This window comes from Phyllostomus discolor, chromosome 4 (genome assembly GCF_004126475.2).
Source record: "Phyllostomus discolor isolate MPI-MPIP mPhyDis1 chromosome 4, mPhyDis1.pri.v3, whole genome shotgun sequence".
Lineage (NCBI taxonomy): Eukaryota > Metazoa > Chordata > Mammalia > Chiroptera > Phyllostomidae > Phyllostomus > Phyllostomus discolor.
This window is the reverse complement of record NC_040906.2, coordinates 174,564,676-174,853,033: the sequence shown is the minus strand read 5'-3', so window position 1 is coordinate 174,853,033 and position 288,358 is coordinate 174,564,676. Positions and strand designations below refer to the sequence as shown.

Below are 288,358 nucleotides of genomic sequence, written 5' to 3'. Positions count from 1 at the left end.
TAAAGGCCATTGTCTTAGTTCTCAACACCTACACTTGTCACCTAAATGATTGCAGAGTTAGCACTCAGTAAAAATTTGTTGAATAAATGAATGATGTTCCTTAAGTCTTGTCTCTTCCAATTCATTCTCCTACCTACAACATGGTGATGACACTGAAACTCAAATGGATCATTTCATCTCAAGGGTAACTGCTGCCCCAAAGAATACAAACAAATTGCACTATGCACATTAGTTCATGCATTTGCTTGTTCAGCTCCCTGGCCTACTTCCCTACCCAAAGTACATCCTCCAGCCAGTCATAGTAAACAATGCACAGATTATTTATGATCCTAAATGATACCAAAATAACTTTTCTCCTCTTTCTTCCTTACCAAACCTCATCTGGACCTAATTCTTACCCCACATTCAAGATTCAACTAGAATGTCATCACTTTAGGAAACCTTCCAATTTGCCAATATTGGGTTAGGTGCTCTTTTTATAGGACTCTGTATTACTCTGTTGATTTCTTTAATATTACATACATCACACTAATGAGTTTTCCTGATTACTTGATTGTCATATCCTTAAAAGGAGGATTTATAAGTTATACATCATGTCATATTCAAGAATAGCCCAGGATCTGACACACAATAAGCCACACAGACTAAAAGTTCCAGTCAGTATAATAGAGACATTGTGCTACCAACTTAACAGAATTATCAGAGGTTCAAATGTAGAGTTGCCAAATAAAATACAGGACATCAAGTTAAGTTTAAATTCCAGAAAAACAAGAAATAAATTTTAGTATAAGTATGTCTCATGCAATATTTGGAATAAACACTAAAAAACCTATTGTGTACCTAGACCTCAAATTTAACTGAGTATTCTATTTTCCCCCTAAATCTGACAACCCTAATCAAATAAGATTGTATATCTATGAAAGTGGTTTACAATCTATAAAAATATAAGGAAATATAAGCTCTGTTCCTTCAAAAATCCATTACAGCTTTGAAATGAATAATAAGAGAAGTTTCCAGGTCAAGCATCTGTGATTTTCATTCGTTATTGACAAATCTTGCTGTGTGAAAGTATTAGCTCTTCTTAAATTAATCAATATTCTTCTTGAAAATAAAAGTAACTTCTTCAGGAAATATGTTTAATCTCAGGCAACCAGATACCAAAACGCATGCTGACCCCTAAAATGATCATTAGGCTAGAGAAGACTAGGAGCGAGAGAAGAAGCAGAGAGAGGAAGGGAAAGAAGGACTGAGCAGTGCGCTTGTAATTAAGTAATTTCAAGAGATAAAACCCTGGAGCTACTTCTTCTTTTAACACAATATCTACATTTACTACCATAAGTTTGGAACTCACTGATCCACACTGATTGATCTAAATAAAGTAGTGAAATGTAAGTTTTCTAATTACCCACTTGATTAAAGATGTTAGAAGCATCAATATAAACTAGAAAAGTAGCTGGCCTGGAGAAAGCTAAGATGCCTACTTCCTCAATAACTCTTGTGTGTCTCCAGCCTGGCATCCGTTTTCTCCTCTTTAAGAAACACAGTATTGATACAGGTGATTTCTAAATGTCAACATAGCTCTAACACACTGAAAATTTATGAAATATTCAGGTATACCAGGCTAAAGGCATTAGTAAAGGCAAAAGGTTTAAAAGTCTTATTTGTGTATAAATTTATCAAGTAAATGTATAGCTCCACTTGTTACTCTATTATAATTATGTAAGTCTAGTGCAGCCACAGAGAACAAGGGAGGCTAACAAACTTGAGTGGAGGCAGAATCATAATGTTTGGAATCGCAATAAAATTATAGGAGATCCACAATTGGCTATGTTCACAGAGAAGGAAAGACACAAAGCTCCATCTCTCCTCCCCCCTTCTCTTCGTTCTTTCAGAGGATAAGGGAGAGAAGAGACTAATTCAGAACTGAGCTTAGATGGCACAAGTGCAGGGACATAGGAACAAGGACAATTATCAGAACCGATAGATGGCAAGAGATTTAAGAAATCACTCCAGGCAGACACAAATCACCACTGGTAAACAGATGTCCCTTGCAAGTGGTGGAGTTAAAGGACAGATGTTTTTGTTTTGCACGCACCAATACCATAGAGGAGGCTCCCAAAATATAACTGACCTTAAGTATGTGAGTGAAGTAAACACAGTTTGCTCTGCTCATCCTTCCTACGTGCTTTCCTTCATGTTCACCCATTGAATCTGCCCAAGCCCTCGGATTGCTTGGGCTCTGGGGGAAGAGTGCCCAGGGACTTCTAGGACCTCTAAGATGAGACCTAACACCAGGAAATGAGAGTTAGTCAGTAAAGAGGAGAGGCATTTGAGGGAGACCTTTATTATTCAGGGGAATTGTTCACCATCCTGGCTTCTGATTAGAACTGCACCCTCCCCCTCACTCTGCCAAGGGAATGTCCAAGAGGGAACTTCCATCTTCTTAAGTGGTCCTGCCCTTGAGGCCACAGTGACTGGTCCAAGTGGCCAGAGTTCCAACATGGGCCAGTCATCTTCCTCCATCATGATTGGTTAAATTAGAAGGAAATAGAGTCTGTAGCTCTCTGGTGTTGAAGGGAGGAAAATGTCAGGCAATAAGCTGTTGGCAGCCACATTCAAGGCCACGTGGAAGAAATGTAGTGCAGAAAATGAATGCAGCCAGCAAGCAGACAAAAGAGATCAGAGGCAGCTGGCAGAGCCCTTGCTCTATTCAGGGCCTGGTTCCACTGTGTTCCTGCCCTTCCCTGCTTTGCGCAATTTATGTGAGCCAGTAACTCCTCTCCCTTTCTCTCCCAGGTTTTTTTTAAACTGAGTCTTTGCCAATGTGAAAACACTACAACATAAAAACTGAAGTTTGCAATGGCAAGGAGCAGTGGCATAACTCGGTAAAATGTCTAATTGGGGCCCCTAATCTCAGTCTCTTTCTAAAAGACTATAAAAATGTGCCACATTATAACAATCCAGGCAGACTGTACTTTTTCTCTAATGATTTATGGCATCGTTAATTTGGGAGAGGCCTTTATATGAGCAGAAAAGAAAAGTCTGAATTATAACAAGGGAAACCTTGATAAGTAATGTGTCTGGTATTGATTATACTCTCATGGATATTTGATAGGACATTTATAATTTGGCTATTCAACATCTCTGGAGGGTGGGCTTAATTTTTACCACCCAGTAGACAGAATTATGAACTTGTCCATAGGCCGCCGGGTAAAGCAGCCTTTCACAGCCTGTGTTCTGAGAAGAGATGCATGCTTATGCTGGCTCAGGAAGCACTGCCTAATAGAGGTTTTCTCTTGGAGATTCACGATGCTTATTAACAGATACAAACAGTACCAGTAAATAAATCTGCTTAATTTGTATAACAGTTAAACAAACAAACTTATTTGCGCAAGGAAGGATTTGCTTTGTTCTTCCCACATTTAACAAACCCCAAAGCAGTTTTCCCTTAACACCAGTAAGCATTTAAAACCACTAAGGGGCCCTGGCTGCTGCGGCTCAGTGAATTCAGTACAGGCCTGTGAACTGAAAGGTCACTGGTTTGATTCTCATACATCTTGTACCTCAATGTTTCTCTCCCTCCCTTCCCCTCTCTCTGAAAATAAATAAACAAACAAACAAATAAATAAAACCACCAAGGAAGCATACTGTATAGATATAAACTGAAGATTTTAGGGAGTTTTGCCCACTCTCTTGTGATGGAGACTCACTGGAAGATTAAATCACATGTTCCAGTGCCATAAAGTCACAGACAGCTTTTAAAGAGATTCAGGCAATTTTTTTTTAATCAAGTACATTTTCAGTATGCTAATAGTGTTGTGACTTAAGGTTAGTGATCAGTTGAAAATTTTGTCTCCAATTTTTACCATATCCTTCTAAGCCCAAGTAGGCAGATGGAGTAACACACAGTGGTGTTAGCTTCAATCCTGGAAATGGAGAAAACAATACATCTCTTGCAGGGAAGAGCAACTGGCTCTGTTGGATGAGAGAGCAAGGTCCAAAGCCATCCAAGGCAGGTCAAGGAGGATTAGGGTCCCAAAGTTAGTCCTAAAATAAGGGTGAAGACAAGAGCAGGAGTACAAAAGTCAGATGATTGCTGACTATGTTAGCATAGAAGGGGTTGAGGGAGAATCATGGGTGATGATGGGGCTTCTGCTGTGGCCACAGCCGGGTGGAGGACCAAAGACCAAATGAGCACCTTCTCATTCCTATCAGGCCAGAAATTCAGTCTGAGTGAAGAGTCAGGAAGAGAAGACATTCTCTGCTTCTTGCCAGGCCAGCTCCTTTTTCTGATGTGCTCCCACTGTGTCTGATTCTAGAGCACCAAGGGCATTTAAATCAGCACAAGGTGACAGAAACAAATGCACACAAGAAACCTGCTCATTCACAGATAAGCACATCTACCCAAGTGTGGAGAATCGTTTAGAATCATTTGAAACTAAATGAACTGTCAATACACACTGGCCGATAGCGGGTTGAGATAAAAATTGTGAAGTTAGTCTTGCCTCACCTAGGCAGAATAAATACAAAATTAAATCCACTAGAAGGCACTTAAGATGCTTTAAAAGGACAAGTTAGCTCTGATGATGTGAGAGATGAAAGATTAATTTTCCTTCAAAAAAGGGTTGGTAACGAAATAGCCAGTACTTCTAATCATTAGAAATAATTATAAATGGCACAATAACAGATTCAAAGACCTATATAAATAACAAAAAATTCATGAGTTGCCATCCTTTACTAAACTATATATAATTTGGCAATATTTTAATAACTTGACAGCACTATAATACAATCAGCATTTCTAGAATAAATCATTTCTGCTTTTCACTACTGAAAACATAACCCAAAGCTTTTTACTAATCCCACTCATCTTTATTCAAATACAGGAAAAGCTGTACTCAGCCATATCCAAAATGTAATGGAATAATTCTAGGATAAACAAAAGATGTTATCTTTACTCTTTTCTAAATAAATCTTATGAATATGTGTGATATATAATTCTCTTTTCTCAAAAAATAGTTAAATTGTAATCCTTAGTAATTTTAGGCTAGCCCCAAAATTACTTACATACTATAATGTTTCATCTCCTTCAGCATTACCTCAAATTCCTAGAGAATGAATGACAAGTAAAAAATGCATTGTTTTGTGAATGCTTTCTTATGAAGTAAGAATACATATATATTTTTCTGGAATTTCAGTTGCTTTTGACCTGCCATTATTAACAACATCAGAATAATAAATTCTTTGTATAATAATTTCACTTATTTTCCTAGTAATGCAGATTTAGCGATAATCTATTCTTTACCAGCTCCCAATAAGATAAAACATATGACATTAAAGAGTAATTTGGATATTTTATTGACTTTATATTTTGGCAATGTTTCATGCCTCATTTGCCTGAAAGCTCATTAGATTAGTGCAGCACCATGTTTTAATGCAAATAGGCTCAGACTTATTTTTCCAAGTAAGTTGATCCCTGCTTATTTTCTGTATTTTCATGCTTGAGTTAATAAATTGCAAAGTTTCCCTCTTCTCTTTGCTCTGTTTTCCTTTATATACCATTTGTTGGAGGTTCTCTATTTTAGGAGAGAGGGAGGCGATGACAAGTAAATTATCCCCTTGGGCTTGTGAAATGAAGTTGGCCTATCTACAATGTACAGTCTCAATCAATTCTTATATTTTACTGAGTCTTCAATTTGTGACAGGTGCGTGCACTAAAACTAACATATCAATGGGGAAGAAACCAGAAAACAGCAGTTGGGGATGTGCCTGGCAAGGACAGCAATAAGAATAGCATCCTCTCCGTTAATACAATCACCACAGCCATGTGGGCTTGAAGGCCAGTAAGGCCCCAACCCTAGTAAGACTTCATCACGCCCCCGTGTGACTCCAAAAGACCTCCAAATCTCCCTTCAGAACCCTACCAGAAGGCATGTTTCCAAAAAGTGAGCTGTATCTTAAACTTCTTGGTCATCCTCCTTATGATTAATTAGGTTACGCTTGAATCTAACTAAAATATACACTTTCTTATAGAGTAACATTTGGATCAGGATAAATCAGTTTCATCTCAATGAGTCTTGCTTTTTGGTCATTGGTTTCAATCTTCTGCATTTTGGAGGCATTTGGGAGTCACCTGAAACGTGAAGATCTAAATGAATACAGATTAGTTATCTCTCCTCCCACCTCCCTACTATGCTTTAATCACTACCTAAATGTCAACTGCATACCTTCTTAAGTATCTGAACTACCTTCTCTTTTTCTCGTTGAGTCTACAAATCCTTCACCGCCCCCCTGGCCTTCATCTGCCCCAGCTCTTGCTGGAGGTCTGGCCCTTGCACTCCCAGCTCGGTGCTCTCACCTCATCCTGACCACAGCAGGAGGTATCGCTTGTCCCCTGGGTAGCCAGTAATCATATGTCACTCTCTGTATTATCTGATTTTTCACGTAGTATGTTTTAGCTCCCCAATAAGAAAGCACATGCCTGTGATATCTCTATCATACCTCCATACTCAACAGTACCCTAAAAAGAGTATGTGCTCAAAAAATTCTCATCAGTTTGTTAACATCCCTTATTATACAGACACAATTTAGACAAAACAAGAACATAAAGCTTTGTACCTTTCCTCCTTACTCTATGTAAATTCATATCTATCATCCACATGTATATTCTTTTTCAAATTAGATTTTTTTCATGGATATTTCAAGAACCAACCCCATTTTACCACAGTTCTAAAAACTGAGCTTTGACTAATGTAATTTTACTGGTCTCTAAGGGAAACTTTAGAAAGCCCCTTCCATTCAAATGTCACAGTATTTTCCTTCTTTTTCCATTGGATTGTCTTCATTAAATTTGTGGAAACTGTTCTGGTCAAGATGGAGGACTAGGAAAACACACTTTTCCTCCTTGCACAACCACAGAAAAATTACAACTAGACTTCAAAAGAAATGATTCCCAGAACCATCAGAAAATCAAGCTGTATAGAACTCTGACAAATAAGTATTTAAAGAAGCCATATGCACCCAGATGGGTAGGAGTTGCAGAGATTCAGAGATGAGCAGAGAGGCACAGAGATGTGGTATATTGTGGAGAGGCTGCAGGGGCAGAATGGGCAATCCTACATTCATGTGTGGTGGATGAAAATTGGGAGGGATACCTTGAATAAGAGTGACCCCAGCCCCAGGCCAGACCACACAGCCCAGGATTCCAGGGCCAGGAAGATAATTTCCCATAACTTCTGTCTGTAAAAACCAGTAGGGGTTGGGGCAGTGAAATAAACTGCTGAATTTTCAAGATACTCTGCTTAAAGGATCAGCATGGATTCAAAATGTACTCAAATTCACCTTTTCTGGATTCAGCACCCAGGAAACAGCTGGAAAAGTGCCTGTTGCATAGCACAAGTGCCAGACAGACCTCCAGAAGCCAGGCAGCAGTGCTGTCCCCTCTCTGAGCCCTATACACACACACCAGACAGAGCCACAAAGATGTGAAGCAGGTTACCTGACCCTAGCAATTATCTACATCTCTGCCCCACACGATTTACAGGCGTCTTTTTTATAGTAGGCCACACTACTAAGGGAGTCAAAGCAGCTCTACCTAATACACAAAAACAAACAGAGGGAGACTGCCATATTGAGGAGACAAAGAAATATGGACCAAATGAAAGAACAGAATAAAACCCCAGAAAAAGAACTAAACAAAATGGAGATAACCAACCTATTAGATGCACAGTTCAAAACACTGATAATCAGGATCCTCCAGGAATTCACTGAGTATGGCAACAACATAAAAAAGATCCAAGAATACATGAAGTTTACAGTAAGTGGAATAAAGAAAAATCTACAGAGAACCAACAGTGCAGAAGATGAACTTGGGATTCAGATGAACAATTTGGAACACAAGGAAGAAATAAGCACTTAACCAAAACAGCAAGAAGAAAAGAGAACTCAAAAAAATGAGAATAGTGTAAAGTGCCTCTGGGACATCTCCAAACATGCCAACATCCAAATCATAGGGGTGCCAGAAGGAGAAGTGGAAGAGCAAGAAATTGAAAATGCCTTTGAAAAAATAATGATAGAAAACTTCTTCAAGGTGGTGAAGAAAACAGACATACAAGTCCAGGAAGCACAGAGAATCCCAAACAAGTTAGACCCAAAGAGCACCATACCAAGACACATTGTAATTAAAATGCCAAAGGTTAAAGATAAAGAGAGAATCTTAAAAGCTGCATGAGAAAAGCACTTACATACAAAGGAGTTCCCATAAGACTGTCAACTGATTTCTCAAAAGCAACTTTGCAGGCAAGAAGGGACTGGCAAGAAGTACTCAAAGTGATGAAAAACAAGGACCTACAACCTAGATTACTCTATCCAGCAAAGCTATCATTTAGAATGGAAGGGCAGATAAAGTGCTTCCCGGACAAGGTAAAGCTAAAAGTGTTCATGATCACCAAGCCGTTATTACATGAAATGTTAAAGGGACTTCTTTTAAAGAAAAAGAAGATCAAAACTATGAACATTAAAAAGGCAAAAAGTTCACAACTATCAACAACTGAATCTAAAAAAACAAGCTAAGCAAAAAGCCAGACCAGGAACAGAATTATAGACATGGAGATCATTTGGAAGGATATCACACTGGAGGTGAAAGGGGGAGAAGTGGGGGAAAGGTACAAGGATTACGAAGCATAATTGTTAGCTCTGGCTGGGGTGGCTCAGTGAATTGGGCAATGGCCTGTGAACTAAAAGGTAGCTGGTTCAATTTCTAGTCATTGCACATGCCTGGGTTGAAGGCCAAGTCTCCACTTGGGGGCATATGAGGGGCAACTTTTTGATGTTTCTCTCCCTCCCTTTCTCTCTCTCTAAAAGTAAATAAATAAAATCTTTTTTTAAAAAAGAAGCATAATTGGTAGGTACAAAAAATACAGGGGGATGTTAAGAAAAGTATAGGAAATGGAGAAATAAAAGAACTGATATGCATGATCCATGGACATGAACAAAGGGGGTTATTGCTGGAAGGAATGGGGTACTGGGTAGAAGTGGGCAAAAGAGGAAATTTTAGAACAACTATAATAGCATAATCAATAAAATACATTAAAACACTTGTGGAAATCTCCAGTCATTTTTATATTTTGATCATTCTTGGTTTCCCATTGTCCTCCAGATGGTTATCATACCAGTTGGAAAACTACAAAGTTTCATTCAAAAGCTTATCATCAGTTGAATGCTGTCAACTGATGTGGTTAATTGTTCTGTGTTTAGATGATGGTCAATCAAGTAGAGACACTAGAAGGGACCCAAGAGAGGCACAAAAAAACAAAGTTTATTACACTCACATGTACTAGAGATGGTCACTGCATGCCACACAGAGTTACAGGATGAGTACCAGGTTTTGTTAAGGTGGCAAAAGATGGGAGCAAGGGGACTGCTTAGATCATGACCTTCACTGGTGTTCCTTCAGGAAAGACAAGACAGGACAGAGTAAATAGCTTAGGACTGTCTGCTGCTTTGGATGATTTTGGTGGACTCTAAGCTACAGGGGTGGTTTTTCATTGCCTAGTACCTAGCCCTGAGATGCTTAAGACAGAGGAATACCACCTCCTGGGGTGTACAGGCCAGGTAGAGGAGGGTAAGCTCTAGATCAGTCAACATACATTATCAAAGGCATGCTCCTGCTGAATCTTTACTAAGAATTGGCCAGCCCAAGAAGGGGAGAAGGGGCCATCTCTCTCCAGTCTAAAGGATCGTTTCTTTAAGTTGTCAAAAGTCCATAATACACAGATTATTAAAAATATACACACATTTAGAAGCATACAACATCAGCAAATGAAATAGGCAGGAACCCAACTATCTGGTGCACAACCAACTGGACGTGGGGTTCAGATGGCCTTACTCAAATGGCAACTTCCTCTCTGTGGGATGTTGGACAACTTACCTAATCTCTTTGTAAATCATCTTCCTCCAGAAAATGAAGCAAAACCTGTAGAGTTGTCTGTAGGATTAAATGAGATGATGTGTATAAAGCACTTAGTCCAACGCTTGAGCCAAGTAGACAATATTTTTAAAAAGTAATTAAACTAAGTATGTTAAAGGAGGAATGGGAATGGATCCAGAAGTTTCAAAGGAAAACTGAGCCAGGAACTAGAGGCAGGAAATAGGCCCATTCAAAAAAATTGTATGGGATCCAGCATGGAGCCCTCAGTCAAGGTTCCTCGAATTACTTTTGACTCAAACAATTTTAGCCTCCAAAACAGTACCTTCCATTAGTTAGTTCTTTATAGTTATTATTAATGCTTTCATATGCCTACTTACATATGATAATATGGTAGAGTTAGTTTTCTATTCCTATTTTGTGGATAACAAAATTAAATCTCAGTGAGGTTAGCACAAATTGTCCCTGTCACTAGTAAATGATCCTCACAGCCTGCAGTTGTTTGAACTTTTGTCTCAAGATTTTTTCCACCACACCAGTCTGACTCAGTCACTTTCTTCCCATTGATTCCCATTTAGAGTCAAAGTAGCTGTGCTGGCCAATGTTGTAACCACTAGCTACACGTGGCCATTGGGCACTGGACATGGGGCTAGCACTGCATGTTGAAATGATAATACTTTGGATATAAGTATAATTTATTTTTAAAAAATTAACTCCCTTCTGTCTATTTTTGATGAGGCCACTAGAAATTTTTTAAATGCAGCAAGCATTGTATTTCTATCAGACTAGGCTATTAGAGTCACCATAATTGAATTGCCGCATTCTGAACGTGACCATTGTGCCCAGCATTCTCCATTGCTGCAATAATACTCAGGTTAATATGACTGAGACCTAACTCTCCGAGGCCAATTAATCAGTAGCACCTTTGTAAGAAGCCATTGTCTCTCACCATATATCACTTCAGTAAAGCAGATTGGTATTTCCCTGTATCTATTACAGCTTGGTGGTTATTATAGCCCCAGGGAGTGGCATTTGCTCAATACGTGAGAGGCTAATGCAGGGCTATTACTAAAATAATATCTTTCCAGTTAACATAAGCAATGTAAGACCATGAATGTTAATTTGTTTCAAACTATCATCATGATGAAAAGTATTTGACAAAATTGAGTATTTACAGAAAGGTCAAGTACTGTTAACAAACTTAATTTCACTTGGTGTCGGCATGTTACACTCTCCTTTCTGACTCAGGAACCGATTGCTCTAATCCTTTGAAGTTCTGGAAGTAAACATAATAGAAATAGATTATGACACTTTTACCTGCTAACTTAGCATTGAAATTTCCACAATGTCAAGTGAGAACTTAATAATCACATTACTTTTTACCACTGAACATCTGTCAAAAAGAACAAAATCATGTCAAGCAGAAGCAAAGTACAGAGATGGAGCATTTGTAACACCATCCATCTCTGGTCCCAGGGTGAAAAAGAAAGTCCAAGACAAGTTCAATATGTTTCCCCAAAGTTAATTCACACAAAGTACTAGTGTAATAGGGTAAATTAAATGAATTTATTATTCAGCTTGCTTTTAACTATGTATCAAGAAATTAATTTTGTCACATTAAAATATAGAGAGATTTATCAAGTAAGGGTAAGAGTCACAGCTCGGAAATCAAACTTCAGTAACAGACATTCACCCTTACCTGTATAATATCCTTACTCACACTACTGAAAATAAGTCAACTCAAATTTCCTACTAGTTGCAGGAGGAATTCAGATCATTGATGCTTTGCACCAGAGTGTCTGTTCGCACCAGAGTGTCTCGGCCCCTTGTGGTCTGGCTATAACATGATCAAGCCAGTTGCCAACTTAAAGTGTTTAACTATAAAAGATTATATTCTCAGAGATCTTGTGTAAAATAGACATGTTTATTCATAATGTAAGTATCCCCTATGTGGTTTGATTTGTGAGTGACCAGAAAGATCCCTTCAGTGAAAAATATTTTATGAATGGATTCTGAAAGTTCCTCCTAAGTAAAAGTCACCCATAAAATCCTTGTCCCCATCATCAGTATTTTGGGAATAAATCTAACTCACTTACTTCTCAGGGTGGTTGTATCAGGGAGCCTCTTTCATAGTCTGGAGTGGAAAAGGGACAGAGGTAGATATTAAAATCTATAGGAAGTAGGGAGCCATTTCAGAAGGGCAAGAAACAGGAGAAGGTATTAAAAAAAATTATTCTTTAATATTTTCCTCAGGAAAAGAAGTCATAGTCTTGAAAAGATGGCCAGGGTCTCAGGTTCACCCTGTATGCATCATGTCAAAGACAAATGTATACTTTGCATCGATCCTGACCATCCCCTTGAGTCTCTGATGCTAAATAATTTTTTCAGAATACCAAAGAGCTCAGTGCTGTAAAGGAAAATCACCTGGGTAATGATTTCAAGATGCCAAGAGTCCCAGCACCCTGCTCTTATCAACAGCTGAAAAGCCAATAAGTCTTAATTGTCTCTAAACAATCTCCAGCTGTGTAACCTTCTTTCTGTGCAGAATCTTTATAAAAGAAAGGCCCATAAAATAGTTTTCTAAGTGCCATATTTCTGCTGAGATTTAAATTTCAATTACAAAGAGAAATTATATCTCCCATTTGATGCAAATACATTTGAACATGTTATGACTATAAAAGCAAAACCTGCTTAATCCTCTCATAAACTTAGTAATTTTATAAAACTCATATTGTTTCCTATACATAATGTGTAAATGACAATCAGCATTCTAAACAGTAGCTCAAGTCAGAAACACAACACTTCATAATATTCGCAATGTTTTATCCTTCCATTTACTCTGTATAACAAGCACAGTGAAATATGCCTCCTATATTTTAAAAGTGAAAATAGGAGTTTATTATTCTACAGTTTCTGGATCTCACTGATCTAATGTTCTACACAAAAGGCATTCAGAACTATATTTTATACTTTTTTTAAGTTTGCACACCAATATTTCCTTAATTGTATCCTGGTTTGCAATATAAATCTAAAAATTCTAAAAACTAAAACAGAAGCACTTCTTTCAGTCTTAACAATTCCAATCGTTATGGAAATCTAATAGCCCCTCAATTCTCCCTCTAATCACACATCAAAGTGGAACACTTTGGTTGGAAATAATTCACCACTCTTCCTAAGCCCTACCAGTCAATAAACATTCCCAAAGTGGTGATGTGGAAAGACCACAATTCCAGGGACAATGGAAAGAATTTATGTCATGAGGTGGTTGGAGACCCCGCTCTCCAGAGGGACTGAGACTGCCAGGGAAAAGGATTTGACAGCCCCTTCCCTTGTTAGAAACCTATTTCCTGTCCTCAGCACTCACTTCCCTCCCCTAGTACAGGAAGCTTTGGGAATCTCCAAATGTATGAGTGCCTCAGTCACATCCATTTCTCCCATCTTCCTGTGCCAACAGGGGACAGTTTGGATGTTATAGATTCATAGGAAGTGAGTGAGGAGCCAAGAAGATTGAGAATGAAGGCGAAAGAGCTTTCTGCCAAACCTCTTTTATTTACCACACACTTTTCCAGAAATACTGAGGTTGGTGGTAAAGAATTATAATGTTTATTTGTGTTACTGTTTTAGAAAAGTTGTCTGAATAACCTATGTATATGTAACATACAATAATGCAGGATATTAACACATAATCTAAAAAGAGAATCTGTTTTACTGCCTTGCTCACTATTTCTAAGGAGAACACAAGCTCTCATTCTTAGAACTCATGGAGTTATCTTTGCCCCAAAATTGGAAGGCATGAGGAAAAAGTTGCCATTCACTAATTATGTAACAAAGAAAATTCTGCACATTATGCCAAGACATTATGCAGTAGGTGGTGTTAACATGAGAAGCTTTTATCTTGAGAAAGTAGAAACCCCATTGGCTCCTAAGTTAATAACTGCAACCGGTAATATGAAGTCCTATTTTAGTAGAGCTTTGTATATTTTTAAAGAAAACGTCATTTGTCTCTCATTCTATGAACCAGCCAAACAATCAGCTGCCAATGCCTTTTTTGTTCTTTTCCCTCAAAAAAGAGAAGGCAATAATAATAGTCTTATAAGGTTGACTCCACATGAAAGGACTAAATTCACAAGAATGGAAATTTTTCAAGAGGGAAAGAGCTTCCCAGCATGGTTGGCAGAGATTAATATCTGGGAGTAAGTAGACTACAGACCATTTGATAAATTTTGTTTTAAACATTGTCTCTAAAGAATGATTTCAACAAAACCAGAACAAAATCCGTCTTTTTAATTTGTAGTCACACCATGTAAATCGGGCTTTTACAGAAATGCATCAGTCTCTCGGGAGTGATTAGGGAATTGATGATACAGGCATGTTTCTGACAGCACCGCCGAGTGCCAAGCAGGGATGAAATCTGCACGCTTGCACCAGCCCACCTGCTCAGGCCAGGTGAGCAAGATGAAGCGATGGCTGAGCTGGACTTCCAGCAGGGCAGGGCTCGGAGGCTGCACACTTCAAGCCACATGAGGGTCTCTGTTGTTTTCCCACATTCTTGCTCAGAGAAAACAGTAAAGCCCTCAATAAGCATCTATTGACCAGCTCTGCAAACCCTCTAACACCCTTATTTGAACATTTTGTGTCCTGCAGGACGCGTGAAAGGACATTACCGTGATGTAACGGTATTTCATTGCAGTGTTCTGAAGGGCACAGAGCATTCTTGTGCACCTCCAGAGTATCATCTTTAAAGAAAGGGGTGTGCTGGTCCAGACATCAGCAGGGCCACTAAATCAACTGAGCACACGCTGTTCAAGCGATTCTCTGCAACAGTACAGAATGAGGAGCCTTTGCTTTGAAGCTCTCTGAGAACGAGAACAGAATGGGCAGGCAATGACATAAAATATCCATTTACAATGGCTAAGCCAACTATAAATGCACACAACAATATATAAATGACACCCACAGAAAGTGCACTTTGGGCCTACTGTTTAGCTGCCAATCATTTTTCAATAAGATACAGATAAAATCCTGGCCATGTTTCTGCCCTAGTTGTGAATAAGATCTTTTTTCCCCTAATTAATTTTTTCATTTAAATTAATGTTAGCATAAGTACTCCCCAAAACTATTCTAATTCTAAAGAACATGGTGATATAAAAGTTATTTTAGAATGCTTTAGACTAGAGTAAAGTGGAAAGATATGTCCACCCACTCTGGCTAGCTCATGTTAAAATGGGCTTACAATATTTAAAAAAGGAAGGAAGAAAAGAAGGAAGGAAGGAAGAAAGGAAGGAAGGAAGGAAGGAAGGAAGGAAGGAAGGGAGGGAGGGAGGGAGGGAGGGAGGGAGGGAGGGAGAGGGGGAGGGAAGGAATGCATTGGGCTTCAGGTCTGCATTTCATCCCGTCTGCCTCCCATCGCCCTGCGGCCCCAACTTTCCTGGATCTTGAACCCTTTCTATTCACCCTGTGTCCCTGCTCCTGTTGCTCTACTATCCTGTCCCAATAGGCACCTAGGTTTGATTCACTTTCTGTGGTTTGATGTCAGCATTGTCCATCCAGGACCTGACTTGTCACCCTCTCACGGACCTGTAACTTGTAAGACCATGGGATGGAGGCACCCAGGACCTCATACCACACCGAGTCCCTGTGAGACCACCTAGAAGACAAGACTCTTCTCCCAGTTCCTACCTGAGGAAAGGACTAGGCAAGAGACTACAGAATGAGAAGTTCAGTGACACTGGGTAAGCCAGCAGATGTGGGTCCTGCCTTCTGAGCCTCATCCAGTTGTAGGAATTGGAAGCTTAAACTCCGTGACACCTAGCCTCATATCAGCCTCTGGGTCCAGCCTACAAACCCAGAAGATTATTAGAAGCATCAGCTCTCCAGCCCATGAGATCTAAAATAATCTTGCTGCCTATAACCCAGCCTCCATATTCACCTCAGCCACAGCCTTCCCCCAAAGCCCTCCACAACTGCCTGGTTCTATGCCTAATTTCTGGTTTCTAACAGATTTCCAACTAGGATTAGAGCTCTGCCCTGATGCCAAATGACTGCTTGCAGTGCTAACAGCATAATCACTGGCAGTTCTCTTATCCAACATGGAACCTAGGTGCTGTCACCTTGCTGCCTTGAGGCCCAGCCTCAATCCAGACTGACCCTTGGTACCAAAACATTACTACCTCACAGATTTCAGTATCATGAAAACCAAAGCCTTCAACCCCAATCATGCAGTAAGAATTCTTAGGTATCAATGTCCAGTCTTGCCTCCTTCAACACTGTGAATGACCTACTACTACTTCTCTGCTTATGTAAACCCTCCAGCCCTCCTACAGACTCAGTCCTCACTTCCCTGATCCTGCCATTCACTAGCTCCTTCCCCTTCCCCTCAAGCTATATGTCCTGGTAATGTCCACATGGGTTATAACAACGACATTAGGAGAGCGTTATTGTCCAAGAAGAAAAATAGGTTTCAGATCTCAGAAGTACAGTATTTCTGATAATGATAATAAGGTCTGGAGCTGAATATCTCTTGCATAGAGTCAAGGAACCCGAAAGTAAACCTGTAACAAGGGTCTCTGCACAAATTCTGAGACCCTCGTCATGATAGAAGTGTGATAGAATGGAAGATAATATTACTCAGGTGGTCAGTGGGTAGAGAGATGTGGCCTAGAGGTTGGTGGGTGAGGTAGGAGGAATTCTACGAGAGTCCCATGACCTCTACTTCCTGGTGTCTCTTGATGGTGTTACATTGTATAGCATATGGGTTTTGCAGATATATTTAAGTGTATTCTTGGTTGACCTTAAAACAAGATGATTATCTAGATGAACCTTTTAAAAACAGAAAGACTTCTCCAGCCAGTCATAGAAAAGGAAGTGGGAGAGTAGAAGCACAGGGGGGGACTCGATACATAAAAAGCTCTCTGTTTCTGACTTGAAGGAGGATGGAGCCACATGAAAAAGATCCCAGAGCACCCTCTAGGCGGTGAGATCCACCCCCTCCTATTGGCAGAAAGAGCATAGGGCCTCAGCCCTACAACCACAAAGAACTGAATTCTGCTAACAATGAGAATGAACCTGGAAACTTATCTTTTCCCCAGAGCCTCCAGAAAAGAATCCAGGCCAGACAACACTGATTTTGGCCTGTGAAACCCTGAGCAGAGAACCCCATCAAGTTTACCTAGACTTTGACCTACAGAACAGTGTATTAACAAATGGGTGTTATTTTAAACACTAAGTTGGTGGCTGTTGGTTATGCTCCAATAGCACAGTAACACAATGATAAGGATGAAGCGATAAGGATGAGGAGAAGCTGAAATGAGCAAGTGGTTGGCATCTCAGAGGGCAGAACATCAGGATGTTTAATAGTACCACAAATGATTCTAATATGACATCAATGATGAAAAGCTTTGTCCTAGAGGTTATATGTTTTACATGGAGATTGTGATCATCAATATACATTAAAAACTAAACATTAATACTAGATATTAAGGTGTAGAATGTGTTTTTGCCTTATCACAAATTTTTCATTGTCTCTTATTAATGTTTAAGAAATAAAATTAGTTGTATCAAAAGATTGACTCTTGGTATATTTATACTAGTATTAATTTTATTTTAAATATAAATTATGATAGATTAGTGGATAGACATATAGAGTCATAAAATTAATGAGCTTTCAACATTTTACCAGTACTTCCTTATCATCAAAGAGATTTCTGTTTCATTAGCTAAATATTGGTAAAACAACATTATCATTTAATGATCTTGTTTCTATAGTAAGTCTAAATTAATTTAGAGAATATATCACCTTATAAATGAATGAATTAATTAAATCAGCCATGAATTTTAATGTAAAATTATGATTACAAGTTGTAAGCAAAATCATATTTTGTAATTTTTTAGTGGAAATGGAGAGGTATTCCTTATAATTGTGATAGAAGGAAGCATCTGATGCTATGAACAAAAATTTTACACTGATTCAGTGTTTTAAATGAACCAAATAAAACCATTATCTCAATTACTTATAATTTATAGAACTTTTAAATCTCTACAATTAGGTGATGTCAAGGTGCCCTTAGAAATAGCCTGACACATCTGAATAATAAATAGTAACTTCTGAATTTACTTGCAATTCACTTATTCAGGTAATTTTGCACTAAATTCCCTGTTTTAAAATTCACTACCCAATTAAAATTTTGTTATTTCCTGGCTATGAGGTTTAGCCCTTCTAAAAAATGTGTGCTTTAATTTTCTCCTACAGTCATAGAACAAAAGGTGCCTCATGGAGCTTTGTCAGCTTGAATACTTGAAAATGCTAATTGATTGTAAATGAGAATATGATTAACCTACAGGAGAAATGAGTATACAGATATCTTAAAAATGAAGAGAATTTTAGAGCCAGACAAAAGAATAGGTAAGGTAACATGGACATGGGAACAAGAAAGGCCAAAAAGGGGCTAAGTAAACAAAAAAGAAAAAGACCTAAAGAAAATATAGCAAAATACTACCCTTTGTGCAATAAAACAAATAAAAGAAACAAAAGCATAAGATTCAAAGGGATTTTGTAAAAAATGCATTTTCAGATGAAATTATAGTCTTGTAGAAAATCCTAAGAAATGTACAAAGCAACTAGAATCAGTAAGTGAATTTAGTCAAGTCACAAGATTCAAGGTCAAAAGTAAAATGTCAGTTGTATTTCCATTCATTGGCAGCAAACATCTGGATAGTGAAATTTAAATACTTTCACTTAAAATAGTATCAGAAAGAACATCTACTCTGACACAAGAAAATGTTTTAAAAATTGTTAAAGATCTAAGTAAAAAGAGATATAATGTGATATTAGATTGGAAGAATCAATATTATTAAGGTGTCAATTTGCCTTAAATTACTTTATAGATTCAATGCAATCCTAATCATAATCCCAACAGACTCTTATAGACTCTTGTAAGCCAATTCTAAAATTTACCTGAAAATACAATGTTCCTCAATAACCAAAACAATCATGAAAAAGAAAAAAAACTACAGGAATTAGACTAGGTAACCTCAAGACTTAATCAAAAGCTACAGTAATCAAGACAGAGTGGTACTGGCATAATGACAGACAAGTACATCGATGAAACAGAATGGAGAATTCAGAAATAGACTACAGTGAAAACATTCAATTGGTTTTGAACAAAGACACCAAAGCAAATTTAATGGAAAAAGAAAATCTCAGTAAATGGTTCTGTGGTAACTAGATACCCATGAGAGAGAGAAAAAACAAGAACCCTGACCTCCTTTCTGAAACTGTACACAAAAATTTATTCAAGAAGAATTACAGGCCTAAAAGTTGAAACTAAAATTTTAAATATTCTAAAAGAAAACATTGAAAAATATCTTTATAAATTAAGATAGGCAAAAAATTTAAAAGGGAAGTCAGATTGGGAAAATATTTACAATGTATATCTGACAAGAGACATATATACAGAATATAAGGAAGTTCTATAACTCAGGAATAAAAATACAACCAAACAAACAAAAAAAAAACAGAAAGGAACAAAAAACTTGAATAGAAACTTTAAATGAGAAGATATCTATGTGTCCAATGAGCACATGAAAATGTGTTCAATATCTTTATTCATCAGGAAATGCAAAACAAAACTACTAGAACGACTAAAACAAAAGATTGACAATACCTCATATTGAAGAGGATATGAATCAACTAGAACTCCTGCACATTGCTGGTGGGAGTGTAAAATGCTATAGTCACTTTGAAATGTAATTTGGAATTTTTCACATACACCTACCTTCTGATTCAGCAATCTCACTCCTAAATAATTACCTTCTCAAAAAAAAGAGATGAAAACATATTCTGGAAGAAGATTTGTGCAAGAATTACAGTAGCCTTAACTGGAAACAATCTAAATATCACATATCAACTAGAAGGATGAACAAATGCAATAAAATATTATTCATCAATAAAAAGAAACAAATAACTGCAGTATGCACCAGCACAGAGGACCTTAGAAAACACCATGCTGAGTGAAAGAAGCTAAACATGAAGGAATGTATGCCATGTGTTTTAATTTATATGAAGTGCAAAAACAGGCAGAACTAGTCTGTGGTAAAAGAAAATCAGGAAGAACATCGGAAAGGTTGCCTCTTGAGTGGGGGGATGGATGGAAAAGTGGCTTGAGGGAACTTTCGGACTCATGGGACTGTCATATCTTATTTGGAGTGGTTGTTAAACAGGTACATAATATAGTTGTCAAAATTTCTTACACTGCACACTGAAGATCTATGCACATTACTGCATATAAACTATATGTCAACACTGTCATGCCAAAAAAAAGAGTGTAAAAAATATGACAGAATGTCACCCTTTGTTAGTGCAGATTATTGGGTGTATGGCAAAGAACTGTTCTCTACATTTTCTTGTATTTACAAAAAAATATTTTAAAAATATTTTGAGGTTAAAATGTTTAAAATTGTATCTAAGTCAAATAAATACTTCCTATTCTAAGAGAGCTTGCAAAATAATGCAGAATCAGACAAGTAAATAAATGTTGGCATTTCCCAAGGATTATTATGACAGCAAAGACTTTGTTTCTCATGTTTCTGAGGTACCAGCGTGTCTGGGATACAAGAGATTGGATCTGAAATCGGAGCCATTCCCAGACCCCTAATGAGTTTACTTTGGGATATGACTACAGTATACAAGAGCACCTGGGCCTTTGTCTTGGGCCACCAAAATTTACAGGAAACAAATAATAACTATTTTTAAATTTATTTCTTTTAACATATGTGACATTTGCATGTTTGCAGTACACACTCTCTTTCAGAAACTCAGAAACAAGGACGCTCAGCACCTGGCTACAAAAATAACTAATAAAAATAGGCAGGGACCAGATGGCACCTGCTGAACATAGCACTGTCTAAAAGAGAAAAAGCAATGTCACGAATCACACAGTTGGTGAGATTGCTTTTCATTCTGCTTGCCCTGGGCTCTAAAACTGGTCTGCTCTGAACTCAAAGGTCACACAGTGAATGTTTTTCACTCTAAATGTGCCAAAACTGGGTTCTAACTAATGAGGGAGAAAGATCCTTAAACACCAAAATTATGCTTGGATGTGATTTAGTTGGATGTATGTCCCAGCCTTCATTCACAATATTATTGTGATGGACGTGTTTAGTTGAACTATGTGACAACTTCACTTCTAGTCCTCTGGGTGTTTCAAATACTGTTTCTGGTTGAAACTACACCATCAGAGAAATCAGTACTTGAAAAACATTGCTTTGGTGCTTTTTGAAATTATCTTTCACACACTTCATGTATCAGATTGGTTTTAGGGATGACAGTGAGGACATTACCCACAGCATCATAAGGTTCCATGTATGGAAATTTACAGGAGATCCCAATCTAAGGCTCCAGTGTTGATGACATTGTGCTTCCTCTGGACAGTGTTGTGATGCTGCATGAATCCTTCAATAGATAGCAATCTCCCTTTGCTTTAGCCATTAAAAAACTCAGAATTAGTCCTGGCCAGGTAGCTCAGTTAGTTAGAGCATTGTCCTGGTATGCTAAGGTTGTGTGATTGATCCCCGGTCAGGGCACATACAAGAAACAACCAATGAATACATAAATAAGTAGAACAAAAATTGATCTCTCTCTCTCACAAATCAATATTTTAAAAAATATTTTTACTAGACAACCTATCAGATGCAGAGTTCAAAACACTGGTTACCAAGGTGCTCACAGAAAGAATTGAGTATGAATGCAAAATAAAAGAAGAAGTAAAAGTTATACAAAGTGAATTAAAGAAAAGTATACAGGAACCTGAAAGTGAAGGGAAGGAAATCAGGACTCAAATCAATGATTTGGAACAGAAGGAAGAAATAAACATTCAACCAGAACAGAATGAAGAAACAAGAATTCAAAAAAATGAGAAGAAGCTTAGGAACTTCTCTGTCAACTTTAAATGTTCCAACATCTGAATCATAGGAGTGCCAGAAGAAGAAAAAGTGCAAGTAATTGAAAACTTATTTGAAAAAATAATGAAAGAGAACTTCCCCAATCTGGAGAAAGAAATAGACATACAAGTTCAGGAAGCACAGAGAGTCCCAAACAAGTTGTACCCAAGGAGGAACACACGAAGACACATCATAATTACATTACCCAAGATTAAAGATAAGGAGAGAATCTTAAAAGCAGCAAAGAAAAAAGAGACAGTTACCCAGAAGACTATCCACTGATTTCTCAAAAGAAATCTTGCAGGCAAGAAAGGGCCGGAAAGAAGTATTCAAAGTCATGAAAGTCACGGACCTCCATCCAAGATTACTGTATCCAGCAAAGCTATCACTTAGAATGGAAGAGCAGATAAAGTGCTTCCCAGATAAGGTCAAGTTAAAGAAGTTCATCATCATCAAGCCCTTATTATATAAAATGTTAAAGGGACTTATCTAAGAAAAATAAAAAGAAGATGATCAAAAATATAAACAGCAAAATATCAACAAACTCATGACTATCAACAACTGAATCTAAAAAACAAACTAAGCAAACAACTAGAACAGGAACAGAATCACAGAAATGAAGATCACATGGAGGGTTATCAGCAGGGAGGTTGTGGGAGAATGGAGGTAAAGGTACAGGGAATAAGAAGCATAAATGGTAGGTCCAAAATAGACAGGGGGAGGTTAAGAATAGTATAGGAAATGTAGAAGCCAAAGAACTTATATGTATGATCCTTGGTCATAAAATAAGGGGGGAAAATGCTGGTGGGAGAGGGTTGCAGGGTGGAAGGGAATTAAAAGGAGGAAAAATGGGACAAGTGTAGTAGCATAATCAATACAATATACTGAAAATTTTTTAAACCTCAGGATTAAATTTACAATCCAGTTCTGCAATTTTCTATAAACTTATTGTATGATTTATTGTTATCTATTTAGTTTATCATGATATATTACTATTCATTTCTGTTAGCTTCCTGAAATCCTTTCTTGGAGGAAATAAGATTATAAATAATTAAATTTACAAATTCAACAGTCATATGGCTATTTTTATTTATTTATATCTGTAGCTACTTTCAAAAAGGATTTAAATTGTCTCCATTAGGTATAACTAAAAATACATGGAAACTTAGATTGTATTTACCTCAGTTTCATTTTGCTTCATGGAGATATGACACACATGCAGACCATCTGGATGAGTACTCACTAAGAGACCTAAAGAATGAACTGCAGTAAAAGATAAATTATTTACTGCATAGAGATAATTGAAGACATAAATTGAGTGTTATTTAATGCATAGAGAAGATTTAAGAAATTGAGTTTTTTACTTAGAATAATTCGGGACAGAAATAAAAGACATCTTTTCAGGGATCTCTATGGATGGACAAATAGCATTACTAGACAAGCCACCTTCCAATGTCTTGACAAAGAGAAGACTCCCTCCAGACCTTAGTCATGACCCTGGGGGTATGGGAAAAACTCCCAGGCTGAGAAGATTAAATTTCTACCATCCCAGAAAAATAGGAGGTTGAAATGGAAATTACATTTTTAGAATAATAGAGTTCTATGTCCTGTACACTTTAATATGTATACATACTGAGGCTGATAATATGAAGCTGGATTATGTGTTTTCTCTATATACATGAATATGCCTATCTGTATGAATTATATATGTATAGTACTTCTCTGAGGAAAATTGGTAGTAAATATAGAAACCAGTTTTTGTTTAAAACCTATATTTTACAAAAAAATTCCTATACATTTTCCTGTGGGATTAAAATTGGCATTATTTTTGTTTGTTTTCATCAGAAAAGATAAAGTAGTTTGTTGTATGTAATACAATTATTTTTAAATAAATATTAGGAATACCAATAGGAACACTTAAAGTAACTGAAATGATGTATTTCTCCAAGAAGAAAAATCTTTTACTGTAACTTCAAAGTATTTTGGGGAGTGTTCTCTTTTGTTTCCAGGTGAAAAGTTGTACCCTAAAATTGTTAAATGAATAATGAAGTTGATACAGTGGTTCTATGATAATGAAATGATCAAAATATTCTACATATTGTTTGGCCTTAAACATTAAAATTTATTGAGTAACATATGGTATGGTTTTACCATATTGAGCCATCTTTTCTTTGCCCTTTTTTCACTGTCATCTCCTCTTCTACAAATATGACCCTCTCTTGAGTCTCACATATGGAATAAATTCTTCATTATGGCAATTTCGTGTAAATGCTTTTTTGTCTCCTGAAATCATGAGTCAGATAAATTATTTAAACATAATTAGCAGGAACTGATTGTTGTGTGTATGGTACTCAAGACCCAGAAGCACACATATCACAACTACAACTATAACCTAAGTCCATCATCAAACCCTTCACCTGATCAAGTTCATGGCTTTGTCCATATGCTTCCTGCAGCTTGCTTTGGATGCTTTGCCATAGGACTTTCCCATCTTAATTTATCTTATAATTGTCTGTTTACAAGAGCATCTCCTTGCCTGGACCATAAACTCCTTGAGGACAGTAACAGTGCTGTGTCATCTCTGTATCCCCCTCAATGCCCAACACAGCTTTGTGCAGATCTGTCCTATAACAAGCATGCACTGAATTAAAACAATTTGCAATATGACCTAAAGGGAAAGTCTATTTACCCAAGGTCTCATTTACAGTAATTCATTTAGGTAAACAACCAACAGTTCAGCCAAGAACTGGCATGGTACAGCAGCCATGAAAAGCATCATGCTACTTATTCATGTGTTTCTCTCCGCTGCCTGTCATGCGTCTTAAATGACTGCAGTGCCAAGGCTCTGATGGACTGTCCTTGCCATTAGCCCATGGCCATCTGTCTTGCCAGACTGTGAATGGCAGCAGGTCAAGGAATCCAGGCATGGAGCCAAAACCAGGAAACCAGGATACAGACAAAACATGAGGGTCACAACAGTAATGGGGTTGGTCAAAAGTCATTAAACAAATAAAAGTCAAAAAAGACACTGAGAGCAAAGGCCACAAAATGCCAAAAGGCCCAACAATGGGCAAATGGGAAATCAGCAAAAGTTGAAGCTTAGCCCAGGGTGGAGGGTTATTATGCCCAAAGGAGGTTACACACAGATGGAAAGATAAATTTACAGGATTGAGAAAAGTTACTTGTTATGTAGCTTTAAATAATAGTCCCACAACCGAACCTACTAGTGCACTTTGAGCTAAACAAGTTTTTAATAAACCTTGTAATATCTAATGAAAAGCACAATAATACTACATTGTCTTATTGTCTGATAAAACATTAATGTATTATATTTCAACATTTTGAATAGATCATAATTTCTGCTAATCTTTTTTGGATATTATTCAACACATCAGGAACTTCAAAAATGTAAGTGATACTTGACTTAAGTGGTACTTAAGAGAGTCCATTCTATATATTATTTTTATCATATTAACAAACAAACATCCAAGCAAATAAGAATTCATCCATCTTTCCTCAGCAAGACCACATCTGATCTCCTTACCCTGCTTTGTAAGGCCTTCCACAACCTGGCTCCAACCCACTGCTCCAAATGATTTTCCCAACCTTAACTCATACTATCGATGAAGAATAAAGCTATCCCTCTCGACTTGCCCTCCTCCCTGGCAGAAATAAAGAAGGAGCTAGGAATTCCATGAGCTCTGAGTCAGTCTGAGCCTTCCTCAGCTCCCCTCACCACTGGCAGGAATAAGGAGAGGGCCTCAGTGCCAGCATATTCCCGGCAAGTCCTCCACCTTTTTCCCCCCGGCACAATCACAGTTTTCCCACCAACATATGCCTCGACACCTCTGGGGCCAGTCTCACTGTGCCCTGTGTCTCTGTGCACATATGTCAGAGAAGCCCGTTCAAACCTCTAGGTCCAGACTCATTCCCAGAATCATGATACTCTCTTTCATCATACTACCGCTCCCCTGTCCTAACTTTGCTCTGTAATATTTGACATAAGATACATTTTCCTTATTGGGTGGCTATCCATCTTCCTAAACTAGAAAACAGCCTCTATGAGGACAGGAATGTTTGTCAGTTTGATTTCCTGCAGTATCTTCTCTGCCGAGAACAAAGCCTGGAACAAAATTGGCACCAAAATTTTTTTCTAATGAATGAATGAAAAAAAAATATTTGAACAGTCTGTTCTACATGTTGGATACAAGCAAATATTACACTGTCCCAACCACTCCATTCGAATAGTTCCTGGTACGGCAGCTGGGAGTCCTCCTTTGCTCCTGCAAATCTGTCAAGACCCAGCTACCACACCTCCCCTTCCAGAAAGCTCTCTCAACTGCTCTGCTGCAGGTATCTTGTCCTCCTCTGAACTGCCATGGCACTTGCTGTCACTTAACCATTAATCATTGCCCTGCCTGTGCCAGCTCTGCACAGCTAAGTAGAACCATTTCTATATCTACTGTGCTTACTTAACTTATCACTTTTAATGTGTCTTCTTAACTAGATTGTGACATGATAAGAGCAGGAATCTTAATTTTATCTTACTTATTTGCCCTATAAAGCCTTCCACAGAATAGGAGTCCAGCAGATTATTGCTGAATAAATGACTGAGATAATTTCATTTTAAAGGCAAAACAGTATAATTTTCAGTTACCTATTGTAAGGATGGGATGGGAGCTTCTTTCTGTTGTTGTTTATCTTTGAGTAAAAATAGAATAATAGATGTGAAGGTATTTCAGAAAATGTGTCATAAGTTAGAAACAGTAGAACCAGTGCGAAACTGCCCTGGGAGAGACTTAACACCACAGTGGGCCCTGTCTACCCAACATCCGTTTACTCTACCCTGGCAGAGTGGTTTGGGTGTCCACTCTCCTCTGCACAGTCATGTGCTTTAGGGGAAATAGTCCAAGCCTCAATCCAAAGGAGTGAGTTCTGAACGCTCTAAGCTAACTAAGGGGGTCCCACTGTTCTTGCCATCAGTTGCATTAGTCATCTGATGCAATTTTGGGCATTTGGGTCCATTCAAATTACTGAAAAGTGAGATACAATCTATTGGGAAACTTCTGGGCAAGACTCAACCTTCAGAAAAAAAAACATGATGGAAAAGATAGCTCCAACTTCTGTCCCTGGACATTGTTCTATTTGGGTGTGGTGCAGCTATCTCGTGTGCAAGCATGAGGCTAGATTGAGGACAAAAACAACAAAATGGAAGTATGAAAAGAGGGAAGGAGTCTAGGTCTTTGTTGATGTTTAACAGTTGAATTAACCACCCTATAAGCCATTCGTCTTTTGACTTTTTTTAATGAGATAAAACATTTCTATATTTTAAGTTGATTTGAGGCAGCTGCTTTCTATTACTTACAGACACAAGTACTCTGTATGATGCAATGTCTTAAATGTTTGCTCAAAATAGAATAGGAACAAAGTAGCATACATAAATGTTCATAGAAGCCTTAATAATAGTAGCCAAAACCTGGAAACTACCCAAATGTCCATCAACTGATATTTGGATAAGAAAATTATAGTATATGTATGCAATGGAAGATTACTCAGTAATAAAAACAGAACTCCTGATACATCAAACAATGTGGATAAATCTCAAAAGCATTATGCTAAATGAAATAAGAAGCCACAGAAGGCTGCATAGTACAAAATTCCATTTATCTAATGTTCTAGAAAAGGGAAAACTTTAGTGTGATGGTTAATCTTATGTGACAGCTTGGCCAGGCCATGGTACTCAGTTTGTGCTCAAACACCTGTCTGAATGTTACTGTAAGGGTATTTTTAAAGTTGTAATAAAACGTACATAACAAAATTTATTATCCTAACCACTTTTCAGTGTATATGTGTTCAGTAGTGATAAGTACATTCACATTGTTGTGCAGCCAATCTCCAGAACCCTTTCATCTTAAAAAATTGCAACTTCATACCCACCCATTGAACAATAACTTTCCATTTTGCTTACCCCCTGCTCCTGATAACTACACTTTCACTTACTGTCTCTATGGATTTGGCTACTCTAGGTATCTCATATGAGTGTAATCACACAGAATCTGTCTTCTTGTGACTGGCTTATTTTAGTTATCCTAATATTCCCAAGCTTTATCCATGTTGTAGCACATGACACCGTTTCTTTTTTAAAACTGAATACTATGCCATCATGTGCATATGCCACATTTCATTGATGCATTCATCTATGAATGGACACAGCAACTTGGGTTGCTTCCCCCTTTTGGCTGTTGTGAATAATGGTGCTGTTAACATGGCTACACAAATATTTCTTTGAGATCCTGCTTTCAGTTATTTTGGGTATATACTCAGAAGTGGAATTGCTGAATCGTATTGTGTGAAGATATTTTTTAGGTGTCATTAACATTTAAATCAGTAAACTTTGACTAAAGCAAATTATTCTCCATAATGTGGGTAAGCTTCATCCAATCAGTTAAAGGCCTTAAGAGAGAAAACTCAAGTCCCCCCAAGAGAAAAGGGATTCTGCCTTTAGACTACTTCAGACTCAAGCTGCAATCTCAGTTCTCCTTTTGGTCTCCAGCCTGTAGGCTTGCCCTGGAGATTTCAGACTTGCACTCTTAGAGTCATGGGAGGCAGTTCCTTAAAATAAATCCCTTTAGATAGATTAGAGAGAGACAGAGATGATAGAGATCGGAATAGAAAGACTGAGAGGGAGATAAAGAGGTAGGTAGGGAAATAGAGAGATAGAGAAAGATAAAGAGACGTAGAGATAGAGATGGAGGTATATCCCTTTAGTTCTGTTTCTCTGGAAAACCCTGACAAAAAACAGATCAGTAGTTGCCAGGGCCCAGGTTTGGGGGAAAACAGATTTACTGCAAAGAAATAGAAGAGAATTTTTTGCAATGAGGTGAACATTCTATATCTGCATTATCAATTACAGTAGCTGCTAAACACATGTGGCTATTAAGCACTTGAAATGTGACTAGTCTGTATTGAGATGTACTGTATATAAGATATATCAGATTTCAAAGACTTTGTGTGGAAAAAACAATGTAAAATATCTCATAACTTTTATATTGATTACATATTGATTATATTCCTGGTCTGTCTGGAAAAGGCCCAATCATTATTAATATAATGAGAACACTTTGTGCAACATTGATGTCACCTGGCAGCCAAGGATAGTGGACTGGAATGCACATGTGTGAACAATAACAACTTCATTGTACTAGTCAGTGAGGGTGATAAATGCCATTGAGTGAGCATGTATACTGTGTGGTCATCACATTCAAAATGATTGATTGAGTAGAGCAATGAATCTGTATCAGATTTTGCATTAATTTTGAACATTCCTCCAGGGAAACTATTTTGATGATTCAGAAGGCTGTAGCTATGGGCAACTGGTGACTGGCAGCTTTATCATGACAACCCACCCACTCATGCATCATGTCTCATTCAGTTTTTTGGTGAAACATCAAATCACCCAGATGACTCAGCTGCTATGCAGCCCAGATTTGGTGCCCTGCAACTTCTGGCTTTTCCCTAAACTAAAATCACATTTGAAAGGGAAGGGATTTCAGATCATTGATGAGATTCAGGAAAATACAACAGGACAGCTGAGGGTGATTGGAAGAACTATGTGAAGTCCCAAGGTGCCTACTTTGAAAGGGACCGAGGCATCATCATCCTGCGTACATTGTTTCTTGTATGTTCTTCAATAAATGTCTCTACTTTTCATAATACACGACTGGATAGTTTCTGGGCAAACCTCATGTTTTCATGTTTAGTTAAATAAAATATAGTTAAAATAAATTTCACCTTTTTTTCTTATTTTTTTTAATGTGGATACTAGAAACTTAAAGTTATATATGTGGTTCATATTATATTTCTATTGGAACATACTGTTCTGTATCTTGATTGTGATAGTGGGTACATGACTGTATACACTGACAAAACTCTTGAACTGTGCACTCGAAGGAAGAATTTTATTGAATGTAAACTGTACTTCAATAGACTTAACTTTAAAATATGGGCTGGGAAAAGTAGAAACAATTTTATCATACAAAAAAGTATTACATTATAATATTTGCATTATGCTGGTCCCTAATGTTGTATCTTTGCTTGTGCTGTTCCCAGTGTCTAGAAATAACCTTGTTCATCTTTAAAGAACTGGCTGAGTCAGTGTCATGCATCACCCCCATTCCTGCTCTTCCCTGCCACTCTGATCTGTCTTCTCAAATCCTTATTGCAATGTGAGTCTGTTGAACTCTTCCTTCATGACATGAAATTTGAGCTTGTTGGGTCAGATACCAGCCATGAGAGTAGGAAGAACTTAGGAGCAGTGATTGTGTTCAAAGGGTAATGAGCTCAAAACCTAAGATCCTGCTAGACTTGTTTTAAAGACCAGAACTGACAGCCCAATGCTACAGCTCAGCTCAGAATGTTTTCTAGGTGTTCTGGGGTATGTTAGGTATGGCTTCCTAGCTGAAGCATGTTAACTAAAGCCAGGAACCATGTCTTATCCTCCTTGGGCAACATGTGGGAAAAAAATTGCCCTTGACCTTGAGGTGCCAGACTACTGTGTCTGACACCAATATCAGCCCTTACCTTAATAGAATCCTAGCCCTTCAAGGACTCCATATCCCCTGTGGCCCTCTCAAGGGTATCTATTTCTTCTCTCATACCTCATGTACCTTAGAATCTACATATGTGCTTGGTGTCTATCTTATTTCTTCTTTGATGTTTCCAGAACCTTATGGGCTCACCTTCCTGGAAAAAAAAAAAGTTCTTTTAAATAACATGAGTTTATGCTATTTCACCCCTTCCTTTCCTCATATCTGAAAACTGCGTTGCACACCCCTTACTTGTCAAATCTTTGGAATCTGGTTCACATTGTCCTCTCCATTCTTGGTCCTGCTGTCAGTGACCCAAAGGGACAGCCCATCCAGCCCCTAAATTAACTTAATCTGGTTAAATTTAGCTGATAAACTTGGGCAACATGGATAGAGATATTTAGCTTTCTACAGCTCCTGTTCTTTAATTCCACTCTTTCTCTTCACCAGTCTGTAACATTCTGGGGGAACCCACTGAAGAAAGTGACTGTTGTACAAGAACAGGATGCATGAGGTACTAAAAAGATGTGAGGCTCTCCAGAAGCCTGTAGGGGGATGATTTGTTTCAAAATGCTTATGGTTCCATTTATAAGTTAAGATTTTTTTATACAAGGAATACCTTTTAGTGCAAGAACATCGAATAATATAGGCAAAGAGAACAAAAGTTAAAATGACCCATAATTTTACCAACTGGAAGAAATCACTGTTATCATTTCAGTAAATATCTCTTCACAGACTTCCCTTTCTAAGCATCAAAATTTTTCTTTTTAATAAAATGCCAACCTGGGAAATTATAACCTGCTTTTTACATTGGAAATTAATCAATATCTTCCCAAATTAAAATATTTTCCTTTATATCATCCCTTTTCATTTTATATCATAATTTATTTAACTAACTCACAGTTTTTGGCCACTTAGCTCATCTGCAGAGTTTTTTTTGTTATTATCAACAGAATAAAATGAGCAGCTTTGTAGCTAGATCTTTGTGTACATTTATAATTTCCTTAGAGTAAATTCCTATAACATAATCTCTGGGTTGAGGAATTTTCAATGTTACATACATTAATATCTAAATATGTTTTAGATGGAACATCTAAGATCTGTGAATAATGACCTGTTTTTACATCTTATTAGACTATTGTGTGACAGAATTTCCTTTCTAAGCTACATCAACAAGTCACTAAACTTTGCTGTCAGCATTAGTATGAAAGATTTTTGTTTATATATTCATTCTTAAATTGCTGGCCTTTCTCACATTTGTTCAACAAATGTTTATTTAGCATCTACCATGTGCAAGACACTATGCCAGATCCTAGGAATAGGAAGTGAGTGAATAAATAAATAAATGCACAAAGACAGAAACATGAAGAACAGGTCCTTGTGTGTGACTGGACCATACACATCTGCAGCCTTTCTGAAACCTAATAAACACCATCAATACCTGGTGCTGAGGAAGTTCTGTGTGAGAATTGCATTATTAGATTGCCAATATCTTTAATTAGTTATCTTTTTATTTTTCATTATAGAAAGCACTTCTGCATTCCTATTAATTCTAAATAAACTCAGTTTGATTTTTCTATTTTCGCCAAGGAACTAATGTTTGTCCTAGTCAAAAGGAAGTCTCTCCACACTACCTGTGTGTTGGATACACTCTATACAGGTCACAAATGGTTGAAGTTCAGACCCCCCAACCCCCAAGGGAATGTACTTTTCAACCTCAGGGGACAACTTATTTGATGAACATATCAGACTTATTTTTCAAATGTTATACACTTATGCAGTAAGCAGGAGAGAGAAATACTCTTTCAATTCTCTTTGTAATCAAACCAAAGAATCCATACAGGATAATTTTTTTCATACTAAACACTGTTTAAAATGCATTATTATACCAAAGAACACATTCTTTTCTGTATTTTAACCACAACTGAAAAAGTAAAAGTTTTCTACTTATATTCAACTTTAGAGTATTCAAAGCACTTTTCCATACTACTCATTTGAATCTCAAAACAACCTTAGAGAGTCTTCAGATTCAAAACAACCTTGGAATAGTATACCTATTTTGCGGAGAAGGAAACCAAAGCTGAAAGTAAGTAGCTTACCCAAACTGACACAATTATCGTGACTAAAATATGCTGCTCAGAAGTCAGTTTAGCCGTAATCTAACCAAAGAAGCTTTGGAAAAGCCTCATTCAAGACTGGACTAATTTGTCCTTCCATTGGGTTCCCATTGCCCGTGCCTGTCCCTACTAAAGCACTCCTTTTACCAGCGCTTCTCAAACTTCAGTGCACTGGCAGCTAATCGCCTGAGAATCCTGTTACAATGTCTGTTATGATTCAGTTGATTTGGGAGTGGGACCTGAGATTCTGCGTTTCTTACAAAATCTGAGTGATGCTGATATTTCTAGTCTAATGCATATCAGTGGATCAGTGCAGACTGTTTCTTGTTTTATTTTGTTTTGTTTTTAACTCTGCTGCACTCCACTGACATTCCAATAAGGCCATGAACTATGCATTTTTAATCACAGCATTCCCAGCATTTAGCTCAAGATTTGACAAGCTATAAAAGTCTCAGTAAATATGAAATGAACGAATAAGTAAATAAACAAATAAATAAATAAAATCCATCTTTGCTGGCCTAGAGTAGTTGCCACTATGTGATGCTGTCTCTCAAAATCATGGGCCAGGACCACCCTTCACTTTTAACTACTACATTAGTTAAGGTAAACTCCAGCTTCCTTAAGAAAACTCATCTCAGTGGCTAAGCACACTAGAGTTCTCTTCTTTTTTTCTTGTCCCCCTAAGTACACGAGTATTCCCACTGTGGACAGGAGAGGGAAAGCAGAGAGTGTTCTGTTCCACTCAGTCATCAGAATCCAGGCTGACAGAGGCTTGGAGACCTTCAATGTCACCTTCAGAATCAATATTTAACTGGCACATGAGGCCTGGAAACAACCTATCACTTCTGCCTCTATTCCAAGAGAATCTGTGAAATACAGTCTTTGGTGGGGTAGTCGCTCTTTACCAACGATACACTAGAGAAATGAGCAGGAATCTTAGGTGGGCAAAGCCCCCTCTACTACTACATGACCTGCGTGACTGCCCACTGTCCTTTAACGGCACTCCATACTTCCCCAGACTGTATGACAAATCAATGATCTCTCCCTTTTTCCTGACTCTCCTCTACCCCAGTAAAGCTCCCTCTGTTCAATGCCTACCTATCTTTCAGTGCACACCTCAAAACAGTGTTTATGCAATTTTTCCAGATCTCCTAAATAAATATGCTATCCCTCCTTTTTAAAACTTTCCTAATCCTTTGTACTTTTCTAATTATTTCTAACACATTCTATCATGCATTTCAGTTATGGATGTACTCATATGTGTCCAAAGAGCAGGAACTATACCTGAATCATCTTGGTACCCTTCTCCACTTCTAGTAGAAAAAAAAATCTCACATATAACAGTAATTCACTAAATAGTGCCATCTATAAGTTGAACTGAAAGCGCATACAATAAATATAAAGAGCTCATCTGGTAAAAAACCTTGCTCTATGTTTTCCAACAAGAGAAGACAGCTATAACTCCAAAAGTGAAACAAACTAGAAGAACTACCAGTGCTCAAAAGCTACAAATATAGCTGGAGCCATGGTATAAAATGAAATACTTCTGCTTCATATGCTTCCACTGAGCAGCACTGTATTTTATACACTCCTTCTTTAATGGTTCAGACATATAGTCCTTAACATCACATGGAGACTCATAACCTTCAGAATACAACATGAATCAGCTGGCTGCACTGCAAAGGGAATATAAAATGCCATCAAGAATGTCCTAACTGAAACAGTAAACTTTTAAAGTACAAACAATTCATCTGTTAGCAGCCTGGCATTTGGCTGTCTAGAAAGTAAATACGTTAGAAAGATATCTTTAAAGAGATTCCATTACCTGAGTAAGTCAGGAATTTTCAGTCATGGGTGTACAGCAGATCCAGGTCAGGAGCGCGGTGATCTGGCCTTTTTGCACTGGATGCTGTATAAGGCATCCCTTGGCCTAATGTGGGACTTTCTAATTGCCAGTCCTTCAATCTGTAATAACCTCCTTAGTCTGAACCAGATTTACCCTCACTTACCAGTTTATGGGGCATAGATTATTAGATATACAATCTACTGGGTTGGCCAAAAAGTCTGTTAGTTTTTTTCCATAAAATAAAAGACATGTTTTTCACTTTCACCAATAACTTTATTGATTCTGATATTTTGAGCATGTCAGCTATCTCCCACTATTGACTTCTAGTGGGTAGAGGGCAGGGGTACTGCTAAACATCTTCCAGTGCATAAGACAGCCCCACAGCAAGGAATTACTTGGCCAAAATGTCAATAGTACCAAGAAACTCCACAAACCACTTTTGACACATTTGATCAGTCACAGCACCTTTTCCACACACTGCACAAATCTTTTTCTGCATTTCAGTTGCATTTTAACCTTTCTTGAAGTAATAAAGCATAATATACCAAAAATGTTGTGTATTTTCTTTTATCTTCGATATTAAACTGGCTACACAAAAATTCACCAATTTGGATAAGTTTTTTTAAGTGCATGTTGATATAACAACTGTCACAATACAATCTAACAAAACTGTTTCAAATAAAATTAAAGACAACTAAGCACTGCTAGAGCCATCATACAAAAACAAAAAACAAAATAAAAACCTAAATGACCTTTTTGGCCAACCCAGTATAAAAGAATGTCACTAAAAACACAAGTCTGAAAACAAATATGCGCTCCATTATCTTACCTTTTGGTTCTTCAAAACCTCACCTAAATGGCCTGGTTTTCTTCAGGGTGCTCCGGGGAACCCAGTGTCTGAGCTTAAATGCTCACCCAGAGAAACAGTTTCTGCTTCGGCTTAAGAACAGCTGTGTCTTTTCATCTGAAGCCTGGAATCAGCCACTTTCTTAGCTCAAACTTTTCAGGGAGCAAATGGCTATGTTAGAAGGGAGCAGCAGTTAAGAAAATGTAGTTAAGAGGCCTTTCCCATGTGAAGGGATTCATTCTTTACACTACCCTGTTGGTTCTCGCACTGGCCTGGTACACAAAGGGCCAGACAGACTAAAGAAAGATAAATCACTGTAGATTTGAAGGTGGCATTTCTAAAATGCAAGGGAACCTACATATGAGGCTTCTCTTGGGAGCTACAAGACGAGTAGATCTCCACATCCCTTGAAAATTTATACAGAGGCATTAACTGGGCTCAGTCGCGTTTACCGCCCAGATGGTCTCAACAAAATATTACTCTGTCAAGGCTGTGTTCTGGAAAACAGCTCCCCTGTGGGAATGCTGGACAGAAAGTACATCCTGAGGACTTAGAGGAAGTGAAGACCCTCTGATTGCCTGCAACCAGCTCACAGTTCAAGCAGCAGTGAGGTCCCCTTGAAGACCACCTCTAACACTCTGCCCCCTCAAAACCCAATCCCCTCAACCAAAGAGACTTCATAAATCAGTGGTATGGATTATGGGGCTCTTAGTGAAAACACGGGTTACTTATGTGGGGCATCATTATCTTAACCTATGTTTCCTCTTACATGCGTCTACACTGTTGCTGCATATCTGCCTCAAATATGGCAGCCAGACAGCTGCCACATGAGTGCCCTTCATATTAATGAAACCCCTTGCTGACCATGCAAATCACAGAAACACTGTGTGTAAGAATGTAAAAGCTGCTCATGAGGGTGGAGTGCTGCAGGAGGTCTTCATGAGTAAATGGCTTCCATTCAAGAGAACATGACCTCTGTTGGGCTTTTAAGATCCTGGCCAGCAGGTGCAGCGATCTACTTAGTCACTGGCCACCACTGCCCAAGACAAGGCTCATACGAAGTTGCCTTGCTTGTTAAAACTGCCACCTTCCAACAGAGAGTGGTCTGCTTCCTTTGGGTTCCCCTTGCCCTCTGTGTTTCAGATTTCACCTGGGGAATTTCTGAGGTTGTGACCCAACATTTCCACCACCACTACACATCCAACTGTAAAGCAAGTAGGTGCAGAAGAATAAAAGAGGGGAAAAAAAAGTAAACTTGAGCAAAACACCTTGCTGGGAAAAAGGGAAAAACATACGATCAGAGTAAGAACTTAAACATTGAAAAAGTTACGGTGCAATCATTCCATTGTCTCCAGTATATGTAGAGGATCACCAACAAAGTTCCAACTTCTCATGTTGATTACTCAGGGAAATATAAAATATGAAACTTTTCCCAAAGAATATTAAATACTACAATTCTGTGGGTCTCCTCAGACAAAGCTTTCCTATTAAGTAGTCCGTTAGGACCTTGGGGCCGCAGAAAGTAGTTAACACCTAATTCTATGGCTATCACTTCAAAAGGTAAAATTTCTGAGAATTATGGCAGATAATCCAGCAAACTGAACTTAATTAAGTTTAATCATTAATTTATCAATTAAACAAACTTAAATTATTAATTAAAAGGGCATCTGAGCACCTTCCATTTGACCATGGCAGGTATTACAGAGGACACAAAGTTAGGTAAAGCAGCAGGCCTCACCTTCAAGTAATTAATTGTCGGGGAATTTTTGTTGTGGTTGTTGAGTGAGGATGCAGTAGAAAAAGGTTTATAAAGTACAAATGCAATGACAGGACATAGAGGAATTTAAGTGCCCAAAGGAAGAAGAGCATGTGAGGGTTCAGAGGAGGGAGAGAAGATAACAAAGTGAATGGAGTAAGAAAAGAATTTATAAATGGATGGGGTTTGAGAAGAGACTTAAGATGTGAAGGATGGCAAGTGTTTTGTCAGAGGACACAGAGGTAAAGGAACTTGATGTAAAAGTTGATGCATAAACAATAGCATTCATCACCATCATCATCATCATGATTGGCATTAACTGAGTACTCACTTTATGTTAGGCAATGTACTCAGTTTTTTTTTACTTGAGTTAACTCCTGTAATCTTCACCACAGTCAAAGTTAGAGTCTATTACTTGCATTTTGCAAAAGAGGAAACTGAAACTCTGGTTAATTGCCCAGGACCATATAGCTAAAACTAACACAATCTGAAACTGAGAATAGTTCAGATAACTGAAAAGTCAAGTGTGAACAGAGCATTTAGTGCATGTAGGTAAATAAAAGGAACTAAGTCTAGCAATGGGGGTCAGAATTTCCCCTGTTTCCAAATGCTGAAATAAGGACTTTGTGCTTTGTTGACAGGCAACAGGTAGCCCCTGAAAGGGGTTGAGTGTGTTTTGACATTGCCCAAGCTAATAGCATTATGAAGACTTACTGCAGTGGAGGGATCTAGAAAGACAGTAAGACCAAGAAGTCACTGCCAGTTTTCCAGGTAAGAAGCAAACTTAGAGTGAAGCTTGATAATGAAATGAGGTAAGAAGTGTGATAAACATAAGAAGGTCAAATCAGTAGAACTTGTCAATTAATTGATTGAATTCCAGAAATCTTAGAGAAAATAAAAAGTGAACAGTGGCTCCTAGAATTGGGGTGAGAGGTTAAAATGGTGGTTTCAGAAAAAGAAATAGGCAAGGAAAATTGTTGATGAGAAAATAATGCATATAAAAGCCTTCTCCTCCTACTGCACTTCCTCCTCCTCCTCTTCTTCCTTTCTCATCTCCTTCTTATCATCATTACCATCACCACCGTGATAGTCTATAAGTGATGGCACTTAGTCTGTACCTGGCTGCATTTTACACACATTAATAATATAACACTAAAAGCCAAGTATGAAGTACACACTAACAATATCCTCATTTTATAAATAAGGACATGGAGATGCCCATGTCCCCTTTGTCAAATATTAATTGACCATAGAAACATGGGTTTACTTCTGGACTCTCTATTTTGTTCCATGTATCTATGTGTCTGTTCTTATGCCAATACCAGACTGTTTTGATTACTGTGGACTTATAGTATAGTTTGAGATCAGGTATTGTGATCTCTCCTACTTTGTTCTTCTTCCTCAAGATTTGACAAAGTGGGCATGAACATACAGTGGAGTAAAAATAATATTTTTGATCCCTCTTCAATAAATGGTATTGGGAGAACTGGGTTGGTATGTGTAAAAAATGAAACTAGATCATCGACTTACACCATACACCAGAATAAACTCAAAATGGATAAAAGGCTTAAATATAAGTCATGGCACCATATAAGTCCTAGAGGAAAACATAGGCAGTAAAATTTCAGCTATCTCACATAGCAATATTTTTGCCAATATATCTCCTAAGGCAAGGGAAATAAAGGAAAAAAATAAACACATGGGATTACATCAAATTAAAAAGCTTCTTTACAGCTAAAGAAACCATCATCAAAATGAAAAGGGAACCAACTGTATGGGAGAACATATTTCCCAATGACACATCAAACAAGGGTTTGGTCTTGAAAATATATAAAGAACTCATATGATTCAATACCAAAAGACAAAAACCCAATTAAGAAATGGGTAAAAGATGGGAACAGACACTTCTCCAGGGAGGATAGACATATGAAAATATGTGCAACATCACTAGTCATCAGAAAGATGCAAATTAAAAGCACAATGAGATATCATCTCACACTGGTCAGAATAACCATCATTAATAAATCTACAAACATCAAGTGTTGGCGAGGATGTGGAGAAAAGGGAACCTTAGTGCACTCTTGGTGGGAATGCAGACTGGTGCAGCCATTGTGAAAAACAGTATGGAATTTCCTCAAAAAACTAAAAATGGAACTGCCTTTTGACCCAGCAATTCCAAAAGAGCTTCAAAAGAACTTATGCACCCCTATGTTCACAGAAGTGCTATTTACAACAGTGAAATGCTGGAAACAGCCTAAGTGCGCATCAGTAGATTAGTAGATCAAAAAACTGTGGTACTTACACAGTGGAATACTACACAGCAGAAAGAAAGAAGGAACTCCTACCTTTTGTGACAGCATGGATGGAACCTGAGAATATTATGCTAAGTGAAATAAACCAGTGAATGAAAGACAAATACCATATGATCTCACCTATAAGAAGATCCTAATGAACAAAAAATAAACTAATGAACAAAATAGAACCACAGGCATGAAAACATGAAACAGACTGACAGTGACCACAGCAGAGAAGGGAGGGTGATAATGGTGGAAAGAGGGGGAAGGGACTAATTAAAGAGCATGTATGAATGACTCATGGACATGGACCACAGTCAATGGGAATTAACTATGGGTGTGGGGGGTGAAATGCACAGAGAAGGCAAGGGGGGGGGGATTAGGACAACTGTAAAAGAATAATAATGAAAAATAAAAAATAATAAGGAAATGGAGAGACAGGCAAATGACTTGCCCAAAGTCACATCATTAATGAAAAAGCAGTAGAGCCTGAACTACAAACCTAAGCATTCTGGCTTCAGAGTTCACCTTGAAATTTTTTAAACTGAATGAGGGGCAAATATCCAAATGTTCTTGTTGGAAAAACTTTTGTATTGGTGCTTCTCAGTAGCATACATAAGGGAAGTTGGGATTAATAAACAATCTCATACTTGCGGGAAGGACCTCCAGCCATGTTAGTACATACAGAATATCAGTACTGAAGCCTTCCCTCCCCTCTCCTTCCACAGGTGGCCAGGTTTTCATCGCTTGTACCTCACTGTACTCCATTAATTTTGCAGAGGCTGCCTGCTAGGATCTGTCTTCCCAGCCCATGTAATCCTCATTCTGCCCTTTATAAGTAATAGGGATATTCTCTACTTTGCAGGAAGAGTATGTAACCATTCAAATTTTTCATTCTTTGGATCTAATAAATCTGGACAATGTAAGACGCTGCCTGGATTTCATCTTTTCTTCAACAAGGCAATTTGAAAATATTTACACACAGGGTTTGCATGTAGTGAACTCAGCTCTTGCTGTGGTGCCGGCTGCAGAGGAATTGTTTTCATTTTGCTCAATTACAGTCTTCTCTGTTGTCTTGGGGTGATATATTTGTTTGATTTCTTTGTTTTCTTTTCCTGGTTCCAAACAATGAAGTTGAACTACTGGGGATCATGAGAAGGCGAGTCACACTCAAGAAGAAAAGGAAAGGAAAGGAAAAGGGAGAGGAGGCCAAAGGAGCCCCCAAGAGTCGCCTGACATCTGGTGGCATAAGGAACCAAGTGGCTGAGTGAGGCAGCAGCTGGCCTGGGTTTTGCCTCTTGAGGCCAGGTGGTGTAAAGCTGGCAAGACTGGGAGGGCACAAGAACAACGTTCCACATCGTTCTGGCTCAATGTGGCCGCTGCACAGGACTCCAGGCCCACAAGCCACAGATAGCACAACACTAATGCTTTAGGACATTTCCCCAAAATTTAGTATGATAAATTCTTTAAACATACAGAAAAGTTGAAAAATTGTTACATTGATCATAAGTATTTTCACTGCTTAAACTCGACAATTGTTAATATCTTTTAACATTGTACTATATTAGCTTTATCTGTATATGTACACATGCATGAGTATTTTATATATATATATATATATATTTGTTTTACTGAACCATTTGAAAGTACCTTACCAATATCATGTTATTTTATTCATAATCATTTCAGATTACCTCTCTAATAGAAATTAAAATGTTCTCCTTAAAGAACATACAATTATACCTCAAAATAACTAATAAATGTTTTAATGTTCTCTGGTGTCATTTAAATTTCTCATATCATTCCCAGAACATTATCAGGATCTAATCCAGGTTCAACTCTGCATTTGGGTGTCACATCACTTCATTCTACTTTTTAAGTGTCTTCTTAAAACACATTGTAACATATGCACAGAAGAAAAGCAACAAATCATGTGTCTAGCTCAGTTTTCACAAAACAAACACATATGTGTAACTACCACTCTGACTGAGAAATAAAATACTACAGGTTCCTCAGAATTCTGCCTTGTGGTCTTCAAAGTAAACCACTACTCTGACATCAATTACCATTGATGATTTTTGCCTGTGTTTGAACTTCACATAGTGGCCTCATATAGTTACACTTTGTTTTGTCTGGTTCCTTCCAAGTAGCAACATACTTGTTCAATCCAACTATATTGTTGAATGTAGCAGTAATGCCTATATTCCCATCACTATATACTTTTACATTTTACTAATACTCTGCAATTTATTTGCCCATTGTTGATTGACCATTTGGATATCCTTTTTTTTCAAAGCATGCTAAGTCTGTGCACACTTTTAATTGTGTTCCCAATCATTTTCATTGATTTAGGAATTATTTTTATACTAAGAATCTGAGCTCTTTGTTAAATATGTGTGCTGCAAATATACTCTTTCACAGTGGCTTACCTTCCATTCTCTTAACTGTGTTTTCTGAGGAGCTATTTAGTTCAATGAATTTCAATATTTCTTTTTATGGCTGGTGTTTTTTGTGTCCTTTTAAAGAATTGTCTGCCTCCTCCAAAATCATAAACATATTCTCCTTTGTTATCTTCTGTGAGCTTTACTGTTTGCCTGTCAGATTGAGATACACAATCCATCTGGATCTCACTTTTAAGTGTGACACACGATAAGGGTCAGAGTTGTTTTTTCTGTACGGATATGCCATTGAGCCATTCCACTTATTGAAAAAACCATCCTTTTTTTCTCTTCACTGCTGTGTCAACATTGTCGTACATCAGGTGACCATAAGTTTTAAATGTTACATTTTTAGTATAATTCAATTAAAAATATTTTAATTGCCAGTGCTATTTCCTCTTTGACCCATGAATTCTTTCCAAAAATTAGGGATTTTTAAAAATCATTGAATTACTGATTTCAAGCTTAATTACTATGCTACAATAACAGGAAAGTTGTGAAAAACAATCCTTAAATTGGCTATGAAGGAATAGCATTTGGCAGATAAGCACTTCTGATGATAATGGTTTGAAAGGCTGAGTAAAATATTAAAATCAGCAGCATGGTCTAGGAAGTGAAAATAGCTAACAGAGGACAACAAATGGAATTATAAAACAAATACTGGGTAGATCCTATGAAGAGCAAGAAATGAAATGGCAGAAAAACAGATGGAATAAATAAAAACAGAGGGTTGTATGATAGTTATAAACTTAAGTACACAGTAACTATACTAAGTGAAAAGGATCTAAAATCTCCAATTTAAAGAAAAAGATTGTCAGATATATTAAAAAAAAAAAAACAATTCTCTTTCTTAACTTAGATATAAGGATGCACAAAACCTAAAAGTAAAAGAATGCACAAAGACATAGTATGAGTATTAGTTTGCTATTGCTGCTGTAGCAAATTACCAGAAACATGGATGAAAACAGCACAAATTTGTTATCTTCCTATTCTGGAGACAAGAAGTCTGACATGAATCTTATGGGACAAACTTGGGTGTCAACAGGGTTGTGTTTCCTCTGAGGCTCTAGGGGAGAATCTATCCCTTGCCTCTTGCAGCTTCTAGAGGCTGCCTGCATTCCTTGCCTTGTGGCCCTATTTCAGCAGTCGCATCACTCCAACCTCTGCAGCTGTTATCACATTTTTTTCTCTGGTACTTCTAATTGTCATGTATGGAACATGGCCCTTACCAATATAACTGCACATATTATTTTCCAGTGCATATGTAACATTTATCCAAACTGATTATGTATTATATATTATATTTTATGTTATATTATATATTAATGATTACATGATATAAAGTAGATATCAACACATTTTAATGAATTTACATCATTAAGAATATTTCACCCTGGAATTCCACTTCTGGGATTATACCCTAAGAACCCTGAAACACCAATTCAAAAGAATCATGTTCATAGCAGCACAATTTACAACAGCCAAGTGCTGGAAGCAACCTAAGTGCCCATCAGTAAATGAATGGATCAAAAAAACGGTGGTACATTTACACAATGGACTACTACTCAACAGAAAGAAAGAAGGAGCTCCTACCCTTTGCAACAGCATGGATGGGTCTGGAGAGAATTATGCTAAGTGAAATAAGCCAGGCAGTGAAAGAAAAATACCATATGTTCTCACCTATAAGTGGAAACTACTCAACAAAACAAACAAACAAGCAAAATAGAACCAGAGACAGTGAAATTAAGAATGAACTGAGAGTACCCAGAGGGGATGGATTAATGGGGAAAAAAGGAAAAGGTTTTGAGGAACATCTATAAAGGACATATGGACAAAACCAAGGTAGGGGTGGGATCGGGAGTGGGAGGTGGAGATGGCTGGGGTGGGGAGGAATGGTGTGGGGGAAATGGAGACAACTATACTTAAACAATAATAAAAAAAATTAAGTAAAAAATAATAAAATAATAAAGAATATATTGTAAAACATATTTCTTTAGATAAGCACCCTAAAACTAGTTTTGCTGTATTTCTCTGAACTTCAGGTACTGTATCTTCTAACTGTGATATGAATGCATTTTAATCATGCACAAAAAATTAAGGTATTTGAATTCAATACTCCTTTTGGGACTTATTCATCTCATTTTCTCTCTGAAGAACAAAAGCAGTTAGCTGCACTGAGTGAAATGGGGACAATAATCATAAGTGTTTCACAGTTAACCCTTAGTATATAATAACATGCTCCTGACTCCCGAACCCAAGAAGAAAAGTTGGGTGAGATTTTAATTTTCTTGAGTGTAAGGTCATGCATGGGCTGTTATCCATATGTGGAATCTCCAGTGAACTTTTCAGTGGCCTGAAGTGGGTCGAAAACCACTTGCTGGTTTTTAATTATATGTTTTTGGGCAAGTCAGTTAGATACTCTAAACCTCTTTCTGTTCTCCTATAAAGTGATCAAAGTAATAGTAATTCCTTCTTGTTTTGGTGTGAAGGTTAAATGAGATAAAATAGGTAAAACAACATAGTGCCTGGCACATTATGTGTACTCAATAAATGCCAGCAACTTCTATTTCCATCCTAGCCCTCTAGTAGTGGTCCTTAGAGGACCACTGAATGACCTAGAGAAATATAGAGCCAGCAGATGGGAGGGTAACCGGTAAGCTTTACCTCTTTGACACTTTGACACTTTTTAACCTGAGAGTGGTTAAAAGATTGCAAGGTTAATTTGTAAAATTTTCCTGATTCTTCCCCCTACCCTCCTAGGATCTAAAAACCAGATGGTGAATAGGAAAAAAAATATATCTGCTGTATTAAGATAGAGATACATGGTACATTTGTAAATGTGTGTGTAAGCCATCTTCTGTAGGAGGTCTCGGCAGGTGCTTCCCTCTGTCACTATCTATACTCATTCACAAACATTTATTAAGCACCCCCTGTGCTCTTGTCATTGGGCATAGCAGCAGGTATGCTACTAAAGAGCTTATACCAAGTGCCAGCATTCTATCTCCTTTACTCATTTATGTCATTTAGTCTCCACCAACAACTCTGAAGTATACACTGTTATCCTAATTTTACAGACTAGGAGATAAGACAAAAAAGGTTAAGTGATGTTTTGAAGTCACACTGATAATTATTAACAATTTAGTCCTTGTTCTCATGATGTTCACAGACTACAGAATAGACAGGGATTTTTAGGTTGTTTTGTTTTTTAAAAAAACATTTTTGGTGTCGCAGGCTTGATTCCCAGTCAGGGTACACGCCTGGGTTGCAAGCCATGACCCCCAGCAACCGCACGTTGATGTTTCTCTCTCTCTCTTTCTCCTTCCCTTCCCTCTCTGAAAGTAAATAAATAAAATCTTTAAAAAAAAACATTTTAAAATTCTATTAAATGTAATACCATCCAAAAGCTGGCAAGCATCCAGGTAATCAGAAATTAGCTTGATACACAATTTTCACTGAAGCATCTGTAGTCTTGTAGTCACTACCTGTTTCTGTGTCTCTAGCATTCCTGGCACCTCATTATTTGTCTATATAAGAAATATAATAAGCTTCTTGCCCTAGTAATTTTGAAGGCTTTTAGTAGGTTAAACTGGAACTCTTTTAAAATCTATTAGAAATACTAATGTAATTCTCTCCTAAAAAAAAAATAAAGTGTGCTAATTACAAGCATAAGTAGGTTAACTGACAATTTTGTTGAAAGTGGTGTTAAGAAAACTGAAATATTGTGTATTCCATTAGCAAGACATCAGCATAACCAAAGTTTGTTAACAATAATCAAGATATAAAACACAACATGTGAGAGAATATTTAATGACTACCAAAAAACTTAAAATGAAGTGCAATGCCTAGGAACATATGATTCAGAATATTACTAATTAAAGTGCAATCATATCCAGAACATTATTTTACCAAGCGTGTGTGCGGCATTATTTCCACATTATGGATGTGATCGTTGTTGATATAATGGGTGGGTCCAAGGAGACTACATCTGTTTTTGGACTTTAAAATGTCAGTGGTACATTTTTAAAATGTAATATAAATATTGTTTTAAAGGAGATCGTTCTCAAGAAACCACAGTCTTGAATGAAGGAAATACACCTGGAGTTGTAGAATATAGCTTCCTAGAGTTAAAAAGGATCTTGCAGTTTCCTCAGAATTCTGGGGTAGAGAATTTAAATCAACAAATACTAATAATCATCTGAGCACCTACTCTGTGTAGGCATCTATACATGGGGCTTAGATGTCTCTTTATAACAGTTTTAAAATTTTGGGGATGTTGTATGCTTTTTCTCCTGTCATTCCTTCTCAATACACACACACACACTAGAATATACTACAAGTAAATGAATATTTTGAATGTCCAGCCAAGATGGAGGCATAAGTAGATATACTTTGCCTCCTTATACAACCAAAAGAAGGAAAACAATAAATTTAAAAACAAAACATAACCAGAACTGCCAGAACGTTGAACTGTATGGAAGTCTGACAACCAAGGAGTTAAGGAAGAAACATCCATCCAGACCAGTAGGAGGGCTGGAGATGGGCAACTGGGGTGAAGAGGATGCCCAGGAAGGCAGTTATGGGAGTACTTGGAGAGGGGGATTAGACAGTGGCTAGCAGACCAGGTGGTCCCACATTTGCATGCAGATAAACCAGGAGGAACAACTGGGACCAAGACAGACCATGCAACCCAGGGTCCTGACATGAGGAAATAAATCCTCAAAGCCTCTGATTGACAAAGCCTGTGGGGGTTGCATTGGTGGGAGAAACTACCAGCCTCACAGGAGAGTTTATTGGAGAGACCCACAGGGTCCTAGAATGTATACAAAACCACCCACCCGGAAATCAACACCAGAAGGGCCTAATTTGCTTGTGGGTAGTGGAGGAAGTGACTGAACACCAGTCAAGAGCCGAGCAAGTGTCCTTGTTTCCTCTCTGATCCCTCCCTGTCACTGCATCACATAACGCAGTGATGTGGGTTGCCCTGCCCTGGTGAATACCTAAGGCTTGGCCACTTACTACCTAATAGGTATGCCAAGACAAAGAAATAAGGCCCAAATGAAAGAACAGATCAAAATTCTAAAAACAGAACTAAACCTCTCAGATGCCAACCTCTCAGACGCAGAGTTCAAAACACTGGTAATCAGGATGCTCACAGAAATGGCTATGGTCACAAAATAGAGGAAGAAGTGAAGACTATGCAAAGTGAAATAAAGGAAAGTATACACAAAATGAACAGTAAAGGAAAGGAAACCAAGGCTCAAATCAATGATTTGGAACAGAAAGAAGAAATAAACATTTGATCAGAACAGAATGAATCAACAAGAATTCAAAAAAAATGAGGATAAGCTTAGGAACCTTTGGGGCAACTTTAAATGTTCCAACATCCAAATCATAGGTATGCCAAAAGGAGAAGAGGAAGAGCAAGAAATTCAAAACTTATTGGAAAAATAATAAAGGAGAATTTCCCCAATCTGGCAAAGGAAATAGACTTCCAGTACAGGAAGTTCAGAGAGTCCCAAAGAAGTTGGACCCAAGGACACACACACCAAGGCACATCATCATTAAGTCACCCAAGATTAAAGATAAGAAGAAAATCTTAAAAGCAGCAAGAGAAAAGGAGAATGTTACCTACAAAGGAGTTCCCAGAAGATTATCCACTGATTTCTCAAAAGAAACCTTGCAGGCAAGAAGGGCTGGAAAGAAGCATTCAAAGTCATGAAAGTCAAGGACCTACATCCAAGATTACTGTACCCAGCAAAGCTATCACTTAGAATGGAAGAGCAGATAAAGCGCTTCCCAGACAAGGTAAAGCTAAAGGAGTTCATCATCATCAAACCATAGTCACCTGAAATGTTAAAGGGAATTATCTAAGAAAAAGAAGATGATCAAAAATATAAACAGTAAAATGACAACAAACAGCTATCAACAACTGAACCTAAAAAAAAAATGCTAAGTGAACAAGTAGAACAGGAACAGAATCACAAATATGGAGATCATATGGAGGTTTATTAGCAGGGAAGGGGAGTGGGGAGAATGGGGATAAGGGTACAGGGAATTAGAAGCATAAATGGTAGGTACAAAATAGACAGGGGGGAGTTAAGAATGGTATAGGAAATGAAGAAGCCAAAGAATTTATATGTACAACCCATGGGCATGAACTAAGGGGTGGGAATGCAGGTGGGAGGAGAGGTGCAGAGCAGTGGGGAATAAAAAGGAGGAAAAAATGGGACAACTGTAATAGCATATATAATAATATATATTTTCAAAAAGACCCATGTTTATAAAGTTCCAACTCTAAATCTAGAAGAGTTTTCAGCGAGTTTACACATGTAAACATTTACCACAATTACCTGTGGCACTCAATAAATGCTAATAGTACTGTTGAATATTTTTTAAACAATATTTTTGTCCTATCTTAGAATGTCCATATTTTGTGGTCAATACACAATTGATAGATGAGTAAATGGAAAGAAAACATGTAAGACACAGCCTTCGCCCCTACAGGGTGGCAGCATGAGATAGAAGAGAGTGCATTGGACTGGGAGTGCCCACCTGGTGCTCTCCTTGGCTTGTCCAGGTCTTTACTTATCACCCTCAAGGGGAGGACCTTATTTTGCTCCTGTGTAAAGAAATTGGACTATCTCTGTTATTTGTCAGGCAATGGAACCTCTCTCTGGCCCAAGACCAAATCAAGCCCAACCTAATTTCATCAACTCGACAGCAAATTTCCTAAAATGAAAAAGCATCAACTGGACATCTCCTAATACCCCTAAAGAAAGTTTATTGGACCCAATTGTCTTCATATCTGAGTGCACATGGCAGTCCTAATACCACACCAGTGTCTTTCTTGTCTGGCTGTGATGACCTGAGTCTGTCTCTTGGTGTAAAAGGCCTCTCTTTAGGCACTAAGGCAAGAGGTGGAGAGATTGTCTAGAAAGTGGATGAGACAAGACAGCAAGGGAAGAAGGGCCAAGAAGAGGTGACAGTGTCCCCAGGGCCAGTGGATCAGGAGAACAAAGGGCTGAAACAGTTTGTGTACACATCTGGAAGTGTGTTCTGAACAAGAACCCAGCTGCAGGCAAGCAACACTCTGAAGCTGGAGAGAAAGACTTGCAGAAGATGGAATAAGCAGCAGGACAAAATGGTCTTTCCTTCCCCTTTTTTCCCCACAGACCACCTCCTCCTCCCTCTTTAATCTTGTCTCCCTCTTTCCATGCTTCTCCCCAGATGGAAAAACATCTCCTTCTCTTCCTTTATCTCTTCCTCTTTTCCCCTCAATTTTTTTCACACCTTCCTTTTGTTCTTACTCAAAAGTCTATAGTATACATTATGAATTGTTTTTGTGTATTAGATCAAATAGTACATTCTATTTTTGTTTTTAAGAAAAGAAATTATTTAAAATTTGTTTTTTTCCTTTCTTAAAGAAAAGTGGCCCAAAGTTTGTTTTAAATTATTCTTTACACACTCATTGTCTGAGATGATGTTTACCCTATAGGTCAAAGACCCCCAAAATAGATAGATTCCATATAAGACCTTTTGAAGTCCTGCTTTCTGCAGTTTTGTCCCCAGGAAGATTTAGTTTTTTTTTTTCTTTCTTGAATTCAGAGCAATATTATACAATCTGAGTCCATGGGGAAAAGTTAGATTTGGTATAATTTGTGGAAGCTAGAAGTTCACCCTGCTCTTACATGGGACCCTAGCCCAAGAACAGGCATGCTGGGTATAGAATAAACACCATCTTTAGGATGTGAAGGATGTGTCCATATGAAGGCAAGTGCCTCTTTCTCTGGTCACCTCAGCATCTTAGAGGAAGGATTTAGGACTCCCTAAGAAAGGCCTGCAGATTGGCCTCATGTGTGGATTTCATGGGTTGTTTTGTATAGTTATTTCTTAAAGAGAAAGAGTTAGGGTGCTCAGGATCTCAGTTTCCAGACAAGCACTATAACCTCATCCCAGACTAGCCTATCTTATATATAATAATAGCTTCCTTTATTATGTCCATACTATGTGGTAATTATTATATACACTTATGCAATTTATTTCACTCATTAATTCTCTCAACTAGCCTGCATATATACATATAATATGTAAGTGTCATTATTTCTGCTCTAAAGATCAGGAAAATGAGGCTTGGAGAGGGCCAATAATTGACCCAAGTTAAATCGATGAGATGAGATTTTGACACAAGATCCCATGTTCGTTCTACCACACTATATTTCTCATCTAAAATAATTGACCTGTCATGTCCCTTCCTAACTTTAAGAGATTCTGTTATATGAAAATCAGCATTTTCATAAATTTCAAACAATATCCTGTCCATTGTCAGATTTTTTAATTCAAGTTAGTTTTACTCTCCCAATATGTACTCTTTCCAAGGAAATTTTCTCAGCTTATACCTCAGAACTTTGCTTTCCACGATGGTTACTTATTTTGGATAGCAAATGATTTATCTAGCTAAATCAGTCATCATACTAGTATTCACTGAAGTAGGCAAAGCTGAGCACAGAGCACTGCCCATGGTAGATACTAAAAACGTGTGAAGAGGTGAACTGGATCTGGGGAATTCAGGGAGCATGCAGAGTAACCAGCATGGATAAAATAGAGAAAGGAGGCTGGTCTTTTCTGAGGAATTGGTTTGCCTGGTAGAATGTGGTCAGATTAGGAAAGATGCTGGAGGCCATGCAAGTAGTTCAAACTTGGTGTTTCAGGTGAGAGAAACACAATAAAGATTTGATTAGCTGTGTGACAATAAGAAAAGCAACATTTCAGAAAGATCCACCTCACAATATGGTGCAGGATAAACTACAGCTGGAAAGAGACTGGAACCAGATGCACCACCCAATGAATGATAGAAAAATTCAAGCATGAACTAATGAGGGCTCAGACAGGGAGTCCAGGTAGAAACAGTAATGATGTCTCAATGGATAACATTTATCTATTTAAATTACTTAAAGAGCTTAAGTGGTGATATAGTTGCTAATGTGTTTAATAATGAAAAAACTGATATATTAATATTTTCTTCTCAAATCCTTGCCACTTTTTCTCTTAATACACTGGAGCCATTACCTACTTGACAACATCCCAATAAATGATTTTTTAAAAAGCTAATGCTTGAGAGAAAACTCAAGTTTTCATTACAAGTTTATTAACAGGTATGGCTGTGGAGGGGTAGCTGGCATCAGAAGGGCTGGATTTGATCCCAGGTCTACCAATTAGAAGCTGTGTGGCTTTAAGCAATTTCTTTCACCATTCTGAACTTCAGTGACCTCAGCTGTAAAATGAAGATTACAATACCTACTAATCTACAAGATTATGGCCAAATTTAAATGAAAAATAAATGTACATGAAAGTACTTCATACATTTTACAGTGCAATATGAGTGCAGAATTTTTTGTGCACTAATATATACGTAAATTAAAACTAAAGCTCTCACTCCTTCAAAATGAAACTTCATAAAAGATCTCTACAGTTACTTATTTCCTGCAGGTTTTGGGGTGCACCCAGCAGCAGAAACTTGGAAGAAGTGGCATCAGGTGACATCAGAAATACTGTCAATCAAGAACAAGACCCCAGGCAGGTCTGATGAACAGCATCCACGATGCATGACAAATGAAAACACACCAAGACTTGGGGAAATGTGTGGGGTCTCAAGAAGGTCACACATTGGATCCTGGCATCTTGGAGTTCAGGCCAGGGAGGATTATCCGGGATGAATCCAAACCCCAATTTCAGAGAAACTTAGAAACAGAAAAACCAAGGAAAGAGCCTAAGCACAAAGACAAAACCAGAGACAAACCAGAGACAGCCATGTTACCAGAGATGGATTACAAGGAAAGAATTCAGCATCAGGAACAAGGCAACAATTTAGCTATGGAACCAGAAGTTAAGAGGTGAACCACGCAGCCAAGAAAATCATACAAAGCTGAGCTGCCTGAGCTACTGTGCTGGCCTAAGGTTCTGGATATTTCCCCTCTGCTGGTGAGGTTGATGTGTTTTTAAACTTGAGTGCCAGAGGTTCTATTTATACCTATTAAATTTCATCTTGTTTTCTTTTGGCCCATCAGTCCAGCCTGTCAGTATCTTTTTGAATCTTGACACTGTCATCCAAGTAATTAGCTGTCGCTCCCAGCTTCATGTCATCTTCAGATTTGATGAGTGTGCCTTCCATGCTTTGCTGCTGGTTTATTAAAAGTTTGATAGGGCCCTGTGGCACATCCCTAACAACTTCCTCGAGGAGACAGCCAGCTTCAAAGCCACTTCAGACACTCTCAGTGAGCCGCGTTTCTTCACCTTCCAGCAACTCTCAAACATCTTGCTAACAGACCAAAACACTGAAAGTCTAGCTCTGCCCTCAATTTTCCACTCTCCCCTCCCCTCCCACACAGTTAGCTACCTCTGCATACATGCTCACCTCCTCCCCCACCTCCTCTCGCCTCCAAGTTACAGTCACTCTTTCTGCCAAGATCCTCCCCCTTCACCTGTGCCATGAATCTCAGCACCTGTAATCTCCCCCAGGTTTTTTAATGTATTATTTTTCCTCTCTGTTTCCCACCTTCTCCTTTTTGCCAGCTTCTCCCTTAGCCTAGCACAATGATTCTCAACGTTTTCGCATGCATCAGAAACTCCTAGAAGGCTTGTGTAATCACAGGTTGCTGGAGGCCAAGAATTTGCATTTCTAACAAATTTCATTGGTTCTAACATGTGGCCCTTGGAGCAGTAGCATCAACACTACCTGGGAGCTGGTTAGATATGCACATTCTCAGGCCCCATTCCAGACCTGGTGAATCAAAAATTAGGGGGCTAGATAAAGTCCAGCAGTCAGTATTTTAATCACTCCTCCAGGGGAGTCTCTTGTACAATAAACAGAGTATTACAGCCAGAGAAATTTGAGTTAGGATCCCTGCTGTTTCCCTTCCTATCTGTGTACTAAGGTCACATGGCTTACTGTCCCTGTGCCTCAATAGTTTAGTCCATAAACTAGGAATGATAATACCCACCTCTGTGAATGGTAATGAAGACTAAAGAAGATAATGTAGGTAAAATGCTGTCTCGGCACAATGTTCAATAAATGGAAGCAATATGTATTTGCTTAATCTATTAGTAAAATCCTGTATCTCTATCGTCATATAAAAGTGAAAGTCCTTTCCTCTACCCCATGTCACACTTTAACTTTCACAGCCAAGCCTGTAAAATCTCAGTTCTCTTTCTCCACTTTCTTCCATCTCATCGCTCCTTAGGTTGCCACAACCGGCTTCTGTCCTCAACACTTCACTTACATGGGCCTTGCTGAGATCATCGGTAATCAAGTTCTGAAGGTAGTGGACTCTGCAGGTGTCACTTTTCTAATCTCTGTCTCCTTTGTTTCATGACACTCTCACTTCCTTTGGTTTTTACAGAGCTACTTTTTTATGATGCTGCTCCTACCTCCCTGCTAATTCTGTCTCAGCCTCTTTGACCGGAAAGCCCCCACTAACAACCTTTCACTGTTCACAATTGACTTTTGTTCCTTCTCACCCATGACCACAGCTTTGCCTACCACCTATCTACCTTCCCAGACAAGAGCCCTCTGGAGCTCCAGACATCTCCGTATGACAACTAGATATCCCAGCTCGGAAGACCCATGGCCCCTCAAAGCCAACACAACCCAAAGACTGAACTCTTTGTGCTCCTCCCGATGTCTTTCTCCTTCTCCATTCCTTGTGTTCCCAGATAGACTGGGAGCTCTTGAGGTCAGAGTCTGGGGCTGACTATTTCTGATTAACTTGCCTCAGAGCCAGCTGAACACTTAATAATGTGTGTATTTATTGAATGCACGAATCAACAAAATGAATTGCCATATTATCTAGTAACTTTCATAAAAATAAATTTAAAATTCTCATAGGAAAAAGGAAATGAACTACTTTCTAAACACATGGATGTTCAAAGATATCACTTCTTCTAGAGCTTGATTTTAAATTTACCAGTATTTAGTGCCTGAAATACGCCTTTCCCCATTATTAATAACTAGCATACTTACCCATTCAAGACTTCGGATACTTTCTTTGTAAATCCTCCAAAATTACCAAGAATAGTTTCATAATCAACCAGTAAGCACTTTAATTCTGCTAGAATCTGCTTTACCCAGAGACTTGATTACCTTTCAGCAGTTAAGTTCGTTCTCACTATTGCTTCTCCGGGGTTTCTGTTCCTTTTTAACTATGTTTGTTCTTTTGTTTTTAGTTTGAAGACCATTCTCCTTGATAGAAAAAACAGAGGTGAAATCAAAGTTGAGGAGTTTTAGTTCTCTCGGTCACTTAGCCTTATACCACCCATTCCTACTCCATCGAGCCTCTACCCTGCCTGATTCTTTAGATCAAAAACATAGTTTCCAGTGTACTTTTTAATCATCTTTAACATTTTTATCATGACAATATTAGACTTGCTGATTATATTCTTACATTTTTAGCCACTCTAGGAATAATCATTATTGGCAATGAGCCTATGCTTCAGTCTTCTGTATCCTGCCCAAAAGCGATCAGGGTGAAGAGATGAAAGGGGTAGGTAGGGAACCAGGCTGGGAATAAAACAGGTGCCCCCTGCCCAGGGGAGGTCCAAACAGTACAAGCAGCACAGATATCACATGGACACAGGTTTTGAGCATCAGATCTCAGTTACCAGAAAAGGCAAGCCCTGGGCTAGCCAGAAGTCTCCCATTGAACCAGGCAGTTAAGTATTTTAGCTTCTTATCTGAAAACGTGAACTTTTCAAATTTGTTGTTATTTTAACTTCAGATTTGCCTTATCTTAATTCCAAATTGGTATTTAATCAGCAGTGGTTTGGAACATTTCAGCTTTTAGTTTCTTACAAAGTTAAGTATTTAATGATCTGTAAACAAACACTTGAGATGCTACTTAAAGGGCCTCTAATCCCTCTGTACTTTGTTAAATGAATGAAGTCACTCCTGAATGTATCTTCTGATTTTCATTCTGCTACTAGTATGGGGGGAACAACCCTGGGTCTGGGGTGGTAGAGGTTAAATATTTTGTGCTTTTTATTCCCCATTCTAACTGGGAATAGTTTTTTCGTGGAGGCTCCTTGGCCATCACACCTGGGAGGTTAGGTGAAGGGAGGGGAAAAGAAAACAGGGAGGTGTGAGTATAGGATTGGGAATACACAAGGGCTTTGAGGGAGACAGAGAACCTGTGTAAGTATAAGTTAAAATCTAAAAGAAACTGCGAGAAGAAATTACAGGAAGGAGGGAGATTTAAACACTCGGGCGATTTTATAGGCAAAAGGGAATTAAAAGCCAGAGGAAAGATTAGAAAACAAATAAGGCAAATGGAACAAAGGTGAGTAGGGAAGACAAGGCTGTGATAAAATGACTGCCTATTACCTACACTGGCTTCAGATTCCAAATACAGGATCGATATTCTGCAAGTTGTAATGCCTGGGGCACATCCTTCTGAGATACGCACGGACCCTGGAGACCTTCCTATTTCTTTAGACAATTTAGTTTTAGTCATCATAAGAAAAAGAACCATCTCTTACAAGACTGTCAGATTTTCTCTCTCTCTCTCTCTTTTTTTTTTTTTTTTTACTTTTTCTTTTTTTGGTAGCCACTCATGCCTTTTTTGGTCCCTTTTAGAATCTCAGGTTTGGGGATTATAGTTTTTGAAAAAATCTGCCTTTACTCAGAAGTTAGAGTTCTTTCCCCTGGCTATTACATATTTCATAGTGTAGTTACTTCCACTTCAGCAGATAATCTTCCCTGTTCATCAGACTTAGGTCCAGAGCAGCACTTCCCCTTTTTCAGTTCTAAGAAATCAAACTGTCAGAAGGGCAAGTCAAGTATTCTCAGATCTTCTTCTCCCGAGTTATTGCCACCCTTGTCTTATATTTGAAAATCTGTCATGATGAGGTTTCAGCTACCTTCCTCCAAAATGTGTCCGTCTAATTCTAACTCGAGGCCATAGAAATAGAAGCAGATCCACACTTCCAGGCTGTTTGTGATCGCAGAAGCCATCACCGTGCAGGCAATGCCGCCAAGGAGACCACAGAGACTTCTTGGTCTCTCTAACTGCCTTGGTGTGGGAGGGGAAACTGGGCAGGTGTCTGAGGGCCAAGGTCACCAGTGTTAAGTTCTAGCCTGAAGCAATGGGAAAGGCAGAAGTCTCAGGGAAAGCAAAACTGGAGGTGATGCGGTCAGTGAAGACCCCAGCTGCCTGGAGGGAAGTGTGTAAAACATCAGATGTGAGCTGCTTCCCAAACAGGGCTAGCCAATGTTTACGTGTGGAGCCAAGAGTTCATTTTATTTTTAAAAAAAATTGCTTGTGCAACCTAGTAGAGTTTGTTTGATCCAGGTGTGGTTCATCCAGTTGTGTTATTTTCCAGGTTCATGAAAGCAGCATCCCATCTGTTTGCTCACTACTCCATCCCTGGGGCTCCGCACAGACACTGGCATACAAGAAGTACTCAAGAAATTAGTAGTGAACCAATCAAATACCAGTGTTTTCAACTAAAAAAAATAAATAAGCCAGCATAGTTGTGGTGCAAGGTGATTAGAACTGATTTAAAGAGCCAATGCCTAGGTGGAGATTATCATGAAGTGCTGAGTCAGCCACTTGGCCAGGGTCTGTCCTCTGTCAGAGTTACATCAATTAATAATCCTCATTCAGTTTCAATACTGCTAAACAACGCCCACTTCTAGAGATGAGAGAAACGGTTCTAGATACTTTCACTGTAGCACCTTTGCCACAGACATCTTTGCCACAAGTATTTTTGACATATAACTAACTGGCCATAAGGCGATTTTGCCATAAAAAAAATACAATTATGACAAAAGGGGGACATTAAAACGGACATGATAAAACAGGAAAATATGAATAACAAAATTGAAAAGATTGTTTTTTACTGTGTGTAGATTCATGCCAATACCGCACAAATAACTGATCGCATGCTGTGGGTTGTACCTAAGCACTTGTCTTCCTCCTACAAGAAACGTGCATACACCTCTGCACCTGCCACGAGGGCCCCGGCTTCTCTTCCTCCTCCCCGTGCAGTGTGTATTCAAAAGAGAAACCAGCTCTGCAGCAAATCATCTTCATCTGGAAGGAATGCTAACTAGTTGAAGACCACCACCACATCTACTTGTTATTCTGTAGACCATTATGAGGGCCAGCTAAGATTTATGTGTAATTTAAAAAGGAAAGTAACTGAGAACTTTGTCAATAGAGATCATGAAACCAACCAAAGAAAGGAAAACCCAACTGTTAACCAGTTATTATGTCTTTTTTTTACAACAAAATTGCCTTATAGCCAATTAATTATGCGGTGAAAATGTTTACCGCAAAAAATACTGTGACAAAGATGTCTACAGCAAAGAAGCCATGGCAAAAATATCGAACCTACATTTTATGTAAATATAAATCAATTACACACTTCAATTACTTTTTTGAGAGATTTTTTCCTCAACAAAATTAATCTGAAACCTTAAATAATTCTATTAAATGTGTTTTCACCTTGGTTTAAAATTATTAGTGGGAGCCTTTTGAAAGGCATTAATTGGCTTTTTAAAAAAATTGTGTGCTGCAGAAACGAATGGACTTCATACCTATCTAAACTGTATAATTATTTAACAGCTCTCCAATTCCAAGCTACAATTCCTATCACAGTAATAACCCCACTATCATCACTTATGTTGAAGTCTGCCCAAGGGGTTAAAAAGATTTCTGCTTATCATAACACTGCAGAGCAAGATGTTTTCATTTGATAATCTCTGCGGAGACAGAATACAAATAGCCAACTCTTTGTAACTTTAAAATGTTGTGAATCTTTGAACCCCACTTTTGTAAGAATATTGAACATCTTTCTGTGCCGGTTGTCTGATCTGACTGCTGCCCTGCTCTGCCCCGCAGCCAAGCATGGAGGGCACCTAGTAAACCACCAGAAGATATGGCAAAGGATGAGCACTCAAGAAGTTGCTTCCCATGGATGGACAAGCTTTTCTGGGGTTCTCTCCTGATGTTGGCATGCTTTGTTGATGATTATCTGGTGGATGATTATGTCTTTGATGTGGAGAAAGCTGAGCATAAAGAAAGGCAGAAAATGGGGAGCAGCACCTCGGTTCAATCTTTCTCAGATTGTCACTAAGACATAAGCCATAGAAGCTGCATTTGAGTGGATGTTAATAAAAGCTGAATGCATGGAAATCATTTTGAAATGTCCTACTCTATAAAGTGAAAGGAAAGAGGACTTAAAATGGGTCTTAAGTAAATGAGTGAGAAACCTCCTCTCTCTGAACCTCTTTCTTTCCAGGTACCCATAAAATGCTAGAATTCTGCACTTAGCACACAGACACTCATGGCCACAATTGGAACAAAGAAGAGTAAAAGCATCTTATTTTCCCTACCAACTCCTTTTCCCTTATCTTTAACCCTCAGAGCTGTGCCTGGTTATAGGATTGGGCAATTAGCATGCTACTGAATGAGGAACAAGTAGAAATAAACTCTGATGCTAAGCAAAGGTGAAGGTTGCCCATGAATGCAGGACATATGGTCAAAGGGGAGCAATCATCCCAGATACAGTATGATTCTGACACCAGTTCCAATATGTGGAGGCTTTCCTACACCACCAAGCAATTCTTGGATACCAGCTGGGTGTCCTATAGTTCAACTCAATTCAGACACTATCTACCTGGAGATTGCATCAGATCTCACAGGTTAAGGACTCAGTCCTACAAGACCGTCTTCCACTTCAGATGCCAACTACAAGTCTTCCTGGTTGCCTATGCTTCTGACCTACCAGCTATAGATCAGGGAGGAGTTCCAACAATCCCCTCCTTAGGTTTGATTACTTTCCTAGAGTTTGATTAGTTGCCTCATAGAACTTAAAAAAAATATTTTACCTATTTCCAGATAACCAGTTTATTATAAAAGAATCTAACTCAGGAATAGCCAGAGGAAGAGACCCATAGGGCAAAGAGAGGGGAAAAGGCACAGAAGTCCCACCCACTTTCCCAGTACATCCATCTCCTTGCATCTCCACCAACCCATAGCTCTCTAAACCTGGTCTTTTGAGGTTTTTATGGAGACTTCTTTATGCAGACATGATTAAATCACAGACCATTGGTGACTGAATTCACTCTCCAGTCCTTTGACCCTTCCAGAGGGGCTTGAGGGAGGTATCGAAAGTTCCAACCTTCTAATCACATGATTGGTTCCACTGGCAACCAGCCTCCATTCTTAGGTTACCTAGGGGCTTTCTTAAAATCACCTCACTAACATAACAAAATCCACCTGAGTCACTTTCTAGACTTAGAAAGTTCCAAGAGTTTTAGGAACTATATGCCAGGAAGGGGGATAAAGACCAAGTATCTATTTCTTACTATAAATCACAGTACACATATGGACATGCTGGAAAACAAAGGGAGCTCTAATGCACCATGACCAAAGTCAGATGTTGGGGGACTCCGCCTGCAGGGCCCCCGCAGCCACCATGGATGAGAATAAGTCTACCAAGACATGGTCTGCTTGGGGAGGAAGGGTGGCTGATCTCTCAAAGGAGAAGGGCCAGGAGCCTATTCCTCAATGGGCTTTTATTGGGTTCATTTGCACAGCAATATAGATAAAGCTCATTAATCATTGCCAGGCAGTAAGGATCAAACAATAGACAACAAAGAACTCTGAGGGCCTATTTTGAGTCAGCATCCAATAGCTAAAGAGCTGTAAAACTTTGAGGAACAAACTTACTTCTTGCTTGGACCCTTATCATTTAATTCAGAGCATCCTAAACAAAGCAGTTTTCACAGGATTTTACGTATTCTTTCTTAGGCCTGATTGCCCAGGGAACCCGCCCTTTCCAGCACAGGGCTGCACTACCCTCTGTCATTGTTTCAGGCTTAGGTGGAGCAAGGGAAGTAAGGCAGCCAAGAGATTAGGAGACTTCTTGCAGACGGATGAGGACTCAGGCTTTGTCAAAGCTGAGGGGCGAGGGTCTATCACTCCCTTTTGCTGTAGCCCCCAAAGTCTTTCCTTGGGGGCCTCCCACGTGATCGTGCCTGTCTTAAGTTGTTCCCCCCTTGGGGAATCTTACCTGTCATTGGCTAACCAACCAAGTATTGGGGACCAGTTATGGATGAAGTAAAAGGAGCAGAAGCGGTGCTCCTGCCAGGGAGATAAGCTTTTGTCTCCTTAGGGGCTTCTGGTCCAAGGTTGCTCCCTCAGCCTTAGCCTTGGCAGGGTTACAGCTTCTGAAACCAGGCAGGCCGGTTCCCAATAGTCAGACAGAAAAGGAAAAAAAAAAAAAAAGGGATCTGAAGCTGGAAGTCTATCTAAAAGAATGAGAACAGACAAGACCAAGAGAGTGAGTTCAGGAGACTGAAACTTCAGAGTGTCCCCTGACACAATGCTGCAGGAAAAGAGCATGAGATCCATGTGTGCTCTCTTGGACAGGAGGCTGGAGGTGGGGATGGTTAAAGGGCATCATGCTTGTTAGGGTATTTTTAGGATCATACTCCCAGTTCTTTATATGCTGACATCATAACACTTAGTGTGTGTGTGTGTGTGTGTGTGTGTTGAGAAGGATATTTCTACCTGGTTCCTTAGGAATAACAACAGCTACTACTCAAACATAAGGTAAGACCCAGCATTGGGCTGAAATAAATGCTGTTTTTCATATCAGTAATTCATGCTCAGAGAATGTGTGTTGTTACCAAGAACAGAAAAGTAAGCTAAATAAAGCTCTTTTTCTATAAGGTTTATGACATTTGAAGAATTATGGAGGTTATTGTTAATGTCAAATAAGAACCCTCTAAAAAAATAAGAAAAATGCTCTGAGGGGACCTGAATGGCACATATGTGGCATATGTGCTCATATATGCCCCTATCTGCTTAACCAACATGAGTCACAGGGAAGGGATAATGTGGACACAAAACAGGAAACAAACAAAACCATTTATAACACATAAAAAATGGGAGGCAAGAAAGCTGGCATGAGTGAGGTGTAGAAAAAGAATACATTTGTACCTAATGCTTCTGGTGAGTTGGTCAAGAACGCCTCACCCTTGGAGGAGGATTCCCTTTCATTCCATCAAGGCTGGTGTCTGCATGGGTGATGTGCCAAGTAATTGTCCGATCTCAAGTTCACAGTGTCGTGAGGCTATTTTAAAGATGAATGGGAACATAAACCATATTTTGTCCTATTTTCCACTTTAACTCTGTCTCTGGAACAAAACTTGCACTTGAAATGAAACAGAGAAATGTGATTTTTATGAGTTACAGGGGTGGCGTCTTTTCCTTCACACCACTGACAGTAGAATAAAAACACTTAGAGAAAGACATCCCAATGTCATGAGAGTTTGTATACATTTGTTCTCCCTGTGGTGAGCAAGGGACATATGGAACACCCCCCCCCAGGTAAAAACAGGACTCCATTTAGGCTCTACCATCATACTCCAATGCTCTTCAATAGCTAAAAGAGTTTTGTATTTCTTCCCATAGGAATTATAAACTCAAAAAGAAAGATTCTTCTGCAACACGCTCTATCAATAAATTGTATTCGTTACACTTTCTGAAATAGTTACTTTTAAAAAATGTATGCTAAGAAAAAGTGAACAGAAAAAAGGGGGCCTCCACTTATGAATTGCTCTTTTTTATTCATATGGCTTATTCACACTACTTCCAGGACCAGGCAAATCACCATAATCTTCCTAACAGAGATGCACAATTCCACCTAAGCATTACCGTTTTCCTAAACCAGTGAGAAGCTAAGTTTTCATTAGACGCTGAGATAAATCATCTCTATGTGCTCATATGTGCACCCTGGCAATTCCTTCTGAATTTCAAGGTTATTAATAATTTCCAAACTCAAGTTGTGCTGGTATTTTAATATAGATTATTTGTACTCCTCTGCTGGTGTCATTTCTTTCGATTTAATCATTATCTTGTACAGGCTGGCACTAGTCCATTCAGTACACTCATGGGAACCAAGCCATCATCCCACATAAGAATATCAATTATGTTTTGAAAGCATACAATTTGATTCATGCAGAAACCACTGTACATGCATCATGGTGCTTTCATAAAGGCTCTTTTATTTACTCTAAACAGTATTGTTCCTTTCACTGTTTGGTCATGTAGCAACTGTTTAACCTCCTTATGTTTTTCAAGAAATCCTAAAGAACAAAAAAGAAATTCTGACCTCAAGAATTTTTTTTCCTTACAAAAACCAGCTCCTCTATGAATAGCTGAAATGAGGCAAAGCTTCAAAGCCTCAGCCTAAAGTGCCATAAATACTGAACTGTAGAGATGGCTTTCAACCTGGTCTGACCGGTCAGCAAAGGCAAGGCACTCTCTGGCAGCTGATGTCTTCTTCACCAGTTTTCTCCTTGTCTTTATCTAAAAAGGATACTGAGCCATAATTTCTAGTAGATTTCCTGCTTCAGGCCTCTTAGCGGGATCCTTACAGTAGAAGCTGGACACACACTCACACATTCATTCACATACACACTCACACCCTCACACACTGCCCCACTCCTTCATTCAGGATTATCGGGACTCAGCCCAGAGCCAGTTCTGCTCCCTGTGCTGCTGATTTCTGGAAGCACAAAGAGGCTCAAATAAGCCCAACATTTGCCCCCACCATCAGAAACAAAAGTACCTGCCTTTCTCTACCCTTTTTTAATAGGTCCGTTGTGGGCCATGTCCACCCTCGCTGCTCAAGCCCTATGGTCCTATAGACCAAACCACTTGCATCCTCTTCATACCCATGAGCTCACCCACCAACACCAGCACACAGATGCACAGGTGCCTGCACACACATGCTCACTGCAACTTCACGCTGGCCACCCTTCCATCTACAAGACCCCAAACCCTATGACAGAGACAGCAACAAGGATGCAAAATCTCTTCATCTCCCCAAACCAAGTGAACCTGAGTTCAGTGGAACTGGCACATGTTTCTGCCTCGGGGCTACCATGCAGGAGCCAGAGCCCCGTGCTTCTTCAGACACATAGTCATCGAGAAATCATGAGCACAGCTGGACAGTGGAGAGTACAGATAAACAATCACAGTACAGTTGAAAACTGCTCTATGCAGCCGATTATCCAGAGTACCATGCTCTGCCAGGGTCAGTGTGGTAGAGAGACTGTCACCCCATTCCGTTCTTCTAGGACTGGCTGTGTCAACTCGTGTAGAGAACTCCTCATTAAAAATAGCCCAGCCAGAAACTGATATCGCACATGAGAGAAGACTCTTGGAATGTTCATTCATAGCCCCATCCTTGGTGGTCTACAGCTCAGGTTTGCCTGGATCTGCTTCCTATACTTCTGAGGATGGATTTTGAAATGTGGTCAAATGGTTTTGGTCAATTACTCACACTTTAACTCTTCAAAATATACAAATGAGTTGTCTTCGTGAATACTTCTTCAATGTGCATTTTTTTAAATTTAAGAATTGACCTCATATATTTTGTCAAGCTTTTTCACTTACACGTTTTATTAAATATTCTTTATAACTTTGGGCATTTATTATTTTAATTAAGCATTAAACATTCAGGTCTAACTGGGGACAACTCATCCGTGGCATGGATCTGATAAAGCCTGGGGAAGTCTAGATCCTGCCTTGCATCATGGAGACTTATTTTTTTCTGTTCTATTATCGATATTTAATATATGGATTTGTTCATTCTCACTGATGCTTTCCAGTTTTTGGAAACTTATGTAATGGTCTTTATTAAGTTCAGGGGGTGATACTGTCTGGCTGATTGTGAAATATTATTTGTCTCATTTGTAAAAATAGGCAATTCTTTACTAAAGCAGAACTACAGCCACATTTGTTGTTAGATACCCCATATAATTCTTATGATTATTCAATTCCAATTTTTAGGCTAACAAAGCATGAGCAGAGCTTATAATCTTTAGCATCCTTTCTCTTATAATCTTATGAAGACATTTGTCAAGAGAAAAGCACAACATGATATTGGTCACACAAGCAGATGTTTTGATATGAAATGAAAGATTGTTGACTGCCCTTGGCCTTTAACTGCAGACTGGGAGCAAGTATAGGTTAAAATTATGCTCCCAAGCTGGCAGCTCTTACACAGAACCTTCTCTTTAGCACCACCATCAGACTTTGGATCTGTTGAAAGCTCCTTAAAAGATCAAACCATAATTTAAACACTAAAAAGTGTATGATAATGAAATAAAAACCCACCTTAGGATGATTTGAAAGCACATTGTGCAGCCAAAGAAAGAAAACATCCCTCCCATACATTGATGACATACTTTTGTTGTCGTGAATTAATGGCATCAACAGACAATTAACTTGTTTAGCTGTCCGATGATTTTTAGAAAGATTAGATTATGGTCAATAATTCTGATGGTAGAAATCATTATTTTGGCAGCCATTCCCTGGTTCAATCAGTTTATATTTAATAATTTCATCTAACAAATCATGCCTATGGTTACTTAGCACCTTGGCATTTTCAGTGAGAAGCTCTTTTGGCAAACGAGATGTTTCCTGAGAAAACTACTAAAAACTCTCTATGACTGACAGGCAATTGGCAACTCCTTTGAAAATATTCCAGGATATATCATATCCACCACATTTTATAGAGTAGAGCTTTGAAACATTGAGCATTTGTTTTTGTAAAGAACATTCTACACCCCAGCCAAAGATCTTTTGAACCATCTCGGTGGAGAATTGACTTGGCCATCCATTCAGGCATGAGTTTCAGTGAGATTCTAAGAGAAGAATCAAAAATTAAACTGGCTGATAATGGAGGAAGATGAGATCAGGAGAGATTTCTAGAGAATGTGACCCCTGATGATTCTGAAGAACAAGTGGGCTGGATCTTAATAGGGGAAGGGGAGAAAAAGTGATCCAGGTAGAGGGAACAGCATGTGGAAACAGAACTTGCATATCATTGAGAATGGGAGAAATGAGGGTGCTGGAAATAGGGAGGGTGGTGGGGAATGAGGCTATAGCACAGTCATGAGAGAAGCCATGATGGGCATTCTGCATTAAACCAAAATGCCTGATCTTTATTCTGAAGAACATGGGAGCTCATTCAAAGATTTTAAAAAGCAGGGACGTGACATCATATAATTGCCTTCTAGAAAGATTACTGTGGCAACGGTGTGAAGAATGAGAGTGGGTAAGGCTGGAGGCAGTGGACAATTCAGAAGCTATTGAAGCAATACCAAGGCAAAAGGGCACAGGAAGGCAGTGACACTGAGAAGGGACAGAAATAGAGAGATGCAAAGGTATTTAGGAAATAGGATTAACAAGACAAATTGAAGATAAAGAAAAAGAGAAGAGAATTAAGAAGAGCACTTGGTTCGCGGTGTGGGAGATTATGTGAATAGTGGTGCCAGTTTTGGAAATCTGGAATCCTAGAGTAAAAATCAGAATCTTATACCAAGATAACAAATTTGCCTAGGAACGTGTGGAATTTGAAGTGCAAGTAAGATACCCAGATGATAGAGCTATCATATCAGCAATTGGGTCACATGAACTTGGAGGTTTCAAAGAAATCAGGACTACGAGTACACACTTGAGAATCATCAATACATAAGTGGTAAGTAAAGGCCATTGGTTTAAAGCAGGTCACCCAGCATAAGTGATGAGTGATGAGCCAGAGAGCCAGGCATGGAGATCACTGTCCACTGGAAAAGGGTCAGTAACCTTAATGGTAACCACTGCACAGGGGTATTGGGGCAGGAGGCTCACAGCAATGAGTTAAGAAGTGAGTGGCAAGTACTGAGGCTGTCAAAACTTTGACTTTCAGTACCACCAATGCAGAAGTGTGGGGAGCAATGTGTTCCTTATCAGGAGGTTTAGTCGTCAGTAAGAAAACTAGGAATCTAGAATGAAGTCAGCAAAATAGCTGGTGTAATCAGAAGCTGAATTAAAGAAGTGCTGTATCTGGAACAAAAAAAAATTCACAGATGGAATATTATACTCAGTTCTGGGCAACACACCTTAAATTCCAGGTTATTAATGGACTTTAAGTTCAAAGATTTGTTCCTCCTTTCCATAACTACTACAGTAAATGAAGAAAAGATGTCAGGGATTAAGTCAAAAGGGAAACCAAAGACCTGAACTTATTGTTAGGATAAGTGTTGGTCTCTCTACAAAAATGGGAGAAAATGGTGGGGACTCCTCCCTCTCCCCAGTCTAAGTTAAAAACAGCCAGGCTTATAAAGGTATGGCTGACCTGGCACACTCATCCAGGAGTTAGGGAAATTGGAAATTAAAGTAAAATCATGGAATTTAGGGGTGCTTCTAGAACACAGGCCCCATCCTGACCCCCATGTGCTCACTTCCTAGTGAAAGAGACAGAATAGAGCCTGTTTATCACCTTTGAGATTAAGTAATCCTGGTCATTGTGAGAACCTTGGCCAAAGGGAGTGATTCTTAACAATAAGTCTATTTTTAATATATTTTATTGATTATGCTATTACAGTTGTCCCAATTTTCCCCCTTTGCCCCCATCAACATGGTACTCTCCTTCTCTCCACCAATCCCCACCTTAGTTCATGTGCATGAGTCATGCATATAAGTTCTTTGGCTTCTCCATTTCCTATACTATTCTTAACATCTCTCTGTCTATTTTGTGCCTACCAATTATGCTTCTTAATCCTTGCACCTTTTCCCCTATTCTCTCCCTTCCCCACCCCCACCCCCACAGCTGATATTTCTCCATATCCATGATGCTGTTCCTGTTCTGGTTGTTTGCTTAGTTTGTTTTTATAGATTCAGTTGTTCATAGTTGTGAAATTATTGCCCTTTTAATATTCACAGTTTTGATCTTCTTTTTCTTTGGTTCACAGCCCGAGCTCAATCCACTGAGCTATGCCAGCCAGGGCAGATCTTCTTTTTCTTAAATAAGTCCTTTTAATATTTTATGTAATAATGGCTTGGTGATGATGAACTCCTTTAGCTTTACCTTGTCTGGGAAACTCTTTATCTGCCCTTCCATTCTAAGTGATAGTTTTGCTGTATAGAATAATCTAGGTTGCAGGTCCTTGCTTTTCATCACTTTGAATACTTCTTGCCACTCCCATCCATCCTGCAATGTTGCTTTTGAGAAATGAGCTGACAGTCTTATGAGAACTCCTTTGTAGGTCACTCTCTGCTTTTCTCTTGCAGCTTTTAAAATTCCCTCTTTATCTTTAACCCTTGGCATTTTAATTATGGTGTGTCTTGATGTGGTCCTCTTTGGGACTCCCTGTGCTTCCTGGACTTGTATATCTATTTCCTTCACCAAATTTGGGAAGTTTTCTTTCATTATTTTTTCAAATAAGTTTTCATTTTTCTTGCTCTTCCACTTCTCTTTCTGGCACCTGTATGATTCAGATATTGGTATGTTTAAAATTGTCCAGAGGTTCTAAAGCCTATTCCCATTTTTTTCAATTTTTTTATTCCTGCTGTTCTGATTGAATGTTTTTTTCCTTCCTTGCATTCCAAATCATTGATTTGATTCTCTATTTCATCCTCTCCACTAATGGTTCCCTGTAGATTTTTCTTTATCTCACTTAGTGTAACCTTCATTTCTTCCCTTATGTTTTTGCTATACTCAGTGAGTTCTTTGAGCATCCTGATCACCAGTGTTTTGAACTCTGCACCTGATAAGTTGGCTATCTCCATTTCATTTAGTTCTGTTTTTTTTTCCTGCTCTTTCATTTGGGCCATATTTCTTCGTCTTCTCAATTTGGAAGCCTCCATGTACTGGTTTCTGTGTACTACGTAGAGCTGCTTTGACTCCCTGTCTTAGAAAAGGCACCTGTAGATTGTGTGGGGTAGAGCCTTGGGTAGTCACCAGGGTGGGGCAACTTGTTTCCCTGCTCTGTGGCTCTGTGTGGGTGGTGGGGAGGTTCAGACAGGGGACAATGCCACTGCCTGGCTTCTGGAGGTTTGCCTGATACTTGCCCCATTTCCAGTCACTTCACCCACTTCTCATATGCAACTCGCATCCTTCCAGCTGTTGCCCTTCCAGCTGTTGGCCTTCCAGCTGGGGTTGTGAACCCCAGAGAGGATGAGTTTGTGTATGTTATGAGTCTCTGCAGCCTTTTAAACAGACTCTCCTGGAAATCGGGCAGTTTCTTCTGCCACCCCAACCCCCACTGGTTTTTACAGCCAGAAGTTATGGGGATTGAACTTACCAATTCTTGAACCCTGGGCTATGCAGTCTGGCCTGGGACTGGGATCACTCACTCCTGAGGTATTTCTCCTCATTTTGATTCATCACATGTAAGTGTGTGACCATGCATTCAGCCACCACTATTGGCCCCTCTCCACACCACACGACATCTCTGCACATTTCCACCTGTCTCTGCAACTCTGCCCCTTCTACACATCTGGATGGATGTGGCTTCTTTAAATCCTTGGCTGTTGGACTTCCATACAGCTCAATTTTCTGACAGTTCTTGTTTGTATTTGTTTTGAGATATGCCATATTTTGCTGTGTATGATGCATGTCACATTTTTGTGCGCATTATACAATAAAATTATTATAACCATGATATGTTATCATTATACTCATGTATAATATGCATCCTTATTTTTACCTCAAAAATTTGGGCAAATAAGTGTTCATTATACACAGCAAAATACAGTACTTGTAATCCTCTCTGTGGTCTATGAGGAGGCTAAGCAGGTCTACCTACACCTCCATCTTGCCTGGAAGTCTTCAACACTCTGATTAGCTGCAACTCTTCCTCTCAGTGAGGATTAACAGAAAAAGTGGGTGGCAAAACAACAAAAGTGTTCACACCCACCCTCTCTCCCACAGAAAAGGAATATTCCCCTGTGTCTAGAAACGTGTGGAGAAGAATGGAAAGCTCCTCCCCCAGTGAAGGGCAGCACCGTCTGAGCAGATCAAGTGGAAAATACAGAACCTAAAATTACGCATCAGCTAAAAACTTTTGGAAAAAGAGAAATGTGTCAAAATGGATGTTGTTTAGAAGAAAAAAATAGCACTTCTTTGCATAACCCAAGATGGAGAATAGGGCCAACAGATGAAAATAAAAGACAGAGTGATCAACTGTCCTAGTTTACCAGGAGTGACGGCTGCCACAGAATGCAGAGTTTTTTGTTAAATCCAGGACATTGCTGGGCAAGCAAGAACAGTTGGTCACCTGGGATGACAGATTTCAGCTGAATTAAAGGAAGACACCTTTTAAGCCCTGGCTAGTGTAGCTCAGTGGATTGAGTGCGGGCTGGGAACCAAAGTGTCCCAGGTTCGATTCCCAGCCAGGGTACATTCCTGGGTTGTAGGCCATAACCTCCAGCAACCACACATTGATGTTTCTCTCCCTCTCTCTCTCTCTCTCTCTCTCTTCCCCCTCCCTCCCTTCCCTCTCTAAAAATAAATAAATAAAATCTTAAAAAAAAAGAAATGTGTTTAAAAAAAAAGGAAGACACCTTTTAACAGCCGCAGCTCTCCAATGAGAGGTGACAAGTTTGCTCTCACTGGAGAAACTCAAACTCAGGTCAGCAGGAGGCTGCCAATAAAAGGAAGGTGAGAGTTGATGACTTTCCAAGGCAAATGTGTCTACGGAATCCAGGACTTTATGAGGCGTGTGTCAAATGAGGGGATAAATTCCATGAGTCACCAAGGAAAAGAGTTTCTTTGCTTTCAAACAAGCCTCATATTCTCTATATTCATAGTTTTTTCTCATGGTTTACTGCTCATAGCTTAAAGCCAGTAGGAAGACCAGTGCTGGTGCCCTGCCCCTGGGCCAGGCTTAGGGTCTCGATTAAAGGAGAATAACCAGGATCCACTGTACAGGAGCCACTGCAAAGGAGACATGGCCTGCTGCTGTCCAAGCCTTTTCAAAATCTTACTGAAATATAAAATCAAATTAATTATTGGTTTGCTTTTGGCATCTCTGTAATAACCTTTGTCTAAGAAATGTATTCATTCATGTATTTTGTAAATATATATATGCATATACACATATTTACACAGTTTAAGGGGGAGGGAAGAAAAATTTAGCTGTGATTCCAATCTCAGTTCTTTTCTATTCTATTTTTCCACCTACCCCACCACACCTAATACACACATGCACACACACATTTATATTTTCTTTCTAGAAACTGCATTGCAAATAAGATGCTCTCTACAAAAGGCTTGATTTTACTTGCCATAGTAGACTATGGTTGAATTAAACAGTGGTTGAATTGGGAAAGGAAAGTTAGTTCACTCACACCTCTCTCTAAGTTCCTTCTTAATTCATCAAGGGCCTGCTTTATTTTGTGGGTTGTAAGGTGGTAAATACTATACAGGATATGGTCTGTGTTATCGTCAACTTGTAAGATTAACAAAATGCCCTTGCAACAATTAAACAAGTCCCTAGTATATGACTAAGTATGCCTTTTATATACCTTTAAGCCTGGGGACCAAGCCCATTGATGAGTTCCAGCTGCAGGGAACAGAGCCTCTGTTTGGTTTGCAGGAGGCTGGAGTAGTCCACAGTTATTTAAAAAAAAAAAAAAAAACAAAAAAAAAAAACCTTCTGTTTGGAATGACTATATGTTCACATTTTCTCAGGAATGCCTCAGTTTACTCACGTTATCCCAGCATAATTGTTAACAGTATGCAACTTTGGATGGTTAGTTAAAAGATCACCCTACATGTGGTGCCTCTATTGGCTGTAGTCAGAGTAGGGGCTGAAATTGCATAGCTAGTGGCACTGGATTACCCATTTGGTCCTTTGGAGTGTTAGGTCTCTAACAGATACACACTGAGTTTAGGTCTCAAGCAGATGTTATGCCTAAGTTCATATGGCAATATTTTTATTACTATTAAATCACAATTAAAAGACATTTATGAGCACTCAAAGAAAACACATAATAAAATTAGAATTCAAAATGTTTCCCAATAATACATTGTTTTTTTCTCATCATTGTTTAACAACAGGGGAGGACAGAATAACATTGTCTGGTTAATAGTGGTGAAATTTTAAAATGGGATATTCTTTTTAGCGATGTTGTTCATCTTTCCTGTCAGAGTGGCCAAACCCACCCTAGAAAAACAGAAAGAACACTCATTCTATTTTTCATTATCAGTATGCTTCACTGGATGACCACAATAGTTTAGTGGCTAGATGACAAAAGTCAAGTCTGCAAATAACTGTGACCCAGATACTTAAGACTTCAGAAAACTGAAGACAAGATCTGGAACTTAGCCAGCTGGCCCCAAACTGGGAAGTTTTCCAGGCTTACAGGGCATGTGAAAGACTGCAACATTCCTAAACCAGCTCAGAGATGCCACCCATCACCACCAATATGGTAACCTGTACTTAGTGCATAAGAAGGAGATATTAAAACTGAGGATCATATAGAAAGAAAAAAAAAGACTAGAAATGTGTGACCAGAATGGTATGGATGGGTGGGAAGAAAAGAAGGGAAGGAAGATGGGAAACATGGACCCAAACTGAGGCTGGTCCTCTCAGGGACTCGGGCCTGCCCCAGAATGAGGGCAGCCCACCAGGGAGTCTCCTTGATTAAAGGACTAGAGAACTATACTAACACGAGAGAGTGTCTGGCTGCCCAACTCCATCCACTTAACAAAAGCTTTGTTGTTGGTGGGGAGAGAGGATTCTAAATATAGTATTGTGTCTATCACTCAACAAATCCTTATTGAGCATCTGTGATGTGCCAGGCACTGTTCTAGGTGGGGGCAGGAGACACAGTCAACAAATGAACAAATGCATGTACAAGATAAATGCAGACAAGTGCTATGAGGAAAATAAAGGAGAGTGGTGTAATGGCACCATTATGGGGGAAGGGAGGGAATATTTCAGCTAGAGTCATCAGAGAAGGTCTTTCTAAAGAGATGAATCTGAATGAAAAGATAGCCACCCTGTGAGTGAGTCAGCTGATAAGACAGCATTGCATCCATTGGATTTGACTGCATGGAATTCACTGGTGACTTTACAAAAACAGTTTCATTGGAGAAGTGGTGTAGATGCCATGTAAGAGTGAGGTGCTGAGGTGGGGATGTAGTAATGTGGGTCAAGGCCATGGGACAGAGATTGCAGATAATGGCCCATTGGAGAGTACAGCTTCCTCAAAATTGAGAGGATATGAGCAACTGTGTGAGAGTTCCTTCCTGGAACATTGCTGAGAGGGAGAGTTAGACATGCAGAAAAGAGAAGAAGGAAAGTTCTTATGAACTCAGTAGAGAATCAGACCCAGAACACATGGAGAGGCTGGTCTTTAACAAGAAAAGGGATCCTCCCTCTGTATTAACAGGAAAAGAGGAAAGGGAGGGACTACTGCGGGGCTGGTTTCCAGGGTCTGACGGTGGGGAGCTGAAGGGGTTTCCATCCCATTGCCTCTATTTTCTTAACAAAGTAAAAAACAAGATCAACAGTGAGAGTGTGTGCTAAGGGAAGGTGTGCAAAATGGGAAGTGAGGAAAGTGTAACTAGTTATCTTGAGAGTGGTTAAGGTTTGGTAGGGAAATACTATACTGTCATACAGTGTCAAATGCCTACTTAAGACAATTAAATATGATGATTAATTTATCTAATGAAAAAATCAGGCTGCCTGGTTGTTGATTTTTCTCCAACCCTACACAGTTATTCAGATGTAGGTACAAAGAAGGTAGATAGTTGGGCTCAACTTGTATTAAAGTTCTCCAGGTGAGTGTGAGAGGCAGAGAAGTGAATATAAGAACTGAGATTCTCTACAAGGACATGATTATGGTTTGAACCCAGAGATCTAAGCTGAGCAAAAAGACAAGGGGATGACACTTGATAGATAATGAAGTTGTGGTGGTCATTATGGGATGGGTGTCTCGGGGAGGATGTACCAAAGTGGCAGCAGGCTGTGGTAAAATAGTGAGGTATGAATTAGTGACTTCAGAGGTGAAGGATGCAGGATGTGTTGTGGCAGCGAATGGCTGAGGTAATGTGAAGAAGGTAGAAGGAGTTTCATAAACGTAAGTCCAGAATGAGCCACCCCACGTGCTAAGAAAAAGCCAGGGGAAACTGAGGCATAATTGGCTTCAAAAGCTATGAGCCCAGGATATCATTACTGAATGAAGAGTATCAGTAGAATGTCGCCAGGCCATGTGTAATGATTAAGAATATGCATTCTAGAATCAGACCACCAGAGTTTGAATCTCCATTTCACACAGAGTCACCCTGGACAACAAAAATAGCAGCCAACAAGTCCATGGTATTTACTGAGCACTTCACATATATTTATACCTCACAATAACCCAGTAGGTCAGGCATTCATATCTACAGATACACATGTGAACAAGTTTCTGGGCCTCTGTAAATTTCATAATGACATGATAATGATAGTTTCTATCTTATGGAGTTATTGGGTGTGTTCAGTGAAATAATCTGTGTGAAGTGATTAGCATACTGCCCCGCTTAGGAGAAGTATTCGGTACACGTTAACCGATATTGTTCGAGGAAAAGAAAAGGGTCGGCTCAGAGGAGCAGAGCTTCAGTGAGAAGGAATATCTCTCTGACAGCAACCCTGGGAAGCAAGGACACTGACCCACTTCTGGCCTTGAAGAACATGGAACATGGAACAAACACAAAAATCAAATAAAAATAAAATCCTGGCTGAGAGGATCCAGCTAGCTTCAGGCAAAGAAAAGAACCAGAGGAAGGAGTCAGAGAAAAAAGCTAAGAATATTGGAGAGTTTGCTGCCCTAGAAAGAGGAGCGTTAGAGCCTGGAGCAAGCAAGCATGAGGGTGATGGAGAGTGCTGGGCAGGAAGAGAAATGTACAGCAGAGTGCGGGTGGGGCTGAGAGTCCAGCAGGACCTCATCACACATGTGCGTACGTACACACACACACACACACACACACACACACCTGACAGGCTGACTTCAGATCTCAACCCTTGAGAAAGCTGTGACTCCACTTTGTGGTAATGGGACCAATGGCCATGAAAATGACAGCCGTCCAAAGAGGAAAAGCTACTTGGCAAAACAGGAAACAGGTGGCCTATTTTCAAAGAGCAGTGTTTGCATTAATGTGACCGAGCAAGATTTAGCCTTGAATCCAGCAAAAATTTTTTGAGTGTTTACTGTATGGAGGGGAGGGGACCCCAAAACACCTGGAATTAATTTATAAAAAAAATATGTATTTATTCTTACATGTTTAAACTCCAGTCACCTTTAAAGTACTCTCCATTTGATGCAACACCCCTGTTGAGACATTTTTTCCACAGCTCAAAACAGTTTTCGAGCTCATTAGGTTTGGTCCCTTCTAGTGTTTCTGCCATTTTTTTCATTTCACCTTTTCCACATTGGCAAAACATTTCCCTCCAAGGACGTTTTTCATCCAGGGAAACAAACAAACAAAAGTTGCTTGGAGCGAGATCTGGTGAATAGGGAGGGTGGGACATGGGGGTCATGCCGTTTTTAGTCAAAAACTGCTGAAAACTGCGTGGTGTGGGCAACTGTGCTCATAAATCACCCATCATGAAATGGGCAAATGTGTTGAAAGAGTCTTCAAAAAAATATTCACTGAGGTCAAATGCCACCTCTCACAATACCAGCTTATACACTGATACAGATGGGTTCCTAAACCATTCACCTAGTGGAGGAAGCCTGTACTATGAGAAGCTCACCCTCCAGAAGATAATTCTGGCTTTTTTTCAGGGGTCTCCCCTTATATGCCATTAGACAGCATGTAAGATGGAATATTTCAGAATCCTCCACCCCGTTGAGGGTGTAATGGTTACCTTGAAGGAGACAAGTCAGATGCACCTGCCCATACTCTTTCCCTTTGTTCCTTTCTTTAGTCTACCTCAGTGGTTCTCGAAGAACTGCTGTAGAGAATTGCACCCTCGGAACCATGTAAACAATTTTGTGCGGATAATTTAAAGGATTTCAAGAGTAATTCTGATTTTGCCTCAAACACTGACTGCATAGCCCAACTTCCTGTTCCAAAATTTATTGATACATAGAGAGGCTTCATTTTGGATGAGAACTCATAAAACAGAGACAACAGGGAAGATGGATTGTTTCTAGTCCCACCTCCAGTGGTTGGAGAGCTGATTGCCCTAAAATCTCTTTTAAACATTGGGTGGCAAGGCAGTGGTACATTGGCAACTTTCTAACAGAGTATTACACCCAAATAAAGAGAGGATGTCTCCCCAAACTGGCTTACAGAAGACAAATCTTGGAAGTACAGCTAAAGTAGGAGGAAAACCAGAGGTGGAAGGACATGGGATAGTGAGAGTGAGGCTTCTCATTAATTGATGAGAACCGTTTGTGTGTATATATATAGAGAGAGAGAGAGGGTGGGGCAAAATTAGTTTTAAAATTGTGAGTACACGAAACAAGGAGTATATTCTTGTATTGTTACTTACTGTATTATTTTCCATACTACATGCATACACACAATATTCTTGGTGAAAGGAAACTGATATGAGGCTAGACTCCCACATGATCAGGTAGGACAAGATTGCAGATGGAAATTCTCAAAATCAAGAGAAATATTTGGGTGGTGGATTTTAGAAAGATTTGTAGGTGTTTGGTTGTTTATATTTCTGTTACTTGTTCATGTTTGACTTTTTTAGATTAAAGCATCATTAAGCATACCAGTTTATCTGTTTTTCAAGTGAACATTGAATTATAAGAACTTTTTGCCATTCCACAGAAATCTAATGATGTTTAAAGAATAGATATATGAATGCATATAACTGCAGCACCCAGCAATACATTTTTAGACCCCTAATAATTACATGAGATTAAAATTACTGGCTAATTTATTCACAATTCCAGGTAATAGAGGCAACAGTCAAATCCATTATATTAGATTATAGACAAAACGTTTGGATGACTGAATTGGTTTACTTCTCAACCATTACATTTGACAGGGTAGAGACAATATTAAAATGGCAATGCAAACTTGTTTGTGGTTGATAACCTTAGCAAATGAACTCAGAAAGCATAATAATTAAGGGAATATGTTCTTCCTTTGGATCTTGAAACTACATAGCTACAAAGATGCTTATTGTGTTCTTTGTTAATAGAGAACCTACATGGGTTACACTGTATTATAACATTGCAAGTAACAATGAAGCCAAGGAAATGCTAATATCACTAAAAGAACACCTTTGAAAAAGACGCATTACAATGAATCAACTTTTATGTACATTACAATACTGAAAATAGTAAGCAAAATTGCTTCACATGTAATTATCAGAGGACCTTGCATCTTGTCTTTAACAATATTGGTACACATACATGTATTTGAAATACATGTGGCTAGTAGACACAGACTTAATTTCTAAATTATATCCTGGACCTAAAATTCTATACTTGGGAAATTCTATTGTCAAAATCTATCAGAAAGAAAACAAGCAATCATCATCACAACTGATTCTATTTTCTAGATAATGAAACTGAGTGGCCCTCTCAAATCTCAGTGTAAGTTAGAACAGAATCTCAGAGTTCTGTTTTATGACTCTAAGAAAACAGCTAATTTTCTTTTCATCTTGATTCATTCTTTTTCCATTTATTGAGCACCAACTCTCTATCAGTTCCTGTGTTTGCAGACACTGAGAGATCAGAGATAAAGGTCCCTGACCTCCAGGAGTTTGAAGAGGAAAATAATTTCAATATAAATGAAAAAGTTCTTTGAGCCAAGCACAGGATTTAAAATGAGCTCACAGGACAGACAAGTGAACTACTGAGAAGTTTCTTTAAGGAGCTGATTTCTGAAGGATACATGTGTATGAAAGGGATGGGAAAAATGTACTAAACGGCAGTAATAGGATTTTCAAACATACACAGGAAGACGAAGACTTGGCCTTTTCTGAACTGAGGGTGTGAAGGCAGCAAGAAAAACATGGCAGAGTATATTAAGAAGAGTTTGGAGAGTCAGAAAGCAGCCAAATCAAAAACCTTCTTTATTTCTGAAGATACTAAATAACTATTAAAGATGTTAAACTGAGAATGACATGATCTGATTTGTGGGTTTAAAAAAATACTGTATTTTAAGGAGAACAATGGATTTTTTTAATATATTTTATTGATTGTGCTATTACAGTTGTCCCAGATTTTTCTCCCCTTCATTCCCATCTGCTCTGTACCCCCTCCCACCATCATTCCCCCACCTTAGTTCATGCCCATGGGCCATACATGTAAGTTCTTTGCCTTCTCCATTTCCCATAGCATTCTTAACCTCCCCCTGTCTATTTTGTGCCTACCATTTATGCTTCTTATACCCTGTATCTTTCCCCCATTCTCCCTCTTCCCCTCCCGCTGATGGACTTCATTAGATCAGAGCTGGATTTAGAGAGTATTACGGTGACTGTTACCTAGGAATAACAATGGTCAAAACTCAACCAGTGACAAAGGGAAAGAAGTCAGAAGATACTGAGCGTGTCAAACTGATGAAACTCTGCCATTAATTAGACATGATATGAAGGAAAAAGTTGAAAACTAGACTGCATACGAGTCTGTCTCGGATAGTTGGATAACTCCTGGTCCATTGAAGGAGACAGCACACAGAAGAAAACCAGGTTCAGTAGAGATTCCAGTTTGACCAAGTTCCTTTGAAGTGCCTGTGACAGAGTCAAGGGCAAAAGTCCAGGACAGAAATCTGGGATGTAATGTGGGTCTGAGGGTCATCAGCATGCAGGTCATAATGGAGGCCAGGAAAGGAAAAAAAAAAAGCCTTTCATAGAAAGTGTGTGGATTAAGTGAAAGGTCTGAGCATAGACCACTAAGAAATACCAATGTTTAAGGAAAGGTAAAGGAAGAGGATGCCAAACACACATCATTGAAAACCATGGAAATTTGTATAATAAAAAATGAGAATATTTCATAGACAAACTGGATAATAATACTGAACATTGAGGAGAGATACAATAAGAAAAAAGATGAAAAAGGGTCACATTTAGCAACCAGGACCCTGGTGATTCAGAGAGAGAAATTTTAGTTAAATGATGAGAGTGGATTGCAGTGAATTCAGCAGCAAAAATGAGGTGAAGCGGTGGAGACAACTAGCTTCTGGGGAGAATTTCAGCTATAAATGAACTGGGAAAAATAACCTAGTGGAGAAAGGGTGCTGGAGAGCCAGTGGGGGTTTTGTGGGAGTGTGGGTTTGTGAATGTGCTTGGTTTTCCTCTGTTTTGTTTGACAGAGACCTCAGCGGGCCTCTGCGCTGAGGAGGAAATCCTGGCAGGACAAAGATGCACAAGAAAGGGAAGAATCAAAGGGAAGGATCATAGTTGTTGGCAAAAGGTACTCAACTACACAGAGAAGAGTGGGATCAGTGGGACAACTGAAGACGAAGTTCCTGACAGTAGGAAAAATAATCCCCCTAAAACAAGGGAGTAAGTTACACTCTGGTCTAGCAGGAACATCTTAGTAGAAGTGGGTGGAGACACAAATAGGAAGTTGAGAAAGTTGACTCCTGAGAGACTTTCTGTGGTTTAGGGGACGAAGTAAGTCATCTGCTGAGCACTGTGGGGAAGCCGGAGGGCCCAGGGAAGAATTTGAAAGGCCTGAAGCAACTTAACGTATTTATGGATGTGCTTGTTTGCTTATTGGTAAAGAGCTTAATAGAAAAACTAATAATTTCACCATTTAAAATTTTGTCAAAATGAAAGAGTTAAAACCTGTTTTTACTCCCCTAACTTTTGTTTTTTAATTTCATTTGAATCCTTGCTCTCTGCCAGTAAGGGGCACCAGCACTGTGAGACTGTCCCACACAATCAGCAATATGCTTCCTATTAGGCGAACTGCAGCACTGCTGTGACAACTATAAGAAGTTACTGTCCCGATATATTCGCCGTATGTTTACATTTACCATACATTCTATTTTTTTCCAAGATGGTGGGATTCCTTTCTAATACCAGTGGTGCGAGACAAGCCTAAGAATATTTTAATAGGAAAACTGTGTAAATCTAGTTTTTACATGGAGAAAATACAATGTAACCACAGTGTACCTAAAGCCTTAACAAAGAACATTATAATAAACTTTGACTTGTAATCTTTTTCTCTTATCCTGTCATTTTGTTTTAATTCCACTTTAATTGCATTTTTAATTATCTGAGAGAGAAGAGTAAAAATAAATGACACAATGATTTGCACATAGCCGTAGTTTAGCTTAGACTACAAATTGGTGATATATAACTTCAGTAATTGAAATATGCTACATGAGTGAGATTTTAAGGGAAAGAAACCTGTATTTCATATGTGGTTCATAGTTGAATTCCTATGAAGTCACATTCCTAAGCCAAAAATAGTGATTTAAATCTGAGCAAGAACTTTTGGTGGAAGTCCCCCAATAACTCATTGAGAATGTAAATGCAATGAACTATAAATTTATATCGCCTGCAAAGACTGAGCTGAACATTTCTCAAAGTAATAAACGTGCTCAATATTTTTTATGTAATCTGCTTCTTTCCTATAAAGGACAAATGGCTACTGAGAATGACAAAAGATCAGGCAATCAGACCAATACTGGTACAAAATAATTTAGCTGTGCCAAGTAAAGATTGCTGTTAGATCTATAATCTTGAATTTGGTACAACCCCTCCACAGCACTTCAGTAACTGGACTATATCAAACTTGAATTTAAACCATTTTCACTTTATGATAGTCAAGAATCAGTCATTGGCAAAAACTTTTAAACACTGAACCCAGTGCCTCTTTCTAGTGTTTACATGAGTTGTATTGCATTGGTGAACAGAAAGGCTACACATATAATTTTCTAATTATAGTGCAGTGTCTGATAATAGAAAATAAATTTATAATTGTAAAATGGGCAATCTGTTCATGAACTTTACCTATTAAATACAAATGCACAGTGTAAACAAAATAGTTAATTTCCATTAAAATTCCTTTTTTACTACCTAGCTTTTTTTACTTACAAATGTAATTAAACAATCATTTTAAAAGTTTGAAAGTAAAAATGAAAAGGGCAGTTTATTTGTGCTTTCTCTTCTCCACCTTTAAATTTTAGAAGATTAAAGTGTGGTGCTTCGAGACTATTATATAACACTAATTGTAAAGTACTTAGTACATGTGCTATCCTTTATGTCTACAACACTCTTGTAAAGACAAACCATTTAAGTGTTCTGCCCAGTAGCAATGCCATGAAACGCTGGGCAAGCATTCGGAAAACAGCTGGCCAGGCCAACTCATGTAGTGTCAGAACATGCAAGACAGGGAAAGCTACCTGGCTCAAAGGAAGACAATTAGTGTTCAGTCTTGGATTCGAATTAAGTTTAAGATTAGGGTTAAACTTTATTGCCTGCTCTATCTAATTAAGCTAATCAGCCATCATACAGTGTTTACTTTTTTAATTTTTATGTTTAACTGTGGTAAAAAACAAACACTAAAAATTTACCATTAAGTGTACATACAGTTCAGTAGTGTTAAGTACAAACTGTGGTGCAACAGATCTCCAGAACTTTTTCATTTTATTAAACTGAAATTCATTACCTATTAACAACTCCCCATTTCTCCTGCCCCACAAACCCCCAGCAACCACCATTCTACTCTCTTCCTTTGAGCTTGGCGTGCAGTCTCATGGCAATGGAACCATGTGTCATCTGTCTTTTTGCGACTGGTTTGTTTCACTTAAAATAATGTCCTTAAGATTCATCCATGTTGTAATATGTGAAATGGATTTCTAATTTTTAGGCTGAAAACATTTGATTGTATGTATACATCACATTTTCTGTATCCATTCATCCATTGATGGACACCTAGTTGTCTTCCACCTCTTGGCTGTTATAAATAATACCACTATGAACCTGAATACACAAATATCTCTGAAACCCTGCTAGTATTTACCATTTTTTAACCAAATAATTACAAACTACATAAATTTGTTTATAAAATACAGACCATTGTATTTATTCTTTTATTGATTTTTATTTATTTGAGAGAGAGAGAGAAACATTGATTTGTTGTTCAACTTATTTATGCATTCATTGGTTATTTCTTGTCTGTGCCCTGACTGGGGATCAAACACATAACCTTGGTGTATCATCAACCCCACGACCTTGGCATACCAGAAAATGCTCTAACCAACTGAACTACCTGGCCAGGGTCTGTATTTATTCTTTAATAAGCACACAAAGGTTTTACAGAGAAAGGGCCTAAACAAAATAACAAATAACTATGCACACAAACCATGTTCATTATGTAACTGGGCAACAACATCAAAAACAAAAAGAACATCCCAGTGTTTGAATCTTTTAAGGCCCTGGCCCAGTTGTTTGACTCAGTTTAGCAGTCAAGGCAATTAGAACAGTTCAGTTTGTTTCTCTGGCCTTTAATCCTGGCGGAGCAGATGCCTGAATGCCATTCTGGGAAAGGTTCAGATGAGGCTTGCATTACAGGGCTGGTTATGAGCAGCAGGACTGAAAGGCTGCCACCAGCCAGAGCTTGGAGGCAGATGAGTCAAGAGGCAAACACAGAAAGATGAGAAGAGGCTCCCTGGAAATCATTTATACTATTTGTCTTTGGGATTAGACTTATGCATATATATTTTCTCATTATTTTCTAAAGAACTTATCAAAAGTCAGTAGAAATTTCAGGTTAAAAAATACTTTGTTTTAAAAATAATAATAATAAACTCCATCCCAAAAGATTTTAATTTTAAATCTAAATTCACACAAGAGAAAAACAGTGTTTAAATTAATAGTATTGCTATTTAACTTCCCAAAGCTCTTATTCATATGTTTGAATCATAGATAACAGCTATATAGAGTGGGGAAAAGTAAGTTTACAGTTGTGAGTACACAAAACATAGTTTATTCTTATGTTACTATTGATTAATTTTTATTGTGTTATTTTCTATACAAACAACTGTAAATCTACTTTTGCCCCACCCCGTATACTATAAATAGTTCTAAGTATAAAGTAAAATAGATTCAGTGAAATGAAATTTCAAGCCATCAAAACATTTGTACAACATATAACTTTTTAACAAAATTCTCTGATTTTTTTACTTTCTTAAAAAGAAAAAAACACATAAATGTTATTTTTTAAATACACAGAAAATAAGTCAAAACCATCCATTGACCATTAAGTGTCTAAAAATCACAGGTTAGAAAAGGTTTTCATGTTTACAAATCGATCCTGATGTGGTCAGGAAGAATGGAATTTTGTGCCCAGACATCACACCGGGCTGCGGCCAGGTGAGTTGAGGGCTTTCTGGTGTCAGGCAGACACCTCCATCACTGGAGGGCTGGTTAAAGTTCCGTTCCGTGCACTATAATGAAAAGCTGCTTCCTTCTAACAGCTCTATGGTGATCTAGCCTAGATTAAATATTTAATGCTATAATATTAACACAACTGATACTAATTATCTTCATGTTCACAGTCCCCCAGAAAAGACCCACAAGAAGACAGCAGCCCCCAGTCGCCCTTGACCCAGGGTCTTGCTTCCAGAGCCAGGCTCACATCTGTGGAAGTCGTCTGGGAGGTTGATGCCATTTCCTGTCTTGGAATTAGTTTGGAATAAAAACTAAATATATGTGTTCACCTATAAGACTGTCGACTACCACTTCTCAAAAACCTACAAGACTTATGAGGGCTCCATCTTTTCTGATTTGTTAGGGTATTCCGGGGATTGGAGGAAATTGGGACTATTTTTAGAATAATATTACTCCCTTTTAGCATGTTTAGTTGGTTAACAAATAAGAGATGCATTATTCTGACTTAATAGGAGACTCATAGAAATAAAATAATAAATAATGCCAAAATGAACAAAGAACATGAGAATTCTTAAATCAATATTTTTAGGCATATTCTCAATATTTATCTTGGTGATAACATAAAATCACCTGGTATATTTTACATAAAACACTTTTAATTATGGATGCTTCTTTGTACCCCCTGCTTGAAATAACTGCCAAGAATTTTATTTTAAATCTTTTAACAAGCAAATCTGCCCAAGAATATGACATCTTGCATTTCTATGCCAGTGGTTTTCTCACTTTGCAAACTTTGTGAAAGAATTAATTAGATATTTGTAAAAATGCTACTTCAGGGGTCTGAGCGCTAGAGCATCTGATACAGTAGGAACCTGACTTACATCCATATACCAGATGATTCTGAGGCAAATGATCTGGAGAGGACAGGCTATATAGTTTGTGGGAACCCAGTGCAAAAGGAAAATGTAGGCCTCTTCTTCCAAAATAATAATTTCAACATGGCGACAGCAGAGTCTGAGCCCTGTATGGCAACATAGGCCTGGTGCCCATGAAGCCAGCCCTGCTGGGGAGTTTAGAAACATTGTTTCAAGTAAAGTTGAAGCCAGGCAACCTCAGATGTCTCCAGAACCCTTAGAGACCCGAATAGAACCTACCCGCCAAAGTAGGCATTAATCCAAGGAACAAGATAGCTTCTCTTTCTCAGAAATCCTTGCAGACTTGTTCCTGAGGACCTTCTTCCAGAATGAAACAATGCCTTTTTAAATTCTGTTTTTGGAAAAATTCAAGGAAGAGCCAAATGTCAATAGCTCAATTTGGCACAAATCTGTTTATGTTCATTTTTCTCTTTGATAGCTCTTCTGCAGTTCTATCTGATCCATGAGGCCATTGTAAATGTAAAGACAGGCAGAGGATTTAAAGAACAATATGGTATGAGCCTTTTCTCCAGCTGTACACAGTCCTGGCCATGAGCCCGAGCACGGTTTTAAATCCATCCTCTAAACCGCATATGGAAAGGGACAGAAAGCAGAAAATGACTGTGAACCAGGATGTCTGTGTTTCCTCAAGGACTGTCTTGCCTGAGGCATTCTGCCTGGAGGCATTTCCTCCCCATTCAAAACTCAGGCACAGGATAATGGCTCCTCTCTCCAGGGTAAGAAGAGAGTCCATGCGATTTACTGGACGTAAAGGTCACATTAGAACACAACAAAAGAGTCTGAGCTAAAATGGCAGTGTCCAGCAATTGAACCAAGGGGGCTTCAGACTTGCTTTCTGAGCTCAGGAGGCCATAGAAAACGTGTGTACTTAGCTCACATAACTCAGCACAAAATGTGCATGAGGGAAACCAAGCCCGGCACAGGAAATGCATCACAGAGCCCATGGGCTCTAAACGGAAAGTAGCAGCACTGGCAGTACAGAAGTTATTGAGGCAAGTGGAAAGTCATCATACTAAACCAATCAGGAAGGAAAAACCATTAGAAAATTCTATATCAATGGTGAGGAGTAGGTGAGAATCAGAATACAAAGAGGGCCCTAGCAGGAACTCAGAATTGGCCTTTAGTCCTAGGAATAGGAAGAGATGATAGATAGATAGATAGATAGATAGATAGATAAAAATATTCCCCATCTTGTGTAGGTAACAGTATAAAGAAGTCATTTTTTGTTGTACACATTGCAATGAATTCTAAAGTAATATATTTTGTTTTCTAATGTCCTGAGTTTAAAAGAAAAAAAAAATCTCAAGAACTGTAAATGGACAAATTAAACCAAATGGACTCTACAGACTGTATCATGCTCTTAGTTTTTAATTGGAGAATTAAGTTTTCCAGGTCACAAGTTACAAATTTATTTCTGCTATACTGTTAATTAATTCAAACCAGGTATCATCCTGATTGAGAATTTCTGGATTATTTCATTCTGCAAGTTGTGTTCAAATAAAATATCCCAATTTGGGTTAATTGAGGCAAGTCTTTAAAATATTGGCATCAGATAGTACATGGTTGAAACGGACTGTATGTGGTACAAGTTAATGAGGCAAAAAGAGAGAGTGTGGCAGACAGGAGAGAACAAAGCATTAATGTTACACTGAAATGTGGACAGAAAAGGAAATTACAATAGAAATAAATCTCATGTTATTCTACTTGAAAACTGGCTTCAAAATTCTTACATTATTACATTATTCATTAGAAGTATTCCATTAAAAGCAAGTATATTTGGGGTATTCACAAGATCGTGGTCAAGTCATGTAATTTTTCTGAACTTCTGTCTCCTCATCAATAAAATGTAAATAACCTTTGAAAGTATTAAGATTAAAGTAATAATGTATGAATTAGGCTCTTTCAGGTTTCCAAGAAAAGAGATACCTGTTCTGCTTGCTTCCATTTCAACAGCTACAGTGCCAGATCTCCTGGTTGGAGAAGATTCTGAGCACCTCAAAACTGAGCACCCCTGCTCCCTCCTCTAGCAATTCCAGTTCCTCTACCAGCTTTCCCGTCTCTGCTTCTAAGTTTTTTTCCCTCTAATCTATGACTTTCTCTCTTTCCCTGTAGTCTCCACTGCCTTGCGACTTACGCTTTCCCTTTTCTGGATGCAAGTTTATTCCAAACCATTTCTACCTACCCTGGTAACATACATTCAGTTTCCCAAAAGAGAGACACAAGCCAGAAAAACATTGCTGCTGGATACAGTTCTCTTGCCAGGCCCACTCAAGGTCATTGTCTTGCCCATGGATGTTGCCTTCAGATCATTCTGTTGCCTTATCAGCTGTTGGACAAATCAGAAGGAATCACCAGCATTAAAGTGTCTCAAAAGCGGCAATAGTTGACCAGGCACTTAGAGCATCCAGTCCTGTCTCTTTAAACAGGTAAGCTCTTAGCTCAGTGGGGAGCAGGATGTGTGGATCTCCAGGTGTGCTGAAAGTATAAAGGGAAGAGGTAGTGATTGGAATCAGCCTCTCTGTTCTCTCCATTTTCAAATGGTACACACCAAATCTTGATAAATAACAATTTTGATGAATAATGGGAGGCAAAAAAAAATACTGTGTGTGGCCTTCAGGGACAGGGAATATGAGAAAACAGAGTAATGAGGAAGGAGGAAAGAATAAGTATGTGTGGCAGAAATGAGAGGCCATGAATAAGGACAAGTGACAGACAATGCGAGCAAAGGAACGGACCCAGGGAAAGTGGACCAGAGCAGAAAACTCCTAAGGACAGGAAAGGCCAGCCTCCCGCACACCACAATCTGTCTACTTTTAATCTTTATTCCCAACCAACCTCAGAGTCAAATGGAGGGAAAGACAGAGGGCAAGAGTCTGAGTGGGCTTCTGATTCCCAGGCACTTCTCACCTCCTGCCTCTTAGAATGCAGCCATTCTTCAGAGCTGAATCTATTTCTCTGGCAAGGAGACTTGACTTTGGATGGTGAACTCACAATACAACATACAGATGATGTATTATAGAACTGCACATCTATATAACTTTATTAACCAATGCCACCCCAATACATTCAATAAAAATATCGAAAATAAAAGACACATCTCATCAGTCATGTTAATTAGAAAAAAACTTAATGTCCTCTTGCCTGTTTGCTAAACTCGGGAATCAAGAACATGCTAAAGACATAGCTGCCAGTGCAGAAAAAGACAAGAAAAAAAGGGCTCCTTTTCTCTCTTACCTTTTCTACCTGTTTGCCCTCTACTACGGTTTATCAGAACAAACAGGAACATTTTTCAACTCCCTTTAAGGTGAGCATATCAAGCACACTCAGGGCACGCATTGTGATTATGGCTGGACAAAAGCTAGGGCATTTTTACCCCTCCTCCTGAAAGGATGGTTTCTATACAGTGTCCCATCAAAAGACTCACCTATCTGACCTCCAAAAGCAAATGAGAATTAAAACCTTGACTGTAGTCTCTCAAAGAGAACTGAGTCATTACATTTATAATGCACAGAAAAACTTCAAATTAGCCCTCACCCCATTTTTCTCTCAATGTTTCTTATGGCATGAAGAGCTCTCCTCTTTATCTCTATTCCAAAAATCCCCAGAATATTTCCCATAAAACCAGACATTATTAAATCTCTTCTTTCTCTTCTTTCCTTTCTTCCTTTTCTGAATGTATTCTTTTTTTTTTTGTCCTGAAGAAACTCTATGCTCTTTCCAATTGAAATCGAGCAAATCTAGGTCACTTATGCTCTCCTCCTTTACATGGTATTCCAATTCTGCACAAAGGCCCTGGAATGACCTAGCCAAGGTCACATGGTAGAACGAACGGGGAGCATTGGAGGAAACACAGAAGTCAATTCTTCTTTCCATCAGAGTCATCATATTTTTTCATTTGTAATTGATGACCTTACAACTTCAGACAGCCTAGACCATGGAGAAGGATTTTGTCCTATCCCTTCATGGGCCCAGGGAACAAAGGCCACCTCTGGAAGTTTAGCTTTAAAAAAGGAATCTTCTTCAAACCAGGCTTGGGACGCAGGAGGTTTTATTTCCAGCCCAGTTCAAACTTACGCACTCCCAACAAAAATGTGTCTCAGACTTTGTGTTTTGTTGGTATGCTTCAGAAATCTTATTGTGCAAGTCGTTTATTTGAAAAACTGCCATCTTTCTATTGCATTTGTCCTCTCTACAGAGGAAAAGTAGCAGGCCTTGTTTCGCTCATGTCTTAAACAAGAACAAGTAAAATAAGTCAGAAAAACTCAAGCTGCCAGTCAAGTCTTTAGCAAGCTTACCAAACAACCAGCTGACTCAGCTAAAATTTTATCTAATCTTCAGGGAACATAAACTAGACAAAGAAAAGCAAAGAGGTATGTATTAAATGTGCTATACAACATAATGAAATTTTTTGCTTATTTTAATTTAAAACTATTAATGTATGTCTAAAGTTTCCTAATCTAAACTTAAAGTCACTAAAATAATCATTCCACAAATATAGGTCTTCATTTTCTTCCATTAAGGAGAAAATTTCCAAATTGTTTAATTTGGACCAAGTATAATACTGGTAGAAAACATGTGCATTGTTATAAGAGATATAAGAATGTAGAGTGAAACTAACATATTAAACTATACAGTGAATAAATCTACATAACTTTCAGATTCTAGTCTTTTCTTTAGATAGAATGGGAAGTAAGTTTATTAGAAGCATGAGTGCAGGAGCTCTCTCCTCTTCTAGTTAGTCATGTTATAGTTTATTATTAAAAACTCACAACACTTGCAGGTCCCCATGACATAAGACACCAGACACCACTCCATTCGCCTTGTTTTCCTGCTTAATGTTTCTGAGTGTTGAGGAGATAGTCCCTCTAGGCTGCCTGGCCCCCCAGACTGTCTTTCCCTGTCACAGGAGCTCCACCTGGCAGAGGAGATTGTCAGAGGAGATTGTTAGAGGAGACTGCTGGGAGTCGAACCCCAGTTTCCCCCTGAAATCCTTTTCACTATATTCTTCCCATTTTAGTTCATGGAAATGCCATCTTTCTCATTGATTTGCCACAAAATAGGGAGTCATTTTTGGTGCCTTTCTCTTTCACATACACCCCTATCCAATCGTCAGCCAATCCTGGTGACTCAAACTTCAAGACACCTAGAACCTGACCATTAATCACCACTGACACTGTCCTCCCCCTGATCCATGCCATCACTATCTTCCAACCTTATTATTGTAGTAGCTTCCAAGCAGGTCATGCTATTTCCATCTTGCTCTCCCACAGTGTATTTAGCAACTAAATTTTCACTGTTAAAATATAATTCAGATCATGTCCATTCTCCACTCCTCATTTCTTCCACAGGAAAAGCCAAAGTCTTTGCAATGATGTATTAGGCCTAAACAAGCTGGCCCCCATCACCTCTCTGACCTCATCTCTTAATGCCTTCTCCCCCTCACTCCACTCCAGCCACGCAAGCAGCTTGGTTTTCCTCAGAGCCTGTGATGGGCCGAGCTGTATTCCCCTCAAATTTATATGTTGAACTTTTCCTGGTTCTTTAGTTGTCTTTCATTATTTTTACAAGTATTTTCCATTAGTTTTATGCTTTTACTTCTTCTTTGGAAATCCTTCCCAACCCTGGTTCATAAAGATATTCTCAAATTTATTCTTTCAAAAGTTTAAAATGTTGCCTTTCACATTTAAATCTATATTCCACCTGGATTTTTTTTTCACATTGACAATAAAAGTGTTCTATTTCTTTGTAAAAAAAAATATCAAGTAGTTTGAACAGTGCTTGCCTTCTTCTCATGTAACATACAATACAGACTAAGCATCTTTTCTATGTGTTGGTGAGTTATTATACTCCTTTCTAAGTGTGGATCAGCTTTCAACATTTTGCCCTTTGAGCTTTACTATTGTGCAACAGTAAAGAGTACCTTCAAGAGTGCCTGCAAAGAGAAGACTTTTTGTGGTGTCATTTCTGTGTTGAGCAATAAGATGTCTATTTCATTTGTTTCCACATTGATAATTATTTTCATATATGATATTGAAAAATAATTCTTTTCCCACTTATATTTAATAAAACCTTTATCATGTATCATATGCCCTTATATACCTGGTCCATTTCTAGGTCCCTTATTCTGTACCACTTATATATTCGTCACTGAACAAATATCTCACTGGATTAATAACTGCAGCTTCACAATGAAAGAAAGAAAATACCCTCCAAGGTCTTCATATCTAAGTGTCCATTGGCCATTCTAAGGCTTTGCCATTTTTACATAAAATTTAGAATCAGCTTGTTACATTTGCAACAATCTCCCCAGACTCCAAACAGAAACCTTTCTCAGAACTTTATTGGGCCATCATTGAATCCACAGATCAATTAGGGAAGAATTGGCATCTTTAAAATATTGTCTTCCGTGCATGAATATGGTATATCTCTTCTTTATTTAGGTCTACCCTGTAACTTTAATTAAAGTTTTATGATTTTTCTCTATGGTAGTGATGCCCATGTATAATTATCTTTATTCCTCTATAGTGGAGGATGATGATATTGTTGATGACATCATTTTTTAAATTTCATCCTCCAAATATTTTTTGTTGTTGTTGTATAGAACTTCAGTTAATATTTAACTCTAATAAATTTTACTAGGTTCTTTTGGGTTTCCTTCATAATTAATTTTTTTGAGAATGACCATTTATTTTCTTTTCTGTGATATTGCATGGTTTTTCCTTGATTTTTGTACTGTTTTGGTCCTCCATTGTTACAATGAATAGAAGTCAAGACAAAGGGCATCTTTATCACCTATACTAAAAGGAAACCATTTCAGATTTCACTATTAATTATAATGTTTTCTGTAGTTTGTTTTTAAAAAATAGACATTATCATGTTGAGGAAAGCTTCTTTCTATTGCTAATATGTTAAGAGCAGATTTGGGTTTTATTCAAATTATAAGTGGGTGTTAATTTTAACACATTCTTTTTCTATACCTATAGAAATTATCATATAGCTTTCCTTCTCTAATTTGTGAATGCTGCAAGTTAAATTAATATTTTTATACAAAGTTTTCATTCCTGGATAAAGCCAAATTGGTTATTCTTTCACTCCATAGTATACACTTTACTCCCAGTTTGCCAGGCACTATTCTAGATATTACATAAATACCCTTGTAAGAGTACTATAGGAAGAAAGCCATAAAAAAGAGAAATTGTGATTAGAAACTGAGATGCTTGTAACTTAGAATTTGGGCAGTTTTAACAGTGATATTGGAAAGGTCTACTGCATGCTATCCAGAGTGAGTGGCTGAGGTAGAATAAAGAACATTATCATTAAAAGAGAGGAGTTCCAGAAACTGAAAGGGCAAGCTCTTAAAGGAATTGCCTATGTGAGTATTAAAATTTCCTGCAGCTAAGATAAGAATAAGGTTGGAGAGAGTAACAGGAGGTCAAGAGCCAACATTTTAAGGACTGAGGGTAAATGGCCCAGGTCTGAGGAAATGACTGCAAAAAGAAGGGATTGAATAGACTGATCATTTGAAATTCAAAGCTTGGCTGGTTGTTGGGCTGGAAGGGAGGTGGGCAGAGCAGGAGGAGAAAGGAAGAATGACCTGGAACAGCAATATGTCTCAAGGTCCATTTCTGGGAGCAAAGAAAATGTTGAAGATAAAACTGCCACCACTAGAGAAGGCTGGATGGGGTACAGTGTCTTCTGGAGAGGGCCAGGTTTCCACTAAGGTGAGAAAGTGAACAAAGTATTCTGACAAAAAGGTTGAGAATAAAAGTTTTGCTAGTGATTGAATGTTACTTCCAGAAGGCCCAGTGGAAAGCTTAGATGTCGAGGAGAGGTGAGAGAGCAGAAGAAAAGGAGAATATTCAGAGGCATGGGGAGAAAGGGCTGGAGATGAGGCTCACTTAAGAATAACGGGTTTCTGGGGGAACTGCCGTAGAGAGTATGAGCAGGCATAATGGAACTGTTACCATCAGGTTCTGATGGCCCTAGGTAGACAGTGATGTGAGGCTGCAAATTTAAGAGGAGAGAGTAATGGGGATCTGGGCTGTCCTCTTCATCTTTAGACTTGAGAATAGCAGCCTTACCGTAGTGCACGTGGGGTTCTCTTGACCCAACCAATGGACCAAAGGAAAGGGTTCAAGATGTACTTTCTCTGATATATGTGGGGGGAGGGGTGTATAAAATACATTCTACACACTGCTGATTGTATTTACTAATATCGTTTCTAAGCTTTTTCCATCTCTGTACATAAGTGAAAATGTCCTGTGCCTGTTCTCTTTCTTTGTACATTTTGCTGTCAAGGTTAGGCCTGTTTCTAAAATGAGTTGGGTAATGTTCTTTTTCTACAGCCTCAAATAATTTGTATAATATTGAAATTGTTTGTTCTTCAAATGTTTGGTACAAATCATCCTCAACATTATATACATCTGGACTTTCATTTGAGAGATTTCAAAATAGTGGTTCAATTACTTTAATGCAAGAGTCAGCAGCCTTATTCAGCAAAGGGCTAGATAATAAACATTTTAGACTTTATGGGCCATGTACAGTCTCTGTCACATGTTCTTCTTGTTTATTCTTTCTTTTACAACCTTTAAAAATGTAAAAACTCTTTTTAGCTTTCAGGCTGTGCAGAACTGACCACAGGCCAGATTTAGCCTGTGCAGCACAGTCTGCTAACCCCAGCTTTAACGACGTAGGATATTCAAGGGGTTTTTATCTATTTGAGTCACTTTGGTGGATGACATATTTGTATATGAATGTGTTCGTTTCTTTTAAATTTTTGATGTGTTGGAATAAAGTTGTCCATAATAGCCTCTTAACCTTTTAATGTCTGCAACATCTGAAGTTATGTCCACTCCTTCATTTCCAATATTATTTGCTTTTTTCCTATTTTTTGAGATCATGTTTGCTAAAACTTTGTCCATTTCATTAGTCTAACAAAGTTCAAATTTTTATCTTTCTTGATCCTTTCAAATTAATGTCTGTTATTTCACTAATCTCTGCTCTCACATTTATATGTATTTCCTTGTACTTTATTGGGGTTTACTTAGCTCTTCTTTTTTTAGCATCATCTTAGGATGAATACATAACTCAATCAGTTTCAGCCTTTCTAATAAAAGTATTTAAGACTATGGACTTTCTTCTAATAATGCTTTAGCTACTTTCTGTAAGTTTGTTAGACAGTGTTTTTGTTATTATTCAATTTTCTGTTTCCTAATTTTTCTCTGAAATTTTCTTTGATATATGAGTTATTTTATGCATAATGTGCACCCATGTTTTTGTGTACATTATACCCATTTTTATACCCATGGTATGTGGTCATTATACCCATGTATAATGTGCATCCTTATTTTTCCCTTAAAAATTTGGGCAGAAAAAATATGCCTTATACGCAGCAACATACAGAGTTTAGAAATATGTTATCTACTTTCCTAGCTACAGAATTTTTTGACAGATAATCTTTTTGAATTTTCTAGCTTAATTTTATTTTGGTCATATAACATGGTCTGAAAAATTCCAATCTTTAGAAAATAGTTGACACTTTGTTTTGTGATTTTAGTGGTTGGTTGTGTTTTATAGTATGCATCTTTAAATTATCAATTTACCATCAATAACATTTTACAGTTTCACAAATAGTACAAAAAGCTTATAAGTGCTTTTGTTTTCCCTCTCCCTGTCTTTGTGCTATTATTTTGTTTCTATATATGCTATAAACCCCACAACATATTATTGTTATTTTTTTCTGTAACCAATCAATTATCTTTTCAAGATATTTAAGTATAAAGAAAATAAAATATTTTATATGTAGCCCTGTAGTTTCCATTTCTGGTGCTCTTAATTCCTCCATGTGGGTCCCGATTTCTATCTGGTATGTTTGTTTTTTCTTTCTTTTTTTCCTCCCCCAGGACTTTCTTTACAAATGTAAAACTAATCATGCCATTCTTACTGAAAAAACTCTTCATGAATTCCAATCACACTTAATGTAAAACCCCAAATCCTAATTCATGACCTGCATGATTCTGTACGGCCTGATCCCAGGCTACCTTTCCAATTTAATTTCTCTTTTCACTGCCACGCTGACCTTCTGTCAAATCCATGCTCCCCTCAATGTTTCTGTACTCACTCTACCTTTACCTGGACAGCTCTGTCCCAAGTGATTACATGTCCTCCTCTCTTATTTCATGGAAATCTCTCCTTCAGTGTCACCTTATCAGAATGAACACGCACACATTACCTTCATTTTTCATGCTTTATTTTTTTGGAGCATGTGTTACTTGAAATTGTTATGTTTTTGTTGATTATCTCTTGTCGTCATCATTATAATTAAGCTCCATGAAGACAAGAACTTTGTTTTATTGACCCACGTGTCTCCAGTGCCTATAACAGTGATGGCTAACACGTAGATATGGCTTAGTAGGAAAATTGTGTTTTAATAATTGCCAGAGTTATTTCTGATAACATTACTATTTATACCCCCCCCAAAAAAAAAATCTGAAAAAGAAGATCCAGAGTAGCCCGGATTCTGGGGAAAACATCAAGAATAATACAGAAGTATGGCAATCTTGAATTTACAATTCTTTTCTATTAACTTGAATAAACTAGCTTTTCATTTCAAAGCTGTAATTAAAGTTCCACCTCAGGCCAATAAAGAACAAAGGGCAAAAAAAGGCTTTTTCTCTTCTTCTTAATTGCCCTTCATATTCCCCAAACTCCCACATTTATTGAGTTTGCAAAGGCATTAAAAAGGAAGGGAGAGAAGGCTCTAGTGCCAAACTTCCTTCAAACAGTAAGGAGAGCTACCTCCTCACCCTAACTCCCATCGTCATCACCTAACTGGTCCATATAGATTTTAGAGTCCAAGGAATTTGGAAGTGGATGAAATCTGTTCACTAGTCCATCTCTGAGTGGCTTGTTCAATTATTTTATCCATCCATCTAAGGAATTAAGGGATGACCAGAAGCCTCAACTGTGGGACTCAGCCAAAGAGCCCAGCACCAAGGACCTCTGCACACGGCATCTCCACACATCTCTTCTGTACTCTGATTCCCTGCGAAAACAAAGGGATCTTATTTAGAATTATATCGTTAGTCCCCAATGTATACTTAATATTTTTGGCTTATACCATTTTTAGTCATCAGTTTCTATAGGTTAGAGGTGAAGTTATGCTATACAAACTCTACCTATGCCCTGGCTGGTGTGGCTCAGTGGTTGAGTGCTGGTTTGCCAATCAAAGGATCACCAGTTTGATTCCCAGTCTGGGTTGAGGGCCAGGTCCCCAGTAGAGGGCCTGAAACAAGCAACCACACAATGATGTTTCTCTCCCTCTCTTTCTCCCTTCCTTCCTCTCCCTAAAAATAAATAAATAAATCTTGTAAAAAATCTATCTGATACAAACAATTCTATATTTTATATTTTTTCACCCACAAAAAAATCTATACTTATAACCAAAGAAGAAATTATTATGGTAGTAAATTTGGGCAGAGCTCTATAAGCAAGATTCATTTCCCAAATTCCTTTTACCACACCATGTTTTCATTTTATATATTTGAGAATATTATGCAAAATAATTGCAAGAAATAAAGATAACCCAATTTCACATTGGAGTCCAGTCATTATCTATGTTCCAGGAATGTTCATGATTACAACAGAAGTTAGTATTTTGACTGCTTTAGTCTAAAACCATCCTTATAACAGACTAAAAAGACTAAAAGACCATCCTTATAAAAGACTAAACCACTAGGTCTTTATATATAAATTGTCTAAAACCATCCTTATATAATCCATAGTTTACTAATAAAATTATTTTCAAGATTAAAAATAATTTATGTAAAGCATATAATACATAACAAGCATTACGAAATATTTGGCGCTGTTAATTAACAAGTGATGCTATTTCATGTACATAGACTTATCTATCTTATGCATAATATAATAAAGTGATTCTGAAAATGCTTCTTCCAGACTTTACAAACCGAAATTACAAGAAATGGCTGGTCAAAACAATATAGGATGGAAGACATAAGGTAGAGCAACTTCTTAGAAATAACAATAATTTTATTATTTCTTCAGTTATTCTACAGTAAGAACAGAAACATCTCCCATTCATCCAACAAGTACGCATGGAACATCTGTTATAGACCAGGTGCTGGAACATAGAGGCAAACGACACAGGCAAAGTCCCTGTCCACACTGAACATGGAATCTACTGTGAAAGAGAAGTATTAAGCACATTACAAATGTGATGAATATTAAGAAGGAGAAACAAAAGCAAGCAACAGGCCCCTAAACTAAAATTGATCTGGGTTAAGAAAGGCTTCTTTGAGGAAATGATATGACTTTGTATTTTATCTAGATATATAAGATTTCATTCTTTTAGACATTTTGACATACTACAGACTAGAATTTCCAACTTGCATAGGTGCTTATAACAATTGTAGTAAAGTCATCTTAAGCAATAGTTAGATTCTGCAGTTGCCACCTGATCATGGTATATAGTTTAAATTACCTTTGGAAACTTCTTAAATTATCCTCTGACATTCAGTATATGCAGTAATATGTATATGCTATTGACAACATTGAATTTTAAAACCCCGAGTTCCTAGGTAACCGCAAAGTTAATAAGCCCCTTCACCCCTTTGAGTTCCAGGAAATGACTCACTGCGAAGAAGAACAACCCTTTCCTATATGACTCAGATAAGAATTAGGATGCTACCCTAGCTCCCTTGAATGAAGCCAGACACAGATCCTCCAAATCCCCATTTTTTGCTACAAAAATGATTAGCTCATCCCCACTGATCAATCTGAACAAAATGCTTCTTAACCAAGTTAAGCTCCCCTCCTTGCCCAAGGTTCCTGAACTGTGTCACCCTCAGCCTGAGCCAGCACATAACCCTCCTCATACACCCCCCTCGTACAACCCTCCAGCCTGCAACCCTCCTGGTAAAACCTTCTCTGAACTCCTGTCAGACTGTGCCTCTCTCTCATCCTACTTCTTCCCACCCAGTTCTTCCCAGCCTTATTTCTTCCTCTCTCTAAAAAAAAAACAACAACCTGTTTGCCTCATTCTTAACATGCTTGCCCTTCCCCCACCCTGCAGAATCCTTTCAAATAAAGTCTCTCCTTACTAAGTTCAAATTAGTTCTTTTTTAATCTGACACTAAACACTGGAGACCAACACGGTTAACTATAACATACTTCTTTTTTTAGCTCCAGCATTTGAGGAGTTTAATGTTTTCCCAGTTAAACAGATAAAATATTTATTTTGTAATGGGGCACAAAAAACTAAGTGCCTTCAAACACTATAATCACAAAGCAAGATGTTGGCTTCATGAGAGCCCTAAGAGTGACTGAGATTGAGGTGACAGCAAAGACCTGTCTTCCATCCCAAACTCATGCCAAAATATGTGCTCACTGAGTAGAATGGCTGCATATTTTTTTCTTCCTTTCCTTTCCTTTTTTTTTTTTGTCCTGCATATGCTTGCATTTAGGTAAGTGTCTTTCCCATACTCTAAACCACTACAATAGAAAGGGAGACAAAAGAAAGTATAATGAATCTCATCTATCAGGAATCCTTAGAGGATGTGTCTGTCACTCTGAAACATTGAAGATTTGCTCACTTAAATCTCTTTATGGAAATCGTTCTGAATTGTATTGCATATTTTATTGCTTTCTTAAATAAAATACTCTAAATATAACTTAACCTTTTCTTGGATGATGTACAATGATCTTTATTGTAAAATGAAATTCCACTCTAGTGTAGAGCAACGATGACTGCATGATCTACTCTGGTGCATGGGGCTGTGTATTACTGAGCTTTCTGTGTTCTCTTTCCTCCTATTCTCCCCCTCCCCCTCCCCCCCTCCTCCCCCCTCCTTTTTCCTCTTCTTTGACTACCGTCTCTTTTCTATTACAAAAGGTCAAATACATTTTTTTACTTCCTTGTATCTATTTGTGATCAGAACTGTTTTTCTTCCAAATGCTGCTTTTTATATGCTTTAGCCTTCAGTGGGGGAGGAGGAATGACACAAATTTCCATACCTCTAGGACCAGTTCCAGACCATTCCAACCCTACGGGAGGGGTCCAGGAGCTTTTCTACCTGGGAGACTATTCACAAGCTTTAGTATTTTTATCTTTTTTCCCACCTGGGCTGTGCAGAGCTCCCTTTGTTTCCTAATCTTCAGCCATGTTCCAAATGCCAAAAAGTAAAATATACAGAGAAGAACATCTTAGAGAGAGCATGGTGATGATAGCTTGAAGGCTATTTTTTGGAGTATTAGCAGGGGCAGTCTGACAGATCATGTGGAACAATTTGATTGGAAAAAGCAATTCCCTCTCAGTTAATACAATTTCCAAAATCAGCTTTTTTTTTAATAGGTAGAAGAATCTGGAAGTGCAATTTAATGAAAAAAAAACAAACCACTGGACTCAGTTCAAACTAAAGACCTGACACATATTAGCTGTGTGACCTTAAACAAGTGATTTATCTATATGAATTTTTAGCTTTTCAACTACAAAATGGAAATAGGAACATTTGCTCTACATATATGACAAATTTTCTGCCAAAAAATATTAATATATTTTTGAAGTGGCTAATAAACTATAAAAGTACTGAAAGTGAATGGACTGTCCAAATAAATATGATCTGTCCTGGACAGATTCTCTATTCATAAGTTTCTGCGACTCAAGCCTATAATATCCCCTGTTTGTGGCAGTTTCCCTAAATTTCCTGATGGTTCAAAGCAACTAGAACAGTGCTTCTCAAATAGCAATCCACAGGAATCACGTTAAAATGCATTGCCAAATGCAGATTCAGGTTTAGAAGGCTCAACATCAGATGGAAATTTTGCATTTCCAACAAACCACCAGATGATACAGGTGCAACTGACTTGGAAATAGTTTGCTACCCACCTGAGAGTTTGAACTGCAAAATCCCCAGCCTCACCTGGGCCTACAGAATCAGAATCCATATTCAACAAGATGAATGGGGAATCATGTGTAAAGTTTAAGAAGCATGTTCATAGCCTTCAATAGTGATTCTCAAAGCTAAAAATGCAAATTATCAAGCCTTACTCCACTCGGACAAATTATGTACATCCAAATATAATGGTGGGACAAGCACAGGACAAACATTCTCATGGAGTGTCTGGTTTCACAGGTCCACAGCTGGAGAGGAGTTATACCTTCAGTCTCAGGCATATCTGATTTAAATTACATTTAGATAAGACTTTAGAGTTGATGCTGAAATAAGTTAAGACTTTGGGGCTGTTTGGATAGAAGAAATGTGTTTCACATGCATTGAGGACATCGATTCAGAGTACCAGGGGCAGAATAAATTGTGTCTGTACAAATTTTCTGTTGAAGCCCCAATACTCAGTGTAACTGTGTTTAGATATACCGTCTTTAGGCGGTAACTAAGATGAAATGAGATTACAAGGGTGGGGTGGTCATTAAATAGAGGAAGATATCCACCCTCCCCCCGCCCCCACTACTCCCTGCCAATGCACCAAGGAAAGGCCATGTTAGGGCACAATAAAAAGTTAGCTGTCTGAAAGCCAAGAAGAGCACTCTCATCAGGAAACCAATCAGCCAGCATCTTGATCTTGGGCTTCCCAGGCTCCAGAACTGTAAGAAATAAATGTCCGTATTTAAACCACCCAATTGGTAGTATTTTGTTCAGACAGGATCAGATAGCAATCATGAAGAGAGGATATACAACAGATGTGAAGGGTGAGCAGGAGTTAACTCTGTGAAGGATGATAGGAGAAGAAGAGAGTTTCAGAGAAAGGGAACAGCATATGCAGAGGCCCGGAGGAAGGAAGCAGTAAGGGAATTTCCCAGGTGACTAAAAGAGAGAGGATTTAACTGACTAATAGGGCCACGTGTAACGGGATCAAATTTTACACTTAGGAAAGAACAGTTTAGAGGAGGGGGAAAGTACTGATACACCAAAAAGGTTGTTATTGTTCCAGGTGAGATATGATGGTGTTTTGGATTAGTGTGTTAATGCTAATGTTGGTAGAGCTAGAGAGAAGTGGAGAGAGTCAAGTGATATTTAGGAGGGGAAAAATCAATAAAATTTAGTGATGGATTAGCTGTGGGATTGAGAGCGAGGGATTGTCAAGGATGTACCCTGGGCTTTTGGCTTGTTCAACTCAATAAAAAACAGTGCCATTCACTGAGACAGGAGATATTAGAAGAGGACCACGATTATGAAGAAAAGAACATTAGCATTTAAATTCTGCTTCTATTAGGATACAAATAACACGTGCAAGTAATATAAATGAACTCTATTTAGTACAAGAAAATGGAGGAGAAATGCTACTGGGATCTCACCAAATCAAAGTACTATGCTGAAACATAAGGCCTGGAAACCAGGCAGAAATCATAGCAGGTCTACACATCCAAGAAGAGGTGGCACGTGAAGTCTTATGACACAAATCATTGGGCCAGAATGTAAGAGGGTGTAGCCAGGAGGGGAGCCCCAAATAAGGATTTGTAATAGGGTCCAGAAGAGCCTAGAGAAAATTGGCTCCACACCACAGGGCCACACCTGCCCAGAATGCTGGCAGCTGTGGCCAATTGTGAGAGAAGCCAGAAATGGGGCTGCAGAGGAAGACTGGCACTGGGATTTAAACGGAAGCACGGCAGCCATTGGGCGTCTCTCTTTTTGGAACCATGAGTCTGTTTAGGACCATGTGGCTTTGATGTCTTGGTTGGGACCATGCAGCTTGGGTGAGAGTCAGGACCACGAGGCTTTGGGAGTGTTCACTTTTGCCATATGGAGGGTGCCAGGAGGACTGTGTGCATTTGTGGGGAACTTTAGTTTGTGTTATTTCAAATAAATAATAAATTCCTTTCCTTTTCACTGATCTCTGGTATTAAGAGACATCTTTCCTCAGGTGGCGGGCAAAACAAACCCAGTAGGTGGAGAGAGACCCCTGGAGAAAAAGGGGGGTCTTTTATATCATTCAGCCCCTCATCTGCTCTGTTCTGTAACAAGAACATCTCTGATTCTGCAAGAATTGTGTCACTATGCTAACAAAGATGAATCCTTACGTGCTCCATATTCAAATGCATAGTCTGAGGTAGCAATATCTAATTGGTTAGGTCATATGCTCAAACCTTGTCTTCCAAGAGAATGGAAAGAAAAGAGCTGACACCTTCAATGTCAATGTAAGATGTGGGGCACTTTTCTGTTCCAAGACAATACTCACTGGGAAATGTCCCAAATAGGAGTGTAGTTAAATGTGGGCAGAAATAAAATTTTCAAATGTACACCACGTCCCGCACCTTTGGCACACCAACTTTCACTCATAGCTTTCTTTCCAAAATTATACTTCCCCAAAAATTGTTCTTCCTAATATAATGTATATATTACTGGAACCACAAATGAAGACAATCCTAAATCTAATCAGTTACTCTATGTTGTCAAAAGTCCACAAACTCCAGGTAATGTCCCTTCATCCTCTAGTTTCATTGTGATATGTATTCTGTAGCCTAAAGTATAATTTTTAGAGTTCACCACCACTAATAAGCCACATATATTATACCTTAGTATAGAGCGTGGAGAAAGAACTTTTCACCAGACACATAGTCTTTGGCTAGAGTAATAAAATAACCTTAATGGATTGTTTCTCTATTTCAGGCTCAAGGATTCCATGATGAATTAGTCACTGGCAAAGATTCCTATAGTCATCCTGTTCCATCCCCTGCTACCATTATAGTAGCCAGACTCACCACTCCTCTAATGGTGAGTGACCTGTCTGCCTTCTACCACCCTAGTGACTTACTGCTCCTACTGAAATCAGAAAACCCATTTCTGTTTCAGTTTTTCCCACAGCCTCCAGAGAACAACAATGACACCCCTTTTGTAATATGCTAGAGCTTCAATCACAATGTATATCTCAAAGCCCGAATGAATGGAGTATCTCCTGAAACTGCTGCAGAAATACACTTATTGGGTTGTCAAAATCAGTCACTCCAATCTCCCAATATTTTCTCTACATTATTCTACGTCATTTCTCTACATTATTATTCTGAAACACTTCTGACATCTCAAGTTCATCTGTAAGTCTAGGTTAGCGTTAACCAGCCCAGCTTCCTCCCATCACATGGCATCAGGAAGCTCTGATGTAAATCTATACCAATATATTCAGTCTAATCTAAAATTACGTACCTCCATCTTTGGTCATCTACCCTAAAATTCTGTTTTTATACATATTCTCCAAATTACAGATGATGTAAATTGGTAAAGTCCTATAATCTTTTGATGTCTCAGCCTTCTCCCAGGTTTTACTTTCATAATTGGTGCCCTGGGGCTTTTTGGGTTCTAACTCTGGATACAATATGCAAATAATTCTAGTTCTCACTAGCAGCATAAGCACCTCATTTAAAGGAATAGTAGTCACATGTTGATTTCATGAACTGTACCCTTCTAATAAATCCTTCCTTACTATTATAGAACAATAATCTAAAAGTTTATGACATACAATAACCAAAAGGTAATTACATTATTATCTTTGGTTACCTGAACTCAAGGGCCCAAACTAGAGGTTGCCACCACTAGTGAAGGATTCAACCAGTTTAGTGACCATGGGTGGAAGTTAGTAGATTTGATGGCATTAGAAATCTTAAAGAGATTGTTAAATTCAAATACCCAGATGAACTAAAACCTAAGAACTTTCAGTGATTGGGCTATAACAGAGGCTTTCATGTCTAGCAAAACCAAAGCCAAAACCACACTTTTCTCATTTCCAGTGTGAATTCTTTCTGGGTTGCCACATTTCATTGTCAATTTAGTCAGTTCTTGCATGAAAATAGGAGTTCATTGTGAAAGTGTGTACCAAAAGAATTTGGATGAGGGCATAGGAAAAACCCCAGCCAAATAAGCTCCCCTGCCCCCAGAAACAAACCCTACTTTCCTGGCTGATCAAGTTTCATAGTAGATAAGAACTGAGGTTATTCAACAGGCCTTAGAACCACAGAGGACCATAAGCATGTTTTAGGAGCAAAAATCTGGCCAGAACACCAAAACTACTGCCTCAGAGTACCACTGTTGCCACCTAACCTTGGAATGAATGCTGAACGTATCTTTGTCTTTCAGTCAGTTATGTAAGAGGCAAAGAAGCCATTGGAACAGCCTTGATCATGTGTTATGAACTGGATGCCTTGATGTCAGGGAAAATGAGGACCGAGCTGTTCTAGATTTGGTAGTAGAAGGTTAGGGATTTCCTCTCACGAAGATTGGGAGTCTCCCCCAAATTAAAGGAGACATGTTGGAATGAAGAGGGTCTAAGAAATGAGGTGGATGTCAATTGGAGATGTGCTAAGATTGAAATGTTTTGAGACAAGAAGAAGAAGGAGGAAGAGGAGGAGGAGGAAGAAGAGGGAGAAGGAGGAAGAAGAAGAAGAAAAGAACCAGGCAACTTGATAAACAGAAATAAAACTCTGAGAGGCCTAGGCCAGAAATATTAATTTAAAAATACCCTGCATATATATGAATATATATGGCAAAGAGTCTGAATGACTTTAGTTAAGAAGAAAGTGAACATTAATAAGATGTGAAGTCACAGCACTGAACCTAGAGGAAATGCCTACATTTAAAGGTCAAGAAGAGGATGAATAAGCCAGAAAAAATAAAGGAATTGATTAGAAGTGTTTAAAACCAAGATATTGTTGTATCTCAGAAATCAAGGGAAAACTGGCTTAAAAAAGCAAGGAGTAATAGAATTGTTGAATGCTACTGAAAGGTGAATTCAAATGAAGATTTAAACTTATCTCAGAAATTTATGATGTGGAGGGCATTGGTGACCCCCAATTGAGCTGTTGTAATGGAGTGAGGAGCCCAGGAGACAGACTAGAGTGGGTCGAGCAATGAGTGAGAGGTGAGGAATTGTAGATGGCTGGGGTCTTCAACAGTTATTTGGAGAAATGTGACTGCAAAGAGAGGACAGGTAGTACCTGAAGGGTAAAGAGAGGGGTTTTTTTGGGGGGGGATGGGGGATGGTTCTATTAGTTGAAGAAATGTTATAGCATTGAAAATCAAAAGGAAGAACCTAGAAGGCAAGATTAAAAATACAGAGAGAAAATGAATAAATAAGTGAAATAAGTAAAATGAATAAAAAGTGTAAAGTTGTAGAAAAAGTGAGAAGCTTTGAAGTCAAAAGCACAGGTGGTGGGGTTAGCCCCAGCCAGAAGAAGGGGATAGCCCCTCGATTGTAATAAGATGGGAGGCTCTGTGTAGAAATATGTACTTTGTGTTTGAAATACAAAAGATGAAGGAGTTCCCAGCAGTTGGCTGCTATTTTCTCCTTAAAGGAAGAAAAGCATCTGCTGAGCACAAAGGTGCTAGAGTCAGGTTTCTCAATATTGTCATTATTGTCCTATTAGACCAGATAATTCTATATCGTGTGGTACTGCCTTGTGCCTTGAGGGTGTTGAATAGCACAACCAGCCCTTACCTACTAGATACCAGTTGCAGTCCTCCCTCTCCTTCCCACTCCCAGCACGTGTGACTATCAAAACTGTCTTCAGACATTGCCAAATAACCCCTAGGGGTTCGGGGGGGGGGGGAGGAGAGCAAAAGTGCCCCCAGTTGAGAATTACTGGGCTAGACAAAGTATTGGAGGACGAAAATTGTTGCATAGAGTGGGAAAGCAAATTGACCAAATAGACACAGGAGGCTTGCCGGGCAGAGTCAAGGCTCATTTGAGGTAGGATATGAGTCCTGGTGGAATCAGTTTGTCTTATTGTACTTTTTCTACCAAGATCTTGCTACTAAAAGTACAGGCACAAAAAAGTAGATGGTTGTGTTTCCCCAACAGTTAGGTTTTGCCAGAGAACTGTGACAAGAAGACATAGGGACAAAGGGCTTAGTATATTGGCAAAATATTTGTTGAAATTATGAACCAAAGAGTCTATGCAGGTTGCAAGTAGAACAGCAGTGAAAAAAAAATTTTTTTTAAAAGAACACTGAGATAACTTTAGAATCCAGAAATGAAGTTTTGGCCAAATATCTTTGAGATACACACACACACACACACACAGCTATTTAAAAAACAGTTTACATCATTACTTCTTCATGTACTAAATGAAGGAAATGAGATTAAATAGAAAATAATATGGGTTCCATTTACTTTATATCCTAATTTCCATACATTGTTTCCATCATGTTCAGTTGTTTATAAAATAAGTCTCAAAATTGATGCAAATTTACCTTTGTATTTCAGATTTCAAAGTCCCTTAACTTGCTACAGGTAATACATAAAGAGTAAGGAACTTTTGAAATGACAAAGGACTCTAATTTTACTTAAAGATTGGTGACTAAAAGGTCATGTAAGGTTGTTGTAGGTCAGTGCCCAAAATTAAACCTTTATCTTTTGGAAACACCAGTAGCACTGAAGGGAAAAATTAAGAACAACAGATTCTCTTTTGAGAGATGGTAAGAACTAATGAGCCAGTTTCTTCTAACTGCATGTAGCATATGAGGGGCAAGGAAAAACAAAACAAAACAGCCAAATATTTTAAACTGAACTAAATACTTCCCAACAAAGGGGAAAGCAAACCATTATCAAAATTGAAGAGTAGCTACATCTTGTAGTCAACCAAATAGGACTCTATAATTTGACTCTAATGAGCATGTAAAAAAGAGCTCATGCTAAGAAAAGCTCACTTTGACTAGCTCACATAATTCTCTATCTGTGCCAAGTTTTTATGTTTTAAAAAAAATTGCTCTTGATTGTTTAGATGTTTTACATTTATGAGTTTAAAATTTGTGTCTTTTTATATAGTTTTTTAATAAGAAAGATATAAAAGTATATTAAATATGATCATTTCTATGTAGTGAGAATAGTTGGCTTCTTTTTTCTTAATTTTTTTTATTTTCCCCAATTTTTTTTTAGATTTTATTTATTTATTTTTTAGAGAGAGGGAAGGGAGGGGGAAAGAGAGAGAGAGAGAAACATCAATGTGCGGTTGCTAGGGGTCATGGCCTGCAACCCAGGCATGTACCCTAACTGGGAATCAAACCTGCGACACTTCGGTTCGCAGCCCGCGCTCAATCCACTGAGCTACGCCAGCCAGGGTATTTTCCCAAATTTTTATAAAACATGCCTCTGTAGTAAAAAACAAAGAGCTACCACAATTTAATGATTTGGCATCAAGTGAAAGTAAAGAAATAGATGGTTAGCACAGACAGAAAACTGCAGTGATTAAAAAGAGGAAATCAGAATATACAGATGGCCCATAGACATATGAAAAAATGCTTAACTTCACCAGCCATCAGGGAGATGCAAATTAAAACCAAAATGAGATATCACCTCTCACCTGCCAAAATGGCTATAACTAATAAATCAACAAAAATGCTCTGAGGATGACATGGAGAAAAGGGAACCTTAGTACATGTTGGTGGGAATGCAGACTGGTGCAGCCACTGTGAAAAACAGTATGGAATTTCCTCAGAAAACTAAAAATGGAACTGCCTTTTGACCCAGTGATTCCACTGCTGGGAATGTGCCTGAAAAATCCCAAAACACCAATTCAAAAGAATATATGCACCCCAGTGTTCACAGCAGCATTATTTACAATAGCCAATATTTGGAAACAGCCTAAGTGCCCATCAGTAGATGAGTGGATTAAAAAACTGTAGTACACCTACCCAATGGAATAGTATGCAGCAAAAAGAAGGAATTCCTACCTTTTGTGACAGACGGATGGCACTGGAGACTATTACGTTAAGTGAAATAAGCCAGTTGGTGAAAGACAAGAACCACATTATCTCACTTAAAAGAGGAATCTAATGAACAAAATAAACAATTGAGCAAAATAGAACCAGAAGCATAAAATCGTGGAATAGACTGGCAGCTGTAATTGGGGTGGGGGAAGGTGGGGACTGATTGAAAGGTGATGGGATTAGTCAAAGAACATATATGAAGGACCCATGGACATGGACAAAGGTGAGGGGGCTGATTATGGACCTGGAGGTGGTATGGGGTGGAGGGGGGCAAAGGAGAAAAAAGAGGGACAACTGTAACAGCATAAAAAATAAAATTTTTAAAAAAGAGGAAATCAATGATAAAATCCCTTTCATTTCCCACTTGTTACATGTTTTAAAAAGAGAAAGTTTAGAGGTTTAACAAATGCATTACACATCCCCATTTATCTCCAAGGTTAATTTTAGAAGAGATATCAGTTACCACAGTAAAGCTTTTAATGGTGACACAGGGAGAAGCAAGTCAATACAGAAACAATGTTTACTTGAACATATTGAAAGAAAGCACAGCTGTGCTACTTTACAAGATATGTACAAATGCATTATTGTTGTAAGAATTTTGTTTTTTTCTGTTTTAAATATTTTATTGATTATGCTATTACAGTTGTCCCAGTTTTGTCCCTTTGCTCCCCTCCACTGAACACCCTCAGGCAATCCTCATACCACTATTCGTGTCCATAGGTCATGTGTGTAAGTTCTTTGGCTACTCCATTTCCTATACTGTATTTTACATCCCCATAGCTATTCTGTAAGTATCTATTTGTACTTAATCCCCTGAACCTCTTCACCCATTCTCCCAAACCGCCCCCTGTCAGACAACCATCAAAATGCTCTCTGTATCCATGATTCTGTTTCTGTTCTTGTTTGCTTAGTTTGTTTTTTAGATTCAATTGTTGATAGATATGTATTTATTGCCTTCTTACTAATCATAATTTTTATCTTCTCTTCCTTAAATAAGTCCCTATAAATTTCATATAATAATGGTTTGGTGATGATGAACTCCTTTAGTTTTTTCTTGTCAGGGAAGTTCTTTATCTGCCCTTTGACCCTAAATGATAGCTTTGCTAGGTAGAGCAATCTAAGCTATAGATCCCTGCTTTTTATGACTTTGAATATTTATTGTCAATCCCTTCTAGCCTGCAAAGTTTCTTTTGAGAAATCAGCTGACAGCCTTATGGAAACTCCCATGTAGGTAACTAACTGCTTTTCTGTTGCTGCTTTTAAGATTCATTCTTCATCTTTAACCTTTAGTATTTTAATTATGATGTGTCTTGGAGTGGGCCTCTTTGCCTCCATCATAATTGGGACTGTCTGTGCTTCCTGGACTTATGTGTTTATTTCCTTCACCAAATTAGGAATGCATCCTTTCATTATTTTTTCAAATAGATTTCCAATTTCTTACTCTTTCCCTTCTTCTGGCACAGCTATGAATGTAAAAGTTGGAATGCTTGAAGTTGTCCTGGAGGCTACTTACACTATCCTCATTTTTTGGATTATTTCTTATTCTGATCGGTTGTTTTTTGCTTCCTTTATGTCCCAACTCATTGATTTGATTCACGGCTTCATCTGCTTTACTGTTGTTTCCCTATAAGTTGGTCTTTATTTTAACTACTGTATCCTTCATTTCTGACTGGATCTTTTTATGCTGTTGAGGTCCTCACTAAGATCCTTGAGCATCCTTATAACTAGTGTTTTGAGCTGTGCATCTGATAGGTTGCTTATCTCCATTTTGTTTAGTTCTTTTTCTGGAATTTTTATCTGTTCTTTTATTTGGGCCTTTTTTTTTTGTCTCCTCATTGTGGTAGCCTCCTTGTATTTGTTTCTATGTCTTAGATAGAACTGCCATGACTCTCTGTCTTGGTAGCGTGGCCTAATGTAGTAGGTGTGTCCTATACAGTCCAGTAGCACAACCTCACCTATCATTGAAGCTGGGTACTCAAGGTGCACCCTTCACATGGGCTGAGTACACCCTCCCCTCATAGTTAAGACTTGATGACTTGATTGCTGTTGATAGATCAATGGGAGGGATTTACCCAAGCCAGTCAGCTACAAGGAACTGGCTGTGATCACTTACCACCAACCTCTGCCCTCCTTGGAGGATCGCCTGTGCAGGGGCAGGGTGGCAGTGCTCCAAAGAGGCCTGTAGTTGTCCACTGGGTGCACAGGCTATGGGATTTCCTGGGGGGTACAGGCCAAGGTCAGCCCCCAACTGGGTTTTCCCAGGCAGACCCTGCCTGAGCTATAAAGCAATCTGAGATGGCTTCTACTTGTGCTGGGCTTGGAGATTCCCAGGAGAATCCAAGCTGTGAATCTAGGCTGCCTGCTACTAATGCTGGGCCTGTGGCCCCTTAGCAAGTGGTATGGGGGCTGAGGGCTCACTGAGCCTGGCTGTTGCTTGTTTGAGAGTATTTAGGAAGTTGTGAAGCATGAACCAAGACCAGTCATTCATATAGAAAAGCAGTTTGAGTGGGCCCATAAGTTGGGTGGGACAGAGTCTCTGGGGATCTCCAGGGCAGAGCAAACCATTTTATCCAGGGTGATGAAATCTCAGATATGGTACCCACCTGCCAGTTCTGTGGCTCTGTGGGAGAAGGGTTCCAAAAATGGACAATGGCCTGCCTTTCTGTCAGGGAGACGGCTGTCCCCCAGCTCTCACCTTGATGGCACACATTTTACTTTCTCCCTGAATGTCACTGGTGCTTTTTGAGCTGCTACTCTGGTGCTGGAGCTCAGAAGGAATGAGCCTGATTAAGTCTGTGTGTAGGTTCTTTAAGAGGAACTGCTTGGGAGTCCAGAAGTTTCTTCTACTGAGTCAATTCCTGCTGGTTTTCACGGCCAGAAGTTATGGGGACTTAATTTTCCTGGCACTAGAACCCTGGGCTGGAGTCCTGTTTTGGGGCTGTGACCTCTTGCTCCAAGGATATTCCTCCTGAATTTTTATGCACCACATGTGGTTATGGGACCAGCCCACTCCATATCTCTGCCTGCCTCTCCTACCATCTTGATAGATGTGTTTTCTTTAATTCCATAGTTGTCAGACATCCACTCAACTCAATGTCTGATGGTTCTGAGTGATGGTTCTATATTTTAGTTGTAATTTTGATGGGGTCGTGTGAGGAGGTGAGCCATGTTTACCTATGCCTCCATCCTGACTGGAAGTCTCGGGGTTTTTTTTCTTTTTCTTGGTCCATATCTCCTAAATTTCTACAATAAATGTGTTACATTTGTAATAAGATGTAACTACAACAGTGAAAAAAGTAAAAGTTAGTCAAGGAGGGGAAAATGTAAGCTTAATGGAGCTATGCATACCGTATGAAAGCAGAAATGTAAAAAATGCCTCAGGATGTCCTTCTTTTTATTACTTATTAAAGATATGTAAGAGAATGGCTTATATTTTGGTAGGATGAAATGAATACAGAAGAGTCAGATATAAGTTATGCTATAAGTTGGATTTGTCCTATTAAGTACTCATGATTTCTTTAAAAAATAAAATAGTATTAAATTTTCAAAATATTTCAACTTTTTGAGTTTCTGAAGATCAATAGATGATAGATAGGTAGATGATAGATAGATAGATAGATAGAAATAGAGAAAAAAGACAGACAGACAGACTGAGAAACAAAGAGCTAAAGGAAGAAACAAAGAAAATTATCCCTTTAGTTTTCTCAATGATTATTGTGTTGAAATTCTGATGCTAGGTTTTCAAATGCTGAATTATTATTAAATAATACATGTTAATCATTAATATTATCAATTATAAATAGCTGTTATAATACCTTATAGTTGTAGATCATTCTCTGATATACATATACCTAATTTTATTTTCCCAACAATCCTTCCAATTAGGAGTCACCATTTTTTTTTTTTACAAAAGAAGAATGTGAGGCTGAGTGTTTAAATTATCCAGAGAAATCAGAGCTGGTTTTTAAAATAGGTCTTTTGGCCCTGGTTGGACAGCTCAGTGGGTTAGAGCACCATCCCTATACACCAAAGTTATAGGTTTGATCCCCTGTCAGGGAACATACAAGAATCAACCAATGAATGCATAAATAAGTGGAACAAGTCAATGTCTGTCTGTCAGACTTTCTGTATGTCTCTCTTCTCTCTCTCTCCCACCCTCTGTCCTTCCATCACTTCCTGTCTATCTCTCAAATCAAATTTTTTTTTTAAAGACAAGTCTTCTGATTCCTAATCCAGCTCTCTTGCCCCTGCATCATTTTGCTTAGTTTAAGATTCCTACTCTGAGCAAGATAAGTTCTGGAAACATTTTGGTCACACTAGCGCTGTGAGGTACAGTTAATTTAATAGTAATTTTCCACACATCAAAAAATATGAATGATATTTTGTCTGTTTTATTTAATAGGAAAGAGTGTATAGAAGTAATTCATAACTGTAAAACATTCCCTTGATCTGACTACTCAATAAAAATGTTCCTCAAACTGAGAAATTGCAGCATTTTCCCCTGTGAACTTAAATATGTTTCTTGACTTTACACTCTCTGCTTACTACTTTATGGATTTAAATATTTAATAATACCATTTAGTGTAGTATCAACTTCACCTTGTTATTTTTATCTTGTTTGCATAAGGTATTTTTGGTTTTTGAAAAAGATTCTTATAAACCAATTTTGAAAGGAAACAATCTTTTTGCAATAGCTTTATTTAAACATAATTCATATACTATAAAAATCACCCATTTAGAGTGTACAATTCAATGGCTTTTAGTATATTCACAGGGCCATGCAATAATCACAATTAATTTGAAACATTTCATCACCCCCCAAAAGAAACCTTATATCCTTTAGTGGTGACCCTCCATTTCCCAAGAACACCAGCCTAAAATAACCACTAACATACTTGATTTCCCTATGGTTTTACCTATTTGACACACTTATATAATTGGAACCATATCATGTGTAGTTTTGTGTGACTGGAATCTTCAAGTGAACACAGTATCATCAAGATTTATCCATGTTGTATGTAATGTATGTGGTAACGTGTCAGTACTTTGTTCCTTTTTTTCTCAATTATATTCCACTGTATAGCTATGCCACATTTTATCAGTTGATGGACATTTATGTTGTTTTCTTCTTTGGCTGTTATAAATAATGTTCTTATGTATTATGAACAATGGTGTAGTGAACAGTCATATACAGATCTTCATATACACAAATATTTTCATTTCTCTTGTGTGTAAATCTAGGACTGGAATTACTGGGTCATAAGGTAACTCTATATTTACCCTTTTAAAAAACTGCCAGATTCTTTTCTGAAGCAAGTATAACTGTTTTACATCCCCACCAGCAGGTTATGTTAATTTAAAACTTTTTCAAGGAGATGAAAGTGATGAATCTTTAAGCGCTTAATAAAATGTACTTAATGGTACATTAAGTATAGCCTATTAGTTAACTGAAAAGTTTCACAAATTTACATTTCCTTTCTTCTTATAGTAATTTATTCTACCTTACGAATACCTATTGGACAAAAGAAATTAACTCTAGGGTTACTTAAGTAAACTAAATTCTTTATAATGGCTACTTTTAAGAATATTACAATTAATTTCTTGACAAAGATACATGTGAGTTTTAATATTAAAAATGTAAAATTGTTGGCACTTCATAGTTTCATTTCCTGATGGTTACTGTTCAACATATGGTATTATCATAATAGTAAAATGCATTTTTAATATTTGGGAGAAACCGGAGAACCTGATAATGCCAATGGATGTTCAAAAGTGCTTATAATGTAAGAGCCAGATTGAGTATCTCCAACTCAACACATTTTAAGCCCAGTTATTTGCAGAAACCCTACATGAGACCCTGACAGTTCCAGACCATTAATTCTAATAGATACATGGGTCACAGGTTTGGAATTCTTCCCCTCTGTTTCCTATGTTAATTTCAGCAGGTCGCCTTCATTCCCATAATCAGGACCTGAATTAATTACACCAAAAATAAAAATGAAAATAGACCACTAGTCACACATTTAGTAGATATTTGTTCAGGTACTAATGGCAGCACAGATCTGGTTTTACCTTAGCTCCTAAATGAATCTGTACATTGCAAGAGAATGTTCTGCCTCAACTTGAAAAACAAGTTCAGTGGACAGAGAATCACAGGTGAATTCCTATCCGTTTACAGAGCCCCAGAGCTAAAGCAAAGTTGTGCCCTGGAGGACAGTGTGAAAGACAGAACATGTAGTGCAGACAGCACACTTATTTTGCAATGAACTTGGGAAGCCAAGTGCTGTCGTGCCATAGTTGGGGATAGTTTCTCCAAAATAGGAACAAGCACATGTGGTTTCATTTCACTTTATTTCATAAAAGTTTTTCAATTGGGCAGAATAATGTACCATAATTTTTCTTTTTCTGAGTTTGTTTGGCCTTTCTGAGAAAACATATGATCTTTTATGGGACAGGAAAAGGAGAAAAAATATATTTTTAAAGAAAAAGATTTGAAAAAGTGTACCCAGTAAATTTAAAACTAAAGAAAAATTTTATATCTGTCTTTGGCCATTGAGAGAAAGTTTTTCCTTTGGTTTCCACTCAGTTGAAAGAGTATATTCTCCTCAAGTCCTAAAGTTCAAATATTTTATATACAGGGATCATAAAGATTGTCATTGGCAATCTCTGCCCAGCTTTTCTGTACCTAATCCTTGGTTTCCTGATTCTTCAAGCACTAGGCAATAATATCCTTCTTTTCACGTTGAAAATTTGCCATCATTCACATTTTCTCAAGGCTTTAGCTACTACAAAGTTGGTTAGTTGGTAAATTGTTTGGTCCATTTTATATAAAGAATAGGGAAAGAGCCCCTCTCAAACCTGCAGCTGTTGCCCCCAATCCCTATTCAGTTCATATTATTTACATAGGGGGCAGAAATTGAAAAGTGAAAACCACATGAAGAATATCTAATCCGTTTGTTTTCTCTGCCACCTTTTTCGGGTTCTTCCTTATAAGAATCCCAGAGAAACTGTTATTTCAAGACTTCTGACATTAATTCCCTTTCAGGGGAGGGGAGAAATTGCAATATATTTATTGAGTGCCTATTGTGCCAGACACATTAGTTATATCATTTAATCTGAGAGCCACAGCCGTGTTACAGATGTAGAATGAGAGATTCAGCAGATAGGTGACTCATGACCCATGGTCACACAGCCAAGGACACGCACGTCCTCCACAATAAATTACTCTCATTCAAACCCTTGCCCAGTTACCTCAGGAAAACCTCTCTCTGTGCTTATTGCTTTCAGTCCCCTTTTTAATCAAATAAAAACAAAACAAAACAAAAACACCATAAGGGTAGGATTAGTGATATACTTGAAACCAGAAGAAACCTATATTCAGTGAGAGGAAACCATACCTCAGAACTTCCATAAACCTTCCTGACCTTGAAAGTTGGTTTAGAATTTTCTGAAACAATCATTATATATCCTCTTCTTCCAAATAAATCTATTTGTCCTCAGGCTCCAACATTTGAGATAAATGAAACACTTTCTAATTTAACGCTACTTTGATTAGTAGCATTGGAACAGTATTTTTTTTTCCATTTTATTGTTCTCTAGGGTCTTAGATCTTAGTAGAACAGACTTGCAACCCAAAGCACCATTTACAATTTTGTTTCTATGGAGAGAAATGCTCTGAAAGTTCCAAAGAGCCAACACACAAATACTTTGTGGGACACACTGTTTTCATGTTGGAAACAGCCAATATTTATGAAATGAGTGTTCAAAACAAAAACAGATCTTTCAACAGGAGCATGCAGAGACAGAGAGACCTCCTTAACCTGGCCGCTTACTCGCTCTCCCCCAAGCTCCCCTCAGCAACACACATACACATGCACTTGCACATGCACACACAGGTGACTGAAGAGCTAAAACAGTAATATGCTACTTAGGCAGTTCCAAAGTACAATTGGGGAGGGGAGGAGAGAACCAGAGATATGACTATAGCCCTTCATATGATCACAACTATTATTGATAGTTTATTTTAAAATGTTCATTAATTCCCCTTAATAAACTTTATATACAATTTAGAGTTGTCCACTGAAGTATTGAAATATCAAGATGAATGTTCACAATAAACTTTTTTTTTCTTTGCATATTAAATTTGGGGGTTTTTTTCTTAACAAAAGCAAAAATCTATTCAGGCCTAGATTTGAAGACAATTAGATCTAATTAGACCTAGATCTAATTTGAAGACAATTAGAAAATTGGCTATAGGAAGATTTTAACAGAAATCTAACTTAGTAGAGAATATCAGTAGTTAATTATTACATCTATGTTAAATTAATTGCTTTTATTAGATTATTTTTTATTTTTAAATTATAAAATAAAAAATTTCAAATGGATTCTTTTATAAATTTCCATCTACTACCTTCTAGGAACTTCATACTAAGAAATAATTTCACACTTTAATTTTGAGAACTTATAAGTTTCTAAAACTATTCATGTACCAGTTTTTATAAAAATGTCATCATTTTCCCTCTGTAACCCTCTTTATAATCATATTTATTTTTAGACATGTTAATGTAAAAGTTAAATCTACTCTGTTAAATGTAATTTTAAAAACAGAGCTGCCAAATAAATCGGGGGTTTCTTTACACTTATGAGGGATATCTCTAACCTAAACTAGGTTTTAAAAATTGCTTAATTCTAAAGATTTCATTTTGAAACTCAAAAATTTACAAATTGGCAAAGAAAGATACAGAGATAAAAAAATGATTGCAAAAGGAAAAAGTTCAAATTAAGTTTGCAAACAAACTTGCCAAGGTACAAGGGAGTCATACTTCAGGACTGGATGGTAAAATAAGAAAACACAGCAAATATTTAAACAGAAAAACCACACAAAATTACTAAGGTTGCTAAGTTTACATTAGACTATTCATAATGAGAAAATAGCAACTTTATCACAATCATTGAATTCACAAAAATCATGACAAATCTTCAAGCATGTATGACAGGGTAGTCTGGATTTACAGGTAATAGTCAAGGTTTATTATTTGGGGACAAAAATCAGCTTTATTTTTGCTTGGTCTCAGGATACAAAGTATCATTTTTCCCACTGTGGGATATGACATGCTTATGGTATTGGAATAAGGGCAAAGTGTCAGATTTTGCCTCAGAATGCACATTTTTATTTATTGACCATTCTGTACTCCTCCATTTCTATGAATACTCAGGGTTTTGCACAGTTATTTTAAAGGGTTTTACATGATTAATTTAGTTGGTATGTCTCTTCAAATACCTTCAGAGATTTTTTAAAACTTGTTCTATCCAAAATACAAGTGCTCCCACATATTTCTTATCCTACCTAACACAGACTGCCACCCTTTAATACGTAACCCATAATCAACCACCAATGCTAATTTCATGTTTAACAAAGTATTAAAGCCAGGCTTTACTCATAATAAGTCTGTTTTATAAGAAACACGGGGGGCGGGGAGTTTAGAGCAATCTTCATAAGGGTCAACAGAAATAAACACATCAGTCACTTTAAACTATTCAAACACAATAAAGAGAAATCCAATTTATAGTTTTTAAGGAAAATAAAATCATCCTTAACACCATATGTTAAATTTTGAATGTTTACACTACAGGTGGTGGTTTAAATGTTCACAATGGTTTGGTATCACAGTTAAAGAGTGCCAGAAATAAATTAGTTTTATAGCCTTCTTTCACTACCATTTAACCTGCACCTAAAAGTAGATCTTATTGTTTTCCTAGAATACTTAGTAAATCAAAATTTCTAAATATTTTTTGACCATAAGAAATAATTCCATTCTTAAAACATAATAGTTGAAACAATAAATTATTCTGAAAGAGATTGATTTCTAGGGTAATTAACCCTAATCATGATCTACTTGTTATCTATCTACCCATGATAACTTAATATTAAGGCTGTTGTTGAAAACTGTATTATTTCACAGTGATGCCCTAACCCTAACTTTTCAACCTATCCACAACTTTGAAACAAAAATCATTCCATCTTTTTTTTTAAAAAAAAACATTGTTTTCTTTTTCAATCTTTCTAAACTTACCCTGCTTGGGTATGCTGCACTCTTCTGGGCATAGAATTTCATAGCAGTTATCAAAATAATCAAGCCATGAAGTTGGCTTTATCAAAAAATAATTTTCCATCAATAGAAACTTTGATATATGACTCATTTCATACAAAACAAATATACAACAAATAATGATGGTTAAAATGAATACTAAAATAAAAACTATAATATTTTTTATTTACTTATATATTTTCTCAAACAATCTAACACCTGAAAACAACTATATTGTGGGCACTTTCCTGAAAGGCGCCAGCTGTTTCCTCTGTTTTAAGACAACAAGCAGAAACAGCTGAAATCACGTTTCCAAGGAGGGGGCGGGGAGATGAAGCCGCTACAAACTAGCTGTCAGAAATGGGAAGTCAGTCAACATTTTCCTCTCTGATAACTCTCTATTTGCAGAGCAACCGGGGAATTATGAACACATTTTGGAAAATAATACTGTCTTAAAAACAATCTCTTTTGGACCAAGTTCTTACTTTCATGGAAGTAGTCAAATCCAAGCCTTAATTTCAACAGCGTTCAAATTTATTACTTGAAGCTCTGGCAACATAAAACTGTCTTCTTTAAATGGAAAATGTGACAACTTCTATGAGGTAAATGAATTTGAAAGTGGGAGTGGGTGGGGGAGGCGCACGCTTTTTTTTTTTTTTTTTTTTTTTTGGTAAAGGGGGAAAGGATGCCTAAGAAGAATCCTAAGCAACCACACAACTCTGGGTCTCCAACGATGTTAGATCAGGCTGCTCCAGGCTCCGGGATCAGAGCTCCGCACCTAGGGACTTACGGTTTAACTGCTACGGGGCGCCGGCGGAATCCCTGCCTTGGGTGAAAAGGGGTAATTGTTGAAAAGACGCGCTTCCTTACGACCCACTGTCCGGTGATTCTCCGGGAGACCCTGCCTTCCCGGAGCCCCCCGGGACCACCCGCACATGGCCCCGCACGGGTCCTCGGAGCGACTGGGAGGCTCCGCGTCCGCCCAGGAACCTCCTCGACAACTCGGGAGCCGCCACCAACCGCAGCCCGGAGCCCGAGGCCAGCGCAAGATAAACTCCTCGCCCGCCAGCCCCTCCCGCCGCCTCACGCCCTGGACCTCTGCCGCGAGCGTGACCGCCTTCCCCACCACCGCAGCAGCCCGCTTCGCGCCTCCGGGACCTGCGACCTCCCCGCCCCCGGCCAGGCCCCCGGGAGGCTGCGCTTCCCGTAAACTCCCCGCCCCGCTCGGCCCCCTCCCCGCTGCGGCCCCGCCCCCAAGGGACCCTAAGCAGCTCGCGATTGGCCCGGCCGCGCCGTCACTCTCTGGTCGCGTCACCGCCCCCGTTTCCGACCGCGGGGAGACCGGCAGTGGTGTTAGTGCTGGCGGGGCAGCGGCGGAGGGCAGCGTGCTGTCCTGCTCGCTACCATTCGCCCGCGGGTCGGCGCGCTCACCTATCCGAGCAGTGACTGGGGCTGCGGGGCTGCTGGGCGGCAAGGCTGCGGGGCTGCAGGCTCAGCCGCCGCCTGAGAAGCAGAGGCAACTAGTCCCAGTCCGAGATGGAGAGAGGGCGAAGTTGACGGGTCCCCTACCCACGCTGCTTTCCTCCTGCCCCCAGGTGTGCTACTGTGTCCAGGAGGTGCCCGCACGTGGCCCTGCCCCAGGTGTGCGCGGGACACCCCGCCCCCCGAGACCCGAAAACTTCACCCCAAGTCCAAAGAGTGGACTCGGGGGCGGTGCCCGGAGCCCGACTCCTGACTCCAGAGCTGGGAGAGCTGTCCTAGAGGCCAGCTCGGCGGGCGGAGGGCGGAGACCCGCGGGAAACTTTATCACCATCATCGTAATTACAACATTTTACTGTTTCTCTCCCCGCAGGGGCTGCAGCCAGCTGTCTGTCGTGCTTGCTTGTTTGCCAAAGGAACCACTCCAGGAAGAAGACCCGGAGGGGAGTTGTTAGCCCAGGGGATACCTGCAGCCCAGCCGAGGGGTTTGGGCGGCCTGGATGCGCAGGACCCAAACCTGCAGCCGCTGACGGCGGGCGGCGGTGAAGTTTGGCTACTGAGCGGTGGGGCGGAGGGCCACTGGACAGCGGGCAGCCCGGCAGCCGTGACGGCGGGAGCGATGCCGGTGGGGGGCCTGTTGCCTCTCTTCAGCAGCCCCGCGGGCGGCGGCCTGGGCGGGGGGCTCGGTGGCGTCGGCAGGAAGGGGTCAGGCCCCTCCGCCTTCCGCCTGACGGAGAAGTTCGTGCTGCTGCTGGTGTTCAGCGCCTTCATCACGCTCTGCTTCGGGGCGATCTTCTTCCTGCCCGACTCCTCCAAGCTGCTCAGCGGGGTCCTGTTCCACTCCAGCCCCGCCCTGCAGTCGGCTAGTGACCACAAGCCCGGGCCCGGGGGGCGCGCTGAGGACACCGCAGCAGCAGGGCGAGCCAGGCGCGGCGAGGAGGGAGCGCCCGGGGACCCCGAGGCCGCTCTAGAGGACAACTTGGCCAGGATCCGCGAAAACCACGAGCGGGCTCTCAGGGAAGCCAAGGAGACCCTGCAGAAGCTGCCCGAGGAGATCCAAAGAGACATCCTGCTAGAGAAGGAGAAGGTGGCCCAGGACCAACTGCGTGACAAGGAGGTGCTAAGGAGGTTGCCCCCGGTGGATTTCGTGCCGCCCATCGGGGCGGTTGGCCGGGCACCAGCCGACGCCACCATCTGCGAGAAGAGAGCAAAGATCAAAGAGGTGAGTGCACCATGCTAGAAATCCCTCCCGACCCGCAGTTTTTAAAGGGAGAAACGGCAAACCTTTGAAACTCTGAATACTGAAACGTTACAGTGTAGGGGTACATGGAGGTTTACCACCTGCACCAGCTGTAGTGTCAAAGGCGCTTTCGTTTTCCTTTTTTCATTAACAGTAGATATGGCCAATTACCATCTGAGGTTGAATCCCGTTGCTTCTAACTTACATGCTTGGGTGAGCATAAGCCACATGGCAAGTGGTGTGCAAACCTTTTCTTTCCCTGGCTGATACTGTTCATTGTCCCTGAGAACAGAGACGGTGAAGGTCCCAAACAGCCACAAGAAGACTTGGACGTGGCTTTGGAATGAAGCTTGAGTGTAAACGCTGAGCATCAATCTCGCCTTGTAAAAAGGTTCTGACAGCAAGTCAGCATACCCCAGCGTTCAGTCTTGTGACCCCATTCTGCCAGGTGGCATCCTGTGTGTACTTACAGACTACAAAGGTGGAACTTGAGAACTTGCTATCCTAGGGGGCACGCTGTTGTTTACTTTAAAAAAAAAAGAGAGAGAGAGAGAAAAGTTGAAAAAGCCAAACCTACTGCCTCTTGCATTTCTAGTGTAGTCAGAAAAAAAGTATTTTGCATGATGCAACAGGTTCGCCTTCATAGCAGCACAATGATGACAGGCTCAATCTTGGACAAACATGCACTTTGATAAGTCTTTCATAATTCCTTGTTAGTTTCACGTAGAACTAGTAACACGTGGTGAGATCATGACTGGCTTAAAGCTGAAGTGGACCTTAGCATAATGTTAGACTATCATTTAAAAAATGAACTGGGAAGGTGCAAGAGTCCAGAACCTGGTATTGACTGAGCCATGACTTAAAACCTGACTTCGTCCTGGTCACCTGTCACCCGGCACGTGGACGTTTCTCTTTCCACAGCTATTCTCCTGCGTAAAGTTACAGCAGCCCGGAGTTTTACACAGCCCGAGAGCTGTAGAAACAGTGTTAAAAACACGTCCTCTCCAATCTTAATTCAGATTGCTAAACTCCATTATGAATGGAAGTAATGTTGTTGTCATTTTATAAAAAATAAAATGTCAGTTTCTGAAAGTAAACTTTGTGTTTTGACGTTTGGTGGGTAATCGAGAGAGGAAGCTTCCTGACCCCCCCATTTGCAGGCAGTAAACTGAATTTTGAGGTGATGAATAGGTATTTAGCTTGAGTGGCTGCAGAATGGAGGCAGCTCTGTTGCCTAAGATTTGTGACTTTTCTATGAGACCAGATGAATTTTGTTAATCTGTAATTGAGCAAGTTAGAGTGGATCTGGGTCCCTTCCAGTTGACTCTAGGTACCTTGCTATCATCCCTTCTGTGCACACAGCTTCCTTCCATAGCCCATCAGCCTTTCTGCTTTGAGACACTCCCTCAGGCATAGAAACCTGAACGTGGGGGAATGAATTTTACTCCTCCTGACAACTTCTGTCTAGCAGTTTTCCTTCCCCATGAAATTCTTTCAGGGCTACCAATCCAGGAAGGTGGGAAAAGCTCTACTTCTCACCAACCATCTCCCTCCTGTCTCCATCCCAGTCTCCTTAGAAATATCCTACCAAAAACCACAGGTAAATTAACTCCAAATCTGTATCTGCTTATATTTATTTCCCTTAAGTTTGAAGCAGTGTGATTCACACATCTCATGCTGCTAAATTCCTATGAGCTGCCAGTTACTGCAGCTCATTATTGTCCTTGGAAATTATTTTAAATACTAAAGATGCATGGGTGTTAAAAAAACTATTGGTACTGACCAATAGTAATTACAAGTGCATTTAGAGCAAAAGCAGTGGGAAAATAGCAATCAATTCAGAACAGCATATTAACAGTTATGCATATGTGTTCCTATTAAATTCATGTTATCTGTGTCTTTAAATCAAAAGGTTTTAATTAACCATGTAAAGGAAATTTATGTAGCCATGTATCCATGTGGTGCCAATATTTTAGCACCTAGATGTTTTGAAATTGTCCGGTCTTGCATAAAGTGGTGGAACTAAACATGTTCTTTAAATTCCATGTTATGAGAACTGAAAAAAAAAAAAGCCAGCATAATTAGCTTTAGTATTTAGTCAAAATCTAAAGGGGAGAAATGTATTATGGGTTTTCATCAGATTAGTTCAGGCAGATGTGTTCCTTTGTAAACCGAAAAAAAAAAAAAAAAGTCATGCTAGTCTAAAACTGGGCTGTAAATGCTCAGCTTTTAAAGTGGAAAAAGTGGTTACTCATTGTGAGTAGGGCACTGGACTTTATTTGTACACATTTAGATTCAGTTTGAGGCACCACCATGGATTCCTTGTCATGGACCAATGGCTCTTCATGGACCTTTGCCTTCTTTTGCTCTTTATCATACCTCTATTTTATAGTTCTCTTTATATACGTAGGTTCTCTATCACACCTGAAAGTACTAATAGTTTTATAGTAAAATTTAAAGATATAGGCAAATCTCATGTTGGGAGCTTATATTATAATTTCTGAGCCAATCTTTTATTTTGTAAATTTGTTTATTTAAAGATAGCCAATACTATTTTTACATTGCCAGTTCAGTTTGTGTTACTGCTACTGTGGTAAGTTTTTAACAAATTTGTGCCTAGAGGAGGCAGTCTGTGATTTCAAGTAGGATGTTGTCTAGCGTACTTCTCAAAAAGGCAGCACCTGCTCTCTAGTACTTATTTGCTGGGTGTTACAGCTTGATGTAAAACTTGTTGAAATTAAGACACCCCCCCATGATAACTTTGAAAATAAATTAACTCTGGAATTTCCCTGGAATTTATCATATATACAACATATGTTCATTAGTTTGATCTTTAAAAAATTATACTCAACTTGTGCTTAGCTTTAAAAGCAGTGTTAGAATAATGAAGTACAGAAGTTAAAATTGCACCATGGAATTAAAAAAAAAAAAATAGTCAATTTCCCATTCTACCCCAACTTTTTTTTTTAATTAGGAAGCTAGCTTTTTTGGGGGGGATTCCCCACCCAACTAAATGTAGTGGGAGTTGGGGGGTGATCACCAGTTTGAGGTCTATCAGGTAAGGCTTTAGGACCTGACCTGTCAACTCTGGGGTCACTGTTGGCCTGTCTGGGTTTCCCAAAACAGGCTTCAGTTGTTTATTACGCACCAACTTATATAATCATAAGTTTAAAAGAAATGTTAATGTTGATGGCTGATAGTTAAAATATAGTTTTATACCTTACACTAGTCTTAGGTTCTCGAGTCTATGATTTATGTTAACTATTGACAATTAATCCTTTTATTAAAGATCAGACATAGTAATATTCTACCTTGGCAGATTAAAACAACACACTTTTATTTTGAAATTTTACTTTCAAGTTTATTTGTATGGATAGTTCTGGTATGGAAAATAATTTTTGGAAAATAATAAAAGCCACAGTTTGAAGACCTGACTCTGAAGGAGCTTATTAAATTCCCTTGGATTGTTACCTTGCCTGTTTTGCTCACTGTGCTCTGAAACACACACATTGAATATGGACAAATGCAAGATATCCCCATTCCTAGGACTTTTCCCAGAACAGGTACATCATGGAGTGGTCGTAAAGGTTTCTCTCTTTAACAGGTAGATGAATAAATTCAGATGTCAACAGTGTAAATACCGGGGTAGATGCCAACTATTGAACATTAATATAAGAAAGCAAGAAAAGATTGTTGATGGGTAATCAATTATGTTCAGTTTAATTTTCTGTAAACTATTGATGATTTGAGAGGAGTGTTTTCCTCTTATCAGGTAACTTAAGATTCATATAAAGAAGCTATATTTAGGACTTAGAACCTAGTTAAGGGTATGAAAAGAGGTTTAAAATGCATTTCTGAGTTAACGCATCTGCATTTCTTCTGCATGTAAGCTAATAAAGTAAGCCATCTGGAGAAATTTATCCTAGTATTTCACATGTAGAAAAAGTACCTTTGTATGAGATCTGAATTTGTGAGAATTCAGTGGAGAACTTACATATTTGCATTAAATTATTACATAGGTCATGGTAGTACAGATTTTTTGTGTAAAAGAGAGTTCAAAGCATGTGTCCCAAGGTCAGAGGGGGGAATGCCTACAGGTCTGTGTGAGTGATGAGGCCTAAGTATGCATGCACGCCTCAGAAGTGGCACTGGTCAGGTTCCAGACCATGGCAACAAAATGAGTATTTCAGTACAGTGAGTTGTAATCTTTTTTCTGGTGAAAGGTCTTGCTTTCAGTTGTGTGTGTGTGTGTGTATATATATATATATATATATATATATATATATATATATATATAAAGTAACATCTGTGAAGTGTAATAAAGCAAAATGCAATAACATGAGGCATGCCTGTACATAGGCAGATCAAAACTGCCCTGCAGCTGGCTTATGCCCTATAGCCCAGTGGAGAATCTGCAGCCTTTTAGATTCTTTATAACCTACAAGACTGTAAAAGAGTATGTTTGTCAAAGATGAGTTACAGTTGGTCAAAATAAATACAGCCATCCTGTGAGCTCCAGAGATGCTGTGAAATGCCTTTCCCGTAAGTAGACAAAAATGATGAAGGAAAAACCAGTGTTTGATAGCTTACGGACAAAATCGTTGCTTTGTGAAAATTAAGTCTTGACTTCTCCCTCAGTGTTCTTAGCCTAGTGCCTTGTTTAGTGGTGAGTATGTAATTGAACTGTCTCTAACCCCTTCCCCCTAACCCGTCAGTTCTAAATCTGTTTAAAGTTCCTTTACACAAACTCTACAAATTAGTTTTGTTACTAACAATATGCCATAAAAAATTGTAACTCTGTTTTTTAAAAGTAAACATATGCTCGGAGTCCTTAAGTATTGTATCTGGATGAGGACTTAGAGCTATTTCAGTTTGTTCATTTTACAGTAGAGACCCCTGAGGCAGAAAAGTTGTTCTGGAAATCATGTGGCCAGTTAGTAGTAGAGCTGAATTGAGAATGGAAGCCCCATCATGAGTGAGTGTTGCTCACTGTCCTGTCACAGCTTGCCTGCTTTATAAAATGCCAAAAGAGTATATAAATTGATTGTCCTTACTAATTATTTGCAGACCCTAATGCAGAGTGAGTACAAATCACATACCGTATAATCTTCAGAATTGTAAACCTGACCTCATATTAGTTAAGTTACATTACCTATAGTAATTTTAAAAAATCTTACTAATGGCATGATTTAGAAGATTTCATCTTTCTAAAGCTTCCCAGGGAAAGTTCGATAGACATTTTTTTCTCTTTATAAAAATGACTGCAGAAAGCAGAGGTGTTTGTAATCATCCAGTTGGGCATACTTCACTATGAGTGGTAGGGGAGAGAGAGGGAAGGGGGAAGAGAAGAGGGAGAGGAGAGGGGGCCTAGAGAAGGAGCTTGTTTCAATGTGGAGATTCTTTCAAACTATGTAAACAAGTTTTATTTTTTAGTTTATTTTTAAATTCTAGTTGAACACCCAATATATATTACTTTCACCCAATATATATTACTTCTAGTTGTATGACGTAGTGATTAGGCATTTAGAAACCTAGCGAAGTAATCACCATGGTAAGTCCAGAACCCATCTGTCCCATACATAGGTATCATGATGTTATTGACTATATTCTCTGTGCTGTACATCCCATCCCTGTGACTTTTTCTAAAACTGGTCCTTTGCACGGCTTAATTGTCCCTATCTTTTTCAGCTATCTCCTCACCTCTCCTCCCATCTGGAAACCATCAGTTTGTTCTCATTATCTATGAGTTGTTTTTGTTTTGCTTGGTTTGTTCATTTGTTTTGTTTTTTAGATTGTACATGTAAGTGAACTCATTAATTGTTTGCCCTTCTCTGATTTATTTCATTTAACAGAATACCCTCTACGTCCATTCATATTGTCACAGATAGCAAAATTTCATTGTTTTTGATTGGTGAATAACATTCCATTACATGTGTGTTTATACCACATCTTTGTACATACTCTTTTGACATTGCACCACATGTAACAGAGGGATTGACAGTTTACCTGAAGGACTTGAGTTTTTAAAAAGTACTCATACATCTAAAAATCACAGCAATCTATAGGCTGTTCATTCTAAGAGCACACTGTTCTCTTCACCCAAATGGGTTCTGGGGGCTCTGTGGATGCCCTCCCCTTTCCCTGCTCCATCGTCTGGAGCAGTGTGGTGGTGAGAAGGGGCGGTTCTGAAGTCCCATGCACTGCATCTAAATTTGACCTCTTTCATTCACAAGGTTTGTAACTTTAAGGAAGTTTTTTAATCTTTTAGAGCTTCAGTTTTGTCATTTGTAAAAAGGGGATAATCATAGTACCTATTTTTTTTTTGGATCAGAAGGCTTAAGTGTGACTCTCCACACAAAGCCTTAGAATGGTGTCAGGGGCTCAGGGAACAGACGACAAATGCTACTTGCTATTGTGACTGTTACTGGTCCCTACCTAAAGCCATCAAGCCAAGATCACATTGTTTCATTTACTATTGGAATCATGGAAGTGGCTGATGAAGTTTCAAAAAGTTACCAAAAACAGTTCAGATAAGTTTGATGCTTAAAGGGATCAGGATGATCTTTCCAAAGAGCCATAATTTTATTGATACTGTCAACTCTGATTTTCTCAGATTTCTGACAAATTCCAAAAAACCTTGGGTGTTTTTAAAATTACATTCTTCTTCAACTTCTGTACTGTAAAACGTATGTTAAAGAATTAATTTGTTTCTTTCTCACAGTCTCGTGTGCTTTTACTGAAGCTCCATCTTTTCGGAGCAATCCCAGTTCTTGAGTTCCCTCCTTAAGCATGGAAATTGGCCCCCAAAGGAGAGAGGAGGATTGGGTAGAGTGCATTTGAACGTGTTTTGTTTTTGGAGGAATGTTTTTAAGAAGTGAGAAGAAAATTATTTTGGACTTGACAAAAATTTATATAATTATGATCAGTTCTATAATCACAGCTCAATCTGTCACCTGATGATCAAAAGTCATATAAATCAGTCCTACTTTATAACTCAAGGATTTGGGCCTTTTTTTTTTTTTTTTAAGACTTGAATTTAGATTTACTAGGGTTTCAGGCCCAGAAGGACCTCGGAGACTGAAGACCAGTGCTTACTTCATGCACGAGAAACAGGGCCCATGAGCTGTGACACCCTGAGGTTCCCCCAGTGCTCTAGGGATGGAGGTGGGAACTGCCTCTTAGTGCCCAGGCCTTGCCAAGCCTGTGGTGTCTCCACTGTACTGGCTCCTGCTCAGTCCTGAGCTGTAGGCCTGCAACAGAAGCCCCAGTGAGACCATCCTAAGGGGAGATGTTTGCTGGGCAAGGAGTTACCTGAGAAAGCAATACTGGCTAATTCCTTTGCTCTGAAGAAGGTAGAAGCCGTGCCCCCATCCCCCACCCCCACTGAGTCCTGATAAAGACTTCTGTGATCAGTAGGTGCTTGAAAGAAAACTTAATAAGATTAAGGTTTAAGAGCATTTAAAAGTGGCGGCCTTCTTTTCTGTTTGGGATACTCTGGCAGTTGTTTTAGGTAGTTAGAGCCCAGCAGTCCTGCAGAAAATTCGAAACAGAGACAATAAAATTAAAAAGCACAGGTAGGTGTCCTTTGCAGTTACTTGACTTTTGTGACTAGAATACATCCCTTACTTCCTTTTTTCTGTCAGTTTATTTGTATCCCATGCTCTTAAGCTTATCAAAGGCCCAGTCCTTGATTTTCTTCACTCTTTCTGATCACTCTTGCTCTAAATACAGTGACACTCAGGCTACATTATTCGAGCTTTCGTTTGCAGTTTTCCATGTATTTATATGTGGGTGTCCCATTAGATTACGATAATCCTGCCTCCAGTTCTTCGTGTGAGAGGAGGCCGGGAAGTGAGGGGCTGAAAACCTTCTGAGGGATGCCAAGGTCTTCAAGCGGCAGTGTAATAACAGCAAGCTGCACACTAAAGTTTTGTTGCGACACTGGTGGGGATGCCTGTTTGCCTAGGCCAGCAGTTTATGGAAAAGGGTGTGGCAATAATTGATGTACACAGGCTGTGAATGACCGTATTTGAGACGTGAACTCAGGTCATCCAGAGACCATGAGCTGAAATCTCCGTATCTGCCAAATCCTTCTCATTGAATGGTCTTTTCAAAGGCCCTCGAAGAACACTTGATTCCTAAGGGGCAAGAGAGTCAAAAGGTAGAAGGCTGGGGCTCATAGCCCACACTGGCAGTAGCCATGTCCGCTTTCCTGAGCCGAAGTCTGGGACGTGACTGTTGGACCCTAGTTCCTGTTAACTAAATAAGATTACATGCTAGAACCACCAAACACAAACATGGCTGTTTCCTCACTGTGCCTCTGTTTGTCAGGGCAAAAGGTAAAAGAAAAGGTGGACTGATTAAGGCAGCAGGGGAGTGCCTGCTCAATCTCAAAATCTCATTCCCAGCTCCCTGAAATTTTACCATCAGGGCCTCCCTAAGGCCATTGATGTATTGCTTCTTAAAGGCTGCTGTTGAAAGTATATCACTGAAGTTGCCCAGCAAAAATTGTTATACTTTGAGATTTGTCTTAGCAAGGGCAAGAATATGTTTGTAGAAGTAAGCACCTTTCGTTGTGTAATTTCATTATGAACTAAAGCTTGCTTAGGAAAGAACATTTTAAAAGTACACAAGAGTAGAAAAAAGAAAAAACATCCTTCATGGTTCAATCACTTAATCACATGGGGAAAAAGCATCCTCGTTCTGTAACCATTCCCTTGGACCTGAACAATTAGGTTATTTCTAGCTTTTTGTTTTTATAAAATGCTGAGACATACCCTTGTCAATGAAGTTGCCATCTCATTTTTTATTGCTGCCACCCCACAAGTAGAACTTCCCTTTAAATTCCTAGAAGGGGAAATGAGTGGGTCAAAGGATCATAGTACATTGTGAGGAATTACTTTCCAAAAACGGTTTATACTTCTACCTATAATATAACGAATGTAGTCTGTTAAATCTTTACTACTTTCGTAAGTGTTGAAACAGTATTTTATATATGTAAGTTGCCTTTGAGAAACATTTTCTCTCATTTTGGTTGACTAGCTGTATTTCCTTATTGTAAGTTGTATAGAACAAGGAAGTTTTTAAAGGAGCTGGACTGGGAAGAAGGCAGAGGTGGGAGGCCTTTTGGGTAGGGTATCATCAAAGGTAGATCTACCATGGCCAGTAGGACATGAACTCTCAAAGGAAGCAAAGTCCTGAAAAGCAATAGAGAGCATTTTATTTTTAAAAACATTAGCAAAATTTGCTTCTTGCCTGGGTTGATACCTAGGATAAAAAGTGGTCTTTACTGGCCCTGGCTGGCATAGCTCAGTGGATTGAGCGCGGGCTGGGAACCAAAGTGTCCCAGGTTCGATTCCCAGCCAGGGTACATGCCTGGGTTGCAGGCCATAACCCCCAGCAACCTCACATTGATGTTTCTCTCTCTCTCTCTCTCTCTCTCTCTCTCTCTCTCTCTCTGTCTCCCTCCCTTCCCTCTCTAAAAAAATAAATAAATAAATAAAATCTTTTTAAAAAAAGTAGTCTTTACTGATAGGAGTGCAGTAGTTGCCCCTTATCCACAGGGATATATTGGAAGACCCCCCAGTGGGTACCTGAAACCGTGGATAGTAGCAAACTCCATCTAAACGATAATTTTTTTTTCTTAGACATACATACCTTTTAACTTGAAGGAAGCACTATACTTTAAGTTAAAAGGTTCCTCTTTGATATAGCCGAATTGCCAGCATCACCAACTCTTGTGCTTTGGGGCCATTATTAAATAAAATAAGGGTTACCTGAACACAAGCACTGCAGTGCTGTAATAGTAGATCCAAGAGCCTAGAGGGCTACCAAGTGACTAAGGGTGAGGTTCTGGAGCGTGCACAGCCTCCATCCCCTGGACAAATGGTGATTCACACCAGAGGTCAGAGCAGGTGAGACTTTTACCTTTTTATCATAGTACTCAGAACAGCACGCAATTTAAAATTTATGAATTGTTTATTTCAGGAATTTTCCATTTAATAAGTTCTGAACTACAGTTGACTTTGGGTAACTGAAACCACAGGAAGTAGCCTTCCAGAAGTAGTCTTCCAAAGGAAGACTACTGGAAACACTTTGAAATAACCCATTTTACAAAGGCTAAGCTTCCATTCGCTCAGCTTCATTGTTAACTTATAGTTGGGTTTTTGCATCAGACATTTGAGGAAGATGTGGTATCTCTGGAGATCTGGGAAAGAGGAGAGGGATCTTTCTTTTTTCTTTTTTAATTCATCGGGATGGTTTTCTGTTATTTTAAAATTATACTTGAAGATCAAAAATAGTCCAAATAGAATCTCAAAAGTGATTTTAGTGATACCAGAAATGGAAAGTCTCACAAAGCTGAATTCTTAAAGAAGAAAATTAACCAAAAAGAAATCATTCATAAGACTTCATAGCAATAGCTGTATACATCTTTATGTTTGAGGGAGTAGACTGATCTTTTGGAAATATGTTAGAGGCCTTTAGTTGTTCTTTTTTAAATAGGGTAAATGTGCTTTTTATCTAAGCTATTTTATTTTAGAATAAAAGAGAAGCATGATTTGTTATGAAGTTTGATCTTATTTTTTATGTGATTTGATTTAATGGGGTTTTTTTTGCTAATTTCTTCTAATAACATGTTTTTTGGTCCTGCTTTTTAAAAATGGTGAAGAGCTGCACATTTCAAAATGCACTTACAGTCTGATCTGGGTTAGTTCATAAAAGTCTGTCAAATGCCAGAAACTGCTTAAATTTGTCTTTGAGACTACATTAACACAGTGAATAATGATTGACATAAATGTACTGTATTATTTTTATAAATTGTGGTTTGAGATGATAGTAATTTTAGAATATTTAGGATGCTGTTCTCTAAGATGCTGTTATTCTTGTAGTCAACTAGCAGTGTAGAATGTCCAATACAGGTTTTCATCTAAGAGTGAGAAATGCTGCCGCAAACAGTTCACATTGCATGTTCAGGAGCCATTGGCCTGAGTCAGCAATTTTATATGGCATTCTTAATGAGTGTAAAAGGAATTTTATGTAGTTAAAAAAATATATTTTATAGTTGGCATGTGTTGATACTTTGTGTACATTCACTCATATTAGGCATTTTGGTTAGTCTTCATTATTTAATCCTCCTAGGGGTTACTTAGCTTAGAGTGTGTGATGAAAAACTCAGTAGCTTTTAAAGAAAGTGGGGGGAGCAATATGAGGAGCATAAAAAATGAGGATGATTTATTAACTACTGTTGAAAGCTGCTTTAACAGTCAGGGTGAATAAAAATGATGATTAATTAAGTGTTCTGTGACTAATAAGATAAAATTGTAGCACAGGGCGGAAGTACTTCTGTTTTCTCTTACTCCAAGAGTACAGAATCACTGTGACATTGGCTATTCATAGCCATGAATCTGTTCCAGAACTACAGTGTTGAGCAGGACCAAGAGCTTTCCGCTTACTCACCCACCGGGTCAGCTAGCCCTGGGCCTTGCCCATAATATGACCCAGTAAATACTTGTTGAGGGAATACACTTTTTAAAACAAATACACAACATGGAGTTACTCAGGTCAAGTGTGACGATCCCCCACCGTTTTATAATCACAGAATCCAAAAGTGGTATCCACCCATCTATAGAGCCCCTTCTACCTAGCCTCACGGCCTACAAGCCATTGTATTTTGAGGGGAGACCTGAGTTTTTATACTCATATTAGTCATATGTGACTTATAAACTGGCTGTGAAGGTAGTTCCTAAGATATCTTTTGAGCAGATGTAATATTGCTGAAGTAATTGTAAATACTTGTGAAGTTTCTTAAGGTCCACACTTACTTGAATATAAAAGCTCTGTTTCATTTAAAAGTTAGTCCACTATATATTTATACTAGCCTTTTGTTTATCAAGTATAGTTGTCCACCCTTATCCATGGCTTTGCTTTCTATGTTTTCAGTGACTTACGGTCAAACATGGTCTGAAAATATTAAATGAAATTTTTAGAAATAAATAATTTATAAGTTTTAAATGGTGTGCTCTTCTGAGCAGTGAGGTGAATTTCCACTGTCCTGCATGAGATGTGAACCTTCCTCTGTCCAGCGTCTTCACACTGTATATGAGGTGTGAGCCCCCCAAAAACAGGGATTATTTTTAGGGGACAGGCCCCTTGTCGTACAGATCTCCCCCACGAGGTGAGTGTTCTAGGAACCTGTCTGTATCAGTGCATGAGCTGGCATTGTTGTGAGAGGCTGTGTTTGAATTTTTTTTGAAGGATCTTTCCATGTGTTTGCCCATTTCATGATGGGAGATTTGTGAGCACACCTGCCTATACCACGCTGCTGAGTGTTCAGCAGTTTTTGACCAAAAACAGCATGACCCCCATGCCCCATCCTTCTTATTCACCCAATATTGCCCCAAAAGACTGGTTATTTTTGTTTCCCGGGTGAAAAAAGTCCTCAAGGGGAAACGTTTTGCTGATGTGGAAGAGGTGAAACAAAAGACAGCAGAATTACTAAAAGGCATCAAATCAATGACGTACAAACCCTTTTTGAGCAGTGGAAATAATGTCTCGATAGGTGTATTGCATCATATGGAGAGCACTTTGAAGGTGACTGAAGTTTATACATGTAAGAAAAAATACACAATGTTTTATAAATAAATTCTGGGTTTTTTTGGGTCTCCCCTCCTATGCTCCCTGTCCATTTGTCCAGTAGTAGCCATCCTGGTTATCAGATCAACTTTTCCTCTACATCAGTGCTTGGGCTCAAGTTACTCTCCTATCAGAAGGTCAGTAGGAGCCTAAGGCTAGGTTGCAAACCCTGTGACTTCCACCTCACTTTATCTCATCACGTAGGCATTACATCGTCTGATAAGAAGAAGGGTAAGTACAGAACAGTAGGATATTTTGTGAGAGGGAGACCACATTCGTATAACTTTTATTACAGTATATTGTTAATAATTGTTCTATTAGTTGTTAATCTTACTGTGACTGATTTATAAATGAAACTTCATATAGCTACATTAGTATAGGAAAAAACATAGTATATATAGGGTTTGATCCTATCTATGGTTTTTCAGGCATCCACTGAGGGTCTTGGAATGTGTTCACTGCATAAGGAGGACTACTGTATGTGATTTTAACTTAGGTAAAGTCCTCATTCATTTCTGTCTATTATTATCTAGAGTTGTGGATTCTATTTAATAAGAACCGCTTTTTTTACATTTCAATTTCACATATGATACACCCAGTTAAAGGTTTTGTTTCTTATGCTAGGAAAAAAATTTTTGAGGAACAATGGTGTGTTTATAAGTAATGCTAACAGTCCCACACTGAAATGAAAAGTCATGCATTAAGTGTGACTTTCCACAAGAGAAATTAGAATTTCATGAAAAATTTCTCTGTAGGAAGGTATACTTTAAGAAAGAAACTCTGTTTCCTAATTTGATATCACCTCTCCTGCAAAGTACTATCTCAAATAAATATTTGCATGGTACAGGCTCTATGAATTTTATGAATTTGCAAACGGTCCCTTTTGAATTCATTCTGCAGATCACTATTAGATTACTCTTCTTAAAATATCATTTCTTTCCTGCTGCCCAACCCAGAGGTTTTCATGGGCCTTCATTTCCTACGGAGAAGCTATTCAAAGAATCACCTGGAAGGCATGTTAACTGACATTGCTGGGCCCTGCCTCTAAACTTTTAGACTCAGCAGGTCTGGGTGGGCCACAGAATTCGCATTTTTATCACGTTCCTGGGTGATGCTGACACTGCTAGTCCAGTGGCTGTATTTTGAAAACCATTGCCTTGAAGTGAAGCCCCAACTGCTTAGGCTGATGTTCATGGTCTTCTACAAATCTGGCTCAGTCTGCTTCTGGGGTCATTTCTCTTAAATTAGGAGGGACTCTGCTTTAGCTAACTGCATAGTTACGATCTCCAGAATACATCTACTTTATGCCTTTGCCTCACTGACTTTACTCCTCTCAAATGGAGTGTCTTTTCACTTGCTCAATATCCATGTCTTTTGTGAAGCTTTCTATCACATTCCCAACCTTTAGTGATTTCACTCTTCCCCAAATTCCTGTGGCATTTATTATTTGTCTTTGGCCCATATGTTGCTAATTTCATGGGCATTTATTTCTTCCAAGCAGACCCCCTAAGTGTGGAGACACCTTTTTGTAGCTCAGAGGTTGATGGCCCAGAATTTAGAAGTGGAAGGCAATTTGTCTTACGTATAACCAAAATTAAAACCAATTTAAGTATATCACCAGAACGCTAGTCACACTATGAGGCTATGTGGCAGACCAGAAACACTTTTGAACCTCCCTTTTCACATGTGCGAAAAAGGGCTAATAATTCTCTTTTGTAGAGTTGTTGTACGAATTAAAGAAAAAAATGTATGTGATTGTCTGCACAACACCTGGCATGTAGCATAGTCAGAAAACAATATTAGCAACTAGGGATTGACTGAAACAATAGCTTGGACTTTTCTTAAGAAAAGGGGCTGTTGATAAGTAACTGGATTCAAGAAGTCATTTCCAGGAAAGAAGAGGCAGTTATTGCTGTGTTAACTAACAGTCTGTATTGCTGCTACCGCCCTCTTTAGTTGTTGTTGCACAAATCCCTGCTTCCTGTGGCAGGAAAGTAAGCAACGCGCCCCCCACCCGCTTCTTTCAGTCGTTATCTCATGGACGTGATGTTCTTCCTTAGGAAAACCAGGGAAAGGGTGTCCATTCTTCAGTGTCCAGTTACATCTGGCTTCCCGGCCTGCTATCACTCAGATACACAGATTTCTTTCTCCCCCCCCCCCCCCCCCCCCCCCCCCCCCCGGGAGAGAGGGAAGAAACACGGAAGAATGAAATCTGGAGAAATACCTTAAGTGCACAGAAAGAAATATTTTGTGAGCCAAAAACGTTTCATTCAGAGATAGCTACAAGTATAAATTTAGCTCAATAATTAGGCATATGGTGCTTTCATTTAGGAACTGTCTACACCCTTCGTGATAAGATCCGTTAAATATTAGAGCTGCTGCAGCTTTTAACTACATTGGGAGCAGAGATTCCTAATGCATTTAAAACAAGAATTGAAGAGTGAAATGGAAAACAGTTAATAATTTGTCCTTGGTTGATTTTAATCTGCTCTTTATTAACTTTTTAGTTTATGCCTGGAGGATTAAATTTGGAAACAGAACACCAACTAATGTTCTAAAAGTTTACTTTCTTTTACTGGAATATTATATTCTTAAAGACTTTCTGAAGAACATTTTGGCTGAATTTAACGTTAGTGTAAGAGATGACGACATTTTTATGATTCAACCTAAAATAATAGAAGGCTTTCAATCTGGGCTTTTATTTTTAACTTTTAAGTTATTTCATGTTAGAGTTCAAAGTAAATTTATTTAATAAAAACCAATTAATATAGAGAGGTATTCTTCCCTGGCTACAAGTATGTGTTTAGTCTCATTTAGCCCCAATCCCATCTGTTGTTTTCTTATTAGAATTTTAAATCTGCTTTCTGTTGATGGTAAGGAAAATAGGAAAAGTAAAAATCAAATAATATTTGTATTTCTCATGCCTTGTCAAATGTTTCTAAGGTTGATTGCAAACAAATAGACAATTATAATTTTATAAATGGGAAAGAGTCCTATTCTAAGATATATATTCCAGTATGAACTGAAATACAGAGTTTTAAAAACAGTTGCACTTGGTCGGGGAGTCAGGAAGGGTTAGATTCTGTTCAACTATTTCTTACTTAATGCTTCTTTAATATAGTGCCATTAGACTATGCCTGTGTGTCCTGTATTTGCTTCTGTGGTTGTAGTTCTCCACCCACCTGTGATCTAGTGAATTACACTCTAGGTTTTTATAAGGTAACAGCACCAGAATTTAGGATTTGAGGTTTATTTAGGGACTAAGAAAAAGCTTGACAAACTATATTACCAGGTCTGAGTTAACTAGTTTTAGATTTTTCATTAGGAAAACTACTCTGGATGTATGTATCCTTGATAAGTAAAAGTTTTTCCCTTAATCCTCTACTTGACTCGGCGTGGAAGTGAGGTTTAGGATTTTATAATCATATATATATGCCACAGGTAATCGTGATTTTTTAGGTGTCTTAATTTAGCTTAATTTAGTGGTTGTTTTCTGTCATACTATTTTACCCACTTCTGTTAATCATCTTCCATCCCTTCATGTTTTGTCTGAGAGGTGATGCTAATGACACAAAGGTCTCTACCTGCAGAAGAGTAGCAGAAGTGGGAAAATATATATATATATATTATATATATTATATATATATTACATATGTGAGATTACTTAGTAATCAAGAAGTGACTATGGTTAGCAGGGACAGAGCAGCTCTCTTGCTTCCTGGAATCTTGAGAGGTGAATTCTTAGATGTTGGCACTGACAGATCACCTTTTCCCTGACCTCTGGGCACTCGCTGCTACATTTCAGAATTCCTGAAGGAGAAACCTGTCTAGTTACATGATTGGTTAGTATATATGTGGGCCTTTGGTTCTCAATGGAATTGCTCAGAAGCTATCTCAGGAAAGGACTGCCTTTGATGTGAAATCTCATGCATCACCAATAGTATTGCTAGGGTTTTCCAAAACACTGGGAGATTCTTTATGTAGCACTTGCAGGAGCTGATCTGAGGGTGGTAAACCAAACTGACAGGGAGGGAAGACTCTTCCTTCATCTCTAGGTGAGATCACGGCTTGTGTACTGCACTCTGGTGAACTCTGTTTTCACAGACCCCAGAGGCACAGAACACATTAGTGGGCATAAAAAAGAGTGTCTGTTGTATGTAAGGCACCCCAGAATTTTCCATCATTATATAACAAGACTCCAAGTCAGATATTTTTAAAGCAGAACATGCCTTATTTAAAATAAGATTTTTCTTCCTTAATTGACTCCTAAACCTCAGCTATTGGTTTGCAGGCATATTTGGTTTATGCTTGATATTTTTTTCTTTTTTTTTTTAGGTTAAATAGGGGTGGCCAGTTAAGACCAAACATTTAATAAAAATTATATAGCATCTCAGTTATACTCTAAAATATACTTCCTTCTTTCTCCCAATATGATGCATGTTATTCTTCTTGTTCTGAGAATATTCTCCTTAACCTCTATCTAAATATAATTAAAACAACCAAGAACTAGATGTTTACAACCTCATATTTGCATAGATTTTTTTCTCCTTCATCTACAGTTTTAATTCTAGAGTGGTGAGGGTGTGAAAATAATTACAGCATACCATTTGTTGAGTGTTTACTTCTTGTCAGGCACTATGCTAACCACTTTATATATATAACCTCATTTAATTTTCAGAACAGCACTATGAATTCAGCATTATTTCCCCAGTTTTTACACATAGGAAATTGAGGCCAGAAGGGTGAAGCAAATTGCCCAGGCGTACAGAACTTCTGGATGCCTCACCTGGTGTTTGACCTTGGGTCTGTGTGGCCCTGGTACACACCTTCCTCCCACTACACTCACTGCCAGTGGACAGCCCTCAGCCCCCATGGAGCCTCTGCCTTGATTAAAGAATGAGACTGCTGTCTGAGAGTCACTCCTGTGCCTGAGAAATAGCAGGGAAGCAGAGGCCTGAGGGCTGACACTATTTCCGTCTCAGCTTGTGGCAAGCAACATGCTGAGGTGTTTTGTTTTGTTTTGTTTTTAACAATTCTGAAAGTAAAGCCCACAATCAGTTTTTGTGGTTTTTTTTTTTTTTTTGGAAAAGCTTCTCTTAAGAGTAATATTGTGTTCAACATTAAGCTCATATTTTATTATTGTGTATTAATGTATGTATATACACCTTAATGATATGTATGGTACATAATATATACATGCACATGCTTTATGTGTATGTGTATATAATTATCCAAAATAATGCTTTAAGCATTAATGAAAGTAATTGGGAGTTCTGGAAAGTTGTTTAAATTAAAATGAAGGGAAAAAAGATAGTCTGAAAGTTGCTTCCTTTTCTCCCCCTAGTCCTGCGGCCAATACAACTCCTAAATTCTGGGGGAACTAATCTTGCTGCTATTTAATTTTTAAGTGAGACATTTCATAAAGGATGACCATATTATCACAAATGAGATGTGAATTTTAAATTCATAACGAGGTATATTACCAAAAAAATTCTGTGAATCAAAGCAATACACTGTATGGAGTCTCATGTTGTATGTGGAAGTGATAACAAAAGCATATTGAACTCATCCTAAGCGACAATATGCCAGATAGTATAACTCTTTCTGAAATATATGCAAATGGGGAAATACAGTAATCACTTATATCCAAATAGGTTTTTTTAATGAGCTTAGTATTATTTTCCTTAAGTAAAGGAAATTGAGAAACATTTCCAACAATGTATCTTCCAGAAATATTTAGGACTACCCTCCTGTGGTGCTGGAGAGATAAAAGTAAAAACAAGGCAGGTGTAACAACTGCCAGTCTGGAACCCTAAGAGATAAAGAGTAAAAAGCCAGTGTGAAGTCATAGGGTGTTTGTCCTTTTCCATGTGACTTATTTTACTTAGCTGTAGTACCCTCAAGATCTATCCACGTTGTTGCAAATTGTGGAATATAAAACAAAACAGTAAAAATAAAACAGAAACAAATTCATAGATACACACAACAAAATGGTGGTTACAGGGGTGGGGGGAGGGGGGAGGGGGGGGGAGGTTGATTAAAACAGGTAAAAGGAGTCCAATATGGTAATGAATGGGAACTAGACTTTTGATAGTGAGCTTGCCATAGAGTATACCAATACCAAATTATAATGTTGTCCACCTAAAATTTAGGTAGTGTTATTAACCAGTGTTACCTCAATAAAAATAAATACATAAATAAAATTTTTTAAAAGTGTGACAATTGCTTTAGTAGGGGAAGTTCAGAGTGTGGAGGAAGAGTGTAATCGGAGAGGTAGCTCAAATTTGGGGAATTCAGGAACACTTTCAAGAAGGAGTTAAGTATTAGGGAAACTGAAGAGGAGGAGGAGTTAGCCAGATGGAGGGCAGGATGAAGAAGGCTGCAGGAATAGGGCGTGGCCTGTGTGCAGACCCTTAGGGTGAGCTGAGAGCCAAACCAGGAAGTGCGGCTGAGATGGTTGCCAAGGAGTGGGCCAGAGAAATAAAGTGGAGAATGAATCTTATGAGGTGTTTAGACTTTATCCTGAGATCACTATGGGCCAGGAAAAGGTTTTAAGTTGGGGAAATAATATCAAGTTTGCATTTTTAGATAAGAGACTGGAGTCAGGGACTTATGTTAAAAGACTGTAGTAATTAAGCCCTGGCTGGCATAGCTCAGTGGATTGAGCGCAGGCTGCAAACCAAAGCATCGCAGGTTCAATTCCCAGTCAGGGCACATGCCTGGGTTGCAGGCCACAGCCCCCAGCAACCACACATTGATGTTTCTCTCTCTCTCTTTCTCCCTCCCTTCCCTCTCTAAAACAATAAATAAATAAAATCTTAAAAAAAAAGACTGTAGTAATTCAGGTGAGAAATGATAATGGCCTAAATGCTGAAAGGGGTAATGGAGATTAAGAAAGATCCTTAAGATATTTTTTAAATAACCTTTACAGAACCTGTGAGTACTTATATGGAATGGGAAGGAGGAAATGGAGTCAAAGACAGTGCTTGGGTCCCTTGTTTGTGTGAAAGGGGGTAGGACCCAGGTGAAAGAGGAGTGGAGAGGTATGACAGATTTAGTTTGGGGCATTTTGCATTAGATAAGAAAGATGTCTAAGAGGAGAGAGTCTCTTGTAAGCAGATGAAAATAATACATTAAGCAGTGCAAAAAGAGGCACAAATTGAAGGTACCGGTCTTAAGACCATCAAGCAATGGAAGTAAGTAAGCACCTTTGGGGACATAGTGTCCTATTATAAGAGTCAGAGACGGAAGCCTAAGCAGCATCAACTTTTAAGCGATATGCAAAATAAGAGACAATGGAGAGGGAGCCATCAGAAGCACAGGGAGTAAACTCACAGAGTGGGGCACCCTGGAGCATTTTGGGTTATTTAATATTTTAAGGGTGAGTCCCAGCGCTCACATGATGCTGAAAGGCAAAGGAATGAGAACTGGCCCTTGGATTTGGAACAAACAGCTAGAAAGTGCCCCGTACTGGCGTGGATTTAATGGCGTATTCTGGCGGAATTCACTCTGCCGTGGAAGTGAGGAAGTACAGAGACAGCTCTGCAGAAGGTCACAGTGGATGTGACTGGAGAGTTGGAGTGGTAGCGGCAAGATGACAGGGGTCAACGAGAAGATTGAGTAGAGAAACGGGTGGCTTGCTGGACACTGCTGAGCACACAGTTGGGACTGGCAGCCATGGATTCAGGATGGCTCCATCTGCTCATTTGTTTGATTTTTCTTTAGCAGGATTCAGCTACTCTAACACATTTGGGGAAGGCAAGCAAGTAGATTGACCTAGTCTTGGGGTTTTCCTAAGTTTGGAACAGAGAGAAGACACATGGTCTTAAGTGCTTTGTTTGAGAATCAGATAAAGGATTGTTGGTTTTTGAGAATGTAAATCTACTTAATGTAGTCTAAAGAAACTGGGGAGGAACATGTATTATAAAGATAAGAGGGTGCTTCACATAGACCCAGGTCAAGAAGTTCAGAAAGACTTCACGAATCTGGAAGGCCCCTGGAACCAGGACTGCTATTCCTCCAGTTTCTTATCTTGAGCTGCTACTTCTTTTGTCTGTAGATATATCTGCTTTATTCTCTCCTTTACAAATAAGCTTCTTACAAATCAGTCCTCTAGTTTACCTGGCCAATGAGTTTAACTACTGGCCATGTAATAGAGGTTCTAAAAAGCATCTTAGAGATTCAATTCCAAATTCCCAGAATGGAGACTCTGACCAGCCAAAGTTAGGCATCTAATCAGCTGTGGCCAAGGGAAGGAGTACTGATTTTTAGTAGCCGTGTAGCCATGGCACACAGCCTCCTGAGTGGCAGAGGGGAGAGGGCTGCCTGGCTGCACAGTGGCCTCCCACTACCTCTGCTGCACCCAGCTGCATTTATCTGACTGGAAGTTTCTCTGTTGTAGGATTACTTGTTAGAGGCAGATTGTCCGGGGGGCTGCTGTATAGTCACTCTTAGAAAGTTCTGCCTTCTTGAAATGACAGTTTACCAGCATTAGCATTTTTAGATTCTTCTATTAACTGTGATACAAACATGTCTGCAAAATATCAGTTCAAGAACCAAACATACCTGCCCTGAAATGTTCACCGTTTAACAGCCTACAGTATGCTGCTTCATGTGATGAAGTTCAGACCATTTCAGTGTTAACGGTGACCAATTAAAACCCCCACAGACACAAACAAACACACCAGAATTCGATTTCAAATTTACAAAAACGGCAGGTCTTAACGTTCTCTTTTGAAATCCTACCTGTCCATCAAGACCCAATTTAAAATCTCATCAGTTGTACAAATTCTTACCTATTTCTATTTTCCTTCACCAGAAAAGCATGTCTCTCTGTGCTTTTATGGCTTGCTTTGTTTAGTCCTCTATCATAAATTTATTACATTTTCACTGTTAAAGGCAGCACATTCAAAGGCAAAGAGATGAAAGAGTCATGACTTTGTCACTCATTAACAGTCCAACCCTGTGAAGGTACACAGTGCTTTGGAGCCTTTCCTCATCTGTAAAAGGGAGGACAGTACCTACCTTTCCATGGCTGTTCGGAGCCACTGAATGAATGGATGCAGAACTTTTCACTTCCACTCTGATGCAGATGTTAATTAATTAGGGAAATAGTCTGGGGATTGAAAGACCAAGTTTCCAAGCCCATCTGCCACTTGGTAATTCATGGCATGGCAGTGAATGAGTTATTGTTGTTCTTCTACATCTCAGGTAGGTTGTATGCTGTGTTAGTCTTCTGTCATGGCTACAGTAAATTATTATGAAGATAGCCACAGAGAACAATACAAATTAATATCTCACAGAGGGCAGAGTCTGAGTGGGCTTATTTGGTTTCTCTGTACTGGGTCTCATAAAGCCAAAGTCAAGGTGTCGGCAGGCCTGCGTTCTTACCTGGACGTTCTGGAGGAGAATCCACTTAGACATTCATTCAGGTTTGTGGCAGAGTTTAGTTCCTTACAACTGTAGGGCTGAGGTTCCGTTCCCTTTCGGGCTGGGAGCCAGGAGTCTCTCACCTGCTCCAGGTTGCCCACGTGCACGTTCACGTTGCCCCTCCAATCTCATACTGGAGACCCCACATGGAGCACTGTGCAGACAACCCTGCCACTCCTGCTTCTGATGCACCTTACCTACCCCCAGGTAAAGAACTGTGTCTGCCTTTAAGAGCTCCAGTGACTAGATTGAGTCCACCCGGATAACCCAAGCATATCTCTGTATTTGAAGGTCACTTTAATTATCCTCATGCAACTTTTACTACATTTTCATTACATCTGCAAACTCTCCTTTTACCATGTAAAATAACGTATTCACAGGTGCAGGGATTGGGGAGTGGACATCTTTGGCAGGGGTGGGGTGGGGCGTGGGGATTTCTACTTGCCATGTGGGTACTGTGCGTGTGATGTCGTTTGGAAGCCAGGAGCAGTCCCTCACATGCAAGAGCTACTCAGCAGCCATTGGGGCATTGTGTGGCCTGTTGCCGTGGTTTGTGATCAGCCAAAAAGGGTACTCAGCACGTATTTCATGACGCAGATGACTGGTGGGGTTAACCCAAACCGAAAGAGGCAGGGTTTGATAGCAGTTTCTTTGTATAACCAACTGTAATGACTAAATGCAGATAAATAGGGAAGAGAAACCAAAGATGTATTAACATGTAAAGAGTATGGATAAATAAGAAGAATATTCTGTTCTGTATTCTCAGAGCTTCTATTGAGGCCTTACTGAATGCCTTTGATAAAGTATCTTAATTTAATCTCATTATTGTTCCTATTTTGCAAATGAGTATTTTAAATTCAGTAGGGATGTATGTATTTAAGGTACCCAACGTTATAAGACTACTAGAAATCTTGAATGACAAATAATTCTCGTTTGTGTTTATTTGCCCCATCTCACAGCAGGTACAGTGTCAGAGTTAGGAGCCTAAACTCTGGAGCCATACTCCTTGGGTTTGACTTTCCTCAGCTACTTATGTGTCCACAGGGCAAGTTACTTACCCTCCTGTACCACAGTTTGCTCATCTGTAAAGTGGGATTGCAGTAAGCCTTACTTTGTAGAGTTTGTATTGAGGATCAAATCAAATTCTTCCTAGTACACAGTGCTGTGTAAGTATTAGGATTATTCTAATCAAACAGTTTGTTTTAACCATTGGTTTTCAGCTGGGTCTACGTTGCCCCCCAGGGGACATTTGGTGATGTCTGGAGACTCTGGCTGTCACATCCAGGCATATGTACTACGCTATCCGGTGGGTAGAAGCCAGGGATACTGCTAAATATCCTATAGCACAGCCCCCTACAACAAGGAATTATCCATCCAAAATGTCACTAGCGCTGAGGTTGAGAAACCATTTTAAACCCATGGCTTTTTGTGATTTCAGTAACAACTATTTTGGAAATGAGATATTCATGTTTCATTAGTGACTTTTAACACTGAGCATATTCATGCCTGATAGCCATGGGGCTCTGAGTTCTACAATCAAATAAAAAGAACATTTTCCAGTGTTAGAAAAGAAAAACCTTTTTTCTGTGTCTATTTTCATATGTATCATAGATTTCTCGAGTGAGTACTTAACCTCTAGAATACACAATTAGGTGTTAGAAATGCTCTGTTCATGTGAAAAATAGAATGGAATTTCTAATTATCTTAATCCAATGAGCTTCCTTCTGAAGATCACAGGAAAGAAATTACTTGAATTTGGGAACTTGCCGTTGCTACATATGTTGAAACACTTTAATAGTCACGATAATTACCCACTACAGTTACCTGTTTACAATGTATCTACACTGTAGTGTATGGCTTGGAAAGGCCCGGAAAGTTTTTGCCAGTGTTGTTATTATTTCTGACTATTGTGTAAGGCTTGCGTGTTTGCTGTCTTCACTCCCTCCTGTCCTGTTCTTATCCGTATCTATGATTTAGAATATTCTTCGACTACTCCTTTCTCTCTGCCACTCACCCCTGTCACCTCCACCTCACATTCAGCTCTTTGAATTATCTTTCTCACTATCCAAGACTATCTTTTTCCATTCTAATTTTTTAGTATTTGTTCCTTTGACAATTCGATCAGTTAGCCATCAACACCTGCATTACCACTGAGCACAGAGGCTGCTGAGACTGACATCCTGGGAGGGAAGGGAAAGAATCTGGGTGCATTCCCAGACCTTCCACTCTCTTACCAACCTGGAGAATCTGAGAACCACGGGGAACAGACAATGAACAACCTATGCTTGTAAACTGTTATGGATTAAAGGAACACTGACGTGCAGAGTACCCTTAATCAGTTGCTTAAAAATAATTAATAATTGATTGCATGGTACAGTTACTAAGCATTGGTAAAATATATGATTGTGATCATATTATAATGGAAATACATTTTCCTTATTGTATTTAACAGATTCTTGGCTTATATAAATATCATCAAAGGAAAGTATTAACGGGAATGAGGATGACATGCACTGTGTTCTTTTTGAGTCGTTATGTCACAACTTTGAATCTTCAGGCACAGTGAGAAATACCCAGGCACTTCATTTAAAAGGAACAAAATGTTTTTGATACAAACTCTGTCTGCCATAGTTTGTCATCAGGGCTAGAAGCTGGGAGAAACAGTTTACAATAGAATTACATTTTTTAAATGTAAAGCTTCATAAGTGTTTTGTAACCCTGTTTAAAGTGGTGCGACAGTGATGACTACTTCTTCACAGACTTCATGATTAAGAAGGATTAGCCTTGAGTGTAATTGGCAGTTCTCAAGGATTTGGACAAAGCCCAGCTCCTTTCCTGCGATCCTGGGCGGTTTGAATGGAGAACCTTGTCTATCCATAGCCGCCATAAGGTAGTTTGGTGGCATCCTTGAGCACCACATCAAAGGTCAAGCTACATAGTCAAAAACTAGTTAAGGCCTTCTTTCAATTTCGTAATGCCTGTTACCCAAATCTTATTTTGCTACTTTATAATTTAGAACCTTGTGCTGAAGATGTTTTCGAAAAACGCTTAACAGCTTTACCAGTGAAATATGGGGAAATGCTTAAGTTTCTCCATAATTAATTAATTTGAGAGAGGGAGACCCTGAATTATAATGAAGCAGCATTTATTTGTATTACTAAGTAGAAAGAAATTTTGTAAATAAGAATCAGTTCAGTGGCAAACGTCACAGGACTGTGCTTCTGTAAGTGAGTATAATGGCACTTTTTAGTGATGGCCTCAAACCACAAGGCCCAAAGGCTGGATAAGAGTTCATGCTAGGAAAGCAATTCTTTTATAAGAGATGGCTGTTAGTAGTTCTGAGAATAGTGTTGAGGTATGAGTCTGGGTTTCAGAGAATACCAGGACAGCATATCATAGTAGTCTTGGATCTAAGGTAAGCAGAGCCTGGTACCCAGAGATCCAGGTCAGTTGAGCAGAAAAACACAATGGAACCAGAGTACTACACACAGTAATGCTGATAAGACTTACCATATATAGCTGTACATACTTTAGCCCCCTGTGAGCAGGAATTAAATGTCATATTGGCATGGAGCTACGGGCGTGTTTGTGAGAGGAATGAACAGTTCAGCCTGGCACAGAGGAACAAGTGGAAACGGAGTTGGGAATTGGGGTCCCACTGAATCTGTTCTGGGGTTTGCTCTCTTCCTGGCTGACAAAGGTTTGGTCTACCTCCTTCGGTGACAGCATGTTCTGCAGAAGTCAGCCAGTGTGATGGAGGGCTGAGGCTACTGCACATCCTCTCCATTGCCCAGGGTAAACATTTGCAGGCCATGTATTTGATCTGCTAGATGTCAGGATCTCGGATCCTGGCCAGTACAGTTTAAAAGTGAATAGTGCATTGCTGGGAGGGTGTCCTTCCAAGATGGGGCCAAGAAAGCAGGAAGAATGGACAGATCTCTCATAAACCCTGACAGCTCCCTGTGAAAGGCACACTATTTTTCTGGTTCTGAGAAGCATTTAAACAAGGATATTTTATATCAAGTTAGTGAGTCCTAAGCCAAGGACAGTATTTTTTATTCGGTACTGGGAAGGTATTTTCTATCAATGGTAGAAGGCCACACTTCTCTATTTGCAACAGCTACCTTATTTCCAAAAAGGAAAATATGGAACTCTAATGTTGTTCAAACAGTAAGAAGAAAATACACAATATAAGAGATTCAGTTTATATGGAAATTTATAGTTGAGGATCACAAGTATACTGACCTATTTTAAATAAGATTTGGTGTGGGTATAATAAAACAAAGGTTAAAAAAAGTTGTATTCTTTCATGTATAAGTATATATACATATTTGATGGAGAGGATTTTTACATTTGAGAAAAATAAATTGTAACACAGCTAAAATGCTCTAAAGAAGTAGATAAAAATTAAACATTTCAACTAACGTTACTTTTATAACTAAAAGAACAGTATTTTGTGAAAATACTAGCTATAATTTTTTAACCAGAACCTGTTTTTACTACTTTATTTTAATTCTTTCCATTACAGTTTACATTTAATATTATTTTGTATTTGTTTCAGGTATATAGCACAATGGTTAAATAATTATATATTTTACAAAGAGTTTCCCCTGTATTTCCAGTGCCCAAGTGGCATCGTAGTTATTTGACTATATTTTTATGCTGTACTTGACATCCCCATGACTGTTTTGTAACTACCAACCTGTACTTCTCAATTCCTTCCCTTTTTCACTCAGTCCTCGAACCCCCTCTTCTGAAAACCATCAGTCTGTTATCTGTATCTAGGAGTCTGTTTCTCTTTCATTTGTTTATATTGTTCTTTAGATTCCACATAAGTGAAATCATATGATATTTGTCTTTCTCTGACTTAGTTCATTTAACATAATACCCTCTAGGTTCACCCATGCTATCGCAAATGGTAAGATTTTGTTCTTTTTATGGCTGACTAATATTCCATTTGTATATGTACCACAGCTTTTTTATCCACTCATCCATTGCTGGGCACCTGGTTTACTTTCATAGTTTGACTATTGTAAATAATGCTGCAGTGAACATAGGGGTGCATATGTTAACCAGAGCCTCTTTCAGATAGCTTATGCTAATTAATATAGTTAACAAGAATTGATCTGAAAGTATTAGGATATCAGTTATTACCAGCATGATGGGTCAGTTATATTATAGAAGATACCTTAATTAATATTTAAGACTAATGTTAAATGTCTTTTTTGATAGTAATATTTACTTGAATAATTTACCTCACTTTTGAACAAATATTCTACTTTTTTTCAAGCAAAGTGGAGGAAAACAACTCATTGTTCCATGATGTTACTGTTTAATGGGTGAATTGAGGAGCCCTAACCGCATAGATCTTCTTTTTTTAATCTTGAGCCCTTCCCCCCAACCCTTGCAATGCATCAGTCATTTAAAGCTTGAACAAGGACTCAGATACTGTAAATTCATTGATAAAACACATCATTTATTATTAGACAACTGTTCTGATCAAACCTTTAGAGTAGTTTCAGCTACCAAACAGCATTCTGAAATAAAATCATAAAGAGAAAAGCTTTTTATTTCTCCAGATTGGGAGTATAAGTCTAATTTTGATCTGATCACTCATCGAAAAAAAACAAAACTGAAAGGAAGCTACTCAGACGTTTAATACATCAGTGGTTGGTAGTCAATGAGTTAAGAAACACAATAACCTCAGTTATTTGTTTGAACTGAAAGCATAACTGGGGCAGTCTGTCCCTGTCTCTTCCATCAGGGTGTTGCCGCCGAAGCTCTCCTGGGTTTACTGTCCTTTCTGGGAGCAGCACATCCCCTGTGAGACCACGGCTGCCACATCACTCCTTCATTCAAGGCCGAAGGAAGAAGGAAGGCAGGGCTGCTGGCCAACCCTGGCAAATGGCACGCTGGCCTGAACTTTGTCACATAGCCACTTCTAGCTATAGACACACTTGAGAAGCACACAGTTGGCTTTTACAGCTCTGTTCCAGGGACAAGCAAGGGAAAAGAAGATTTGAGTATGCGATGATGACTCGATCTATAGTATTTGCCATAGGTAGACTATATATTCATTTTTGTCTCTATTTTTATTATTATTTTGTAGCTTTGTGTAGGCTTTTTGAAATGTAAAATAATTTGACCTCTGCTGATAAATGTAGCGTCTTTTTTTAATTCTTAAATTTATGAAAGTCTTGGCCTGATTTTTAAGCTGTGAAATAGCTCAACAAAATTGGAACTCATTGTACTCAAAGCTAATACTAAGTAATGCAGTCTACTTTAACAGGTCACTGAATTTTGCATATATTTAATGCTGGGCACTTGCCAACCAGCAACAGTAGAATGAATGATGATTATCTTTTTCTACCATTTGAAAAATAATTCAAGCTTTATCATATTTTACAGCTCTAACAGAGTGGTTAGAGTAATGCATTTTCAGACCCAGGAAATATTTGCCATCACTTACAGAACATCTCAAATGAGCTTCAATCCATAGAAAATATTAGTTTATAAGGTGGTAATGACACAAGCATATTAGATGTTAATACTTGCGTTAAAAACGGTACCACATATAGTACAAAATAATTGTTTTTCACCTTTAGTAGTAACCTTAGTAACATAGTAGAAGTCTGTATGAAACTTTCATAGAACAGCATTGAAAAATAATCAATATAAATGCCCTTTTTTGCAGATGTTTAGCAAGAAATCTGATGTTGCTAATGTAGGGATAATTTATAGAGTGTTATTGACATTCAAATTCATATTGAGCAACATGTCTTTTTTCAATAGCCATAAAATAAAATTATTAATGTGTTCTGTTGATAATAAAGTATCATCTGTAAAACCAGCAATAAAGGTTATGAGCTAACACTGTAGGATGCCCAAAGACAGATGAACAAATATCCTTCAAAGAAAGGAACTTTTAGACGTTAAACTTTATGTAAAGCAAAATTCTTTATCAGCCTACATAAGATACCATTATCCTACAGAGCGCTAGAAGCAAGAGATATTCTCATTTCAGTTTCTTTTTTTTTTTAAGATTTTATTTATTTTTAGAGAGGGAAGGGCGGGGGAGAGAGAGAGAGAGGGAGAGGGAGAGAGGGAGGGAGAGGGAGAGACATCAATGCGAGGTTTCTGGGGGTCATGGCCTGCAACCCACACGTGTATCCTGGCTGGGAATCGAACCTGGGACACTGTGGTTCCCAGCCCGTGCTCAATCCACTGAGCTATGCCAGCCAGGGCTTCATTTCAGTTTCTTAATCTACCAATATATGTAACGTTTCCCTTCTGTGTTGGTGAGGTTTTCAAAAAAAAATGATTAGAAGGTAGTTTTGCATGTCATGTTTTCCAAAGTCTCACTTAAAAGTTAAATTTGCCCCCAGATAATTAAATAGGTAATAGAAAACATATGAAGAGGTATATCAGTGACACAGGGATGAACAGTTTATTTGGAAGCTTATTTGGAAATCGAGTTCCTCAGGCGGCATGGGTCGCACGCTCAGCTGAGGACAGGGTGTTGCAGGCTTCGGGTTCAGCTTGAACTCAGAACCAGCCTCCACTCATCTGGTAGAGGTCTGACCCTAGGGAAATTGCATAGCCTTCTGGCTTCTTCATCTCTGCAAGGGAATCTCAGCAGGGAGACTACCTTCTCTGCAGAGGCTGTTGATGAACTGAAGGGATGTGTAACTGTTTTACGTGTTTCCTGACGCAGAAGTGTTCAGTACATAATGGCGCTTCCAATTTTTAAGCATGATAATTAACTACCTTTTTTGGGACACACCAATTATGGATTTTAATTCTTATAGAATCACTAGTTGCTACTCCAAAATTATACTTGGGATCCAGCATTTTTGGTATTCAGTACATATAAATACTATATTTCATGAGTAATTTTTAAAATACCATCTTTTTATACAAAATTTTATTATTCCTGTGCCCAAATAATAGTGTCTAAATCTATTATCTGTGATATACAAAAAGGTTACTTTCAGAAGTTTAAAAAACATTTCTCTATGTGACATTTTCTAACCAGTATATTTTTAGTGAATTCTATCTTCACATAGTAATAACATAAAATTATGTCATAATTCTTTAGTTAAGAGAATAGTAATTTCTGGTTGTAGTTTGTAAAGGAAACACTTGTGCCCTGCAACTCTCCAATCTATAGCAGCTATATTCGTAATTGGCAAAACCTGGAAGCCACCAAGATATGTTTCAGAAGGTGAATGGATAAATAGAGGAGCCTTAAATTTATATTTACTAAGTGCAAAAGCCAATCTCAAAGGGCTACATACCATATGATTTCAACTACATGACATCCTTGACAAGGCACAACTGTGGAGACAGTGAAAAGGTCAGTGGTTGTCAGGCAGGAAAGGTGACACACAGAGGAATTTTAGGGCAGTGAAATCGTTCTGTATGATATTATAATGGTGGACACAAGTCGTTATACGTTCATCAAAGCCCATAGTATGTATAACAGCAAGAGTGAATCCTGGTATGAACTGTGGACTTTGGATGATAATGATTTGTCACTGCAGGTTCATTAATGTCACATGTGTTTCTCTGTTACACAGTGTTTCTAGTGGGGGAGGCAGTACTGTGTTCCAGCAGTGCGGAGATGGGATACCGTGTACTTTGCATGAACATCAATTTTGCTCTGAACCTAAAACTGCTGTAAAAATTAAAGAATGTATTTAAAATGTATTTAAAGAACATACACACAAAAGAAGGAAGGAAACCCTTGTGCCCTGCAACAAATGCTCTTGATAACTGAAGCAAAATAGGACTTGACTCTCTAAGGCTAGTTGGTTTGCTGAGAGAGAGGGAGAGGGAGATGGAGAGGGAGAGAGAGAGAGAGAGAGAGATAGGAGAAAAGAATTTAAAAAGGTAAAACTTCTGGCTCTTGCTTATTTTTATAAAGCTCAACTAATTCTCTTTTATTTACCATTAGTTCTACTTTCATAGTATTTGTGATGTTTAAAAAGAAAATTAAGCAACAAATTAAAGTTATTAGTCTTTATGAACTTGTTATAAACAAGTTCCTTAAAGAGAGCACATTTCTGTTTTAAAAAAAATCATCATGTCACTAGTGCAAAAAATATAAATGCAGTGAAAATCTGAAGCTGTAGAACAACATGTGTGGGTGAAGGAATGTTTGGACTTACCTTTTAATTACAAATAATAAAACAAAAAAAAAAATCTTTTGAGATGAGACACTCCATGAGGATAGTATTTTGTTGTCTGTGGAATAGCTTTTTAGAAATTCTTGTCAGAATAAAGGGAGTTTCAGGTACCCCAGCTGGGGATACCATTTTCTCCTGATTGGCTAGGAAAGGTCTGTGGCTGCTGATATGTCCCGGATTTGGAAAAGCCTTCCTGAGCCTTTGCTGGGGACTGGTCAAGGAAGATCAGCCAGCATCCAGCCCGCAGGGGACCACTCTCGGGCCTCCATTGACCACAGAGGCTCAGCGGGGGTAACCTAATGAATGCAGTTTTAGGTGAATTAAAAATTAACCAAATAGACAAACCAAGAACTCTGAGGTTGAACTTTTGGACCCTAGTGACAACATCTGTGTAAAGAGACCGTAGTCATGAACCCACAAGACAGTTATGTTTGATGAGGAAATAACTGTAACTGATAGGCCTCAGCTGATGTAAAACGTGTCTGTGTAAAGACAGTGTTCTCAGCAATAGTGCTGCTTTCCAAACAAGGAATGTGCTAGATACTCACATATGAACAATCCTTTTTCTAACTTTTGAGATGCTAAATTACTATCCTTTAGGCTAGTTTAGGAGTACATTTAGTCAAGTTTCAAAGTTGTTTCTTGGTTTGGGGGTCTTTATTGTGTGTTTTTGTTTGTTTTTATACCCTCCTGTGCTTGGTAACAGCATAGTAGTTTTCTAAAATAATGTCAGAATTTTATCACAAAGCAAGAGAACCACTAAATAGCATATGATCCAATTTCCTGAACTAGACCTAGAAAAACTGGCTTTTACTTAGGAAAATGAGATACTTCTTAGAAATAGGACAATCTGTCCTCTAAAAGTAACAATTAACTAGAATTCTCATTTTTAAAAACTGACTTTATCAGGCATTCTGATTCTTTCTCCGAAGAGATTGCTACTGCTAACCACTCTTTTAATTCACTGGGAAATTAAATGCTCAGTGGCCCATTAGGGTTCATACAATGGCATTAAATAATTATTCCTCCTTTATATATCTCCTGCTCTTGGAAAAAAATATACTAAAATTTTATGTGGGGGAATTTAGGACACCTGGCTCTGAAGAAAACAGACACGCATATATATCCGCTCAGTGGTTAAGAGGCAGCGGCGAGTACTTGGTAACAAACAAATTGCACACACAGAGATGAGAAAGAAGTGGAGTAGTGGAGAAAAACCAGCCAACATTAGCCACGGTGGTGGTGATAAAGCTCAGGAAACATCACAACTGGAGACGGCAGGTGTTGGTGCGGTCAGAAGCTTGTGGTGAAGGAGAAGGGCACACGGCTCTCCATAAATTCAGTGACAGGCAGGGCCAGAGTAGAACAGAGCCATCATCTTTGCCCAAGTAGATGGTGAGGGCAGGAGGAGAGGAGATGGGGACAGGGCTGGACAGAGCTGAGGTGGAGGGAAAAGATGATGAGAGTTGAAGGATGGGAGTCAGGCAAGGAGAGGAAGTGCTGCGAGAGTCCTTCCTTGAGCCAGCTCACAAGCCCAGTTTGGTGTGTGCCATTTTGGTGCCAGGCCCAGCCTTTCTCCTTGGACCCCACCTGGGGCTGCCCTCTGCACATGGAGCAGCAGGAGAGCTCAGAGGCTGCAGCTGACTGTCTTCAAGGTTTGCAAACAGCAAAAAAGTCAGGGCTCTCTTTAAGAAATGAAGTGGAAAGAATTAGAAGGAAAAAGTTCACAGCCTACTCCTCCTCTACGCTATGCTGGGCCTCAGCTTCTTCATCTGTAAAATGGGTTAACGAGACCCCAGAAAAATGCTGCAAGGATTTAATATGTGGTAAGTTGTTTCAAGTTCCTCTCAGTGCCTTGTAGTAGGTGTTTGACAGTTAAGTCACATTCTCCTTTGCAGCGCCTGTGGTTGCATTTGCAGAACAGAGTATTTAGAATTCTAAATGCTTTCTAAAATGTGAAACTACCACTCATCCAGAAAGAAGAGAATTACTGAGAAGTGTATGCATAATGCTTTATATATCTCAAGTCTCCAAGACCTCACTCATTTTTAGCAGAAAGGCAGCCTGGATGGTGGTACCAGGACAGTCCAGAGCAGGCACTGAGAGCACCCTATACCAGAGCTGGCTGAGCTGTGGGAAGCAGGCTGGAGGGGAGAGACTTGTCCACAGGCCGAAACACAGAGCGGTCAGGTCTAGACCCGTGCCTGTAAACCAAGGGCTGCAGTACAGACTGCTGGTCTATGGGGTGTGTGTGAGACTCAAAAATATATTTTTTATCCTTAGCTAGCATACTATTTTCTTTTTCTAGACCCCTGGAAAACATGGCTCAAAAACTTGAAAACAAGCTTGTATATTTTTTCATAGTATTTTTTTAATAGCATTAGTCAGGGCCTTCACTTTTGTTTTGCCAAATTCCCCATCATTTCCAGATGCTCTAGAACTGGTCATTCCACTTCTGTCTGGTTCTTGAGTTTTTCAACCTCTCTTTTGGGCCCAAGTCAAAGCAGGGCACAAGCCAGGGAGCTGGCCCTGGTTGCAAAACCAGGGATTGAATATATTCTATCCCTCTGGTCTAGGGTTGCCCAATGAAGTGCAGGGCTCTGTGTTAAATTTGCATGTCAGATAAACAGAAATACTTTTTTTTCAGTATGAGTATGTCCCATGCAATCTTTTTATTTCCTAAATCTGGCACCCTACTCTGTCCTCATTTATAATTCATGCCCAGCCACCATTCGGGATCAATAAGTAGTCATGTCATTGCAACATGGGGAAAAAGCATCTTGAAAATATATATTTCAGTGTTTGGAAGAGATAGATTGATCAAGGCACATGAATGAGCATTTTAATTTTTTATGACATAAAATCAGAAACTGTCATAGCTGGGACTGTTTTTCTCTGTGTTGGGCGATAATAGACGGTAACTGGACTCACTTCTTGCTCAGTGAAAAACCGTGTCCAGAGATTATTCCTGGGACTGTCTCAGGTGGCATCTTCTTGTCTAAGTAAAAGGGTGCTAAGTGCTGTACTTCTGAAAGACTCAAGGCCTGTGACTGCAGAGTCATACCAAGCCCTGCATTCTGTCACCTCTCGGTGACATTGCCTCTTTCCTGTTTTGTTCATTAACTTCTCCCAGTGTTGCCCTGCCCCTCAGAGTGTAGTTGCATGTCCTCTTTCCTTCTGGCTGTCCTTCTTTATCTCCGTTTAACTCCTGTGACCTGGCAGGGCAGTGAGGAGTTGATGTGGATGAAGGCCAGGAGCACTCACTGGCTGTTTTCCACCAGCCAGGCACATTATCAGACGTGCTTTCCAGACCATGCATTGTGGAAGATAATGTTATTCTTTTCTTTACATAGACTTTATTTTTTAGACCAGTTTTAGGATCGTAGCAAAAGTGAGGAGAAAGTATGGAGAGTTGCCAAATGTCCCTGCCCCGACCCATCTTCATCCTCCCCCACTATTAACATCGTGCACCAGAGTGGTATGTTTCTTAGTATCCATTATTGACTTTTAAAGATGGGAACACTAAGGGTCGAGAGGTCAGACCTGTCACAGCCGTCCTTGGCACCAGGTCTCTCCCCGGCCCAGTGTCCCTGCTGGTCCTCTCTGTCTTCATTCCCACAGGGAAGTGTAGGTGGTGGGATAGCATCAGATGAGAAGTGGTATCTGGATTGTTGTCCGATGTTCACTCATCTAAAAATTCTTTCCTAGTGAGTAAGTTAGGGTCTGGGTGAGCTGTGACCTGGCTCCCTCAAGTTTGTTTCGATCTTCTTCCCTTTCTCTATTGGCAAGTTCCACCAAATATTTTTTTAAGTTGATGCAATGATCTAAAAGTGTTTTGTGTTGAGATTTCATCTGAAAGTTCTAGAAGTTACTTTCATGTAACAAGGAATTTCAGCCAAAGTTTTGTGGACACGATTCTCAGGCTTTTAAAATTAGTGTTTTTCAAAGCATTAACTGTGAGTGTAATTTTAAGAGCAAAGGCCATTAATTTCCACTTTAACGATCAGTAAGGTAGATTGACCTCCCACCCTAGACTCCCTGAACCAGACACTGCCCTTCACAGTGGGAATGTGAGTGTCGCTAAACTGCAGACCTTCCCTTCAGTGTCAAATGACAAGCAGTTACATAAATGAGCCAAAGGTGGCCTTTGGCCCCTAGGTTGCCCATTTCTTCACTTGTTAGCTCCAAATTTAGCTGACACCAAATTCAAATTTTTACACTTCCAGTTATTTTTAAAATAGCCCCAAAAAGCAGATGTTTAGCCATTCTGAGCTTGTCTGCTTTACATATCCCACGAAACTTGACCAACATATGTCAGCTATTGATAAGATGGAGACTTGTGGTTATAAGGTCCCAAGCTGCTGTTGCCCTTTGGAGTCCTCTGACCCAGAGACTCTCCACCGTGCCTCTGAGGGACTCTGCTTACACATGTGAGCCCCTCTGTCTGGGAGTTTGCTCGCTTTTCCCATTCAGGATGCGGGCCCACTCCCCTTCATCCTCTGGGCAGTCTTATGCTGTGAGCGACTTTCCCTCTCATGCAGCCCTGTCCAAGCACCACACAATAAAGTGAGCTGTGCATCACTTACCCTCATGGCCAAACCGTTTCTTTCTAGAGCAGCCCTAAAATCCTTCAGGTAAACCCCCTATACAAGCATATGTGGCACAATCAAGATTTCAAGAATGTCATTATATGAACCTTGAGAAACAAAATTGACACATACTGTCTTAGAAAACCCTTGTATTTTAGAGCAAGTCTTCATCCTTTTCTCTTCCATCTTTGGATACCAAATAGTTGTACATATTTACAAGGTGTTTTTGTGCGCTATATAGGTTTGCCTGGTTTTGTGTATATTAGCCCTGTTTATAGTATGTGTTGTTACTAGGCACAAGTATGAAGCTCTTTCACATTGCAAAGATCAGAGACATGCTTGGGTTCTCAATAAAAATAATTATAATGCCTATAATTTATCAAGCACTATGTGTCATGTGATGTATTAAGCTCTTTACATGCATTATTTCATTTAATCATCATAATAACCAGTGAGACTGGTCTTTTTATTTATTTACACTTTATGGGTGCAGAAAGAGGGCTCAGAGAGATAAATTGCCTCACTTAGGGTCAGGGATGGCAGCGCTCAGATATGAACCCAGCTTGTCAGCTACCTATGCTGTGACCTGCTCTTCTTCATTCCTCCTCAGTAAATGAGAAGATTTCTATAAGGATGCATGGGGAAGAAAGTCAACAGTCTCAGCAGGCAAAGAGCCATGTTTCCTGGAGTAGAGCTAAGATAACTTATCAACATTCAGAATTTAACAACGTTTGTAGTTCCACAGCAGCTCTGCAGACCTAACGGAATTCCCCATGTCTGCCTCCCAGCCTCCTCTTACTCTTCTCTCCTTGCTTTTTGTCTCATGCTTTCACCTTATGGTTTCAGTCGCCTCATAGCTTGTTTTTATATCTTTTTCTCTTTTCGTATTTTGTATTTCTCTGCTCCTACATCACTTTAGCCTCTGAATTCTCTGTGCATGTCTCCCAGGGACACTCCCATAGACAGGGTAGATGATTAGGTTGCTCCGTCCATTGGAGAGACAGCTTCACACCTGAGTGCGTCACCTGCAGTGCTCATGGCCAACCCACAGTTGTCTGCCTTTGGGTCAGGTACCAGGCCCTGAATCAGTCAGCTGTGGCTAGGGACCCATATCACACTGTATAAACCATGGAAATCTTGTGTAAGAGCCAATGGGAAGGGGCTGTAAATAGAACTTGAATTTGGAGCCTTTTTTAAGAGGACAGTGAAAGCTGAAAGCCTTTTTCTTTAAGTTGAAATTTCTTTTATAAAATTTAAGTATAGTTATTATACAATATGATATTAGTTTCAGGTAGAAAATAAAGTGATTCGACATTTTTATATCTTACAATGTGATCATCTGTCACCATGCAAACTTATTACAATACTATGACTATATTTCCCTTCACCTTTTCACCCATCCCCCACCCCTGTCAACCATCTTTTTGGCCTTTGTTTCTATGAACCTCTTTTTTTTATTTGTTCATTTGTTTTGTTTTTTTTAGATTCCATATATAAATGTAACCATACCATATTAGTCTTTCTCTGTTTGACTTATTTCACTTAGCATAATACTTTCTAAGTCCATCTATGTTGCAGCAAATAGCAAGGTTTTTTTATTGCTGTGTAATATTCAATTTTATATATATGTATCACATCATCTTTATCCATTCATCTATCAATTGACACTTAGGTTATTTCAATATCTTGGCTATTGTAAATAACATGGCAATGAACATATGGGTGCATATGTCTCTTTGAACTAGTGTTTTCATTTTCTTTGGATAAATACCCAGAAGTGGAATTACTAGGTCATATTGTGACCTGCCTGGCAAAAACAGTGAGCTTTTCAAAAGATGTTTAATGTAGCTATTATAAATAACTTAAGGTCAGATGATTAAAGCATCAACCAGTAAAAATAATTGCTAAGGGTAGTTTCTAGCAATGAAAATGTAATTTGTGAAATTAACACATACCTAGAAAAATTTAAGTGAATTTTTCTCTTTTTTTCCCAAGATTTTATTTATTTATTTATTTATTTTTAGAGAGGGGGAGGGAGGGAGAAACAGGGAGAGAAACAGCAATGTGTGGTTGCCTCTCTAGTGCCCCCTACTAGGGACCTGATCTGCAACCTGGGCATGTGCCCTGACTGGGAATCAAACCAGCAACCCTTTGGTTGTCAGGCCAGCTCTCAATCCACTGAGCCAAACCAGCCAGGGCTAAAAATATTTTTCTTTATTCATGGTTTCTCATGTCCTTGATTAGGTCAGTACATAAAATTGAAAACAAACTGTTAGGTACAACAGCACAACATTTAATTATTTTTCTCTTTGTTCTCTTATACATATATAAACATTTATGAGTATGTAAGAAGAATGTTAAGCTTCCATACATTATCTATTAGATTATAATAGAATGATAGGATAATGTACATTTGCCTTCTAGTCCCTTAGCATATTATTATTTATACTTTAGCTAACCCTCAATAAATGGCACTACATAATTACTCAGCCCTGATGCCAAATGATAAGAAAATGCTAACCAAAGAATCCTCTATTAAGCACAGAGTCAAGGGGAAGTAATGCCATTTTTAAAATATTCTATGCCTTAATTCTAACTTCTCTGGGTAAAAATAATGGGTTGGTATTCTGAAATTTTTCAAATCATTTTCTCTTATTTGTTCCTACTCATACCCTGCTTTGCTATACCTTTCCTCAGTGCAAATATAAATATTCAGGAAAAATTAAAATTTTGGCTTACTTTCAATTTATCTTCTCTCGTGAGTATTTCAGTATTGCATGCAAAGTCCCAATCAACATTGAGTTTAGGCCTATTTTAATCCTTCTTGGGATGTCAAGCTGTACAACCCTAATTAAATTGATGAAAGACTACAAAACAAAATTAGGGAACCTGTGAAGAGAGAGGATTAATCCTATTCATGGACTTCTTCATTGGCAGTTGAATTTTAGAAGTGACCTTCTTGTCCTATCAGCTCACAAGCATGCTGAGTGTGGAGAGATTAAATGCCTGCATTCCCATGGTCCCTTAGCTTGTTAGCAGTTTAATACTGTGAAATGAGAAGCTAGTAGCATTTTGATGTTTTCAGATATCGGTGCAAGTCATAAACCTGAATTAAAAAGTTGATTTTATATATGACTTGTAAATTCAATCTCGCTGTTATTGTGTGCATGCGTGTGCACACCAGATGTCTTGTGTTGGGACTTAACCTGGTAAAGCATTTTCAGAGGTCACCAGTCACTGAAATTACGTTCCTGGAGAAGCCACTCTTGATGCTCCATTCAGGGCGTTTTGACCATCTTGTTTTCTTTTTCTCTAACTCGTAGAAATCCCATGAGACAAAGAACCCATTTTGAGAAACATGTCACAGAAACTTTGAAATGTAAAAAGCTAAGCAATTAGTGTCAGATTTTCTCTTGGGGGAAAAAAAGATAAGAAAAGTTAATATATACTACAGGGTTTACTGTAGAGGTTACTCAAGTAGGTTCTGTGATAGTGGTACATTTTGTAAATGATAGCTTTTGACAGAGCAGCAGTCTTCCATGGGAGAGATTTACACTCTTTTGGTGTCGTTGATAGTACACGACACCAGCTTCCATTCAGACCTGGTCAGATGTATTCCAGAGGCTCTTGAATTTATTAAAGTATTCTTGGAAATTTGCAGGAACAGGAAGTTTACCAAGTGTCATACATTTAATAGCAAAACCAAATTAAACTCAGGTGTACTCTCAAGGTGTTTTTGTGGATTTCATGTACCTAGTTTTTCCAGAGGCTCATTGGTTTCTGTTTCTGTGATGTAAATGTAGCTGGTTTCAGCATAGGGTTAAAATCCAATAAACATGTGATTACCCACCATGTGCCCAGCAGGGTGCCAGGTACCATCCGTGACACAGGCCACACTCATATAATCCTTCCATGTACACCCTGTGAGGAGTTATGATTCCTGTTTTTCAGATAAAAAGAGTCTCACAAAAACTGTGGCTCATCCATGATTGTGACCAGTCAGCGGCATTGTTGGGATTATACATCAAGTTATTTTACCCTCACATCTATTATACTTTTCCATAAAATTAACTTATAAGGAGAAAATCTTAACAACACTACCTCATATGCATTTGATTGAGATCAACAGCCTGATTCATCAAAGGGAGACTCTGGCGCTTACTCATGAGAGGCAGACGAGGCGCTGTGGTGGGTGACAGCGTGGGCTTCAGGGTCAGGCCACCCTGGGGTGAGCCCTGGCTCCTCAGCTGCGGAGAATTGTCACAACTTTGGGTTGAGTTGGTTGCATTTTAACTTCCAAGCCTGTTTCTGCATCTACCAAATAATGGTAATACAACACATTTCACAAGTTGTGATGAGAATTGAGTAGTATCATACTGAATGTAGAGCATTTATCGGAGTTCCCAGCAGATAGTGCAGAGTTTTTTTAAAAATTATTTTTAAATTAAATGTATTGGGGTAGCATTGAGTAATAGCATTATATAAATTTTAGGGGTACAACATTACATTCAACACCTGCGTGCCCACCACCCAAAGCCCAGTTTCCTTCCATTACCATTCCATTGACCCCCTTTTCCCACTTTGCCTGCCTCTACCCCCTTCCCCTCTGGTAGCCATCATTCTATTGTCTGTATCTATGAGTTTATTTTTCTCTGTTTTGTTTGCTTTTGGTACTTTTTGTTTTATATCCCACATATGATTGAAATCAGATGTTTTTGTTTTTTTCTGTCTTTTTTTTTCAGTTGGCCTAATACCTTCAAGATCCAACCATGTTGTTACAAATGGCAATATTTAATCTTTTTATGGCTGAGTAGTATTTTACTTTGTATATATGCTACATCTTTATGCAGTCATTTGTCAATGAACACTTATGTTGTTTCCATGTCTTGGCTATTGTAAATAATGCTGCATTGAACATAGGGAGTACAAATTCTGGTGGACCCATTGTTAGTGGCAGTTATGGTGAGGTAGGAAGGAATGTACATATTGGTTAAAGAAAGATATTAATTATTGTGTTAGGGATGTCTGCAGACTTTTCTTATTCATAAAATTGTATTGATCTCACTGAAGATTTTTAATAACTCTTATGTAGTATTTATAACTTTATGTGATGTTTAAGAGATTTTAAAATATGAAGCCATATTAAAAGCTTTTTAGATTATGTCCCTATTTTCATTACTGTTGTTAATGGATTGGGAATAGTGGCATAAATAAGTTCTACTTAGGTGGGGAGTCCCCCTTTAAAAATGTATACAAACATAATGATATATATTCTTTTTTTAAGATTTTATTTATTTATTTTTAGAGAGGGAAGGGAGGGAGAAAGAGAGAGAGAAACATCAATGTGCGGTTGCTGGGGGCCGCGGCCTGCAACCCAGGCATGTGCCCTGACTGGGAATCGAACCTGGGATGCTTTAGTTCGCAGCCCACACTCAATCCACTGAGCTACACCAGCCAGGCCATGATATATATTCTTTAAATTTATACAACTGTTATACAATAGTTATACAACTATTTTGACAGACTCGTAGAACAATATCTCCCCTTGAAAATTATTCACTTTCTACTAGAGTTAATGTCTTGCACAGTAGATCAAGACTTTGTCTATCAGCCAGGAGAAATTAATTTGGTTTTCATTATATGTAGCTAAATTAATTTTGTTGAGAATTATAAAAGAAAAAACTATGCAACTAATTGGTGACGGAGAGGTTTGGACTTTAAAACATTCCTGGTGCGAGGAGTCTAGGTTGGGGTATACAGGATCAGTCTTCAGTTGCGTGGGGATGCACACATATGTGTGCTGTTAAAGACTGATCATATTAAAATAAGCTGAGGTTTTCCAAAGTCTAAATATAACTGTAAAGTATCATTTTTTTAAATTTCCCGCAGTTTAAGAATACTTCTCTGTGTAGACTTGGTCAAGATAAATCAAAGTGTTTAAAGCAATAACCTTGGATGTTGGTCTTGGATGTTTGTGATATGCCGTGAGGATGAAAGCAGAGAGAGCCTTGTATAGAAGCGTGAATTTTAAATATAAAGTCTTTGCAGATTTAATCTGTCATGAGAATGAAATAGATAAATGTAAGAATGGTTCATCCTTTTAGGGATAAGCTAAATTTCTCTTGCTGGAAACTGACTTTTGAAAATGATGCGTATCTTAAAGAGGATTAAGTGGATTTGAAAACAAATCCATTTATAAACATAAAGGGTGATGTATGTATGTGTATTTATATGTGTTCTCTTGTATGCATACCATTGTTACCATTTTAATTAATCATCTTTTTAACAAAGCAGTGAGTTTTAATATTCTAACCTTTAGGTCTTTAATGTATGATCTACTTTGTAGCAAAAACATTTTAAATTCAAATCATAATCCTATTTCCACCTCTTTTCTCAGATGATGAAACATGCCTGGAATAATTATAAACGTTATGCCTGGGGATTAAATGAGCTGAAACCTGTGTCAAAAGAAGGCCATTCGAGCAGTTTGTTTGGTGAGTAGAATATACTTTGTGTCACTTGTCACAATACAAATGACAGTAATTTCTGTTTAACTGACTCAGCTTGTGGGTAGTGCAGACATTTGTGTGACCCTCGAGACCATGTGGCTAGGACACTTGCACACCTGATGAGTTATTTGCACAGGCTGTGCACTGTGTATCCTTCAGACAGAGCTCTGGTGCCTGTTAGAACCACCTGCATACCTTAAAAAATATTGATACCTGGGGCACTGCTCCAGAGATTCCAATCCAATGGGTATGGGTGCAGCATCCTGATTTCTAGATCCTCGCCTGATGCGGGTGATCCCCAGCAGAGGAGCATTGTGTCAGCCGCGTTAACTGCTTCCCATCAGATGAAAGCTGTGTCTTTATCAATAAGCTGGCCTAGGCAGCCATCCGTGGTGATCTTCACTGTATCTCAGTGACTCTCAGCTTTGGCTCTAGGTTTCTCCTATTTACAGCACAGATGAGAAAGTGAGGGTAGATTAGGTTAGTTATGTGAACTTCCATATATCCTCCATGGCCCTCGGTGATTGGTACTATGGGTACTAATAGCATTCCTGTCCTGGAGGTGAAGAAGCTAAGTAACAGAAAGGTTAGTTGGATACCTTGGGTCACAGAGCTACCTCGTGTTCTTTCCCCTGCACTGGGTTCCTTTTTAACCCCCACTGTTTAGTGTGTAAGTAACAAGATGAAAGGAGTGAAGTCTTACTCTGGTACTTCCAAATTCACCATAGAAAATGGTACTTTCTATACTTTAGCTGAAAGTGTCAAATAGCACCAAATCATATAACAAACAATAGTAACAGCTGTCACTGTGTGCCAGGTGTTAGCCACCTACTAACTGGCTGAGCTAGGCCTTAAACTCAGGTGTGGGTACGGTCTGAGACCTCCCAGTAACCGCACTGTGCTTTCCATTCATTTAGGATTCTCCGTGTGTTTGGCTCTACTGCCAGCACTGGTGTTAATAAATATGATACAAGTCTTTCAGACTTCACAGGGTACTGCAGAGACTTATGTGTAAATACTGAATGATCAAAGCTGTAGGCAGTTCAGTAGATGTTCATATGAGGTTCTGAGGAACCAGCGGGATCTTAGGTAGAGGGAAGGGCATTCATTGCAAGAACAGGGAGGGAGAGCTGGGAAGGGTGAAAGAAAGGCGGTTGGTCTCTCCCAGTGACACATTTTACAGAAGAGAAGAGCCTAAACCTGGAGTCATGGCAGTTAAGGTGATTTGAGGTGTTTCTGAAGTAGTGTCTCGAGAACATGATCACCAGTTAACACGGGCAATGAGCAGTGGGAATTGAAGAGAAAAGCTTGGAAACTTTATGCAGACTCGGAAGCCTTTATTTTTTTCATTGTTTACTGTGACTTTTTAAATGTAATTGCATTTTTGCTTGTATCTCTATGGAATTTTCTTGTACCATTAAGAAATCGGTTATGTGTAAAGTTGTCATAACCAGATTATTTGGTTCTATGTCATATTAATGGTTTTTAAATTTATTATTGAACCTTAAAAACCTACTAAGTCTCTTACTACAGCATGTAGAGATAACAAGGCATGACTTCTCAATTCTAAGGAAGTTTACAGACTAAAAGAAATGCATGTAAATAATTATCCTAGAAAACAAAGGGCAACAGCAATGTAAAACCAGGGAGCTGAGAGGAAATGAACCAGAGTCAGGAGTGACTGGGTGAGTGGAGGGGGAGGTTAGGATCAGCGAGGGCTTCAAAGAGGGAGTCGAACTCCATTTTGGAGCTGTAGCTTCTTAGAGCTATCACTAAACAATTTTAAAGCTAATTCTATTTAAACAGTTTTACACAGGTGCACTTTGATATAATTACATTAAAATTAATACATGTGTTGCTCCTGTTTTTTAGATCTATTTTTTTTCTCGCTAGAGAATGCAATCACAAAGGAAATTTCTAAGAGATTTATTTTCTACAACTCAGAAGAAACTTTAAAGATTAGTGGTCCATCTATAGCCTGTGATAATTTTCAGTTTGGCTTTGGTGCAGTATTTATTTATTTATTTATTTATTTATTTATTTATTTATTTATTTAAAGCGGACATCCCTGTCTTGTTCCCGATCTTTTTTTTTTTTTAACTTTTTTTTTAAAGATTTTACTTATTTATTTTTAGGGGGGGGGAGAGAGAGAAACATCAATGTGCGGTTGCTGGGGGCCGTGGCCTACAACCCAGGCATGTGCCCTGACTGGGAATCGAACCTGTGATGCTTTGGTTCACAGCCCTCACTCAATCCACTGAGCTACGCCAGCCAGGGCTCAGTTTTTAAATTTTCTTTCACTGAAAGAACTTTAGAATGTGTTCACTATTACTATTTATTAATAAATTCATTATTACCCTCTCTCTTTCCAAGGTATGATCAATTTGCACGTATGGTATCTGTCAGAAGTAATTTATTGAATAAAACTTTTTCTGGTATTTTCAGGTAATATCAAAGGAGCAACGATAGTAGATGCTCTGGATACACTTTTTATTATGGAAATGAAAGACGAATTTGAAGAGGCAAAATCATGGGTTGAAGAAAATCTTGATTTTAATGTGGTAAGTTAAATAAAAGTTTCTGATTCAGTCTTTAAATCTCAGTTAACCTGGGCAGATCATTGTGTTGTCCCCTAGCAGAAACGAATTACGCAGCTTTTAAGTAGAATGATACTACATTCTTAAGTTGTCCTCTTTTACTACACAAGTACATGTCTTTGCTTTCTTTGGCAATTTAAAAGTAAGAAAAAAGAAATTCATATTTATCTAGATCTGCATGTGTCAAGTAATCTTGATCAAGTCCCACAACAGCCCTGTGAGGGGCAGGCATTATTTTCACACCTTTACAGACTAGAAACCTCAGCCTCAGGGGCTCTCACCAGACCACACCGCAGTCTACGCTGTGAGTCTCAAGACAGCTGTGCGGCTTTACTGCTCAGGCTTCCCACTAAGCCAAGGTGCATGGTTATGACTTTGTTAAATTAACATTTGTTAAGGGGAGCACAGGGTGTCAGTTGGGGAGCTGCAGTTTCACAAGAGACCGCAAGAGAAATTAAAATATAGAAGTGTATTACTCACAGGTCCTAAGGTAGTACAAGGCTTGTCCCCAGGAGCCAGAGGGGAAAGTCAAGGTGTAGTACAGACAGACTGAAAGACAGCACCTGGGGCACTTTCCTTTATTAGCGTGAGTAGAGTGCTTTGGAGTTTCCAGGCTAAGGCCAGATTGGTCAATTCAAACAAACAAAAAGTGGGGTTTAATAAGCTCTACTGGTCTTTTCTAAGAGGTCCAGGAGGGGAAGGCCCTGGGGGAGGTGTCATCATGAGGGCTGTCTGAGGAGTCATATAAGGAATTACAGTTTCTTGTGACTCCACCAGGCATGCTCTGGCATGAGGGGTGGCCCAGTTTCAGTTTAAGGTGCCCACAGGCCACGTGGCCGCACAGAATTGATGCAGAGGCAGCAGTGCCATGGGGTACCTCAGCCAAACTCCTGACACGCCTCCACCTGCAGCTGCATCCACTGTCCCCTAAATAAGGATTCAAGCTTTGTTGACTATATGCTCAATGATAAAATTTTGTCAATATATACTTTAAATGTTTTTTAAACTTTTGTATGTATACTATTATTCTTAACAAATACCTCAAAACCCACTGTACACCAAGGAGAAGGTCCAGAATTAAAGATAGGGGCACTTCTAGCACTTCCTGATAACTTCGATCCGGAAGGAGCAAGGGCTTCGCAGGTGGAGCCTCATGTTCAGTTCAAGTATCTGCAGAGGTACATAGATCTGGGCAGAAAACTAAGGATACACTCCAGTGGATGAGTTTTCTGGCTTTAGTTTAAAAATAGTCCTAGGACAAAGAATCTAAAACAGGTCCTTGCTTATTCCCTACTCATTCATTAATTCATTCATGCATTAATTACGTATTAAATATCTTTTAAAGATCAGGTACTTACCCTCCTAGAGCTTATAGTCTAAGAGAAAAAGTAGTCCAAGTACCTAGCTACGGCTGGTTTTCTTGAAGAGGCAGAAAGGAAGAGGAAATTACTACTTAAAGAGTACTGAGACATATTAGGTCATCTTTTTTCATGAGCTGTCTTTTTTTTTTTTAAGATTTTATTTATTTCTTTTTAGAGAGGGAAGGGAGGCAGAAAGAGAGAGAGAGAGAAACATCAATGTGTGGTTGCTGGGGGCCGCGGCCTACAACCCAGGCATGTGCCCTGACTGGGAATGGAATCTGCGACACTTTGGTTCGCAGCCCGAGCTCAATCCACTGAGCTACGCCAGCCAGGGCTATGAGCTGTCTTATTTAGTCTTTGTGATAACCATACAGGGAGAGATGATATTTTCCCTATTTTTATAGGTGAGGAGGTGTTTGCATAGTCTGCCCAGAATCATGCAGCAGGAGCTAGGGTTTGAACGAGGTCTGCCTAACTCAGTGACCCTGTTTTTGTTGGAGAGGAAGTACAGAGTTGAGGAATACCTAGGCATACAGAATTTGAGTCTTCCAAGGTTAGGTATGTAATCCTAGTATCACCGTGCTCATTAAGTGCATTGTTCCACTGGTATTCAATAAATATTAATGAAATGAATGAGAAGCCAAGCTATCTTGTCCTGCTTCTTGACAGACTCAGCGGGAGACAAGCTGACAGAGTGCAAGGGTGGCTGTAGTGTTTCATATTTTTATATGTTTGAATTGAGCTGGAGTTCAAGTGCAGTTAATCTGCTTGTTTTCACCTACCCTGCTTTCATAATGGATTTGTGGTGACTCCTATGTTCATTAGGATAAAGACAAATGATCAAGAGGCTCATATCTAGGCACTTCTAAATTAAGTACTGAGCTCCCTGTCTTTACTGTCACTTTAAGGAAGCACTGATTACCCAGATCCTTACATGAGGAATATTGAAAATTATGAATTTTATAGGCCATGTAGAAATTTTCTCCAGATAGCAATTTCTTATGTAAACTCTTAGTAAAAGCCAAAGTGACATTAAAATTATCCTTAAAAAGCTTTGTTCTACTTTGAGGTAAAGTGACATCTCTGTATGAGAGGCCAGGTGTTGCAAATGACAAAGGAAGATGATTGGCTTGCTCTAGACACTAACCAGCAACACACTGAGACTGTAATCTTGGTCAGGCACCTGGATTGTGTCTTTGATTGTAAAGAATACCATCTGGTTTAGATAGCAGAGATACTGGTGGCAAAAGTGAATTTGTTTTCAAGTTCCAGGCTGTTTTCTTGTCTAGTCTGAATGCTACCCTACTTTACAGGAAAATAAGCTGTAGGGTTCCCTGTCTGAAGGATATAAATTGACCTCAAGAAGTGACTTTGGATTTTGTGAAGTGCCTGAATGAGCACTTGACTAAAGGTCCAGAGCATTTAAGGCATATAGTATTAAAGAAGTGAGTTTTGCCTCACCATTGCACTTGTAAGAGGTCTCTCTCAGAGCTACATCCCGATGGGGTGTACATAACCAAGTTTACTATCCTGTTGAATGGAGTTTTGTAATATTTTCCATCTGAATGCTAATCAGTGCTTGCTTAAAGTGATGATTTGGGTTTTGGCTATAAGAGGATGCTGAGCAGCTTTCTCTGACTGTTATTAGTGATAAATCAGGCTGCTACTTGAGGACCCTTCTGGACCTGCATGGTAAAACCACACTATTAATATAGAAAAGACAGTTATTTGCCTACCTTTATGACTCAGAGAACTTACACTTTGTTCATCTGAAGAGGTTTATGGTGTTACTTAAATATGAAGCTAAAAACTGCTAGGACATATGTTATGCTAAGTTACTCTGTTTAATATTGCAATCTAGTCTGTTAAAATGAGTTTTATACTTATTTTTAATCCTCAAAATGTTAATAAAACACATACTTTGAAGTGTTTTATAAATAAAGGTGTATACTAAGCTTGAACATAGGCAAAGCTTATAGGCAGCTACCTATCTTTAATCAGTGGCTTTGAAAAGTTCATGTTGTCTCAAATATGTTTCTCAGTAAGATAAAGCATAGTTATAACATATGTTAGTAGTGGACAATTATTATTAAACAGTCACTGCACTGGATTGTAGTGGGACAGTTGTTATTACACAGAGTTAATATCAGATTGTAGTCGAGCGGTTACTATTAAAATTGTTGTTGTGTTGGTTTGTGGTGGGACAGCCTGCTTGTGTCTCACATGCAGGAACAGGCTGAGAAACCCAGGCTTATCGTTATTGAGTAGGAAGCTGACAGGGAGTTTGGAAGAATAGCTAGTAAATGAGTAGTCTCTGAGAATTAGTATGAGAAAGAGAGAGAGAATTACCTTTTACAAAGTCTCTAAGTGCCTGATACTAAGTTTGAATTAGTATCGAACACTCAGAGTAGAATTAACATATTTTAGGAAATAAAAGTTCTTTTCCAGGAGGGCTATTTTCAGTTTAATGTGATCAATTGCATCTGTCAAGCTGTGTGAATCACAGGATAACTAAGGAGAATTCTGGTACAAGTTGGATTCTAAATAATTGTCATGAGGCTTGAGGGTGCAAAGGAACAACGTGTCTGTCCTTTAGAGGAGGCTTTTACATCTATAGTCAATACTATCAAATCTGTTATTTTATTTACTAAGATCTGTTAAAACAGGTTGTTTATAGATAATTTTGGTGAATAAATTGGTTATAAAAAATACAACCTAGACCCTACCTGTGTAGCTCAGTTAGTAAGAGTGTTGTCCCAACACACCAAGGTTACAAGTTCCATCCCTGATCAGGCCACATACAAGAACCTCCCAATGAATGCAATGAATGCAATGAATGCATATGTAAGTGGAACAACAAATCTCTCATCTCTCTCTCTCTCTCTTTCTCTCTCTCTCCCTAAATTCAATAAACTAAAAACTTTTCCAAATACAACCCAACACATTTCTCTGAGTTATTTAAAAGCTATCATGTCTAGTGGGAGGAGGTCTTTCAGGTACTTGTTTTGAAACAGATATTTTGAAATATTCATTTCCCCACTTACCCAAATCAGGTTAGGGTCTTCATGTCCATGAGCTCATGTGTTGTTTTGAAGAAAGTTTTTCTCAGTAGAGAAATGGAGGATAATGTTAAAGATTGGGGGAGGAAGGTATACAAAATGGTTTATTGACTTAACTCTTTTCGCTTTTAGAAATATTTATCAATTTAATAAGTTTACATATATGTATATCAAATCAGAGGAAAGACATAATAGGGAAAGGGATAAACACTCAAAGTGGAAATTATCGGTCTAAGACACCCAAGATAATTTGAGAGATTAGTACTGAAACCTAATTTTACTGTGATTTTTAAGACTTAACTCTTGATTTTAGGTATAAGCTTAGTTCTGCCATATATTTTATTACATTGCTATATGAATCTAGTTAAGTACATTCTTTGATTCAAAGGCTATTGGTAGAAGAAAGTCAAAATGAAAGAGTAATTTTTCCAACCCAAATATTTTTGTGAATATGCCTGTAGTCAAAACTTTCCAACTTGCTCATCAATTGTGATATTAACTAAGAGCTGCTTGCAGCTTAGATGGTAGACTGGATCTACATCTCAAACTGCAATCACATACGACTGTGTACTAGAAGCCGTAGAATATATAGAGCACCTCCCTGGAAAGCAAGCACAGGTGAAGCAAACTGCAAAATTCACTTTTACTGTCCGTTTAAGTCACTCAAGACTTTGGTGTTACAGGCTGTTTGGGTTTCCTCTCTCACGTGCTGTCCCCTCTCTGTCCCAGCTCCAGTTCTGTCATTAGGGTAAGTCACCAGAAAAGTTTCAGAACACCTTAAAAGACACTACATGAATATTAACAGGGGAAATATGTGCATTTAAATTTAATAAGATTATTTCAATCTTGGAAAAGTTTATAAAGATGGTCTAAAATCCTCATATTGTAGAAATTTACTTTTTAAAATCCAGATGTCATGTAAGTTATATCAAGCCCAAAAGGAGTTTCGGGAAGGATTCTATATTTTAGAGAGATTTTAGCCATTGAGAGGTAACAACTCTCCTGAGGGTCAGAGATGGATCAGTTTGTACTCTAGAATTTACAATGTTATGATTCTAGTGTTTCTGACTTCCCATTAACCTCTCCGGAAGGTAATTTAGGCTGAGCTTCTCTGTACAGCAGTGATGGCAGCCGCTCTCTATCGAGTGCTTTACCCGTGCCAGGCCTTGCACGCTGTGCTGTACAGTCCCAGACAGATAGTGCCTTGTAAGAAATGCATTGTTCCTTCCACAAATGAGAAAACCAAAACTTAACCAAGGCTCATAGAGAATAAATGACTTGCCTAGGATCTCACAGTCTGCTAGCTCCTGAACCAGCCTTCAATCCCAGGTCTTTCTGCCTCTAGGGTAGCGTGTTTATAGTCAACTGCCCCCAGTATAACCAAGGAATTTGTTACAGTGAGAGAATTGTTATCTTCTTAGTCCTTTTTATCTAAGGATCTTTGAAGAGTGACCTAACACGTCTAAATTTCAATCTTCTGACCAAAAATGTATTATAGCCCAGAAAGTTGAAAGAGCCCTCAAGTTAAGGTTTCTAAGTAATTTAGATTTCACTTTGAAAGAAAAGAAAAGAGAAAAAATTATATGTTCAGAATTCAAATGTAATTCTAGTTTTCAAGGAAGCTATGATGACTGTTGAGTGCTGCTAATGGTGAAGTGACATTCCTGAGCCAGGTTTTTAAAGACAAGGACAGAGCAATCACTGGGACGCAGCGTGATTCGCTAATAGCCAGATTTGCTTCTTAGACAGGCTCATTAGACTATTAGATCCATGAAATTCAAAAGGCAAAGCAACTGACCTTGAGCATGGCACTTTGCAAGGTCACCTCTCAATATCTTACAGATGGAGCAGGATAAATAGAATTTAGGTTCGAAGTTGTATGGCTGGATCAATAACTAGTTGAACAACTGTACCCAGCAGGTCATTGATAGATGGTATCTCGATATATATCTCCAGTGGTATTTGAAATGGCTCAGTCCTCTATCTTGCAATAATTCTTATCAGATGTCTCTATAAAAGTATTGATTATCTAAGACTTTTATAGGAGAAAGAGAGCTTACGTGTCTAATGAACCCATAGCCAAAGTAAGAATATAAAATCATCTTAACAGGTTTCAATTGACAGAAATGTGGAGAACTGTTCTCAGGTTTAAAAACTGAAAAACACAAGTACAAATTGAGGGATACAATTTGAGATTTAGATTCATTAACATTTTATTATTATACATTGTTACCTTTAAACATAAGAAATACAGCTGTGTGATCCAAAATAAATTAATGGGTTCCCTTTCCTTTTCCTTATCAGCAATTCTGTAGAATATTAAAACTTTTACGAATATTATCATAAACTCATTGAGAGTGATATACCTCATGGATAAATTATAGCTATACAGAGTGATTTTAATCACATTATACTAAGGGCATGTTTCAAATTATGAAACACTCACCAAAGAGTATTTTAATACTTTTCCGTAACTCTGGCCCAATAATTCTGCCTCCTAAATAGCTTTCATATTTTTTTGCAGGAAATGTTTTGAAAAAAAATTTAACTTAAGCAGTTACTTAGTTTCAATTGTTAGATCCTTATGTCTTTTTAGAGAGATCATGTGAAAATTGAATGAAGATTATTTCCTTTTTTTTCCCATAACTGTTTCCTCCCACTGCAGTATAGACTCGACGAGTCTGCAGAGCTTATCAGTCTTTATGGCCATGTCCCTAAAACCTAGGACAGTACCTGGCACATAGAAGTTGGTTAATAAATGTTTGTTAAAGGAAATTTAAAAAAAATCTTGGATGATTTTGACTAAGTTTATCTGCTGAATATTTACTGCAAATATTATAATTTTCTATTCACCCACATGATTTGAAGGTTCAATATTAGGCAGAAGTGAACAATTACTGAGTAGGCCCAAAGAACATGACAAGAAGATAACTAAGACTTGAGGTGTGCCTTACATTTGTCGTAAGATAGCTGTACTAAATTATCTAGTAAAAGAATGCAGGAACAATGCCCTTAGCAAATCATATGTTGTAACTCAATAAAAGTATTGGCAGTAGTTACCAATTATTGCCACAGTGATATGACCAGTAATAAAGAGACTTAGTGTATTATCATGGGAAGTGATATTGGAGTTTAGATAGCAGAGCCCTGGACCTAGAATTGAGTACTCAAGGTCAAATCCTGATTCAACTACTTATTAGTTGTCTGACCTTAAAAAGTCACAGTAACCACAATAAACCTCAGGCTCTCAATTTGTAAAATGGACATAAGGATAGTAATATTTTATAGGGTTGGTATGAGGATTTAAAAGACATAGTCTATGCACAGAGATTAGCACAAGATATGGCATGTGCTATATCAAGCTATTATTGATATAAACAAGAGCTGTTTCAGCAATATGCATCATGAGTATGTTTCAGCAGTGTAAATTGTGATCATCATCATCTCCTTCACGAAAATATAACATTAGTTCCCAGAGAGGTGTGACCCTTCCAGGCTGCAGGCAGAAAGTTGGGAACTGGCACTAAAACCAAATCCTTAGACCCAAGTATGAGTCTAAATGACCTTTCAGAAAGAAAAAATAAACGAATAAAAGGAGAACACAGAATAGGAAAACAGAATGCCCTGGCCTGTGATGGATCTGCACAAATAGAGAATACTGAGCATTGCATCTGCTATTGATCAGATGGAAGAAATAACATAAACAGTTCTGTAATTGTTCTCTTAAGAGTCAAAATTACTTTATCTATATACTTTGACAGGATTTTTGCCTTTCATATATAAATCTCTCTGGGTAAGCATATATGACTTGAACAAAATTTAAAGATTTAGTGCACTTTATCACAATGTTTTTTTCTCAATCATGTACTATCATTTATGTATAAACCCCCTTTGTTTTGTTTCCACAGAATGCTGAAGTTTCTGTTTTTGAAGTTAATATACGCTTTGTTGGTGGACTTCTCTCAGCCTACTATCTGTCTGGAGAAGAGGTAATGAAAAGTGACATATAGGTATACTTACAAAGTATCTTAAAGTTACATTTCTAGGGTAAAATGTCCTTTGGTGGTATATATTTAGGGCTAGCTACTGAATTTTCATATTTTGATGGGCCTCTAGCCTACACTGAATTTCATAAAATATGTACTAATTAAACGGGCACAGTGGCGATGCTTGGCAGAACATGGTGTCAGGAAATGGTAAACAATGCCTTTGAAAAAGCCCGGCTCCATGATGTCAGGGAGAGTGTGGTTATCACTACAAATTATGCCCATGGATAAAATGAAGAGGTCTAGTGTAGTAGCGGGCTTATGGGTGAATTTTTTTCCTTTAAAATTATTTTAACATTAGTATAATATTAGAGTAATAAAAAACTTTTTAAAATAAAGAAATCTTAGCAAGTAAGAAATAAAAATTACAGTATTTAAGCAGTTTTGAATGGCTTTCGTGAGATTCTCGGCCTTCCAGTGAGGAGTGCTGGCTGCCAGTGTCCTGCGCAGAGTGCTTTGGAGCTCTTCCTGGGTGAGGCTCACTTCCTCATCTGCAGTTTGGAGCAAAGCAGGAATTTTTAATTTCGCCGCATTCTGTTTAAAAACAGATTTTTGTATCATTCTCATAAAGAGCACAGATTTTCTTAAAAGGTTTTGGACGACGACTTTAGAGTCAACTTAAGAGTTGTTGCATTGGCTGCACCTGTAATGTTGATGGTGCTAAAAGCTGACGTCACGGAAAACCAGTCCTGTATTTCAGTTGCATGTGAATCAGATTTCTGTTAGCCTCAGCATTCTAGCTAGATGAAGAGTGGATCTCACCCAGGGTAGTATTTCATGTATATCTGTGCTCCTTCAAACGGGTGAAGCGGAGCAATACATGTTTAACAAGAAGAGCTGCTTTAACATTGTCCTGTCTCTCGGGTATTTTCTTAGCCGTAATAAAACAGCCTGCATAATCTTAACATTTTCTCTCTCATTAGATTTTATCCTACCACAGAGTGTTTTAGTCGTATAGATGGCTTCTGCATTCCTCTTTACCCACCCTGTGTATGTGTTAAAGTCTGCTCCTCATTCCAGACGTTGTCACCTTCTCAGCCAGGGTAAAGAGAAGGCACCCTCTGGTACATTATACTTCTTTTTCCAGGCCCAAATAATTTCACTTGTTCAGTTTGGTTTAGGGTGTTATAAGCATTAAACCAGGGAATCCATACTTTTAAAAAGCAGTACTTAAAATTTGCTGATGTTATTTCAGTTAACAAATTTCTGCTTTAGAATACCTGTCTTTGAGTATATAATGCCTGGGTGTTATTATTTTCCACATGGCAGGTTCAGGATGACCTTTGTTTTAACTTTATTCATCATTTTATGTGGAGGTGAGACAATTTGGGGGAAATAAAGACTACATGCATCCTTCTATATCTGGGCTCAACTAGGTTCATCAAAAGCACAAAGAGAAACAAACACATATAATTCTTCTAAATATGCATCATGTTCAATGAGGATACTTTTCACGCAACAGTGTTTTAAGTTTGTACACATATATTTGTTTATGTATTCTCATTATTGACATATAAGTATTTACATACTTATATAAATGTAATAGTCACTGATACTATAGTTTGCCTATAGACAAAATCACTTGTCTGTGAGGTTGGAAGGGTACTTTTTAAGTTCTATACAGTACTTAGCTAACCTTAGTAAACAAAGGATGAAAAAAAATAACCTCCATTGAAAACTATTATTTGTTTTGTGTATTTGCCTTGTTCTTATCCCTGTGGAATCATTGGTTTTTATTATATTTAGATTTCCTATACCTCAGTTTTATTATAAAAAGTAATATAAGGTATTTTCTTTTATATGTACTTTTTATTTTGTAGCAAACATTTTAATTATAGCTCATAACAATCATCTTCTTAATATAGTTTTTGCCTAACTATTCCCTAAACATTGAGCAGTTGGGTTGTTTTCAGCGTTCTTGTATTTTGAATCATGTAGCTACAATCAGTCAATAAATATTTATTTTCTAAAGTGGGACTGCTGGGTGAAAAGTGACTAGTTCTAGACTGTTTCAGCATCACTTCCTGCTTCTCACTGACCAGTGCACTTGGGGGCATCAGCTATCAGGAATATAATTAGAAAAAATTATTTTACCCCAACCCTATGCTTGAGATATGTCTCCATATGAAAAGGAAAAAATTGAGCATTTATTTAATAAAAAGAACACCAACATGCCCCAATTATGAATAAGTTGGTTTCAGATTGTTGATAAAGTTCTATACCACACACTTTTATGAAGATCAAGGTATTTACTATGATAATCTAAGAAAATCTATCTTCCTAAATTATCTCATAGAGAAGCTACTAAATTACCATAACTTAACATTCTAATTTCATCACTGAGGCTCAGGAGTATTTTGAGAACATCTTATAAATCATCATCAGAAGTGTATAGGCCTCCATTGCTCAAAAATTTTAAATTTATATTGCAAAAATCGAAGAGGAAGTACCACTGATTTGTGTTACATGCTTCAGGAAAATTATAATCAGAAACACTGAACAACAATCAGGAATGCCAATGAAACTCTAAACCTATCAAAAGAACAATAGAAACATTAAATACCTATAGTAAATTTTGATTTCTAGGACATATTCAGAAACTTCAAACACCCTAGCTCAGTAAAAATATCTTGTAATGCCTTTGGGAGAGGGGTAGGAAGTCAAGCCACAAGATTTTTTAAAGTCTGTATAAGAAATGCAAACAACCACAAGCTCTACAAACAGGATGGAGATAAGATGAATACTAAATAGGAATGATCTGTATTACAGATAAATAAAAGAAATAGCATTGCTCTATTATGAACTCAAGGGAATTTAAAATCCTCATTGGAGACAGTAAATAGCAGCATCTGGAATATCTTTATCCAAAATATGTTCTACAGATCACCAGTTTCTTTAGATATGACAAGATAAATCTGTCTGTATACAGACTAAAAATAAGTCAGAAAAAGCTACATCCTGTATTCTTTCTTAGACATTCACAATGCACAGAAAAACAAGCAAATTAAATTTATCAGCCTCTGTGTTTTCCATGCTTACTTAGCTGTAATCCCCCTCCTTTTTTTATGTAACATCTTCTAACAATGAATTATAAATATTGTTTCCCAGAACAAATTTTGGAAAACACCATTGTGAATAGAATAAGAGTAACCAAAGCAAAAAAAAAATAATATTGAAAATTGGCTAGTGTAAAATAAGACATTGCAAGGGAAGATGATAGAAATAGCATGTAGAAATAGCATGTATGAATATCCCACGTATTATTGTTTTAGAGCAGAAACCAATGGCTATATTGTGCAGAAAGTGAATTCAACAGGACACAGCGATGCCACAGAACCAGAGAGAAGGCTGAAGAACAGATCAGAACTAACATTCTCAAGTTGCCACAGAGGATCTCTCTGGCTTGACAATGTCTCTGGGACACCCTAGAATTAATAGACATGCACTATTTTTTATATCCTTGTCAAAAAACAATGTCCCAGAAGAAAGGTCACTTGGCAGTTTTGGTTACATTTGGTCCACTGAGGACCTTGGGGAGTGAAAGAGAGGATATGATAGATGCAGTCTTCCAGATGCTTTGAAATCAGTAGCCTGTGAAGGCCAAGGATGAGGAAGTATGCATAACTCCTGAACAGCAAAGTGATACCCTGTTGGAAAGGTGGAGAAAATAAATGTTTGGGAGCCACAAACTAAAACAAAGGAAAAAAAAAAGATGTAAGTCTACTGTGGAAAAATAAGGCTGTCAGCAAAAATAGAGAAACTTATGGAAATTGGTTAACTTAATGAAATGCTTCAAAAAACTTGCCTGAAGTTTTTGAAAAATGACTTTATTCTGCTAATTTAAAGGAAATATTTAGACCTAACAAGATATGTAGCCCTCAAAGGAAATATTTTTGAGTAGCATATTTTAAGTATGTAAACTAGAACAAAATGCCAACTCCTGGACACTAAAAAGACTGAAGAACTAGCTTTCAATGAGAAAAGGTAATGAGAACATCTGATACAGGACTGGGGAAACACACATGATGGATTCTTACATTAGGTCAATTTACTCTGCCAAGGTAGCCTTCATTTGGAAGGCAACAAAAGGATTTTTTCCCCAAGTTCACTAAAAGAAGTCTGCTCCACACACCAGCACCGAAGACTGCTGGAAGGAGTTACTGAGAAAGAGAAGTAGCTGATACCACTGAGTTGAAGAATATCAAGGGGAAAGCATGTAAGGAGAGGATGGGATTGTGGAATGGGAAAGAGAGAAATAAGATTGAGTTTAGTGCTGGAAAGATCTATTGTTTTCTCGTAATAGGATTTGGATTTGGAGTGTTTAGGGGCCTGGACATTGATGTGGTCAAGTTTTTATAGTGATGATCATAAAAGTGTTTATAAATCCCTTAGAAAATTAGGAGGCATTGATGGGAATGCATTTTAAACTCAGTGTTTGAAATAGTCCACTATAGAGAAAAAGTCACCTCCCAGACCATCCCTCTCCTGCCAATTTTTGCAAAGAAGTTAAAGTGACCCACAGAAAGTGCATAATATGCACAGAATTGTGAAGAAGAGAATAAATTCAAAGAACACTAAAGTCACAGGAAAAATGAACAAACAGCTGGTATAGTAAGTGGGTTTTTGGCCCTTACCTGTCTTCAGGTTTCCTCACAACCAAAGGAAAGAAGGGGAGAGAACTGATAGAACTAATAGTTTTACAAACTATTTTTGTAAACACTAAAATTTGATAGCATAAAATAACTCACATATAATATTACCTGTGTACATACTAAATTTCCACAAAACATAGAACTCTCTGGAGTAAACTAGAAAAATCCAGCAGTTTCGTTGGATCCACTAGAAATGCATTAGTACCCCTTCCCCAAATCCTACCTAAAATTGTAAAAAGTGGCCTGAGAGATTTATCCTGCACTCTCAGATATGTGAAAGGGAGTTTAATTATGATCTCTAATAAAGATTTGAATATGGAAAGCAGAGATATCAACAGAGGGCATAACTGGAAAAAATGGCAAATTAAAAAAAAAAAAAAAAGCCCTGGCTGGCATAGCTCAGTGGATTGAGTGCGGGCTGAGAACCAAAGTGTCGCAGGTTCGATTCCCAGTCAGGGTACATGCCTGGGTTGCAGGGCATGATCCCCAGCAACTGCTCATTGATGTTTCTCTCTCTCCCTTTCTCCCTCCCTTCCCACTCTAAAAAAATAAATAAATAAAATCTTTAAAAAAACAAAAACAATGACAGTACTCCAAGATCAAAAGATAATATAGTAAATCTTTACAATGAAGAAATAATTGCCCTGACCAAATGGCTCAGTGGGTTGGGCATCCATCATTCCACAGAATGAAAGGTCATCAGTTCAATTTTCAGTCAGGACACATGCTTGGGTTGCTGACCAGGTCCCAGTTGGGGGTGTGCAAGCAATGGATGTTTCTCTTGAACACCAATGTTGTTTTCCTTTTCTTTCTCCCTCCCTTTCCCTTCTTCTATTAAATAAATAAAAAACTTTAAAAAAAGACATAATAGATTTCAACAATTTAAATAAAAAGAAGGCTTGAAATAATGCCACAACAAAATAGAAAAAATTAGGTAAATTCTTGACCAATATTTATTATATGCTATAGACAATGAGAGTTTTTCAATAAAATATATATACAATGCCACCATTCAAAATATAACATTGGAAATATTTAATATGCATATTTAAAATGGTAAAATAATCACAATGAAAATTTTAAAATAATCTCTTAAATAAAAACTAGATTGTGGAATGAATATATAGGGGTGGAAAAAAACAGGTTTACAGTTGTTTGTATGAAAAAAGATATGCAGGTTACATTATTACAGTAGATTTATTAACTATGTTTTGCACACTCACAACTGTGAACCTACTTGTGTTCACCCCTGGATAATATTGAAATAGACTACCTAACAAACAACTAAAGTATAAGTGTCACCTTAAATGTTGTGGAGAGCAGCCAAAGTTGTACTTAGAGGAACACATAGTTCTAAACATCAGGATCACGAAAAAATTACTATATGATTAACTAAGTCTATATTTTATTAATTAGAAAAAAGAATCAAGAAGAAAGGAAAATAACAAAAATAAGGACATAAATAGATTGTAAAATGAGAAAATAGCTGGACTTACCCACAAAGCTTTTTCTTCTTCCCCCTCATTAACATTTTTACTGAGAATAATTTTCTGGAAAAGAACTCGATAATAGGAAGAACTATATTATTCATCTGTTAAGCCAGCGATTTTCAACCTGTGCTGCAGCACTCTGGTGTGCCACAAAAATCGTTAAAACGTGCAATACCTGACTCCTTAGTCAGGGGTACTGACCTCTTTTCCCTTAGATTTTCATATGAAAGCTGACAACAGCCAACACAACAATAGCTGCCTAGTGTGAATGTTTCAAAATCATACCTAATTTTTTGGTCAGGTCAACAAAACCATATTTATTTCTTGTGCAGCCAGATTTTGGTGATTAGTTTCTGTGTGCCATGAGATGAAAAAGATTGAAAATCACTGTATTAAGCAATGGAGGCATTTGACAAGGGGACATCTGGGTGACCCTCTCTGCAGGAAGACTCTCACAACTGTGTGTTTGCATTGCAACCACTGGAGGAAAGACGTGTGTTGAAATGGTGGTAGTCAGATTTGGGCAGGAACACAGATAAAGCAGTGACAGATGTGTCCACAGATGCAGTCACAACCCAGGAGAAGTCCTGTATCTCTTCAGTAGATGTCAGTTGCTTTCCTGCCGTGTGCTGGACACTGTTCTTTGCCTTGAGATATAGCTGAGAATAAAATTCCCTCAACTTCTGCCCCGTGGAGCTTATCTTTTAGCGAGGAAATGTAACTCATAAACCCACACTGAGAAACTTGACCAGACCTGTAAGGAAAAAAAATGTTGTGATTTTAGTTAGTTTTACTTTTGGTATGGCAGGACAGTAAGCAGGCAGAAAACAGACTTTAAGATGTCCGTCCGAACTGACCTTTATATTTTCAGCACCTTCCCTCTTCAGTCAGTTCTGCACTTTAACACTAAATAAAAACGAAATCATCTCGCACAGCCCTTCTCTAAACCTCCACCAGTCTTGATGGCCTTACAAGTTGACTTTTTCATTTGGCCTAAAAAGCCTTTATAAATCTGACCTCAGCTTACTGTTTCTGGTTTCCTTCATTACTCTTTACACGCCTTCCTCTCTAACCACAGTGGGCTTCCCCCACCAAAAAAAAAAATACCCTAAGCACATCGGTGTGCTCAGTCCCTCTGCCTGCAGGTGGCTTTCCCCCTGTTCTTTTCACCTCCACCCAACCTAGACACGGCCCCTCTGGGAAGCCCTCCCTGACTGCACCGCTCAAGCCAGCTCTCCCTACTCCTGCCTGGGGGAGTCAGGCACTTCCCTGTGGTTTCTGCATATGCTGCTAATTAATACACTTCCTTGTTTATGGGTCTGTGAGTCTTCTTACTTCCTCACCCTTTTTTCCCCAATAGAATTTGTACAACTCAAAGTTAAGGATTAAGTTTCTGCTGTTTCTATATCCCTTTGCTTAGCACTGTATGCATAGCCTTGGAAAAATAGTGTTTGTTGACTAACCCTCTGTTAGGTTTCCTGTGAACTCTGACAGAAAATTCTTCTAATAAATTTAAAAGTAAAATCTATACATTGGTTACATAAAGAAGTAGCTGGCCCTGAAGGTTTAAGGTAGACTATTGGGAAGGAGAGAATGTGGTGAGTTGACTGAAAATATGCCCAGTCTCTAACCTGCGGTAGAAGCCCCTACAACTCTGTCCCACTCCTCCCCGGCCCCCTCCCCCAAGCCCCACAGAACATCTTCCTTTTTATTGATTCCCTACATGCTGGTTCTCTAAAGAGACAGAGTTATGAAAACCAGTGAGCTAGAGGCTATATCTAAATTACAATCATTAGTTAATACTGTAGGTCATTTATTGTGGACCTTTTAAATAGAATTAGCCATTAGTTAGAACATTTTCTGAAATTTTAAACCTAAGAAGAAATTAGAAAAGCTAAATGCGAAAGGGATTCAGTGGCATATGTTTGCTTTAATTGGAGGAAACTATCCAGCTGAAATTTTCTTAACGATTTATTGACATATTTATGCTAATTTCTCAGGAAGGAACAATTTTAATCATATTCGTTATGTGTTATTGGTTGTTTTCTTATGTTATTATGTACTAATGTGTTTATCTTTATAGTTTCTTAAAGGTTTTGATCCTTATGCAGACTTTATTAACTTATTGTTTTGCATTCATTATTCAATTTCTATGAAAGAAAAGAATATGTATAATGAATAGCTAATATTTTCATTTAAAAGGTTTAATGTAGTAAAGCATGATATTAGAGAATGGTAATTTTCTTTATACTTGTAATTAAATTTCCATGGTTAATGAGTTACAAATGTCTCATATTGAATATCTGATTATTATTGAAAGTTTAAACTGTACTTTAAAAAGATCTAGAGCTTGTGGAGTTGATTCTGAAATAATATATATTGAAGTCAAGTGAAATTATTTACACTTACTGTCCCAGAGTGAATTACAGAAATCCTACCTACTCCTAAACTCAGGTTTGCTATGTGTGTCTCTCCATGTTATTAATCTCTATTCTGTATTTGAATTATGTTCAAAAGCGCATTTTATCAGCCATAAGAACTTTATCTCAACAATTCTTGATAGATTTTCTACAGCTTGCCTTTAATTCTGGCTCCCAAACTTATTCATGCTAATGTATAAATGGCAGAAGCTGCTCCAACCCCATATCTGATCGATGGACATGGTAGGCCAAACAGGAGTGGCTGATGCCTAAAGGAAAGAGAAAGTCAAAAAATAACTTGTTTCTTAAATATTTGTAACTTGATTAGTTTAGCATAGTACCTTACCCTTAGTAAGCTGATTACAAATTCACATCCATAAGAATAGACCTAGGTTATGATGAAGTAGCAACCTCAAAATCTCAGTCTTTGAAGACGATATGCTCTGCACACTATGTGTTCCGCCACCCCACTTTGTGGTTTACTCACAACTCTTTCTCATCATCCTCCCTCCAGACCCCAGACTGATGGAGCAGCTGCTATCTGGTCATTTTTCCAAGGTGGGACTTAGGAGGTTAGGGGAAGGGAAATGGCAAAAGAGAAACTGGAGAATCACACACTGGCTTTTAATACATCTATCAGAAAGGTCACATCTGAGTGGCCAGACCAAGTCACAGGGCTGTTGTAACTTACAGGGTAGTTGTTAGCACCATATGCCCAAGAGTAAAATTTAGTGAATAATGTTAATGGCTGCCACAGAGTGGCCACTTAAACTACAGATAGCCTTCTCAAATGCCAGCAGTAGCAAAACACAGGGATTTGTGAGAACAGAGGAACTTCCAAAGTCCCCAACTGGAATCAGTCAACAACAACTGGGAAAAAGCTTCCAGCCTTTGCAAACAAGGAAATAAGTAGAGAGTCGTGCCTTCAGATGGGAATACACATCCTCACCAACTTTTCTCTACAAAGTTCTGCTTCTCTGAGAAGTATCTTCTACTCTATACTTCTCCCCTAATTTACCAAATGTCAAACAGTAAAAAGGTGATGAACAGAACATAAACTACCCTATAAAAAAGGAATGCCTTTGGCAGCACCCTCCTATGTTACCATACATTAAGGAACTGGTGCTTTTCCTTTAACCACTGTCTCCTTTTCACTTGTGTTCCTGAGGCCAGTCACTTCTCATTTTACAAAAGCCTAATGAAAGAAATGAGGTAATATGTTTGTATTTAGATTAACATTGAATCATTTCATAATTCACAATATCTGTTAAAACCAATACTTCAAATCATTTCTATTGCCTGAATCATACTGATGTGGATTTAGAGTACCAGATGTGCGTGTGTGTTTTAAACAGAAGTTATATTTTTCCAGGAATATTCCTGTGTGTTTTTTCTTTCATATTGTGGTAGCCTTTAGAAGGGCACCATGAGGTAGATATACCAAGGAATTTAAAATTTCATAGGGCTAGTAGAAAATTCCTCAGAACTGTGATAACTTACCATCTGGTAAGTTCATTTATTTAGTGAATAAGCAGATGCTTATTGAATACCTGCTTTGAGGCATTGCACCTGGTGCTGCAGAAATAATGAACAAATATTAATTTATTAGATTTCACAACAACCCTATAAAGTAGGTGTAGGTGTTGCTTTTATCCTCCTTTTATAGAGAAAGAAACAGCACAAAGAGTTAAGCCAAGAACATGCACAGTGGCAGACCTGGGCTTCAAAGTTGGGCATTCTGGCTGAAGTTGTCAAGTAGCAGCTAGACATTGGGGATCCATAGTCTTGAACTCAGGAATCCTCAACAGTTAAGTGATAATTGAAGGAAATGAAGTTGCCTCGAGCATATAGACTGAGAAAAGAGGATTTAACATTTGAACATTCATGAGAACAAAGAGCTAGAAAAAGAGACTAGGAGTGGTAGTCCCAGAAGGAAGAAGAAATCAGTAGAATGGTTATCATAGAAGCAAGGGAAAGTAGTATTTTGAAAAATGAGAAAGTACTCATTTTGTGTCCAAGGCTGCTGTGGGGCAAGTTGTTTAAGAACCGAAAAGTGTCTTTGGAATATAGCAACATGGAGGTCACAGATGACTTTACTGAGAGTACTTGCAGCAGAGTAATAGCACTGAATCCAAGTTGTGCTTGATCAAAGAGGAGAAGGTCTTTAAGAAGCAGGGAGGGGTTGGGATTCAGAGGTCAGATGGCATTAGGGAGAGGTCCTTTCTCCACTGCAGTATGAGAGAATGGAGGTAGAGATGGGCACACAAGTCATTAACTTTGTAGATTTGGTTGCAAAAATATTACATGATTATTGTCTCGTGGCCCCTGTTAACTGTATAAAGAAGTAAAAGACAGGACTATCTGGTGAGAGTTAGGGAGAGAACAAACATTTAAGGTGAGCATGCATAATTTAAAATTGCAATTCTAGAGAAACACAGTAGAGTTTCTGGACAGTGTCTAGGCTGGGAACATCAGTCCCTTCAGGTGTATGATGTTTCTTTCTCTAGCAGGACTCAGCAGTTCAGATAGAAGCATATTGAAGGTATTAATACTTGGTTGATTTTAGTTGGGTTTTGCTAGCCAAGTGTGACAAAGAAAAGCATGGATTTTAAGGTATTAGCAAAACTTCTATTGAAATTATAGACCATGAATCCAAAATGAGTATAAGACAGTATGAAAGAAAGCAGGTGAGTGATAGCTAGGGAGAAAATGCACCAGTCAAATTGCCTGAAGCCTAGCTGAAATGGAATAGGAGCAGGAGCAGTAATTTAGAGATGACAGGTAGTTAAGTCTATATAGTCGGATGTATGAATAAGACATTTTAAAAATGGGGCACGTTTGAGTGATATCATAATTCAGGATAGCATCATGAGACTGAGTGGTTAAGGGGGGATTTTGCCATAATCTATTGATATGGCTGTAAAACACATTTTAATTGAGAAAATATAATGTAAAAATTGGTCTTTAAAAAAATACTAAGCAAAGAAAGTCATTTAAGTATTAAAGTAAGTATTTTTAAAAAACCTAAGTAGGTCCTTAGGTTGTAAAAAAAATAGCAAGTAAGTCCTTTGAAGATTTGAGTAAACTTAATTTTTAAGTTGCTGAGATGTAAACATTGTTTATATAATATTGTCAGTCTGTATAAAAATACATATTGAACCAAGGTCACTGTCTAAGAAGAGAGAAAAATATATTTATGCTGTATGAAATTTAAATATATGATTGTGAGACAAGCATTCACAACTCTAGAGCTTTAAGAAATTAGTTCAGATAATTAGAGCTATCATTAGAAATGTAAACAAAATGCATATTAAGTAATCAGTTGAATTTAATGCAACTAATATACCTATCCAGAGCTATTTGTTTTAAATTATAACTAGGTGATATTTATGTACAATAAATGTAGTGAATTTGAGCATAATGATATGTATTTGTTTTAGAGTTCCTTTAAAAATTAAATCTTACCTGGTGTAGCTCATTTGATTTATACAAATTTGCTTGGTTAAAATTTTTATGGTTTAGGAATTAGGTACTATCTTAGCCCATTTGGGCTGCTGTAATAAAATACCATAGACTGGATGGATTATACACAACAGACATTTATTTCCCAGTGTTCTGGAGTCTGAAAAGTCCAATATCAGGGTGCCAGAAGATTCGGTGTCTGGTGAGAGCCCACTTTCTGGTCCATAGTTGGCCATCTTCTGGATGTGCCCTCACATGACGGAAGAAGGGCTGAGGGAGCTCTCTGGGGTCAATTTTTAAGGGCACTACTCCCATTCATGAGGGCTCCACCCCATGACCTAATCGCCTCCCAAGGCCATACCTCCAAATATCATCACTTTGAGAATTATGAATTAACATATGAATTTGGGGGGAGGGAGGCACAAACATTCAGTGGGTAGCCCGTGCCTCGTAAAGTAAGTTCTTCAATGACTTTATTTACAAGCTTTCTTGTTACCCTTTTATGATATAGATTTACACTACATGTATTTTTTAAAGGTTTTTCCTCTGAAACATTTGAGAAAATATATCATTGACAAATTTTAAGGCTAACCATTCTAGTAACTAAACTCATTTGTGCTCCATTATGAAGTGTTTCTCCAAGCAAGATCTGCTAATGTCTGAATATGTCACCATTAATTCTGCATTAGAAAGCAGAGTTCATTTTATCGTTTAGCTGAAAATGCTTCTGTATTGATGATAACATGAACCCAAGCCTTGTGGGTGATGTTTGTTTTTTAACTTCATAACTGATCTTTATTTTAATTTGAAGTATCCAATTCCTCAGAAGCAGTACAAATAGTGATTAATTCTAGGGCTTGATAAATGAGGGAACTCAATACCTTTAATGGTATAGGCATAGAACACAAGGATTTTTTCAGCTTTTTATTCTAAGCACTTGTCTTGTTTTCCATTTTTGCCCTTAGGAGGTTAGGGTTAGACCAGATAAGTGGAAGAAATTGTCACCTTTGTGTTATAAGTCCTTTTTGTTTAACATATTTACTTGTTTAATCTTGCTTTAACAGATTTTTTAAGTTCTTGGTATAAATAATAGCAACAACTGCTCTATTTTATAAATCACTACTGACTGTTGTGTTTCAATTCTTACATATATATAACTTGGTATTATACTTATTAAATTATTAAATAGGCTTCTTACTACAGTCTTCTCTCACAAACTCCCTCTAGTCAGGTAGAAAGTACACTTACTGTTTAATTTAGGCTTAACGGTTAACTCAGATACCTACAGCATTTGTGTGTTTCTGCCATTTTATCTTTATGACTGTTTAATGTCATCTGCTGCTTTATGACTTGTTTAATGTAATCTACAGCTTTATGACTACACTTACAATTATGTTGGGTTGGCCAAACAGTTTACCTACTTTTTTCAGTATGATGACTCTAGTAGTGTTTAGTTGTCTTCAACTTCATTCAAAACAATTTTGTTAGGTTGTATTGTGACAGCTGTCATGTCAACCTGTATTTAAAAAAAAAAACTTCAAAATTGGTGAGTTTTTGTGCAGCCATTTTAAAATTAAAGATGGAAGAAAATACACAACATTTTTGGCATATTATGCTTTATTATTTAAAAAAAGGTAAAAATGCTCCCTGGCTGATACAGCTCAGTGGATTGAGCACCAGCCTGCGAACCAAAGGGTTGCCAGTTGGATTCCCAGTCTCAGCACGTGCCTGGGTTGAGGGCAGGGTCCCCAGTGGGGGCACATGAGAGACAACCACACATTGATGTTTCTCTCCCTCTCTTTCTCCCTTACTTCCCCTCTGTCTAAAAATAAATAAATAAAATCTTTTTTAAAAATGTAACTGAAACAAAAAGAAAGATTTGTGCAGTGTATGGAGAAGGTTCTGTGCCTGATCGAATGTGTCAAGAGTGGTGAAATAGTACCAAGAAGAAGTTTCTTAGTACTATTGACATTGGCCAAATAATTCTTGGTTGTGGGGCTGTCTTATGCATTGGAAGATGTTTAGCAGCACCCCTGGCTTATACCAATCAATAAAGTTATTGGTGAAAATAAAAAATGTGTCTTTTATTTTACAGAAAAGACTAAATGGACTTTTTTCCAACCCAATACTAACCCAGAGTTTAATTTTGAAGAATTAGTTATAGCGGATCTTAAAGCTCTGTCATCAATATTAACATTATTTAGTTGCTTATGATTTTACACCTTTATTCAGAAATATTTTGTGCCATCTATGATTATTTCAAACATCTGTTATGTGCCTGACTGTGTTCTTGATTCTGGAGGATTCAGCAGTGAGTTAGACAAAGTCCCCCCTCTTATAAAATGTACATGCTAATGGGGTAAAATGTGAGGTTCACCTGGTAATTTCAGAGAGTGATTAAGTGCTGTGAAGAAAATACAATAGTCTCCTGTGATAAAGAGTGGTTGGGGGAAAGGTAGGGAGATGGGGGGGACTACTTCAAACCTAATGGGAGCCAGGATCTGAATGACACCATTAAAGATTTGGAGAAAATCACATACTAAACATAGCAACCTGAGAGTTCTAAGTAGATCTCTGTCTTTCCTTTGGGATAAGGAAGAGGAGGAGCAGGAGGGCAGCAGCGGTGATGGTAATCAGACCATTTTCCCAAGGGTTTGTTGTGTGTCAGGTGTACAATGTCGATATGGGGCTGCTGCATGACCTCCCATTGCACACACACTGATGCTCTGTGCAGCTGACTCCTGAGTCATGTAGTAAGCAACCGAACTGAGGGTAGACCCTGCTCTGCCTGCCACACAGTCCTGCCCACGTGTTATTCCCAAAACGAAAGTTAGACCGGGATTAGGACCACAGTCTTTCTTTGTCACTTGATCATTAGTTCAACATCTAAACCTCACATAGTGAAAAAGCAGCAGTCTTCTATAACCCATGAAATCTTCCACTTCTGAGTGACAAAAACTATTTAAGGTACAAAAACTAACTAATATCTTCATACCACTTGTGAGTTTATAACAGATATTTTACTCAAGTTGTATTTGAAATTATTTATTTATTGCATTTATGTCCTTTTTTCAAAATAGATACAAAGTTGCCCTTGAATCTTTCCAAATAGTTCTTTAAGTTGTAAGCATTCTCGTTTTTCTTCAGTTTTTTATCCTCCATCCCCTCACATTCTTCATCAGTGGAATGAAATGCTTTTCATTTTCCAGTGAGTGTATGTGGCAAAAGCCTTGTAACATACATGAAAATCTATGTAATTTCAGCACTAATTCCTGTTGTTTTTCTGAATTAGTGTTGGGTACAGATCAAAAAGCTGGTAAAATTTATATCTGTGTTTTGGTGCATACTTCATTGGTTAAGGTATACATTCAACTTCTTTGCAAGTAAGGCATGTTGAAGACGATGGTAATTGAAAACACTGTGTGATATAGATGTTCACAATTTAGAAAAAAAGAATTGCATTTTCAGTTTTGAATCATACATTCTAGTAAAGAAATATGAAGGAAAATGATATTACCCTGTTACTTCAAATGAAACTAAAATTGTTTGGCTGTATTAACAGACATAAATTGTGAAGGTTTACCAATACAATTGGAATGCTTTTATGTAATTAGAGAATTCCAAAAAGGATTTAGAAATAACTCATAAATCTACCATATGTTGACAGCACTTTAATAAATTTCTCCTGACTGTGAACAAAAATTTGGAATCCAGTTGCCTATTTGCTTTTTGCATTTTATTTATTTAGACAAAGAGAGGAAGAAAAGCTCAAATGTATTATCACATATTATTAACAATAACAGTAAAAATTACTCAAATATTTACTTATCATAGTCTTTAAGATCTGCAGTGGACAAACAATTCATAGTATGCTTTCCTTCAATCATATTAACTGCTGTCAAAAGACCAGATTCAAAACCAGGTCCCTGAAGGTTAAACTAAGATTAAATCTAGTGATCCAGCATCCTGCCATGAGTTTTTGCTAGAGGTCCGTCCCCTTGTGGAATTTAAAGATGCCACCTCAAAGAATGGGGTTTAATTAGTCCTCGGGTAAATGGGCAGTTCCCATACGTTCAAGGGCTGCCGAACTCATTTCACCTCCGTCTGGTGCTGCACGTCCCACTGGTTTTACTTCCCCACTCAGTGCTTCCCCTCCAAGTCCAGACAGAGGCAGAATAGTCATTTACTCTCTTCATAAACACTCAGAGAGAAACACCAACACTTTGACTCCCCTCTCTCCCCCCACCTTTTTTTTTTTTTTTTTTTTTGCTAACAAAGACTAAAAACCATATTAATACCCAGTTTGGTGAGAGTAGTGCAAAAATGTATTCAGACGTTGCTCTGAATAGCTATTAGTTACTATGTATATAAAAGATTCTTAATAAAGGCATTTTTAGTTTGTTATTCTATACTAGGAATCTGTTCAAAGGAAATGATCCAAAATGTAATTATATTATGCCTAAAGAAGTTAATGGATATGTTTTATAGACTAAGTAAGGAAAAGGAGACATCTCAAATATCCAGTGATTGGAGAACGGTGGTGGAGCAGATCATGGGATGATCACATAATGGCATGCTGGGCCACTGCTGAAATTCATGCTTGTGCATTTATATAATGGCATGGACAAGTACTGACATCATAAATAAAGTAAGATATAAAACTTTGTTTATAATATAATTTTAGCTATGGAAAACAGAGGGAATAATTACATAGGAAACTATTCCTAAATATAAATTTTATTTGCCTCTGGTTGATATATAATCTTTCCCCATGCCTTTTTGTTTTTCTATACTTAACAGGTTTTTCATAGTGAACTAGTAATAATCTTATGATCAGAAAAATGTCAAAGGAAAATTGGAGTACACATAGAAAAATTTTATTACCAAGCTCTTGCCCTCAGCCTTACTGGGGATTCAGATTTGAGTTTTTGTATTTTTTCTTGCAAGGATATAGCCTCCTTCTAACATCTGTTTCATAAAGAAAATGACCTTTACTCAGAAATAATTGAATTTCCTTCTTCATAGTCAATTTATAGATTGGCATTTCAGGTTGTGGTTTATTTACAGCAACATCTATTAGATGTTAATGTTACCCTCAGTTTACATGGAAATGGAGTTGAAACAAAGCTTAAGTAAACAAATTGCTCCAAAATCCTTGCAGCCTCACATCCAACTACTAGTGTTTGCATTATCAAGGGCAGTTTTTGCATTATCAAGAGCAGTTTTAAAAGACAAAGGACAATTATGCTAACAATATCTCTTTTTTGTTAAACATAAATCAATCTAAAATGTGATACAAATTAGTATAGTAGATTATTTCATATTCTAAAATATATGTGCATTGGAAATTTCTTTGCATTTTCTATTACCAACCGTTTAAAAGGCAAAAGAGTAGGATTATTCATGATAAGTGTAGGGACTCAACAAAAAAGATTATGTTTATTACTAACAGAAGGAAGTCTGGGAATACTGAGGCACTTGGCACAATCTGTGACTTTGTCTTTCTCTAGAGGATTTAATTAGAAGGTATTAGGGAAGACATAGCAGAGACCATTTTTTCTCTTGTTACAGCAGTAACTGTCTCTTAAGAAACTTCAAAAGTGATACATGCTTGCTTGAAGAAGAAGAAAATAAGAGAAAAGCTGTTCAGGAACAAGCCAGGGAAACAGAAAACCTTGTCTGAGGGATAGAGGAGGTGACTGTGTAAAGGAAAGCATACAGTCTACCAGACACTCTTGGGTCTTCTCAAATCAAAATACAGATTCACTTTATGGTGGAAACCCAAGGTAATTAGAAACTATACTATTTTACAGTTTCTTATTTTTTAAAATCCAAAGCAAATTGCACTATTTGACTATATGATATGAATTGATAGAGCTTGGTTATTGGTACACAGGTATTAGAAATTTCTGTATTATTTAAATATAATCTTAAAAAGGGTTTGGAGGAACCTATAAATGTGATAAAAAGCCAACAGTGTCTTCTGTCATTTTACCCTCTCCTCCCCCTAAAAAAACTCTGCCTCTCTGAGATCCTATAATCGGAGTAGACTTTTGTATAATGATCTGAGGCTCTTACTACTTAAAATTGTATTTCTAAGGGAAATTGTCATATTTTGAGCGAATAGGTAAACCACTTGTAAATATGGGGCTACTTGAACTATTCATTGTATTAGATACATCACCCTAATGAACTTAACTTTTATGGCCTTGATGGTGTGGCTCGGTTGGGCATCATCCTGCAGAGCAGGGGAAAAAGTCACCAGTTCAATTCCCAGCAAGGACACAAGCCTAGGATGTGGGTTTGGTCCCTGGTTGGGGCATATATGAGAGGCAACTGATCAGTGTTTCTCTCCTTCTCCCTCCCTTCCCCTCTCTCTAAGAATAAATAAATAAAATATATATATTTAAAAAGCAACTCTTGTGGAATGGAAAGAACATTACTCTTAGAATCTGGAATCCACGCTTCTCAGACATGGGTAGGTTTTTGACTCACTGCACTACTTTGAGCAAATCATTCTATCACTTTCAGATTTTTTTTGTTACTTTAAAGTAATGGGATATGCAATAAATATCTTTTAAACATTCCTCTAAAGCTAGTGTTCTCAAACTGTGATGCACTGATTCGAAAGTTCCCAGAATGGTGTAAATTGGAGGAAGAGTGTGGTGAGAGAAGTTTTTTTCTGGTTAACTCACAACTTACCAACTCATTTTTGGGCATAAACACAATGACTTCTGCTGGTAAAATGTTGAGTTATGTTTCACACTACGCAATACTTAAGTAGTCTAGATACATAAATGCCTGAGAATGAAAAAAGTAGGGGAGTTGGACAACTTTGTCCCCTAGAAACCCATGGGAGAGAGATGCTGAGCAGTAGAGGAGCCCTGCAGAGATCACTGAACTGCTGTGGATGCAGAAACAGCTGGGAACCAGCACTGATTCTTTACTTGGGGAGTAGCCACGGTCTTGGCTCCTTCCTTACTGAAAACTTGAATGAGGAGTTTTATCCATTATAAACCATTGCCCATTTTAATAACAAACTCAAGGGTAATTCTGACAGCTGTCACAAGAATGAGAAACAAGGCTCTTACATTCAGCAGAACTGACTTTTCAGTGTAAAGGACACAAAAACAAACTAGTTAGCATGTAAGAACTTAGGAAATATTGATTCCCAGAGACCTTCCTGATGATTCTATCAGAGAACAAGCTTCAGACAACCGAAAGGCCACATGTTATATGATTCAATCTTAATCTTAAGAAAGCTGTATTATGTATAAGTCTTCTTCATATTATTCATATAAACCATGCCTGATTTTACAAATGTTTATCAATTACATTATTCCAATGTGTAGTATTCGCATAGCTCTAACTGCTGAAAAATAATTGTTTCATTTTTTGTTTGTTTGTTTTAAAGCTTGTATGACTAGTCCTATGCTAAAGCAGGAAGGATTATTTTACCTGTGAACTACCAAAAATAGGTACAAGAGCTACTTTACGTATAAATGTCCCTTTCAACTAAATACTATTGTGTGCTGATTTGCAAGAGAGTCTGTATAAAGGGAGAAAAGACTTATAAACTGTGTTGTGAACCAATAATTAGATTCTCAATGTGGTATAAAGTACTCATAAGAGGTTCGTTCTTGGCCTCATAGTTTTGACCATATCTTTCCATTCTAATGCTATTAAGTGACTTAGAGACATAACTTAATGGTAAAATAAGCTAAACCACAGGGGCAAGCACATAAGATTGAAATTACACAGTCATGACTGCCATTCATTTAGGAATTGGCTGTCCCATTCGCTCTTAAATATTAGGCAAAAGCAAGTGGAGAGTTGGCCGTTAAACTGCAAATTCAGCATCACATAGCTCAATACCCCTTGCACTGTTAGCTAAACCTAGAGATTATTAAAGGTTTTTGCTTGATTCACTGAAGAAACAGTATAATACCTGTAGTATAGTATTTTTCACAGAAGTACTGTTTTTAATCAATTTATTTCCCATTCTTACTGAATTACCTGTGTCCATCTTCTGAGAAGTTTAGTGCTTCTCAAAGTTCGTAGCATACCAGAATCCCTAGGAAAGCTCATAAAAAAAAAAGTTATGGTTCCCACTCTCAGGTTTCTTATTCTGTAATTCTGGGAGGGGGCCTGATAAGTTACATCCCTTGCAAGTCCCCAGCTGAGGCTGGGGGTGGAAGAACCACACTTTAAGAACCACTGACCTAGTATCATGCAATTAACAGGATTCCTTTCTTCAAAAAATTAACTAAGAAAATAGACATCCAGAGTTGGATATCACCATTGTCTAGGAAACCGTACCCTAATGTACTAAAACAAGAACTGAGGGAAACAGTTCCTCTGTTGGGAATCATAACAAACTCCTTCCCTGGAATGTAACAAACGTTGTATCAAATGCAGTGTAAGCTATTTGGTGTTTCATTTACATTAAGGAAAACTCCAATTAAATAAAGCAAATACAAGAGCCCTCTCAAATAATCCCTGAAGAATTTGTGACACAAATTTCTATTATTAATATATAATGAAAATTTTTTTTAAATCTTTTGAAATCTTATTTCCTCAAAGTCCAAGATTCATGTTGGACTATACCAGCATTTTTATTTGTTTTTATTTTCATATCACAATCCCTTAAAAAACAGTGGCTTTTTCTCATGGTTCTCCATCACTTGTCTTCGAGAGTACTGCTTTGGAGTGAGTAAAATTAAGGACAAAGTAATAATACTCCACTCTCATTCTATTCTGTTAACATGTGAAATTTTCAGCCTTCGTCTTAAGTTTTCACCCCAGGCATGCTTTTTGCTTAATGTTAGAAGAACTTGTCTCCATTTCTTTTGCACGTTGATTCTGTGAGTCTGCTGCCTGCCCCTTCAACTGGATTGTGGACTCCAACTAGACACTTACATTTTCACTTCCCTTTTATCTTTCACTGCCATGTTTTTCCCAATGTGCTTTGCCTCAGAACTTTGAGGCATCTTTTTCAGCTTTACTGAGATATAATTGACTTATAAAATGTGCAATTAATGGTGATTTTGTTACAGGGCAAAATGGAATTCAGCCACCTGCTGCCATACACAATCATAATAAATAATTGGCGGGGAAAGAAAAAGGTTTTTATTAATAGGGTGCCCCATTTGGGGGAGATGGAGGCTCCTTGGCTCCAAGCCATTCTCTTCTGCAAAGCACAGAAGTCCCCTTGTTCCCAAAAAGACTGAAATCCAAATCCAGGCCCCAAACCCAATGCCCCCTCCATTCTTATCTGCCTCCCTGTGGCCCAAGACTGCTACATGAATGGGTCTCCATCTCTCCAGCTCCAGGCTCTCTCGGTCCCTCTCTCTGGTGCATGCACTTGTGAGGTCAGCATCTCCATTGCCTCGCTGCAGCATTCTCCTCTCCAGGTGCCGGAGTGCACTGCCAGATCACTGTAGGTGCAGGTAATGCTAGGGATTCAGTCCACTGAGCTCCAGCATCGAAGGCTGCTCACACCTCTGGGGCAGGAGAACTTTTCCAGCCACAATCTGTGTGCCATGCTCAGGGTGAGAGAATGGGAGCTGCCCAGGGTTCATGCAATATGGCATGGGGCCACAATGTCCTGCCCAAGCCCACTGCTGGCAAGGTGCTAGCAAGGTGCTGGCAACGTTCGTGTACCCCGTGAGCCTCTGACTATGTGAGCAGGGCAACGCGAGAGTGGGGCCCAGTGTCCCGTGGGCCCACCACTGGTGGGGCATGCATCCTGCTCACACAATTTGACCTCTGTGAGCTGGCTCCTGACTGTGCAAGCAAGGGGAATGCAAAAAGGGGAGGGCCTCTGCACACTCCACTTTAAACGTTTCCCCCCAAATCCTACACACTGTGGGTGTGTTCAAATTCTCAGCCAATTCAGGCCAACATCCAAGATGAGCATCAGCCCACACTGTGTCTGTGCCTCTCCCCCCACATTAACATCCAGAATGGGAGTGCAGCCTCTCTCTCATACTGGATCAGGTTTCCCTTGCCCCCCAGCGATCTATCCAGAACCACCTCCCCATTACAATTTGATACATGTATATATTGCAAAATGATTAATAACCACAGTAGCATTAGTTAACAGCTCCATCTCCTCACATAATTACTATTTCTTTTTTGTGGTAAGAACATTGAAGATCAACTCTCTTAGCAGCTTTCAAGTACATAATACAGTATTGTTAACTTTAATCACCATGCTGTGCATTAGATCACTGGAACTTAGTCATGTTATAACTGGAAGTCCTGTACTCTGACCCTCCACCCCTGGCAACCAGCATTCTGCTGCCTGTTTCTACGAGCTCAACTCTGTTAGATTCCACATGTGTGATATCACACAGTATCTGTCTTTCTCTTTTCACAAGTTTTACTTTTTCTAAAACCCACAGTGCTGCTATCCCAGTCTTTCTCTTAGTGCTAGTTGTCTGGAACAGATCTAGTAGATCAGCTTCTTAGCCACTACCAGTGACTCCCATCTGAACGATGAGATGTGGACTGTTCACAGAAGAAAAGATGTACATCTGATGTACATAGCTCACATTGTGGGAAGTCTGCTTTGTCTGGAGCTGAATTGCAATCTTCAAAAACACCTAAACGATACCTTTCCCTACAGTTGTATACAATTGTCTTTCTGTATGTCCCTGATGCTATTCCCGGTTTTACATGGTCAGGTTTCATCCCGGCAAGGATTTGCCTGAGCACCTTGTGCGGTACTCACAGCAATACTAGATCCATCTTCATTTTCTTTTTGGAGGAGAAATGGAAGTTATTACTTCATCCTTCCCTGTGCATCGTAAAATACTACTCTGTGGACGTTTCTCCACTGTTAAACTTCAAAAGCAAGTGCTACTATGAGTCATTGACCACAGCTGTCTTGTTTACTTATGTATTCCAAGTGCCTTGTGCAGCTTGGCATGTAGTACATAGGCACTCAATAAATATTTGTTGAAAAAATGAATTGACATTTTTAAAAGGTCAGAATTACAGAAGAGGTTTCTTTCAAAAGTTTATAATTTAGAAAGTTTAAACTATTTTGAAGTGTGTATATGTGTGTGTGTAATAGCTTTAAAAGCATTTTCAGGGGTGTCACACTCATTTTCACCGGAGGCCAGATCAGCCTCAAGGTTGCCTTCAAAGGGCCAAATGTAATTTTAAAGCTGTAAATGTAACTAGTCCTTAACTAGAAGCAAGGAGCTTGGTGCTGCCGCTGGGTAGAAACAAGGTGCTGGGTAGAAACTGGGCTGGATAAAACAGGGTGGAGGGCTGGATCTGGCCCGTGGGCCCTGTATTTGCCACCTGTGATTTTAGATAGTTCAAGAGTGGCCAGAATAGACGAGATAAGTGATGTATTCTGTCAGTTATTACTTATTTGTATTTTAGAGAGAAAGTGCCTCTCAAATTATTTCAGTTTGATATTTTCAAAACTCTTGAAAATAAAATATTCAGTTATGTGACATTTTGGTATTCTGATGGTGATTGTTATTAATATAAGGCATTGTTTCATTGAACTGTTTATCATACTATAAGAATATAACTGATGTATTAAAAACAGATATAGTGTTGTCATGAAATATTTTAAAACTTCTTAGTTTAAGTGCAAAATATATAAGATGCTTTCAGTCAAGTTAATGTGATCCAGGGGTTGACAGACTACACACATGCCCATTTGCTTACATTTGGTCTGTGGCTGCTTGGACCCAACGGCTAATAGCTAGTGAATGAGTGAGTGAATTACTGACTGTCCTCTCGCCAGAAATTACACTTTCAAACATTTAACCTGAAGAAATAGTCATGTGTATAAGTATGTATAGGGATGTTCATTCTACTGCTGTTTGTAATATCAAGATAATGGAAACCTAAGAGTCAAACAATAAGGGACTGGCTAAATTGTGGTACGTCCATACCCTGGTAAACTGTATCCAGTTTTAAAAAGATGTTAGAGAAACATATCCACTGATATGAACCAGAGGTCATCAAACTGAAGCACTCTGACCAAATTCTGCCTGAAACCTGTTTTTGTACTGCCAAAACTAAGAATGTTTTTGCAATTTAAAGGATTATAAGAGAAAAAATGTTAACAACATGAGATACAACAAGTATGTAATTGTCAGAGTCTAAAATACTATCTGACCCTTTACAGAAAATATTTGCTGACCTCTAACATAAAATGTTGCATTTAATGTAGATTAACTTGCTGTGATAGATTTAAAACATTATAACATAATGTATGTGGAATGATACCATTTTTTTCTAACAAAAATGCAATCCATATCATTAGAAGGAGAGACAAAATGTTAACAATTGTTGTATTGGGTGTATAGGATTAGTGATATTCTATAATTTTCATCTACTTGACATGATTTTTCAATAATGATAATATATTCATTGTGTAATGAGAAAATTTAAATTGTTAATTAGGATGTAGAAAATAAGAATAGGGAAAAGAGAGAACTTCTCTGAGTTCTAAGGTGCAAAAGTATACAAGGTCTCTCCAGAAGGTATCTAGCCACATAATATGAAAAATAGAAACATCTTTTAAGGAGATACAGGAAACATGGTACATGGGACAATGACACCTCAGTCCCCTTCAAAGTAGGTACCTTGGGACCTCACACAGTTCTCCCAGTCACCATCAGCTGCCCTATTGTATTTTCCTGAATCTCATCAACAGTCTGAAATCTCTTCCCTTTCAAAAGTGAATTTAGTTTTGGGAAAAGCTAGAAGTTGCAGGGCACCAAATCTGGGCTGTAGGGGACTGAGTCACCTGGGTGATTTGATGTTTTGCCAAAATACTCTTCACAACACGTGATGCACGAGTGGGTGCTTTGCATGATGAAGCTGCTGATCACCAGTTGCCCATAGCTGCGGCCTTCTGACAAATCTGAATAGCTTCCATGGATGAATGTTCCAGTTTAATGCAAAATGATGCAGATACATTGCTGTGCTCACTCAGTCTTTTTTAATGTGACAGCCACACAGTACAAATGCTCACTCAGTGTTTTCTACCACCCTCCACTGTCTACTACAGTGAAGTCATCATTGTTCATGCATGCACATTCCAGTCCATTCTCCTTGGCTGCCAGGTTGCATCGATGAGCACACCATTCTCGTTATGTTAATAAAGGCTGGACTTTTTCCAGACAGACCTCATATTTCACTTTGTGGTTGGAGAAAGAGATGCTGAGAGGTTAATCAACTTGCCAAGGGGGGTACACATATGAGAACAATTGCACTGGTCCCACATTTCTGTCCGGCAGCATCACCATTTGATGATTTTAAGTGTTTTTCCATCAGCTCACATACAAAATTTTGAACTCTGTGTCCAAAGGTACTTTAGCAGTATCAGTGTATAATATGTAAAAAGGAGAGTCGTGCAGAAACCAAAGCCACCAGCTTAATGGGATTCAATGCACAACCTGATAGGTTTCCATTTACTTAGATAAAGAAAAAGGATTACATTTCACATTTTTTTCAAAAAAGCAAGCAAAACCTATGTAGACATGGGTATTTAGTTTGTGTAGCTACAAGCTGTTACTGCTAAATAATATACTAATTTATTGCCTTTTCATACCTATAGAGTTAATAGTTCAAATTTAGTCATCTTACACAAAAAAGGCACATTTCCTGAAGTTCATTCCCTTCCCAAAAGATAGACGCAGGAGAGACTTTTGACTGATTCTCAGGCCTTGTTTACAAAATTACTCAGCAACTTGGGCAAGCAAATACACTTCTACAGACAGTAATCTTCATTATAATGAACTGATAGCTAATCACAGAAAGAACAATAGGACCATAGAATGCAGATATGAAAGCTCAGCGGTTTTTGGACCATTTAGTATATGGACAAAAATTCTAACATCTCAGTTATTCTCAAGAGAACCACTGTCTTATAGCAAAGAACAATGATGATGATAACTATTGTTACAGCTTTCTAAACAGCACTTGTGCATATAATCCCATTTAATCATCTCGTGATTTAGGGAATGATTCCCTATTCATCTGTGTAGAAACTGAGGTATAGAGGGGGTTAAGTGAATGTGCAAGATAATGCGGCCCAGACAGCTGATGACCTGCCCTAGATCTCCCAGCCCCAGCTCAGTGTCAGCGTGCGATACTGATGCTGAGTCACCAAAACAAAATCCTGTACATTTCACTAAATCAAAAGAACAGATAAACATGTTTTTAAAATCGATGCAAAGAAAAAGGTTAAACTGTAAATATTTTGATGCTCTTTAGCAGTGAGATTCGGTATTTGGAAAAATTTACTAGCATAAAATACCTCCTAACTCAAAAATGCTAGGGAATTACAATATACTTGCACAGATGAGGCTGTCTTCTTGGTCTTATCTCTCTGTTGAACTAAGATTTCCAAGCCTGGAGTTTGCATATTTCAAATGATTTGTGATGTTTGCCTGCAAACAGAATAACAAACAGAACAGTCCCTATTTTAACCTATGATGTCACACATGAACAACCTCTGATGTGGCAGGTTCCACAACTCACAGCACAGCCAGATAGGATGTAAAGATGCTTTCTTTTTGGTGAAAATTTATGTTCAGAAACTATTTGGCATACTTACCTAATGTTAAATGTTATTTTTTAAAACATCATATTGGTAACTTGTCCATTTTTTAAATGTAAGTTGAGATAAGATGAGCAGCTTAGCAACCCATCTTTGAGCACCAGATAATGGTTTGGACCATTACACTGTTATTTACTGTTCTTGGGCTGGTGCTTGAGGAGTTAAAACATCTAAAATAATTGTCCTTTGGTGTTGTTAGAAGAGGAACATATAACTCTCTAATACTGTATTCTTTTTCTCAGCTTCCCCCTGTTCACCATTTATCTCTACAACAAACTTTATTCTTGAGAAGACACTTTTTAATTTTTTAATATATTTTATTGATTATGCTATTACAGTTCCATTTTTTTCTCCCTTTTATTCTCCTCTGCCCCATACCCTCCTCCCACCATCATTGCCCCTCTTAGTTCATGTCCATGGGTTGTACACATAAGTTCTTTGGCTTCTCCATTTCCCATACTATTCTTAACTGAAAAGATACCGTTTTAAAGGACCCTAATTATTTCTCAAGATATTTCCTTTATCAGACGGTCAATATAATGTTTCTTAGTGTTGTAATTTACGTATATTTGTCCCTTATCTATCTGAAAATTACCATAACCAATGAGAAGTGAAGTGATCCGTCTTCATGGTGGCAGAACAAGTGAGTAGCAGGCCCCGAACTAGGACTCGGGCCCCCCGATTCCCTGTTCAGTGTGTCTGTTACCACATCACCTGGACTCTGGCTTACGCTCAGGGAAAATGCAGGCCAGGTTCCAGGAGCAAATAGCACTGGTTGCTGCCCACATGCATACCAGCGATGCCTACTTGAACAGTCTGAAAATATCCCCAGTATTTCTCCCCATTTTTCATCTTTCTATTTTAACATTATAACATTTTCCCAACTCAGGAACTAGGGGATGAAATCAGAGCACTCAGGAAAAAAAATCAGTATCAGTATTCATTTATTTATCAACATTTATTCATTTGACAAGAGAATGATATAGAGGCAAACTTTTTAAAAGAGTTAACTTGCCGTTAATTTTTTCATAAGAATAAATCTCTTAAAAAGCTAGCTAAATCTAAAATGATTATTCAGTACATTCTTCATCTAAATTTTTAAATTATAAGAAGTTTTTTCTTGCTCTTAAATTTTGTGCTTTCATAATTAGAAACTCAAGGCTAAGGTACAATTACATTGATTCTTCTTGGTTATGACTCAAGGTTACTGGCAGGTTAGCATGCTTATCCTCTGTGTTTTGACTAAACAAGTTGGAGAGATGTTAGTGGTTTTAATTTTTCAGGAAAGTGAAGAACACTCTCTTCATCTAATTGCCTAAAGGCTAAAAACTGAATTGTATTGAATCACAGGGAAGAAAAACAAAGCAATTGACAAAAGTATTCATGTAATTAAAACTTACAAACTTGAATGAAGTTCATAATGCAATTTGACCAATACAACCAGTAATTATTTTAATTTAAAAAAATTCAGGTCTTGTTTTTAATCAGTTAGAGAGAAGATGCAAAGATTAGAAACAGGCAGTGAAAGAAAGATGTGTGTGCACACCCTTACGAGGGACTCGCAGGGGACTGTCCCTCTGGATCAGAAGAATCGAAGAGATTTGAAAAGGCGTGGCTCCAGCACTCACTGGGCTGTGGTTGTCAGCAAACCGCCACCCCCACCACACACAGTGTTTAACTAGAAGAGGGCCTCTCTGAACCTCAGTTTCCTCATCTCTATACCTAGATTATGGAAACATTTGACCTTTGATGTCCCTTCCAGCTGTAAATTTCTGCTGGATTAACTATTTTTATATGTCTTTATGAAAATATTTAAACCCTTAAAGGTTCCAGTCTAAACTGAAAAGCCAGAGTAGTTCAGTATTTATTGGTTGAAAGATTAAATTTGGTCCATATTATGTGTATTAATCAACTCAGCTAACAATATATGGGTTATTTTAGTTATTTTTCAGCCAAAGATATTTATCATACCTGTGGCATCTTGTGCTAAAAGCTTTTTGTAGCAAAAATGAGTAATAGGTAAACTTTGCTTTTACTAATGGGGAATTAGTGTTTGATCTTTAACAGTGAAGTTTTCAGCATGAGCATGTGAAGAAAACCTTTGATAGTGATTGTGCACTTCAAACTGAAGAATGCCTGAATTGAAGCTGGTTCTTTCCAGAGCTGTCAGTTCTTATTCATTTCTTCTTTCCTAACTCTTTAGCCTGGCATGTAAATATTCTTGTACAGTTCTTCAGGGATCTGAAAACGAGAAAAGCAAAGAAAGCCATGCATCTTGTTTTAGAGCCTTGTCTAATCCTATCTATAAGGACAGAGGAACAAGATAAATGTTTTTATTTGATAGGTTCTAAAATCTGAAGTTTCTTAAACATTGATGAAAGACTGTGATGATTTACTTAATTTTAGTGAAAAGATACAGTTTTGGTGTAGTTATTTTGAAATTCTTAACTTTGGACCATAAATGTTTCTGTCTAAACCTGTTTGTGACTTGCATGCTTGGAAGATTATTTTAGAAGCTATTCCATCATATTTTACCATCCTTCTTTTGGCACATTATATTAGTTTTTATTTTGGCTGTGAATAAAATCAGAATCTCTGTAATGCAGGGTGGAAGGGTTTTTTTTTTAAAGATTCTTGTTGAATCATAAGATGTTTGCCCATCTCAAATTGATTAGTGTGAATTGCGTGAATACTCTATTTAATTTTAATGGTCTTTTTTTTTTTCAAAAAAGAGAACATCTATTATCAGCATAGATTACATTTTATTAACTGTCATTTTTTTGTCTTGCCATTTTAACTTGATAAAATCCTTTCTATCAAATAAACCCTGGAAACCAAGATTGGATAAGAATCAGGCGGCAGGTTAACACTTATCTTCATGAAACATGACCATAACTTTGCTTTTGTGCCAGTCTCATTGTAGTACTAGCTTTATGACTCCTGAATACTAGTTTTATCAGTGACAAATCAAAAGTTAGACATTATGAGCCCTGCTCTCCCATTTTACTGGGGAAACTGGCAAGCAGGAAAGTGAAGTGACTGGTACAGGCCTCCCACTGAAGCCGCAGTGGAGCCGGAACTGGCATCTCTGCACCGTGTGGGCGAGCTTAGCACTCTCTGCACCGTGCTTCCCTGTTTAAGGGAGCACTGGAGTCCCACTTAGGATGCTTGTGACCATTTGCTTTCTGGCACATTATCCAAAATGTTAAAATTTAACGGCTATTTGGAAAGATTTGTGACAGTTCTTCCTTGTTGTTTTAGCAATATTAATTTTGTAAGCTAACTTGGAATTTTATTACATACTCACCACATTAGCTAGAAAGATGTTGTCTTTAAATATCTGGATTCCTCCTCCTTCTCTTTATATCTCTGGAGAAGGCAACAAATCAAACATTAAGAATTGGAATTGACTCAGGCTTGCTTACATACGATTTCGCTGAAAGCACCAATAGTTTAATTAATGTTTAAGCCCAAACTGTTTTGTAATTGTGCTCAAGATTGAGACACCAGAATATTTGACATAATTATTTATAGACAGTAGAAACCAATAGAATAGGATGGAGCAATTTGGAAACACTAGAATATCAATGGTTTCTCATTACAATGCCCCAGGCAGGTCTGTTTATCAAATGAACATTTATTGTTTTTAAACACTAGGCATTATGGAGCATTTTTATTAGTTATAATTTTAATGAATTTAAATGCGTAGATCTTAAATATACAGGTAGATGAATTTTGACAATTCTGTACACATGTGTAACTAATACCTCCATAAATATACAGAACATTTCCATCATCACAAAAAGTTTCTTTTTGTGTGTCAGTTGTTTTTATTTTTTATACACTTTTTAACATTTATTATTGAGAACCAGTTACTTTGCTTGGTACTATGTGTGTATATATGTATATATACACACACAACACACACACACACATATATATATATATTATCCAGCAGTATATATGCACACATAGGCTCGTTCACACACACCACTGAACCAGACAAAGTCCATGCTTTCAGGAGGCTTATATTTGGTGGGATTTTCAAACAATAAATAATAAGCAAGTAAGATCATTAGAATGTGATAGTGAGACAGAAATAAAAAAGATGATATGATAAACAATAAATTAGATAGCCAACTTTATGTAGGATTACTGAAAAGGACCTGTCTTAAAAAGGAACATTTAAAGGGATGGCTGAAGTTCAGAATGAACCAGGCATTCCAGCAGGAGAGAAAGAGCCTTGTAGCCAGAGAAACCAGCAGAGGCAGAAACCTCGAGACAGGAAGAACCATCGCTTCCTGCTAACTGAGATATACCTATTTTCCTACCCTCTACTCATAGAAGTATTGTGACATCAGTAAATTTAAATGCAAAATTATCTAATCTACCTGATCTGGGGTGGATATGTGTAATAGGAAATGACCAAGAAATGGAGGTCTTTTCTCTACTTTTAGAAAGGAAGGAAAATTACTCAGGGATAAAAGAATCATATGGCATGCAAGGTAAGAGCTCAGGCTTTAAAAACATTCTTCAAATTGGGTAATCTTGGGCAAATTGCTTAATCTTCTGTGCCTAAATTTCCTCATTTTAAAATGGGGATAGCAAGGAAACATTTAGTGATCTGTGCCTTGCTTTCTGTAATCAAACGTTGCATTGTGTGATACCACTGTAGGAGTTTGTAGAAGGACAACATCATGGCCTGGGACCTGAAGAATGGGTGAATTTGTATGGGCAAACAGGAGGGAGAAAAGGGTGTTTCAGGATGAGAGAACTGTGTAAATAAACATTCGTATACTAAGGTAGAAGGTGGCACAACCAATAAAAGCAAAGGATGTGGAGTTGTTAACTAACCTTATTGTGTAATCACCTCACACTATATGCATGTATAAAACCATCACATTGTACACAATGTTACATGTCAATTATATCTCAATAAAGCTGGGGGCATACATTTTTTAAAAAGAGATACTAAAGTGAACTGAACTTAAAGTGAGTGCTTGAGACCATGAAATCTCAAGCTGGAATCCAGTTGGTCTTTGAAAGAACAGAATGTAATAGATTGGTCTGATTCATAGAGGTCACGGAAGGTCAGTGGATCAGTTTTGACATGATATGTTAGACAACAGAAGGAATCACTGTGGCTTCTCGAACAGGAACGTTGTATGGTAGAAAGAGGCAATGGGGTACTGGGTTGGAGGACCTTCTTTTTGGCCATGCCATTTCATTGTACCCAATGATAAAAGTATGGACTGTACTTTATCATGGAAAGAGAATGAGCTTTATATGAGACAAGTCAGGGAGATTGACATTGATACTTAATGACTGAAGAGCAATATATCTAAAGTCAAAATGCCTGCTCTCTGGAGCCCCGGGGACTCAGTGTCAGTGTCAGTGATGGGACATTTAAGTCTGCCTGGGACCTTAAATGACTGATTTCATCTTGAACATGTTAAGTGCCAGTAGCCAGACAACAAGACACCCAAACTGTGGTGTGAACACACAAGGTAAAGTACAGAACTAAAGCTGAACTTGGAAGTTGAACCTGGGAAATGGAAACAGCTGATGAGAACTAAGGGCTCAGGTCTCGAGAGTGCATGCTCATGGTGAAGGGCGTGTGTAAGGCAATGGGGGACAGCACACACACAGCCTGAGCAGAAGGTACCAAAACAGCAGCTGGGTGAAAGCCACGATAGGAGAGAATTTCAAGCAGTTAAATAAGGGAAGTTCTTGGGGAAATACCACAATCATTATCACCATAAAAACTACGACTAACCTTTCAGAGTGATTGCTATGTACCCTAAGGCCTTTAAATATAATAATGCATTCATTTCTTTCCACGACCTTTAAAAGAGTAAATGCTATTGCTATCCCCATTTTAAAACGAGGAAATTTAGGCACAGAAGATTAAGCAATTTGCCCAAGATTACCCAATTTGAAGAATGTTTTTAAAGCCTGAGCCCTTAACTTGCATGCCATATGATTATAGTATCAGTGATGGTGTTTTAACTCCATAGTTTAACTTTTACCTCATGTAAGTTTCTTGAAAAGAAGTTAATTAATAGTTTAAAACATTGAGTTGAAACTGAAAAGTCAGATGGCTGGGCAGTAATTGCATAATCCCTAACAGGAGAAGAGAATTGGGAATTTTCTAAGTTAAAGACAGAGAAAGGGGAGGAAGATTGTACCTTTTGGCCTTATTTTTTTCTTCCTCCCTTTCCATACACAGTGAGCTGTTAAAATAGGAAATTGCCCACTTTAACAAGGAGTTATAATAATTGGTGGGGGTAAAACATGGTACCTCCATTTTTCAGCTCTTTCTACATACTGCAAATTCCTGAACTCCTGGAATATTAGTTTATCAAAATTGAAAATGAATCAGATTTTACATTAAAACATACTACTTTCTTCACTTTCATTACTAAATGAGAGTGGGATTCCAAAAGAATGGTGTTTCTGAAATAGTGTCAACATTGGTATTACTGGATTATCTTCAGTGTGGGACCCAAGCAGCCAGATCTGTCTGTGGGAAGACTCGGGTCTTGGAGCAGGAGCCGTGACTGCAGCCCTTTCCTCTGGAGAAGCCACGCACGACTGCTTGGACAGCACTTTGATGCATGCTGTCGCATTTGCTGGGAGAGGACTTTGCTCCCTTCTCCATGTTTTTCAAGGCTTCCCCAGCTTTTCTCAAATCTGCCTTGTTTCAGGAAGAGGCAGGAGGAGAGTGTGAGTTTCCAGCCCCCCATGCTCAGGCACACAGTGTGGCAAGGAGAAGGGACAGGCACCTGCCTGCTGACATTGCTGTAGCTGCCAAAGCTATGGCAGTCCTTCCTTCAATGAGTAAATGAACTCAGTGCTTTTCTTTGGACTGGAACTGTGGATGAAAGTCAACTCATTTATCTTCCTAAAGCACGATTTTTCTCAAGTGAATTGGCTGCTCAGAAACTTTCAATATTTTTCCACTTTAACAGAATAAAATTCTTAGCCTTACATGTATGACCCCCCACAATTTAGGCCAGCGCTGCCTGGTTATGCCAAGCCGTATTCAGCAGTATTCCCCTTTTTGTCAGGCAAGCTGGCCGGTTCCAGTTCTTCTTCAGGCCCCACTTACCTCCGCCTGTGGTTAGACTGGTACCTTCAGGGATGCTCCCTCCACTTCCCACTCCTCACTGCAGTCTCCAGCATCAATAGCTCCCAGCACGTGCTGCACACAGCCCGCCCCCCCCCAAGTGCCATCCCCACCCACATCCTTACCAAACTGCCTTGAACTCCCGGACCATTTTATCTCCAGCTCTCATTTTATCTGTGTCCTAGGTATTTATGAGCATATATTATCTTCTTTGCTATCATCTTCTTTGCATATATCATCTGGGCAGAACCGGTAACTAATTTAACTTTGTATCTTTCAGATCACCTACACTTAACACCAGGGGAAGTTAAAATTATAAATGACTAGGAGGACAGATCAATTATTTGTATAATAATGTGTTTTTATAATTTCTTTTCTTGTAGTGGGTGTTATATTTATTTTATTATTTTACTAAATGTATTGGGGTGATATTGGTTAATACGATTCTATAGGTTTCAAGTGCACATTTCTGTGATGTATGACCAGTACATTGCACGGGCGCCCACCACCCACAGTCAGATCATCTCCCATCACCATGTGTTTGGTCCCCTTTGCCCTCCCCCACCCCCCACCCCATTCCCTCCTGTCTCCTTCAATTGTGCCGGAGTAAATAAATGAAGAGAGAATGGGACCAGATCTCCTGATTTTCAGGGCAAGGCTTACCCACCAACAGTGGTTCTCCCCTGGCTTGCACATTTGACTCACCTGACATCACCCGTGCTCCTTTAAAATATTCTGATCTGGGCCCTGCCTGGTGTAGCTCTGCAGATTGAGCACTGGCCTGCAAGCCAAAGGGTCACCGGTTGGATTCCCAGTCAGGGCACATGCCTGGGTTGCAGGCCAGGTCCCCAGTAGAGGGTGCACGAGAGCCAACCACACATTGATGTTTCTTTCTCTCCCTCTCTTTCTCCCTCCCTTCCTCTCTCTCTAAAAATAAATAAATAAAACCTTTAAGAAAAAATAAAATATTCCAATCTGAAAGCCCCAGACCAATTAGAATCTCAGGAGTGAAACCCAGACATCAGTATTATTTAAAATCTCCCATGTGATGCTAATATGCAACCAAAATTGGAATAAATACCCGACAGCACAATGGCCCTTGGGCCACTCTTGCTTTCCTAGGTAATTCTGTTAATTTGGAAATTCTTGTAATTTAAGAAACTTTAATTTTTTTTTATATGTGGAACATTTTAAAGTAGAAAAGTGCTAAATGTGAGATGATAGTATAGTACATTTTGTTTTGCTTACAACAGTAGCTTACTTCACTGTTTAACTTTTCAGATATTTCGAAAGAAAGCAGTGGAACTTGGGGTAAAATTGCTACCTGCATTTCATACTCCCTCTGGAATACCTTGGGCATTGCTGAATATAAAAAGGTAAAACTCTTCATTTTTGACAAAATATTTTAAGTTGGAATGGACAGTGGATGGATAATTAGTTGCATGATGTCGGCCACTTACACCACTGGGAGTCTTGGCATCTGTCCTTGTGTCAAAAGTTGTTAATTTTGCAGTTGTTCCATGACCTTAGATGGGCCCCTGTCCTAGGACAGCATGACCCCAGCAGAGTGGCCAAAGCCAGGCGTCATTTGAGAGGTTTTCACTATCATAGTGCATTGCCTCAGTGAAACTGTCTCTGTAGACTCCAAGAGCTTCACTGACCCAGATCAAACCAACCTCCTTGTCCCGTTTGGGTGCAGAACCCTGGTGTGACAAGTTCATGGGAATGTGGCCTCCAGAAACACCTGGGCTGAAGACTTTCTGGTATTGTCCTAGGGAATTGTTTGAATTTTCACGGTAGCTTGAGCCTTTTGTTAATAAACAGTTTTTATCTTAGGCTTCCTTCTTAACTCTTTTTTCCCCCAAAAGTAATTAATTGTATATGTGCCTTCTGATAATGATGATAGCTATTTGTAAAATATGAAGGTTTGTTGGAGATACTTTACACATAATGCCACATTTAATCCTGGTAACAATCCAAAAACGTCAGCACTGTTGTTATCTCTGTTTTAATGATAAGGAACTTGAGTCACAGACAGATTAAGTCATTTGCTGGCATCATCCTGTATATAAACGGTAGAGCTGGAATACTTACTCTGATGTTTACACAAATCACTGATGCCCAGGCATAAATTAAACTGCGTTCTTGTTTTATAAATGTCAAGATGTGCAGGTGGTTTGGCAGGATTATCAGTTAAATGTCATGCGTTGTTTTGATTCGTATGTTATATATGGATACCTTGAAACCATCCTGTACCTGTCTATGGGTGTGTGTGTGTGTGTGGTTGGACAGAGGCAGTGGGGCTGAGGCAGTGAGGTGGGGAGAGTCCCTACAACCTGCCCATGTTAGTTGAGGTAGTTCTCTACTCCATTATGTGATGTCTCAGGATCTGCTTTTCCTTGGAAGGGCCCTAAGGCTTTCCCTGTGATCTTGGAGACCAGAGCATATACTGCTGCAGGGTCTTAAGGCAGGGGTGGGTGTGAGCTTGGCTTAGAGGCAGCATGGCATTTGAGGTTTGTTTTTCTTTTCTGACCCGCGTAGACTGCTTTTATTACCTTCCTCATCTTCAGACTTTGTAGTTAGAGGCAGCATTCTGCCCTAGAAACTACTCTGTTACCTGAAGTGAGATCTGATTACAAAAACACCGTGCACATTTAACACAATTTCTCCCTCCCTACGCTCCGAGAAAAATGATATGGGCAGAATGGTACACTGCACTAATTGGTTATCAAGAGACCTGGTTCTAGGTATTCTAGAGGTGCTGTAGGTTTGTCCTTAGAGCAATTATTTCAGCTCTCCAGGCTTATTTGTAAACTGGTCGTTAGGCTACTTTAATTGTTATTTTGTGAAAATTTTCAGGTTCACCGGCCACTTTGGAATTCTGATGAAACACGACCCTCTCCTCATTGATTGCATATTCCTGAGTACACATATTTTTAGTTTCCAAAAGTGACAAATTTAAAATAGTAGAATGAGTGATCACTCCAACTGTCTACTCTAAGATTCCACGGAACTAGTTCTTCTTGCTTCCTGGAAGGGAATGAAATTATGTAAAGACATACTAAAATGAATAGAGACACATGTAGGCCTACATCTTTGCAAATATTCAGTCAGTTATTGTAAGGTGCTAATAGCATTTAATTAGTTCTGGCCTCTCTTGAAATAAGCAAAAGAAATTGGGTTATTTTAAAGCATACTTCACTTTACTTAGTGTTTATTTCTAACAGCCAAGAGGATTTTTCCTTAGTTAAATCTGTCCTTAGTGTACAGTGGAGATATTTTTTGCTACATAAAGGAATACTTCTAAAAACTATTAAATACTGAATCTTCTTTTATCTTTTATATGTGTGCCACTTAAAATTTTATTAACAGGCATTCAGGTTTTTCTTAACACCTTATTTTGCATTTACAGTATTTTACATAGATTTGTATAATTTCTAAGATTATAGGAAAATTGTATATGGTGAAAAATAATTTCCATTTCATTTATGTGTTCTCTAATGTTTTCAAGTTAAACTAGAGGAAATTAAGTGACTATTTGACAGCTGATGGGAAGACTTAATTTCCTCTGGGGGAGAAAACATTTCATATTTATCTGCAACAATTACATTTCAGGATACACTGTTAATGTCAACCTGGACATGTATGCTGTTTCATTGAAACGGGTTTAGGCCAGGGAATAAGGGACAGCTGCCATGGGGCTTCTCTTCTAGTGTTTTGAAGGCTATCACAAGTAGAAGTTTCAAAGAAGAGCGGAAAAAATATGCCTGGCACAATCATATTTTCTTAATTACCTTCTTGGAATAGGGGAGTGTCTGTAGAAGGAATGCCCAAAGAGGAAAAAAGTACTTGCAGATGCTTTTTGAAATAGCTGTGTATGTACTGTTGACTGGCTTTGGAACTCTTGGCAATACTTTGGATCAGAGAGGCATGGCTATGCCCTCTATAATATAGTTCCGCTCCTGCCTCCCAGTTTCGAAATTGTTATGGATGCTACTGCTCTTTGCCAACAACTACCTGTTAACAAAAATGTGAACTTCTTGGTACTATCTGTTCACATCTTTCTAGCATTCAGGTTATTAGCTAAAGATAATTGGTTTCTTTACCTTTCCTTTGTAAAAATAAATATTTATTTGAGTCCCTGCTCTGACGAAGATTGTATGCTAGTTCCTGGGGAGACTGTTCTCTTCTTTTCACTTTATTTAAAAAGAAAACAGACATGGGCTTTTCCTCAGGGTATCTACAGCCTGGTTGGCAAAGCACAATATATATATTTTATGTTATATTATCCACTCGCTCATGTAATTGACAAACGTAAGAGAGCCTGTGCCAAGGAGAGATAATAAGAATGTACTGGACTGAATTTAAAGCAAGCAGTATTTTGACTTGCGGAGGTTTACGCATTTGGAGCCAAAACACCAATAAGCCAAATTGGAATTCAGTATTTGTGCAAACTGAGAATAGCAGAGAACCTAAATAATTTACTCATATTCTACATTAGGAACTCTGTCCCGAAAATCTGTTTGGGGAAAAAAGTATTTTATAATTATCTCTTCTGTGACACCTGTAATAAATTCTTAATTAAACAGCTGAGCTGCTTTACGAAGTTGTAACTTAATCGGAATTGTGATTTAATAGCAAGTGTTAATTTGAACACATACCTAGGCAGTGCACACATTACCTGATTAGGCTAACACGTTTGCTTCACCAACACACCAGTAAGGATGGAAAACGTGTGACTTACATACACCTCTGCTAAAAGAAAATCGTTGGCTTTTTAACAGATTAGATTTTGATAGAACTCAATTTCTCTAATGTGAAAATGTCAAAATCTGATGTCTGATCTTGTTATTACGATTAGCGAGAGGCCAAGTACATTTTATCTTCCAACCTAAAGAAGAAAAATTACCTCTGTGGTTTGTAAAGTCAAGTATTTCATCATTTCCATAGATACATAAGTATATATATAAATATATGTGTATAATTCAAGCCTAGATTGAGTAAACTCACTAGATTTTGAGTTTTCTAAAGTGTGTTCTTAATTTTAAATAATATAGGTGCTATTCTCATTATTCGTTTCTATCACGGGGCATACCTTCTGGGCATTCCTAATAATTATTCTGTCTTTCTTGATAAATGAGTTAGTTTTAGCTGTGTACTATTTTGTCACTTGTTTTCTCTTTGTGGATTTTTCTGAAATGACACTTTCCTGGTGGTTCTATTAGGTTAGCAGAACTGTCTGTAGCATGTGCTTTTGCTGCACATGTCAAGGAATGTTCTGGGAGATGAGTGATCTTCATTCTAGCCCTCATTCGTCAGCAGGGCAATAAAGGAGGCGCAACTCTCTCACCTGTTGTTACTTCCTGTATGTGAAGTTGTATTCACTGCCTGCTCTATCCAGAGCAAGTGTGTACTGTATCATTATTTACGTTGTACTTTGTATTATTATAATTAAATTGCAAATTGCTTTACTTTAACTAAAATGGGGCCTTAATTAAGAATAGTACATAACTTAATTTTCCAATAGTGAAAGATTATCCCATGTGAAGTATATATATATATATTATAACAAAAGGCAGGAGCACCTTTATTAGGTTTCTTAATGCGTCAGCACTATAAAATGCTTAAATATTAAATTATACTTGGTTAGTTTTTATAGACACAAACTCTGAAAGACAGTCTAATTAAGTAAAGTATCTAAAAATATTTTCCACATATCTTGTGTTTTACTTGACAATTGAAATATAAACTCCTTAATCATTAAATTTGCTAACCATTTTTTAAAGTATCTGATTTCAGATTTGAAAGAGTTACGGAATATAGTTCTGTACCTTAACATCATAAAAATAATGTAAAAAATATCAAGGAGCAAGTTTTCTGAACATGAGCAGATCAGAGTTATAGAGAATATTTGCCAGTATTCGAAGAGGCGAACAGCCCGTGGTCACCCCACACAGTGTCCACAGCAGGGACACGCCCTGAGCGGTAAACCAGAGCGGCATCTTATAGTTTTTTCTGCCATGTGTAATGGATCTGTTACATTCAAAGTTCTACAAACTCTAGAAAAGTAAAACAACTTACAGTCTTACCAAGTATTTCAAGCTAAGCTGTTTTATGTTTTTATGTTTTCTGATTGGATGATTTACTATATTAGGTTTCCTTCTTCTATCTATTTTTATTTAGCCATTTAAACTCTTCTGGAAACAGTGATAACCATATTTTAAGGTTTTAATACTGATATGCATAGTTTTTAATATTAGACATTAGAATATTATTAACCTAGCTAAAGCTGCTATTTAATACCATTGCCAATATAGCTCTTGGCCTTGGATAACTCATGTAACTGAGTTTGTCTTCTTATAAGTTAAACTAAAATAACAACAATAGTAGTATCTATCCTGAGGATCTCATAAGGCTTTTGTAGAAATCTATTGAATTAATATGTAGATTAATCATTGCTAAATCCTATGAAGTAAATGTAAATTGGAATTATTAATTTATGATCTTGTTCTGAATTTTCATTATAAAATATTATATATGATAAAATAACATGGCTAAAACTGACTTGGTTCTCATGCCTTTTTATGGTCGTCTTCCATTTTTTAGCCACTCAGTGATTCTAATGTATTTTCAAGCTCAAGTCCCATTTGCTTAGGTCGGGAAGGAAGATGGTATTGGTAGAAATATCTGCAAATATGGAGAGGATGGCCATGTAGTCCCTGTGAGATATTGTGGCTCCATGCCCAAACATTTAATTTTAAAATTATTTTGGAATTTATAGGGTCAAAAGAATTCCTCCCTAAAATTATCTTTATTGTTGAATTACCTCCTCTACAAATAAGAACTGTTTAACCATAATATTTAAGAAGAGTGTAAGGCAATAAAATGTAATGTTTTTTCCCAAGCCCCGCATGCCAGCTAGGACTTGACCAGAATGGTACAGCCGGTCTCTGGAAAGGTGTGTGCATCCTTGCAGTAAACACGCCCACTCCGTTTCCTACCTCTTGGGCCGTGCTACTTCCCTCCCGGGTCTGACTGCTCTGGTTACTTACTTTCTGTCAGTGATGCTGTGCCTTCCCAGTGCTTTTGATAACTGGGACATTTTTTTAAATATCATTGCTGCCTCCCTACTCCCAATCTGTTTCCATTGCCAAGAGTAAGATCCTGGCATTTTTATAAGCCTCCTCGGGGGGCATTCTCATATTCAGCTGGGGTAAGAATCACTGCTTTGTGTCTAATATGTATATCCTGAGGATAACTTCCTTTCTTCTCTCATTGAACTTTGAAAACTTTTCCCTGCCCATTATATAGAATATTAGAAAATGGGTTGAAAATGCCCAGCTTGAAGTAGAACAGTGGGTCTCAAACTTAGACTATATGAGAATTGCCTGGGGGCTTATTAAAACACATGGGCCCCGCCCATGGAGATTTGAATTCATAAGGTTTTGGACAAGACCCCAGATTGGAGTTTCTTTCTTTCTTTTTGTTTTAAGATTTTATTTATTTATTTTTAGACAGAGGGGAAGGGAAGGAGAAAGACAGGGAGAGACACATCAATGTGTGGTTGCCTCTCTTGTGCCCTGTACTGGGGACCTGGCCTGCAACCCAGGCATATGCCCTAGCTGGTAATGGAACCAGCGACCATTTGATTATCAGGCCTGCACTCAGTCCACTGAGATGCACCATCCAGGGCAAGACTGGTGTTTCAAACTGGATCCCAGCTACTAGGAGAGACTGCTGCTGCTGGTCCAAGTTACACTTTGAGAACTGCTGTAATGTAAGGAATGAGCCAGCCATCAGAGCTGTTCAGATTCTTAAATCTCACAGCTGCTCAGGGAGGCAGCCAACTCCAAACATCGACGGAAAGGGAAAGGGCTGTTTTTATATTTCATTTACTTTTTACCCAACATTTTCACTTAAATCTAAGCAGTATATCGCAGTATATCAGTACATTCCAGCTACTGATTACCCAACAAGAGTTTACAATGTCCTTCTCCCCCTTGCATCATTATTATTATTGTTTAATCCAATAAGACCAGAAAGCACACTTTGTACCATTTTAACATAGCAGAGGCGGGGGAAGATATTTTGAATTAAAGATTTTAGGATAACTTTAAAATGAGGGCCACTTTGATAAAGCCATTCTGTGGCTTCAGGCAAAGTGACTTTATTATGAGTGGCTGGTGACCTGGCCCCACACCTGAAGGCGATCCAGGGCCAAAGAAAAGAGGCAGCCCCTCTCCTCCCACCTGAGGAGCAGGAACCTCCACTTCTTCTGGGTCATTTCATCCTCTTGCCAAGCTTCACATCACTATGTCCATGCCAGGAAGGCAGTAGCTTGACCAAACTAAAGGCATTTATTTATTGTAAGTGGGCAAGAAAAATGGCGATGCTTAATTTAAATGTCACCTGTGTACAGGCTTCCTCTGTTGAGACTTAAGGGACAAACAATTCTGAGCAAAGGATACTTCCCTGTTTCTTAGTCATGCATTGTGAGGCAGTAGGAATTGAGGGGCCTGAGGGTTCTTGAACTGTTCCCTTTCTTCCCAGTCATTCAGTCATAATTGCAGGTAATGACCAGGTAAATGGGGTTGTCAGAATCTTTTTTTAATCCCTGGGTGAAGGAGCAGACCATATCTGTCTTTGAACACAGGCTCTAGCAGTCCTCATTACATCTCTGTACCACCCTTCCTGCTCTCTCTCCAGGAGTCCCACTGGCCACAGACCTCTTCCGCCGTGCTGCTGGTGGGTCAAGGGCCACAAATTGACTTGTGAATGGAGTAAACCAGCTGCCCTTTTACTCAGCCGTGTATTAGTTCCTGAAAAAAAGGGGTTTTGTTCTATACTTTCATAAGGTCCTGTGTTTTATGGCTAAATTGCAGCATATGAGAAATCAAAATGCAGAAATTTATCAAAGGTCATGTGTAGCCAATTTAGACATAGTCAATCCCAAGAAGATTGCTTGCATCCCTTAAAAATGACTTGAGGTTTGTGGAGTCCGGTAAGGGGCCAAACTCACTCTTCAATTTTTGATAGATAGAGAATCTTGGTACAAAAACCCTTGGGACTGGATTGTTAACAATGGCCATTACATTCCCCACAACATCCCCATGGTTTAAGCAGTTAACACACCAGGAAGACTTTGCTTAAGGACAATTACAGTTATTTGAATGCTGCCAACTCAAAGCCACTTTCATCTCAAGTACGTCAAATGCACATAACTAGTGTGTTACAGACTCGGCTTTGTTCACACTACTCACACAATTGGTGGCAAACCAGCCTTGGCAATTTGAAATGTATTGCATATACAGAACTTAGATTAGGAACAAGTCAGAACGTATGCTTCTTACATTGCCTTTACAGGGCAGCAGTTGAATAATCTTTCCAAGCAACTCGCTATCCTAGGTTTTTAATGAAACAACAACCAGGTTTCCTGTGATTGTTCTCAGCCCCAGGCTCATGTTGTCAGTGCGGGGCAAACCTTTAAAATATCTAATTAGTAAAGTTTAACTTAAAGATTTATGAAATTGTTTGAATAGGTATTTGGTATCAAAGACACTTTCTTAGCCCTTATAATTGTTACTCATTGTAAATATTAAACTAACTGCAATGAATCTTTGAGTGGGAATCGGAAGGTCAATATAAAATATTTATACCACAGCCAGTAATTTTTAAAGCCCTCACGATCTCAGCGGGTGCGTTAACCACTCCGTGTTTCCTGCTTATGCAGTAATGGCTGTAGTTGACCTGTTTTGAAAAATGGGATGAGCAATAATTGATTACAGTTTCTTTTATTCACTGGAAAAGGAAAAGCGATGGAGCAATAGTAAGAATTAATTGTAATTATTAATCTGAAAATTAATGTGCAGCTGGGCATGAGTACAGGCAGTACAATTAGGTGATTTAGCGATCATGACAAATTATCTTCATCTGTAAGGTGAAGAGGTGCTAGATTTCCTTTACTCGGATTTTAGTAGCAGACTCAGTTTCAGGAAGGCTATATGAATGCTCGCGTTGCCCTTTTACCCTGGAAATGTCGATTAGAGTTTAGCCTTATTAATTAAATCTCACTTTCCTCCTTTGTCATGTCATGCTATAGTTTTTATGGAACATTTATACAAAACAGTGATTACTGGTAATTGACCTGCATATGTCGAATAATCTTAAGATGCTACTGAGAGTTTAATGTACCTTGTAAATTGAGAGGCTTCCAATTAAGTTGAGTTCTTAAGATAATCACTTTCAAAACCAATCAAGTAATAGGACATTAGTAAAGCTCTTATTGACTTAATTGTGACAAATTAATAAACAGACCCAGTGTAATTACTGTAATGGCTTTATCAGTGAGCAGTTTTCTAAAATTTACACATAAATCTATTCTACCCCCTCGAAGTACAATAAAAGTTATAGAAGTCATCCTAAGATGGATATCATTACTAATAGTTATACATGAGTACATTGTGCAAACTGCTTAGATTTCTGGTGTGTGTTTCCTTCTTTTTAAATGTGATTACATTTCCTTCAAAGGTCACTGAATCTACTTGCTAAGCCCTTAAACCACATGATTTTATGAGATCTTCTATATGTGTTGGACAAAACTACTACACATTCTTGTGTTTTCTCATCTCTGCTTCTTTGTGCCTGTGCCCTTGGGTTGATGCCCTGTCTTCTCCAAGAGCTATGGAATGTCATATCGCGAAGAACTATCAGCATAGTGCCTTTTTATACTTACTTGGCATTCTGCGATTAGACTTTGGAAAACAAATGACTTATGAATTGCTTATTTACCGTATTGTTTTAATATATGACAGTGCCAATTCCTGTAACTTTACTGATTGTGTTTAAGAAAATGGCAGCAAAAAGAACAGATATATAAGTCCTGTGTCCACTACTTTAAGAGTAGTGTGACAACTTTGTATATTTCTCAAAATAAATCTATGTGTTTAAAACCCTGCGTTTTACTGAACATCATAGCTCTATTAAAAATAATGTGATGGCACATATTTTTCTAAATTGCTTTGGTTTTCTCATTTTTTAAAAGTTGGGTTAATAGTATCAGTTTTACATGACAAAACCTAGAAATTCAAGAAATTGGGGTCTTTTATATCTAGAAGAGTAGATTACTATGGAATTACAAGATTCTGAAATCATGGTGGGCATTCATACAATCTATGCTTAAGTTAGACCTTAGCGAGGAAGAATGCACTTTCAAGTAACGTGCATGCGTGTGACACATGCTCTGTAATTCTACCAAGCCTCTCGTGTGTTTGGTTTATAACACATAGTCTTCCTCAAACACGGGTAGCATAGAGTCCTCATAGTAATTGTCATCATCTGGGACAACAAAGGGAAGAACACAATGAAACTGCCCAGCTGAAGAAGGGTTATTTTGAAATTATTGGAATACCCTAAAATAAGGACTGCAAATAGAACTAAAATTGTGGCAATTTCATTAATTATGAGGTATTTAAACTTATGGTTCTTGAATTTAATAGGAAAAAATGAATTTAACACTGTATAAATGCAGCATGTTTAGGCATTTATTCACATGCAATCACTGTAGCCAGTGGCACGAGGGGATTTGTACCCCACAGTTACATCAGGACCATAGGGATAAGCCTGTGGCTTGTAAACTTTTTTGATCTCTTAGCAGTAAAATATTTTTGAACACTTACTCCAGAGTATATACTCTCATTTATAAGTTTTACATACATATAGCAGTGTTTTAATGTCATGTTCATTTTAAAACATTCAGAAAATAAAATTGTATAAGCATAAGGTGAGAGTCTGAAAAAATGTTTTATTAAGAGAAGATACATGATATTTTTAGTGAAAGCAGTGTGATTCATTATTTTTTAATTTTCATTTAATGCTTGTAATACTATGAGTAATTCAAAGTTCTTGTTATATGTTGCTTCGAAATGTGGCGTTAACTCTGTCCAGGTGGAAAAGATGACTCAGTCGTATTGATGAGAGAAGTGTGGCACTGACTCACCTCCCAAAACATGCTATTTGTTTTAAATCCCATCCTTTAGTTATGCAAAGGATATTTTTGTAATTCTGCTAGAAAATGTAAATCTTTCCTGATAGCATCAAAGTTTGTCCTTGCACACTTACAGAAAACTCTTCCTGTGAAAGACTTTAAAGCAGGATACAAAATTTCTCTCTCAAGTTTAAGAGGAATATGAGTTTAAAGGTGAGCCACTTTCACAGATATTTTCATAAACATCCAATTTCAAATGATTTTCCTCAGAGTTTCTTTAAAATTCAGAATTTATTTTACTCATGTTAAATTGTCATCTTGATCTTCAAGTGGTAGACTAAGTGTGTTTTCTTCCTACTTCTTTCACTTTTCTTCATTTTAAATTATCTGTTAGGTAGCATGTTCCTGACTACCACTTGTCCCAGTAAACACCAGCAAATAGGGGCAGATTCTGTTTTTTTTTTTAATCCTTACCCAGTGATATCTTTATTGATTTTAGAAGGAGTGGAAGGAAGTGAGAGGGAGAAACATCAACCAGGTGCCTCTGGTACGTGCCCTCACCAGGGATCAAACCCACAACCTTCTGATGTAAGGGATGATGCTCCAACCAACTGAGTCACCTGACCAGGGCATTGTCTTTGCCTCAAGACAATCAGAAAATCTCTTTCAGTACAAAATATTTTCATGATCACTCTCCATGTCTTTATAGAGCATTGTAGTTAATCTCTATAAAGGTCTTGGATTTTAAAATTAACCACATCAGTGACATTCTGTTGCTCATAAACCCCAACAGAGTTGGCTCTCCTCCATTTCTGTGGGTTCCTCATTTGTGAAGTTGACCAACCTCAAGCAAAAATATTCAAAAAATAAAATATTCTGTGGCTGACATGCGCTATGTAGTTAGACCTACAATGGTTGCTGATGTACTGAACATGGATAAACATTTTTTGTTGTCATTATTCTCTAAACAATACAGTATGACAAGTATTTATATCGCATTTACATGGTATTAGGTATTATAAGTAATCTGGAGATGATTTAAAGTACATGGGAGAATGTGTGCAGGTTATATGCAAATACTGCCTCATTCAATAGAAGGAATTTGAGCATCCCTGGATTTCAGTGTTTGAGAACGGGTCCTGGAACCATCCCCCACAGATGGCGAGGGGTGACAGTGCATCAGGAGGCTCTAACAGCTGTGGAACCAGTGAAGGTGCCCCTGTCAGCCTCTCCTCATTGTGCTGTCATCTCTACAAAAGATGTGTGGGCCTACCTCTTTTATATGAAACTTTTCACATAAGCACCAAGGGAGGGGAGCAGTGCATATCTGAATATTTAATTTCATAGAGCTTTTTTCTTACTTTTAGGTTTAAAAAAAATTAGAAATAGCAGCTTTGATAGTTTCTTCTTGCACTCTAATTAAGAGCTTGGCATTCTGCTTCAAAGGCTGCTGCCACAAACAATGCCCATCGAAATGTCACTTACCTTTATCAAGCCCAGACAAATGTCTCATCATTTGGCAGCTTATAATGGGCATATTGTCTCATTATATTATGTGGACTTTGATCCTTTTTGGATGACTCTTGAGAATACTTTTTAAATGGGTTTCAGTGGAAGTTCTAAATTGGTTCTAACCAGATCTAAATATTATAACTCTAAATAATCTTGTGGCACTTTCTCCTTTATTTGTATTAAGTTTCTGCACTTTAAAGCGGGCCAGTTGTGGAAATATGCCTGGAAAGGTTTTTAATTAGATCAAGAGCTTTTCTTAGGTGAGTTATTGGTTTTAATATGTAATAGGTCAGAACGTGCTTGAAGACATTAATCTTTAATATTGATTTGGTAAGCAATAAAATGATGGAGGGTGTTGATTTGTACTGGAAGAATGATAGTTTAAGATGAACAACACATTTGGTGCTGGGATCCAAAATTTTTAATAAATTTAGAGGGTTTCAAATTAGTCTGAGGCCTCTGACCAAGAGAGTGGTGATTTCATATTAATATTTGAAAAAGAAGTTTCAAAAACTGGAATTACAAAGGATAAGCTCTATAGAATAATGTGCAAAAATAATAAATTTATTTTTAAACCTTTCTAAAGACATAAAGTTTCAGTCTCTTTTCTAACTAAAAGAGTACTACAAAATGTATTTATTATTATGTTGATCCTAAAAGAAAGATGTGTAAAAGGTAGGAGATGGGAAGCAAGAATTGTGAGTGTCCAAGCTATAGGCAACAAGACAAGCTAATGTATTAGTGCCTTATGCATCTGTAATTCTCTGTAGCCCACAAAGGAGTTCCAACTATATATATATATATATTTTTTAAAGTTTCATTAATTTATCCCTGGCTGGCGTAGCTCAGTGGATTGAGCGCGGGCTGGGAACCAAAGTGTCCCAGGTTCGATTCCCAGCCAGGGTACATGCCTGGGTTGCAGGCCATAACCCCCAGCAACCACACATTGATGTTTCTCTCTCTCTCTCTATCTCCCTCCCTTCCCTCTCTAAAAATAAATAAATAAAATATTTAAAAAAAGAAGTTTCATTAATTTGATTTAATCTGGTCTGGCACAGACATAAATATCCAATTCTGTAATTCAAGTTTAAAAAAAATAGTTTGGAACAAAACAATAATGTTATGCTTTTAATTTTTCTGATACATGGAAGAAAGACAGGGAAGACAAAACTGCCAGAATATTTTACTGCCACTATAGGCTAGCACTGCATTTGTGCGTTTGTACTAAATTGATCGTTAAGCACTCCCACGTCATTAAAATAGTTTTCCATGGGTCTGGTTGCATTCCACATACCTCCCAGAACTAAATTTTACCAGTAACCCTAGGATTTGTTAAGTTCACTTTCACTATTTAGGGATAAAAATAAATGTAAACAAATAGAATCACCCGTCTAAAGGGCTAACTAAACATGAGAAATTCTATGCATGCCATAATTTTTATCTGGATATAAAAATGAAGGTTGTACAAATCTACCCTTCATCTTCTGTTCTAGGAAAAAAAAATGAATTCTTTTAAACCTTGTTAGAATCAATTTTTCTGCTTTCCTCCCATCTTAGTGGCTCTTCTACTTCTGTACTTTCTCTTCATCTTTGTGATCAAAATTTGAAGCTGTATTCAGACAGAGTCTTAGCTGATCAAGAAGAGTGAATGCATTTTTCTGTAAGTCAGCCACTTGTACTCTCTTACTACGTTGGCCAGGCCCTCAGCCCAGTGAGGGAGGCCTTTTGGTTCTCTCTCCCACCTTGACTGGACTCTTGAAGGCATCAGTCTTCTTTATCTTGCACACAACCTACTCATCAGCACCTCATCCTTCCCACTCTGTAGAGATGTGAAGATTTTCTCTGTAAGCCTCGTCTGTATTTTTTTTTTAAATCTTGGTAGCCTATTATTAAGTTCTAAACGTATACTTGAATCACCTCTCCTTCTCTCGTCTTTCCCCCAGAGGGGAGTATTTAAAGCTGTCAGTGTACTCCTGAACACACTCCCTTGTTTTCTGAGCCCTCTCCTCTTCCCACTTGCTAATTCCCCATTCATAACATTTCACTTCAGTCTGTTTCTTTATTTCTTTCTGCTTATCTCTTCCATCTGTTCCCTTCAGGCCCACATCATCACTTACTTCAACAGTTGCAATAACCTCTAATGGATCTTCCTGCTGCCAGTTTCCCAAGACACCTTCCAAAGTTCCACACTGTTGACATGTTTTCTAAAATGGAAATTTCATCATGTCGCTTCCTTATATATTCTTCTTTAGTGGTTATTCATTACTACTACCAATTGGTCTTTTTCATTCAATTCCCTTGTTTCACAGACAAAAACAACTGGGAAAAAAAGGGATTTGTTAATTTAATTTGGGAAAGAATACATTATGTAAATTACATCAGGTTCAAAATTGATGTAACTGGAGATGAGTCCATCATCAAAAAACTAAACTTAGCAAGTGCAGGTATACAAGGTCTATCCAGAAAGTATCCATCTATGTAATATGCAAAATAGAGACATTTATTGAAGAACATGCAAGATACAAGAAACATTGTACATAGGACAGTGATACCTCAGTCCCCTTCAAAGTAGGCACCTTGGGACCTCACACAGCTCTCCAAATTGCCATCAGCTGCCCTGTGATATTTTCATGAATCTTATCTATGGTCTGAAATTTCTTCACCTTCAAAGGTGATTTTGGTTTTGGGAAAAGCCAGAAGTTTTTCAGCACACCAAATCTGGGCTGTAGCAGGCCTGAGTCACCTGGGTGATTTGATGTTTTGCCAAAAAACTCTGCACCAGACATGATATATGAGCAGGCCCATTGTTGTGATGAAGCTCCCAAATTGCCCATAGCTGTGGCCTTCTGAATCATCCAGGTAGTTTCCGCAGAGGACTGTTCAAGATTAACACAAAATCTGATGCAGATCTGTTACTCTCCTCACTCAGTCATTTTGAATGTGACAGCCACACAGTACACATGCTCACTCAGCAGCATCTACTGCCCCCCACCGACTAGTACAGTGAAGTCATCATTGTTCACACATGCACATTCCAGTCCACTCTCCTTGGCTGCCAGGTTACATCAGTGTTGCACAAACTGTTCTTGTTATATTAACACGAGTCCAGCACTCGTGGCTGGACTTTTTCTGGACAGACCTTGTATATGCATATCTTTATCAGTTTTATTTAGATTTATTTAAATAGAGAACAAGTGATTACATGAGTTGAGAACATGACAAAGAGAGTAGCCCTCCAAAAAAAAGGGAAAGGTTCATGAAAGACGAAACATTCTACTCTGGTATTGTTAAAGCACTTATGCTCATAGATGGTAAGCATGTGTTCTTGATTCTCAATCAAAAATGCTTCCTTCCAACTCACCTGCATTTGTGAAATATGTATATATATTTTTAAGCCAACATAGCAGAAGTTATAGGTTAGTATTTCCCAAACTGTGTTTCACAGCATATTATGTCTAAGGAAACTTAATAGATGATCTACAAAAAGAAGACAGGGCTCTGAAGGTAAATGTGAACACCAGGTTAAAGAGCTTTCCTTACTGTAAACTTCGCAGAGCAATTAATTGGATTAATGTGCATTGCCCATCTCTGGGACAGAGCTTTGTTAGAACATTGCTTCTCAAATATCTTTCACCTGGAACCTCTTTTATCCGTAACAACTCTTGCCATTTCCTGGTCTTCATTTCTTGTCTTCAAAACACACTGTCATAAATTACTGACTCCATTGAATATTGTTAATGTCCTTCAAAGTAGTCATCTTAGTACTACTTAGTACATGTTTCTTTAGACATAATGTTTCCTTAGAATACAGGTGTATTTCTATGTAATGAATTTTCTTTTAATCTTAATGAACAAATTAATATTTTATAAGTTTATTATTTTAATAAATTGTATAGCTTCTTTTTTTCTGGTTATAGAATTTGAATACACTGTAAAATCCTGTTATATATCACTCAATTTTCATTTTTAAAGAGATGACAATAATATATACTCTTGTTTTTAAATTAAATGTATTGCTGTAACATTGGTTAATAACATTCTATAAGTTTCAGGTACACAATTCTATAATACACAGCATCTGTTTATAGTCAGTGTGCTCACCACGCATAGTCTATATACATTTGACTGCTTTCCCTCCACCTCCTCTTCCTGCCTCCCTTCCCCTCTGGTAAACTGTCATACCACTGCAGTGTCTATGAGTTAGTTTGTTCATTCCTTTGTTGCTTTCTGTTTTACATCCGACATATCAGTGAAATTGTATGGTTCTTGTCCTTTTCCCTTGGACTTTCTTCTTCTCTTCCGGAACTTCAGTTACACTTCTGTTTGATCCCTAAATATTATTCCACAAGCCTCTGAGGCTCTGTTTAGTTATATTTAATCCATGTTCTCTCTATTCAGATATGATCAGATTTATTGATACCCTCAAATTTACTCTTTTTCTTTGACAAGTTTTCCTTTAATTCCTTGAATGTACTTAACTAGTGGCTTTGAAGTGTTTGCTAAACCAACATCTAGACCCACTCGGGTGGGTTCTGTTAACTGTCTCTTCGTAAGCATGTCACATTTTCCTGTTTCTTTGAATATTTAGTGATTTTTGGTTAAAACTAAATATTGTGGAAATATTTGGGAATCCTTGATGTGTGTTACATGCTTCTGAGAATTATTTTGTTTTTTATCAAGAAGCCAACTTGCTTGGAGTCAAATCATAAACGCTGTCTTCCCTGCAGTGTGCAACAGCTGAGATTTCTGCTAGTTTTTTTGTTTCCAGCTGTTGTTGTTTTTAACCTGACCTCCTGGGGATCTTTCATATACCTGTGCAATTTAGCATTCAGTCAGTATTTGGGCAAAGTTTTTGGTAGGCCATCACCAGGCTGAGTACCCTTGACACGTGAAATCAGTACAGCTTTAGCTTTCTGTCTCCCAAGTTAGTCATGGATTCAGGAGTACTCAATCAGCAAAAGCAGCAAATTCAAAAATCTCATCTAGTACACTTACGTCTTACAAATGTTCCTCGTATTTTTTTTTCATTGTTCACACTATTACAATTGTCCCAATTTTTCTCCCTTTGCTCCCCTCTCCCCAGCCTGCCCACCATTCCCACAAGCAATCCCCACACCGTTGTTTATGTCCATGGGTCATGCATGTATGTTCGTTGTCTAATCATCCAAACCCTGCACCTTCTTTCAGCCAGTCCCCACCCCTGGTTTTTGTCAGCTGTTTTTTTGGTAATCCACTGGTATCTAATTAAGGGGTTCTCCAGTCAGTGGGGGCAGAGGTTATACTCAGATATTTGGTCCCACCCCTCTATGGTTCACTAGTTTTCAGGATTTTCCCTCACCCCTAGATTTTCAGCGGCTCTGTCAACTTTTAGCTCTGTCAAAAGTAAGACTGCAATTTCGTGAGATCCAGGAAAAAGGCACTAACTGGAATTCAAACTCACTGCAGTTACTCTCTGTCAGTGGTTAACACTCTTAGTTTATGCTTTCTTTTGGTCACTTTCTGTCTTTAAATAACAGTTTATTGAGTTTTAAAAATCTATACACACACAATACAGATTTTATCATTGTTACCTGTTGGAGTATTTGCCAAACAATCTCCTTTACCATTACTGAAAGCCAGCAGTCCCTACGTTTAAAAATATTATATAAGGAATTCTTTGTGTTATTAAACATTTTCTCACATGATCTGTAATGACTGAGTATCATTAGATCTAAATAGGCCATAATTTTTCATCATCCCCTTATTGTTAGATAGCCAAGCTCTTTTCAGTGTCACAACTAGTATAAATCATACTCTAATGTGCAAGATATGTATTTGAGGATATAATATTACTTACACTTGAGGATAAAATTATAATTGTTTCTTCAGGGTGAATTCCTGGAAACTGAATTATTATGTTAGTCAGTATGAATATTATTAATACTTTTGATACATTTTGCCAAATATCCCTGCAGAATAGTGCCGGTTGTCGGTGCCAGTTGTCAGTAATCCTGCAGGATTACCCACTTCTCTTCAAGTCACAGAAATTTACATTTATCATTGGGGGTTTCTTTTTTTTTTTTTTTTTTTTTGCTAAAAGAATTATTTGGTTTTTATAAAGCAAAAATTATTTCTGATTTGTTCCTTTTTATAAATTGTCTGCATAATAGGCTTATATTAACAAATAAGCAAAATATTGGATTGAGTGGGAGCTTTAGTTAATTTACTTTAATTATTAGGCTTTTATTCAGTACTAAGAGTGCATAGAAAATTTTTATATTCCACTTTAGAACACAGAAGATATTTTAGAACAAGTTTTATATTTATTTCCTCCCTTCCCTCTTTTTAAAAACTGCTCTATTGAGATATAATTCACACACGATGCAATTCACCCACTTAACTTGGTCAATTCAAAGGTTTTTAGTATATTCACAGAGTCGTGCTACCATCACCACAACTGATTTCCCTGCCTTTTGAATAATAAAACGAGGGTATTGGGCAGAACACTGGCAAGGTCATTGAGCTGAGAGATTATGGGGCAGGAAAAAGGGAAATCCTGCCACAGGAGAGCTGGTCTTTTCCTCCCCAGTTCCTAATTCAGAGTGTCCCCTGTGATTTGATAAACAACATTTTTAGGCAGTTTTATGCACATCAAACTGTGGAAGGCTAGTCATGGTGAATAAAGCTTCCTATGCTGATGTCAAAATGAAATTCAGATGGTATTTTTGATAGAGAGGAAAGGCACTAGTAAAAATGAGATAGCAATAACCAAAACAAAAAATAAACACTTTAAACTTTTATTTCTCTTTTGCTAGAAATACAACAGCAAAACAAAATCTGTGATAAATAATGGTTCTTCACATTTTGAGGTCAGTTAGCTGGTGAAATTCAAATAAGGACTAGGCATTAGATGATTTGAAGAAATTTTTGTTAATGATCTTTGGTGCCTTGTGATATTGCGGTCACATAAGAAAATGTTGAAATAATGAATGCCGCAATATTTAGTGTTTTGATGGCTGTAATTTCTTTAAAATAATTCCCTAGAGATTAGTAACTTATTAATATGTTTGCATATAGATACATGAAGCCAATATGACATTAATATAAATGTAAATATGAATAGGTGTTAAATTTAGGTGGTGGGCATATGGGTAAATCTAAGTGTTTATGAACTTCTGCTTTTCTTTATATAATTGAAACTTATTAAAATAAAGTTTCTAAAATGTATCTGCATATTTTAGAAATGAAATGAGATATGTCTTTACAGTGTTTAGTCAGTTACTACTGATGTAAAAAGGGGTGGATATTTATTCATTTTTGTTAGTGTGTGCAAAAAAATTACTTTGGAATGCAAGTCAAAAACAATAGTGATTATCTGTGGGCAAGAAGAAACAGGAAAAGAGTAGATGGGGCAGACTGGAAGTAAAATTTACTCTTTACTTTTTTATGCTTTTTCATACTTGAAACTTTATATCTAATAAAAATAAAGAGAGAGAAAGAATATAATCTCAAGGTACCATTAAGAATTGGATCATTAGCCCTGGCTGGTGTAGCTCAGTGGATTGAGCGCGGGCTGCGAACCAAAATGTTGCAGGTTCGATTCCCAGCCAGGGTACATGCCTGGGTTGCAGGCCATAACCCCCAGCAATCACACATTGATGTTTCTCTCTCTCTCTCTATCTTTCTCTAAAAATAAATAAATAAATCTTTTTAAAAAAAAAAGAATTGAGCCCTGGCTGGCGTAGCTCAGTGGATTGAGCGCGGGCTGGGAACCAAAAGTGTCCCAGGTTCGATTCCCAGCCAGGGTACATTCCTGGGTTGCAGGCCATAACCCCCAGCAACCGCACATTGATGTTTCTCTCTCTCTCTCTCTCTCTCTCTCTCTCTCTCTCTCTCTCTCTCTCTCTCTCTCCCCCACCTCCCTCCCTCCCTCCCTCCCTTCCCTCTCTAAAAAAAGAACAAAAAAAGAATTGGATCATTAAAAGAGAAAAAAATTTTTCATGCTGTAAAGACTTCAGATTTTTGAAAACCATCGGGCTTGTGGGTATAGTAACTATTGTTGACCTGGAAATTGCAAATTTGTTTGGGGGGCATTAAAAACACAACTTGTTTAACTTTGTTGCATTATTTATATCAGCATTATATTTCTTTTTTGTCTCCTGACAGCAGGTTTGCACTGGAGAGTCTTATTTTAAAGGAAAAAAGTATATTATGAGTTAGTTTTGTATATATTAATTTCCTTCCTTTTCAAGTACCATCTTATTTCAAACAAATCAATACTGACTGGTAACATCTCCATTTTTGACTGTTAACAAATCCCTTTGGCTCTCCCAGACGGAGGAAATTGGCTAATTCGCCCCTGACACATATAAGAACATAAAAGCTGACAGGATGTGGTTTGTGAAGAGTGGAGCACACAGGCTGAAACAGTCAGGCCTGGTGAGGAGACCCACCTCATCCCCGCCACTGCACTGACCATCATAGGCAAGCATTTAGCTTGGCTGAGTCCCGGTTTTCTTTGCCAAATAGTAAGAGAATACTGCCTACATGGGGCTCTGAAGATAAATTGAATTATATAAAGAACCTCCTACCTGTCTTGCCATCCATTGGCTATATTTTAAGTGTAGATTACCAATAAGTCCATGAAGGGCTACTGTTTTTAACATTGGTTACACTTCCTCATTTATTTGCAGGTAATTCTAATGAGAATGAAATTTAAACATTTGCTTGCAAACAAGACATTATATGAAGGTAATTTTAATAAAATTTAAAAATTAGTTTAATTTCAAAAATCATTTTAGAACAAAGTCTCTTCAAACTTGCGAAGTAAAAATAAATTCCTGAATTATCAAATCCTTACCCTTTAGAATTAAGCTTTACACTTTCAGTTGGTTTAACCCATCAGTTCATTCAATTGGATCAGCATCTCCAGAAATTATAATGTCCTTTAGAACTATTACGTATTGTCTCCAGTAAAATACTTGGCATAATGAGCAAGTTTGGACCTAAGAAATACCTCTGTGGCTGGCTTTTGGAAATCATTCTGAAAATGAATGTTGTGATGAAAAACCTCTTCTGGCAAAGGATAATTTACGAGAATAATCTTAACTAATTTCCTGTGCATATGGATATTCATAAGTAGATGGATTTTTAAGTGATGATTCATTAAGGACTCATTTGATTACTTAGCCGCCCGGCAGAAGGGGTTTGCGTCTGTCTGGAACAGACTAAGACTTCTTACCTTTGTGGGGCGGCGGCGAGGGAGCACTGGACAGGACGCTGGTCCCCCACCGAAGTAACTCATAGAAGGCGTCATTGGTCTGTGCAGCTGTCTCAACGCTGGAAACATTTTTAACTTAATTTTTCTGGAAGACTTACAAGACATGAAAGATTTCTTAAAGTGCTACATATTTGGTAGTTGTACAGCAATTAAATTGCTTTGGGAAAGTTGGCTAACAGTAGCGATTTGTTAAATTTTTAAATCTGGGGAATGCCTTACTTTGTTTCATTATTACTTGTGTTATAATTTCTATCTCCAAGTGAACATTTGGTGAATTTATTTTTGAGTAGATATCTCTAAAATTGAAGAAAAAAACCTGAAAACAGATTTCTTTTGGTTAGCTAAATGTCAGTTGCTAATGCAAAAGATAAAAATACCTTTCTGGACTAAACTCTTTATAGTTTCAAAGCACTTTCACATGTATTACCCCATTTGAGCCTACTAAAATCCTATAAGGTGGGTTTTGCAGGTATCACTTGGTTTTAAAGATTTTTGCTGCCTTAGAGAGTTTAAGGGACTTGCCCAAAGTCACACCTGAAGATTCTCTTGATGCAGAAATTAAGTTTGAAGATGACCTGGCCTGTTGGCTGATTTACCTGTAGCTTCTCCCCATGTCTAAATTCTCTGGATAAAATGTTTTCCATCGTAGTTTTTTCTTCCCTCTTAATGGAGAAATATTGATGAAACTATTAAATCTCTAAAGGAAGAAAACCAGTAAAATTTTGCATTAAGATCAAAAAGAGAAAGAAAGAATAAGAGAAATTAACTTTATAATACTTAGATATGATTAGCTAAGCTATTGAACAGGTGAGCCTAATATAATTTACAAAAAAAAGGGTGTTAAGTGGCATGAAAAACAAAACAAAAATAATTGTAGTTTCAAAATATAAATTTTGTACTTATTTACACACAATAATACTGTGATTTTTTTTCACTGTTGAATAGGACTTAAAAGAAAGAAGTTATTGCCCAGATTTTCAAGATTTTTAAAACATTATCTTGGGTGAGGAGAGACTTTCTGAATAGGGCACAGAACTAGAACATATATATGAAAAACATGCCAAATAAAAATTAGTGTGGCAAAATCAAAAGACAAGACACAATTGGAGGGAAAATTGCAAAGCACACATGGATAAAAAACAAGTTTTCTTAATGTATAAAAAGCTCTTTTTAAAAGTATTAGTATGAATATGGATGGTTGATGTGGCATGATTGTTGTATTTAAAAATCAGAACAGATCAATCAGAACAGACCAGAACAGATCCTCTATCAATAGAGGATTGATTTAGTAAAATGTGATTATCCCTTTTATGAAATATTATTTATCATACAGCTGTTAAAATGGTTGTTCTAGAAAGGTGTCTGTGATGAGGTACTGAGACAGGTACTTTGCAAAGTAATGTACATAATACAATCCTATTTATTGGAAAGAACAAATCCTATATATATATATATATATATATATATATATATCCATATGTTTATGTATGTATGTGGGTAAATAGCATTATTTAACCAGGATTGGAAAGTGGTAGATATTACAAGGGAGTAGGGATACAATATTAGCTTTTCACAATTCTTCTTTACATAGTTTCACTCATAATAATGAGTATGTATTACTTGTGTAATTTTTGAAGGTATAAAAATAATAGAACTGGGAGAGAGGCAGTAGCACCAACACATCAGTAATGCAAGTTCATAAACATGTACTTCGCAGAAAAAGATGTGCACTGGCATTGAATATCGGAAGCTCATGTAAAGAAATGCAAATTAAAATAGCATTAAAGTGTTTTGAGGTTTTTTTAACCTAATAGATTTACCAAGTTTTCGAAATTTGATAAATGCCAGGAGTTAGGAGCTAGAACTTTCTTACATACAAGGGAGTGTGTATTGGGGCAAACTCTTTAGAAGGTAATTGGGGTGTGTTTATTAAATTTCAAACACATATGTACAATACGGAAATTCCACTTGCAGGATTTTATCCTGGAACTCTCCTCAAGAATCTGCAACATTCTTTATAACAGCAAAACTCCAGACACACTGGCATTGTAGGCAGCAGCAATGAGGCACTGCACCAAGATACTTGACTATTTCGTGTAACACAGTATATAACAATATGTATAGTATACTTTCATGTGCGTTGTTTTTTATGTAGTAATCATGCACTAAGATATTTTGGAGGAGATGTCAGTAAATTATTGACTGTTTTTACTCTGAGAAATAATATTGGGATCTGTAATATAAGGAAATTCCTTTCTATTCCATAATCTTTTGTATGTTTGCAATTTTTGCCTTATCACTGTTGTTTTCATAACTTAAAAATTATTTTAGTAAAGCCATTGCAAAACCATTTCCTTGACTCTAATAAATTTATTTTTATTAGAAACTAAAAAAGGAAAATTAATATGATCAAATTTGGTTTTCTCCTTGCCATTGTTAATTATAGTTATTAGAGCAAGGTCTAAAAACAGAACTCGTGCTTTTCTTTATTAGGGCCATTCCTGTCTGAGTCTTTGCCATCTTAAATGGCACTAGTACCCTCCCAGCTGCTAAAGCCAAAAATCTAGAAATCGTCCTTCATTTCTGTCTTCCCTCATCCCCAAATACAATTCTTCCTGACAACTTTTACATCCAGACATAGCCTGAACCCTTCCACATCTGTCTGTCTCTGCTCTTGGTACGCAGTCCAGACTGCCGTCTGCCTCTCCCCTGGACACCTGTTTGCTAGCCTCCTTCCAGTCTTGCTCTCCTATTGTCATTCCTCCCACAGTGTCCAGAGAGAACTTTTGAATGTGCAGATCAGATTTCATTGCCTCCTATTTAGAACCCTTGAGTGACTTCCCATTGCCCTCAGAATAAATCCGTGACTTCCCATTGCCCTCAGAATAAATCCAAATGCTTTCTCTGGCCTACAGGTGGTCTGCCCCTTCTTCAGCTCTCCGGTGTTCCTCCCCTCACTGATGATTGCCCTTCAGCACACAGCCAGCCTTCCAGAGAGTCATGTCCACCTTGGGGCACTTGCAGGAGCCACTCCTGGGTCTTCACTGACAGGTTCTTCTTTTATCTTACTGGTCTCAGCATGAAGACCAGCAAGACAAAAAAAGATCTCCCTTTCAATGAGGTCTTCCCAAGAAGCCCTGCTAAAGAAGCTTCCCATCAGACCCTGTCACATCATCCTGCTTTATTTTCTCCTTAGCACTTAACATTACAAGATAATTGTGCCATGTTTCATGTGGGCATTTGCTATTAACTGAAGTAGGTGATCTTAAATTCTGAGAACGTCCATTTCGCCTGTGGGGCCCAGGAGAGCGTTTTTGTTTTAAATGAGAGGGAAGTCGCCCACAAACATTGTTATTGTTCTTAACTGACATTTTAGGAAGAAGAAAGCACTCGTCAAAGCTGGAAGATTTATTTTGTGCCAAGAGTCGCCCCAGTTCATAAAACCCTAGGTTCCACCTACCAATTCATTGCTTTATTTCACAGTGGTTCATTTCAGACCAGATCTATGTGGAGAGTCTGGTCTTCCTTATTCTGGCACAGTGTAATTTGTCCTAAGTTCAGCCTCTCCCCTTCCATTCCAAATTCCTCTGTCTCTCAGATATTCTTTTCATGGCATGCTAAAACCCTATACTCAGCAGGTTGGGAGCAGCAGTCTTTGGAGCCTAATTATGACATACAGTTCTCTGAGCTTGCAGTTCGCCCTGGACCCTGACTGCGATGCAAGCCCCATTAGCAGAAAGGAAGGGATGAAGGGCTTTCTCTCTCTTCCTTCTCATTAAGGGTAAAATGACTGTGATTCTTATTTCAAATTTCAAAATACTATTTTGATGTTTTCCTTTTAGCACTTTGTAATGTTTTCTAGCAAATTGAAGTTACCAAAAGCTACAAGTTTTGTGTGGGCACTCATTTATCTAAGTATTTCCTGAAAGGTAAAATAGGAATGATCATATGGTCTCAAGATACTATATTGACATTTCCATTTTACAGAACTAACAGATATTAAATAACAAAGATTTTTAAAAGCTGCACTTTTATGTCTGCCAACATATACTTTGAACATGTCTGCTATAAAATGGGTAGTTCTACTATCAAAGTTCTACCAACTATTGATATAGTGCAGTTGACCCTTGAACAACATGGGGGTCAGGGCCTCCTCCCTGCACACACACAGTTGAAAATCCATGTGTAACTTTTGACTCCCAAAAACTTAACTACTAGTAGCATACTGTTGACCAAAAGTCTTACCATAATATAAACAGTTGATTAGCACATAATTGTATGTTATGTATTATAGACTATATTCTTATAATGAAGTAAGCTAGAAAAAAGGAAATGTTAAGAAAATTGTAAACAAGAGAAAACATATTTACAGTATTTCTTGAATAGAAAAATCCATGTATAAGTGGACCCACACCATTCAAACTCATGTTGAAATACTTTTTGATGTTAATATCAGCAGTAGGAGGCTACCAAAAGTTGAGACCATGTAAACTACCCATTTTTATTGTTTTTATTTAATAAAAGTTGTTAGGAGTTCAGTTACATTTTTTATAATTTTTCCTATAATATGACGAATCTTAATTACTAAAAACATATAAACATGTCAGCTAAAGGTAAACATCAGTGGAAAATACATTGAGTAATAAACCTTGCTTAGAGTATTCCCTGATTTTTAAATCTATGCATTATATCAATGTTAGAAGTGGATTTGTTTCTGACATATATAAATGCAACAATTATCAAATTACGGCATCTAACTATGCAAATATCTTTTTGAAGGGGTGATGGTGGTAGAAGAAACAAAAATGTATTTCTGCATTTAGGTCTTATTCTCCAGTTAGGGAGATGAGTTTAAGTATGTAGAAAGTTTACTAACAGAGAAGATGTCACAAAGCAGCATAGAGCTAACCATGCACAGATTATCCTCTACATGGACTGTGTTCTGTATGAGGCTGTCGCTGAGGGCAGGCAGAATAGACAGTGATTTCACTGTAGCAGTTCATGTTCTGTAGAGGATATCCACCTTTACTGTTGAGTTTTCCTGAACAATTTGTTCTTCCTCTGTGTTCCTTATTCTCCATTGTCCTTTTTTACTCATTTGTCATGATTCCTAATCTTTATGTCTGAAACTTTAGGTGCCACACTGTTTCATAACACAGTTTCCTCACAGTCTCTAAGCCATAAGTCGCAGGCAGAAGGCAGGAAATCTAGAATGAAGCGGCGTGATGGACTTATTCTCCAGCATCTGTTCTGAGCGATCCCGAATCTGTTTGTTCTCACCACAAGCTATGCACATATTTTTATTTGCATGATACTTCTTATGTAAAAATTCCAAACTAAGAAAAGCTAGCATTTTAAATTATAAAGTGGTTTAATTAACTAAGTTTGTTTTGCTAGTTAGATTTCCGTTAGGTGTTAAGCGAAATATCTGAATTTCCATAATGCAGCTTAAAACAACACACTGATTTTTTACCCTGATAACCTAGACATCAGCTATTTTCTTGAAATTTATTGCTGTTAATTTATTGTTTGGGAATATTAATAGCATTTGTAGCATTTAGCAACATTTTTCCACTACAGGTTTCTTAATTTAGCACTTATTTTACTGATCTTGCCTTAAAAGCAATGTATTGCCTACTCTGAAGTATAATGATAACTAATTTATTAAGCATTAGAGAATGAATCTTTCCCAATTACTCCCAGGTAGTTTAATGTCTGGAAAAAAAATCCTACAGAGAGGATCTGCTAAACTTCGTAACAGAATATCAATGTCCTTCGTATACCAGTTGGACAAAGTTCATTTTCTTTTATTAAAAGTTAATTAGACCCACTTGAATTCTTCCCTAAAGACCTCTAAGGAGTACCCAAAGGGAAAATAGACATTGTTCTCCAAAAAATTGTTTTACCTCTACTCGGGTGCCTGAATGAAAATTTAACTGAGTTGCAATTGATACCCTAAAGCTCCAAAATTTCAGAACAGGCTATATCGATCATTAAAAAGGCCTCGGCAGGTTTCCCACAGTGTTTGCTGGTTGTGTTGCACAGTACCCGGCACGTAGTAAGCACTCAGTAAATTATGGTTGACTCACTAACTCAATCATCCTTGCTGAGTTTGGCAAGATACCTGCAAAGTGCTTATCTTTTAATCTGTTGAAAAAAATCATTTAATATTATTCTTTTTACCTCAGGATTCCTGCCAAAAACTTACATTAGTTAGGGCAAAGTGGATAGTGAGCTGTTCTTTCCATTAGTAATTGCTTCATAGCTTCAGCTGCATCTTAAGATCAATGGTACCAGAGTTTTAGTTTTCATGGACCAAGTAAAATTTCCCCAGTTGTTGAGAAGCTAGCCTTAGTTGCCAGTGTTTAAAGACACCAAAAAAAGAAAAACTACCTGCTGTTATTATTTCATCTGAAAGGAAAAATACAAGCCTGACATCACAAAAATAGGAAGGACATATATTCAGAATAAAAGACCATCTTTAAATTGAACAAAAGTTAGCCTTCATAAAAATTTACCATGCTATCCTTATTTTTCTCATTGTATCATATCTTAACTCTTAGAAACCACAAGTTCAGACCACTCCAAGTCTGTGATAGTAGCCTACGTGAACAGCCTGGAAAGGATGTTGTTCTTGAATTGACTATCAGAGAGCTATATGATGGCAGTAATATAAGATTAAATTATTTCAATATGTTAGGAGTGGAAGCCAATGACACAACACTTCATTATTGTTTCTTTTTTAATTTTATTAAATGAAATGTGTATTGAGCACTTCTGTTTCTTGGCACTGCCCTTGACTCAGAGTTCACACAGGTGCATAAAACAGTCTGTCCCTGGAGATCCAAGTCTATAGTAGAAGAGAGCAGTCCTACACACTCTGATCACTGGGAAAGACTGTGGGACAGAATTTGGAGAATTAGAAACCTGGGTCTGCACAAATTTCACTTAGCTTGATCCATAGATGATCCATAGACCCATAAATGAATGGCAAAGAGATGAGTCAACAGCCCAATTTCACTATAGTCTTGAATCTTCAGTAATGCCTTAGAGAGTGGTGGGGTGTGTTAAACTCCTACAGTAATGAAGAACTGTGTATAAAAGGTGAAACCGAGGGAAGGAGATGTCTGGCAAATTAATATAGTGAATTACCATTTCTGAAGATGGACTCTACTATGCATCCTGAGGTTTATTTTAAAAAGTGTTTGGATAAAAATTCTTGCCTGTAGCTCTGCCTTCCCCAGTTTTAAAGAGCTTGATGCAGTGATCTACAATCGATGGATTTGAGACATCCCAAGAATTCTAGAAGCTACCAAATGGAATATAACTGACCCACCCTTTAAAGAGAAATAAACTTCTACACCTTGGACATGTTTGTCTCCATTACACATTCCCAAATCCATGCTTACTGGCAGTTTAGACAGTTAAACTGCCTAACACCTTCCAGCTGGTAGTTGATGTAGGTATTTTCTATGAATATGTGTTTGCTTTTTAAAAAAGAACTGGACAAGCAGGCTCTGTAGCTCAATGGATAGCGCATTGGACTTCTACAAAAAGAACTAGACATGCTATTAAATTGTTTATTGTGGCAAAAGAATAAAAATAAAAAATAAATTAGCCTCAATGTCCATTGGTAGGGATATGTTTAAATAAATGAGAATTTATTCAATCAGATACTATGCACTCAGCAACAATGATGATATTCTTGGATTGGCATAGGAAAAGTTCGTGAAAAATATAATGTATATTTTTAAAAACGTGTAGAATGATTCATTAAATTCAATAAAGTAAATGTTTGCAAGCCCACACACCTTAAATGCACTGAAGTGCTTTCTCATCGGTGCTGCTAGCCTCTCCCCAAACCTAATGATAGGACATCCCAGTTTGCCTAATAACTGGGCAGAAACTACATTCAATTACTGCAGTCTGTTGATAGTGGTGGGCAAGGAGATCTTACCCAAAGGACAACTGAAAAACAGAATTCTTGACTAGCTTTAGAATGTCAGTCCCTGGGACTGTTGGTTCATCTCTTTAGTGAGGCCTTACACTACAAACCCGAAAGTGTGGCACTGTGTGAACCTTTTCAGGAAAAAGGCATTTGTAATAATTTAAGATGAAATCACTTAATCTCAAAATCAATGAGCTTTGGGAATTCAGTTAAATGAAACAATCATTCATGAACTTTCTAATTAGTATTTTCCAATTCATGCTAAAATCCAGAAAGAATAATTTTGGATTATCTGCTCTTTTGAAATAAATATCCCTGGGTGCCTCTCCATTTGCATATATAAAGCTTTATCATAACATACAGAATGGGGGGGATTTCTTTTGTCTAAAAATTGTTGACTCCGCCACCCCCAAGTAACCTTTATTCTGGACTAGGGCCTTGAAGGGAGTTTGTTTACTGATCAGCTAATCAGAAATTATTCAGGTATGAATCCTCAAGAAAAATGTTTATTGGCCCATTTCCCATTTTGCATAGAATAGCAACCATCAAGGAAAAGCAGATTTGAAAGTCAAAGCTAATTAAGATTTTATAACTATTTACTGCTTTTTTGTATATCATCATCTGGCTTTTTGGAATTGTTTCAGTTCTGTACATTTTTCATTGCATTTGGTTATCCTCAGTAGCCAAATCTATTCATTAATGATGCAAATTGTACCTGGGAAGTAACAATAACATATAACTTTTATGTACCTCAATTTAAGATTATTTTGAAGATATATACCATAAATTTAGAACAACCATGTGGCTACTTGATCCATTAAAAGCTCTTGTAGAAAAAGAGTTAGCAGCTCTCCCCTGGGATTCAGCCCTAAGTAGAATAGTGTCATTAGTACTATAATTCCCTTCTCTGGTGCTGTTAACCATTCCCAGGAGAAAAAAGGAAAAACGTATAATGTCCATTGCTTATCAGAGCTATGAGGTCTGTAAGTAATGATACCTTCTTGTTTTGAGTGCAGGAGGAGGAGGAAGAATGTTGCCACTGCTAATAAACTACATTAAAATCAAGTCTCTAAAGAGTACAATGGTATTCCACATTTTCAAAAGAGTCATAACGATTTAAGTTTTTGAAGGCATGATTCTAATTGCAATTGTCAAAATCAGTTATTTTCACTTTGATGTTTTATTTTCAAAGAAATGTTACCTTTGTAGACTATTGAAAACTTAAACTAAACTAAAAATTGAAACATATTTGAACCTTGAACAATGCAGAGGTTAGGGATGCCAACCTCCCATGAATTAGAAAATCCACATGTAACTTCTGACTACCGAAAGCTTTAATTACTAATAGCCTACTATTGACTGGGAGCCTTATACATAACATAAACAATTGATTAACATATAGTTTGTATGTTTTATGTATTACATATTGTGTTCTTACAATAAAGTGAGCAAGAGAAAAGAAAATCATAAGAAAAAGAAAATACATTTATAGTATCTGTGGGGAAAAAATCTGCATATAAGTGAACCCATGCAGTTCAAACCCATGCTGTTCCGGTATCAGCTGCACATTAAACGACATTTCAATTTAACATGGAAAACCTGGAGGTCTAGGGAAAAGAAAGAAATGAAATTAGAGTGATACAGAAGTTTGAAGTTCTGCTCCAGGATTCGGTGAACCAAAACAAACACTTGGCTACTCCCCAATCCGTTTTAATTGCCTTTTTGTGTATACATTTCCATATGCTGACTCACAGTTTTGGCTTACAACTCAGTTATTGTAACAAAATTGGGAATATTTAAATATTCATTTCCTTCATGCCTGGCTTGTGGAACTAATAGTTCTGAATACAAGCTGTTATTTTATCCTTAAAATATTGTTTAAATAGTATTAGCATTAGTAAAATGAAGGTAAAATAGTTAAAGAACACCATGGCTGCTTGAAAATACTGTGGCAGCCAATCTGATTTAAAGACATTGTAAATCTCCTCCTTCCTCAGGTGAGACTGGTTTTGAGCCAGAGGTCCAGGAAGCCTGACTGCACGCCATGCTGTGCCCAGGGCACCCCGACTCCCAAACCGAGGGAGCAGAGCTCTCCCTGGGCTCATTTCCCTTTATCACAGCTCCGCCATTGTGGTGTCATGCCCACTGTTCACATATATCATTTTAGATATCAGAGCCATCCGATTATATAGATTCCTCAATAGACTCAGAATTTAAAGATAAACAAGATGGTGGAACTCATTCGGCGAGTTCTCACTCATTGCACATGTGCTGTGCAGGTGGGCAGCCATTTCCCTGACACACACACACATATTTTAAAGGTGATGGCCTTTGGTTTGTGCCCCATGCTCTCCGTCCAGCCAACGTCCAGCCAACGTCCAAGTCTTCAAACCCTTGCCTAAGAAAAGGCAAGTGACCTAATTTAGTATCTAGATATAATGATGCCTTTTCTGAGTTCTCGAAACCCTTCCCTGACCAATGCAACTATTAATCTTATACTTTTACTGAAATACATTGATTCTGTAGGTTGAAAGAATAGCATCCAAAGCCACCCTTTCATAGAAATAGGCCATGTATTCTAAACTCAGCATTCTTTCTGTTAGCATGCCATATCTGCTCCAGTGCTTTTAATGTTCTTGCTCCCTATATAATTAAAGTGGTAGAAAAGAATGCTGTTTTTCCTCTGATCTGAATGTGCACAAAGAAGGAGAGAGTGTATTTGTAACAACCCTTTTACATTTTAATTGTAAAACCATACTAAAATTTTTCAGTATATCTCGGTGTTTTTTTTTCTCGACTTACCACATTAGTAGCAGGAAACATATGCCTAGATACAAAAGTACCTTCAGTTTTAGTTGAGTACATGTATACCGTTTCAGTTTCCCATCTGGGTGTGCTGCCGCACTCTTTAATACCCTGAATGGAAAAGAACCAGTCCCTGAAGACCTGGGAACCGGGCGGGGTTTCTCAACACACCACACTCTTCCCTCTCCAGGATGAAGTCACCGTTCCCTTCCCAACTACCCTGACATTGCCGTATGTTGCAGCTTTGTGTTGAAGAATTGCTCCAGAATAGAGAAATCTGTAATGTTGCTCAATATGCTTATTGACTTTGGCCAGCGATGGTATAGGGGACTATAAAAAATAATGTCATGACAACAAACTGATGACCAATTACTATATGCATTTGCTATATGTTAATAAAATTTGAAAGTAGCTGTTCATCTTATTTAGATGATTGGGTATTCCTTTTATCTAAGCCAACCATAAAAATAAAAACTGATTCACATTCTCAGAACTTAATAAATATCAGGCATTTCTAAAATGAATTAATATATGATTTTCAGATCTCCTCTGCTTACTTTGTATTAGGTTGACTATAAATCATTGCTTGGGAATGAGATCCCAAGGCTTTGCTCTACAAGGAAATCAGGAGTAAGCGTGAGGCCAGCTTAGATGTCAGCTGCCAGTTGTCTTCGTTGTTTCCCTTCCCTCCAGCCAGCCTCAGCAGCCCTGCAGCAGCAGCAATGACAGAACTGGAAGGGTTTCCCCAGAGCTGTGAATAATATAAGGGAAAGACAGAGGGGGGTAGCTAATCTAGGGGACACCAAGAGCAGTATTTAAATGGGGCCACCTTGGCAAGAGAAGAAAGTGAGAAGTCCACAAGACTCAGACCTTGCCTCAGTGGAGCCTGGTGCCTTCTTGCCTGCCCCCTGCCCCTCCCTCCATTCACCAGTGTCAGGCACTTCCACCCGCTCTGCTCTGCAGTGTGCTCCCCTTGTCCAGAGCCTCCCTCTCACCATTCTTTCCTTGCAGCTGCTTATTTATCCTCCAAAGCCCAACTGAAGACTCCTCCTCAAAGAAGCCTTCCCCACTCTGTTGGGTCCCCACCCTATTGGACTGCATGTCCTGGCTGTAGGTGCTCACACATTTATCTTGGCATTTACCACATACAGTTGGAATTATTTATGATTAGAACTTTCTCTCCCATTGGACTATAAGATCTTTGAGAAAAAAGTAACTTATTCATCAGGACCATCTTGTAACCCAGGGTCATGCATAGTCCCAGACAAACAGTAGGCGTACAATGAATGTGCAGCTGAACTAAAACCAAAATGGGGGATTTTAGATTTCTGCAGGAACATTTACTGGCCAGGAGAATTGCCATCTTTATTCTTTGAGTTATCACATATGTCTTGATATTTTAACTGGCTTTCCAGAAATACAGTGCACCCATGAATATGGCCATGTCTCAGTAGCCTCTTCACATGTAGTTGTGCACATGTGTGTGTATGCAGGGCTCTTTTTTAAAAGCACTTCTCCAAGATGAGGCATGAATTAGGCAATAAGATTTGAAGCTCCTGCCTTTGACCCCGTTCGAATCTGAGCTGCATAATTTTGCTGACGTTTTTAAGCATGGATTGTATATGTCAGGAAGTGTACTTAGGATAGGTGAAGTATTGTGAAGAGAAACGTAAGAAAGGAAGTTCAGTAAGTGGAAGGTTTGGAAAGGATATAGTGTGAGTATACTGCTAATGAATCTTTGAAATTTATCCAACATCCAAGGAAAAATTGAGTATATAGTGTGAATGTCTATAATAATCCATGGAATCTCAGGCTGAAATTAACTAAAATGTTGAAGTGCTTTATTTAGTTAGGATGTGGGGCAGGGTGGGGAAATTTTAGTCTGATTTTGTTTTATATTCTACTTGGAATGGTGTACATCTCAATACAGCACTCGGACCTTCTAAAATATTTATCTGTTCATCAACAGCAAGCACATAGTAACTTCTTTGCGACTTAAGTGAACACTAATTTTCAACTTGGAAAAAAGAAGTGAAAGCCTGAAACTGGTAGCCAAACACAACAATGCTGGATATTTTTTTAATATCCAGAGTGAACTACTAGCTAAGGAGCCATTATTCAAAGGCTGTCTCTTTCGCTTGTACTTTTTAGAGCTGAAAAATAATGGAATCAGTCTGACCCATAACTCTTCCATCTCTTCTCTTCTCTTCTTCAGTGGGATTGGAAGGAACTGGCCCTGGGCCTCAGGAGGCAGCAGTATTTTGGCCGAATTTGGAACTCTGCATTTGGAGTTTATGCACTTGAGCCACTTATCAGGAAACCCTATCTTTGCTGAAAAGGTGAGATTCTCCACTACGCCACTACGCCTTGCATTGCAAAGCATTGCTCGTGAGAAACAATATCCTCTGCTGAGAGATTTGATAATATTGGATGTGGAAAAGAGCAACCAAGTTTAATATAGGTCTTTAAGGAGCTTTGTTACGTGCACCGTTTCAATGAACCAAACTAAACTCACCGTCTTTCCATGACGCCCTTCTAACTCAGTGTGAGAGGGCCGGTTCTCTGAGCCTCAAGCAAGTCACTTGACCTCTCTGAATATGTTTTCCATATCTAAAAATATATAATATTGTATGGACTATATAAACCAAGTATGTGAAAGACTTTTTAAACTCAAGGTATTATATAAATGCAAAGTAGCTATTGAATCAGTTTCTGATTTTCAAGAAACAAACTTTACAGATATTTGGATAAATTCATACTCACCCCACCATGCTGCCCTTAGCTTTTAGCCCAATTCTTAGCTCCCCTTTATAGCAAAATTCCTTGGAAAAGTTGTCCCTGTTTGTTTCTCCTTTTGTCTCCCACCTTCTTCAGTGCTTTCCCAATGGGCTTCTGTCCCAGCCACACCTGTCACTGTGACCAGTGAGGGCCACATTGCCAGATCCGCTCATCATTCCCACCCCTCACCTTCCTCATCCTCTCGGCGTTTGTCGCACTTGGTTTCTTCCCTCCGCGGGAGGTGCTCCGCCCTGGGCAACAGGCACAGGGCACTCCCTAGCTTGTCTCCTTCCTTCCTGGGTGCTGCTTCTCAGTCTCCTCTCTGGGATCCTCTTCATCACCCCAAACTCTAAATATTAGACAGCCCCAGAACTCCACTCTGGGTTTCTTCCTTTTATGTTCACTCCCTACATTATTTCACATATGGGTTTACATGCTACCTGTATGCTGCTGACTCCAAACTGATCATTTCGGTCCCAGCCCATCCCCTGAACTCCAGACTCCATATCCAAGTACCTGTGCAACATCTCACTAAGAGGTCCAGTAGACAGCTCCCACTTAAAATACTCAGATTCAACCCCCAGCCCTGCTCCTACTCAGTCTTCACTTTTTGCTAACTGGCACTTCAGTTCACGCAGTGGCTCAAGCCAAAACTCTTGAGGTCACCCAGTTCCTCTCCATCTAGTAACTTCAGGTCCAAAGGGCTCTGTGCTGTCACCTCTGCTGCCACCCTGGCATAAGCACCCATCACCTCCTACCTAGACTGGGCAGTAGCCACTGACTCCCACTCCCTCTCTTGCACACTAGTCGCACCAATTACAAACAAGTCTTTCATGGCTCCCCATCACACTCAGAATAAAGTAAGTCCTCACAGCCTGCATCTCTCTCCCTTTGCTTCCTGTCCTCCAAACCTACCCTCTTCTCACAGCTTTTATGCTTGCTCTTCCCTCTGTCCCAGTTGCTCTTCCTCCAGTTTCCTACATGGCTTGCTCCTTTTGTTTCTTAATATTTCTGCTCAAACACTTGTCCATCAGCCTCCCCAGCCCACCCCGAGTAGCAGAGTGCAGCCTCACCACCTCACTGCACTTTCTGTCCTATTACCGCCATGTGTCTTTTCTGCCGCATTTACCACCACATGTTATAGTATGTACATTGTGAATATTATGCTTCTTTTTATTATCTCTGTCCTCCCACTGGAATGGACTTGACTTATCTACTGAAATACCCATGGTTCCTTTTCTGGCATCTGACATATGGTAGATCAGTGTGCCTGTGTTCACTTGCTGCCTATTATTTTTGTAAGCCAGCAGCAACTGTCTTTGTTCTAATTCTGCATCATTTAAATCAACTTTTTTTTCTAACACGGGAAACTATAATCAAGAAAGACAGGAGAATGGCACCAAAATTGCCTTCTGGATTTTAATAGCAACGTTTTATTTTCTATTGTAGGTAATGAATATTCGAACAGTACTGAACAACCTGGAAAAACCACAAGGCCTTTATCCTAACTACCTGAATCCCAGCAGTGGACAGTGGGGTCAATGTAAGTCAAAGGTTTAACATTGTTTTAGCTCTTTACGGTACCCAGCACTGTTCTTCTAACCAAGCGGAAAAGCAGAATAAGGCACAATCTTTGGGGAGAATGTTTAGAAAAGGGGAAAGAAGGCATGATTCCTTTGATAAGAAGGCGTCTGTCATAAGAAAGACAGGCTGTGAGTGTTACCAGGAAACTAAACTGTTTATTTTCCATGCGTAACTGTGAGCATGATGACATGTAAGCACATTTAAAGCCGTTAATCACAAGGGGACCCTCTAGTCAGGGTGGTGTGAGGATGTTAGCCTGTAATGAGCTGGTCATGTGGACAGGAGGGAAAATCGTTCCTTTGTTTTAATGACTATCATCAGAGTTCCAGACAGAGTAGCTAGATCATTCTACTTCATAACGTTTTCTTTCTGCTTGACTACAAGATGAAAGAGGAGTCAGCATCTTTAAGGGTTGGGAAATTGAAAGAACAAACAGGGTATTTTCCCTACTTAATTTTAAGCCCAGCAGATAAAGGTTTCTTGCCAGGAGAATTACTTCCAGGGCAGGAGAAAGTATTATGCCAGAAGCCCTCACTTGAGATCCTTACAGAGTCTGACCAGGGGTATAATGATTCAGAGGAATTGAAAGAAATGTTCTCAAGCTGATTTGGAAAAAACAGCGGTAGATTAAGCAGCAACTGAGAGCAAGTGAAGAATACTAAGTGTGATGCCTCGCTGTGCCGACTGTGTCAGAATGCCTTAAAGTTTCACTGTAATTTGAGTTTTTTCATTATATTTTAATACCATATATTCTTAGATGGCTGTGCTTCATTGTTGCTTTAGAAGTACTTTGCTTAAAGAATAATTTAGTAGGAAAAATGCTAAAAATACATGTCTGTGGGTGAGTAATGGCGAGAGAAGGCCTAGCTATGGAGATTCTTAAACCATAATCAAGGTTGCCATTCAATGGGAGTGTGATCCACAGATCACCTGACATCCCTGAGGCCTTTCAAGGGGTCCTCAAGGTCAAAGCTGTTTTTATAATAACACTAAGACTTTCTGCTGCTGTGTTGACATTTGCACTTTCGTTGCAGAAGTACTGTTGGGTAAAACTACTAGAGCCACACTGCAAACTACGGCAGAGGCTCCAAATAATGCTAATAGTCACATTCTAAATATTCATGGCAGGCTAAAAAAAAAGAAAGAAAGAAAAGCCAATTTCACTTATGTTCTTAATGAAGCAAAAATAAATTATTGATTCTAGTAAATCTCAGCCACTGAATACACATCTTTGTAATATTCTGAGTGGTTAAATTGAAAGTACACTGAAAACACTCCCGCATAATAAAAACTAGTGGTTGCCTCATCAAAAGTCACTTGCGCGATTGTCTGATCGGTGAGCTGAACTGGTCACTATTGCTTCGTGGTCACCAGTGTCACGTGAAAGAACGGCTGAAAACAGAATGCTTTTCCAAGTTGGGTAATTAGTGGATATGTTCTTGAAAATGAGCCTGTCAGTTCAAAGAAGACGGACAGTGTCTGTGTCAGTGATGAAATTTGAACTTCTAAGTGAAAATTTGAATTTTGGAAAACTTGTATATGCCACCATGAATGAGCCCATTACCCTTAACCAACACTTAAGGACTGTTCTGATGAGATTGATGGTGATATTAACAAACATGGCTTTTTGCTGCTGTCTAATAAAATGGGTCAACATTTGGAAGATCTGCATAATTCAGTGAGCAGTATTTTCCAACAGACCAATGCTTGCTTTTCCAAAATCATGTATGAGAAAAAGATCCATTCAAAGTGCAAGATAGACCAGTGGCTTTAACTGCAACAATACAAAAGTCCATCAATATGGTTTCTAATTCTGCATTGCAATTAACTTTTCAAAAACTTTAACCTTTAAAAAAACACTAGTTGTCAAGTTTTGTTTTCATATTAAAGCAAAATATCCATAATAATCTGAAAAGACTATTAAAATACTCTTCCCTTTTCCAACTCTATAACTGTGAGGCTGAATTTTCTTCATCTGTTTCAGCCAGGACGAGATATAGTATGGACTGAATGCAGAAGAGATAGGAAAATCCAGCTGTCTTCTACTACAGGAAACATTAAAGAGATTTACAAAAATGTAAAATTGCATCACTCTTCTCACTAATTATTTTTGTTTTGTAAAATACAATGTATTTTATTGAAAATACTATATAAGGAGTATTCTATTTTAAATAAATTAATAAAAATATATTATATTCTGTTTTAATTCCACTATGGTAAACATTGCTAATATTACATTAGCAAGTTTGGAGGGGCACTTATTCATTTTTAAGAGTGTATAAAGGGGTGCTAAGATGATAGAAAGTTTGAGGGCCACTAGAGTGTTTGAGGTAAAATAGAACTTGAGTAGCTTTCTAAGGACAAGATGACTAAATATGACTCTCTAAAGAACAAGGGCTTTTAGAGTTCTCCTTCTCATGAAAGATTCAAAAGTTTAGGGAAAGTCTCTAGCTAGGATTTACAGTTTTCTTCCTATGATTAAGGATTTAGGAGTCCCTGTGAAAAGGGACAGAAGAGTCGATTGTACTGGAACATCCTGGCTTCACCTTCTGGGTCACAAATATACTATGTATCTGGCCATGTTTCCTGGTACAAAGAGCCCTTTATATCTGGGTTGCTTATGGGTCAGTTTCCTGGTGGAAAACCAAACAGTTGATGAATCCCAGGTCTCTCCTCTCCTAGCCCCATCCTGTGCTCCAGCCACAAGGAAGACACAGTTATGTTCTTATTCTTTAATCAAGGTCTGCTTGACCTTGCTGAGACCTGGGCTCATTCTGCTTCCTCAGCCCTTTCACCATTCTTCTGACTCTCCCAAGGCCCGGCTCAGTTGCCATTTCTTCTGGGAGGCCTTCTTCTTCAAGACCCAGTTTGGAATTTGGTAGCACCCACTCTTCCTCTACCCACCCCCTTCTGCCTCCCCATCCCAACACTTTGGGCACTGTCCTGTCACAGCCCTTTTCCTAACGATTTACATACATAACCATCAACCTAGGGATCAAAAACTTTCGAGGGCAGTGACTTTTTCTTAGTCATTTTTGTTAACCCAACACACGACATCACATACCTAGTAGGTGTTTACTAACTTGAAATCTGTGAACACTTGTGTACTCTGTATCCTGTCTATCTGCCTCTGCTTTGAACAGTGGTTCTATTTATTCTTTTTGAACAGTTTGCCCCTGCCCCTCAGTTGTGGTTAAGAGGCAGCATCTAGTCCTGATCACTGATAACATAAAGAGGTCTTGTGGCTCTTGAGGCCAGATATGAGGCTCCATGTCAATAAACAGAGTAATTATCATATAGTGTCACAGCCTCATTTGGGGGATTGCTTTGAGGAGAGAAGTTTAATCTGCATGAAGTCTACAAAATTAAAAATTGAAGATGTTGAGTATGTAATTTTTGTCTTAATTATTTTGCCATTTGCTATGTTTTTTCTCTTTTTAAGTATTAGGAATCTTCTATAGGACCTATTTCTATTGGGAAGAAAAGAATAAATTACCCCCTTCAGAAAGAACGTAATATTTGAGTGACTGTAGTATATATTACCTTTAGGACATTTGGGAATAAAAATAGTACATATGTTCTTTCTAGAAGTAGGCAGCCCTTTCCTGCTAACAAAATCAGGCGTGTTCTCTTCTACATCCACTAAGATATTTATTTACACAGGACTCTGTTGCCAACACAAACAGTCATCCAGACACGGGGGAATCTTAGTGACTGATTTGCTAAAACCTCAAAAGGGCTTTCTCTTGTTGCTCCTCTCTGTTCCTTAATTTTTATTCCTTCCAAATATGAAAATGTTATAGGTAGGAAATAAAGGAATAGGAACTACTACCTACCAAAATTAATTAAAATAGCTATATCAATATGTAATCCGTTCCCCCTTTTAAAAAATCACCAAGTGCCCAAACTTGCTTCTTTCATTTCTTATAGACTCATAACCCAAAGAGGAAGAAAATGAAGCTGCTTCTGGCTGTTAGTTTCAACCCTCATTGCTTTAACTCTGAAGGACTTGTCTGGACTGCGGCCTCGTTTCCTATTACTTCGCTTAGTCCTTGTTATTCTGACAGGAACCGGACAGCGATTTGCGTCACCATGCATGTCTTGCATTTGCCCCCTGCAATCGTGTTTATAACGACAGGGCTTATTACTGATGAGATAGGTTTCAGCCTGTTTAATTTTTAAATGTCAGAGGTTTCTGTGGTGATTTATTTAGGAAGCTATAAAGGTTACTTCAAACATTGCTATTTTAAGAACCAGTTCTACAATTGTAAAAACACTAATTTTACATGAAAATTAAAACTGCAATATAATTTTGGGCTTTAATAATAAAATCACTTATTTAATTACTTAAACACAGCCCTTCTAGCTTGAATAGATGTAGTCCTTACTGAGACTGACTGAGAAGAATTTTGCATTGTTCAGTGGTTTACCAAGTAGCTACTCAATGCACTTTTCCAGAATAAGTGCATCTTTACTAATGCTCGAGTTGTCTGTGAATTCTAGGAAAGATATGTCAAATAGATGACATCTGTTCTCTTAGGTAAGCATGCTTGAAAAATAAAAGTATTAATTCAAGCCCATCCAAATGTGAGACTCTGTATGGGTGGAATCAAATGGCAATTACCAAGGTTGTAATCTCATTTAGAGTCTGTAGTCAGTTTTCTCACTTTTTAAAAAATTTTTATTTGTATGTTTTTTATCCTCACCTGAGGACTTTTTTCCAGTTCTTCCAGAGAGAATAGAAGGGAAAGAAAGAGAAATATAGATGAGAGAGAGAAGGATTGATTGGTTGCCTTCCACATGACCCTGGAACAGGAATCCAACCTGCAACTTAGGCAGGTGCCCTCACCAGAACTCGAACCCGCAACCTCTTGGTTATGGGGACAACGCTCCAACCAACTGAGCCACAATGGCTAGGGCAGTGTTCTCACTTTTAATGAGGATATCTACCCTACAATTTGCAAGGTCGTTGGTAATGTGTGTGGTGGACCGGGCATAATAAATGGCAGCAGAAAAGGAATGTTGAAATGGTGTGTAAGGAAGAAAATGTTCTGCCCTATCTTCTTTCTTACAGCCTTACTCAAGAATGGGAACCCCTCAGATTGATAACACTAGAAAACCCATCTGCTAATAGTAGTCATCATAATGAACCACAAGAAGCTGCAGAGCTTCTTATGTTATTGCAAGCCACTATTTAAAAAGACTTGCTAATACTCATAACTTTGACATGTTTGTGTTATTGAGAGCTAAAGCAATTAAAAATTTATTTGACTATATACTGTGAAATATTTTATTTTGGCATTTTTACTAGACAACCTGATTTTGGGAATTGGGGGGGGATTATATGTTTTTTATCTTCATGCTTACAAAAGTACCCTGGTAATTATTTAGAGTATATCACATTAGTTAATAGCATATCTGCTCATTTTAGAATGTCTTTCTGAAAACAGGAGATTTGCTGGAATTTAAATGTAACATTAAGTTGCAGTTGACAATGGTGTTTTGCATCCTGGCTTGCTAATGTGATTTTGCTGCATTATCTGAATTAAAGGCTGAATCACTCTAAAATGCATTTCCCTCTCTTGCAGATCATGTATCAGTTGGAGGACTCGGAGACAGCTTTTATGAATATTTGCTAAAGGCATGGTTAATGTCTGACAAGACAGACCTGGAAGCTAAGAAAATGTATTTTGATGCTGTTCAGGTAAACCCAGTAGTTAAATCACCTTTGCCACTCAACTCCACCTTGTAACTTACATAGTATTCAAGCTTTAGTGGGGAAAAAAATAGAATACTACATGAATGGGTTACAAATTATTTCCGGTTAGGAAGAGGAAAATATCTACTAATATAACTATAATTATATTTGACATATTTAGTTCTAAGAGGGCAGCTAAATTTTTTATATGACTCAAACCTCAGTGAAGATTTACATATCTATAAAAAATAGGTTCACATATCTGAAAAAAAGGTATTTGTCTTCAGTGAGCATGATTTTTCTGCTTAGAGTCAATTAAAATTATGGAGAGGGAAAAATCCTGAAGTTATGTACTGAAAATTGACTAAGTTAAAATTTCCCAAGAGTACAGACAATCCTAATGCCTACCTCCATTTGAAGGAAACTTATCTCCAGAGCTGTAGGGACAGTACTCTGAAATAAAAATCTGAACTAACCAAACTGATGTTTAAGGAAAGGTGATTCGTAGTTTTCAAAGGTCTAAAATGGAGGATGACAGCTAGTGGAGGGTGTGGGGAGGGGAGGGAGTGGAGGAGTGAGTAAAAAGGAAAAGGACATGTGTCATGTCCGTGTCATGGACATGGAACATGGAAAAGGTCCATGTCATGGATGTGGACAACAGTGTGGTGATTGCTGGGGAGAGGAGAGCGTAAGAGGACTAAATGGTAATAGGAAAAATTACAATAAAGATTAAATCTAAAAATAAAATAAAATAGAGGACCAATGAGAGGGAACAAATACTTGTTGAACTGCATACCGTGTGCTAACACACTATACTGTATAGTGTGTCAGGTACATACTTCAAACACTGGTTTGTTTCCTCGCAGTAGGTTAGATATTATTCACCTTACATTGCAGATGGTAGTGCAGTTGTACTGTAGATAAGACAACTGCACTTCATAGAGGTTGAGTGTGAAACCCAAATTCAAACTGTCAACCCCTGCCCCTTTATTCCTCGCCACTGTGGATTTACTTGTGAATATAACTTCCATACCAAATGTAAATATTTCTTTATGGACAGTAAGTTAGCAAGATAAGTTAGAAACTACTTAGGAAAGTCTATAGGAGGTAGTCAGTGTAAGAATAAATTAAGCCGCCTTCAAAAATGAAAATAAATTTTGAACGTAAATAAAGTAAAGAAAAAGAAAATCATTTTATATAAAATACTTGAACTTGTACCCAACTTTTCACAACAAATTTTGTAACAGAATCAATTATCCTTATGATTAATAAAAGTAGTTTACATATACTTTATTATTATCATCAAGGCATCTCAAATAATGTTGTAAAATTATGGCTAAGTCATCAGAAAATTGACCTTTTTATAGACTACTTAATTTTATTTTTATAATTGAGATTAGTAGTTTATGAAGAAAATTTGGGATTCCAATAAGGAAGCCATTATTCTAAAACTGGTCTCCCTAGAAGAGGTCTGGCTGATTTTGGCATGGGCTGATTTATCTATTCAAATAAAATGCAACTTGCTTTGCTCTGGTTGACCAGATTAAATGTCACATCGGTCCCTTCTCAAGGTCAGTAGGGAGCTTCACTAATACAGCAGGTACAACTCTGCTATTTCACATATAGGAACCCAAACACCTTAGTTAGAACATTGGCCTTCATTTAGCACAGCCTTTATTAAGGAACATGATGAATGTCAAAAGTCTACTAAGATATGATCCACATGGCCTTTTCCAAGTTTTTTTCTTTTTTCTTTTTCATTTCTGTGAGGTTTAGGTTTTAACCTAGGGAGTTGTCCATACATACAGTATGGTTTCCATTACATCATTTTTTAATTACTATCCTGGCAGACATTTTAATTATTCTGAGCTTGGCCCTCTAAGACCTGATGTTCCAGGAAAAGCAACTTTAAAATATTCTTTGAAGTATTATTTTCCCTCAGTTTCTAGAACTATGAGAGGTATACCCACACAGCTTTTAACATATTGTATTTAGGCAAACCATTGACAGGAAAATCCATTAAGAACAATTGAAGTCAAAGTGTTTCCTGTTTCTCTTAATAGTAAAAACATTTTCAATACATTGTGTTTTCAACTTAGAAAGCAAAGCTAAAAGCACTTAAACTTCTGATTGTGAGAAGGAGCCGGGCCTTACATAGCAAAGATCCTTTGTCTAATGGGACTTACAGGGGTCATTATCATCAAGGAGAGGACCCTCTACATTACTGTTCTGGACAGCTGAGTTACTGCAGATACACAGTTCATCAGTTTTAGCTTCAAGTGAATTTTAGAAAGTGTTTAATCCCAGAGTGGTATGTTTTCTTGGGCTGTTTTGATGATAAAATATCTTGAGCTTTTAATTGACTATCATGGCCTTCTGTGGAGACCACACTGAACATCCACAGCGATGGATGCCCGCCCTGCCAGAGGTCCATTGGAGTGAGTACTACCTGGGCAGGCAGTGTATGTATTGGATAATTAGGATTCTATAAGCTTTATCAGATTAATTTTTTTTTTCAAATATACAAGGATAAAATCACAAAATATATGGCTCTTTTTTCCTAATCAATTCTCTGTAGACTTGACACGGCATTTTTCTTAGAGCCATTAAAGACTGTTTTTCCTTCTCTGTGTTTATTTACATTTTTTAGTTGCCATATAAATGTTGCCTTAAAGGTCTTGGAACTTTGTTGTCTAATTTATTTTGAGAAGTAGCAACTTGGTCAGAATAATGCCAAAAATAATACAGTATTTTATGCAAGATCCAAACAGGATAATAATGTTTCTCTAATCCATGCTCAAAAGCTATTACTCTTGCTCTACAGGAAGAATAATTTCTTGGGTGATGAACAGGTATCTGCCTAAAGGACTTTATTGCAATTTCTGCTATGAGAAGAGTAAATAGCTAAATTGTTCAGTTGCATTAAATAAGAATGAAATATTAATGTAATAACTAAATCATCAATAAAATTAGCTTAACTACAGTTAATGAGCACAGCAGTGTATTTATTTCTTACATCTTGGTTTCATTTGTTTACTTCTAATAAAGGTAGAGTAAGTGTTATCTGCCTGTGTATTCATTTTAATTTATTCTTCTCTATCACAAGTTTTATCCATGTGTACTATTCCCAAATGTCCTAAAAACCCCCCTTTTTTGATGGTAATGTAACAAGTCTAGACATTCTCATAGCTCTTGTCCCTCTATGAAGTAATTGGGGGGAGGGGGATAATTTTCTATTACAGTAATGAGAAATTAGTAATTCCAAACGTTCTTCATTTTTGCTTTTTTAAAATATAAAGCTTATTTTATTTTCTCTGTCTACTTTAAAAGAATATCAGTAGCCCTGGGGCAGAAATAAAAGCTGTTTTATAAATAATTTTTATAAATGTTAACATTTCTCCCAAATTTACAGGTCTGTATTCTTTTATTAAAATGTTTATTCATTGTACACTAATGTACTTTGTAACAGAACTACAAGGGCAGGACTTGATTCTAGTGTTACCAAACTGGAAATGTGAATGATGTGGTAAAAATGACCTCCATCGAGGGCTAGTCACATACTGGCCACTTATAGACAACATGTTACAGGGTTTTCTAAGGAGACACTGCTATTCCCATTTTATGAATAAGAATACTGAGATTTAGGGATGTAGTAAGCAAATTACTCACAAAGTTCACAAATAGAAAAGAGTTTGTCAAGGCTGGAATTTGAAGCCAAGCAACCTGAGTGAAGAACAGGTCCTTTCCCCGCTCTGTTTTGTTACGCCCTGAAACGTGACAGAGCAAAAGAAAAGGGTAATGCCACCGGCCCAGATGTCACACACAGACGTGCTCTGTGCTTCACCCATGGCAGGGCCTGTGCTCGTGTTGTTTTCCCATTTCTGAAAATGGAAATGTACCAAACCAGCTATCACGACTCCAGCAGTAACTGTCTTTGAGAAGGGGACAGTGTTTTAGGTGTGTGGAATACAAGTGTTTGATCACGGAACTGAGCAAAACCCACCACACTGGGCCCACAAGGTTCATTCTAAGTCACCAAACCAATAAGGCACAGAGTAGAGGAAGAACACAGAAAGAAATAACAAAGTTTGAGATTGAACTGGATTTGTAACACCAAAGTCAAATTGTGAATGTTATGTTGTTCTTTTTTTAATGTTGGGGGGTGTTTTTAGTATAAATTTGAAACGAGATTACAAATGCTGAAAGTAAGTGTTAATTTCAGGCGATCGAGACTCACTTGATCCGCAAGTCCAGCAGGGGACTGACGTACATCGCAGAGTGGAAAGGGGGCCTCCTGGAACACAAGATGGGCCACCTGACCTGCTTCGCTGGTGGCATGTTTGCTCTTGGGGCGGACGACGCTCCTGCAGAGCTGACCCAGCACTACCTTCAGCTGGGCGCTGAGATTGCCCGTACCTGTCATGAATCTTATAATCGCACGTGTGAGTACATGTTATTCTTCATTTACAATCTACTGCCACATGCTTTTATTTCATTCAGTAAGGAACTTGGTTGTTGCTGCCCTCAAAAAATATATCCACTGTACCAAATCATGATAAATATCTTAAAGGAATTTGTACTTTTCATTTTAAAAGACACTGGTTTTCTATATAAAAATATTAACTCTTAGTTTGCCAACAAACAGAAATCCAGGCCATAAGACATTTAATGCCAGTATATTTTTTTACCTTACTTTAGGTAAGTAACATTGGATGAGAGTTTCTGTCCCAGTGCAAAAGAAGCTTAGCGTATTTGAGTATAAACCATTATTAATCTTCCCAGTGTCTCCATGAAATAGATTTTCAGTCTGGCTCCCTCCTTTTAAAATAGGGTTTGAAGCACAAACATGAAATAACCTTTCATGATGTAATGACTTAAAATTAGAATGACGGATTTTTGAGCTAGCTTATAAGGTATTTGGTGGTGCCTTGCACCTACCCAGTGGGTGCGCAGTAAATGGTGATTAAATGAAAGAAAATGAAGAATCATTACCATTTTCTCAAATGCCCTCTTTTAGATGACTAAACTTGAAAGCATATTGAATATTATTTACTATCTGATGTTTATAACTGTTCTTTAAAATGATTTGGCATCATTCTTGAATACTGTGGGGCACTTTCTTCGTTTCAGTTAATTTGCAGACACTGAGCATTGCCCAGGACAATAACCTATGTCAACCATTGCTTATTCTTTAGACGTGAAACTGGGACCAGAAGCCTTCAGATTTGATGGCGGTGTTGAAGCCATTGCTACAAGGCAGAATGAGAAATACTACATCCTACGGCCAGAGGTTGTTGAGACTTACATGTACATGTGGCGACTGACTCATGATCCAAAGTACAGGAAATGGGCCTGGGAAGCTGTAGAGGTAACGTTCTAATTTGCTCATGTTCCTTGTAGATATATGTCTCAGGAAAAACATGTTCAGTAGTACCTACAAATTTAGCATGCCAGCTTTTCTATAATTTTTAAAGCTTTGACCAGATTTTTTTTTCATTCAAGACTGAGTGTTGTTAGCTAAGTCATCCTGTATCTGTGGCTTCAGCTTTGCTTAATATAAATACACACACACACACTTCGATATTGAAGGAGATATCTAGAATGGCATATTATAAAATTAAATTCCCACAACTGTAGAAGCAATGACCACTTAATTCCACAAAGGGTTGTAGGCAACTTGGGGGTAGTCACTCCTGCCTGTTGTTGGTTTTAAGAAACAACTATGTATTTTATTTTTCTTTTAGTCTTTGGCCACTGAAATGATAATACAGTATATGCTTTTACTTAGGTTAAATTAGCTACTTAGTTTTTAAAAGAACCTATAGTAAAACTACTTTCTGCAAGAACATTCCTCACTAGTCTCAGGTTTCTGTGAACATCTGTAAGTATGTTCTTTTAATTGTCACCTCTTGAGTCTCTTCCTGGCGAATGTGGTGTATCATCTTCTGAAGCTGATCGAGCGTGCGCTGGATGCCAGTGGAGGCGCCCTCCAGGGTGTGCACCAAACAATGTCTAATTTTAAGAGCTATTACTCTGAAAGGAGTGGGAGGAAATTCAGGGGATAAAAACAAGCAAACGCTTTAATTATACTCTCTTATATTCTAGCGCTCTTTGTTGGAAAAGTTAGCTGTCTTTAAAAGCAGTCTATTAGGAGTAACATCTCTCAGGAAATCTGAGATGAATATTGCCTTTGTGTAAAATGTAATATCTGGAGGAAGCCGTTAATGAATCTCACTTATTGCCTTGTTCATTTAGTGCATATTATCACCAGTCATCAGTCATTTTAAGTAATAGATTCTTTAGGCCTCTTTTTTTTATTTTTTGCCAAGTTTTCTAATTACATGTAGTCAGTAGTAATTTCAAGTTCTTTAAATATTTTTTTCTATGAAAAAATGTATTAAAATTACAGTTCATCAAAGTTCTGGTGATAGGGAATTATTCTTTTCTTCTGTAGGCCAGCAAGGGAATTAAGGCCAGTACTCACCTTGCAAATACCAGTTTCAATTAAAAATAGCAAGAATAATGTATTTCATCAAATCTAAAACACCATAATTGATAAGAAACCCCATTATTTTATATATTACTAAGGAAGTGCAACACTACCAACTAAAATATGACATGACAATTTTAGAGATGTTAAAATGTGAAACATGTATGACAGCATTGATCAAAAATAGAAAGTAAATCTCTATTGCCATAGCAGGGGTGTCAAACTCATTTTCACCGGGGGTCACATCAGCCTCACAGTTGCCTTCGAAGGGCTGGATGCAATTTTAGGACTGTGTAAACGTAACTACTCCATAACTAGGGGCAAGGAGCTCAGCACTGCCACCAAGTAGAAACAAGGTGCCAGGCTGGATAAAACAAGGTGGAGGGCCGGATTCGGCCCACGGGCCTTGTCTTTGCCACCTGTACCACCATATGGGCAGGAAGCTTTGATTTGCTTGGTTCTTCAGGGGAGTTTGTTTGCGAAGCGTTAAGGTTGATTTGATGAGTTGGGAATTCTATCTGTTCCCAACTTTTAGTGTAGACTCTGATGTAAAATTGTTTCACTGCATCCCAGCACAGGAATCCCCCCATTTTTGCAACTAGAAACCTCTGGGACTGAGATGCAGTGGAGAGGGAGAAGTGCTGGGGGCTCATGCCTTTTCTGAAGCACAAAAATCAGACTTGGAAGGTGTGGCAACACTTCTCTTGCTTTGCCACATCCCTCCAGCCGGTGTTTGTGCTGCAGCTGCAGCTGCTGCTGCAGTGGGCAATGCCCTCTGTGCTGGCCACATTATCTCCAGTGCCTGTGCTTCTCAGCTGCTGTGACTCAGAGCTGCTTCCCCAGCAGCTATCGATGGTCTGGGAAGTGTGGGAGAGTTCCTGGTCCCAGGGGGCAGCCCTCAGCCAATGAGATATGGGGGTTGAATGGATAACTATCCCAGGCTTCCCTTGAAGAAGAATTCCGTGATGTGTCCTGCACAGTTCCTCGGAGGGCTTCCAGCAGCAGTGAGCCCCTCTTGCACATGGCTGTGAGCTGCTCAACATACTTCCCTGGCCCTTCTCCCTTCCCTGTTCCACTCTCCCCACCTCCTGATATCACCTTCCCCACAAATCTCCCACATCCAACCCTCCTCCCATGCTCTGTTTGTAGGAGAACCCAAACTAAAACACGTGGGACCTTTAAAATCACCTAGTCCAGATTCTACTCAAAGAAGACTCCTTTACATATATCTTTGCTGGGTGGCTATTCTTCATCAATTCAAAGACTTTGTAGCCAAAAGGAATGTGCTACTAATGTAATTCATGTTAATTTTTAGTGGCCGAAAGCATTAGAAAGTTACTCCTTTTAAAACCAGAATTTCTGGTGTCCTGTGCTCTAGGGCAGCTAAAAAACGAATCCCCTCTCTCTCATACGTTTCAGTTATCTGAAGACAGCATCTTCTGCTAATGGTTTCTTCCCTCATTCATCCATTTCCTCCACCTTCTCGAGACATGGTTTCCAGCTGTGTTCTTCCGGGGCTGAGCATGTGACTCGAGAACCTCTCTTCTGAGTGCTGTTTCCTACAGCCTGTGGCCCAACTTGTTCTTTCAGTAGCTGTAGAGAGCCCCTGCCTCACATCGACAACCGTAACGTTATGGTCAAATGATGCGAACAACTACATTAACTGCAGTTGAAACAACTCTTTTGTCCCCTGCTTGTTCGCACTCACACTCACAGTTTATAAAGCATTAGTCAGCCATCTTCCCACCTCCTGACAGTCCCTCCCTTCCCAGCCTTCTCTCAGTGATACGCTTGATGAACCTGCCTGCCATGTCTTAGCTACATTTCTTAACAGTGTCAAACAAGATATGAAGGGATATAATCCAGCATACAGCCCTGGAGACCTCCTCCGCAGGCTGCCAGCAAGCCATGAATCACAGGTGTTCAGGCTTGGGAATGGACCTACCAGAAAAAACACCTACCTGGATGGTTCTTTTGCTTTTGATCAATAATGTCATGAATAGTGTTATTGAATTCCTCCCGATTAAACATATATAATTAATATTCTGATAAAACTCATACTATAAATTATATATATATATATATTCACATGTATGCATGTAAATAGAGAATGTATGATGGCTACAAGTATAGGTTAGTTATGTGTAGATTATATAGTGTCTCTGTTACCGGATGGGGACTTGGCCCTGGGTGGGCCTGCCGAGGGCCAGCTGTAGTGAGTTGATTCTTGACTTCGAGTAGGAAAGATTTCACAACACAAGTCCAGGTGACTATGAGGATGTGCTTGTTAAAGCTGGGGACAGTGAAACAAGGAAGGGTCTAGCATAGAAGAAGCCACAGGAGAGCCTAGGCTGGGCAGCCTTAGCTCACTGGGAAGTCAGAGAAAAGGGAGCCTTGGGGACAGATTCAGGGGGTTAGCCTGGGACCAACTGCCTGCTGCCTATTGCCTTAGAGTTTAGCGGACGTGTGCCTGTGGGGGAAGATGGGAATGGCTGGGCCTGTGGGGAGATGGCAGGCTGGGCCCTTTGTCTTGAGGCTTTTTCTCTGTCTTGCCTTAGGGAATGTTGGGGGAGGGTTGCAGCAGAATTGGATCAGTTTTCCAGGTGTGTCCTTTTAGGATCATAGTCTCCACTGATTGGTTAGTACCAGGGATCATTAGTCATTGCATCTGGTTGTTGCCCACCTGGTTTTGCTCCTTTTCTGGGCCTGGAGCTGAAATACAACTGAGGCCTAGATGTTATCTCTAGAGAGGTGACCTTTTGTATCTGGCTGTAAATTGCTCAGCCAGTTTGTTCAGCTCTTTGTCTCAGCTTTCCTGTTCCACTTGCCAAGGAATTTTCTAGTTTCTTACTAAACTGTCTCATCTCCACTGGGCCACAGTTCTAGATAAGTCTTGTAGGCTTACATAGGGATGTTCATTTCTTTATTTGCACAGACATTTTTCTCTAGTGCCCTGAAGTTAACCTTTTCCATGTGGATGTGCTGACTCAGAATGATTTGTCTTCCCAGTTCCTGCATCTTCCTCCCCAGAACTGACCCCTGTTTTCAGACTCTGATGTGTTCATTTAGCTGGGTGCTCAGAACACACTCAACCAGTTAGCGTTAGCCTTGTCATTAGTGCTGTTCCCCAGGATCCTCTTTGGAAATCCTCACTGGTCAGCTCTTTATCTAACCCAGTAGATAGACAGTGCTTTTCTGTTCTCACACTGATGCTTTCTGACTTATGATTTAACTCATGCTGCCCACTATTCTTTTACCTTCCTCCCCCAACCTCCAAAATATACAGTCACTTGGAGTCAGGTGTGTTGTCCTCTTTTGTTTAGAACTCCAGTCACTGGAAATATCCTCCTATCCCTTCCTTCGCTATTAGCACATCCCAGTCACACATAGTCACTTATAATAAATAACGTAAGCATTTACTAAAATCCAGGTAAGCTCCATGCCCAGAGGCTGAATCCCAAACACAGACTGTAATGAAATGGTTCTCTGATCAGAATCTGCTGTAGGTACATCCTTCCACTGTTGAGATTCTGTAAAACAAGGGCCTGAGCTGGGGGCTCAGGAGAGCTGCTTATCCCCAGCTTTGCCTACCTAAAGTCTTAAAATTTTGACTTGACATGAAGGTTTTTCATTTTTTGAAAACTTAAAGTGCATCTTTAGCATTTTTCCTTTTGTTTTGTTTTGTTTCCAATTTACCAAGAGCCTGAAGACAACAAAAGAAGCTAGGCCTCTCTGGACCTCTGACAGGCCCTAGTTGTATGCTGACTGTGTCCTCATTTTGTTGTATTGGGACGGCAACCCCACATTGACCAAGCAACACTTCCTGGGTCCAGAAAGCGCTGAGGCCAGAGTTAGGAAGTCTAGGCTGTGTTCTGAACTGCTATGGCTCAGCACATTAGGACTATGGGAGGAAAAGAACAAATGGGTGAACAGAAGAGGAAAAACTTTAGGCATTGCCAGCCCCCCAAAGTAACCCTTTTCCTATAACAAAAGAAGGAGCTTATAGAAATTTCTATGGGAGCAAGAGCGGCCTGGCACTCTCCTTATGTTATCTCCAAAGAACTTAAAGAGAAAAAAAAAAAAAAACAAGAAAAAAATTCGTAATTAAATTATTTTTTAGGAAATGTCTGGAATAGGATCTCATTATGTTCCGTAATAATAAACTTGCTCATTTCTTCTAAATCTCGATTTTTTCTTTTCCTTTTTTTTTTTTCAAATAATTTCTAATCTACTCCTGTGTGTCTAGTATTCGATTTTTTATCAAAAAGAACTTGGATCAAAAAAGAAAGGAAGGAGAAAAACATTTGGACCTGAGAGTTCTTTTCTGTAAGCTTTCCCTCCCTTGGCTCATTGTCTGCAACCCAGAATATAATCAAAGCTCTTTTTTTTTTTTTAAGTTGATCTTATTTTCCCTGAGGCCTTTTAAAAAGTACCAAATCATGAGACATTTTCTTTATTCATGTAGCCTGCCAGTTAGATTTTCTTTAACCTGGTAATTAAATGCTTCACCTTGTGGCCCCGAGCTGTGTTCCTCCTGCCCTCTGGCCCTAGCGTGCACAATCAATGTCCTCATTATCTGCACTCGCAGACGGAAGCTGAGCGTCGGCTCCCTGTCCCTGCTCACGGGATTCCCTTCTCTCCTGTCTGGGCTCTGCATCCTTAGGGGCATGTTTTCCTCCAGAACTTTTTTCTATCCAATAAAGGTTTTTCTCAACTAATACAGCAAGGTCTGTGTCCTCCATCTTTCCAGTAGTTGGGCTAAATGGGAGAATATAATTATGCACATAAAAAAGGGGCAGGGTTATGATTCATAAGAGTAAACTGAAAAATTTTAAATGACATGAGAACCTAAGAATAACTTTATCTTGTTAATGTTTTCTATATTTTTATTTTTTTATTTTATTTTTTTAAAATATTTTATTTACTTATTTTTTAGAGAGGGAAGGGAGAGAGAGAGAGAGAGAGAGAGAGAGAGAAACATCAATGTGCGGTTGCTGGGGGTTATGGCCTGCAACCCAGGAATGTAGCCTGGCTGGGAATCGAACCTGGGACACTTTGGTTCCCAGCCCGCGCTCAGTCCACTGAGCTACACCAGCCAGGGCTTTAATGTTTTCTATATTTTTATTTTACCATAAATATTAGGTTTTGTAGTCTCAAAGTTTATTTTTTTGGTCCACATTCTATGAATTAGAACCAGATTTTGGGTGAGAATTTTTATGTGACCATATAGTTAATAGGATTAATAGGATGTGGTGAGTAGGAAATAACTTTTTCATGGACGACTAGGCCTGGTAACTAGCAAAGCAGCCAATGTCATTTCAAAAGCAAAAAGCAGTCAACTTAGTGGCAGCAGACAATGTAGAAGGCAAGTTATCTTAGGTTGTCACCTAAAAATTTATCCCCACACTACCCAACCCATCTCTTTCTCCAAATACTTGCTATGCTAAGACAACTACAGGAATGTAGGATCCTTTCTCTGTAGATACTCACCAGTGGATTCATCCCATCTCCTTCCATCCCAGACTAAAGAAAAGGAAAACCTATTTTAGAAATAAATACCAGTCACATTTGTCTCGCTGCTTTCCATTTTCTTATACCTCTGTCACCCATATCACTTATTAGTGTCCCACCATCGATTTTTAAGCAATGAGACGTTCTGATTATAGTAGCAGCTGGTTTTGGTCCAGCACACTTTCTGTACCAGTGGTTTATAACCCTATTCGACATGAGTAATCTTCCTAGGCCCGGGGTCAGCAAGTGTTTTCTTTGAGGGCTGAAGAGAATTAGGTTTGGGGGCCATACACAGCTGCTCAACTGTCATTGTAGCAGAGAAACAGCCACAGACAACATGTAAACCAATGAGTATGGCTGTGAACCCGTAACACTTTACCAAAATAGCAGATGGGATTTAGCCTGGGGTGGATAGTTTGATGAACCCTGTTCTAGGTTATAGGAGGAGATGGTAAAAATTACTGAAAAATTATTGCAAAACTCAATGTAGAAGTGTATCCAATTAGGTGAAAAGATATTTTATCCATATTTCCTTTAAGTTTTCATACTTCATTTGCATTCACATTTTATACGTTTTTTAATTTCCACCTAAAACTGTTACAACCTATCAATTCAATTTGGATCCTTATTTTATTTGAACCCAACAATCTAATAACAAAAATTAATCACATTCAGTTGACTGACTTGTGACCGTTTTTCCCCTCTTCTTTGTATTTAGGCCCTGGAAAATCACTGCAGGGTGAGTGGAGGCTATTCAGGCCTCAGGGATGTTTACCTCAAACATGACAGTTACGATGACGTGCAGCAGAGTTTCTTCTTAGCAGAGACACTAAAGTAAGTAAAATTATTCTAAAAGTATGCGGCTGAGGGAGCTGGACAGATCTTTGTAGATGTCTTTATCTTTTTTTTTTTTAAGATTTTATTTATTTTTAGAGAGGGAAGGGACGGAGAGAGAGAGGGAGAGAGGGAGAAACATCAGTGTGCAGTTGCTGGGGGTCATGGCCTGCAACCCAGAAATGTACCCTGGCTGGGAATCAAACCTGCGACACTTTGGTTCACAGCCCGAGCTCAATCCACTGAGCTATGCCAGCCAGAAGATGCCTTTATCTTGAACACCTTCGAACACTCAAGTATGCCTGTCTCCGAATTGCCATTCTCCACGTGTGGCAATGATTGCGTGTTTGCTTGCAGTCACTGTGCAAGTCTGATAACTTGAGACAGACTGCTCATCCACTAGCAGCAAAGCACAGAGCAACTTCTGCACTCTGCATTAATAAGTGTGTTTCCTCAGGGCTTTGCTGTGCTTGACTGTTATCCATGGTTCCCCATCAGATGAATGGAGACATTGATGTGGTTTTGCTGTATCTTTCTGGATTTACTGCCTCATATACTCATGTTTCTCTCTCCAGATATTTATACTTAATATTTTCTGATGACGATCTACTTCCACTGGAACATTGGATCTTCAATACCGAGGCACATCTTCTCCCTATACTCCGTACAAATAAAAAGGAAGTTGAAGTCAACGAAAAATAAAAAGACATTTTACATTTTACTCTGCTCCATTCCTATCACTGCATACCTTAATACTTCCTTTTCTGGTATTCAGGCATATGATGAATTTTTATTACTAGGTCTATGATTATTCTGAGCTCTAAAATTGTTTTGCAGTCTTTTTATGTTTATTATCATAGGCTTAGATGGACTCCAATTCCTTATCATATCCTTTATTATTCAGCCAGTACATCACAGATTTTTTTATTTTATGTAATCTATTATCTCTGGAGTTCATGAAGGTATGGCATCATTTTTATTAAACTGAATAGAATGGTATACCAACGACCTCTTAATTACAGTTTTGATTTGACTGCAAAACTTTATCCTCCTCCATGAGGAGATGATGTCTGCTTTAAGCTCTAATGTTTTGCCATGTTGCAAAAAGCCATAATAAATTAATATTAAAAAATCTTTTTTCTTTTCAATTTCATGTTAATATGGTTTGTCTATCCACCAGAGACAGATCTTATGACTGTGACAGCCTCCTTATGCGGGTCTATCATTATTTGATAGAACGTCTTCTAAAATACTTCACTTACATTTTAATTCAAAATAAAATCATCCCAAAAGGATCATCTCATACTGACTACAGTGTATTTTTTTTGTTGGTGAATTATATTAGTGTTTACTAATTTGTGAATTACTTCTCAAACTTTACTTTAAATGCCTTATGTTGTTTCTGGATCATGTGCTGGTTAATTTCTTCCATTCACCATCACACAGCAAAGTGAGCTTTCAAGTTTTACAAATTTCTGCTCTTACTGAATTATCTTTTGTAAAGGGAAATAGTATCCCTCTCAGTGTGTTAGCTTTCACTTTTTACTAAATACATGAAGAATTGGGTTTCGCTAGAGAGCGGGTGAATATTTCACATGGTTTTTAATTTGCATTTCATTGTTAATTTTTTTCCTTGAAGAAAGTATTACATATGGATCAGATTTTTCAAAGGGCCCTTTCTCTAATGTAACATTATTTCATTTCAGTTTACAAAAGCAGGATTTAATTCTGAAAGAAGTTTTGCCAATGTATCTATTCATGATTAATTGAGGAAATCTAATAAACTTTTAGATCAAATAAAAAGTATAGTCTCTTTTGTCTGGTTAAATTCAACATAGATATCTCAGTTCAGAAGGAATACACAGGAATGGATGTTCCCAGTCCCTTGCACTCCTATAGCAGATCAAAATAATTATAAGGCTCTCCAAAGCATTGTTTTGAAGTATGAGTGGTTTTCCCAAGAATAGATTTGATAGATTTGGTGATACCTTGTGCTTTCTTATGTTGGATCATTATATATATTTTTCCCTTGAAAGGGCTAATTTGATGATGTATATTCAGAGGTACAAAGACTTTAACCACCTGCGTATTCAACCTACAGCGGTCAGATAGATGAGTGCAACCCCACGGACTAAGCTGAAGCATATGAAATTGCTGCAGTAATAGTTTAAAAACTATCCAATTTCAGCAATTTCATCCAGTTCAACTTAGTATTTTTAAGACAATTATTTTCTGAGATCTCTACATACTTAATTGTTTTAGCTATTTCAGCTTTTAAAAGTGTTTCAAAAGATTTCCTTTGTCTGAAAGGAACACCATGTGTGACCTGCTCTTGTATTGTACATTGCTACACAAAATATATGTCAAAGGATAAATTAATAAAATTAGTAAATGAGAAATATCCATTAATACATCATTATCGCCATGCTAATGTGTTTTGAGGCCTAGAATATCTTCCACTCATATCCTTGGCTCCCCTTACGAAATGAATGGATAGTGAGAGTTCTTTCTTCCCAAGACTTAAAGGCAAAATGTAAAAGATTATTGCCAAAATGGGCCATATATATTTAGATTATAATTTTTATATAAATGTGCTTGGACTAACCAATTTAAGTTCATTTCTTTGCTCTTAAATTTGATTTGAAAGAGCACAAATTTGATACGTATTGCTGCAGCAGATAGGATTTTAATACCAGGTTTATGTACGTGCTGCACTATGATGTGTCCGGGTATAAATGGGCGAAAGGATCATACTGCACTTTTTTCTGCCCATAGCAAGAATAAAGGTTTTTTCAGTTCTAGAACTTGGATTTTTTTCACAGAAGTCCCAAATATCAAATATGTAAACAAGATAAAAAATTAATATTATGGTGATGTAATTTAATTAAAGTTATATTTTGTGTTAATTATTTTAAACAACTGAAGTCCTTAGTAGATGCTGTCTTTCACTCATTTTCAGCAATTTCACCTAAAAGTTGAATAATTAAAACAGCACTTAGTTTTCTCTTTCTATATGTGTTTTTGGTATGCTTTGTGCAATTAATATTACACCTATAAGTTCTATGGCAATGTATAGGACTCTATGGTTGTCATTAACTCCTCCATCTGTATTACCCATTCTTTACAATGATTGTTTTTGATTTGTGCATAAGCCCATTCTGTCATTTCCAACTTTCTATAAATCTTTAATGGTATGGGAAACATAATAGATTGACATGTAATTTTTAAAGACTATATTTGTAAAATTTCTCTATTGTGAATAAAGCCTTTTAATATATCTCCTTATTTGTTATCTTTTCCTCCTTGTAAGTAAGTTTTTACATATGTAGGAGTGAATGGGTACAGTTGCAAGTGAACATATGAAATCCTAATAGTGATTCCATTCCATACCCAGAGTATCCTAACAAGGAAACATTTCCCATTAAAAACTTTAATTTGCAAATAATTTTGTATACACAGCCTTTGGGTAATCAAATAACTTTATTAAGATTCCAACATGATCAACACCAGCACATGCAGGTTGGAGACTGGGAGTTGGTGTCTGAGATAGCATGACGTATGATCCGTGTCCTTAAGTTTACAGATGAGGATACCTGAAACAAAACAGAGCAGCGTGTAGTTGTGTTAAACGACAAGTTAAATTCTTCTGTTCAGGGAGCAGCAGGTCACTAGGATTTGAGTGGTCAAAGAGGCTCAGCAGAAAAGAGAGAACTTAAGCTACAGGAGAGCCTCCAATATTTTTGAAAAAGCCTAGGTTTTTCAAACTCGTGTTCTACTTATTAGAATGTTTTAGACATTTGGGGTTTTGTCCTCACTGCCTAGAACTGTCTTTCCTCAGGGGTTTTTATAAACTCATTCATTTGTTTATAAACACTTCATTTGGGCGTCTGCTCCATTGGCACTCACCAGAGTTGCGGTTTTGACAAATTTAGTATGACATTTCTTATCACCCTTTGTCCCTTAGAACTTACTGTTATTTTCTGCTTCGTATTTATTAGATCACATACTAATTTCCTTACTTGCTTATCCTCTTTCTAACCCTTTAGAATTTAAGCCTCATGAGAACAGAAGTCACTTTATTTGGTACCCCCCTGCCCCCCATCTCCAGTGGCTAAGGCAGCATCTAGCACTTGGTAGCGCACAGTGAATGTTTGGTGGACAGGTGAATGAAGGAATGAGATTCACAGGGTTTGCTACAGCTCTTTGCACATTTTTTAATAAGGTGTACACTTTTAAAAGTTTAAGTACCAGTGTTACATAACACACTTGTTTAAAATAAATAATTATAAGAAGGGACAATTTCTTGTATTGCTACTTGTAGTAGTTTTAAGAAAATACAGAGTAAATTTGTGTTTGTAACTCAAATTAACTCTCAAAAAACATACTTTAAAAAATCACATATATCATGTATGGCACTATATAAAATACACACCAAAAAAAATGTAAGTCATAATTTCACCAATATAGATCACTTTCAACATTACTATTTGAATAGCCTACTATTGTTTTCTGACTTAATCTTACAGTCCTTGTCTCTTACAAAAAAAAACTTTCTATAGCATCAAGCAAACGAATTGGTTTTTCATTTAAAATAGAACTACTCAAATGAGAACCTTCTGAATGCAATTATTTGAAACACAAATGATGTTGGTTGTGTTTCTTTTGTTGGTGACCAAATTATTAAAAAGTATTCTAAACATAGTTTTTATGTATACTAATTGTCAACCATCCATACAGCATTGGCAGCTTGGCAATTGATACACCCAATTTCTGATAATTGTATGTAGACAGTTTCTTAAAATTTTAAGAAAACAAGGTAAATCTTTTTTTCATTTAAGCATAAAATTCATATATATATAATTGCCATTCCAGCTCCCTAGGTCATGGCTGAAATGTGAGAGTGGGGAAAGGAATCTTATTTAATCTTGATTTAATGGCCCGAAGACTGATTTCTATTTTTCCAAGCTTATTCCATCCACACTGGCCAACACATGAGTCATTATCTTCAAGAAGTATCTGTCAGGCATCAGATATGCATATAAAGTATTAGAACTACATAGAGTCTAGACAGCACTTAGTCCAACTCTTATTTGAAACATGAGGAAATGGGATTTTCCCAAGGTCAGAAACTGTTTTGTATCCTGGCTCTATACAGCCAGACACAGGGGTTTGCTAAGATCTATGACAAAGAACAACATATGAGCACATGTTACATCCAACCACTCCAAGACAAAGTGTAAATTCAGAGTTCACCCTTGAAAATTGATCCAAGGCCCTGTTTCTCAAAGTCTGGGCTACAGTTCACCTGTATCAGAACTTCCTGCAAGTCTTGTTAAAAAATGCAGATTCCAGAGCATACCCCACATCTAACAAATCAAAACTGTGGTAGGACCCTGAAATACCAAAGTGGAGAAGCACAACTTTAAGTTACAGGGAGGTGGAAGTCCCAGGCTAACAGAAGAAACATTGAATTAATTAGCGAGTCATGACAAGTATATGCACATTTTTTCTGTATTTTTGTTTCTATTTCAAGGTTTAAGCACAACAACAACTTGAAACATGATTGGATCACTCAGGAATTATAGATTCATCCTTTCAAAAAAGTATTTCTGAGCAATAAGTCACATAACCTACATCTTTTAGAAACAGATTCACACCGGATTTTTTAAAATAATTCTTTCTCATCATGCAAACTCAAAAATATTAACTTCAATCACCACCATTTTTATTCAGTGACTTTCTCATTTGCTTTCTTCTCCCAATAGCTGCTTTTAAAGTCAGTTCTCAAATTGCTTCCTCTGTTCCTGTTGAATTTTAGCATGATTGTCACTTGCACAGACAACACAAGAATTCCTAGTTTGACCATGTGCCCTGTAAATATGTAAGATGTTCTTGGAAATGACCTCTGAAAAGCACCTTAATTTCTATCTCCTCTCCCCTGTGTTTTTGCATTCATTGCAATGATAATTGTCAAAATTTGTTGGCCCACCATTATTATGATCACTTTGAATCCTCTTAAAACATGCCATTACTTACTGAATCAATTCAGGTAAATTTGTGTCACAGATCCATTTAATTCTCCAGTGCATGCAAATTACCATGCAAGTTTAGGAAGCAGTAATAGACACGTAGCTTTGTAACAAACTTTTCACACACTGGGATGTTTTGGCCTTAGGCTATGAGCACATATTAATTCATAATTTTATGAGCAAGGCCTTAAAATGTACTACTTTTCAAATCATATTTTTCAAAATGACTGACACCCAAAAGTGTTTTGTTTTGTCTTATTTTAGTCTGTTTTTTATTCTCTCAGAGGGAACAAATAAATGACTTTAATTTATAAAATCTTTGGGAACTTTGTTCTTGACTTTCTGACTCCAGTAGAGTGGAAAGTGGAGACACAGCTTAGAATCATCTCCTAGGACCTGTATAGGAGACTAGCACATCAACTTCTCAAAGCAGGCACCATGTCATGGACATGACTGCTTGGCTCGTTGTGACCTCTATTTAGTAAATAACAGAAGGAGAACAAAGTAGGTCTCCCTTGAGTGTGCAAAATATCACCACTCTGCCACTCAATAGAACACTTTAACCTCAGTAGTTAAAGGAACCCTAGGTACATTTTACTGCTATTCACACTTCTAGCTTGCTAGTGCCAAATTGATAACTTTGTGACTTACATAGTCTTAGCCAGGAGCTGCAAAATTACTCATATTTTGAAAGCCACCATTGTAATAAATTAAATCCCTCTAGTTTCTTTTTCTGATGCAGTATATAAGGGGTGGGAAGTACATGTGCATTTGGACCAATGGTACACAGATTTCACAAGCAATCAGGACAACTGAGATCCAAACTTAGCTCTGTTATTAACTTCCTGTGTGATTTGGAAGAAGCACTCCAATCTTCACATCTCAGTATCTCCATCTGTAAATTAAGAAGAGCAATTAGTCCAAAGAGAGCCACTAGGCTCTGCCCAGAACAATGTCTATTGTGAGATGCCGGAGCAGGAAATAGCAGTACACAACCCAGGAATTCCACACCCATGGACCAGAGACCACCACACCCAAATTACAAGACATCGAAAGCTTAGTTTCTTCATCTATAAGGTGGGATGAATACTACCCACTTCCTGAGGATTAAGTTGCCAACATACGTGAAAGTTCTTAGCTCTCTACCTGGCAGGATCATGTGCTGAATTCCAGTCCCTATTTCCAGCTCTTACATCCTATGGAAGAATCTCTCTTCTCATTGGGAAGCTGCCAGGTAGTTTTGCTATGACAACACATTTGCTATTATTTTGCTTGCTGTTTCCAACTACCCTTGGGTTTTTGGATGGCGTCCTTCAATCAGGCTGCTTCAAACACATGTTATTACTCATCTTCCAAGGTCAGAGTTTAGCACTTACTTTCTGACTTGAGAAGACAGAAATATTCAGCTCTTTCTTCACACTTGTATTGTGCACTAATTGAAGACCTTTTCACTTATTTTTTTTTAACTGAAGAACAGAGGTTTTCTTTTAGCGTTTGTAGAAGAAATAAGAATCAACCTGCATGATTGTCACACTGGTGAGAACACTATTATGAATGTGTCAATGATCTATTGAAATAATCCTGTGAAAATAACACAATGACTGCAAGGTAAGGACTCCTTTCAAATTTTAGTTATATTTGCATTCCAGAGTAGCTTTAAAAACTAACCAAATCAATTTTATGAACTGGGAAGGACTGTGGAAATAATTCCTGAAAGAGCCAGTTTTGCTTCCAAAATCAGTTTATATGTTTGAAAGTCACTTGTAGGGACTGAAAACTAATCACATCCAAAGAAAAATGCATAAAGTGATCTTAATTGAGAGTCTGTCCCCACCCACCCAACCCACACCCCCCAAAAACCCTTAGTTCCCACAGCACTGGGGACACAAATTCTATGAGAGTAACACTTCCTTTCCTTCTGGTCCTCCTCCCACGGGAAAATAAGACTTAGCTTCTGGAGAGGGACTTGCAGTTCTGCCCCCAGGTTCTGCATAACTAAGGACTCAGGGTCCTCCTTTCCTCTCCGGGATGCCACCCTCTTGCTGCCATTCACTCTTCTGCACTCTGCCTGAAGTGGCTCTCCCCGGTGCCTTTTCCTCCTCTTCCTGGGAAATGCTTTCTCCTATAAGTCTCGATTTACCTGTCTTCTGCTCTGTTCCCCCAATTTATTCTTGCTTCTGGGACTCCCAAGGATTTTATGCAAACTCTTATTCACGTCATTACACTATAGTGTCACTATTTCTTTTCATTCATTCATTCAGTTTACAAATATTTACTAAGCACCAAGGATGTGGGAGACACTACCCTAGGACCTAGGGATTCAGCAAGGCACAAACTAAACTTGCTTCTTGTTTTTAAAGAACTGAAAACTAGGAAAAAGGCAAATGTACACCAAAAAATAAATAAAACTTTAAAAGGAAGGTACAGGGGCTTGTTCATTCATATAAATAAGGATTTCTTTTTCTTTAATCAAAATATTTATTGTACTTTTTCCCTTACCATTTACCCCCTTATAACCCTGCCCCCCACCCGGCAATTACCACACTATTGTCCACATCCATGAGTCCTTTTTCCCTTTTACTCAATCCTTCCACACCATAGCCTGCTTCCCAGAGCTATCAGCCTGCTCTCTACCTGTGACTCTCTCTCTATTTTGCTTGTTCATTCAGTTTGCTGTTTAGACTCCATATATGAATGAAATCATAGGGTATTTGTCTTTCTCTGACTGGTTGACTGGCTTATTTCACTTAGCCTAATGTTCTCCAGGTCCATCCATGCTGTGCCAAAGTGTAAAATTTTCTTCTTTTTTACAGCCAAGTAGTTTTCAGTAATTATTTCTTCAAATTGGTTCTCAGCCCCTTGCTCACTCTCTTCTCCTGATATTCCCATGGTGCAGATGTTGTCAGGCTTTATGTTGTCCCAAAGTTTTCTTAAACTCTCTTCATTTCTTTTAAATTCTTTTTTCTTTTTAAAATATATTTTATTGATTATGTTATGACAATTGTCCCATTTTTTCCTCCCCCTCATTCCACTCTACCCTGTACCCCCTCTCCTATCATTGCCCCACCTTAGCTCATGTCCATGGGTCATACATATAAGTTCTTTGGCTTCTCCATTTCCCATACTATTCTTAACCTTCCCTTGTCCATTTTGTAACCACTATTTATGCTTCTTATTCCCTGTACCTTTTCCCCCATTCTCCCCTTCCCCCTCCCCAGTGATAACCTTCTGTATGATCTCTATTTCTGTGAATCTGTTCTGGTTCTAGTGGTTTGCTTATTTCATTTTTGTTTTTGTTTTCTTAGGTTCAGTTGTTGATAGTTGTGCGTCTATTGTCATTTTACTGTTTGTACTTTTTATCTTCTTTTTCCTAGATAAATCCCTTTAACATTTCACATAATAAAGGCTAGGTGATGATGAACTCCTTGAACTTGACCTTATCTGGGAAGCACTTTATGTACTCTTCCATTCTAAATGATAGCTTTGCTGGATAGAGTAATCTTGGATGTAGGTCCTTGCCTTTCCTGACTTGGAATACTTCTTTCCAGCCCCTTCTTGCCTGCAAGATTTCTTTTGAGAAATCAGCTGACAGTCTTATGGGAACTCCTTTGTAGATAACTGTCTCCCTTTCTCTTGCTGCTTTTAAGATTTTCTCCTTATCTGTAATCTTGGGTAATGTAATTATGATGTGCCTTGGTGTGTTGCTCCTTGGGTCCAACTTCTTTGGGACTCTCTGAGCTTCCTTGACTTCCTGGAAGTCTATTTCCTTTGCCAGATTAGGAAAGTTCACTTCATTAATTGATCAAATAAGTTTTCAATTTCTTGCCCTTCCTTTTCTCCTTCTGGAACCCCTATGATTTAAATGGAACATTTCAAGTTGTCCCGGAGGCTCCTAAGCCTCTCTTACTTTTTTGAATTCTTGTTTCTTCATTCTGTTCTGGGTGAATATTTATTTCTTCCTTCTGGTCCAAACTGTTGATTTGAGTCCCAATTTCCTTCCCTTCACAGGTTGGTTCCCTGTACATTTTCCTTTATTTCATCAATCATAGCCTTCACTTTTTCCTCTATTTTGTGACTATACTCAATGATTTCTGTGAGCATCCTGATTACGAGTGTTTGGAACTGTGTATCTGATAGGTTGGCTATCTCTTCATCTCTTAGTTGTATTTTTTCTGGATCTTTGATCTGTTCTTTCATTTGGGCCATTATTTTCTCTTGGTGAGCCTGTTACATAGTAAGGGGTGGAGCCTTAGTTATTTGCCAGGGCAGGGCAACCCAAGTCACTGTGTTGTGGCATTGTATGTGAGGAAGGGGTCCTAGAGGGAACAATGCCACTTGCTCAGCTCTCAGCTGGCTTTCAATTACTTCCCCCACTACCCACAAGCAAATGAGGCCCTTCTGGTGCTGATTCCCACATGAGTGGGTTTGTGTATGTTCTGGAACCCTGTGAGTCTCTCCAACAAACTCTCCTATGAAGCTGGGAGTTTCTCCCACCGCCACAACCCCCACAGGTGTTTTCAGTCAGAGGTTTTAAGGCATTATTTCTCTGTGCTGGAACCCTGGGTTGTGCGGTCTGTCACGCTCCCCAGTTGTTCCTTCCGGTTTATCCACAAATGAATGTGGTACCGCCTGGCTCCACCAGCTGCCATCACACCTGCCCTGGCCCTCCAGCCATAGCCTTTCAGTGAGTCCTCTCCACTGCAGCTGCCTGTCTCTGCCCCTCATACTGGTCTGGATGAATGTTTCTTCTTTAACTCGTCGGTTGTCGGAGTTCCATACAGTTCAATTTTCTGGCAGTTCCGGTTATTTCTTGTTTCTAAATTTGTTGTTGTCTTTCTTTTGGTTGTGCAAGGAGGCAAAATGTGTGTACGTACACCTCCATCTTGGCCAGAAGTCCCCAAAATTCTTTTTTTTTTTGCTACTCCACTTGTGTGTTGTTTTTCTACCTTGTCTTCCAAATCACTGATTCAATCTTTTGCTTCATCTAACCTACTGTTTATTCCTTCTAGAGTGTTATGTATTGCAGATATTGCATTCTTTGTTTTTGACTGGTCCTTTTTTGTGGTTTCTGTGTCTTTTTTCTTGCAGTTAAATATCCTTATAATCATTACTCTAAACTCTATATCAGATAAATTGCTTACCTCTATTTTATTTAGCTCTTCTTCTGGAGAATTATCTTGTTCTTTTGGGGGGAACTGTTTCTTTGTCTTCCCATTTTTGGCTGCCTCTTTGTGTTTGTCTCTATGCATTAGGTAGATCTGCAAAGACTATGGTACAGGCCTATGTCAGACACTGCCTGTGAGTGGCCTGGACAACCTGTTTGGAGCCATCATTGATCCGTAATTTGTGGATCCTTCTGCTGGGCCTGGGTGTGTGTGGAAAGAACCAAACTGTGTACCAAGGCTGTCTTTTACCAGTACTGGGCCCAGGGGGAGGGTCAGCTAAAGTCTCAGAGCTCCCAGAGTTCTGTCATGTCCTGCAGACTTTCTGTTAGGCTTTGTCACTAAAATAGCCTTCAGCTATACTCCTCAGCAGCGCTGCCTAAGATGCATGGGGTGGTGTGAGAGGGATTCTTGCAGACAGGGCTTTTGCTTCCCTTCAGGCTGATGCCACTTTGGAAGGGAGTGCTCTGCCTGAGAAAGATGGTTTCTGTAGTATAGGGAATGATCAAGCACAAGGATCCTGGTGGCTGACCCTTCAGCTCTCTCCCCAGAGCCACCAACACCAGACTCTCCTCACATGTCTCTAGTCCACTCTGCACTTCCTCTGCTGGAGCCCAGGGTAAGTGGCTATAAACAAAATTTTGTGTGTTTCGCCCTTGAAGAGACTCTGCAACTCTAGCCATCTCTCCCTGGCAGAAACCTTGCTGCTTTTCATAGCCTGATGTTATTTGGGTTCCTTTCTTGCTTCAGCTGCTGTAGGCTGAGAAGCCCAGCTCAGGCTTGAGACCCTGCACTTCTCAGAGGGAACCCCATGGCCCCTGAAATATCACTCCAAACTTCAGCCGCCACCCATAGGAGCCCAGCCAGCCTTCTTGCACCTCCTACACCCTCCCTTCCAGTCTCATTGTGGTGGTGGTGTTTCTTTCATACATCCTTGATTATAAGGCTTCTTTCTAGCTAGTGTTCAGTTGATTTTTCAACTGATAATTTGGTTGTAATCCCAGTTTGGTCCTGTGAGGATGTTAGTGTAGCTCCCACCTACTCTGCTGCCATCTTGGATTTAATATGGCGTTTGGTACACATTTGTTTTCAACCCAATTGAGTTCTTTTGTCCTGTATAGGAGGCATTCAGAGAGCATTTGTTAAAGAGTGGACAATTGTTTAGAAAATGAAGAAAAAGGCACAAACTTTTTTTCAAAAAATATAAACACAGATTTCACGTTAAGTTTTCCTGCAAGAAAACAAAACCCCTGCTAGGCCCTACTAACTCAGTAGTACATCTAACTGCAAAGTTGATTACAGATTTTATCTTTAGGGAATAATCTAGTGCTTACCTTAACTGTGAGATACCTAATTATATGCTATCATTAGAAAATGTTCATCACTGTACTTGCAAAAGCAAATTCACCAAAAATAGGACACTTTTCTCATCTTTTAGTATGTTCAAAATTTATCAGTTTTCTCAGGGAAAACCCATAGGAGTTCAAGGTGTATCTCTCCATTTAATTTTCTTCTGGACTCCAGGCTGTTGGTAAAATCACATCACATACTCTCAGTGCCATTGGGGTTTGGCTGCTTTTGTTTGTTGGGGGTGAGGTGTTGTTCATTTGTTTGTATTAGCTGTCCTAGATAAAGGCTGCTCACTGGCATGTCCACACACCCAAGCCTGACTTCTTCTGGTCAGTGAGAGACTTAAGGAACACTTCCAGTGATATGAAGAATAAAAGAACTCCTCTATGGTGAATGCAGCCCTTTTGTAATTCTCTCTAGTAGTAAGACAAGGGATTCTAGGACTAAAGCAAATCCATTACTGATTAGATTGCTACATTCTTCCTAATAAGTTCAGCTCAGTTTTCTCAAGGGGCCTTTCTTCAACCATTCTAACAAGTGACAAAAATGACTGATTAGAATTTTCACCCTCCTTTCCTCCACCTTATCTTTTTGTCTCTAGCACCTTGAGGAAGTGTTAATATAAATGAGCATACAACAGAGAGGGAGAAAAACAAAGGATCTCAGAACAATGAATCAGTCCCTAAAAAATTTGAAAGTGACATTTGTCACAACTATAAATCAATATGCAGGATTTCTTTGAACACTAGATAAAAACTATATAGTATGTCAAACCCCTGATTAAAAGGTAAACAAATGTAATAGTGAATTCTAACAAGAGCACAGCTTTAAAAAAAAAGTGTAGGATAGATTGTTTTCTTCTTTCTGGTCTCCTTCACACAATGATGATTACATTAAGGAGAGGTTTCAAAATTTCCACATTGTTTATCAGGGCTTTTAACCTCTCCCAAAGATCAGATAAAGGCTGCCAAATCAAAAAGCATTCTTGGCTCATGTACACAGCTCATTCTTTAAATAAGAGTTTCAACATGTCCAGGCAGGAGCAAAGACTTCTCAAGAGTCTTTATCTATTGATTAATTGTAGAAGAGTTTTTTTAATGATTCATGAATATTCTCTAAAATAAGTGTTTAATTCTGTTTTAGAATAAAGAGTGTAAAGGGAAAATTGAGACATACATATCCTTCTGCTACCCTGCTTATATGTTACATTAGTTTTATGCCCATGATATTTCTATTAAGAGCTAGAAACAGGAAAAAAATCCATTTGGCAATGAGATTGTATTTTTCCTCCTGAGATGGAAATCTAAGACCAAGTGCCAATTACTACTCTGCTGGACAGAGGTCATTTGGCTGCTCCCCAGTACAGAGTGGGACCTTCCCTGAGACCTTTGGTTAAACTACTGATGTGCCCCACATCTCAGGGAAGGGAAATCAGGGAAACCTTCCTTTATCTGTGTGGTTAAGATACCAAGATTCCTAGATAGAAACCTCAGAAGTAGGCATCACATTGTGAAAAAAAATAATTTAAAGCAAAAAAATTTTTGTGTTCTTTTGTGATCATTGTCTTTGTCATTATTACAAGTGGTATGTCAGCCACAAAAACAGAAATCATTCCATCTCAGAAAGAAGAAATTGAACACAGGAACTTAGTTACATAGGTGATAGGAGAGAAGAGAAGCCAAAGGGGATGGTGCATTCTCATGGACATTCAGAAATTAGTTACTGCAAGATGGCACTATCTGGGGGCATGCGCTGGAAAGACACAAGGTGGATATAATGTTACCAGAGACTAGAAATGGCCAGAGCCTGAACTAAATCTATACCAGAGGACTTCCCAGCAGACACTGGATCAAGAGGGAAGAAATAGTCCAAAAGGAGCTAGAATCATGAAGGTGATGTTGCTACTGCTTGAGACACAACTAGAAGCACAATCAATGGGAGAAATACCTGGCTTCTCCATCTCCTACTTTCCAGTCTCCTACAAATGCCTCCCATTGGTCAAGACTACCAGAAAACAGGGCAAGGGAGTCTGGGAAATGTAGTTCTCTGAGAGGCAGAGCCAAGCTGAGGAATTTAGGAAATATTTATGAAAAAAACAAACAAACAGGTAAATTACTGGCAAAAGTGACAAAAGCTAGATCCACCATTTAGGACCTCTGCTTAGTTTGAGAGGTCCTTACTGAAAAAACAATCTTAAGACTACCAGATGCTTGAACTGACAGAGTTTTGATTGCAATAATCTATGCTTCATCCCTGAGCTATACAGCAAAAACTATTAGACGTATTTCTGAGCCTTCTTACCCCAGTAGTTAACAATGCTAGAGAGAAGCCACATCTGCCCAGCCATGAAAGTTCAAATAAGTTTAACAAGTGTTTTCAGTGAAAGAATAGACCCGAGAAAAGGAAATCTGTGGGTCCATGAAGCACTTCCATCAGAGAACAGAAAGACAGGCCTAAAATAAAATCTGCAGGAGGTTGGGCCATCCAAATGATCCTCTTTAGATGTCAGTGATTAAACTTTGACCAAACTGCTCTGGATCACAATTGATTTAATTCCAAATTTTCACATGACTGATATTAGCACTTTCTAAGCCTTTATCCGCCAACCCAAATACATCAGTCTAGTTTTATATCCTACTTACTGAAGCATAAAAATGATGAAAGTTAAATGATCATGCAAGGGAGAGAACATAGGCCTTTTTTGTTGTTGTTGTTAAGTTTCTGACTCTATTCATTTCATAGTAGGTTGTTTTTTTGGGGGGAGGGGGGAGTTAGCTACTTAAAGAAAAGGCATTTTTGGTCATTTTGTTTTGCATCCCTCACTGGGTTTCGATTGCAAAGCCTACCCTTCTAAGCCCAGTTCAAATATCACCTCTGAACCTTTTCCTGTCTTCTTCCTTGTTGCTCTGTTAGCACCTTAGATAAGCTTCAGCATATATACTTATTACATTATATTGGCATTATTTACCATTCTGTCTCTACTAATGATTTAGACCAAAACAACCTATCAAAAGCAATTTAGCTTTACAGATTGGACAAACATAAGCCTGTCTACCCTATAATTTGATGAGAAATTGATACCCCAGTCACTGTTGCCAAGTTTGATCATTTGGGTGTCAAATGAGGTTGTTTTGCAATACATTGTGGGTCCAGAATTTAATATTTTTTATCATTTTTACAGAAATGAAAGTGGAGCTTTTCTGTTTTGCTCATTTATTTTCAGCTAGTTGTTGCCACTCTCTGTTATTTGCAAAAGTTGAAACGACCATAATATTCAATTTAAGGGATTGGTTGCAACAAATTTTTAGTACAAGGTTGAATTGGGACAGCCTTAAAGCCCAAAACTGATTGGCTGAAAGATAATATGTAACTTACTTTTCTTTTAATAGAAAAATATTATCATGATGCCTATTAATACTTGACCCTAGCTCATAGTATAAAATGAGCATCTAATAAATGAGTATGTGCTATAGACCAAATGCTGTGCCCCCACAAAAAATTCAGATGTTAAAACCTAATCCCCAATGTGATGGTGTTAAGAGGCAGGGACTTGGGCAGCTGATTAGGTCATGAGGGTGGAGCCCTCGTGAGAGAGACCCCGAAGAGCTTCCTCACCCTTCTTACCATGTGAGGACATGGGGAAAAGTCTATGAAACAGAAATAGGGCTTTCACAAGAAACTGAATTTGCCAGCACCTTGATCTTAAACTTCCCAGCCCCCAGAACTGTAAGAAACAAATTTCTGTTATTCATAAGCCACCCAGTCTGATACTGTGTTGTAGCAGCCTGAATGGATGAAGACACTATGAATAAAATTTTGTTCTTTTTCCTCCTAAGTTCAATCCATCTCAATAGATGGCCCTCTCTCTTTCGGGCATTCAACAAATGTGTGTATATTGAGAGTTCTTTCTTTACTGAAGATTTTGCATAAATGCACTGGTTCAAATTTAACTTTACTGAGCTAAGATGTTATTATTCCAAAGGGGAAGTAAACATCATTTCTCTCCTAACATCTTCTCTCAGACAGAAGTCTGTCTCTCCAGTTTCCAGTTCCTCCCCTGCCCTCCTCCTCCTCCCCAAATGTTAAGCAAAACACTCACAATCTATAATCCATATGCTAGGACAAAGTTATGCCTTTCCTAAGTTATGTTCTGCCCAACTTTAAGAATTTCATTTAGACAACACTCCTAAGGGCTCTCTACATCAGTATTGTATATTACCACTTAAGGCACAAGGGGAAAAAGAATTAGCAAGCTCACAAATTATTCTTGAGTGGTTATGCACTTCCCAAATCATACATGAGTGTGATTGCAGCAGGCATCCTTTAGAGCCGGTCCTGGCAAAGTGTTGGCTGGTGTTATTTCCAGGATATGGTGCAGGAAATATGAGATTGAATTCAGTATATTAATGAACATTAATGGTTTATAATCAGTTTATAAGAAGAAATCAGTCAAACAAAAAACTAATCGGCTTACTTAAAATGTAATTAATAAAATGACTGATTCAGGTCAGAAGTGAATTGCTTTCGGCAAGACCTTTGTGGGAGTAGCAGGAAGATGCGAGCCCATCAGAGGAGAGGACTTCAGCGAAGTGTGTCTGCTCGTTTCACAAAATGCACAGCTCTCTCATACAGTCTGCAACCAAAAGTACCCGTCCTACAAAATTGGCGTGTAGGCCTGTGGTGATTGTTTTTAAGTGAATTATGAGATGGAAAGGTCATATTTTAGAGCAGTTTCCATAAAACAAATTATTTGCTCCCACATCAACTAACAGCTTTAGTGCTGAATTTTTAAATGGCCAATGCAAATAATAATAATTAATAATATCAACAGTCTTATATTTGACTTTTGATGACATATCTTCACATATATTATTTCATTTAATCGTTCTAATGCAGAAAATGTCATTCATATGTGTATGCATTGTGTGCACGTTTCAGTGTAAACAGCACAATTTGGCACATTTCCAGAGTGCACACCAAAGAATGTAAACACTGGAAATTCCCGGTGTGGCTTCAGATGAGCAATTGGTGATCGAAGTGCCCACGCATGGAGTCTGCGAGTGTGTGTGCCTTTTTCAGAGACAAGAATCTAAAACTTTAATCAGATTCTCAAAGCGGGAGGAGGAGAGTCTCTGACCTAAAAAAAAAAAAGATCGAAACTGCTGCTTTAGAGAGATGCTACAGTTAACAAATATAGTTGGTTCAGTTAACCTCAGAGCTCCCAAAATGTAGGTTTGTTGCACTATTTGGATCTGGAGATTTCTGCTGAAATCGCTCATTTTATCTTTGTGATCTTAATTAATATAAGATGAAGAGATGAGCTTCTTTTTTATTCATTTGGTAGCTTTTTTAATAAAGATTTTGTTTGTTTGTTTGTTTGTTTGTTTGTTTGTTTGTTTGTTTTTAGAGTGGGGAAGGGAGGGAGAAAGAGAGGGAGAGAAACATCAGTGTAAGAGAGACATTGATAGGTTGCCTCCCATGCGCGCCCCAACTGGGAACCGAACCTGCAACTCAGGCATGTGCTCTGACCAGGAATTGAACCAATGACCTTTTGCTTGCAGGACAATGCCCAATAAACTGAGCCACACAGCTCAGGGCTCATTTGGAAGTTTTTACTAGAATACCAAGTAAGAGACGCACATGTGTAAAAGGAAGTTTCTAGTGTGTGTGACACTCTTATATTTTCTGCTAGACAAGGCAATCTGGGGTCAGAGCCAACTGCATCCTGGTAAGCTAGACACTTTGGGAAGCTATGTATAATCTCTCAAGTCTCCAGGGTGCTGATTAAAAGATCTGTTGTATTTATTTGTTAGGTGGTCAAAAAGTGACAATCTGAATCCAACATTCTTTGAGATCTTCTGCTACAAAGCAACTCATGAAGAAAATGTACATCCATTGGGAGCAAAACTAAATCACCCAGGATTAACTAAACGCCACACTCACTCCAAGTACTGAGAGATTACCTGCAGATACTAGCTTATTTCAATGAGAAGGCATACAGAGGTGATTTATTTTCAAGTTCATTTTCTTCTTTTTAATTTTTATTGAATGTATTGGGGTGACATTGGTTAATAAAATCTTATAGTTTTCAGCTATAACATTCTCTGATACATCATCTGTGTATTGTCTTGTGTGTTCACCACCCCAAGTCTCCTCCCATCACCATTTATCCTCCCTTTACCCTCTCCTCCCTCCCCCACAACCCCCTCACCTTCCGGTAATTGCCATAGTGTTGTCTGTGTTTATGAGTTTGGGGTTTTTTTGCTTAAGCCCTTCATCTTTTTCACGCAGCCCTCCAACCCCCCGAGTTCTGTTCCCAAGAGCATGCACTGGCTTTCCTGTATGTCATCAGCCGGGGCCTGATTTGTGCTTGTGTTCTGATTTTCCTCATCATAATATTTTCCCAAATGCTCTATTTTATAGTTATATGTGCAATCGATCTCTGTACAGAGATTTATGTCAAAATAGATGCCACAAGCTAGGAAATGCTAAATTAATCCCATTACTCTCTTTTGTGGGGAAGAAATGCTGTTGTTGACCAAATACCAGCCTCGCTGGCTGCTCTCTGACTGGGTTAATATGTTCCAGAATTGTATTCCTAAGCGGTTGGAGTGTTCATTAAAACATTAATTCTGGAGCTATCCTAGAAATACAAACAGTTTGCCAGTTAAGTATAAGAATAAATATGACTATTCCCTTTCACACGAAATCCATATGATGTGTAACCTTCTATTACCATGCTATTAAGATTAGGGTGAAAATTGTCTTTAATGCCAACATACGTAAGGTCAGCTAATCACAGGAACAAAAACAAGAAAAACAGAACAGAAACCAGAACCACAAACATAACAAGGAAAATGTTCCGGTGAGTGAGAGTTCAGGAGAGGATCTGAGGGAACCAATTATGAGACAAGCGGTGAAATGCTTGCATCCTGAAAGCTGGTGAGCCTCAGTTCGGCTGTTGCTGCCTTCGTATTACTGAGTTTCTTTACAATAATTAAGGTTTATATTCAGACCCTAATTAGAAACAAAAATGACAAAACCACTATAGCAACCCAGCCCTCAGGGACTCAGCCACATTTCCGCCCAGAGAGCAGCCAGCCAGGTAAGGCCTGGTGTCCCTGTGCCACCGGCTTCTCCCCACATCCTCCCCGGCTCTGTCCTGCTCTGGCACCTCCGGCTTGTGCCTTACAAGCCCCAGCTGTTTTCCTCCATCATTTCCTAGAGAGCAGATCCTTCGTGCAGGGCCAGGAGCCAGCTCTGGATCTGACAGGTGCCGGACTTGGAGAGATCACAAACACATGTCTGCAGCACTCAGCGTGGGCCCAACAGCCTGTGTTGTTTCCAGAGCTGATTCGTTCAGGACTCTCCCAAGGGCCCTAGAGTCTAGTGCTCTGTGACCTCATCAGGACGTGCAGGAAGCCAGCAAACCTGTCACCCAGGAAAAACAAGGCAAGGCCTCGTGTTCGCGCACATAACTCTAGTGTCTCTGTTATGAGGGAGTGGTCTGATGGGGAAATCTAATTAGCAGGCATCTCTCGAGCAGCCAGCACTGTGCTGTCCACCAGGACAGGCCATGCGTTCTGAGGTGGGAAGGCAGGATGCCAAGATTTGGTGCTCAGATCCAGCTCTGCCTCTTGCTAGATTGATGCAAGGGTCACCTTTCACTGCACTGATTTCTTAGCTATTGATGGGGTGCCTACCATGTGGCAGTCACTCTTCCAAGCGCTTTGGAGACAACAATGGTCAAACAGACCAAACTCTCTTTTCCTAGGCAGCATACATTCTAGACAAAGACAAAAAAATTCATGAATAAGAAAATTACAAAAATGTTAGCAGATAAGAACTCGAGGGACATTTAAATGTGGAACAGGTAAGACCATCAGGAGCGCTGAGGACGGTACATACTATATGAGTTGTCTGAGGATTGGCCATGCCAAGTGGTCAGTGTAGGCCTCGCCGAGAACTGACCAGAGTAAAGGCACAGAGAATGTGGAGAATTAGCCAAGGAATTCGTTGGATTCTCAAGGGAGGAGTGTTCCAGGCCAAGGGACTGGCGGGAGCAAAGGACTTTAGAGATTATGGGGCACGAGGTTGGGTAGGGAAGTCCGAGGAACAACAAGGCCACAGGAGCGGAGGGAGGGAGGGCACGTGTGAGAGGGGAGGGCAGCCGGAGCGGGGCACGGAGACCACTGTCAGGGGCAAAGCACCTCCTCTCAGCCCTCATTTTCTCGTGGCTGTGATGTATATAAACACGCCTCTGCGAGTGGCTGTGAGGATGTCGTAACAGGTGTGACAGGCTTGGCACAGCACAAAGCAGAGCCTCTGTAAAGCTCAGGCACTTTCTTTCCACCTCTTTCACCTCAGACGATATAACTAGTACAGATGAGCCCCAAATTAGGGCCTGGAAATGGGAGCTGTGCCCCACAACAGAGTAGCAGAGGGCAAACATTTTAAAATACGGTATTTTTTTCCAACCAAGTTGAACCTTTCCAGTACCCTCCACTCCTACCCTCCCCCACCAGCCAGCGGTCCAAACTCACAGCTACCCCAGTCCCTGGCAGCAGGTAGAGACTGTACGACCTAGAGACTCAAGGTCAAGGGAATGAGTCTGAGATGGAGGAACTTTGGTTCTCAAAGGGATTTCCTTCCCTTCCCTTGTCCCCCACGCCCTCCTATCCCTGCCCCCCAGGGTTGACCTGGCCCTAAACTGGAGGGAGGAATCTTACCCTTTGGGTCCCCTGGTTGCACACTGCTGGACACAATTCACGTACTCCTTTAAGGAATGAAGTTGGTATGGACTAGCAGGTTCTTGGGAAGGAGGAGGGCACATGGGAGAAGGAAGAGGGAGCAGGTGGGGGGCTTCCCCAGGGAGGAATGCTGAGCACCAGGGGATCTAAAGGGCTGTGCCTCTCTGCACACCTTGGAGGTAGGCGAGGCTAGTTGCACCTGCCCAGGCTGGGGCTTCCCCCACCTCTCTTATGGCCAATGAGAGGAAGTGAAATGTTGGCAGGAAGAGAAAGAAGTCTTGCCTTCCTACTTCAGAGGTATTGGGGCTTAGATGGGTGTCTACTGCAGCCAGACTTCCAAAAGCAGAAGTTTTTGAGGCAAATGCCTCTTTCCTTGACACGGAACCTCCCCACTGGCCCAACACAGTGAGGTGGTGTGAACCCTTCCAACAGGACTGCAGGCTGCGGTTTCTTTCTCAGCCCAACCTTCTCTTGGAGGGAGAAGGGAAGGGAAGGGAAGGGAAGGGAAGGGAAGGGAAGGGAAGGGAAGGGAAGGGAAGGGAAGGGAAGGGAAGGGAAGGGAAGGGAAGGGAAGGGAAGGGAAGGGAAGGGAAGGGAAGGGAAGGGAAGGGAAGGGAAGGGAAGGGAAGGGAAGGGAAGGGACAGAATGAAAAGAAGCAGGAGCCCTAGCAGTCATCCAGAACCTGTGCCACCTGTATGCATTTGGCTTCCAGGAATTGTTCATCCTCGTTGTTAACCAGCGGCTGCCCCATTTCTCCTTGCCTTCCAAGAACTATCTGTCCCTCCCTGTTCCATATCAGGTCACAGCTGAAAGCTCTCAGTCCCAGGTAGGAGACCCAAGACCTAAACCCCAGTGAAAGCTCCGCCCTTGTCTGTACCCAGACAGGGCTCCATAGAGAAGAATTGGGCGGTGACTCAGAACTCAGTGCATTTTTAAATGAGTTGGGGAGACAAAATTGACACTGAGATTCAGTAGAGAGTGCATGATTAATGTGTGATAAGCAGCACCAGTGATCAGAAAGGGAGAGAGCCAGGAGTCTGGGTAGATTCTATAAAAAATGAGGAATTTATAGATAAAGTCAGCAGAGCAACCACACGGAGGATGAGTTAGTTGTTGAGGGTGAAGACAAAGCAAGTTGCATGAGCAGGGTGCGTGAGGTCAGACTAAGGAGGGTGTTGAAAGCAAGGAAGAAAATTTTAGAATCCTCTGTTAAGAAATCCTCCGTTAGGAAACACTGGGTCACTGAAGGTTTTGCGCTGATGTCGATGATGAAAGGGCAGGGTCACAGCCCGCATGAGGCCTGCTCCAGACAGCACATCACATGCTCAGTGCATCACCAGGAGAGAATGCTGCCCAGGCCCCCGTGTGCGGGCAGCTACAGAACACTTCCCGAGTGGATTGGGTCTCTAGGGAAGCTTCTCGACCCTCATACTCTATTTCTGGCAGCAAAGGAAGGCTGCCAGGGTAGGGGAAGCTCTGCCTATGAAAATCATGTCAACCGCCTCTGGAGGGGCAGTTGGAAGCGAAATCACGCAGAAAACTCACAGGTAGGCAAGCTCAGACTGCACTGTTTTGGCATCATCCATTTTTGTTCTTTTCCTTTGCATTTGCTGGTTTCAACCATAGTGACCCAGGAAACGCTTTGTGACAGAGAGCTGAGCTGGGGGGCGGGACAGGGGCAGTGAGGTGGGCTCCAGGTTCCATCAATACCTGACAGAATCTGCCCCTCGAGCTGTTGCCACACCTGGCCTAACAGCAGCAGACGGCCAGGACACTCACAGCTGACCCCTTGCCCTCCACTTCATGTTCCCTCCCGTCTCATTTTTATACCTGCCCATGAAGAAAAGAGCATTCTCTTCTCCTTTTTCCAGCTGGCAAGGACTCCCCTTCTTTCCTACTTGTCACAGTTTAGTTCTGATGGCAGGAAAAAGGCAGAGGATGAAACGAAAACATAACTGTATCCCTAGCACACATTCCATATCATCCCTCATTCAAAGGGTGGAGGTTGGGGTGGAAAGGGTGGTGGCTGCCAGGGAAAAAACTAGTTCTCTACACTTCCTAGTGTAAAAAAAATGTTCTTCTTTCCCTCTCTCATAATGTTATCCGTGGTGGAAACCACGATTTCTTCATTTAGTAAACAGCCATGGCACACTCATGCCACACTCCGTGGCAAGTGTTAGAGGCCTCTGTTGATGGTCTGTGTGGTTTCTGTACCCCAGTAACTCAGGACCTTCTCCCAGTATGCCTGCCCATCTCTACCAGCGCCGTGGTAGGTCACGCCATACACCGCCAGGCCAGACCCAACCGGGTGGAGAACCTCTGGAAAAAGCCACATGTCCCCTCAGCAGGTTTTCAGCTCTACTCTCTGGTTTAGTTAGCAGTTAAATCTTAGTCAGACTCCCAGGCCTGTGCATCCCCTGATACCAAAGTATACACTGAGAGCTTACTAGTCCTGCAATTTGGCTAAATTGTCAGGAAAGAAAGAGGAATGTCAGCAAGGCAGGAAGGAAGTCCCACTGAGAGTCGGGGGAAACAGCCCTGGCCAGGAGGGCATCTGTTTAGGCAGGCAGCAGGCCTGGCCTGGCCACAGTTGCCGTGAGCATCTGATGGATGCTGGGCCTGCTCAGACGGGAATGAGCTCAAGCAGACCTGCTCCAGGCTTCTGCAAGCTGAGTTCCAGCTCTTAGAAAAGATCGTTGGCACTTTATAGAACAACGCACACTGAGGCAAAGGTTAAGCCAGGAGAAGTTCCCAAGTCTAGTTATGAGATACATTTTCAGGGTTTTAAAGACAAACCCCAGGTCTTGGCTTCCCTGCTTCCTAGGAAGATGTCCCACTAGGTCTAACTCTATGTCCACATGCCATCAGAGGCAGGGAGGCGATCCAGAGGGCTGGCTCCCACCGGTATATTCTGGCACCCATGACATATTCACAAGCTATATGGATTGTTCTGCTGGATATCTTGAGTCTTTCACAAAAAGCACGGTGTTGTTCTCTGTACCAAGATATTCCAGAGTAATTTGGCTCCACATCAGAGAGTGTTGGCAGTATTTAACAGCCTTGTAAAAATATATTGGCAACGGTTGTTGGCCATGTAATATTTTTTTAAACCACAGTGTTTGGGCTGCAGTTAAGTGTGTGTATCCCTTATTTAAGGTTTATGCTGTTAATTAATAAATGTCTGCTTTAATCCTGCCTGTCATTTATTTCCTGACCCAATGTTACTTTTATTCTAAAACAGAACAAAACAAAAAAAGTCCGAGTAGCAGAATGAACTAGTTGGCTATGAACTTGGGCATGTTGGCAGTTACCTGCACCCTTCCCCTACCCCTCTGCTCACCCTCACCTTGGCTCTGTGTTTATCTAGACCTGCGAGACGCAGCTGTGCCACATATGACTGCAATTCCCCTGATTTTCAAGGACTTCCTTTCATCTCTCAGGGAACGGTAGCCCATAAATTTTGGCATCCTGACAGTCTTGACCTTCTTCTGGGTCACGTGACCAGCTTGAGCTCTGTCCTGGCCTCTCAGCTGTGGCAGCTGTGGCCACTCAGCCTCTAGCCCAGGTGCAGCTGGAGGCCACAGGCCAGCAGCTGCAGGCACTTCCACGGGCGTGTCCGTGGTGCATGCAGAGCTGGTAACCAGGGCTGGTTCTGTGTCTTTAGACTTGCAGCAATTTCTTTCCAGACTTGTTTGAAATCTGTAGCCACTTAGGTCTTAGCAAGGAGAGGGCTACCTCTGTCAAGGTGAGGTGTCTCTCCTGCAGTGGAGGCCGCACTGCTGAAGCTACATTTTGAACTAAAGGATATTTATCTCCTTTCTAATGAGATATTTTAGGCAGAAAGAAGAAAAAATGCCCAACTGCCACAGCCTGCATTAAAATCGGCATGCCCTTGAGTTTGTATGGTCCAGAGTGCTCTTCAGAGTTACAAGGGGCATAAACTCAAGGGGGTTGGTAGGTCAAGAGGTGTTCAGGATGACGGAAAGCTATCATAAAAATGCACTTACCTTTTATCCTTTCCACCCAGAGAGCACACTCCTGAATGGACCTCATCAATCTCAGCTGTTTCAAAACCCTTCTTTGGACGTCAGTGAAATGGCCAGACTTCCCAGACCAGCCTGGAGGGAGTGGGACCATTGTGAGCCTATCTGAGATATTGATGCAATTTGGGGAGTGGTCACCAGGCTAGAGTAGCAGAAATTACTGGGCCACTTGCTTAAGATAAGGACAATTAGCACACTAATAGCTAGCAACCATATTTACCTTCTGCCATAGTCACTAAGGCAAGGCAGCAAATACCAGTGTTTTCTCAAACATATTGCCATAAGCAACTTGGAAGAAGATATTTGGGAACCTATTATAAGCACAAAATCAGAAACATAGATAGAAATTTAGATGTAAAGTTTTCACTGTAATATTATTTATAATATTGAAAAATCAAAACCAACCTATATTAGAATAAGAGAAGTAGCTAGATAAAATTAAGGCACATCAATAAGTCAGAATATTGCATAGCCATTAAAAAGGATGTTAACCAAAAAAGATTTAACAATGTAGGAAAATATTCACAATTAAGGAAAAAGCAGGATAAAAATTATGTATGCCATGTAAGACTATATTAATAGTTCTTAATTTTATGTGGGAGAATTCTGTATCATTTTCATTTTCTTCTGTGTTTTCCAGATTTTCTGCAAGAAACATGTTTTATGTGTATATTCAGAAAGCCGAAAGAGAGGACTAGAGAGTTTAATTAAATAAGGTAGTCACTTTATATAGGATATATTAAAGGTTTCTCAAAATTCTTAACTCCCCAATTGCATAAAATATGACTTAATTTTAAGTACAATTCCTCAGTTGAAAAAATACTTATTAAGTGTCTAAAATTTGCAGGGTAATTTACTTATTCATGAAATAAATATTTACTAGAGACTGAGCAGGAGGTACAGAAACTAACAGAATGGATTCTCTGCCCCCTTGGAACTACAAATCTGTGATAAAAAACAAAAAACAAAGAGAAGCTCTCCCCTCAAGCACCTCGGGAATCCAAATGTACAGACAAGGCTGCTGAGGGCACACAGGTGCGGGCTGAGGGCGTAGGGTGTGGGCTGCGGAGTTCTGCCAAGAAAGGAAGGAAGGGGGTGGAATG

The 288,358-nt window shown here is 38.5% G+C and overlaps 1 protein-coding gene and 1 long non-coding RNA gene across 3 annotated transcripts; one reads left to right on the top strand and one right to left on the bottom strand.

The window, feature by feature from the left end:
- Positions 1–9,816: 9,816 nt before the first annotated feature.
- LOC118500315 lies at positions 9,817–23,115 on the bottom strand. Its single transcript, XR_004902880.1, has 3 exons — positions 23,043–23,115; positions 11,101–14,781; positions 9,817–9,985 (listed from the first exon to the last, which is right to left on the bottom strand). It is a non-coding gene; the product is annotated as an uncharacterized LOC118500315 (long non-coding RNA).
- A 93,868-nt stretch (positions 23,116–116,983) lies between these two features.
- MAN1A1 (mannosidase alpha class 1A member 1) lies at positions 116,984–265,197 on the top strand. 2 transcript variants are annotated; one of them, XM_036024635.1, is made up of 13 exons: positions 116,984–117,231; positions 117,489–118,337; positions 160,592–160,688; positions 163,149–163,264; positions 171,629–171,709; positions 206,800–206,894; positions 241,241–241,364; positions 243,253–243,346; positions 248,976–249,086; positions 253,303–253,527; positions 254,281–254,453; positions 261,805–261,920; positions 262,496–265,197. In XM_036024635.1, the coding sequence occupies exons 2-13, from the start codon at positions 117,735–117,737 to the stop codon at positions 262,620–262,622; spliced, it is 1,962 nt and encodes a 653-aa protein (XP_035880528.1). In that variant the 5' UTR covers positions 116,984–117,231; positions 117,489–117,734; the 3' UTR covers positions 262,623–265,197. The 2 variants fall into 2 exon arrangements, with proteins under 2 accessions (XP_035880528.1, XP_028365081.1); XM_028509280.2 differs by having other exon boundaries at positions 248,976–249,091; positions 253,308–253,527.
- Positions 265,198–288,358: the final 23,161 nt, after the last annotated feature.

Coding starts and splice junctions, on each gene's coding strand:
- MAN1A1 (XM_036024635.1), top strand. CDS start 117,735: ATGCCGGTGGGGGGCCTGTTGCCTCTCTTCAGCAGCCCCGCGGGCGGC. Junction 171,710..206,799: donor ACTATCTGTCTGGAGAAGAG/GTAATGAAAAGT, acceptor TTAACTTTTCAG/ATATTTCGAAAGAAAGCAGT. Junction 241,365..243,252: donor ACCCTATCTTTGCTGAAAAG/GTGAGATTCTCC, acceptor TTTCTATTGTAG/GTAATGAATATTCGAACAGT.